This window comes from Polistes fuscatus, unplaced genomic scaffold, assembly GCF_010416935.1.
Source record: "Polistes fuscatus isolate 324 unplaced genomic scaffold, CU_Pfus_HIC Scaffold5, whole genome shotgun sequence".
Lineage (NCBI taxonomy): Eukaryota > Metazoa > Arthropoda > Insecta > Hymenoptera > Vespidae > Polistes > Polistes fuscatus.
In genome coordinates, this window is record NW_025113129.1 from 10,571,697 (window position 1) to 10,860,054 (window position 288,358).

At 33.3% G+C, this 288,358-nt stretch overlaps 10 protein-coding genes and 2 long non-coding RNA genes across 20 annotated transcripts in view; 5 read left to right on the forward strand and 7 right to left on the reverse strand.

Annotated features, from left to right (window-relative positions):
• Window positions 1-11,944: 11,944 nt before the first annotated feature.
• Window positions 11,945-36,061, reverse strand: LOC122521962 (serine/threonine-protein kinase phg2). Of its 2 annotated transcripts, none has more exons than XM_043642725.1 (6): window positions 35,712-36,061; window positions 29,000-29,458; window positions 24,509-25,041; window positions 22,134-22,297; window positions 15,223-15,407; window positions 11,945-14,249 (listed from the first exon to the last, which is right to left on the reverse strand). In XM_043642725.1, the coding sequence occupies exons 2-6, from the start codon at window positions 29,096-29,098 to the stop codon at window positions 13,938-13,940; spliced, it is 1,293 nt and encodes a 430-aa protein (XP_043498660.1). In that variant the 5' UTR covers window positions 29,099-29,458; window positions 35,712-36,061; the 3' UTR covers window positions 11,945-13,937. The 2 variants fall into 2 exon arrangements, with proteins under 2 accessions (XP_043498660.1, XP_043498661.1); XM_043642726.1 differs by lacking the exon at window positions 35,712-36,061 and adding an exon at window positions 30,361-32,042.
• A 1,865-nt stretch (window positions 36,062-37,926) lies between these two features.
• LOC122521960 (caskin-2) lies at window positions 37,927-88,780 on the reverse strand. Of its 3 annotated transcripts, none has more exons than XM_043642723.1 (7): window positions 88,474-88,780; window positions 44,761-45,048; window positions 44,251-44,574; window positions 43,782-44,119; window positions 43,118-43,504; window positions 42,507-42,977; window positions 37,927-42,407 (listed from the first exon to the last, which is right to left on the reverse strand). In XM_043642723.1, the coding sequence occupies exons 2-7, from the start codon at window positions 45,038-45,040 to the stop codon at window positions 42,132-42,134; spliced, it is 2,076 nt and encodes a 691-aa protein (XP_043498658.1). In that variant the 5' UTR covers window positions 45,041-45,048; window positions 88,474-88,780; the 3' UTR covers window positions 37,927-42,131. The 3 variants fall into 3 exon arrangements, with proteins under 3 accessions (XP_043498658.1, XP_043498656.1, XP_043498655.1); XM_043642721.1 differs by lacking the exon at window positions 88,474-88,780 and adding an exon at window positions 84,358-84,435; XM_043642720.1 differs by lacking the exon at window positions 88,474-88,780 and adding an exon at window positions 58,762-59,507.
• On the forward strand, window positions 85,775-87,342 carry LOC122521965. Its single transcript, XR_006304959.1, has 2 exons — window positions 85,775-86,189; window positions 86,403-87,342. It is a non-coding gene; the product is annotated as an uncharacterized LOC122521965 (long non-coding RNA).
• A 2,919-nt stretch (window positions 88,781-91,699) lies between the features above and the next one.
• Window positions 91,700-93,932, reverse strand: LOC122521961 (NAD-dependent protein deacetylase sirtuin-7). The gene is made up of 4 exons (XM_043642724.1): window positions 93,801-93,932; window positions 93,557-93,654; window positions 93,050-93,265; window positions 91,700-92,966 (listed from the first exon to the last, which is right to left on the reverse strand). The coding sequence occupies exons 1-4, from the start codon at window positions 93,897-93,899 to the stop codon at window positions 91,799-91,801; spliced, it is 1,581 nt and encodes a 526-aa protein (XP_043498659.1). The 5' UTR covers window positions 93,900-93,932; the 3' UTR covers window positions 91,700-91,798.
• A 365-nt stretch (window positions 93,933-94,297) lies between these two features.
• Window positions 94,298-95,629, forward strand: LOC122521963 (methyltransferase-like protein 23). The gene is made up of 2 exons (XM_043642727.1): window positions 94,298-94,632; window positions 94,881-95,629. The coding sequence occupies exons 1-2, from the start codon at window positions 94,468-94,470 to the stop codon at window positions 95,463-95,465; spliced, it is 750 nt and encodes a 249-aa protein (XP_043498662.1). The 5' UTR covers window positions 94,298-94,467; the 3' UTR covers window positions 95,466-95,629.
• A 61-nt stretch (window positions 95,630-95,690) lies between these two features.
• Window positions 95,691-96,533, forward strand: LOC122521964 (acyl-CoA-binding domain-containing protein 6). The gene has a single exon (XM_043642728.1). The coding sequence runs from the start codon at window positions 95,783-95,785 to the stop codon at window positions 96,491-96,493; it is 711 nt and encodes a 236-aa protein (XP_043498663.1). The 5' UTR covers window positions 95,691-95,782; the 3' UTR covers window positions 96,494-96,533.
• Window positions 96,534-96,628: 95 nt separating this feature from the next.
• On the reverse strand, window positions 96,629-103,410 carry LOC122521958 (rho GTPase-activating protein 44-like). Of its 3 annotated transcripts, XM_043642719.1 has the most exons (11): window positions 103,321-103,410; window positions 102,554-102,961; window positions 101,859-102,012; window positions 101,306-101,591; window positions 100,908-101,132; window positions 100,516-100,813; window positions 100,193-100,432; window positions 99,251-100,080; window positions 98,982-99,157; window positions 98,555-98,602; window positions 96,629-98,470 (listed from the first exon to the last, which is right to left on the reverse strand). In XM_043642719.1, the coding sequence occupies exons 2-11, from the start codon at window positions 102,604-102,606 to the stop codon at window positions 98,177-98,179; spliced, it is 2,604 nt and encodes an 867-aa protein (XP_043498654.1). In that variant the 5' UTR covers window positions 102,607-102,961; window positions 103,321-103,410; the 3' UTR covers window positions 96,629-98,176. The 3 variants fall into 3 exon arrangements, with proteins under 3 accessions (XP_043498654.1, XP_043498653.1, XP_043498652.1); XM_043642718.1 differs by having other exon boundaries at window positions 96,629-98,602; window positions 98,982-99,097; XM_043642717.1 differs by having other exon boundaries at window positions 96,629-98,602.
• Window positions 103,411-106,396: 2,986 nt separating this feature from the next.
• On the forward strand, window positions 106,397-149,006 carry LOC122521957. Of its 4 annotated transcripts, XM_043642714.1 has the most exons (23): window positions 106,397-106,739; window positions 106,850-106,978; window positions 120,683-120,795; window positions 121,299-121,819; window positions 122,272-122,575; window positions 132,079-132,139; window positions 134,574-134,694; window positions 135,350-135,900; window positions 136,790-137,113; window positions 137,275-137,645; window positions 137,729-137,856; window positions 138,569-138,689; window positions 139,520-139,686; window positions 141,911-142,109; window positions 142,341-142,493; window positions 146,049-146,348; window positions 146,636-146,777; window positions 147,101-147,279; window positions 147,367-147,556; window positions 147,663-147,816; window positions 147,904-148,027; window positions 148,228-148,376; window positions 148,640-149,006. In XM_043642714.1, the coding sequence occupies exons 6-23, from the start codon at window positions 132,087-132,089 to the stop codon at window positions 148,826-148,828; spliced, it is 3,615 nt and encodes a 1,204-aa protein (XP_043498649.1). In that variant the 5' UTR covers window positions 106,397-106,739; window positions 106,850-106,978; window positions 120,683-120,795; window positions 121,299-121,819; window positions 122,272-122,575; window positions 132,079-132,086; the 3' UTR covers window positions 148,829-149,006. The 4 variants fall into 4 exon arrangements, with proteins under 4 accessions (XP_043498649.1, XP_043498648.1, XP_043498651.1 ...); XM_043642713.1 differs by lacking the exon at window positions 106,397-106,739 and having other exon boundaries at window positions 106,775-106,978; XM_043642716.1 differs by lacking the exons at window positions 106,397-106,739; window positions 106,850-106,978 and adding an exon at window positions 115,249-115,495.
• Window positions 149,007-157,288: 8,282 nt separating this feature from the next.
• On the forward strand, window positions 157,289-159,639 carry LOC122521966 (puff-specific protein Bx42). Its single transcript, XM_043642729.1, has 7 exons — window positions 157,289-157,389; window positions 157,586-157,739; window positions 157,830-158,305; window positions 158,382-158,517; window positions 158,585-158,843; window positions 158,917-159,298; window positions 159,361-159,639. The coding sequence occupies exons 1-7, from the start codon at window positions 157,376-157,378 to the stop codon at window positions 159,569-159,571; spliced, it is 1,632 nt and encodes a 543-aa protein (XP_043498664.1). The 5' UTR covers window positions 157,289-157,375; the 3' UTR covers window positions 159,572-159,639.
• Window positions 159,640-216,271: 56,632 nt separating this feature from the next.
• LOC122522144 (zinc finger protein ZIC 4-like) lies at window positions 216,272-248,016 on the reverse strand. The gene is made up of 3 exons (XM_043642958.1): window positions 246,372-248,016; window positions 218,217-218,386; window positions 216,272-217,047 (listed from the first exon to the last, which is right to left on the reverse strand). The coding sequence occupies exons 1-3, from the start codon at window positions 247,354-247,356 to the stop codon at window positions 216,721-216,723; spliced, it is 1,482 nt and encodes a 493-aa protein (XP_043498893.1). The 5' UTR covers window positions 247,357-248,016; the 3' UTR covers window positions 216,272-216,720.
• Window positions 235,714-235,980, reverse strand: LOC122522145. The gene is made up of 2 exons (XR_006304991.1): window positions 235,929-235,980; window positions 235,714-235,872 (listed from the first exon to the last, which is right to left on the reverse strand). It is a non-coding gene; the product is annotated as an uncharacterized LOC122522145 (long non-coding RNA).
• A 2,383-nt stretch (window positions 248,017-250,399) lies between the features above and the next one.
• LOC122522127 (regulating synaptic membrane exocytosis protein 2) overlaps window positions 250,400-288,358 on the reverse strand; it is a 135,974-nt gene continuing 98,015 nt past the window's right edge. Inside the window, exon 21 of the mRNA XM_043642938.1 lies at window positions 250,400-250,413. Within this exon, the coding sequence (XP_043498873.1) occupies window positions 250,400-250,413 (14 nt within the window). The remainder of the gene's footprint in view (window positions 250,414-288,358) is intronic.

Sequence of the window (288,358 nt, forward strand, 5' to 3'; positions counted from 1 at the left end):
ATTAAGAATGCGTGAGCGAATGTGAGAGAAAGATATTATTTAGCGCGTTAGTAGTAATGATAATAATAATAATAATTGAGAGCGTGGGAAAGAAGAAAAAAGGGAAAAAAAACAAAACGAAACGAAACGAAACGAAACTTAAAAACACGCAAAACCAAAAAATTGTTTGGAAAATTTGCGATGCGAATTTAATTGATGATGGATACCGAACGAAATATTTACGACGAGATATTATTTTAATTTCCTTCGCTTAAATATTCCTCATTTTCTTTTTTCTCTTTCTTACTTACTTTTTTTCTTTCTTTCTTTCTTTCTTTCTTTTTTTTCCTCCTTCTACGATCTCACCCCATCGTTCCTCATTTTTTAAATATTTGTTTTTTAAGAACGACGAGGAAAGGATACGAAAGAAAATGACAATCGCGTTGTTATTAAATATTTTTCCTCTTGATAATACATACTGCCACCATTTTCTTCATATTTTTTTTATATATTTTTCTTTCTTTCATTCTTTCATTCGTTTGTTCGTTCCTTCGTCTCGATAAAAAGAATTCCTCGCACGTAACTTCATGAAACACGTTACCAATTCATCTTATTGTATTATAATAATAATATTAATAATAATAATATTAATAATAATAACAATAATAATAATAATAATAATAATAATAATCGTATTCACGCGTAAGTATTCTTGTTTGTCGTAATTAATTAATTAGTCCCATTTTCATATAATTTATAGAATATATGCGAAAAAACAAATACGAATTGTTGAATAATTTTCAAAGACTTATGTACTATAACAGTAATTTCGGTTGGCATTTATACTTCCGTTGTTTGTATCCCTCGAGATCTTCTTACCTCTTACCACCATCAATCTTCCTCTTCTTCCCAACTATCTCTCCTCTCTCTCTTTCTTTTTTTCTCTCTTTCTCTCTCACTATACGCAAAATCACAGTTCGATATTATTAAAAAAAAAAAAGAAAAAACAATTCTCTTCTTTCGGTGATGATTTGAATATCACGACTTTTATTTACGTATTATTTAATTTATATCTATATATATATATATTATGTTTATAAACGTGTACATTGTCTTCATAGTTTATAAGTATTTACGTTTATCAGGGTACAACTAGATTCAATGTTTTATTTGCTTATTTATAAATCCGACAAAGTTACTTTCTTTTTAAGAGATTATCACCAAAATGGCGCATAATATTAATGGCCACGTGTGGTAAAGAATTTCATCGTTAGAATAACGATCAATTAAATATCGTTCTAATTTAACTAGTTTCTACGATACACTCATCGCGTTGTTAAAAATATTTGTTTGTTTGTTTGTTTGTTTGTTCCTGTCTCACCGAACAAAACAAAGTTTTCTCTCTCTCTCTCTCTCTCTCTTTTTCTTTCTCTCAGTGTCTACCTTTAATTTCATTCTTAATGTATATTACACCGAAACTTTACTTATTTATTTAAAACCAAAATAGTGGTATTTTCTTATTTAACTAATAAAGTCTCAGAAGGATCGAACAAAAGTAAAGAGAGAGAAAGAGAGAAAAAGACACGTAAGAAAGAAAGGAAGGAAGGAAGGAAGGAATGAATGAATGAAATGAAATGAAATGAAATGAAAATAAGAGAAAGAAAGAAAGAAAGATAGCAGCGAGATCAAAAACGAGAGTGATGAACGATGCTAGTCAATTAGTACCCACGAGAAAGCTACGTTGGGTTGTAGCTTAAGGTACACACTGCTATATAACTCGCAGAAAACGTCGTGAAAAACGGTGGGAGAGAGAGAAATGGAATGAAAAAGCGACTCGACTGTGAAAGGGTTGTGTAAGAAGAGAATAAAAGGAAAAGATAAAAAAAAAAGAAAGAAAAGAAAAACAAAAAAAAAGAAAGAGAGAGAGAGAGATATGTATAGAGAAAGACAAAAAAAAATGGTCGGTGACGAAGGTATCCACTTTAAATAACTACAATGTTCTATGTTACAATGCAAAGAGAAAAGAATGAAAGAGAGAGACAGAAAGAGAGAGAGAGAGAGAGTGAGATAGCATTAGAACACTAGGATACTGAAAATTGCAGAGACGATGATACCATTGTCGTGTTCTCCTGTATGTTTCTACTGAGATACACCTATCCGATACTCGAATAATTAAATTCGCATGAGTCTTCGGTAAGAGAAGAGACGAGAAAAAGAATTGCTACATCGAACTCTTCGATCCGTTTGAGGTCATCCTGACACTCCTTCACATTATCTGTCTCCATTTTATCTCTATCTCTCTCTCTCTCTCTCTCTATGTCTCTGTCTACCCTTTCTTTTCTTTTATTTTCTTTGTTTTTTCTTTTTTCGTATCCTTTTCTTTTTCTTTCATCAACGAAATTCGATTCTCGATGCGGCTTTATTTAACAGAGAAAAAGAAAGAAAAAAAGAGAGAGAGAGAAAAAGACACTATAAATGATTACCAACTTTGTCGTCTTCGTTTACATTCTTGACGTATTTGCGAATAATGTTTTTCGTATTCTCCGTTAATATAAATGATAGTAGTTTGAAAATACTGTTATCTTTTTTTTTTTTGATTTTTTTTTCTCGAATATGTTATATGCATCTGATGTAAAAAAAGATTCTCTTAATACGAATCTATTTGACGAACTTAATATTACACGAATGATGATTAATTTTCAATTATAATTTTGTGTTCAATCATTTCATATTATCTTATATACAAAAAGAAAAAAAAAAGAAAAGAAAAGAAAAGAAAAAAGAAAAACAAGAAATGTAATACCACACTCGTACTCACTTTAATATCCCCCATTGAAATGAACTTTGGGTAAGGTGATAATGATTGGAAAAATTGTACCGATCCCTTCTCTCTTTCTATATCATTTGCATGTTATTGAAAACCGGCGTACTGTTCTGCTGCTGCTGCTGCTGCTATTGCTATCGGGGGCTCTCTTTGATATTTCATTTCATTTCATTTTAACCGATTCATATTATCCTGAAATTCATTGATATGTACTTTTTACGTACGATAGCGAAGCGATATTATTATTTGTGTAAATAAATGAAAGAAAGAGAGAGAGAGTGAGAGTGAGAGAGAGAGAGAAATAAAGAAAGAACAACAAAAAATAAATAAAATTAACGGTGGCTCGTTGTTACGTTCGCGAATGTTTTCTATATCTTTTTATTGTTTTTTCTTTTTTTTTTTTTTCTTAAACATAGTAAAAAGAAAAGAAGAAAAAAATGATCGTGCGCGTATTACTACCATTCGATATAAAACAAATATTATAGAAAGGGGAGAGAAAAAGGAAACGTTTCGTCGGCATAAAATGGGGAAAGAAAATAATTCGAACGATTGTCCTATCGAATTTTCGTTTATTATACGTCGTGTTCGCGTTCTTCTAGTTTCTTTCTGCTTTTTTTTTTTTTTTTTTTTTATATCGTATGTCGTCGCAATTACGTTTATTTATTTTCACATACGATATCAATAGGAGTTGAGAGGGAAGGGTTTTAATTGTTTGTTTTAATTCCCTTTTCGATATCTCGTATCCATATATATCGTTGTCATCCCCTTAATCGTCCGAGTTTTGAGGGTTGCATCGATGATAATCAAATCATCATTTTCTATTCATTTTTTGATTTTAAATTATCACGTCCCATTAACCGATATATACATCCGTTGAATATCGCGGATTGCTCAGAACAAACCTCGTATTCCATTTAATTAACCCGATCATCGGGCAAAACTATCGTCGAAAAGAGAAACCGAGAAATGTGTATGCGTGTGTGTGTATATGTGTGTGTGTGTGTGTGTGCGCGCGCGCGTGTACGTACTTTTTTCCCTACGCGTACAATTTTTATTCGTTCATTTCATTTTCTATTTCTTTTTCGTTTTTATTCTTATTCCCTATTTTTTTTTGTTCTTCTTTTCTCTTTATTTGCTTTCTTTTCTTTCTCCTTTTATCCAAACCAAGCGAATAAGAAAGAAGAGAGAGAGAGAAAATAAAAAAGAGAACAAGGAAAGAAAAAAAAAATAAAAAGATAATTCGAATCGATCCGCTTAATAATCCGCCATTTAATTCAACGACGCATCGGGGGATTCGCGATTTTCCGTGAGGTTAAAGTTTTTAATTAGTTTAATTAATTCCCCCGTTGCGTCCATACGTTTTCCTGAGCGCGTGTTTATTTTAAATGTCAGAAAGTATGTATATATATATGGTTTATAACACTGCCACGACACGAGATACAATTTTCAGTGAAAATTCACTTCAATGAATTTATCTTGCCACCCCCACCTCCACACCTCCTCCCTCCCCTATCTTTCCCTACTTCCAATTTTCCCTTTTCCTCGTCCCTTATCATCCCTATCATCCCTGTCGCACGATCATCGACTTTACGAAGCTAATTAACGGGACACGATCATCATCGCATCCAGGTTGAAAGTCTAAACCGATAGTGAGAATGTGTGAGTAAGTGTTTACCGTGTGTATATGTGTATGTACGTGTCGTGTGTTATACCTGATGCGCGTTAAAATACGATGCATAAGAGATATACATATATATATATTTGTGTGTGTGTGTGTGTGTGTGCACGTGTGGTGTGTGTAAATATCAAAAGAGTAGATTTGAGCTGCGATATCAGCGAAATACGTGAAAGAAAATTTGCGATTAATGTTTAATAATTATTTATAATGCTTACGGTTAGTCATGAGAATATCCACAAGCCAAAGAAGTGGAGCTAGTAACAAAATTTTCATGCGATTACTAATTATTATTATTATTATTATTATTATTATTATTATTATTATTATTATTATTATTACTATTATTATTGTATTATTGTTCACACTTAAATCGTAAATAGAAAAAAAATTTTTATTATCGTCGAAAAATAATATAAATCGAGCTTGCTCTCTCTCTTAATGGCAAGAGAGAGAGCGAGATAGAGAGAGAGAGAGAGAGGGAGAGGGAAAGAAGCTCATCGTTTATATTCGTTCATCTCGTGTTATTGAGCGTTCGAGACAATTAATCATTCTGCTCCGTACAAAACGTGATAACGTCAAGTCCTCGCCTAGAATATTTCGCATAGTATTTCTGTACGCGTTTACCGACACGCCAAAGGAGGTGCGTTTTAAAAGAGATAGAAGATGAAAATGAAGAAGAAGAAGAAGATAGCTTGAAGAAAAAAAATGAATGGAAATAAAAGGAAAGGATGAAGATGAACGGAAGGAAAGAATAGCCTAGCGACGGTATTTATAATCGATTGATCGAAATATGTCTTATACGTGCATACAATACATACCTGTTTGTATGTATGTGTGTATGTATGTATGTATGTATGTATGTATGTATGTATGTATGTATGTATGTACACATGTATTTAAATATATAAAAGGAGTCTCGCAAACATTTTTATCGGCTCGATTAATCTAGTTACTATACATACACATATACACACACATGTACACACACACATACATACATACATACACACACACAGACAAAATATATTTAATTATTGTACTATTCATCGCCGAGTATTGATATTATTAATTAATTAAGTAAATAATTAATTTTATTAAAAACTAGTCGATCGAAATGAGATACCTTTTATATATATACATATATATATTAGATTAGCAAATAAGTCTATACGGTTTTTTGCCGATTATTTACTTAGACAAAAAAAAACCCTATGAACTTATTGGTCAACCTAATGCATTTATATTTATATATAAATATATATATATATATGTATGTAATATACATTTACATATGAGTATGTGTATTACACATGTATATGTATGTTTTATACGTATGTATGCACATGCATATAAATTTTGATTTTTGCAAAGTAACTTAAAAACGCAATGTGTTATTTATTATTTTTTAATTAATTCCAACATCGATGTAAGAAAGAATGATGAAACATTTAAAAAAAAAAATGTGTCGTACGTTTTCAAAGGAAAATTGTTGTTAAATCGTCGTCCATGCAAGACAACAGCGGACACATATTATTCCTATCTACTTTAAAATGATAACCAAATAAAATGTATTCGTTGTTCTTTCATGTTGGATAACAAAAAAAAAATTAATATTTCTTAATCGGTGGTGATCGTAACTCGCGAAAGGACTCGAGCACGTTAATCTCTTGATGTCCTCTTTCTACTCCTTCTCCTCCTCCTTCTCTTCGAATTTCGAAATATCGAGTTTAAGAAAAGAAATAAATTAAATGATACTTCGTTTGCAGTATAATAAATCATCGACGAGTATAATGGTAAATAATAATCCTCTTTAGGTAGATAATTAACATTTTCAAGATTCTTAAAGAGAGAGAGAGAGAAAGAGAGAGATGCAGTTTTTAATTAATCAATGAATAATTAAACTTGGTTGAGTCAACGTGACGTTAATTTATCGCAAATTGTCAAATTCATTTGTAACGAAGTATCATTGTTCTCCTCTCTTCTTACTCGATTAATCGATGAAACTTTGTTAGGTCAATCGATACGGTTAATATTAATTATATTATTACATTGTGCTTTTAGAATATTTCTAAATTCTCTTCTAACGATTGATTTAAATCGCTATTTAAAGATAACAAATATAAATTGACCGTACTCGTCGGGACCTGTAAATATAATATTTTCATTCCAAAGATAAAATAGCAAAGCGTGTATTTTAGTTGGGCCTTTTTTCTTTTTGTTTTTGTATAATCCTCCCCCTTGCCTCCTCCCTTCCTTCCACGTAACACTTCGCCAATAAATTGTAGCGACTATCAAAGCCGCCTTTAAATAAAATAAAACAAAAAAGAGGAAAGAAAAAAAAAAGGTACTATTTTATCGATAGGAAAACAAGCTTTTTTACTCTAAATAAATAAATAAATAAATAAAATAATAAATGAATAAATAAAATGAGATAAAATAATATCGTGAAATGTATTAAATTATCGGATAACATAATGTGTCGGATATATTAAAGAGAATTTTGGTGAAAAAAAAAAAAGAAAATTAGAAGGCACCCGTTTTAAATCGATTGTAAAGTAGAATATATTTAAATAACAATTGAAATACTCAATGTGCGAGAAATCGATTACCGTCGATATATTAAAGGGATGGATGGATGATCTTCATTCGAGATTCCTGATTTTTGTTGTTGAGTCAGAGTTCTCTTTTTCTTTTTTATTTGTCTTTTTTTTTTTGTAAAATATAAAAAGATGTATCACGATTAGGTAAAAAAGCGTTTACCAAAATGCGCGTATCTGAGAATAATAAGACGCGCGCGAGATACAACGTTCCTTAGGTTTTAAAAAAAAAATACTATCTGCCCGATACCGTCTTTAATTAAATAAAAAAAAAAGTATGTTTCGAGAAGAGAAAATATAAGAGCGATCGATTGAGATTTCTAATCGTCAGGGATGTTATTATGTATGACCAACATTCGATAAAAATGCATGCGTCCGCGTGAATGAAAATATAATGTCAATGAAAAAATGAGAATACGAGTGTGAAAGTGTGCGTATATGTGCATTTGTATGTGTATATGTGTGCGCGTGAAAGAGAAAGAAAGAGAGAAAGAATAGGAGAGCAAAGTTATTGAGAAGAAAAAAAAAATTATAATAAGAAATGCAAAAAAAGAAATATAACAGAAGAGAAAAAGAAGATGAAGAGAAATACCGTAAAAATTCGGTATCAACGCCGCGCATTTATTTCTGTCTGAAATAAATCTATTAAAATAATTATTATAATTATAATTATTTTTGTCGTTGTTAAATTTACTTACTATTTACCCTCGCACACATCCAATATCCCATATTATTTATTTCAGATTTACGTATTTTACCACCACCTGTAGATAACTTGTAAAATGAATCAATCTTTTAAACGACGTTTTAGAATTTTTTCTTATAGAATTGAATACGTATAATAATTAATTTGATATTTAATAATTAAATATATATGATAAATAATACGATTTTCAAATAATAATAAATGAATAGTTTAATTGTGGACAATGAATTAATGTTATGAATCGATAAATAAAATATTAAGTTTTCTGATTAATAATTGTAATCGTAAAATCAAATATACAAAAAGAAGAAGAAAAAATAACAACATTGTACGGAAAATGTAAATTCCAAGAATGAGGCTGCAACGACAGGTATAATAATTTTTATTTTTTAATCCTTATCTACCTAAAGAAAATGTTCAGTGCATTAATTTACTATTTGCGAGTTAGAAATTGTGTAAAATTCAAATTTATTCTTAAAAAAAAGAAAAAAATACATTATGTGTTCCTCGAAATGCAGCAATAGCACTTTCTAATGTTTTCATCCTCCGAGATACCACAAAAATGTTGTTATGGAATTCCTGGTAAGTATTTAAGAAATTAAATTAATTTAATTTAAAAAAAAAAAAAGAATCTCCATCGGTATGTGTTTTTTGTCAAAAATTTACGAATGTCGTCTGCCCTTCGTCTCAACCTCCCCCTGCCCTGTCTTTTCAAAAAATTATATCGCAAACGAGAAATGCTAATCATGCATTACGAAACGACGGGTAATCTCGGGTATGAAATGTATTTGATCGTGAATTATCTTGTGCTTTTCGTTAGCATAACAACACCGCAATTATACGTCCATGGTAAAGTTGTTGGTAGATAGGATTGAACTCAAAACTATTTGATCGAATCTCTCTCTCTCATTCTCTCTTTTACTTTCCGTCTGTCTGTCTGTCTGTCTGTCTGTCCGTCCGTCTGTCTGTCTGAAAAGTATGACTCGAAGAGAGAACGAAGTTTTCCAATTAAATTCTCACGAACGAATCGTTTCATGGATCCTCTCGAAAGGTCTTTTGAAAATAAATGAATGAATACGAACGCGATCACTCTTTCTCTATCTCTCTCTCTCTCTCTCTCTCTGTATATTTTTCTTCTTTCTTTTTATCGTGTTCATCGAAAAACCATAAAATAAAAAAGTGTTTCTTCTTTTTGTAGAAACAAGACCAAAGATAAAAATAATACGGTCAAAAATTATACCGTTTCTTTTTTTTTTTTTTCAAATGTACACGTAATACAAAGAGTCGTAAAAACTAAAGATTTCAAATGTTTGATAATAAATACAGAGAGTTGCATACAATAACCGAAGTGGGCTGCTGGATACTGTACATTCTTTTCCTTTTTACAAATCAAAAAAGGAAAAAAGAATAAATCGTAGAGAAAAATTTTTGCTGTATTGTTTAACGAGCTCTCCTCGTTGTCGAATGAATACGAAGTTTTGTACAGAAAGTTCCATGAATGCAACTTTACCCATCCATCGCACCGATACGCTCTTGCAATTATTTTTTATCTGCAAAAGAAACAGAGTTTATAGTTTTCCACGGTTACTATTACAATAAGTACACCTTCAACATAGATTTTATATGTTTATTTTTGCGATATTATCGTGCCAACAAAAATGTATTCTCGTCCTCTCGAAGAAGAAATTGTACGTAATCAAAATTTTAAAACATTTTTCAAATTACACGTAGTACAAAAAGTTGACAGAAAATAAAAAAAAAAGCAAATGATAATATAATAAGGTGTCAGATGATAAATATATATTTAATATATTTTGCTTTTGTGATATACAAATTGGCCTATATATCGTATTATTAAGGAACTCGTACGATTTTCTACATGACTCTCTTCCTCTCTCTCTCTCTCTCTCTTTTTCACTTTCTTTAATTCGTCTATCACGAATCATTGCGAGTTTTTCTTTTAACGAGTGCGTAAAGGCCCACCCGTTATTATCTTCATCATCATCATCATCATTATTATTATTAATATCATTAATATCATTATTACATTTTTTTACTTTTTTTTTTAATAAAAATTACTACATGTCACGCGGTAGCTAATAATACTTCTCTGCTAGTATAAATCGAAGCTGCTTTTTTTTTTTAACCATTATTAATATTAATATTATTATTATTATTATTACTATCGTTATTATTATTATTATTATTATTTTATTATTATTATTATTATTAATTTTCTTGAATATACCGCGTATCTCTCTAACCAATCAAAGAGAGACGATTACAAAAATATTCATATATATTGTACTAGAGTATGTGTACTAGTTGTTATCTTTTTTTTTCGTCCAATAATCATATTGTTCTACCTCATCGAAGCTATCTATCATCAACGTTCCTGTTGGTAATTATTATTATTATATTTCCCAGTATTTTCACGCGACATCGAAGCATTTTCATTATTTCTTTTTTTTTTTAATTTTCCTCTTTTCTCTTTACTTTACTTTACTTTTTTTTCCTTTCCTTTATTTCTTTCTTTCTTGCTTTTCTGCTTTCGTTTAACTTTCAGAAGCGATAGGTAATTTACTTAAATATTTTCCTTTTTTTTTTTTGGCGATACACAAATGCACAACGACGTTTATTAATTATAAAATATTACGACTAGCGCATAAATTTATTTCTTCTTCTTCTTCTTCTTGTTTTCCATTTTTTACTTTATTATATACGAAAATCGACGATAAAATTATCAAATCTATCATTCGAATGACACAACAATGCTTTCGCGTTCTACGTGATTGAAGAATTCGTTCGTTAGATTTAAAATTAAATAAATAAAAAAAATAACATTTACGCTCACATCGCTAATTTTTCTTTCTAATATTTTTTTCGAGATTCTATACGTTAGATTGAAAAGAATAAATATTCGATCGACAAACGTGTCTTTTGCTACGTTGATATTTGTTAGTTTGGAGAAAAATCTTTTTAAAATCTTTCCTAGTACATCCAAAATGTTGATTCAAATAGAATTATTCTACAAATTGTAAAATTTTTATTGTAAAAACTACGTATCGATATTTCAAATACGAATCGCACGAAATTGAATTAATTTTTAAATGTAATAGTAGTAGTAACAGTAGTAGTAGTAGTAGTAGTAGTAGTAATAGAATCGTTGTTTTAAATCTCGCTACTGGAGTTAAAAATTTCATTGAATTTAAAGTTTGAGTATTTTGTTGTTTCGATTTGAAATAGGCAACGAGTAAAGAAACAAATCTATGAAGAGAAATCGTCTTCTCAAATCGATTAATTCTATAAAATACGTTTAAGTAATTCGTTAATTCGTTAATTAATTAATTATTGTACACATCATCGCTGCTAACACTAATCACCGGTTATCTAAACTCTCGAGTTTTCAAAAAAATAAAAATACAAAGACTACGGATAACGAGAGCGACGTATAATAATTATTCATAAAACGTTCACGCGTTTCATTAAAATATATAAATATTATACATAATACAATAACACAATAACGCGTTTTGTTTGATCAATGGGGAAGGGTAGTTTGAATGCATACTTTCGAATGCACACAAAAACTACATTCGATCCTGCCAAATGTTAAAATATACATATACAGAAATATATACAAGATATTTCAAAAGTCGTTTTACCGAACTAAAAAGTCATAAATTTGATTTATATAAATCAGAGCTTTCAAAAAAATGAATCACGACTTCTCTCTATGGAGTCGCTTAACTTAATTTGAGGATCGTAGGAATTTGAGTAAAATTAAAATATTCCTCGGACGCTCAAAATTACTAAAAATTAATTCAAAATTAATTTAGCAACACTACACGTATGGTATGTCTGTGAATTTACGATAAAATGAAAGAGAAAAGACAGTGTAATCCTTTTACCCAGGATCTTGAAAATATTTACTCGTATAAAGTAAAACGCCAAATGAGAAAAATTTATATCTTGAAATAAAAAAGAAAATACAGTAACTGTATTAATAAGTTAAAATAAATTAATATTATTTTTGGTTTTACTTTTTTTCGGTGTAAGTGACTTTTGGGACACCCTGTATATCTCGATAAACAACACTGGACTATCATCACATCAAATATCGTTCACGTGTTCTCCAAATAAAATTCTATTACGAGATATCTCGATATATATTCCTTTTATTTTGTATGAAACGCTACTTCACATTATTATACACAATTTAATTAAAACCAATTTTCCTATAAAAGATACTCTCGTATATTTGATTTAACTTTAATTAAAAGTAATATTCATTAACGCGTAATGGTATTCGTGATATTTTTTTTTATCAAACATATTAAAAATGATATTTGAAAAGAAAGAACAAAAAATAACGTCGTGAATAACGTAATAGAACTTTACTGGTTAGAACAACTTACGTGATTAGAACGAATCCTAAGTCTTCTACGTATTATACACACTACCGACCGAAAGCTTAGATCAACGTCAACTAACATTTGTTGTTTCTTACTTAGTCAATTTATATCTAATCGTAAGAGAGGTAAACAATCTATGACATCACCTCACATCAATTCTTAGAAAAGTAAATAAAAAACCAACAAAAACAAAACTAAACGTTTAAAGTATTGTAACGTGATATCATAAACAATACTGGTTATTTGCTGCAAAAGCTGATTACTTATTATTTGAGAAATATATCTGATCAATTTAAATAATAATAAAATTATATAAAAATTTCCAACGTGTAAACCGTGAACCCCGCGTATATGGGGTCATCGAGGCTACGCATACGAATATTTAATTTATTTTTTAATACACAATAAAAACATATTCGTACGTGTATCGAAGAATTGTTTTCGAATACAAATTTTCTTTCTTATATAATTATTGATAAATATTTTAATTCATATTCCTAATTTATATTCCTCTATACCTAGAGATCTTGAAAATATTTGTTTCAAGCAAAAAAGTTCATCGAGTGGAAACGTTTAATAAATTTCGATATAAAACGTGTGCAAGAATAAAGGATTGTTAACGAAAATGGAGACTCCATAATTTGTACTTAAATATATAATGCAAATGCGGTAAGTGTACCCAAATTTTTAGCCGGTAGTGTATATAATTATACGTATAATTATATATTCAAAATATACAATTCTCTATCATTGTCGTAGGTCAACGTTACGACCTACTTCATCATGGCGCAATATATTATAACTATAACTAGTAAAAATCGAGGGTGTTTATAATTAACATCGAGAGCATAGGCTCTTGTTATATTCGATACACGTTTCAATGCATTTCGGCATTGCGGAACAACACAAGACGATTATTAATTAAAATATACATGTATATATATTTATATTCTTTTTCGTTAGCACGCAAAAAAGATTTTTTCGGAAGAAGACGCATCCTTCTTCTTCTTCTTCTTATATACTCGCGAGCGAATACTGTGTGTCGGGGGAAGAAAATAAAAAAGAAATTAATTCCTCTTGCACGTGTGAAAATAAAATAAAATACAAAATAATCTTACAAAGCTAACAATATAAACGTCTACGTCAGACGACGATATTATGGCTTAGAATCGGATTCGCTTAACGCGACAAATCGCTGTATTAGGCCATGATTATACTGTTACTATCGGTGCACCGTTATTCCTATACTATTCGATCAAAATGACGAATCTTAATAAACGAAAATTAACATGTTCTGTGTGTACCATGTAGGTCGTATATATCCCACGCAAAACTTTTCGTTCAGACCAATTGGAATTTAATAAAATAATATATAAAAATTACATCTTAAGCTTTACACATTTATATTAATAAATATAATTTTGTCAATTATTATAAATATTCTAAGATATACGTCAGAAGAGTAAAATTATTAATCATATTAACGTGGGATGTTTACGAACCCATACAACTTGTGAACAGAACGAATTGGTTTAACACAGACCAAGTAATATTTTTGTTCACTCAATAAATATTGCACAAAGTATACTTAATTTCAAAGTAGTAACGATTAACAAATACCTCCGACAATTTAACAGTATAATCGAGAAAACCTTCACAAATGTAGCAACGGTGAAGTAGTAAATCGCCTTCGGGTAATTGGAAAAAATAAAAGTGACGAGGAAAGTTTGTAAAAGGGCTAAAGATGCGCAAGGACCTCAACAGCAGGTACCGGTGGCGTTTGATCACCACTAAGGATTACGGGATCAGCTTCGGTTTGTACGATCCTGACGAGATTCGCGTCCTTCTTCGAGGGCACCAGATTAACGTTTGGCGTTGGATTTCCTCGCGTGCAATAACTCGGTGGTCTGCTTTCTCGAACAGTACCACCACCACCACCACCAGCAGCAACGATACTACTTGCATTCGACCTGTAGGTGGGTGGCGGAGACGAAGTTGGTTGCAGTCGGTCTAACAACAACAACCGTAACCTATACTCCTGCATGCTCGCCTGAAATCAACAGAAAACAAATTTAGAATCGAGTCTTAAAGATGGGAAACTTTCTAAACCGAGCTACAACAACGTGTATTCAAATCGAGTCATAGGTCTCGACAATTACGCGAACTCAATTTAATCGTGACATGCAGCACTGCATGGTATCAAGTGTGTCCACGAGTTCGTTTAGAATTTTATTTTAACAGACACTTTCAAGCATTGCAAATAAAACGTATTTTATCGTTTGATTTCTATGTTTTCTTTTTATTTTACTAAGCTTGATAAAAACATTTTTTTTTCAATTTTCTTTTCGCAGATCGCAAAATAACAGTAACGCTGGATGAATTAAGCTTTTTCGTAATTTGATCCCGTTACTCGGGTTCATCCCTCGTTATCAAAGTCAACAACACTCGAAAATAACAACAACAACAAAAATAACAAAAAAAACCAATCCGTTCGTACCGACGTGTATCGATATCCGTTTAAAAACAGAAAGAAAAAAGAGGAAAAAAAAACCAGTTCTTTTTTAAATCCAATATTAACAATGGTCAATGAAAAACTGAATGATTGAGAGAGAGAGAGAGAGAGATAGTTGCAATCAAACCGAGAATATAACTTAATCGAAAAAAGTGAATCATACACAACACATGATCTAAATACGAACGAATTTATTGATCGACCTGTTACTACTAGACCAACAGAACGCGGTTTTGCTATTTCGCAATGCAAATCACGATCGACTACGCGCTACGTAACTTCACCGGTAGAAACACACAAAGAGAGAAAAGAAAAGGCGTGACACGGTTGTATCGATTTCGTCTAGATTTACAAGAAGAAGAAGAAGGAGAAGAATAAGAAAGAAAAATTACTTTAGCAGGTTACAAAGATCTTTGAAATCGTCTTTTTGTTTTTTTTTGTTTTTTTTTTTCCTATTTTTTTGTCTTCTTCTTGTTCTTATGTTAGCCATAGATCGTGAGTAAAAAGTTACCTGGTAACTCGGTGGTGGTGTTCTAAATTGGAATTCCGGATAAATCATGGCAGCGTATGGGTGTATCGGCCTCGCCGGTGGAATCCGACCGGTGATCCCCGTGAAACCGAAGAAGCTGCCGCAATTTTCTCGGCTGGTCACTCGCCACGCCACTGCGCTAACACTCACAAGGACCACTCCTATTCCTGCAAACACCGGACAACCAGATATTAATTCTGTATAGGTACTGTGTGAGAAACGACGATAATAACGATTTATTGACGTGTTGACGTATTTCTATATTTTTCTATTCAAATAACTTTTTTTTTTTAACAAATAAATTCATCCACTCTCTCTAAAAAATACGTTGTTAAAGCATCGCACATAGAATGAATAAACAAATAAAAAAAGACAAAATTATGATGAAAGTTTTAAGTCGAGTAAAAAATATTCTTATTACCTATTTAATATCGTCTTATATAATTTATCGGACGACAAGAGATAAAAAACGTGTACAGTGATAAACGTTAAATAATTTTTTTAAACATCAAATCGTTAAATACACTGTGTACAGTAGTATGACAAATGACTGAAATGATATTTACGACGATGACACTTTATTAACATTTTCTATTTAAATAATAATTTTTTTCTAGCGCAAAATTTATCTCTTTTCTATTTAACATTTTTATTACGTTTTTAAAATGATCGCGCAAAGTACTCCCACAAACAAACAAAATAAAAAAAGGATACTTTAGAAACTTTCTTAAACAGAGTAAAAATAAATAATTATATTGTCTTATATAATATGACGATCAAATACAAACGTGTACGGTGACAAAACGACAAAATACGATTTACGACGATAACACTTTTACATTTTCTACTTAAATATTTTTACTAGGTTGTTAAATCATTGCGCAGAAATAGATAGAAGAAAATAGGGAAACGAATAGAAGAAATGAAAAAAATATATATATTTAGAAACGTTTCTTTCTTAATCTCGAGTCGAAGAAATTATTATTATTCCACAAACGTATCATTTTCTCGCTAGTTCCTTCCTTTTCGTTCGTTAAAATCTCCTCGTGCAAGCATTAAAAATGAAAATCGGTGAAATCTATTCTATTCCCGTTTACTTCGAGCAAAGAATATAACGAACGATGAGAAAACACGACGACGTTGTGTTGTGTTTTTCTCGGCCAACAGATTCTTCACGAGGATCGTTGTTGGCTCGATGAGAAAATACTTTCGACAGTCTCTCCTCCCTTCCCCCCCTCTCTCTCTCTTCAAACGTAAACTCGTCCGATAAAGAGAAACTCGATTGATTTTAGCATAGAGATATTTCCAACAGGGGAAATTTTCGAGCGTGCGAGCATAACATTTCATTTCCGTAATTAGATAGACTAGCTTCGACATTATACAACTAAAATAGAAATATATATTCAGAGGAAGGCGGGAGGAAGGGAGTAATACACGAATCCAATTAAACGAATTACGATTATTATCTTCAATATTTCATTATTAATTTTCTATTTAATATTATTCGCGTATATTTATTAATTAACGATAATATAAATATTTTTTCGAAATATACGATAATAGGTATACATAAATATTTTATTTTATAATCAATCTTTTGTATATATGATAGTATTTAAAAAGTATTTTATAAAATTATAATATTTAATATATATATCCCATTAAAATCCTGAAACAAAGTTTTTTTTTTTTATCAATGTATTAATTTGTTCCTATAACATACACGATGTATCATTATAAATCAAAATATTGGCCCAATAAATACCTACTATTCATGATCAATCAATATTCCATATATTATTATATATAATTTATTATAATTAATCACGCAGTAGTAGTGTTGTCTACGTGAGACCTGAGAGAAATCGAAAATTGGAAGAGGATTCCATTAATTAATTAAGAAGATAAAGTCCTCCTTGTCGTCATCGTCGTCGTCTTCTTCTTCTTCTTCGTCTAATGTAAGCCTAATCTCGACTATCTTTGTCTTACTCCAATGATCTCACGGGTGCTGTCTGTGCGCGCGTGTGTAGGCGGTGTACGACATCGATCTCTGTAGGTTAGAACGTTCTCCCCCATTGTGAGAGAAGCATTCTGAACGGGTCGCAGGTTACATGCCCACGTTTAGAAAGTAACTGTTGCGAGTGCTTGCTCTGCCTTCCCTTTTTCCCCCTTCCCTACCCCTCCCCCCATCCCTCCTCTTTTCCTTACAATCTCGCGCATTCGTATTTAAAGTAAGTATTTGAGTGACTGATGTGAGTAAGCATACAAGTAAATACTGTTTTATTCTTCGTCACCACACTGGACTATTTCTATCTTTTTTATCTATTTCTTATCTATTTCTCACTCTATTGTGTGAAAACTACGATCTTTATTATTATTATTATTATTATTCTTATCATTTTAATTGTTAATTATCATCTATTCGTGTCATCTCTAATCTCCTAACTATTATAAACAATAATCTAACAAAAATAAATGTAATCGTATTATGCAAATGTGAATAAACGTAATATCGAAAGAATTATTTTGTCGATTCATTTTTTGCATCCTACCTAATACTTTTCCTTTTCTTTTTTTGTTAATCCTTAATTTTTAAATAACATTTTTTTTCGTATCACCTTTAATTTCATAACACTTTACAATAAATCAACGAATTAATAAAACAAAACAGATTGATTGTCGTAAATAAATAAATGTTATATTGCATGAACTATCGTTACTTGACCCATTTGTTACACTTCTCCCCCACCTTTCTTCATTCTCTCTCTCTCTCTCTCTCTCTCTTTACGCTTTTATCTAACCACCGTCTGCGTTTATGGAAAAGTTTTCCTGCTCTTTCGTTAATTCGTGCGAAAGAAGAAGAAGAAGAAGAAGAAGCGGACGCAGAGGAGTCGTGAATGCTCGCGAACGAAACAGGTTTCCGATCGGCCTCTTCTCTCGTCCCTCCTACCCTCCCCTTCCACCCTTCTCTTCCTCTTTCCCAGCCCTCGAGCAAAAGCCACCACGAAGCCGAGTAAAGGCTAGTTCTCCTGATTCTTTTCTGCGTCACGTCGTTTTTCTTCATGCATCTTCTTGATTCAACTACATCTCGTAGTTATACGCTTTTTTTTAAATATCTCTATCTCCTTTTATCTCTTCCTACGATTGTTCAAAGAATTTTAGTTTTTTCTTACATTTCCAACAAGTATCACATTTATATGTGATACGAACGACGAGAAAAATAATAAGAAAAACCAGATAAGTTCTTTTTTTTTCGCACGGTATTTCTATCCCGCTTCCACCCTCCTTCCTCCCCCCCATTACAAAGTGGCACACGGCGGTATTTGTTTTCTTTTTGTTTAGATTACGAATTTATTTCATCATTTAATTACGCAAGGAAAATAAATTGTGCGTAGATCGGTGGCGAGTAATACAAAAAAGAAAGAAATAAAGAAAGAACGAAAGGAAAAAACAGGGGGAAAGAAAAAAGGAAAGAAAAAAGATTCGATGATCGTTCGTTGAAACTTGTTCAGAATGTTAATATGGCTGCTGCTGACTACGTAAGTTCTTTGTAAAACCATCGGAGAGTATTTACGCGATGTGTTGTTATCCGGTACTATTCGTATTACCTTTATCAAATTCTAAAAGCGTACGAGGAGTTCCGTTATATTTGGTAACGTCTAGGGGCCTTACAATCGTCCTTGTGAATAAATACATCCTACTGTATTTCGTTTTGTCGTTCGATACAAAGTAGGGGAAGTTCGAATCTAACAATAAGTGAATTGAGATTAGTAGAAGAAAAAAAAAAGAAAAGTAAAAAAGGGATAACATCGAAATTAATCGTAAATAATATATATAATATATATATTAATATAATAATAATAATAATAATAATAATAATAATAATAATAATTAAATAATATATATAATATATATATTATATATTATATAATAATATATTTATATAATATAATATATAATTATTACGATATATATAATATCGTGATTAAGTAAAAAAATAAAAAAAATAAAAGGATAATATCGTAATGAATCGTAAATGAAATATCGTACAGTCGAGTAAAAGAATAATAGTAAACTTAATTGTTAGAGAATTTTTCTTAAATGATTTTCTTATTCGTTTTTGTTGTTATTTTTTAACAAATATTATATGATGAAATGCCAAGCGAGCGTGGGAGCAGCAAGCAAACGATTTAAATTTCAAGAGGAATGGCATCCTGCATATTTCATGATCTTACGTCTCTTACGAGATTCTACTTTTTGCCGTCGTTCCAAAGGGAGACAAGGACGAAGGACATTTTTGCATTTGCATAAATCGAATTTGCGGAGAGCGAAAAGAAAGAAAGAAAGAGAGAGAAATAGAAATGAAATGGTTCTTTCCTAGTAAAATAATTCCTGAGTATCTTCAATTTCTTTTGGCCTCGACATAATTTCCCAACTATTATCATCTATGCATATATGAGCCACCTCAAACTGCCAAATTGATAAACTCGTTTAAACAAACGTGTAAAGAAAATTAATAAAATAATATTATACGTTATTATGTAACGTCCAATACAATTGTACTTATTTAGTGATATAATAAGGAAAAAAAAAATATAAAAAAATAAAAGCATCGAACAAATAATACTTTGGTATTTATAATCGTAAAATATTTGACAAGTTAATCGTTTTAACATATATAAGTATATTGCATATATAATTTAATTAGATTTATCTTCGTGCGGTTCCTACTGACAAAAGAACCAAACGAAACGAATTAACGAATGAACGTTTCTAACCAGTCTACGCTGCCATATTTGGAGACGTTGCAAGGCGTTGCAAGAAGAGCATGATGTAATTAAATGAGTAACTATTATACCTAGAGATACGATCGTCCCTAACGATTATGATTTGCTCAATCGATCTATCGTTATAATTCTTTCGAGCGCATAGGCGTCTTCTCTCTTTCATTTGCATCCGCATCCTATAATTCGCTTGCCAAGGTTATCTTTTTGTGAAACTGAACTACGCAACATCCTAACCGCCGAAGGCCGTTACGCGTTCTAATTAATAAGAGATTGATTCTTAACATCTAATCTTGATCGCAATGATTCATCGATACCGTGATTTAGTATTGGCTAATTTTCTTTCTTTCCTTCTTTCTTTCTTGCTTGCTTTTTCTTTTTCTTTTTTCTTTTTTCTCGTTCTTGTTTTTTTTCCAACGTGAGACCTACGAAGACCAGTCGGGCCAAGTGAAATTGAAATCACTTAGAGTTTTTTCCTTTTAAGATTTTTTTTAAATATGCAATTATCGCAAGGCTAGACACGGAATGACAGGAACGGGAGCCTCAAGCGTAAACGTTGCATAAGTTCGTACAAGTTTCTCCATTTGAAGCGAAGACACCCAACACGAGCAACGGAAATCGCGAGAATAAGAGCAATTATATGATTGTCATGATTTTCTATGGGACACAAACCACACGTTTTTCTTTAAATCTCAACACCGACTGTGATACTAATAAGGTAATATTCGTTTTTATTTAAAATCCTAGACGTTTTATTAATCCCTTAACGCGCACACTTCTTTTTATCATCTATGGAAAATCTTTCTTGAACAATTCAGAAATAGGGAGGGAAGTATTATATAAATTATTTAAATTTTTTTATTTTCAATTATAACGAACATTCGAATGTCGAGATTTTATTTTTTTTATTGCACGAGTCTATTTGACGTATTTAAATAAAACGTAATACCGCCGTCCGAATACAAAAAATGGTATTCAAAATAAACTTTAATTATAGATATACTAAAATAATAATTTCTTTTCTTATTTAATAACTTTCACGAGATTATTTTCCATTACATAAGCCTGTTCGATCCGTTTGCATAATTATTCAAATATTTACATAAAATAGGACGATGTTTGAGTTAAACTGGATTGTACACGCGTTACTTGTCAGTTCGCATAAAATGCATTCGAGCGTGCATGTTTAAGGTGTTAAACGTAAACAGTGATAACTTAATCTTTGTAATAAAATCGATTGAATACTTGTATAGAAAATAAGATTGTCGAAGGAAAGATCATACTTATTCGCTAAAACTGGTGAGATTGTTGGACGGCAAATCCCTAAAGGCAAACTAACATCTCAGTCAGAGATTACGACCTGGAAATGGTCGAACGAAGCTCGAGGGTATCACCGCTAAAGAGTCCCTGGTTTAACTGTTAACTGTTAACAGTATAATCCGATCGTTCCGTTCAACTTCGAACGATATTTTACCTGTCTTTCTAAATTTTTTTATTTTCTTTTACTTTCTCCTCCTCCTCCTCCTCCTCCTCCTCCTCCACCACGAAAACGTAACTCTTTGAAATAAGCTTTCATCAAAATGACCTCGTAATTAGCAATAATAGTCAACGGTTCTTTTGTTCTTTTCAAGAAGAGGAAAGAAAGAGAAAAAACTATTGTCGGATAATACCGTGCGACGTTTTCTACGAACTATAAATAATAACCTAGTGTCCATTGTTATTCCTTCGAAACGGTTCTTCGAACAGTATTATTAACATTTTCTAGTCTCGAACGATTCCTGGTATTATTGGATTGTCCGAAAAGTGCATATCGATTTATAAATTTAAATAGTCGATATATTTATTTAGATTTTTATTCAATAAAAATATAATTAAAATTAAAATCAATACTTCATTGTAGAATATTTCGAAATTCAAAAATATATACCGAATATATCTTTTTTTCTTAACCTACTGCCGAACACAACCCAATATTATTTTTCTTCTTCCGTGTTAACATAGTTCAAATTTTTGTAAACAATATCACATTGTAGGATTCAATGTCTTAAGAATAAAAATTTGACAAAAATAAACAAATATATATTTAATTCTTGCAAGACATGAACTTACCGATCATGAGAAGGGCCACAGCGATGTGATCGCGTCCCGAAGCTCTGAGTGCACCCAAAAGTGCACCAGCACCGGCACAAACAAGGCCCACCACTCCCACACCGAGTATGGACCAACGTACCGGCGGGGAACCTAAGCCGCAACATTGCTTCGGTACTGCGTCCCTGAAAGACAAGAAGCGATCGTCAGAGAACTGACCCACTGACACACACTCCTTTTCCTCCTCTCTCAACTACTCGTGCACTGGATGCTGCTGCTAAGACGACAACGACGACGACCAAGGAAGAATCAAGAGGCCAGCCGTTATTACACTACACTACACACACACACACAGACACACACAATGTAGTACCACCTTTGAACACAGGATTGCTTCAAAAGGATGATAGCACAGCATCAGCACGCATATTCATCCTTACCTTCCTTCCTTCCTTCACTTTTCATTCGTTTTGTTGTTGTTGTTGTAAGTACATCCTATCAATCTTCTCTTCGAATTGGATTTAATCGTTCAGTAAAAACGCATACCTATATACACCATGTCATTTTTTGCTTCCTGTGAATTATCTGGGTCTGGCATGCTGATACTCTCTACTGATAAGTCTATAAAACGGACTTACAACTCTTCACAACGATCCAAGAAGCAGTTACTACGGATGAGATAAAGCATCGTTTTTCTTCGAGATCGACAGTAATACGGTCTTAATGGTCTTCCTCTCTCTTTCTTTCTTTCTTTCTTTCTTTCTTACCTACTTTAATAGGCTGGTCCTATATATATATATATATATGTAGGATGAATCATGCAACTCGATATAATACATATACCCTTCACATATTTTTAATAGTCTATTATATCCAACAAAATGTTGCATCTCGTAGATATAATCTGTTTCGAAAGAGCCATTAAATGATTTATTTAAAAAAAAAAGGAAAATAACAATAAACAAGAACGAGACATATTATCAAATGGTTCGAATATTTGGCCTGAAAATATAATATAATACGCTTCGTATGAAGATGATGCGAACGATCTAAAGCCAAGAGACAACTGTGCTACAAAATTGGAGGAAGGGTGCCAAGGGATGGGAAGGGAATGGTGACTTTGAAAGATCACAAAGCTCGAATGGACTTATTGCGGAACAGGATGGTAGATTTACGAGACTCCTTGTACCGTATCCGTACCCGTAGCCAGTGGCTCGGCCCTACTTCGCTTGGCTCAGAGAACGGTTCTCGATCTCTCGGCATGCGTTGAACTTTACTCGGCCGGATAATTGACGCCATTCGCCGGTGCATGGTCCGTTGCACGGATTACACGCACACGAACGCGCGTTACACGCTACCTTCCTACCTCCACCCCTTTAAACACCGCTACCATATCTCTCTATCTCTCCTTCTTGTGGCTGAAACTTCACGGGACCTGGTATTCCACGTTAAAACTCGACCCCAACGGGCATTTGCCCGTCTATAATCCAATTATCTCGTGCGTTTCCGCTCTCCTGTCCGTCCGAAGATAATCGTCATTAAGTCCGCTTCGACGCCATGGTCGCGGAATTAACTGACTCTCCACCGTTTGTCGAGTAAATTTCAAAAAAACAAAAAAAAAATGAAACAAACAAAAGGGACGAAAAAGTAACCTAATAACTCCCTCATTACCTATGTCTCTTCATTTCCTTTTTCATTTATCGACTATACCTAAGGAATAATCAGATAGATGTGGAAATGAGAGAGAAAGGAAGAAAAGGAAAGAAAATCATTGAGAAAAAAGAGATATGCTAATGGGATCGATAGAAGGAACCCTGTTTGTCCCTAGTAAGAGGATCATAGTTTTCTCGGTGTCTGTAATATAGCCTACATATGAAAATCTATGTTAAGAGATACGAAAAAAAAGGGCCAACGAATAGGATAGGAGAATGTATGGAACGAAGACCAGACTGCTCGTTTTCGAACCCCTCGAGTACGAATATGACGCTCTATTCCCAACTGGAAGGAAGGTCTCCGTTAATAGGCCAAACACGCGTAAAAAAAGGCGCATTGTAAACGACCACGAAAGGGGAAACATTTTACGATGAAACTGGCCAGTTATCGATCCTATCTCATACGAACACGTTGTACAATAGTAGTAGGTTCGAACCATTGGTAGGGAAAAAGAGGGAACGACCCTTTGATCGCGTTCCTTCACGGCTCGACGATTGGATAAGAAATCTTTTCGGAAATGGTCACGCGCACGAGTGCAAATCTTACAAGGAAAATCTTTGCTCTTTGTTCCATTCTATCTTATTACAATCTTTTACTCGATATAAATCATTTGAATTGGAAAAAGATTAACGACCATAAAACGTGACAAAAAAATTGAAATACAAATGAAAACATAAACTGACCTGCCAAATGCCGAGACGCTGGTAGGTACAGGAAAGGGTAAACCCAAACTGAGTCCCCTGAGTCCGAGATGAGGTGGCGGAGGGTGAAGGAAACCCCTCGTAGGTGGCACCAAAGGCACTCCGGGTGCGGTCGCGGACGCGGGGCATGCACCGACCGCTACGGCCGCGTTAGCGGCCCCCGGGTAAGTCGGTGGGAGCGAACAACTCCTCAGGGCCCTGCGATGCTGTCTCCGCATTCGCCTCTCCCGGCGACGCGCGCCACGTGACTCGCTTGCGAACTCCTCGAGGACCTCGGGCCCATTCTGAAGCGCCACCTCCGTTTGTGCTTCCGTCGAGGTGAACGACCTAACGTTGTTGCTGTTATTACTGTTGCCGTTGCCATTGCCGTTGATGAAATTGCTGCTGCTGCTGCTGTTCCCGTTGTTGTTGCTGCTCGTATTGTTGGGATTATTGCTTGGATTATTGTTGTTGCCGTTGTTGTTATTGTTATTACTCTGCCGATTGTTGTTGTTGTTGTTATCCCCTCGCGGCTCCTAAAGAAAATCCATAAGATTTATGGGGGATCAACGATCGAGGCACGTTATTCTTGCGAAATACCACGGATTCTCGATTACTGACCCGACCATTGCCGTCACCATCAACCAGACCCTCCCTCCCTCCCTCCCTCCCTCCCTCATTCCCACCCGTCTACTACTACCTTTCTCCGTACCATGTGCTTCCCACACGGAACGCCAGCCACCGACCGACAGTGGTTCCCAAACATTTTACACCTGCTTCTTTGATAAGCTATAATAATTACATATTTATGTTATTTCGTCATTTTAACTTTTATTCGAAGGCCTACATATCATTACGTTACGTTACTTTATTTCTATAGAATGAGGAAACAGTTAAAAACGATTATTTACATACAATAACAGTTAATTCTAATTTTAGAACAAATTTGATGAACTCAATTAATATTAAACATCGCCTTCAGGCGAAAGATTCGTGAAACTCTCATCGTGTATTCTTATTCTATAGAAAAAGAAAGTATGTTTAACATTCGAAACTTAAGAGAACCGTTGTAATTAATCATGAGAAGAGATAAGAGACTGAGAGCTATGCGATCTCGCAATTAACAATTAATATTAAACATCGCCTTCAGGCGAACGATTCGTGAAACTCTCATCGTGTATTCTTATTCTATAGAAAAAGAAAGTATGTTTAACATTCGAAAACTTAGAGAACCGTTGTAATTAATCATGAGAAGAGATAAGAGACTGAGAGCTATGCGATCTCGCATTAACGAGAAACTCGATTCTCCCTGCTTTCTTAATTATGCGAAGAAAAAATTAAGTTAGGAACGAGAAATTCTCTCTCTCTCTTTCTCTCTACGTGTACACCTATTCGTATATCTATTTTTTTATTCTTTTTATCTTATTGGGCCTTTACTTGGTGAAACTTGAACATTGTATTTTCTCTCTCTCTCTCTCTCATTTTCTTTATTTTTCATTTTCTCTTAATGACTTTTCCATTTTTCTCTTTCTTTCCTTTCGATGTGTTAGATAGACCGAGCCCTAACTATTGTTATGGATGCAATTACGTTATTTACGATGCAACCGCGAAGATCATTCCTTGATAAAGAGTTTAAAGACCCGAAGCGCTATACGAGTCCCGTATTTCACACAGCCTATACAAAAACACACACACACACACACAAATCTATATAAAGGTATTGATATACACTATATAAAGGAAACGTAGGCAGCGGTACTTGGTCCCAAAAAAAAAGAAAAAGAAAAAAAGAAAATCTTCCGTAGCATCGCTTTATACCGTAACTACTACGCGCATCCTGATCAATGATACGCTATCGTACCTCCCGCGTTATCAAACCCATTGCATCGAGCCAACATGCCGCGCTTCTATTATATCGAGATTACTATGTTTGATACCAAAACGCATCGATGAGTATTAGAAAACAACGTTCGATATTTTATGTCAACCTCTAATTCTTCAAATCATAAGAAATATCTAAATAAAAGTAGTCAAAATATCGTATATTATATATTTTCGTTATAGATTTTCCTTTGAACATTCTCGTAACACTTACTTAATGAAAAATCCAATTTTCGCGTAACACACTTTTCCTTATCTACACAAAGCCTCAAACGCATACACTCGTTATGTTTACTCGAAAAGAAAGCTTATATACAGACTGCATATTCACAAACACACATACACACAAATATATATATATATATTTATATTTAGTTATAAAACTCCCTTTGGAATCTGGAACGAAAGAAAAAAAAAAAGTCGCAATCATTTTCGCGCTGGAAAACGTTCTCGGCTTATCTCTTTACGAGGATTCTGATTAAAAAGAAAAGAAAAAGAAAAGATGAAGAAGAAGAAGAAGAAGGGAACCGGGGGAGGGGGAAAGGAAAAATGTTTGCGTAAAAAGGGAAAAAGTAGGTCGCGGCCCGGAGTAGGTAAAGCAGTAGTATTATAAAAATATATCTGCATGGGTCGCGTCGTCCTTAAAGCAAAGGCTTCGTTGAGAGAGCTGATGCTGGGGCTTTCGTTCGAAAGGAAGAACCGAGTGGATGAAGAAAGTCAACGTGAAATCGGGACGACTCTTTCTTCTATAAACCCCTCATACCTCATTCCTATCCCTCCTCATTTTCTCCCTTCTTCCTCCTCCTCCTCCTCCTCCTCCTTGTCCTACTCCTCCTCTTCCTCCTCTAAAAAGGGTGGCGGAAAATTTAATAGCGAGTCATCCGAGCACGATCGCGATTCCTCCCGCACGATGTATATGTGTATGTATGTATACGTATATATATGTGATGTACACTTCATTCCATTCTGTGCGTGCAGCTATTAGGGCTGCGACGATTTAAAGGGGGAGCAGCTTTGATCAAGGAAATAAATTACGTTCGTGTCGGCGCATATAACCGTGAACGCGTGTACGCCTCTGCATTCGGGAATATATGTTGGTATATATATATATATATATATATATGTATGTATGTATGTATGTGTACACGCATATATATGTATAGATGTATGTACGCTAGCGAGGTTAATTAAGGTACAACTGAAAGAAAAAAAACGAGAAGAAAGAAAAGGGTCCCGTCGTTAAACTTACGACCGATTATACGAAAATGCATCCGTGATGTTACTTTTGTATATACTTATGTATATTATGTACACTATCGGTTAAAAGTTTAAAATGGTTATGCCAATTTTACGTGAAAATTTAATATACCGATAAATTTTTCAAATGATCCGTCGTTATTTCATAGTACTAGTTATGATATTCTATGTAATATAAAATATAAAACAAATTGCTAGTAAATTTTTATCTCGAAAAAAAATAAATCTATCTCGGTTAATTTAAACGTATTCATTTTTTCCCCTTTTATAAATATCCTATTTCTCTAAATTTACGTAATAATTCTTAACTGTTGGTAGGTAGTGTACATACAACAGGAGCTTGATTGACCAGCGTGATCGTAGGAAAAACGAGGCAAATAAATCGAGCGTCTACTGTACATCTCGAGTAAATTAGAACGATTGTTTACAAACCGAAGACAAAATTGATCGACTCGAACGTTTTTTAACCAACAGACAACAACAAATAATCCAGATATCTGATAACAAAGATCTACATTAATTAGAACCTTTAAGATTTATCTTTTAAAAAAAACATGAAAATAATTGTAACAATTCCGAGAAAAAATATGTATCAATAAGAAATTTATATATATATATATAATTATAGTAATCATTTTAAAGTTCTCTTTGGACCACGTTATATCGAAGAAAAGAAAAAAATTTCAATTGGACCACCGGCATCAAACAATCCAAGCTGATTGCACTTCGTTGTGTGACCACTCAGTATATATGTATATACTATTATAATAACCTTTCGTTTTATCTCCCGCAGAGATATTATTTCTTACTCATTATTATTCGTTTCATTAAGTACTGAATTACGACTAACGATTCGAGTATAATATAATACAAAATAGCAATGAAACAGAATGACCCCAAAGCTAGCGGGAAACGCGAGATGAGTTGAACCTTGATAAAGTACATTAGTTAGCTCGTCATAGGAGACGACGAAGACAACGATGACGACGACGAGTGAATAAGAGGAAGAAGAGGAGAAAGAAGAAAAAGAAAAAGAAAAAGAAGAAAGGATAAGAAGGAAAGTAGTAAGAACGCTCGAACGAATCGAAATACTCTTTTATCTTTTCGTAAAACCAGAATCCTCGAGGACGTCGAATCTTCTCTCTCTCTCTCTTTCTCTCTCTCTCTCTCTCTCTCTCTCTGATCTTCTTCCTTCGCGTTCCCAAGGTAAAACGAGTTTTCAGTCGCGGAAAAACACCTTAATTGCGCTTGATCGTACCCATCCCTCCCTACCACCCCTTCTTTTCATCGGAAGGCGTAGAGAGAACAACAAAAAAAGAATAATAATAATAAGAAGAAGAAAAAGATAAGACTTACTTGATCATCCGTGTTGCTCCTGACAATTACCACGGTACTACCGTCGACGCCAACGACGCTCACAGGCCTCGGGGCATTCTCAGACAGGGCCCCGGCCATCGTACGGTCCTGCACACATTGAAAATCTCCTCTTCTTCCTCCTCCTCCTCCTCCTCTTCTCCTCTTCTTCTTCTTCTTCTTCTTCTTCAACTACTCCTTTTTATCCTTTATTCCTCGAGTTCACCACGTTTTCACCACCTTATATCCAAGCTCCTTTTCCAGCAGACACGATCAACCACCTTCACTCTTTTTTTTCTTTTCTTCTTCTTTTATATATATATATATGTATTCTCTTCTTTCACACAAAACTCCTCGAGATCACCCTGTTTTTTACCCCCTCTTATCTCCTCCTCTTTCTTGTCCCTTTCCTTCCCACTTATTCTTAAAGTCGTGGCCCTTCCTCTGTATTTCTCCCTTTTTCTGTATAAGTAAAATACGTAGATAGAGATATATATACACACAGGGAGATTGAATAGACCTATGAATATATGTATATACATATACAGTACAGAACAAAAGTATTGGAACTGGGTATAGTTTTTTTATTAAATCCTCTATAAGCCTCGAAAATGTACGATTCGTTATTTCATTTTTCCTTTGTTTATTTTTTTTTTCTTTTTATTTTTATGAAATATGTCTCTCGAGTCTGAATATATTATAAGCCAGGAGATTAAATAGGCGAGCAATAAAACAAAGATTGTTTTTAATAGTTCGAAATAGTTTTTATAGTTAAAAACGACTATTTATGTATTTTTAATCTTTCGTGGTTTAAATTTTAGATTCGATAGATAAGTATGCAGAATTCATCATAAATCAAATGGATAAAATTGTGTTATTAATATACACTGATTTAATTTAAGTACATTGAAGTCATAAAAATATACATTTTTCTATTTGTTTAAATCAATTCTACAAATATAAATTCCAACAATTGCTGTTCTAATAAATTAACTCCTAGTTTTAAACAAATTATAAATCAGTATATATTTTAAAAGAAAATCAACCCTTTGCGAACTACATATTTTAAACCCTGATAATTAGACAGAACAAGTGCATTTTTAAAAAAATCAACTTGATAATAATCAAGGTATTAACAAATATTAAATATCACGGTTAGATGAAGTCACTGATTCTATAGATATATAATTACGTATTCCAACGGGGCAAGGATGTTGAACAATGTTCGAAATCCGTTCGCAAAGGGTTAAATAAAGAATCGTAATTTTGGAAGATTCAACAAAGAGAAGAACGTTATAGGAAAAAGTAGTAGTCTGTGTTAATACTTTTGTTCAACACTGTATGAAACCCACCCTCCCACCCACCCTCTCCTATTCTATTCCGTTTTCATTTCTCCGACTAAACTTGCATCGTTCCCCTTCGACTCGTTCTCTCTCTCTCCCTCTCTCTTCCTCATTTTCTTCTTTTCTTTTTCTTTCTTTCTTTCGATTCTCTCTTTCTCTTTTAGTTCGTAGCGCTCGACCTCTTTCACTCTTCCTTCACTCGCGCGCGTTTCTCTTTCACTCGCACGAAGTGCAACCTCGCGAGCGGACTCCTTTGTTCCGGACGAATCGCTGGAGAGTAGGACGGCCATAGTCGTGGCTTCGAGACTCAAGCATATCCCTTTAACGAGCAGCCATCTAATCGAGCACGGAATTACCACCATACCACCATACCACCACCACCACCACCACTATCAGAAGTAGAAGCACCAGCAACCAGAAGTGGAAGCCGAACCCTCCTTGTTTTCCTCATCGTCCTACTACTACTACTACTACTACTACTACTACTCTTCCTCCTCCACTTACTACTAATACTACCATATAGTACTACTCTCCTAATGACCAAAGAGAATTGTTCACAGCGATAAGACCTTGTCCGTACCTTCCTTTAGAACACTACTGTCGTACTCGTATCTGAATACAGGCCACCAAATTTAGTTTAACAAAGTCAGCTATAATATATTACTTTTTTAGATAAAAATAAACAATATAGTCTACTTAAAACAAATTTGAATTAACTGAAGAGAATCGTTTCTTTATGTATCGTCGACTTGTCAAGGTTTTTTAATCAAATGTTTGACATCGTTGGTTTAAAAAACAAAAGAAACAACACCCTTATACAATGTCCAAAGTTGCATGTCAATCATATGTATAATACTATTCACGTGTTCTAAGAAAATAATCTTTCGTATTCTCTATCGACTCTTACAGTTTTTTGATCACGTGTTAGACACCACTGGTTTAAAAAAGAAACCAAACACCCCTATCCTATTTCCAAAGGAACTTTCAAATGGTTTTTGACAACTCATTTACCAGTCCAGTTTTGGACCACATGTTAGATGGATGATTTAATGATTAGGCACCCTCGTACAAATTCCAACGCTAACTTTAAATCATCAATATACTACTATTCTTTAAAAAAAAAAATGATCTTTTATGATTCATCGAGTCTTCCAGTTTTGGGGCCACATGTTAGACACCACTGTTTAAGAGAAAATCGAACACCCCCATCCAATTTCCAAAGGTACCTTTTAATCGTCTACATAGTACCATTCACATATATTCTATGTACCATCTGTTTCTCTTCCATCTTTTCAATTGGAACAAAACTCTGTACTGAGGGATCGGTTTATTAAGCACTCGGCTATGTTCGGGCGCCATCGGCGATGCTGAAAATCAATCGGTGCTACACAGCAGCTTGCTACTCGTCCTGAACGATTTCGAATAAAAGTCAGTATTGATATTTAATCCGTTGCTCGATTTGTTATAATTTTTACATTGATATTTTAGAATTTGAAATAGAAATAACGGTTAGATATTGGAGAGTAATGTTTGAATAAAAGGAACGAATATGATCCGTACGTTTAAATAAATCCATAAAGTGAAAAACACGCGTTTCGATTATTCTCAATAAAAATCATCCCTCCTACACGAATATCCGCGCATTTTATCGAACATTTAACGCATTAATGTAACGTACAATCCCTTAAAAATAAATAAAAAAATAAAAAACATAAAAAAAAGAATCGAGTCATGTTTCTGTCTCTTGTTTCTTTCTTTTTATTGTTTTTTTATTTTTTTTTTAAATGATATCCAATCTAATGATTTTTTACCATAACAATAAAATACGCAACCGGTTATTAAGATAATAACGATGATAACGAATTATCGGAATAAAGGAAATTATTTTTTCAAGATCCCCTACATCCCACTAGAGTCTAGAAATCTCATTATTACGGGCACGACGACAACTACTACGGTAACTGTTTTGTGTCTTTCTTCTTATAAGAAAAAGGAAAAAAGGAAAAAAGAAAAAAAGAAAAATATCAAGTAAGATATAATGATGCGGGATACCGCTAAGAAAATTAATTAACAAATACATAGGGGAATTACGTCAAAAATAATATATCGACCACAAAGACGTAATAACATGAGTTTTCCTGTTTTTTCTCTTGTTTTATTTTTTCTTTTTTTTATTTTTTACGTTTTTATTTAGAAAGTAGTAACTAAACCACGAGAAGGTGTCGCTGCAATCCCGATGTACTTGTCTGTCGAGTGTATGTCTCATAAAAATGACCTCTCCCTACTTTTGCTCTTTTTCTGTCTTTTTCTTTCTGTTTCCTGTCTTTCTCTCTTTTTCTCTCTCTTCCTGTCGTTCTGAGGCAATGACAACGATACGATTTGGTATTTTCTCAGCGACCTATGCGTCCAGCAAAGCAAAGCAAAGCAAAGCAAAGCAAGCAAGCAACGCTTGGTTGGCACAAGTGTATGTATACGCCTGTTACGAGACTAACTGTATGGCTGTACGTTTACGTTGCAAATTACAGTCGCGCTCGTTCACGACCGTTTTGAGAAACGGTACTTCTCGCGCTTGCCACTCTACGTCTCGTCTACAACACAGCTATCAACCAACGATGACACCCGATTGTTCCTTCCTAGTTATTTTTTGGCTACTACAAATTCAAACGGTTGTCGTAAAACATAGTAAATGCAAAAGAAGAAGAAGAAGAAGAAGAAGAAGAAGAAGAAGAAAAAAGTAACTGTATAATGTTATAATGTAAATCATATTACGTTACATCGTGGATAAATCCGATGATCGAAACGTTTATCAGAAAATATCCTCTTAATTATATGCTCGATAATTTGTCAACGTTATTACTCAATATTAAATCAAATATAAATGTTAAGTTTTTAAATTCGTCAATATTTGAAATAAACGACGATATCGATATTTATAACAGAAATAAATTTATTTGCATTACGGTAATACACGTTGATAGAGTATAACACGATGATATAATTTTGATATCGAATATTGGATGAAAATAACAATGTTGAAAAATTATAAGAGAAGAAAAGCCAATATAAATAGCATCTTTATTAATACTATTATCTCACGATAATATGATCGATAAAAAGTGTATGTTTGGATCGTTTTTGGAACGGTGAAAGACATTCCCGAGATTATTAGCAGCTCGTTCGAAAAATAACGACGATATAACAGTTTTCACAACAACATTCACTCGGCCCAGATTCGTAAGAGATCGCGTCCGCGCGACCATCGACGCAAACGATCGTTCGGCTTGAATAATCGCACCAACAATTTCTCGGCTAACGGTTCCTAGCCAATAATTATTCGCCCAGAAAAGTATATATTCGACAATATAACTATTTCCCTCTTTCCGCAAACCCTCTTTGACACGACACCACGATTAATCATTAAACATTTTACTAAATGTTTTATACTATTGCTTAAACACTTACAATATTATTATTATTATTATTATTTTGCTTTCTATGAACTTCGTTTCCTCTTAAAATTCAACGTTACGTCGATGGTACTTGTACGATCGGCTTCACTGAATTTAAAAATGGCGGAATGGAGGACATTATTTTGTTTTATTTTTGAAATAAATATAAAAGTACTATTACATATATTTCCAGAGGTACCAATTAATCAGATATTACTTACGTCTGGAAATAATGTAATCTATTACATTTGAATTGATTATTATTCAACGAATAAATAATGATTATGTGTGAGGAATGATTAAATATTAAAGGTACTGGAAGTATGACGATAATTTGGTTCATTGTTATTACATTCATCGAAAGTTTTATATTAAAAACGATAATATATATTCACCGCAGTCCTGATATAATTGTGTTAATTATTATGAGTCTGTTAACTAGTTCGAGAAAGAAAAAGAATTAAAAACCGAATAATTATTTATTATTAAAAAAATAAATGATAAATAATAAATATAAATATAGGTTTAATATATCATCATTAAATTCATTGAGACAATTAATTATAATATCGGATATATAACGTTGAACAATTTTCCAAACACTTTGCGTTGAACCGTTCGAATTTCACAGGAAGTCGCGCCTAAAGCATAAATGCCTGCCGTACTACTTTTTCGGACGAGCCTATCCTCGAAAGATCGGAGTGCACTCGTAAAAAGAGATATATAGATGAGAGCGAGAAATAGAGATAGAGAAAGAGAGATAGAGAAAGAAAGAAAGAAAGAAAAAGAGAGAGAGAGAGGGAGATAGAAAGAGAAATTGAAAAAGAAAAAGAGAAAAGAAAGAAAGAATAAAAAAGAGAGCGGCAGAATTTCGGAGGGGAAAACCACTACTATTATTTTCTTTTCACAGAGGAACGAGCATGAAACGTCTGAAAGCACAGAAATCCACGGCGCGCAACGTCCTCACCGTTTCGAGGGAAAGCGTGCGAGTTTCGAACCGAAAATCATCATCATCCTCATCCTCCTCCATTTCCACCTCCACTACCACCACCACAACCACCCCCGCCATCACCATCATTTCTCTTCCTCTCTTTATCTATTCGTCTATCTACCTTGCTCTTTATTTCCAATTGAATCGAACAAATCACGAAACGAGTACGATCTCCTCCGTCACAAAGATACGACGATTCATCGTGAATAACAAAAGGTATTTCACGCGCTTTCGAATCATCAAATGTATAAACTACTATTACTATATTGGCACTTTCACGTCGATGATAATACGTAAAAAAATGACAAAAAAAAATCAAACATTAAAGAAAGATTTATAAAGGAATGATATCAATTAGAATGAAAATACGAACGTTGGTAATATACTTTTATTCTTGGAAATGTTATTTTAAGTGCTATTAAACGAGATCGAATCGTTGAATCTTTTCAATGACCAAGTCGCGCTCCTGAGTAGTAATCGATTGTTACTTTGGATTCGCCCGCGAATACGATGGCAGAAGAAAGAATAAATGAATTCGTTCCTGATAACCCTTTAAACTATACTATTCAACTGGGTATTTAAATTTGTGTATATTAACATTCCTAAATACGTCAGAAATTTGCATTTACATGAAAGTGTAATTGTTGAGAAGAGTAGTCAAAGTAACTGAACGATTCGATATATAAAAAAGATAAATATATATATTAAGTAAATGAAATAAAATAAGAGATTGCTATAATTAAAAAATAAACACCACCTGAAATCTCATCGGCAGTGGTTAGGCTTCTGTGAACACTAGAATAAGAACGAATACGAGCTCTGGCATCCGTGATATCAAGAAAAAATGAAAGATGAGAAAGATAGAGAGAAACATGGAAAGTGAGAGAAATAGAGAGAACCGTAAGAGTCGATGGTTGCAAATGTATTTGTACCTCAGCTTTCTCGCAGCAACACTCTCCTGTAGTAAAAATAACGTCCCAACACTTTTCCTCGAGTTTTTTATTCTTCTTTTTCTTCTTCTTCTTCTTCTTCTTCTTTAAAACACACTTGCGAGATATTATTGTTAAAGCACCACACAAAGTTGAGACGAAGATAAAAAAAGAAAAGTATATAAAAGAAAGAAGGAAATAAAAAAGAACCTAATGGGACAGGCGAGTGGCGTGCGCGCGCGCGAGCCACACGCGCGACGCGAGCCGTTTAAAAAAAAAATAACACAGAAAGTTAGAAAAGACGCGAACCGTACCGGGGTTACAAGTCGACTAATTCGTCGCGACATGGCGCGCCGTGCAAACACTCACCGACGCCATCTTGCGACCGACCACGGAACCACGTGACGCGCGAGAACCAATCGGAGCGCGCCTTCGAAAGCATCACGTTCTTCGAGTGAGTGAGGGAGATAAAGTAAGAGTGAGAGAGAAAGACGCTAAGGAAATATGACGCGCGCGCACGTACGTAAATTAGAACGAAAAGAAAAATTACTTTTACTTTTTTTGCATCTTTCTATTTGAGATTAAAATTCGTATTTTAAACTCGTCGATATGTAAATAAAATATTATAAAATGTTTTTCGTTAAATTGCTATTATTAAAAGTCTTTCAAAAATTGTCCGACGTAATAACAAAAAATGGCTGAAAATAAGGAGACAAAAAACGAAATAGAAGAGAAGTAGTAAATATAAAAAGAGTCAAAGAGATAAAAGGGCTTACCAAATCCCAGCAAACGAACGAGAGCATCATGCTACGTTGTATGCGTATAAAGGAATACGTTAAAGTTCTCCGTTTGGTAGAGGATTGACTCACTGTGTGTCTACGAAAAACTGTTTCAAAGAGAACAACGTTGTCGAAAAACAAAGGGAAAAAATGCGTTGGATTGTGGATGAGGATAGAAAAGAACGCGGAGATATATATAAAATTCAACGTTTTCGACGAGCCGTATCAAAAACCTTAACGAGCGTGTCGCAATACATTTTTACAATAAAATATGTGTGAGAGCAAGAACGAACAAAAAGAAGGGGTGAGTAAGAAAGAGGTGGTAGGATAAGGGTGGTAACAGCGTAACAACACAAGTAATAAAGATACCAAAAGGAAGAAAAAATATCCGATGGCTCACTTTTCTATCTCCTCTGTGTTTTCTATCTCTATCTGTGTTTTTTTCTTTTTTAAACAGACATACTCATTCACGAATACGAAATACAGTGTGGTTTCCTTTGAAAACGCTGAGAAAAGCAAAACTACGATTGAAAGTCGTCACCGTTGTCGTTTCTTTTTTTAGAGATCCTATTTACGAGCGACATTTAATTTTCGTTCCAGCAGCAGCAGCACCAGTAATAGCATCGGATCAAAAATCGATCGCGCTTCGCTCTAAAACGTAAATTGCATTTTGCGAATTATAACTTCTAGTTAGTTAGTTTTCTTTTCTTTTCCATCTATTCCCGATCATTCGTATCGATATTGAGTTATCTTCTAGATTTCATTTATTTGAAATGACTAAAAGTTAAAAAATGAAAACGTTTTAAATGAAGTCGTGCGTCAAAAATAACAAAAAGAAATTAAGCGGAATAAACGCTTGGAATTTTCTATTAAACTATCGAGAGACTAGAGTTATTTTACGATTTAACATTTAGCTTTATAATAGAAAAGATCTACGAAATTCCACGCGATATACTCTATCATTAACTTTTTCTTTAGCCCACGTAAAGTATATATGTACAGTAAGCAAGTATGTCCGTACATTTGTACATACATATTTACTTTATCTACTACGCGTCACTTTCTCTCAAAGTAAGATGCAGCATCGTGCAAGGCCGTTGCATGCGAGATTAAATTTTTTATCGGTAGAACAAAAACTCCAACGTCGTAATAATAAACACGCACGCACACACACACACATACAGAGGCACTCGCGTAAAACCGATAGAAATTTACTTTATCGAGATACGTATAAATATACCTTAGCGAAAAAGTGAGCCAATAATTTTCTTATACCCTTGACGTAACACCCCAGTAGTATTTTATTCGAAGGCATACACACCACCCCTCGTAAACGATGATTCATCGTTGCACTATTTATCTTCTATAATGCAGTAGAATGATGCAAGGAATATTGGAATACGTGATTACGGAGAATAGATCCGGCAAATATCAGCAAGTAGGTGCGTCAATTGGCTTTATTTAAAGAGCAATCACCTTCGTTCGTAATTATTAAACCAAATAATATATTTAACGCGCATTTAAACCAACATGGAAGGGAGAGGGGGTTGTACAATGCAGCTTAGGCGGGCATCTGAATGCTCGCTCGAGCGAGACCGTGGCAACGCATATACGTTTGTACAAAATCTATAACTCTAATTTATAATATAATATAATATAATATAATATAATATAATATATATACATACATATAAATATATCTATATATATATGTATATATATATTTATATATTTATAATATGTATACACCATGCAGAAGCAATGCTTTCAGGAAACTATTCGTTAGCTGCCTACGTGTTTCCATAATAATCAAACACTGTTCTACATAATCGCTTCACAAAAAAATGATGTTGAACATCTATATAAAAAAAAAAAAGAAAGAAAAGAAACAAAAAAGAGAAAATATCGCAGATGTTAATTAACTTTTTCAGTTTCTTTCCAATAATGATTAAACTACCTACGAGGAAGTACGACTGATCGTTTATAAAGTATACGATATGGAAGATGCGTTATTTCTTTTAAGGAAGAATCTCTACTAATATAATATTTCTAACGAGAGGAACGAATGATATAAATTAAGGGAAGGAAATATTATTATTAATCAATATTTTAAATTCAAACACGAGTCACGTTCATCGTTATCGTCGATATCCATTTTCCTTTTATATATATATATATATATATATGGGATGAGGATGGGGAGGGGAAGGGGATTGGTATGGGGGGACAGGGGAGTGGATAGAAAGAGGAGAGGGGGAGTGGATCATCATTCTATCGTCGTTTTCCCATCTTAGAAGAATATTCTTCTTGTATGTCTTTTTCGGGTTTTTTCGATGGAAGAAGAGGAACACCTCTCGATCATAGTATACAACAGCAAACCTACTCGGCCGAAATCATAATCGTCGAGAATTTGTCAGAGGTGTCCGGAAAAAAAAAAGAAGAAGAAGAAGAAAAAAAGAAAAACGAAGGTCGCACGAGTATTTGTTGTCATTCGCAGAGACCCTCTCGATCCGTCACTGAGCACTTCGGGGTGTCCTCTTTTTCTTCTTCTTCTTCTTCTTCTCCTTATTCTTTTTCTTCTTCGATATATATCGTGATATATATTCTATATATATTTTATATATATACATATATCATGATAAACGCAAGCAATGATTTACGTTAAATTTTATAATTTAATGAACATTGTTTTTAAAAAGTGATAAAAATAAAAGAAAACAAAACAAAACAGCAAAAAGAAATATATTCGCTCGTAATCAATCCTCTAGCACCGCAAAACACGACCCCCTCCCCCAAAATTCACTGCTCGCCAATGGTATATATATATATATATATGTATGTATATATAAATATGTATGTATAGAACTATATAACTACAGTAGTTAACAAGACAAGTCTGCGGACTGCGCTTGGTTGGCAGGGCCCGATTTTTTCGTTTTCTTACTTTTCTTTTTCTCTTTCCTTTTAAATCCATTAATTCTAAATTTATAAGTGTATCTCGTGTTTCTGTGTGTTTACGTATTCTACCGCGAGTGTTTTATCTTGTCATGTCGGTGGAACGTAATTGAATCCAATTAAGAGCAATGACCCATGTCGAGGCAAAAAATATAATAAAGTGCATCGGAGGAGCGATTACAATAAGTAAATACATCCAACGTGTTCCATTCGCAATTCACGCCATTTTCTTCCTTTACTTTACTTCTGTTCTATTTTTCTTTCTTTTTTTTTTAGTCGAAGAAACTGGTCCATACGGAGACCTCGACAGGCATCTCTTACGAGATTGGTAAAGTAGACTAATCAATTTTTCGTATCTTATTTTGACCAGCGTTCCATTTCAATCATGACAATGAATATTTAGTTGACGGTTTTTTTTTTTTTTTTTTTTTTTTATTCTCACTAAAAACTCACGTTCTATAATACGTTTATTCCTTTAACTTGTTATTTATTTTATTATTTTACTTTATTTTATTTATTTTATATTTTTTTCCTTATTAAATTTCATGCTTCTTATAATCCTACATAGAAGTCTCAGTACGCACCAGCATTCGGAGCAATAAGCACCTGGACACTGTGTGTTATTACATAACGTTCCATTGCTACGATTACGATTTGATTTGATACGTATGGATACTATCCGCACCACACGGTCGCACCACACGGTAATAGTGAGTGAATTACGCGTACGTCACTATGTTTATTAGTACAGACAATAAATACAAAATGTTAATTGGCATACAGTAATAATGTCTCACCGCTAAACCGTATTGCCTTGAAAAATTCGATCGCTGGCAAAGAACCTTCTTTCTTTCTTTCTTTCTTTCTCATACTCTCTTTTCTTTCTATCTTTCTACCTTACTCTCGCGGTCGGCTTTGTTTTCTCTCAATTATTATTATAAATATTATTATTATTATTATTATTATTATTTATTAATATTAATATTATTATTATTATTATTATTATTAATATTATTATTATTATTATTATTATTATTAATATTATTATTATAATAAAGTCACGTTGGAACTTCGTCGAAGGAATTCGAGACGAATTGAAGACGTTTATTTGAATTTCAAGTTCTCCCCTTTCCTCGATAAAATTTAATTGTGTATGTGACGATCGTGAATATGTGTATGTATTGTCGCCTAACTTTGAAATAGTTGGTAACTACATTTCATTTCATTTCATTTCATTTCTTTTCTTTTCTTTTCTTTCTTTTTGTCGTATCGCGTAGCTATAATGAGAGTGAATGATTTATATGGTATAAATCCAAGTACGGGACGCGAAACTTTTTTTCCTTACACAATAAGTATTTAAGTTGTCATAACGGTCATCGAAGGTCCCGGTCACGCTATAATATAGTCTCTACGGAAGGACGGAAGTGAAAAAGGAAAAGTCGATAGTTGGAATGTATGTATATGTATGTATGTAAGTATGCATGTAAGTGATATAATATCTGCTGCTATGAAATTCCCAGAGAAAATGATGCTTCAGTCTTTTTTTATAAGATTTTTCTTTTTTTTTTTTTCTAAACGTTTCAAAAGCTCCAACTATTAACGCTTTGTAAGAATTATTTGCAAGGAATCAAAATCCGTTATTATTATTCGCGAACCCCCCACCCCACCCTATCCCACGATTTCTTGTACGTATGCAAATATTTATGTTTCTTATTTATTCTTTCTTAACAAAAATTTGCTTTCGTGAAAAAATTTAATGCATGTGCGCGGAAAACGTATCGTATTAATTAATCAATTCAAATTATATCTCGATCGCGTGTCATTTTTAATGACCAAAATGATCCAAAATATAAAAAAAAAAAAAAAAAAAAAAAAATAGAAATACGATACGATTACTTTCGTGTGGTAGTAAAAAGAATTTATTTCAAAATAAAAAAAACTTGTGCAACTGTGCTGTAAAATCAGCCTATATATATATATATATCTCTGGAAACTTCAAAGGAAGTTCGTAATATTTCCCATAGAAAAATAAAGATCTTCCCCCTCTCTAATTATTAAAAAAAAAAAAAAAAACAAACAAACAAAACAAAAAAAAGAAAAACGGATTAAAAACCCAATCGGAAAATACGAACGCGCGGGGAAAAAGGCGTATCGTAATATTTCGTCGTATCGACGTTTTTTCGACGCATACTTTTTCGCGCGTAGAAATATCCTCTTATATCTCGTGACATAATTTGACTACCTTTGCCGTTAAATCGACGTAGCGCGAACGCGTTTAAAATGACATCCATCGTCGCCATATTGAAAATTAACGATTTTATTTTTTTTTGCTATCCACGACAAAGTTTCGAGGGCGTAAGGATTCATCATCACTTCGGGTCTCCTAGTATTATTAGTCTTTCTATCTTTTTCTAATACTTTTTTTTTTAATTTTTTTATTTTTTTTTTATTTTCTCAGGTCGTCCTCAGTTAACCGTGTATCAGCCCCGTCTATTCGCGGTGGCCAATACTACAACAATATTTTGTTGTTTCCACCAACTTTGTCAAGTTTCTAGTTCACGTGTAGTGTGTAGTATATCTCCTAGGTAATAATTGTCGTGATTCCGTGAGAACCCGCCGTCAATTATGGCAACGCTAGTAGGAAGTTAATAGCAAGTAATTGAAAAAGTGCAAATAAAGGCAGTGACGATTATGAATTCAGGCCCTGACGTTTTTCCTCTTCGAGCATCGCATCGAGTTCGTCGGTCAATGTAGCAAGCATATTTCCAATATCATTGAGAACGTCGGCAGGTTCGCCAACGCCACCACCACCGCTGCTTGAGTGATGTCCAACGATGTGACTACCGATACCACCACTACCACCACCACTCGTCGCATATTCTTGGGCCCGAGCAGCTCTCTGCTTTATCGTACCGGCATTCTCGTTCGCAAATGGTAACGAGTCCGATTCTGTACTTGAACTCGACTACAAAAACAATTAAACATATGCGCGTTAATCCAATAATCATAAGACCAATAATGATCATATGATATTTCTTATGTAAGAAATTTGATTGAAATATACCTTAAAGCTAGCATCGGATCCATTCCGATGTTGCAGAGCAAGCGAGGCAATTAATTCGTGTTCCTCGTTAACATTGACGCTGACACTGCCCCAGGAACGTGACATCGAGGACGGTGGTCGATTAGTTGGTTGAGAAGTGGAAGATGCTGGCGCTGGTGCTGGTGGGGGAGGCGGAGTATGATGCAAATGATGATGATGTTGAAGATGATGATGCGTTTGATGTTGGTGATGATGATCCTCGCAGGAAGCAGTAGGCACGGGACCGCTGCAATCTATAACGACGTCACCAACGGTCGAGCCACCGACAGTTACGACTGTTGGCCCACTTGTGTCTCTTGAACTTTGTCGTCTCGGTGGGGATGGTGGGCAACGTTTCGGGAGATGCGGACTACTTTCCAATCCATACGTCAATTGATACTTGTTGTCGAAATCTCGGGGCAGCGATTTGAACTGCCCTGGCGTCGCGGTGACCTACATTTCGAAACGTCGTTCGTCAGATCAATTCATTACATCCTATTTTCTTTACTTAATACATTCGTTCCTTCATCATTAAAGTCTTCATTTTTTTGTACGAATATTCTAACAAACCGATAATAATCAATTGATTATACCTTGGCAACAGGCCGCGGACGAACCAAACAATGTCTCGGACGTGGAAGAGTTCCTCCACCCGCATCTACTGCCGAAGCATCGTTCGTAGGAGTGAGATCACCATCCTCGAAGCTTCGCGGGCGCCAATCTAAAGGTTGTGGATGCGATTGTGGCGCCGGCGAGGGTGGATACCCAAGTGGTGCGTCTTCCAAGCTTTCCAAAGACTTTCCTCGAGAGCCACCTCTTCCCACCGTATTGTAATCGCTCGGTAGAGCAGCGTACATGCTCCTCCAAGCACCACCGGTATTTGCTTCGTTTCCACCCCTTTGGAAGGATCTTAAAACAGGCGAGGAGCAGTCCTCGTCGGGCGACGGCAAGTCGGGACCGCCTCGTTGAATAACGACGTCCTGAGAACCGATCAAAATGCAAATTTAACATTACCTCTTGGTTCCGTCGAAGGCAAACTGTTGCCTTGAATAAAATTAAGGGGTTGTGACTTGATCTCTCTGTGTAAGCTTGCTAAAGCGTAAAGATCCTTCACATCTCTTCAATGTTTTTCTCTAGTTATTCCCATTTTAAATAAATTTGTGTTATTTTTGTGTCTGAGGAAAAACTCGTTAAAAAAGTTATACGTTATTGGCGAAATCGGTTAGAATAAAATTAGCATTGGCATTGTTTAATCACCTGCGTGTGTCCAGGATGAGGTGGGAGACGCGCGAGATCCAAAGGTTGTATGCGTTTGCCTGCTCGAATATCTTTAACTCTTTTAATCGCTAATAGCAATTTCTTTTGATGACCCAAACGCACAATACCAATGTCTTCAAGATCCTCCCAAGTAAGTGTCGTAACGTCTTCGACCGAACGCATACCCTGTTGATGAAGAGCACCGAGATATTCCTCGAGTCGTAGAAGTCTGAGCCACTCCTCGAGCGAACCAGGTACGTGCTCAGGTAATCCGTCACCTATATTCAAATTGTCTATCTCCGCTTTCAAGCGCTTCCTGTGATTGGGCTTCTTAATACCTAGGAAAACAAATGATACAATATTATAAATGAGATAAAGAAAAAATAATCAACAATTTCGAGAACGTAAAAGTTATTGGATAGAAACGCATACAGTAGCAAAAGTATACACAACATGTGTAAATGTATACCTATAGCCGTGAGATCCTCCGGCGTCATGCGCGTTATAGTAGCAAGATCGTAACCCGCCGAAGCGAAGAGGGGAAAGTATTCCTCGAATTGTAGCTCGGTCAGCCAAGCGTGAACGACGTCGAGATCAGCTGGTCTGTCGGGATGGCTCCCAAGGGAGCTGATGGAACACCTCGGCGATGATGCGAGAGCACCGGGTCCGCGCGGACCCAAATGATATCCAGACGCTCTTCCAGAATCCAAAGACGCAGTTGAATGTCTCGAACCCGAACCCGATCCCGAACTACCAGGGCTATCTCTTCCGGGACTTTGGGTCATGTCGATACCTTCAAATTGAATAGATATATTTGATCGTCGTTTCCAAGACGATGTGAATTGAGATCATTCGCATACGGTCACGGATTGAAGAAAGGAAAAGATAGGGAAAGGAAAGAAAAGAAAAGAAAAGAGAGGAAAGGAAAAGAAAAGAAAAGAAAGGAAAGGAAAATTGTTCAAATACGTTCTCTCTGTACCTTGATCTTCCGCGTGGGCGTATTTGCCGACGACCGGTGGAAAGGCAAATCCAGGGTGCGTAAAAATAGGACCCGGACTTTTTCCAGATGGCATCCCATAAGAAGCATCGTCGGCGGCCGGGCCACCACCACCCCCGCCACTTCCAGGGAGGAAGCAGCTATCTTCGCTGCTCGCATATCCGGCCGATCCAAACGAAGAACCAGAATGTCGAAATACATCAGGTACGGCCGGCGGCGCTACTTTCTTCGCCTGAGTGACGGCTTTCGACGGCCGGCTCATACCGCCAACTGAAACATCCAAAATACAATAACATTTCAAATTATTACATTCGCCATAAGCAAACAAAATATAAATATATTTCATATTTACAGATAAAGAGAGAGATCGCATATTCCTCGTTAAATTTATTATATTGTTTTGTGACCCGATGAACGGCCGATGATCATTGGAACACGATCCGAATAAAATAATATTGAAAATAAATATTAGCGACGGTCAGCAAATTTTCCACGTATTCTTCTTCTTATCATCGAACACGCGTGTATTTCGAAATTAGTATGATCGATGGACGACGATGAGGGCTACCAAAAAAAAAATCTTCCCGGCGAAGATTCGAGAAATAAACGGGACCCTTAATGATTGCGCTCTCGTTGTGAATTAGAGTCGATTATTATTGGTCAAGATCGGTAAAGACCGTTCCAAGAATGGCGCATCATTTTCACCAGCAAAAGCACATTACGTTAAGTCGTTTAAGAATGCGCCGTAATGAGAAAATCGATAAAAGTTTTTACTGCAGCCCATTGGATCACCGCCAATGCATATGTGCATATACTACCAACTCCTCGTTCTTTCCTTCCCTCCCCCTCCTCTTCCCCTCCTCCTCCCATCCACCTACCCTCCTCTCTTTTTCTATAAAGATAACGAGGCAACGATTCGTTGCAGTTCGCTGATTAACGCGACTCCTCTTCTTCTTACACAGTGATGGAAAATATAAGAAAGAAAAGAAAGAAAAGAAGGAAGAAATAAAAGGAAAGATGCAATCCCGATGAATCACGTCTTCCATTGTGTTTCACCGATGTTGCGTACTCGTAAAGCGCGTAATATAAAATTCAACGAACGAACGAAGGAACGAACGACAACAACATAACCATCGGCAGCCGCTAGCAGCAAACCATGAGATGCCGCAGAAGAAAAACACTACAACACATCGTATAGCAGCAGCAGAAGCAGCAAGCAGCAGCAACAGAAAGCGTCAAGAAAATATTTCGCCTCTTTGAATCGTTACAACAGGCTCCCCCTTTTTTTTTCTTCTTTCTTTCTCCCCCTTTTTCTCTTCTTTTCTCTCCTTTACGTCACTCTTGATGTAACGCAACGACGACGACGACGACGACGACAACTATGATGACTATGACGAGGACGACACCAGCCGTTCTAATTATCTCAATACCAGAATGTAGTCATTCGTCGTGCCGACGACGAAAGAGGCCGAAGTACGGCGCGAACGCTACCAACACATCTCTCTTTTCTCTTTCCCCTAATCATTTCTTTTCGCGGATACATAACCTACAACAGTCGCGGGTTCTCCTCCACGACAATGACTACCTTCTTTCTCGTTTCTCCAAAGACGAGGATGATGTTGAGGGTGGTTTTATACAAAAAAAAAATAATAATAAAAAGGAAAAGAAGAGGGAAAAAAATAAAAGGAAGAAAATAGAGGAAGAAAGATGCTAAGCACCGACAGCGTCTAAATTCAGCCTTGTTTCTCCCTCTCTCTCTCTCTCTCTCTTTCTTTTTTTCATTCTTTCTTTCTTTCTATTTCTCTACTACTCTCAGCCTCTCAGAGTATATTCCGGAAACTCGAAGGTTTATTGCCCCAAGCGTTTCTTGGCTGACCAAACTCGTTGCCTTACGTCACTCACGATAAGAGAACGAACGGAAAGACGACGTAAAAGTTTACAATGCCAAATATCCTCGGACCTTTCTCATCTTTCAAAGAACCTTTAGAGAGAAAGAGAGTGAAAGACGAAAATTTGCACGATCAAACACAAACCATTTTCTTCTTCTTCTTCTTCTTCTTCTTCCTCTTCGTCATTTTGATCGTTTACTTTGCAAAATTCATCCTTCATAATATTATTTTACCATGAAATGTAAATCGATCGAAAGGAGTTAATCGAATTAAAGAATAACAAAAAGTGATCCGACAATAAGCGAGTTTCGGGAAAGTAGGAAAGGTACCATTTGACACGTGATGATTAACATTATTCTTTCACAAGATTTCAAAGCTCGTAGGTGGACGAGAAAGGTTTCTTTATCTCGCGTAGGTGCGAAAGGAGAGAACCTGACGACTCGAGGGGATATATAGGACGAGGAAGAAGGAGTGGTGATGGAGGTGGAGTTGGAGGAGGAAAAAGAAGAAGAAGTAGTGGAATAGGAGGGGGAGAAGGAGGAGGTGGAGGAGGTCAAAGTCAACGGGCTGTGTCAATTGGTTGCGCAAACACAGAAAAACTGATGTCTTTCGACGGGACAAAGAGACGAGGAGGAGTCGTCATCGTGTCTCTTTGGTACTCTTCTTTCTGAGAACTATCTTTCTTTTTCTTTTTCTTTTTCTGTATCTATCTCGTTGAGTATAGCTGCTACGTAGCGGAATAATGAAGAAGAGACCGGAATGATGATGGAAGGAAGAAAAAGATAGAGGACTTTGGGGACACCCCCAGGAACCACTGAGCTTGCTCAGAAAATTTAAATACTTTGCCTCTCGTGTTTCTTGAAGAAGAATCTTCTACTTCTACTTCTACTTCTATTTCTACTTCTACTTTTTCTTCTTCTTTACTTCGCACTTCTCTTCCGACATCGCATCTCCTCTTTTGATGGGGATTGAAAGAACTCGACTGGAAATGGCAGTTCGACCCACTATCACCCTCTCTCTCACTCTCTCTCTCTCTCACTGTTCGTTTTGTTCTTTCATTTTTTTTTATTTTACCTTGTAAAATAACGACGGTTACATTTTCTCACGAATCGTTAGGGAATCATTTTTGTTGTTGTTGTTGTTTTTCTTCTTTTTCTATTCTTATCAAAGTATTATCATGTCCGACTCAATTAGCAGATGATACGATAGTTTTTCTTTTTTTTTTTTATCAAATGACGAGAAAGCAAAGATAAAAGAAATAGAGATCTAAAGAGTAGATCTTTTTAAAACGTCCACTAGGTATGTTTGATATAGTTATTGGGTTGGCAACTAAGTGAGTGCAGGTAACTTTAATAAAACCCTACAGGTCCCCGGGGGACCTCTCTTTCTCTCTCTTTCTTTTTATCTATCTATCTATATATCTCTCTATCTCTTTATATAAATAAGTAGTTACGTAAATATATATATAGAAATTATTAAAATAAATTTAATATTATATATATAAAGAAATTATTCAATTTCATCATTCATTATTAAATCACAATTTTGCGGTGTACCGATTGTTCGGGTTTTTGTTAAAATAAACACCCTCGCTTAGTTGAAAACTGAAAGATCGGCACATTTTAATATCAGTTAAGAATTTAAACAACAATATTTATTTTCTCGATGCTTTTCATTCTTTGTTAATTTGTTTTCGTTTCGTTTCGTTTACCGAAAGAAACATCCCCTCCTGAATCTTTCTCACATTCATTCCTACTTTTAAAGATGAAATCTTTTAAACTTTTAAAGGCCCCGGGGGCCTGTGTTTTCAAGAGGTTTTTGTTAAATGTAACTATGCTCACTTAATTGTGTACCAACCCAATACATTATAATATATTAAATTTATTTTAATAATTTCTTTATACATATATACATAGATAGATAAAAAGAAAGAGAGAGAAAGAGAGGTCCCACGGGGACCTGTAGGTTTTTATTAAAGTAACCGCACTCATTTAGTTGCTAACCAACAAATCCGCACTCACTTAGTTGCCAACCCAATAAAACGTAGAAGCAAAACGAAATGAAATCCGAGCAGTCGTACTATCTTTGGCATAAATAGACGTGGTATGCGAGACGATGATGGGCGTACTACGTACTTCGTTGCATTGTAAAAGAGAGAACGACCCACATCTAACTCGTGCATCTCTTGCAAAATTGCATTAATCTTCTAGCGCGCTTTATTTCTTCCTAACGATCCTGCCGGTTTACTGGAATGTTTATTCTACATAAAGAACGCGATACCATTTATAATTATTATTATCATTATCATTATTATTATTATTATTATTATCATCATCACGTTTCGTTTATCTGTTACGTCAGTATTTTCCAACATTTTCTTTTTTAAATTAATTATTAATAGAAAAATATAAATATTATAATTGATATAAATAATATCATTATATCACATTTTAAAATAGATCATCAGTATTTATAATAGATATAAGGATGACGATAAGGTTGCACTCGTTGATATTTTAATATAATTTTATATATTAATAAAATACCGAGAGCACGTATAAAAAAAAAATCATACCGATAGGTTTATTATAAATATTGAAGAAGAAAAATATTACAAAATCCGATAAATAAACAACCTTACCGTCATGATTATCATAGATTCCAGGTGTTAATAAATGAATCAAACGAACAAAAAATAATATATACACACACACACACATGTCAAATAAAAAAAGAACCTTGATAAAAAAAAAAAATAAAAAAGAGTAGGAGGGCGGACGGGGGGAAAAGAAACTCGAACGAGGACTCGAAAGTAAGATAAAGTTGAAGCCGAAGCACATATTCTCGCTAAATGCAAGATACCTTTAGTATACACACGTAAGAGTAAGTGTATACGTGTATGCTTACGTACAAAGTCGAACGTGAAGAACGGATCGTTCGTCGTCGTCGTTGTCGAGGTAAGTACGAACATGAGCGTTTACAAAAGTAGGATAGAGAAACCGCGCTCGTTTCGACACGCTCCTCTTATGTCTTTTAATGTATTACTCTGTTGGACTTTTCGTCGTTGTCGTCGTCGTCTTCGTCTTCGTCGTCGTCATCTTTGGATGAACGATCATCTTCCAAAAGTCTTAACAACTCCGTTCGTTTCTCGCGTACATAAACTACATCTCCTTGCTTTAGACTTTAAAATGTGCCATGTGTTTCCGATATGGTCCTTCCGTAAACGCCATTATGGTATCCTCATCATAACGATATAGTGCCTAACAAAAGTTAAATTTCCTTCTACACCCACCTCCCCGTTTCAAAAAAGTATAATAAAAATAAATCAATTTATTATTTAATTATATATATATATATAATAATAATAATAATATAATATAATATAATATAATATAATAATAATTTATAATAATATATATATATATATATATATATATATATATAATTAAATTATATAATAAATTATAATTATATATATATGGTATTACTTTAATAATTATATTAATTTATTTTCATGGAAATGATTTCATTGAAAATTTAATATTAATTTTATGATAAAATTTTTAATAATAATAATGGTTTTTAGAATGGGTTTACTTTTTATTTAATAATAAATTTAATAAATTAATAATTTTTTTTATTATATTTTTTATAATAATTTTGTTGAATATTTATTCAACAAATTTATTAATTGCTGGTATAAATTTATTTTATATAGATTTATATTCTTTTTATTTAATTTTAATGAGTTTATGAATTGTTGGGTGTTTAATAATAATAAATTTAAGAAATTTTTAAAAATTTTTAATTTTTTTAATGATGATAGTTTTATTTTTATGTTTTTTAACATTTAATATGATGATATTTTATTTAATATTTGAAATAAGTTTATTACCTATTTTTTTTATAATTATATATGGAGGATATACGTTAGAGCGTTTTGAAGCTATATATATATTAATACTATTTAATTATTATATAATATATTTAATTATTTAATAATGTTGGAGACGGTGGGGAAAAGAAATATGTAGATTTTGCAAATAAGTATGAGTAATAAGAAAATGATAGGTTATTGTAAAGGCTAATGTTCATTGATGTATGAAACAACTTATATTTAATAGGAAGAAAATTAAACGAAGAACCGTACACTTTTTACGGATGCATATCGAGGATGTTGTTTCGTAAACAAAAAATTGAATTAGTGTAAATAATTTTATTTAGTACTGTATGCAACGCATGTATACACGGCATGCTCACGTATCTAAATATAATACGTATCTATAAGATGGGAACGTTGAAATCTTATTTTGAAAAGGCTTTTAAAGGGAGCACGTTTTGTATCCACATTGAGAAGATCCTCAAGGCACGTAAATATAGATACGCGAGTATAGATCTCTGCTCGACTTACTTAAGAAGAAATACGATAAGTGTTCGTAAATAATTCCACACGTACGTGCTTTACACACCATCATCCTTTAACTTCCTCGAACGATGATGATTACTATTCCTCGAAAATAAACTCGCTAATTAAAGTATCCCGGGAGTCAGTCGAATCAAACTTTCCAAAGGTTTCGGTCGTTGCTTTTTATTTCCTTCCACACCTCTCTCTCTCTCTCTCTCTCTCTCTCTCTCTCTCTCTCTCTCTCTCTCTCTCATCTTCCATTAATTTTACTTTCCCAAAAACTTTTCCAATAAGTTTTGCATAAATAAACTATCGAAATGAAAGCCAATCGGTACGATCGAAACTAAACTAAAAACATTAAATACTTTTTCGTAAAACACACGCATACACACACGCGCATACATTCTTTCTTTTTTCTCTCTCTCTCTCTCTAATTAAAACGAATGAAAAAACTTGGGAAAGTTCAAATTAGCATGCGAATTAATTTTACTTTTTCGACAATCTTCGACAAAAATTACCACCTTACCCCCGTTTGAAAAAACAATAAAAAGTTGATTCGATACTCTAAAAAATATTCCAATTTAAACAGTCAAAAAAAAAACTAATAACTTTATAAATACTTTCTCGAGATATTCTCTTTCTATTTCTCTAGGGGAGGAAAAAAAAGAAAAAGAAACAGAAGAAGAAGAAGAAGAAGAAGTAGAAAAAAAGAAATGAATAAACTTACAATTAGAAAAGTTCAAACGACTATGTGTGAGAATTAGTTTTATTTCTTCGACAGTCTATAAGCAAAGTTAAAGGTAACTCCCTAAAAGCAATATACTTAGAGACTTGAAAGTTAATCGAAAAGTCGCTTGGTTTATATTCTGCCTCTCCGTTTACGATGGGATACGACCAGGGAGGAAGGAGGAGGGTGGTGTGCAACGTACGATCTAGTTCACAAAGTTCATTCGAGTCCTCGTACGCTCGGCATCGAACGTGCCAGTTTCCAGATCGTTTCTGCGAAGGTCCCTCCTTGCTGCTTACGTGCGCTCACATATCTACCTTCTACAAACTTCACATAGAGACACCATTACCACACCATCACTATCACGTACACCTATACACCCGGGATACTCGCATAAAAATACGTAAACACAACATATACCCATACTCTCGAGTAAACACACGTGTGCACCTATACCCACCGTTTTTATATATATATACCTATACATATGCAAACGTATAAACAAACGTATGCACACGTATGCAAGGACACGTGTGCGCCCGTATATATCGATGATACGTGGCACACCACGTAACGAAGGCTTACTTACAATGCGTGTACTGTGCCTGCCGACGATCAACTTGCTTCTTTTCTTCCTTGCGATACTCGACCGATGGACCGAGGGTAATTTACGAGCACAACCTAGGGACGCGGAATTACGGTACGGAAAGAACGTACGACGGTACGTACGATCGATCGATCGAGAACGAAAGTCTCTTTTCTCGTTATTTCGATCCTGCGTTTCACTTTACTTCACGACGACGTTTCTTCCCACCAATTGGACCGACGAGTTTCTAAACGAAAACGATTAGAATCGATTGCGACGTAATTTTTTTTCCTTTTTTTCTTTATTTCTTCCTTTTCTTTTTCCTTTTGTTTAATTTTTTAGAAGGGAAAGAAGAAGAAGAAGAAGAAGAAAATAAGAAAACGATTGATCTCGATAAAACCAAGTTAAATTGTTCATTCGTCTTTTATAGTCAACTGGATTTTGTGCAGCATTCCTTTTCAATTATTATACAATGATTGACTTTAATTCTAACTTTTCTTTGTTAACAAAACAAAAATAAAATATTATGGCATTGTATTTAGTTTAATAATAGTTTACAATTTTATATTTATATAATTTATAATGATTAAATAATATTGTACTAAATTTCGAACTGAAGTAGATCGAATATCGATTGTTAACTAAATACAGGGTCCTAATATTATACACCGAAATTATAATACGACAAAATAAAAATTGTCTAACATCCAAGAATGAAAAATTACTCATTATGTATGTTTACCCGTACCAATAAACTTTCTACCTCAAACTTTTGAAGAAAATATAATACAGAAAAGAAGACAAAAAATTACATTTTTGTTCTTTCTTTTTTATCCTTTAAGAACAGAATAGTAATACTCTTCTTAAGGCACTTTTCATAAATTAAAGTTGAACTAATGTTGTCGTTGAAGAGTTAAAGTCTTCATGCAAATGACTAGGCTCTACTTCAAATATTGAATCATCTATTTTCTTTCTTCTTCTTCTTCATCATCATCATCATAATCATAATCATCATCATCATTTTTTTCTTTTCCTTTCTTTTCTTTTCTTTTCTTTTCTTAGTTCGAGTTAGATGGAAGAACGGTCAAAGACGGTAAACGCCAACTGGAAATAGTTATTATGACAATTCAAAAGCTATCATTAGAGAATTACGGCGTAGGCGTGTTAGCACGTGTCAACGTGGCACATGTGTCATTCCGTGTTCGATACATCGTATGGTCTACGTCACTTCGACAACACACAAGACATGACTTTTTATCGCGTTCGCAGTCCTAACGCGTTCGCTTTTCCATCTAACGCGGGTAACAAACAACATGACGTGCGGAGCGCACACCGTTTAATTAACACGACTAAAAAGAACAAGAGGGAAAAAGAGATAGAGAAAAAGATAGAAGAAACGTAGTATGTTCCCCTTTTCTTTTTTTTTCTTTTTTTTTCTTTTTTTCTTTTTTTCTTTTTTGTATATCCTATCGACGCTTAGATCAATATATTTTATACAGATATTAATAGAAGGTAGATAATAATACGACCGATAGATAATCGTAATAAGTTGCTTATCTAAAGCCTTAGCTTTTTATCTAAATTACGATGGCCAGTTTATTTAAAATAAAACATACGATAATAATTATTATACGATACACGTATACACATATATCTATATATATACACACGCGCGCGCGCGCGCGCACCTATTATATACAAAGAGAGATATGTATAACAAGTTGGCTTTGATCGACCCTTTTCTAAGAACTTTCTCCGACTCGCTCGCTAATTAATTCGGGGAGAGATAATCGTTGAAGAAAAAAATCGTATGAACGATGTTCATACGCGTTAAAGGGGGGAATATAAACGAAATAAATTCATAATCGAATAAAAGGCAAAAGGCAGGCAGGCAGCAGACGAGTAATAGTAGTAGTAGTAGTAGTAGTAGTCAGTTCGATCGAGCCATGGCAAACGTCATTAACCACGATAAGAACCAATATACTACTTGAATGTCAATTTAGCGAGAGAAACAACAGCCGGTGTTCTGCAACAGGAACACACGCGGCCATGCCAGTTTAGTAGCTCCGGACGGATATTGCTCCCTATTATTATCGAAGAAGAGTGGATAGAAAGAGACAAAATAAAAAGAGAGAAAGAGAGAGAAAGAGAGAGAAAAATATATATATATATATAAATATATATAAAACAGAAACGAAGGGACACTTCTCGTCCCTTTTCTATCCAACATTTTTACTCTTTCTTTCTTTCTTTCTCTTATTCTATGCAATTTTCTTTCTCCTTCTATCGTACGCACATAGCCATGCATATGCGTGTACGTGTGTATATGTATGCGTGTTTGTGTATAGAAAGGAACGATAAAACCGACATAGCTCGAACGAACGGGTTTCTCTCGATTCTTAGAATTGGGCAGACGAGCTTGAGCAAGAACGAAGAGAAGGACATGCTGGTGTACTCGGACACACGTTGCGAGAGAGGAACCATAAGGTACTTCCTACTTTTCTCTACGGAGAACGGATAGAAAAAAAAAACATAAAAGAAAAGAAGAACAACTACACTTAAGTACTTATACGCTGTATCACCAATCAAAAAGTTTCAATTTACTTATCGATAATAATATATCGATAAATGTTGATAGGATTCATCGTTGTTGTCGTTGCTCGATAAGTACGTTGTTTTACACGAGCTTTAGCTATCAGCTAAAACATTCTTCAATTATCATAGCAAGCAAAGAAAAAGAAACAAAAAATATAATACCGATTAGTCTTAATTAATCTTTAACACACACACACACATATACAAAAGAAAAACATACCACTCGTAAATTGTATTTAAACTAAATATAAATCTAACCTCGGTTTATAATCTATAGGCATTCATTTCTAAATTTCTCTATACTTAACGTAGAAATTCCGAACACTTTTGACCGATAGTGTAGTAGTTATCTATACATATACACTTGAATACTTACACCACGTCCGTGACCTCGACTATCTTTCTTGCATTAAATTAACGAGCATTCGTAAACGATTAACGTTTGAAATGGATCAATCGAAATGAAACAACCTATATATGGTAGATCGATTTTCCGCGATCGGATATCTTGCGATCCAAAAATGGTGAACGAAGCAATGGAAAAAAAGAAGAAGTAAGAAAGGTGCTGAAGGAAGGAGGAGGAGGAAGAAGAGGAGGTGGAGGAGAAGGAGGATTGAGGAGAGGGTGGTGATGGGGGAGGACGCTCTCGTTTCGTGCTTCGTTGAGATCGGTCAAGCTCGGTTACGAAATCTGAAAAGAAGGTAATGCAAGAAGCCAGTCGAAGAGAGAAGGACGAACAAGCGGAGGCGGGGAGGGGGGAGGGGGAGGAGGTGGCACGAATAGAGAAGGGACTGCACTTGGAACGGGTTCGTAAACTCGATTCGAACGGACTCGCAGAAAATGATCGTCATCGTTGTCGTCGTTTCGCTAACCAAAGTCGGCCGATTTCATTACTTCTCGATCTCCCCCCTCCCCTCCACCCACCTCTCCCCGTGTTCCTCCTCCTCCTCCTCTTCTCTCCATTTTTTCCCTTTTCCTCTTCCTCTTCCTTCTACTCCAACTCCTCCTTTACTCTCTCTCTCTCTCTCTTTCTCTCTGTTATTATCTTTTGCATTTTTTTGTTCTTATCGGTATAATGCAGAACAAATACCTACTAAATATTCCTTCGCAAGGAATAGGAAACTAGTTGGGTCGTTAAACTCCTTACTAATGGAATGTTAGAATATTACAGTAATTTTCTAAGGTAAGTGATATTTATATGAAAAATATTATCTTAATTCTTCATAGAAATAATATATAAAATACATTCTGTTAATAATTTTCTAAATACGTAGAGAACTAGATATTTTATTGCAATATATATATATAATCTTTCCTTTCCCTCTTTCTCACGCATAGATATTTAATCTCCATCTTTTACCGTGCTTTCGAATGGTGTTAATAATTGTTTTTTTAATTATAATATACAAAACTTGATTATTTTACTACAATAAATAAACTTTCCCTGTCTCTATCTCCGACACATTTCCTCGTCATCTTTGTTTTTTTACCATGGAATTATTTAGAGATCGTGTCAATAATTTTCTAGAACTCCGATACCTAATTAAAAAGAAAAAAAAAAAATAATCTTCCCTAACTCCTCTTTACTCTCATAACTCTTAAGATATTTAACTTCCCCTACTCTCCCACCCCGGATCTTTTAACGTTGTCGGGAAAATGAACTGGATCGAACGATAATCGACAAAGTTACGTTCCCTCCTCGTAGAACAGAACTCAAGTGTCTGTTCTCATCTCGTTGTTGTCATCGTCATCGTCATCGTCATCGGTTGGTCTAAGCTATCTCAGGCTGTCTTTCCCAGCAGGCTGCTGCCTTTACCGATATATATATATACATATCCACATATATGTGTGTATAGATACGTGTATAGGTTCGCGAGAAAATGCGCCTTATCGAGTAATGCCACCGAGAGCAACCAGCTAGCAAGCAAAGCAAGCAAGCAAGCAAGCAAGCAACCAAGGCAGCTTGGAAGCCGCTGCCGGCAAGTAACGCCGTCCTCTCGACGACGTAACGATGCCCTCTCGTTCTGCCTTCTCATTGGCTCTCCTTTTCTTTCTCTCTCTCTCTCTCTTTCTTTCTCTTTCTCTTTCGATCAGCAGAGAGTTCAGGTTCCGTTCCGTTCCGTTCGCGAGTATATACATACATGCATACGTGTACCGCGAGATATATACGGTCACAAGAGAGAAAGAAAATGAGAAAAGAAAGAGAGAGAGAGAGAGAGAGAGAGAGAGCGCAATCGCGTTCCTCGTCGACGCCCACCGTCGTACTACTACTACTCGTCGACGTGAACGATGCATAAAATGTGACGATAAATGAAAAAGGATAGCCCGATAAAACGGACATCGATTCGTACGAAGACCTCGAGGATTATTATCTGTTTTCGCTATTACCTACCCCTACCTATTTCCTCCTCCCCCTCCCCCTTTACCGTTTTCCTCGTCGATTAAAAGCGAGTCTCCGTCGAGTCGCCAATTTACATTTTTATTTTCCCATTCTGTAAAAGCCGTTAAACGCAACCTTTCAGCTTTTGCCTAGCGCTTGGTACTATGTCCGCGAATCAGAAATATGCATGCATGCATGTATGGTTAGATATGTATGTTTTTTACGTGTATATGTTGGATAACATGTTTTAATGGTTTATCGACGAATGACGGAGCACGATCACCAATGCACTGATTCGTTTTCGATCGGAACAATTTCTCTCTTGTTAAAACACGACACAGTATGTAACGTCAAATGAGACCTTGGTTATTTACTTTGATCAGTTTTCCATGTTTTTATTTTTTGCAATTTTTATAACAGAACTTTGATACCGATAAATATATTACGTTCTCGACAAATATAAAGATAAAATAATCGAATGTATAATTTTATCCACGCAAATATCAGTTAGTTCCAACATTTTGTTTGTATTTTTTTCTTTTTCTTTTTATTCTTAAGGATTTTACTAAAAAGCAAATTTCGATTTAATACACAGATGGGTTGAAAAGTTTTAAGCCTAACGTAGAAATAATTCTTTTCTCGATGAAACTAACTTTTAATTAAAAAAAATATCTTCTTCTTCTTCTTCTTCTTCTTCTTCTTCTTCCTCTTTTTATTAGTCTCGAAACTTTTCAACCCACTCTCGTTTATTCGGAAGTATCGAATAAAAGAGAAAAGAATTCTTCAAATGCAAAAAAAAAAAGAAAAATAAAAATCTCTCGAATATTTGTAAAGAAATTTCACTTTCTTTCTATCATATTTCATCTTTTTTTTAATCTTTCATTCTCTCCCACTGGAAGGACGGTTCCACGAAGAAAGCATAATCTCCCTCTTAGGTCGTATAAGTAAGTGAGTACTCTTTATCGACGATAGACCAACGAACAGTGAGCAATTAGTCGCGCGAAGGAAAATAATAAAGAACCGACTATCCATCTCCGTCTGTCGTTTAATCGTTGACGTTCTTTGAGTGTATTGCGTATTGGACAGCGTATCGAGACAGCTATCGGGACAAGGCGGGTCAGGGTTCGTCATCTCTTCTCGTTCCATAACCATAAACAGGCTCTCGTCGAACAGCTTTCCATCGATCTCGAGTCAAGCAAGCGGATACACTACAGCTAGCTAGCTAGCTAGCTAGCTAGCCAACCAACTAGCTTGACTTTACCAGGATCACTAGACACGTGCCATATGTAAGTACTTACTTACTTACTTACTTACTTACTTACTTACTTACTTACTTACTTATTCTTAAGAAAAAAGAGACAGGAGAGAGAGAGAAAAAGAGAAACAGGAGGAGACACTTACGGTGCATGAGGTTCCGCCAGCTGCCATAAATCGCTTTGATGCACTTGTCGAGTGGAGTAGCAGCGAGCAGATTCGTGCCGGTTTTACGCGTACCAAGATTCCCTTCGGAACGACTCCTGAAGAGTTTACCGCTAGGAATGAACGTTCCAATCGTGGGTGTTCGAGATTCACACGGATACAACTTAGTTTCATCTTTCTCAATTATTCCGTTTGGTAACCAAGATTCCATTGCCGGGTCGCGAAAACTTCGATAGGTCGATGAGAGTTTTTTCGATGACTTTTGAAGGAAACGTTTGCCCGGTGGCAAAGGCGGTGGACCCAGACAACTGGTGACCGCTGTTATCGCCATATTTCCAATTTATCACCTTAGTTTCTCTTTTATTTTTTTATTTTTTTTTTTAAATTTATTAAAACACTTTCTAATGATCTTGACGTAATCAGTCCGATAATGAACAGATGAATTGATCGTCTTTGTACGTCATTTCCTCATCGAACACAGTAATCTCCTTCTACGGGAGACAAGGAAATCTTTGCAAAGCACTATCAGCAAGATAGACCGGAAACCTGTCTATCCTTGCGTGATACGATCTCAAAGGCTAACTTCCAAGAGTCAATAAGTTTCTCTTTACTCGTAGCTGCCACCGGGACGACTTAAGGGAGTTTAAGTTTATTATTGGCCGATGCAGCAGTTAACGCGACACCTAATGATTCACCAACCAGTTTCCAAGAGGCATACGGAAGAAGAAGAAGAAGAAGAAGAAGAAGAAGAAGAAGAAGAAGAAGTAGAAGAAGAAATCTTTAACGGATGCACACACCGTATATACACGAGATTTAATACTCCTTCACTTTTAACACCTTTTAAAAGATTTAACTCGTGAGAATCGAAAAATATTGTATACGTTTTCCGCGAGTAGCAGATGTAATGCATAGTACTTTCTTCTATATACTAAATCACCGTACGAAGATAGATCGCAGTAGCAGAATGTCTTAGGTTAGGAGGATGAAGTCATCGCTAATGATTCACGTATACACCAGAAATTCTCGCTCACTGCCAAGTTCCACCTTGGCTAAATATCTGGAAGTTAGATCTAACGGAATAACGACGAAAAATATCTACCAAGAACGTAACAATACGTATGGAAGAAGTTTTTTGTTCCTCGATCGATCGTTAAAGAAACGTGAATGATCTTCGCACGAATCTTTGGAAACGTTGCTGGTAACCGGATAAGAAAGACTGTCAGAAATGTTCGCCGAATAGCCACAACTATCTCTCTCTCTCTCTTTCTCTCTCTTTCTTTTTCTTTCATTTTCTTTTTCTTTTCTCCTTTCAGCTCTTTCTCTCTTTCTCGTTCTATTCAAAGCTTTAACCAAGTGGTGGAGAAGGAGGTAATGGTGGAGATGGTGGTGGTGATGGTGGTGGTGGTGGTGGTGGCGAATGCAAAGGGGCGAGGTCGAAGGTGGGTGAACGAGTTCCCGGAGAGAGACCAGCGGCGGCGTGGGCCGCCCCTGCATTTGGTCGCGTGGGTTTCAAAAAGCGCGACATGTGAATCGAAACTCTCGCAGTAGTAACAGCAACAGCAATAGTAACTGCAACAGCAACAGCAGCAGTAACACGGCAACGTTCAACGTATGGAAATATCGGGAAGAGAAGAGAAGAGGACGGAAAAAGGCGGGCCCCGAGGAGGAATGGGGAAAAAGTGAGAGAAAGAGAGAGAAAGGGAGAGAAAGGGAGAGAGAGAGAGAGAGAGAAAGAGAGAGAGAGAACGTTATGTAGCAGGAAAAGTCCAGACGACGAGATTTCATTGATCGGAACGAGTATATAATGGCGTTCAACGATTTCGCAAGAAAGTCGTTTATACAGAAAACTGCCCCGACGTTTTCGTCATTTTAATAAAGGTCATCGATACGATTTAAGCGCCTCCTTTCTACATCGCCAACACACACTCTGCTGGTGGCGCATGTTTACTCGAATATGTTAAACGACCATTCACGCGTTCGTACCTTGTAAAACGTTACGAATATATTATATATATATATGTATATGTGTGTATATATTTTCACATCGTTGCAGTTATTTTTTATTTCTCTTCTTTTTTCTCTCTCGTGCTTTGCTCTCTTTGCTAATTCACATTTACTTTCTATATTCGAGCTATAGTTTTTATTTTATTTTATTTTATCCTTTTTTATTTGTTTTCTTTTTTCTTTCTTTTTTTTTTTAAAAAAGTGATATAAGTCCACTTATTAATTTTGTATTCTAAATCTTCGACAGGTAATAAAAATAACGAGGATAACGTAATTCTCGGTTTAATTTAAATCCCCATTTTTCGAATGACGAAAGGATTATTAATTAACACCACGGTGGTAATAAAAGAAAGGATTAAAATTGACTATTCTACCTAATGGCTTTATCACGCTAATTTACAAAAGATCGAGGACGAGTTTGAAAAAAAAAGAAAAAAGGAAGGATTATTATCCAAGTACTATCTTCTTTCTTGCTGCTTTCATACATATAAAAGGAGAGAGAGAGAAAGAGAGAGAGAAGAAGAAGAAGGGACTAGTCCCGATTAATACTATTCTCCAATTTGAAGAGTCTCTCGTTCCCATTTCCAAAGGCTATGGGCGGTATAAGCTAACCGGTTGAAAGCTACAAGAAGAGGAACGTCTCCTCCCCAATGGTACCCACACACATACATGCACGCGCATACACACATATCTATATCTATATCGAATACGGTATTGTGTTTCTGAAATATTCGCGATCCCGTGTATTGTAAGAATTTCATTCTCCGCAGGCTATCCGTAGATCCTCGACGACGTCTAAAGACCATCAACCGTTCCAACCTGAAGTCGTAGCTCGGTTCGATTTCCGTCCTAAACGAAAGAAATTCGAGAAAGAACTTTTGCCTCGCGAATAAGCAAGTTGCCAATAGAAAAAGATAAAAAAAGAAAAGAAGAAGAAGAAGAAGGAGAGAGAGAGAGAAAGTTGGAGGAGGCGGAGGTCACAAACACAACTATGACGAGTATGTAGGGCTAGGACGACGTGTGTGTCCTATATCTATGTGTGTGCATATGTATGTGTACGTATGTGTACGAGTAGGGTCTCTTTAAAAAAGAAAAGTAAGAAAGATCGAAAAGAGAGCTCTCTCGCGAGTAGTCAAAGAGAAAAGAACGAAGAAGTAAAAGAAAGAAAAAGAAGAAGTAGAAGAAGGAAGAAACGCAACGCGGCTACGAATAAAGGAGAGAAACTGGTAGAAAACGATGAGAGCGAAGTGAGGAGAGAAGAGGAAAGGAGAGGAGCGAAGAAAGGTGAAGGGAGGAGATGCATGGGGATTGAGGGGAAGGGGGAACGGGGGATTAGTCTGCCAAGGGATGTTCCCGCTCGATATGCATTGTCTGCCCTGTCCCCCTTTTCAGTTTCCACTCCTCTCATCCAACTGCCTAGCCCTCTCTCTCTCTCTCTCTCTGTCTCTCTTCATTCTCCCTCTTGCCCTCCTGCTTTCACCTCCGCCCTCGCACGCACATACACACAAGCTAAAGCAAGCAGTCTCTGCCAGCTAGGATTCTCGCGGAACGAAGCAGTAACGATCTCGTACACGAGGGCACGCGGCATCGTAGGTATACATACGTGTGTATAAGTACATATGTACCTACACCTAAGCATCGTACATATGCTTTCTCTCTTTCTTTCTTTCTTTCTCTTTCTCTCTCATTCTCTCTCTCTCTCTCTCTCTCTCTCTTGGTTGGTTGCTTGCTTGCTCGTGACACACGTACGTTCGTTAAGAGTTACACGCGAGAGAGACACCCGCGGCTATTTCTGCATTATTACGACCTGCAGAGCCTTTGTCCCTGCGCTAAAACACGAAATTACCTTGTAAGCTCTGCTCTCGCGGATGCGACTCTCTGCGGTGACTTCCCATATCGAACGACTACGACACAGACAAAGAACGACATATAGTTGACGCTTGCTTTCTCTCTCTCTCTTACTCTCTTTCTCTTTCTCGCTATTTTTCTCTTTCTTCTTTACTTCTCTTCGGCAAAGACTTTTCCGTTTTATCTCCTGAGTGCAGAGATCACTCGGTACCCGTTTAACGCTGCTGCTGCTGCTGCTGCTGCTGATGCTGATGCTACAAATTTTCTTAACGTGTGACATCCAACGTTGGACGGAAACTTTACTACTACTACTACTACTGCTACTATTACTACTACGACTATTACTATTTCTTTTTCACTTTCCCACGATGTACGTTTGACAAACCGTGCGAAAGTGTCTACGATTTAAACTAAAAAGGGGAGTTATTACGTAATATATTTCGCAAATTTAATAGCCCATAACGTTAAAGATATTTCAACATATATTAAATATAATAAATATCTAAATGTGTGTAAGTGTTCGCAAAGAATTATAACCACCCTTTTTTTGTTTTTTTAATTATTTTTCCTTTCTTTGATATCTCGTAGAAAAGTTTGTTTTAAACACGTTATAAATGAAAAAGCTTAGTCTACTTTCTTCGTTACCTTTCGTAGGTATCTTATCAAATATTCTATTTCCCTATTCACGCGAGAATCGTTAACTTACGCGATGAAATATTTACCAACGTAATATACTTTAAAAGTGTTTCAAAATCAAACACGAGGTTTTAATTAAGATATCAAATAATTTCACACACATACGTTTAATTTCGTTAAAAAGTCTAATTCTAGTTCTGTAATATTTATTATGGAAACTTTACTACTACCACCACGTTCAATTTGTGAAAAATAAAAACGTAACGGTTTCTGATGGATTAAACGCGAATCATCACCCGGTATATATCTACGTATTATTCGTCCAAGAAGCGTCACGCTTGTAAGACAATTACTCGATGCAAATGTTAATCCGACTAATATAGAGACATGCGTGACCGATCATAATAAAGCACATTCGTGAAACGCTTTCGATGCTTTTCCTTTGATTAATTGACCGAGATGTTGCATATCGTCAATTAACAATGCCGTCCTTTTAATACTTCCTTTCTCAAATATGCTTTGACGCAATGCCGCGAACCTGATCCATAAACATATACGTGCGTTTGTATAAAACCCTTCCTAATGCTTAATTACGACAGTACGATCTTTTATTCGTATTATCTTACAATGAATAGATAATTTGTCATATTTTCTATAAAATTCATTACATTTCATTTCGTTTATTCATATTATAATGCATTAATCATCTGTTTTTTGTTTAAATTCTATCGGAAGATATATTATCGAAATTATTAATAATATTTTGTCAAAAATATACATGTACGATCGTTAGTTCGGATTAATTAAAACACGAGAAATCGTGGTATCTATCAATAGATAAAATTAATATTAACGATCTGAAGTAATCGATAGAATGTTATACACCCATTGCGTTATAATTAATTTTCTAGTTTCCAATTATCTCCCAACTTTCATCGAATTTTTTTAATTTTGGTGTACCTCGTATTAAAATTCAAATATTTATTTTATTATTGTTTAGGTCTTTCTATTCTTTCTTTTTAAATATGATACTCTTTTTAATCGCATACAACAATACTGTGAGAAATAAGTCTCATATATGCATTTGTCGAATGAAACCGTTTCGTTCGGATCTTTTTTGTACCAGGAGTTCTAAGAAAAAAAAATAATTTTGTCCAGGCCGGTGATGACGTCATAGTGCAAAGGATTAAAAATGTTCATTAAATTTGAATCTACCCTCTGCGGGTGCTTATAATTGTTTCCCCGGTATTCTGAAAAGGTGAACATGATAAAAAAAAAAGAAAAAGAAGAAAAAACGCAGAGAAAAAGAAAGAAACTGTGCAAGTCGAGTGGACTGCTGTTTTCCATCCCCCTACTACTACTATTACTCTCTTTCGCTATTTTCCCCTGTCATCGAGATAGAGAGAGAAAGAAAAAGAAAGAAATAAGATAAAAAAAGAGAAAAAGAGAATGTAGGAAGAAGAAATACGCGCGTTTAAGAGTATGTTAAGAATTACAGGTACGAGAGAGAGAGAGAGAGATGGCAGGCCCTGCGGGCCCTTCAGGCATTTTCCCGTATTATTGTCTCGCGTGGCCTTTGTCACGGTTGCGAAAGAAAAGAAAAGAAAAGCAAAAGGGGCAAACAAGAAGAAAAAAAAAAGAAGAAGAAGAAGGAAAATATGCGCACACGGTGAGAGAAGGTAAGATCGCTAGCCGAGGTTAAAAGCAGGCTGGGGAGGGGGTTCGGGGGGAGAGTGCGGGGTGTTCTGAAAAAGGAAAAAGAAAAAAGAAATACCCCCGAGGCGACACTCTCCGCACAGGTATGATAAGCAAGGAAAACGCGAGAATGGGAACGCGCGTACGGACTTAGCGTGGCCAATTAAAGCACCGCGATCATCCTCATTACGCGAGGAGTTAACATCATCGACTTTATGGTCCTTCTGAAAGGGTTAGGGTCGGAGAGAAGCAGAAGCAGAAGCAGAAGAAGAAGAAGAAGAAGAAATAAAATGAGAAAGAAGTTGGCGAAGGAAGCCAAGTGGAATTAGAACGATTCGTCGTATCGAAGAAACTAGCACGAGCTATCTTCTTTTTAAATGAACTTTTTCCAACCAGTTACAGTCGTTCTCTTTATCTCTCTCTTTCTTTCTTCCTTTATCTATCTATCTATCTATCTATCTATCCTTTTCTCTCTCTCTCTCTTTCATTTTCTCTACGTCTGCTTTAAGTCTATCTCTTTTTCTCTTTTATTGTTTGGATCACTTTTTCTACTTTTTCTTTTTCTAGTTCTTCGTACACGAGGCCGATTCAATTGCCTGCCTCTCTGTGTCTCTCTCTCTTGCAATTTACTTTTCCATTCGTTGAAACGTTCATTCGTTCCCCTTCGTACGTGTGTGTATATTCCTGATATATATATATATATATATTTTTTTAAATTAACCGAATCGTAACAACCCCCGACCGATGACTGTGACGATAACACCCCGACGTTGTTGATAACCGATCGCTATGTAAAATAACGAATCGCTTTGTTAATCTCGTGATATCGATTTTGTAAAAAAATTACGATCAAAAACAAACAACAGGTTTACCTCGTTTTTTCGATAAAGAAAGGAAGAAAATACGAGGATAAAATAAAAAAAAGAAAAAAAAAATAAGTATATAAACCGTCACGATACGAGTCTATCTTCTACCTCCGCACGTTTCTGCTACGAACTCTCTTATGTAAATGACGGTTGAATTCTGTTTGCGGTAAAAATTAAGGGAGAAGAAAAAAACCTGTGTAAAAGAGAGAGAGAAAGAAGTCAACCATAGTTTACGTACACTCATGCACTCTTATTGCTTGCTCGAGTTAAATATCGCGTATGCTGCTTTTTTCCAAGTCCCCCTAACCACCCACCACCATCACCTCACCCCTCTATCCCTCTTTTTCTCTCTTTTCTTTTTTTTTCTTTCTTCCTACTTCGAAATTATTTTCCACTATCGCGTTCACGCTAATCGAACACCCTACTCGAAGTCCGTTCTTCTTATGTCCACCTCTCCCACCCCCATACGTGTACCCGTACCTTGTCGTTCGTTCCTCTTTTCAAAATGACCGGGAATTATTTTCTTTATGTTGTTTTTTTTTTTTATACCATACCTTTAATGCCTCTTCCATGTCGAAATCGCGTGTCTATTAATCTTAAACTTTCCTATCTTCCTTTACTCTCGCGCCAACGGTGTCAAGAAAAATGACAAATTTAACACTTGCCACGAGTACTTTATATATCTATCGTACGATAACACTTACTAAACGCTAAATTGATCCAAAAAAATAAAAAGCTACTAGTTGGTTAATAATAACAAGAATACCGTCGTTATTAATTTTGTCATCGTGAGATTGCACGAGGATGGAGAAGGAGAAGGAGGAGGAGGAGGAAGAAGAAGAAGAGGATGAAGGGAGGAAGTGACGCGTGAAATTTGTATAATGAAATTCGTGGTATAGGCGAATCAAAATGTTGGAATATCGTTCACGTTGAGCACTTTGCTTAAGTTAATATTCACATGTACGTGAATATATATTCCCCTTCATCCATCCACTACTACTTCCCTCCTGCCATCATACATTCCACCTTCTTTAAATTGTTTCTCAAATTCATTGTAAAATCAAATCAAAGGTATAATTTACAATCGAAAGAAAGAGATAGAGAGAGAGAGAGAAAGAATGATTATTCCAACTTGGAACTATCAGAAATTCTGTTAACCGCATTCATGCGGAACGTATTATATATACGTTCTTCCTTGTTATACACGTAATGCTAACTAACACTCGATGAAGAAGAGAAAATCGAACGCCTACGACGCCCAACGACGACGACGACGACGACGACGACGACGACGACGACGACGACGCTTTGAGAAACTCGTTTACAAGGAGCAACGAGGAAGAACCTCTGTCTGTACTCGGAGAACGTGTAAAACCAAACCTTGATACGCCCAAGCAGTTTCTTCGACAAAATGTTCGAAACCTTGTTCTCCGTTGCTGTTACTAAATAAAGTAAAGCGTCGAAAGTTTTTCGAGTTATATATATATATATATATATTATATTTATTATTTTCTTTTTTTTTTATTACAATATTTCGATCTTCCCACACTCTTCTCGTCAGACGAGAAGAGAAATTTTATAAGAAAATATGAAATTTGTACGAATCTTGATCGATATTATAACAGTTAAAGCATATCGAAAGGAATACAATCATATTTTATGATTTATTCGATGATATTATATTATTATTGTAATAAATAAAAAAGTCAATTTTATATAATTATAAAAATCAATCGTCGATCGTTACGAGATTTTCCGGTCATTAAGGTCATAATTAATGTCGATCGAAAAAGAAGATCGATCTTATGATTCGTTTAATAAAATAAATAATTTTGATTGACAAATAAATCCCGAAATCTCTAATTTTTCTTTAACACTCATTTTTCTATGACTCTTGCGGATGGATTCGAAAAAAGAAAAATAATAAACCCGGTAAAGATATGAAATAGCGAGAAAGAAGCTGTGTTTTTGTTGAGGAAAGAAACACAGAACGGACAGAGATACAGGCAGGCAGGCAGACAGACAGAAAGAAAGAAAGAAAGAAAGAAAAAGAGAAAGAGAAAGAGATAGAAAATGAGGGATGAGCACGTGCCCTCGTGAGAAGTGGGTATACGGTTTTTGTTTTCGAAACTGCTGCAGCAGTCCTTCTTGTGGTAGAGGTGAGCAACACAACTACACAACTACGAAAAAGACTACTACGTTCGTTCTCTCGGCGAAGCAAAGAATAAGAATAAAAAGAAGAGAAACGGAGCTCTCTCGGAGCCGGACCAGAGAAATTTGCATAATGCATCGGGGTGGACGATCGTCGAGGTAGATCCTCGTCAAGGACGAACCACGAGAATTTACTTCCCCTCTCTGCTTCTCCTCCTCCTCCTCCTCCTCCTCCTCCTCCTTCTCCTTCTCCTCTTCTCTTCTCTCCTATCCTTCTTCTCTACAATTATGATCGATAATTTCCCTTCTCCTCTGCTCCTCTCCCCACCCCTTTCATCCACCCTTCCTTCCTCTGGGAAGCAAAAGTCTTCACGGTTAACAGATTACCAAAGATATAACTCGTACTAGCAAACTCTCTACTAAATATTTTTGATCCGATAAATTAATTTTCCATGCCTACGAAGAAAGCAGGGATTCCCAACCTTTCCAAAAGGATTCCTCCGGGATGTAATATATAAAGAAGAAAAATTGTCTTCGGGCGCGCAACGTTTAATAAATATAATTAAATTTTAATGATTGTGTGTTGTTAAATCACAAAAATTAGGAAATATATAATGTATGCAATAATTGTATTTCTTTAATGATTTTATGTTGAGTTGCATTTATTGCATCGGTGGTTAGAAATTGAACAGCCTTGGGTTAAAAGATACTTACATTTGCTCTTCGATGTAACAGACAAGATCATGATCTTTCTCTCTCTCGTTTATACAGTTTTATTTCTTAATTCAATTCAACGATTACGATAATTAACCGAATAATAGAGTAATCCAGTCGATTCGTCGCGGTGACCGTATAACGAGCACAATAATATCGGCAAGTCCGGCTTTTACATTATTGCAGAAAACCGGTTCGAGGTCCAGCTCGAGAAGGAATTTCGTTTTTTTCGGTTTCCGGTTTAGGTTCCGTTCGATGAGCCGATTGACAACAACCTTGAAGGACCTGACTCCTAAGTGGTAGCCACCACTGACATCTCAGTCAGCAGATTCTAATAACTAAATACAGCCCTTTGTACTTGACGATTTTTACATTAAATCGTGTCAATTAAAATATAGACAAATAAATTGAATTTGATTATTATCATCGAATATAATGACTAATGGATTAAAAATAAATCAATAAAAATTCGATATATGACGTTATATCGATATACATTTAGGTATAGATTTTAAAATGAGAACAACTTTGGAAACTACCTCACCAATCTCGAATATTTGAATATACGATTATAAATAAAAATATAATTGTGTTCCAATTGGAAGGTGCGCAACTCTCATGCATCATATTTCAATTATTAAACATGATAAATAATGATGACCTCGTAAAGAACGGTATAATCATCGTTGGTAACAGAAAGAGAAAGAGAGAGAGAGAGAAAGATAATCGAAAGGAATAACAGCCTCGCTTTAACGAAACGTAAAACGAAACGCAAAGGAAAGACTTAAACGAGACGTTAGGAAAAAAGTATGTCAGTTGTTAACTCGTCACCTTCATCGCGATGGCGTAAACCGATCGTCCGCTTTAGCGAAGCTCTTATTGCACTCTGATCTGATTTTTATCGACACCGGCGACGACAGGAGGCACGACAAGCGTAGGAATCGAACGGTCGTTTACACGAACCATCGATTTATCATCATTCGTTCACATCTATACCAAGAGAAAGAAAGAGAGAGAGAGAGAGAGAACTTATTCCCTCAAATCGTACATTTTCATCGTCGTATAAATTTTAACGAAATTGGCTGATAATACCACCGGTACCAATATTTTCCATTACCAATAATGAAAATTTCAAATATACACATAGAAGAAAAATATTTCCTTTCCAAATCATCGTTTTAAATCTTTGTAAAATAGATAAATAATATCCACCAAAAACAAAAGAAAAGAAAAAAAAAAGAAGACGTTTACTACCATTTCTAATCACGAAAATCCATAGTAGTAGTACCGGGGTAGACAAAATATTTCCGTGTAATTAGGAATGGAAAAAGCGTAAATATTACAAATACGGAGGCGGAGAAACGTTGGGCCAACGTGAAAATCGATATATCTATTGGTGCACAGCTGGCATTGGCAAGCGTGCATATTCTCTATAGCAAGCTGGATGATAGCTATACATATTACTGGCATATCCCTTGGCTTTGCTCGGTATACTGCAGAAAATGAACCATGACGAACGAGCACAATGGCGAGAGAATTACTGCCACGCGAATCTTTCAACGGATCGACGGATTAGCCTCTCTCTCTCTCTCTCTTTCTCTTTCTCTCTATTTCTGTTTCACTCATTCGTATCCTCACCTTCTCGATAACAGCAACGCTGGAAATACATCGAGCGATTACGCCAGAGACGAGAATGCATCGACGCTTATCGGCATGAACGACGCTTCGATTCCACTCTGGAGAGAAAATTTTTCGAGAGAGAGAGAGAAAGAGAAAGAAAGAGAGAGAGAAGATAATCGCGCTAATGGATATCTTACTAAATATCTCTCCTCTTCCTAACGGAAGAAAGAGAAAAACTTTAATTAACGATAAGTTTCTTTACATCGAACGACCCAAAGGATTTTATTGCGAGTTTAAGCTTTAACCCCTTCACACGTTCAATATAAATATATATATATTTTCACATAGATGGTTAATTGACCAGTTTAGTCGAAAAGAAGGAAGCCGCTTGAAGGAATAATTTGCCAAGCTTCTCTCCTCGGTGCGTTTTAACCCGCAAAAGACTACGGTGGCGTGAGAGAAATATGACACCGCCTTCTCTCTTTCTCTTTCTCTCTTTTTTTCCTCTCTCTCTCTCACTCACTCTCACTCTCTCTCTCTCTTTCTATCCCTTTAACGTCTTCCATGGCAACTATTAAACATCTCGCGATACGAGGTAAAATCTAGCGGTGACATCGTAATTAGACATCGATTCTATCCTCTTATTTATATACGCGAAGATATGATTAACAATAACAAGTTTCATCTCGAGTAATTATATTATTATTATTATTAAGCTGTCGCGCGAAAATATTTTACTTACGTGTATGTGTATATATATATGTAGGATGATTGAATATATCTGGACATAACTTTTAAGAATAGTTTTACTAAATTAAAATGAGATATAAAAGTTCATTTCAATACGTCTTGTAAATGAAATGAAAAATATTTAATTAGAAACACTAAGTAAACTAATCGTAATTGAGATCTTGAATACGTTCGAACTGTCGTTGAAAATAAATGCGATATTTTTGTTTATAAATGAAAAAATAATTCGAAGAAAAATATTCGTTTCTTCGATAAAAGGATAAAAAAAAAAAAAATCAACTTCGGTTACCCCGAAGAGGTGGTTCATTTTGTTCTCGTAAATATCTTGTTTCTAGAAATTTTCACTCGAAATAAATGATATTAAATTTTTGAAACGACACAGTCAGTACTTCATATTGAAAATGTTTATATAAAATAATTTGCAAATTTATAAGAAATATCCCTTTGAAGAAAGTTAAACCGTAAGGATTAATTAAGGCTATCCGTTAATCATTATTTTTTTCTTTTGTTTAACCTTGCATACTATGATAATTAAGAATTATCTAACCTGGGTAGGGAAAAGCTCGTGTGCAAAACGCAAACTTATCAAGCAACATCAACAACAAATAATTCGCGTTAATCAGCCCTCTTAATTACTAATCCACATTTACTCGAGAGAGAGTAAGAGAGAAAGAGAGAGAGAGAGAGAGAGAGAGTCCATCAAACAACTAATTAACGGCCACTAGAGTAGCGGCGACGCTTAATTACTAGCCTTCCGCCGCCATTCGCAATGATTCGCTATCGACAATAAAACAAAACGGAACGTGCGCTGCTGTTACTCGCCCGATTCAATCTCCCAAGAAGAACGGCCGGCCGGTCGGTTGGTCGGTCTTTCGAAATATATACCTGAGAAAAAAAAAGAGTAAGAGAGAGAGAGAGAGAGAGATAGAAATAGAATCTAGATTCCACGAAAAGGAAGAAAACCTCTTCTTCTTCTTTTTCTTCTTCTTCTACCTGAGCCACGAAATCCTCGGAAGCTGCATTATTATACAGGATTCTGCTGTCTGTTATCTCTAAAAACGATGCGTCGATTCGTTTCAAGTCTAACCTCCTCCTCCTAATCCTCCTCCTTCTCCTTCTCCACTATTCGAAACAAGTTGAATTCGCAAAACGACAAGAAAGAAAAAAAAACAAATCATACCAAAATAATAACGAATAGAACAAAATTTAAGAATAAAAATAATACGGCAAGTTACTCGAAGAAAAATTTCGATTTACAATGTTAGAATTTTGACAAATCGGCGTGAACTTATTCGAGTAACTTAATGTCATACGACTGATTTGTTATTCAAAATATACGTGCCGATTTATGAGGGGGAAAAAAAAATCTATTACATCGAATATAAAGTGATAAATCAGCGTTGAAGTTTTCGGGATGAAACCCCTCCCTCCTCACCGATAGATTAACCGGTGATTCATAAAATATGTAGTTAATTCAGACAACTGTGAAACAGAAGAACATAACTAAAAAGAACAAAAAAATTACTACTACTTCATAGTAGTAGTAGTAGTAGTAGTAGTAGTAGTAGTAGTAATAGTAATAGTAGTAGAGTAGTAGTAATAGTAGTAATCGTAGTAGGCAAAGAGACAACGTCTTATCTTTTTTCGTCGGCCATTTCTTGATTCGCCCCTGAGTAGGATAGGAGTCTTAAAGGGACGCGGGGGGAGGGAGGGGGTAGAGACACGTGGATAAAGAGAGGAACGCGTAGTACAGACGTAAAAAGGGTGGGGATAGGGTCGAGCGAGCGAGCAAGCGAACGAACGAACCAACGCGAGTGAGGGAGGGAAGTTCGAAGGGTGGGTGGGAAGGAGGGTTGGGGGGAGAGAAGAGGTAAGAGGGGCAACGCTCTTCGAACGGTTTGTAGCCTGGAGCTAAACGAGACGAAGGGCGGAGGGTATACGAGGAAGAGGAGGAGGAGGAGGAGGAGGACTGGAAGGAAGGGCGGAGGGCGAGGTCGAGAGGGAGATTCAACGTTGCCGCTCACGCGGACCGGCTCTCGTGTAAACAAGAGAGAACGTGGCAACGTCGCGAGCACGTTTCGGGTAACGTGGCGAACTCTCGGATTACCTGGACCAACCCACGCTAGCTAACCCCATCCGGCTATTTTTTTCTCTCTCTTTTCATCTTTCTTTCTCTTTCTCGTTGTTATTGTTGTTGTTGTTGTTATTGTTATTGGTAGTGTATTAGGTAGACTGTTTTACTGCTGCTGCTACTGCTGACATTGCTATCCGCTTCTGCCAGGTGTGAGTTTTCCAACAAAAATTCTCTATCAACAAATAGGAATATATAAAAAAAAAAAAAAGAAAAGAAATAAATGAAAAATGGAAAAGGAAAGGGAAAAGAGAGTAGACGAAAAAAAAAGAATAAACCACCGAAGCCAATGGCGTTACGAATCCTATCACCCTAGTTGCGTTACTACTATACTCTACGTGTAACTGTGCACCAAACCACCGTCTATCAGCATCGATGGCGACCATTGCGGCACTCTACTCCTCTATCGATGCTGGTGGAACACACCAATGGCGTAGCTCAATTTTACGTTACACGCTAAGGTAGCTTCTTTTTATTCTTCTTCTTCTTCTTCTTCGATTGTTTTATGATAGACTTACTGTTAGATTCCGACAACGGATAATATTCTGCTAACAATGAGATAAGAAAGCAAGTTCGCGTGATCGGAAAGTAGCTAATACAGCAAAATGTTCTCACACCACCTCTTAACATGAGAAACATTCAAGAAGGAAAGGGGTTGTAACTGGACACCCGTGAACGATCTCAAAAGCGTAAGACTACGAATTGCTTTAAACGACGAGCTACTTTAGCATACATGTGCGTCATAAACAAGCACCTAAAGTATGAGTTATTCAATTACATCAAATCGATCGTTTCCTTTTGAGCCTCCGAGTACACGACGCGAATTATCTTGCAGAATGAAAGTTGACACCCTTAACGCTTTGCATACCTATCATTTGATCCTAGTCCATCTTCTTATATAAAAAGTGTTTAAGACTTTTATTAGATATTACCTAATAAAAAACAAATGGATTTACGTGTCTTGTGTAAATATTAAAAATTAATGTTCTAATAATTATGGATTATTAGCATATATGATTTAAATATCAAATGATCAATATTTCATTCCGTAACCTCTTGAATTGTTTCAAGTGGATTTATTTAAATGATAGTCCTTAAATCATTATTGTTAGGATTGTACAATGCGTATGTGTCAACAGTTTCCATTTGGAAATTTTTGGAATCAATGTTGAGCACGTCTCTTGGCTAAAAGCGTAGTTTATGTTTCGATACACAATATCTGGCCATTATATATTCAAATATAAACCCGTTCAATAAAATCGTACGAATTTGCTTTTTCTCTCCTCCCCGTAACTAATGGGGAGGAAGGATTTAAATACGACCATAGTAAACAATGGAGAAAACGGTAATATGAACTAAAATCAATAATACTTATCTAACGTTTTACAATGGTTTATTAACATGATCTCATATATAACCGAATAGATTAAAAAACTTATTCGAATGAATATAAAAATCGTAATTATTTTTGCAGTATAACCTGATTGATTAAGAATGCATATAGAATTTGTTTGTTATCTAAGCGAATTAAATAAATCAAACGATATTATTATGATAGAAATCGTTATGCGATATACGTATAAGATAAGAAGGATGATGCGTGTAGTAACATATGCAAATAGAAATTCCTACAAGATCGTTTAGATATCGTTGAAGGACGCCTGGAAACAAAGTTCCGTGAAAATTAATTACCGTGAGATCTTGGTTACTCGCTCGTACATAACACGGACTCGCGAATTCTTTCGCGACCTTTTACTCTGACGTTAAAGGATCTTGCAAACTGCACGTAGACCGTTTTAAACTGACTTTGTTAATGTCGGTAACTACATTTATCCGGAATTCTCTTTCTCTCTCTCTCTCTTTCTTTTCTTTTTACTTTGAAAATAACTTTGCACTTTTTCCTTCCTCCCTCCGATTTAACTAACACGAATAAACGAAATATTTTATTCAAAAAATCCGGCATATAAATATAACAAATGCAATTTTTTAAATTCGATTTATCGAAAACCGATGCAAACAGTTATCTTTTTTGCATGGAAAAAAAAAAATAGAAAAAAATAAAACGAAAAAAAAAAACAAAAAAGCAGATCGAAACTATGGCGTACGATTATTAATTTTAAAAATATTTGAAACGTACGTCACGTAGAAGAGAAGACTGATATTGCATTTCGTATTCATGTGTAGTACAACGTATGTAACTAGCCTTTTATATATGCATTGCATTTAAAATCCGATTTCACGTCATCGGCATTAACGCTTCGTATCTCACACGTATATACACGGTCTCTAATATTTTATGGTAGTAGTTCATTACTTTCAAAGTAATCTTACATTCGTTAAGCTTATTTTGACTAGATATTTCTTTTTTCATATTTTTCTCCCCCTAGTGACACGGCCATGTGTAAAATATATATATTTTTTATATACAGCAGCACTTTTTTATTCCCGACAGATTTGAAATAACGTTTTCAACGTTTCTACTTGAAATTTGATATGATTCTCTTTCATCGCAAACACTACGAATGATAAGTAGTGAACGAACACACACACACACACAGAAACACGACGAACACACGCGCGAAAGCTAACGAGCGTTTCACGTTCGTGTATATGGCAAGGGCTTCGCGTGTGAGAGTAAAAAAAAAGGGGGGGAAAGAAGTGCAGTAGACGAAGCGGTGTAAAAGTTGTTTCGAAGTGAGAAAGAGAGAGAGAGAGAGGGAGAGAAAGATAGATAGAGAGATAGAAGAAAAAATAATGATTATGATTATACACGGGGACTCTATCGTCACGTGCGCGCGTGTTAACAGTAAGTACGAGAATATATAAAAGCACGTTTCTAAAATGACCGCCATGCGATAAACTGCATCACGTCGACAAAGGATCCGCGGAATTTCAAGGATTCTTGGCTTCTCAGCTAGTTTGACTGAAGGAACGAGAGAGAATCATCCGTAGAATCCCGACAATCTAAATAGAACCTCTAAGAGACTCCGAGTATGTTCTTCTCGAGGACAACGTACTTATGTATAAGTATACAGGGTGTCACAAATATATTCCTTCCTTCGAGCTAAAAAATTATTATAACAAAATTTGTTTATTCGATATTTAAAATGGTAATAGTATCACAAAAATTTATTAACGTCGCTATAACTAAAGACGAAGAAGAAAAAAAATATATATATATTGTAATTTTATTAATTAATTAATTTTGATTTGGTTTAGTTCTTCTTGCTTTTCGGTATAAGCAACTTTTAAGACATCCTGTATATCTATATGGCGTATAAATATGAAAAGTGGGGAGGAAAAAAAGGAGTTAGGAATGAACGATGACGAAGGATGAGAAGGACGAAGAAGAGGACGGCTTCCTGATGTAACGTGGCACTCTTCGAGTTTCGTGCCAAATGCCAGTGTCAGCTGGCGTTCACCTACAACTACACGTTCTCTTTTTCTTTCTCTCTCGCTCTCTCTCACTTATACATATCGTTCTATCCTAGACACGTCAAAGTCGATAAAGTAAAACTCACGAGATAACGTCTGTGTGCATAGCCGATGAAATTTATTTGATATACAAGCTGATAAAAGTACGACTCGTCATAGAGTATGTACATATGCATGTATGTGTAATATACATATATGTACATACACATATTTAATGTAAGTAAATACGTGAGCTGCCAACGGTACTTGTATGACCTCCAAGTATGATAGTTCTCGACTATACGAGACTAAACTACGAAAGTTTCGTTGGTAACAAAAAATATTTTGACGAGGGAAAAGGTTTCTTCCTATGTATATTAATGCAAAAGTAAAACAAGTATTTTCTGTTTCCTTTTATCTGCTCAGATTTTGTATCCACAATCTTCTTAATCTTCTTCAATTGATTTAAACTTTTTAAAATAATTTTTCAGCTATTAGTGGTCGACGTGAAAAGAACAAAGCGCATCATTGACATCAACATTTCAAGATCGAAAACGCTTGGAACCAGTTTTCTACCCAAGCGTAACGATACTGTATCGTGTCCGTTAAAATAATCAATGTTTTTTTTACAAACAAATTATTACCATAATTATGCTATCCTAAAAACATTTGCCGCGAGAAAAAATACGAAACCGCAGGATTTTATAGATCTATTCAAATTAACATACAACGAAACGAGAAAAGAACAAAAACCATGTTAGTACTTATGAAGGAATCATGTTGCAGAATATACGGGGAGAGGGGGGGATATAATATACGATACGTGGGGATTAACGAGGATTAGTACTGTGGTACATACGTTCGCGTTATATTCGAGTTTACGCAGCAAAGGAGATAATGAGAGGTTCTCAAGCCTAAACTAGGAAATAGAGTCAGGTCTTGTGGTCGATCGTCAAGCAACTAAGTTAGCAGTAAACGCATCGATTACACGCTCATTTAATCGCAACCGCAAAAATGAACCGCACATTGCCGGTTAAGCAGCAAGTAGTCGGCGGTAGCAAACACCAACAACAACAGCAGCAGCAGCAGCAACAGCAATAGTAACAGCAGCCCCATGCTAATCTATGATCGCGCTTACGGTCGAATACAAAAGCCGTAATTTCATTGGACGATCTCGTCTTAACGAGGGGGTTCGTTCGGAAGATCGGTAATAGGCCGATTCGCTCCAAACGAAGGAAACGAACGGAACGGAACGGAACGGAACGAAATGGTGTGTGACCTTGAACCGGTGACTCCCAGCGCGCGCGCGAATACAGAGAAAGATATTATACATGGGGGGATATATAAAGGAACAAGTTACTCTCTCTCTCTCTTGAATAATGAATATTTTTTTTCTTCCTTTTTTTTCCTTTTTTCTTTTTTTTTTTTTTTCATTCCACAAAAACTCGGCGGCAACTCTTGACGTATTCCTGTTGTTTGTTTCAACGAGATGAGCTAGTAGCAACAGGTGCCTTCCTCCTTCGGCGTCTTTTGCAAAGTGCAACGCGCGCACCGTGACTCTCGGCTAAGTGAATGATACTCCAAGCTTTATTCCGTATTCTCGAAAACCCTTTTTATATAATATATATATATATACTCGAGACGCGAAGAAAAGAAAGAAAGACAGAAAGAAAGGAGAAAAAAAAAGCTTAAAAAATACAAGAAAATAAACAAAGGGAAAGAAAGAAAGTAAGATAGTAGATACGCAAGGTGAGTACAAATGGTCGTATTACGATAAAGGTAGAAGTTGAAATTCTGTTAAGCCGAGTAACACACGTTCTTCAACACAACGAGGGTAAGGAAGCGGCCTGGCATACGTGACCACGAATTCTCTCTCGACGTATTTTCTACTCGCCGCGTGTTTGCTCGCTCGCGCGTATACATAAAACTTGTAAGTGTATAAGTGAGCGTAAGTGAGTGAGCGAGCGAATGAGCGAATCGTGCGTACGTGCGTGCGTGCGTGAGTGCATACATGCATGCATGCATATATTCGTTCCTCGTCGCGTAGCATTGTGTAGAGTTGTTGGCGTCCGTCTCGTAGCTTTGCACGCCGCCATGCGTTCTGACGCCGTCCCTTTTTTTCCACAACTCCTTTGTCCCATAGATCGAACAAAGGACTAGGCCATTCCAAGGACGCACCTATGGGAGCCAAACGGCCGTTTAGGGTCACAAGTTCCGAGGTCTATAGGACGAAATAAAAATCGAACTGGCGAATCGAGTGTGGAAACTTATTTTCTCCCTCTCCCCCTCTCTCTCTCTCTCTCTTTTTCACATACAACGCCCAAGAAAAGTTTTCCAAGAAATTACATTTTTCTTCTTTAAATTGCTTTTTTTTCTTTTTTTACGTCTCTGTGCTATGAGTATGATTTTATTATTTAATTTATACGATTTTATATTAATTTTGCATTTAATTTATTTCCTGTACAACATTTGTCTATTCGTGTATGTGACAAAAAGAAATAAAAATTTATGTAGCTTTTTTTTATTGTTAATTATTTCTTCTTCGACGTTACATTTATATATATATATATCGTTTTCTGTTTAAAGATTTGAAATGAAAATAAAAAAAGATACCATCAAGATATGAAGAATAAATACAAGATTCATCATGGTGTTAAAGTCTGACAATTAATATGGATGACACAGAACTAATGGTAAATGTAAAGAAAGAGAAAGAAAACAATTGTTATTTTCTTAATACTCTTTTCCATTAAGACTTCATTCACGTTTCTCCATTATCGATACTAAGAAAACAATGTTGCAAAAAAAATGAGATCATTAGTTAGAAATAAATCGTACGGTACTTTCGTGAATTAACTATTATTAAGGGTAGAGACTAGGCGTGTTGGCTCTCAAAGAAAGTGATGTGGAACTTCCCATTTGTAAAAGGGTCCTAAAAGAGAAAACGACTACCTGAGACACGAAGAATCATCACTGCTTCGCTCGATTTTCCTTCAGATAAGAAACAAGGAAAATGGACTTGGTTGAAATACACATGTATGTGTATATATGTGTGTATATATGTACATGTATGAACATACGAACGTACTTTCTGTCAGATAAAATCAAATGAAAAGAAGTCCTTGTGTGTGAATTTATGATAACGATTAGTTAAGCGTACACTTTGACACACAAAATACACGAAACTATCTTGTATCATGTTGATCTTATTTTTTTTTATCCTTATTATCTTTCAAATACTTTCAAATGCTTTCAATGTTGTCAACCCGAGCATATCTTATATATGTTCTTCTCTCTTAATCTTAAATATTAATTATTTAATCTGATAATTTGTGAAACTTTATGATCGACACGTATACGTGTAAACGTGTTAAATGCAATTTGTGTAGAAAATTTCTATTAAAAATAAAATGATTAAATGAAAAATATTAAAGCAAGTCTAACATTTCCTTAAAATAGGAATGAAAGAAAAAACAAATAATTTATTCTCTCTTTTATCACGAAAGAAGTAAACTTTATCTTGGCCGGTTAACAGGTTAATGGCTACCCTCTTATCATTAGTTTCCCTGTTCATAATTTTACTGCATTGAATTTTATACAAAAATAATTCGTATATACTACATACACACATACATACATACATACAAAAACACCATATAAGTGAATAAATTAACGATAATAAATTTGTACAACATTTACTATTTTATATCTCTAAACGAAAGGAATCAATTTTGTCTTTCCCAATTAACAGGTTAATGGCTACCTTTTTTTATCACTCCTTTTCCTGCTCATAATTTTGTCTGCGCCTACAAATCTATCCCATTAAATTTGATAAAAATTAATTGACATAACATATATATACATACACCAATTAAACGTATAAATTTATGTTAACAAATTTGTCGAAAAAATCCCTTATATTAATTTCCACCTAATATATGATACAATAAAACTTCAATCTTTCTTTATTCTCACATCCACTTTGGTTAAACGATCTCAACAACGTTATCGTTCGAAAAATGAATCGACTAATGGAGTAACAGATTAAGCAAAAGAATGAGAGAAAGAGAGTATAATGTGGCATCGAAGTGTAAATTCGTATCGTGTCGCGAACGTTATATAAATCAAACAATGCGCATAATTCGATAGCTCGAAAGAGTGAACGAGCGAGTAAGTGAGTGAAAGAGAAAGAGAAAGAGAGAAAGAGAGAAAGAGAGAGAGAAAGATAGATGGATAAAGTGAGACACAGAGTGAGTGAGATCGTTTCCATTCCACATTCGAGCGAACGTGAGCTGCAAACACGTCGAGTTCATCAGTGGATTTCAAGCAATTCAACGCTGGGCTCGATCCAAGAGGTACTCGTATATCAGACTCGCTGATTTTGCACCGGTGAATGCGGCGAAAAGAGAGAAAGGAAGAGAGGGATTGGAGGATTAGCAAAAAGAAAATAAAAAAGAGAGAGAAAGAGTATGGAAAAAAAAAGAGAGAATGCCAGGTAAACGAGAAGAGAAGAGAAGAGAAAAGGGAAAACGATCTTGAAAGCGCGAAAAATGAAGTCGATATTGGTTTTTCCATTTTTCACCCTCCCTCCCTCTCTCTCTTTCTCTTTCTCTATCTTTCTTTCTTTCTTTCTTTCTTTCTTTGCACAATTTGATTTTAATTCCGCATGAAAAATAAGTAACTAATTAATCTTTCTACAAAGGATCATGCAAAAGTTACATTCGAAAAAGAAAAAGCAGAGAAGAAAAAAGAAGAAACTTCTTTGAAAAGCTTTTACTGCAGTTTACGACGTTGCATTGAGAAAGGGGAAAAAAAAAATTGTGAAAAGGGATACGGAGAGGAGATTCTTTCTAATTTACGACTTCGAGTAGAACGACAACCCTAAAGAGTTTACGACTAAATGAACGAGAAAGAGAAAGAAAGAGTGAGAAGGATGATATCGCTGTCATTGTCATTGTTACGATACAAGAAAAATAGTTGTTTGTGGGAGGAGTACAGAGAAAGAAAGAGAAAGAGAGAGAGAGAGAAAGAAAAAGAAAAAGAGAAGGATAAGTGGATAGCTAAACGATTCGTAGAACGATTCGTAGAACGCGAATATCACACGGAGGAATTCTCTCAAGGTTGTTGGTGTATGTTGCACTCCGGTGCACAACCCAAGACAACACAGAGCTTGCGCTGTTGCTGTTGCAGTTGCAGTTGCAGTTGCTGCTGGCGAGATGCAATGTTACGAGCACGATATATTATATCGCGAATTTTCTTAAATGTCAGCAAACGTGCGTCAATGCAACACAACGAATAATATCGATACGATAATATCGAAGAAATCGTTTGCGAAATTGCAGCTTATGACGGTGTAATGGCGGTAGGTGATGATGGTGGTGGTGGTGGTAAGTCGTGGTCATTGTTGAGGTTCGGACAGAGGACAATAAATGTAGTTGAAACTGCATTCATTGTTTTCGCTGTTATATTGTCTCTGTCGCAGCGATTTAAAGCGCGTTTATTGTTGTTGCTGTTTTGTTGGTGGTTGTGTTGTGTTGTGTTGTGTTGTGATATTGAAAGGACGTTGAAAAAAAAAGAAAAAAAAAGAGAAAAGAAAAAACAAAAGGAACAAAGAAAAAATATATAACAACGCAAAAAGTAGAGTTCCACTACTGGTGGGGTGGTGGTGATGATAGTAAAAGAGGATATATATATATATATGTGTGTGTATGTATAAGCGACACAACAGGAACTTTCGCGTAATCGAGAATGGAATGTCGCGAGGGAACACACTGCGTTGCAGTAGACTCCTCGACCTTCGCTTCGTTTTTTTTCTTTCTTTCTTTTATTTTTCTTTTTCCTTTTACTCCTTCTTTCATGCATCTTTTAACTCATTCCTCCTATATAACACGCATTACATATACATACTTATATATAGAACGACGTGCACCGATTTCAAAATTCTAAGAATGACAAAACGTTTTACTCGAATGAAAAACGAAAATAAACAAATTTTATATTATGAAATAATTTCATTTGAAAAAGTGACGTTGAATATTCTTCTCGCTTTGAGCACGAATTAACGTTTGATATATAGGAATGAAAGAAATTTAATATAAAAATATGCCACCATACTGAAATAATTTAAGGGAAACACAAACTTTGTTTTTCCGGCTCTCTCCTTTTCTTCTATTATATTTTTTCTTCTTCTTCTTCTTCTTCTCGTTTCTCCTTATTTTCTTCCTTCTTCAGGAAAACTTTTTAACCGGCAATTCGCCCACCAGCGAGATAATCTACAGGCGAGCACGCCTCTCTGTGTGTTTGTGCTCGATGAAAAGCCCGTTGAGGGTCATTGAAGAAAAGGATTTGCATTCGGAAGTACTGACGCGTATATAATATTTCTTTTCTATGTTTTTATTTTTTCATCCTCGAGAGAATGAGAGTAAAATAAGAATGGGAAGAAGAAATAACACAGCACGGTTAAAAAGCGTACGCGAGTTGTTTCCATGATTACTACTATGGAAAAACAAACAATGATAAATAATACTAATAATATAAAAATAAAGAAGAAAATAAGAGAAATTAGCTAAATAACGGAGTTTAAACTATAAAAAAATAAAAAGTAAGAAAGAAGAGGAGTAGGAGAAGGAGGAGGAGGAGGAGGAGGAGGAGAAGAAACACCTGTGATTGAGAACCTCTGTAGTGGAACTCGACGAGTCGTTGATATTCAAAAGAGCTTTTTTTTTTTAAACAACAAGCCAGTAAGAAAGAAGAACATTTTAGTTCGCAATCGCGCTTGAGTTTCTCAGCCTTGAAAGGAGTCACGTAGTACCAACTCGTAGAATCGTATTCTCGTGACGTTGATGCGGGTAAACGAAAAAAAGGATATTCGAAATCAAAAAGAGAAATAGAGAAAGAGAGAGAGAGAAAGAACGTGACGCCATAGTTTCGAAAAAGAAAGAACCACAAAAAAGACCTGGATCGATGCAACCCCCCAAAAAACAAAGAACAATTTTTTCAAAAGTTTCAACAATGTAACAGAAAAACGAGGATCAAAAATACCTTTGCTGATAAAAATTAAAGAACCAAAAAGTTGAATCGATGCAATTTAAAAGACAAAAAAAAGTCGAAACAAATATTACGGTTTAAAGTATGTAACTATACGAAACATGAATAAACATTACGTGTCGATATAACTGAAACAATTAGTTATCGCATATCCGGGTAACTTCTGAAGCAACAGAATAATAATCAGCAATAAAACAGTACCGACGCTATGAAAGTCGAAGGACGAGTGACAGTTCCGAGTTTGAGCTCGAGCGCGTTTTTCGCTTAACCTGTGGTATATATATATATATACATATCTTTTTCTCTCTTACAACCATCGTCTCGCGACGGTATCCTTCGTAAGTACACGCTCGAACTAGAAAGCCGATTTCACCGGCCGTCTTCTCTAAATGCCGTTCCCCTCTCCTTTCCCTCGACAGACCATTCTACTATATTAAAAGTGTAAGGACTCCTATATTATCTTTCCCAAAAAAGGTAAGTTATTTAAGACCCCGATGAATATAATTCTTTCTAATCATAATAAAAATCCTTTAAACGAGATTTATAAAAAGAAAGAAAAAAGGAAAAAAAAGGAGGAATAAGATCGTTTTAAATAAAAATGTGATTAATAATAAGAAGATTCTTTCTCTTCTTATTATCCGTAAAGCAATAAGGAGGATGGATCGCTGGTTTAATCCACGTAGTGAAATTGAATCGGCTTACCACTGATACGTCTCATGACGGCTTCACCACGACACCACGGCTCGTATCCAAGAACAACCGTTGCCGCCTCCGTCCTATCCACCTCCACCACCTCCGTCACCGTTGTCGTTGCCGTCGTCGTTGTCGTCGTCGTCGTCGTAGCCGTCGTAGTTGCCGTCGTTGTCTTCTCCGTACACGTTCTTCCACAAATTGACTTTGTAACAGTGCCGATGATGATGATGATGATGATAATAATGATGATAATGATAATGATGATAATAGGGTCTACGATAGCACTCCTGTTGTCGCTGGTGTTGGTGCCAATGATAATGACGAGGATGATACTCGTCCAGCCGGCGGTGTACTTCCGCGCGAATTTCTTCCCACTTTACTAACACGACCATACCAAAGTTATAGGAATAGGAGGAAATAATATTTTTCCCCGACTACGATCACCGATCATCGGGATCCGATATTATTATACGTTTACGTGTCGTCGTCTCTTCGCGGCAGCTAAAGCCCCGCGCCATTGCTCCGCGTCAACGAAAGAGAGGAGGAAAGATACGAGGGACAAATTGAACCCGCGGTGATTGCAAGTATCCTCCAACAACAAGGACTCTCCTCTTCTTCTTCTTCTTCTTCTTTTTGTTTCCTATTCTTTCAATATATTGTAGCTCTTCTAGTTCTATGATACGATTACATATACACCGGCGAGCACTGGGCACATCACGACGACGACGAGGACGCCGCCGCCGCCGAGTGTCCTCGCGAAGGACGTCGCTCGAGACGCGTCGTCACCACCAACACACACCGACGACTCGCGAACCTTCCTCCTCCTCCCTTCCCTCTTCTACGTTGCACGCGCGCGCGCGCGCGCCCGCGAGCATCCGCGATTCTTCTCTTTTTCTTCTTCTTCTTCTTCTTCCTTCTTCTCCTCCTCCTCGCGTTTCCGTTATTGTGTCTTTCCTTCCTTCTTTTTTTTTGTTGATTCTTTGTCTTTCTTGATCTTTTTATCTATCTTTTTATCTATCCTTATTTCGCCCTCTCTCTCTTTCTCTCTCTACCCCTTTACTCTCTTGAATACCACACTTCACCTCGATCACGTTCGCTACGTCGAACGTCGAAATATCTTTATCGATTCCATGAATGATAAAGAAAATGTGATTATCGGTGAAAAAAACAATAGTGACATAGACGAATAAGAAAACGAAGAAGACATACCTGCGGTTAACGACCGCTACTATACACACTACTACTATTATTACTATATTACTACTACTACTCCTCCGTCACCGTCACCTTCGTCACCGTACCTTCAACCCAAACACGTACTCCCTTACTCAATTCGGTTTCGCATCTGCCTGTTCGGTTCCGCGGCGCGCTACGGACGCGGAAGAAACTCCTAAGCGATCTTCTTTCACGAACACGACCGACGAACGCAGACGCGAAGCCGCCGACTGCGGCTACCGTAGACCGAACTTCGAGCTACCAATCACGGCCGCTAGGCGCGTTCCCATCTACTGCAACGAACGCTGCGCCCTCTTCGTCAACCGCGCGTTAATTCAAATTCTTCTTTCGTTCCTTCGATGTCCTTACATATATACTACATATGCATCATCGAAAATCGCTATGTTTTTCTTTACGAATTTGATCTTACATCGATCGTAATAATTATCGATCATTGATACGTTATTTAAACGATACGATACATTTTCTAGTTTTGCATTCTTATTTTCGTTTTGAATATCACAACCAGAGGTACGTTTATAAACCGCGTAATCTATGAGTGCGTGCACTGTACTGAATCAACAATGGAGTGTCCCTCAAGGATTTGTACGTCCGAGATACTAAAAGTAAATAGAACAGATTAGATAAGGTTATATAAAATCAAGAAAAAGAATACGGATTCTCTGCTTTTCTTTTTTTCTTTCAGATTTATATATATATATGTTGCTCTAAATATTTTAACGCGATAATGCGTTTATAATTCCTCACAAATTATACGCCCTTCTTCTCGGAGATAATATAACGCCTCATTGATCTTCTCGTATATATTTTTACTACAGAGTTTCCTTTTAACTTTTTCGAGAAAGAAAAAGAAGAGGAGGCTGCAATATCCGATGACTCCACGTGCAACTACCTACGCCTGTATCGAGAATACGTAATGAGGAAACCGTTCGATGACTTTAAGATGGTGATACACGTGATACACGTGATACACGTTTGTTGCATCGTTAAGAATTATAATCCTGAATTACGAACGAACAAAGGACACGTCGTATTGCTAAAACTACGACTTGCAGATCTCCTCCTCATTCTCCTCTTCCAGTATATGTACTCAATTTTAACTCGTTTCTATTAAGGGAAAATGAAACTTGTTAAGGGACACGATTGAACGAAAGGATAGAAAAATCGACGATTGCTTTCGTCGAGCGTTTGTTGTATTTATATCAATCGATGTTAACGAAGTCGAATTACTTCAATAAGTAAAACGGAGCGTTAGTGTTAACGTATATACTCCGAGAGCAATCATTTCAGAACAAGCTTTGAAAATAAACAACGATCTAATGTAAGACATACATACGTAGAAAACGGGTATCGGTAAAATATGAAATGTAAACGTTTCGAAAGATTCGTATGGCATCTGTATTTTTCCCAAGCGTTTTAAAAATAGTGTATTCACCCTGCTGTTCGTTTTCAAGTGTTCAAGATAAGCTTCATTAATCTAACCTACTGACATGTAACGGCGACTGCTTGCTAACGCGTATCTTCTTTTTATCCGACCTTTTCATACGTACGTACGACATACATAGTATCGAACGAGAAATTTTAACGAACGGAGAGACGTACCACGCGGTAATTTATGCGAGTTAAAAGGAGTGCTCTTGAACGCGCAGAGGTTAACATAAACTCGTACGCGTATATACGTTTCTCGCTCAACTCGGTAGGGGCCAAACAATACAACTAATTATCATCAATTATACCAAAGAGAAAGGATAAAAGAAATACGGAGAAAAAGAAAGAGAGTTAAAATATAAAAAAGAAAAAGCAACGACAAAACGACATTCGAACGAGAATTACAATTATCTATAATTACTTTTCCAATCGAAAACAAACTTGTTCCAAATTTAAATAAATATCGTCTTACCAGTTCTCTCATAATTCGAGAATATTCATCACAATACGATAACATCCAAAATTCAAATATAACCTTTTCGAAATTAGAATCAAAAACTGACAAAATTCCTATTGTTCGATAAGACGAAATTCTTTGAGTAAGAACAGAACAATGAGAAGAAAATATAGGAAGAAGCCGAGGGTACAAAGTACCGGTGCTATATACATTCTCGTAAAATATCTTAGCATCGTAATATCGACATCCTCGATATTCCTTCTGCTATTCCAAATACTTTGTTCGCGAAATCCGGAATCCGGATCGCGTTGCAATAGAAGAACGCGCCGAAATTCCAGGTAAATCGTTGGACCCTTCCGAACCTTTTCATATTCTCTCATTTCTCCCTCTTCCTGCCCTCCTTCCTTACGACGATAAATCGTATATATATGTATATATACGATATATATATATATATATATATATATATATATATATAATACTAGGTTCGAATATAAGGAAGACTAGGAAGAAGATATTGAAAAAAACAGCCGTTGGAGAGATAGAAAAAAAGATCAGCTGCTGTTAGTATCGGTAGCATCGGTACAACATCGACGATCTCGTTTCGTAGCTCTCGACTTGTCGAACCCAAAGTAAAGGTTCGCGTTAGAATGTCGTGTCTGTGGCGTTGAGTTCGCGTACTAGAGAGGTAGGGTGACGTTGCGGATGATCACCATGGAAACGAAATGTGGACCTTCCCTCGAACCTATCTTTCCTACTCTTATCCCTCTCTCTATCTTTCTCTCTCTCTTTCTATTTCGCTGTGCGTCGTTCAATCCGCACCCCTCGCACACAAAGGACACCCATCGTCTCGGAACAACCCTGCGTCGTCCTCTTCGCTTTTCTACCTTTCATTTCCTCTCTCTTTCTCTCTCTCTCTTTCATACACACACACACATACACATATTATAGCAAGTAGAAAGGAAAGCGTTACTACACTAGACACAAGCTTTGCGTTCACTTACCGGTACGATCCTCGCTCCTTCACGTCGACGTTCTTCCTTCTTTTTAGCAGAGTCCTTCCTCCTCCGAGCTTCCTCGTTCTTTTCTCTTCTTTCTCCTCCTCCTTCTCCACCTGGTACTTGTCCAACTTAGTTTCTTCTTCTTCCTCTTCTTCTTCCTCGGGGTCGCAGCCAACGCTGCTCCCGCCGTTTTCGTCTCAAACTTCGTCTTCGTCGTCGTCGTCGTCTTTGTTATCGTCGTGATCAACGTCGACGTTGTCGTCGTCGTCGTCGTCGTTGTCTTCGTCAGGGTTGTCGTCGGGGTCGTCGTCGGGGTCGTCGTCGTCGTCGTCGTCGTCGTCGTTACCACCGCTAACACTGTCGGTCGTATCCACGTTTAAAGCCAGATTTGCAGCGTGCGACTACGTCCCGTGCGGGGGCGCCGCTCCTTAATAAACCTTATATCTACCTTGCATACACGACTTACTTATTTGCTTACTTACGTATTTCTTTTTATTTTCCTTTTCTTTCTCATTACCTTTATTCATTACTCATTTCTTTACCTTCTTTTAAAGTTTATCATTTTAGAAAAAAAATCCGGTTAGATATAACTACCCTATTTAATGACAATAACGGCGATATTAGTTTTTCGCGCAAGATTCGTCGAGGGCATAGGCACGATGAAAAGGTGAGAGGGAGAAAAGGTATACCTGAACATGTATGTACGTATTTATATGCACCCGTATGTGTATTTATGTATGTGTGTACTTGCGTGTGTCCAACTACTTTCTCTCTCTCATTTTTGTATCGACCTCCTATCCTCTCTCTCTCTCCTACATAGCTATTGACGAGATTGCATGCATTTATCCGTCCTTCCTATTTGCTCTTTCTCTCCTCCCCTCAACCTTCATGGTATATTTTCTTCTTCTTTACTCAGTGCCGGAGTAACGATTTTAAAGTTCCCAGGTCCCTTACACACGCTCCTGACGCGAGGGATTTTCAAAGTTCCAATATGGCTACCCTATTATCAATTCTTCTTTCCTTCATATATTTTTCTATTACATACACCTAATGCATATGAGTAATGTATGAAAAACACACAAATAGAAAAATGATAATCTTAATTATCTCGTATACCCATAGATAAGTCGGAATTTGACTGGAACGAAGTCATTTTCAGTTAAACCGAAAACGTTCCATTTGTAACTGTCTATTAATTTCTCTCCCTCTCCTGCAGGAACCACTCCTCTTTTACCGACAATTCTCCGTATTACGTATATCGATTGTTCTGATGGCACACCGGCCACGACGAGGACGACGACGAGGACATGCGGGACCACCATCCCACATTGTCTTGCTGCACAGAGAGAGATCTTCCAAAAGCGCGTAATCTATCTCTCTTTCATTTTACTTCAAGAACAATCCAAATTTAAGAGAAACAATAGCAGAATCCTAAGCTTCTGCTATTATAATGCTTATCGTTAGAAGTCTTATCTAACGATAACGTTAGACGAGCTCGCACGCGTTTAATCTTCTATATTTAAATATTCTATATTTTTAATATATATATATATGTATATATAAATATCATTAATTTTGAGCGATAATTATACACATAAGAAGACACAAATGTTATCATGTATGTATTAAAATATACACAAAATGTACAACATAAATCGCATCTCAGCCGTCACGCAATATGATCAAGCGAGCTCAGCGGTAAAAAAATAGGATTTTGACGAATTAAAATGTTTTCTTTCCTTTTTTTTTTTTTTTTGTTTAATTCTAATGCGGAACTCTCTTGATATATATGTATGTATGTATATATGCTCCGTTTTTCTACAACAAAGTACAAAGATAGGAAATGGCTTATCGCACCACAGAGTATGATGATCTTATTATTGCGCAATACATATTGTTCATAAATATCGGAAAAAGCGTTAAATAAGAAATAAATTAAATTTATTGAAGGCAAAAGAAAAAGGAATGAAAAACAAACAAACAGGGTTTTTACAATTTATACGTTACTTTTCTCCTTTACTATTCCACTTCCTCCTTCCTCCTCTCCCCGATGGTACCTTTATATAAATTACGTAAATATACTAATAATATACTTTGTATATCGACGGAACTATACTGATGCAATATGTGCTTTTACTTTTTTTTTTAAAATGCACGACGACATCGAGGAACGATTAAAAGATGATTTCTTTCGCTTGTTTTCTTTTAATGAAGAAGAAAATATTGATAAAACTATCGAAAAGTTCATCGAGATGGACGACGAGATAAATACTGATCTTTATACAATGTAAAATACACAACGATCGTTCTCTTATAAATAACAATAATAAAAATAATAATAATAATAATGATAATAATAATGATAATAATAATAATAATAATAATAATTTAAATTACATACTTTTTGTTATTTATATAAAGTAGATGTATAAAAAAAAAATCAATCGAAAATAATAATATCATGCTATCCATCCTCCAACGTAAAATCACTCGTATATTGAAATTAATCCAAAAAGATTAACCCTTTTTCTCTTTTATTTTTTTTTTTATTAAAAGAGTAAATTAATTTGTTATGCACTTGAAATTCCTTTGATTTTCGTTCAAAGATTCATTTTGATTGCTCTTGTTTGAATTGATTTTTAAATATTCTTTGTAGAGTAAGAGAAAAATAATGATAAAAAATGAACATCAAAATACATCAAAGACTAGTTCAAAATAATTCTTATCATTTCAACATATATATTATATATCACTAATATATATCACAATATATATTACTAATGATATATAACGTTAAAGTTATAACGAATTTATAGAAACATTAAACAAATTTCAGTTTCCTTATTTCGTAGTAAGAAATATAATTGTAAAATAAAAATAATAGTAATAATAATATATAAGTAGAAATAGCTGTCAAATGAGATTTATAAAACTAAAATTTGTTATTAAAAATTAGTAATTAATGCGACAAATCAAATGTGTAACTAATATCAATAAGAAAATAATTTCTGTTTCAATTTTTACAATCATCTATAGATGACTACGTTATCTTATTAATAAGAACATGTAAAGCAATTTCAAAGAAATTGCTTCTGTCTATTATTTTAAAACTGACTGATAATCTCGACGAATCTATTCATGCACTGAACATTCGAACGGAATCTCGCTACATTGAAAAATGTTCTGTGTAAGTATAATATTTGTTGTTACGATATGAAGACTTTAAATACTTAAGTACGCCATTGTAATATTCATTATCTGATTAGCGTACAATAATAATAATAATAAAAAGGGGAACCATTACGTGCCGTTCTGTTTCGAGTGGATGCTACCGCTTCTTTTTCATACCTTTACGATACCCTTTGCCAAACCATCCAGGATTTTTAGCAGATGCCAATGGTGCATCAGCAATAACTAACTGTTCCGTTTCCTGTATGTGTTCATTTTCCGTTTCTAATAACACGGGATCGTCTCCGTCGCGCTGATAGTAGAGACAAGTAAGGGAACCTTCATGTTCCATACAAAATGAACAAGCTGGTTTAGGTTTTGGTGTTTCTGTTGCATTAACATTGGGTATTTGTATGAATGGATAATAAAACAATGGAGTTAACTGAGGATACATATACATAGGTGGGAAAGGTAATCCCATAGATAAAAATGGCAATGCAGTAAAGAAAGGTGCTGAGTAGGCAGTCATAGAATCAGTTACGCTTATAGGAGAGATACAGTCTTCTGTTTCTTTAGTTTCTGGTACGGCATCCTCGAGGGGTTGCTCGGTACTTTGGCGCGGGGATTTTGTCACTGTCGCTATGGTTGGCTCCTCTAAGCACGGTTGAGTCGTAGTTGGTAATTCACTGTTCTGCAGTCTTATAGCGTGAAAAAATATCGGATCTTTTGCACGATTATATTCTGGAATATCCAATCCTAAATGGGTCATGACTTTTTTCATAACTTCGTCACACTTTCCATTGACTTTTAATACAGCGTTCTCGTCTTTCGGAGTCCATTGTAAATTGACGATATATAATGAAGGACGTTTGTGTACTGGCCTATCCATTTGCCATAGCCACGGATATTTTTTCAAAACTTTAAGACTAGAACCCAAACATAATATCACGTCAGCTTGCTTGGCAGCTCGAGTAGCACCGTTCCAATTGATCGGCCATGGTAAATTTCCTCTTTCTCCAAAATGTACTATTGAATCTTGCAAAGTGGAATTACACTTGTGGCATAATCTACCCGTACCATGCGAATATCTAGCTGTCTTTTCAGTAACGTCAAAAATCCTCCAATATTCTCTAGACGGTTTACAAGTTCTACAAACTTCAACATACATGTTTCCATGAACTTCAGATAAAAGAGTGCGTGGTATACCACTACGCAAATGAAGTCCGTCACAATTCTGTGATACAATGTGTTTTAATACTCGTGCTTTGTATAAAGCATACAAAGCCATATGTGTTACCGTTGGTTCAGCCTGACTCAAGTCATGGTTCCTATAAATGATCAATCAATATAAAATATAATTATTATTGTTACAAAATATATTATTCAATATATTATTAAAAAATAACTTTACCCAATATCCTTTCCCTGTTGCATCCTAGTCCATACGCCATTAGTTCCTCTGTAATCAGGAATAGATGCTGCCGTGCTGATACCAGCACCAGTATAAACAGCAAGAGAAGTGGCTCTGCTAATAGCGGCAGCCAACCTAATACATTTTTCTTCCAAAATCTCTGGTACATCTTCAATTTCTTCCAATCTTGCTTTAACCCTATCCCTTTTCTCTTGTCTACAAAATTAGTTAGAAAGTTGTCATTAAAAATGATGTAAGATTAAAAAATAAATATATCCATGTTACAAATTGTCATATATAATATTTTCATAATATACTTTTCCTTTCGTCACATTTATATTATATTTGAATATAAATTCTTAATATATAATATCAAAGAAATGCTAAAAATACATAGGAAATAAACAAATAATTTCGCCATAAGGTTCACTCTAATTAGAATGAAATATTGAATAATAGCATAATTAGATATATCAACGCAATCGAGATTTTACAAAATGGCCATACCTTAAATTAACCTCCTTCACTACGTCACTACAAGAGACGAGTATATCCACCTCCTCCGGTGTTCTGTCAATTTCAGGTTTTTGCAGTATCGCAGCCACCTAAAATTGACGCCTGTCATTCTTTGCAGTGATTTGTTTACAACACTTCAATTTGAAAGGAACAGCCGGGCGAATGAATAATATTCGAAAAAGAATTTCAAGAAATAATACGATATATGATACACGATAAAAGGTAGAAAATGTACCTTTTTGAATGTTGCTACTCGTTCATCCTTCGCTTTAAAAGACTTAATTACAGCGGAACGTCTTCTCGACGAGAACTTCTCGTTACTCGCCTCCTCCATCTTTAATCAAAAGGTGCGTAACAGTGCCGTATCAAAGTGTCCTGCTCTAGATCACCAAAATCATTAATTGATTTTAAATAAATTAATTACATTTCTATCGAAATTGTATTCATATTTTTATCGTAATAAAATAAATCAAAATATTAACGATAAAATTCGACTTAAACTATCAGTTATTTCTTAAAATAGACTATTTATGATAAAAATCTGATTAATTGTATTTTACAATTATTAATTATCAAATATTTATTATATTTATATCGATTAATAAAAAATATTTAATGAAATTTATTATAAATTATAAAAATATCGAACAAATATATAAGAAATAAGGGAATAAACGAAATGTAAAGAAGAAACATAGATATAGAGTAAAATTTAAATTTCCTGCTCGTGTGGTTTTAGTCATCGTTGCTTTACAATCTAAAACAACTCTCGACAAGAGAGAAACTATATTTATTGTATTAAGTTCATATTTGTGCATCGGATTAAAAATTGGATGTACAACGATCAGACGATAATTATGTTGAAAATAAAATCTAATTAATTCGAATTTAGTTTGTTAGTAATGCCAGGTTTAGAAGGAAGTATTTCGCTCGATACGAGTCCACCCACGCACGGCCTAATGTCCGATGGTGTCGCTTCTGAAAACGTAAAAAAATTTCTCTTCCGATCGCGAAAAATACACGATAGCATACAGAACGACGAAAGTTTAGAAATTTATATACCAGAGGTAAGAAATTCATTACCAATGTAAATTTCTATTAATGTTATCTTGGATAATATTGATAAATTTAGTTTTCGCTACCGGTATTACGTATTTTGTTTGGTTAGAATTAAACGACGATGACTTTATATAATTCTTTTTTATAAATAATCTAATTTAAGTAGTATCTCCAATAGTGAATAAAATATATCATTCTAACGTGTTTGTTAACTTGTTAAAATTTAATAATTACCTATCGTTGTGTTTAATTTCAGATACTTCAACCAAATTATAATTATTACACTTGGCCATCTGCGCCAGTTCTTGCTTGGTTTTTGTGGGAACATAGAGAAGAGCTCATAGGAAAAAGAGTTTTAGAATTAGGTTCGGGTACTGCTCTTCCCGGTATTTTAGCCAGCAAATGCGGAGCTGTTGTAACTTTGAGTGACTCTGCCAGTTTACCGAGAAGCTTACAACACATTAAAAGAAGCTGCGAGTTGAATGGAATTTTATCACAAGTTAGAATAGTTGGAATAACTTGGGGTTTATTTCTTTCTAATTTATTTACCATTGGTCCATTAGATTTAATTCTTGCATCTGACTGTTTCTACGAACCAACATTATTTGAAGATATAGTTGTAACTGTAGCTTTTCTCCTGGAAAAGAATCCAAATGCTAAATTTTTATGTACTTATCAAGAGCGTAGCGCAGATTGGTCTATAGAGCATTTATTAACTAAGTGGGGCCTTACATGTAATCAAATATCCCTTTCTACTCTTGGTTCGGATTCTGACATTGACATACACGATTTGATGCGAGATCATACTATTCACTTGCTGGATATACAAAAAGCAACTTGAGTTATTTTTTAATATCATGGGTAATACACGTAAAATATACAGAGTATTTGTTTATAAGTTACCATGGATCGTGAGTAAACATGAACTTAAATCGTACTTTAATAAATATGGGTATGTACATGATGCGAATGTAAGTTTTGACAAGAAATCAGGTTTTAGTAGGGGATTTGGCTTTGTTGATTTTATTGATAAATTAGTGTATGATAAAGTATTACAGCAATCTGATCATATTATAGACGATTATAATATAAAAGTAAAAGAACACAAAAAATGATTGAAAGAAATTAAACAAGTCAATAATTACATATCTATTGATCATGGCTGAAAATAATGATTTTGATGTAACAAATATAGAAAAAACATTTGACAGAGCTGCAAAATATGTACAAACCATAGCGTCGGAACTAGATTCTGAACAACTACTTAATTTATATAGTCTATACAAACAAGCTACTATTGGCCCATGCAATATTCCCAAACCAAATTGGTATCAAATGCAAGCGAAACAAAAATGGATAGCATGGAAAAGTCTTGGTGAAATGGATCAAGAAACTGCAATGAATAATTATGTATGTGCATTGGCCAAAATAAATCCTACCTGGGAAACAGATACAGCAACAGAATCCCGTGCATGGATCACTGTTAGTAGATTACCTAATACAGAAAAAGAATTACTTGATACGGATAAAACTTTTCTTGATTGGATAAAAGAAGGTAACCAAGAAAAAGTACAAGAAATTTTGCTTAAAAATTCTACATTAACAAATATATTGGATAAAGATGGTTTGTTACCAATACACTGGGCAGCAGATCGTGGACATGTTGTAATTATCGAATACTTGATACAACATGGTGCCAATATTAATTCTCGAGATATTGATGGGCAAACACCTTTACATTATGCAGCATCTTGCGGACATGTAGATGTGGTTGAATATTTAATTTCTATGGGGGCTGAATCTGTAGAAGATAATGATGGTATGAAACCAAAAGATGTTGCTGATGAAAAAGTGCTAGCTATTCTTTAATTAAATGATTATGTGTATAATTAAATTATACTGTAGTAATGATTATATTCTTTAACTATTCCAATAAATTTAACGTGTTAATAATATTTTGATAACCTTTACATTGTTTAGCAATTTATTATTATTATACTTTGATTATTTTGATAAGGAAACATTTTATTTATATACAAATAAATCCTTTAATAGTCCATTACATTCACAGCCTAAGCACTCCTTAGGTAAATGCATGATTTGTCATTTGCGTTATTTTCATAACAATATTATAATAAAATTAAATTAAATTAAAAAAAAAAAAAAGGAAAACTGATTACATATAATTTTTAAAATTTAAAAATATACTTTTACAGAATATAAGGATTCAAATACGTCTCTGAGGGAATACAAGATCAGCTGTCATTCGCATCTTAAAATGCATTGAATACCATTTAATTGTAAAAGCAATATTTTCATTCGTGATAGAAAAAATATTACATATACTCTCAAGGTTATTTGAAATAGATAATTACTAATTGCACGATATTACATTGGAATAATACTAGAAGAAAAAAAACATTATATAAGAATTGAATTTTTTACAATAATTTTAACGTAATCTTTCTAGTAATTTAAATAATATAAAAACATGTTATAATTTATAACAAATAATACTCGTCTCATTGTCAAATGTACATTATCACATCTGCTAAATAATTATAAACTGTATATGATATAATGCAATATAACGTAACATAGATATTTTTTCTTTTTAATTAAAAGAGCATATATATATTTAAACATACGTACTACTTCCAATTGCACTTAATTGTTCTATAAAAAATTTCTCAAAATAAAGCTAATGGTGTGATATTATTTAACATATTTTTGAAAGAATATATATTGTATATATATACGTGTTTTGTGCAGAGATATTAAATTTGGCTATAAAACAACAAGAGTAATATTTGCTCCTTTATAATACTCTTGAAAAAAGAAATCTAACATTTTCACCCATTATTTGAAAAATAGAATATTATACAATGTCAACCATCCATTGTTTTGTAATCATTCAATGATAACGATCAAAAAATGCAAATAAGTTAAGGTACAAGATATTATTTTATATATGCATAATTCAAGTATAACTAACATGTACTTTTAATGTACACGCGTATACTTAAAACAGGGTCATTTAACTATACATATCACTCAAAGGCTCAATTCCAATAGAAATATTCACATGTTAGTCAAAGTTCCTTTTTATATGGACGTATCATTTACAATGTCATATATTAAAAATGATAATCTTATCAAATAGCTATTACTTGAATATTTTATCTAAATGCACATTGCATTTTGTGCGCTTCGAGGGACGCGCGTTTAAAAGGAAATCGAATTTTAAATTATTTTTTTTCTTTTATATTTATGCTAATTTTCAGCTTATATATTTGATCTCTTAACAAAACGTATAAAATTTGATAAGCCATAAAAAAATATTTGTTAAGATATGCAAATCAGGTATAATATTTTTTAAAAAGTAATGCGTTACATAAATATTTCATTTAAAGTTCATAGAAATTGTTTTTCTAATCGCACAATATTATAGCATTACGCTAAGACACCTCTCATCATTACATGCAAAATAATCGATGATGCATTAATTGCTTTATCGATAATTACAAGGACCATCGTTTTAGAGAGAACTTTTTAAAGATTAGTACTCTCTTGTTCGGATTTAGGCCGAGTTGAAGGAGGTGGAGGTGGTGGTGGTTGTGGCCTAGGAGGCCTTTGATGAAATCTTGGGGATGCTGGAACAGGTTGTTGTGGTGACTTAAGCACAACTACAGTTTCTGTTTGTGTTTGAACGTCAATAATGTTGCCTTCAGATTTAGTCCTTGCATGCGCCTTAGCCTGGTCTGGAACATCTGGTCTTGCAGGTTTCTCTGGTCGTTCACCGTACAAAGACATAGACGAAGGTCGACTACCCACACTAGGACTTCTCTGCAAGTTCGAAGCTGTGTTGCCATTGCTCTCTCCTGGATTGCACAACACATTGCCATTTCCACGCACTTGTATTATACTGACCTGTTGCTTATCCACAGAGTACACGTGTGCCCTTTCCAAAGTAAGGGGCTGCAGATTTATTAAAATTACATTTTAATATTATTAAACATATTTATCTCATTTAAATGCAAGATAAAATGTAACATGTTGTTAAAATAATATTTATAACTATTCTATACTTAGATTCATTACTAATTGTTAAAAACTGAAAACAATATTATTTATACGGCTTACACATTCCTATTTCACAATATCCAGGTTGCAATACTTGCTTTGAATTCGTATAGTAAATACATTATTACAGAAATACATTATAGGGCTAAATTTGTCCACCAAATTAACTACTCTATTCCTTTCTTATTAAACATAAATACATTTGGTGAATCAAATTCGTTCTCCATTAATAAATATACATAAATAATATATTATGTTATATACGAATACTTACTCCTGATTCGGTGTCTAAATTTTCATTACTCTGACGCGGTTGTTGTCTTATGAGACTTGACGGACGAACCAAACCAGCAGGTCGTTCAGGAATTGCTGGTTTACTAGCTCTGTCTCCTACATTTAAATTTGTTACATTGCTGCTATCAGATTTTTTACGTAATTCAACTGTATCATCTATAAGAATTTTAACAATTAAATGACATTATTTCGTTACAAAAAAGAAAAAATATAAAAAAATGTGTATTAATTTTTAATAAATAATTAGACCTGCATTATGCGTTATGTTTGTAATATTTCTAGGGGCAGCAACTGGTCTTCTCCTTTCTAACGTAGACGGAGCAGGTTTTTCTGTTGGTAATGGCTTAGGTCTTGGCGAAGAAACATCCAAATTGTCAACGTCTACAGATGACTTGGTCTGAACGTTTTCTACACTATTTATTGTTTTATCAAGAGAAACAGGAACATTTCTTTTTTCAGACTTTTGTAACTCTGCATTTAATGTATCTAGTTTATATTTTTCTGTATCAACACTACTCTTAGCCAATTCAAACTGCGAAATATTCATTTCGGAAACATTTTCACTGTTATCCGAAGCTTGAATATCTACCTGAGCTTGTATTCCTTCAAATCCTATATGTTTTATTTCGATTTCTGGATTTTTTTCAACTTTTTCTACATTAGTTTCATGTCTCGTCAGTAATTCTGTATTAACTTCATGCTTTTGTGCCTTATACGTTGCCCGATTAAGCGTAGCTGACATTAAAGGTCTGGGTGGCTTATCAGGAGCTGGAGGTGGTTTATCATCACACTTTTTATCACTTTTATCAGGTGTTGTACCACTCGGTGGTGTTGGCGCTGGCTTATTTTTTCTACGAGCGGCAGGCTTTGGACTACCTTGGGGTGGACTTTCACCGTGGTCGCTCAGACTACTGTTAGAAACACAGCGACGCATACCAATCACTTGAGGTTCCAAACCATTGACTATTCCAATTTCTAAGTCACGATCAAAATCTATTTCACCTGGGAAGAACCAATCTGCATATGTAATCAACTGATCCACAATAAGACTAGAAATACTTGTAGTACTCATATTCATTCTGAAATAATATGATATATATTTAATATATATAATATAATATAATGTAATAAATTAATTATAAATTAAAAAATATTCTATAGAAAAAATAAAAAAAATAAAAGGTAGCTTACACTATTGTATTTATATCTTCTTGTGGACTCCAAATTAAGTTAGGACCAATAACGATCGCTATGTTTTGTGGTGACATTTTATTAATGTCTTGGTTTTTGCTCAATACTGCTAAAAATTTAATTAGGAACCGCAAGTTTTCTAAGTTTGCAGGTGGAAGCTTGTGCAATACTTCCCAAAGCGCACGTAATCTAGATTCATTTTGTGTTATTTTTGCAGCAGCCATCCATTCAGAGTACAACCTTTAAAAAGAAGTAATAAAATAAAAATGATAATAAAAATGCGTAATAAATAGAACGGTCTATATTAGGAAAATCACACTTACTTAAATGTTAATAGAGGTTCAGGAAGTTCACGTAAATAAGACTTTAATGCACCAGCGATAACATGAGGATCTTTGTATTCTAAAGCTGTGGATAAAGTTAAACAGCATGCATCTAAACTCAACTTAATTCTGCGAGATTTGGATGCAGCACCAGCTACTCTAAATAAACCCTCTTCTTCCATACCTAAACGCAATAATGCGGATACGCATAATTGTATAGGTAATGCTATTTTCCTGTTTGTTACTCTAAGATGTTCTTCAAGAGGATAACCATAAACAGGCTTCATTTCGTTATTATCTATAAAATGTATACACATTTTAATATAATCAAGGAATCAAAAAATCAGAATCAAATATATCAGTAGTACCAAATTTATAAACTATATACTAACTGATATAAGTTTCTAATCCAGGAATAAGATCTTCAAGACAGTGTAAAACACTTGCGTGATATGCTCTCTGTAATTTGACATATTGTATGATGGTCTGCGCTAGTTCTGTTTCTCTTGACATCAATTGAAACATTTCTGCAGCAAGTTGATCCCTACATTGTTCAACTTTAGATTCAGCCTCTTCTAAATCTTCTCTTAAACTATCTGCTTTTGTTGCACCAGTTCCTACATTCATAAATATGTAATATTAAGTAAACATTCTTTTTTTATGTACTATTATTTTTGGATTATGAAAAAACTTAATTTTTCTTTTTAAGCTTTGATGTGACTAACTGTTTAAACGACTTACTATTTTATCGAAATAGTCATATAAATTACTAAAAAGATTTATTCGTTACCAGCATTATGCTTGCTAGCTTGTTGATAGCGTGTTTTTGCACTGTCCATGTCCAAAATTAATCGTGCCAAATTTCTCTTATGTTTTAATATATTTGGAATGTCAGTATCTAAGATATGTTGTAATGGTGCTGCAACATATTGTTCAACCTTTGCTTCATGTTCAACAGTCTCATTAGCTAATGACATTTGTGTCTTTCCACATTCTAAAAGAGTAAAACCCATAAGACCATCTTCTGTAGCATTTTCTAACATTGTTTGTCCAAGTATGTATTCGGGGCATTTTCTCTATAATAAATATACATATTATTGTATACGATCTTACTACAAATACTTTAAATACTATTATAAATAAGAAATAAATCCTACATGCTTACTTTAACAAATAAACGAATAAATATAGATAAACCGATCAAAATAGAATTATACTTGACAATATTAAATATATATAAGCGCTTAACTATTATGAATATATTAAAATAACGCATATAATCTAGTGCATAATAAAATGTATTTAGAATAATTTTGTTTTTAAATAAGTTTATTAAAATTTACCAAACGTTTTTCCTTAAATGCAGATTCCTGTGCAATTGCTTGATTAGGCGGATTACCAAGTCTTTTACTTAAACCCGTAAGAGCTGCTCTAATTTGCTCTACGTGTTTGTCTGCAGCTTGTAAATCATCTGTCAGAACTTCTGTTTTGCCCGCTCTATATAAAAGAAGACAAATTAATCGAACAAATAAATGTGAAAGTTGATAACGCACAAGATCGATACATATGATTTGAAGTGAAAATGTTAGTCGATCTAAAGAGAAGAAGCTTTAACAAGAATAACTCTACTTTTGGGATATCCTGACTCATAGTTTATTTTAGTGCATGCTCTTCGATCTTCCTTCTTTTGCCTGTCAATAACCTTTGAACGTGCAATATCAATAATGCAATAGAAAACATATATTATCGATATTTGTTATAAAGTTAGTAAAAAAAAAACAAAAAGTTTAGTTTCTAATGATTGAACAAATATCGTATTATGTACTATCTTCACTTTAGACATTTTTTGCTAAGAAAAAAGGAAAGTAGATAAAATTTGATAAGTTACCAAAGAAAAAAAAAACTAGATTGACTTTTTCGATTTCAAGGTAAATCAATCCAAAGATAGAAAAAGATAGAGAAAGTGTGAGACCTGCTCTTTTTTAAGTTAAAAATATAAAATAATTAAAAAAAGAAGAGAAAAGAGATAGACGATTACCTGGAAAAAGTTTGATCGGCGAGCTGTTTAACCCTGAAAAATTGTTTCTTCATGGTCGTTGATTTTTTGGTTAAAACAATCGTTGGTGAAATCGTGTCGAAAAATAACTTCCGTTTAAAAACTAATCTAACTGTCTAAATAAAGTGTTCACTTTGTAATAACCAAGGACAGTGTTATCAAATTTAGCTTGGTTTCACGTACGTTCATCTCTTGTCTGATTATTTTCCGGTAGGCTATAGGATAATGTTTGAAGAGAAGGAAAAAGGAAGGAACGATCCTTCGTATCGTAGCAAGGGCGACCGTCCGTCATAATGTTTCGACTATGATCTCACACCCCGTGCTAAAGGCGCACAACACAATTTTCATCGGTCTATTCTTATGCACCATCAAAGCGATAACCTCGACGCGCTACGAATAAACGAAGGAACGAACGTATGAACGAATTATAATTTAGACAATCCTATCACAATGAAATTACACTTGACGATGAACACTTTCTTATATTTAAATGTAAATTCTGTTAAAAATATATACGAATACAAATTTTCGGTTCTTTTTTACGCTATAAACGATCGAGTTTGTTACGAGTTAAACGAACAACGACTACCAGAGTTACACTTTGACGATATAAACAATTTCTTATATTTAAATATGAAAAATATATATAAGTATATATTTATATATATTTTTATACGCAATTCGCGCTCTTATACTATAAATGACTAATTATAATTTTGCTTAGAGCACGACGAATAACGAGTACGAACCGCATTGTTACTCTTTCTCACTCTAACTAACTTATCTTGTCGACGACGACAAACGACTATCGACGATGACAACGACAACAGTGACGGCGAAGACGACGGAGACGACGAACGCAAGTAATCGACTGAACATTGCCGCACCCTGTGTACCTCTTCACGATTGCCACCAATTGCCATTAATGTGTCTTGAATGCATGCCGCTTATTTCTTTTTAAATAACTTCAGACTCTTCAAAGAATCGAGATTACAAAATGGCGGAAAATTTGATTTTTCAATACTTTCTTTTAGAACAATAATATATTATTTTCGTATTATTTCCGTTAAATATTTTACTATTATTTATGTATATATATATATATACGTGGTATTTAATCAATTGTTTATAATTAATTATGCATAGTAATTTATTTGTAAGAGATTCTTAAAAATTAATTGTAAGTTTAGGAGTAAGCATGGAAACGGTATGAGGGTTTTATATGGGCCACGAGGCTGTAAATAAGTAAATCTATATATAAAAATGAACTTTTTTAAGAATTTGAATATTTCATTGTTCGTACCTAGAGATAAACGTTATGAGAATAAAGAAAATATTATAAGAAAAAGAAAAATAATACAAGAGATGTTATTATATACGAAGAAGAGAATAAGTGATAATAAATAAAACGTTTCCGGCAATTTAGCTAAATCAAAGCCGTCTACCTATAAAGAGTTAATAGGGAGTAGGACAGAATAATAATATACATAAGAATTCACCAAAGCGAAAAATTTTCCGTTGCAAAATGTCATTGAAAACTTTTTCACAATAGCTAATCTAATAATTTATTATTCTAATTAACATACCAAGCGTAATGTAAATGACGCAATCATTATCAAAAGGGCTAACATTATGTAAGATATATGCATTGCGATGTATTAGTAACCATTTTATGATAGTTATCGACATGTCGAGTTTAATCATATAGAAAGTAGTTAGCATGTACCGACCGAGTTGAAAAAAAGAAGATGATGAATTTTAATTCTGCATGTGCAACGCTAGATGACGCAGTGATACACCAATGTGATTGTTTATGTATTGAAATTTTATATACTAGTTATGTCTAACTAGGCGGGCTCGTGAAACAAATTAATTATTTTAAATAAAAATATAAATAAACATCTATGCCAAACACAAAATTAATAATTAAAATGAAAAGAAACATATATAGAAAATTTTTAATAGCTTCTGCAATGATGTTATGGTTTTCTTTAAAGTTGTGTATGCAATAATTTTTGGCTTATGGATCGAACAATATACGAAATATCATTTAAATAGATAGAATACATAAAAATATTTTATATATATTAAAAAAGAATAGTTTTTCTCTTCGTATAGGAGGGTTGAAAAGTTCTGAGTCTAGCATGTTAACGGCTGAAAAATTCAAAGCCTATCATGTAAAAAATATGTTAATAGATATGTAATGGTTATACAAATGTATATACTTTTAAACAATCTTAAATATAAGTAGAGTGCATTAGAGCATTAAAATAATCGTTAAATAATCGATAGGAATGTCTATTGTCGTTTAAAAGCTCGGAATATATGATCTATGTACCGTCCCCTTCGAAATCCATCGTTGAAATGAGACGTTGTCCTCTATAAAATTACTTTTATTAAATGTTGTTTATATGACTTTCCGAACGTTGCGCATGTGTATAAAGGGAATAATACAACCAATTAATAAAATTTAAGATTAAAACGTTATGATTTTCGTATTTTTATCTATTTTATGTAATTATTTTAATGCTCCTGCGCAGTGATGACTTCGAGGGTAAAATTCTGCTGTAACATAAAGAGAGTGCATTAGTGCATTAAAATAATTGTTAATTAATCGATGCAAGTGTCTATTATCGTCTAAAAACTCGGAGTATACGATCTACGTGCCATCCTCTTCGAAATTAGTCGTTAGACTGAGACATTGTCCTCTAGAAAATTACTTTTATTGAAAGTTGTTTATATGACTTTCCGAACGTTGCGCATGTGTATAAAGGGAATCATACACCTAATACATAAAATTTAAGATTGTAACTTTCTGATTTTAGCATTTTTTAAAAATATGACTTCGGGTTATAAAATTTTCATATAAAAGAATATCACATAAAAATAATTTAATATTCAAAGTATATTAATAAGTATGTAATGTTTAAATCAGTGAATATATGTTTAAACAAGCTAAAATATAAGTAGAGTGTATTAGAATATTAAAATAATTATTAATTAATCGATAAAAGTGTCTATTGTTGTCTAAAAGCTCGGAGTATATGTTCTGTTAACCGTCTTCCTCGAAATTCACCTTGAGACTGGCACTTTCTCTTTTATGAAAATTCTTTTATTAAAAGTTGTTTATATGACTTTCCGAAGGCTATACACGTATGTATAATGAAAATAATATTCGGAGAGTTAAATAAACAACGTTTAATAAAAGAACTTTCACAGAGGACAACGTGTCAGTCTAACGATGGATTCCGAAGAGGATAGTACGTCGATCTTATTCTTCTTGTTTTCAGACTGCAATTAATATTTTTTTCGATTAATTAACAATCATTTAAGATGTATCTTATACTCTTATCTATTTTTAAACTAAAATATATTCTTTTTAACGTTCCTGGTTAGCGATGACTTCGAGAGTAAAATTTTCGTTTAATAGAATATCAGATCGAAATTATTTAATATTGAACCAATGTATATGCGTTTAAATATTTTTCGAATATCTCGAGAACAAATAGTCAGAATGTTCATGCAGATCATTTTTTTCTTGTTTTTTTTTATACTCTACTCTTTTTTTCAATCATTAGATTCCCCCCCTTTAATAGTGCAACTTTTTCCTTTGAAGTTATTTAATGCGATTGTAAAAAAAGGAGATATTTAGGTGATACAGTTATAGGCGTCTCACCTTGTATATACATATATACATGTGTATATACATGTATATAGTCAATCAAGCGTGGGCACAGAACTATGTAGAATCGCCCACGCAAATTTTGCAGCAGCTTGCTGTATATAGGTTTACTCCAGGGCGAATAGTTCAGCAGTGTACCTGAGACCGCGATGAACGCACATTTGAATCAGCATTGCAGAAATTCGCGTATCGTTTTAAATTCCCTTGTTGGCTTCTTTCTTTCTTTTTTTTTCTTTTCTTTTTTTTTTTATATTTTACAATCATTCCTTTGTCCATTATTTTCAATGTTCCCGGGTGTACGAAAAGCTAAAAAAAAAGAAGATAATCAGCAATTCGCGAGTGCCGTAGTATTTTGTCCAAGGTTTTTTGATTTGTAAAATGTTTCCTTCGCAAATTTAATTGAAATTCAAACTAATACGAGAATAGGACGTTTGAATCGGATTGAACTTCGCGCCATTATTGACGACCAATGATTATCGTTTGATTGTTAGTTTCGATATCGATAATTAGGTTAATCAATTTTATTGTTTCGTGTGTGTAAATAATTTCGAAAAGAAATTTGAATTTGAATTAAGTTTTTTTTTTTTTTTTGAAAGAGAAAAGAATGTTCGATGAATTATTGATTGGCGAATGATGAGTTAATATAACGAAGGGTTGAAAATTTAACGAAGAAAGAATCATTGAAGAGAATTCAAGATTTCGAAATGTAACTGCATCTTTGAAAGGTTAGAATTTATTATCATGTTGCTTTGTAAGTAATCTATATATTCTTCAATTTTAATAATTATATACAATAATTAATAGATGAAAAAGTAAGAAACACATAAATAATTTCCTTCTTTTTCTTATAACTCTCTTTCTATAATTATTAAAATTATTGTTATTATTATCATGATAAATATCTTTTTAACAATGCCATTGTATTCTAACAGATTCGTATCGTTTATTATTAGATAATTAGGTTCTCGTAAATGAGTGCACACGTTTAGTGAATATTAGCATACGATGGTTCCCGATACGATTATTAGTTACGAGAGCTTATTCAAATATGTAAATGATCCAGTAACTTTTGTATATGCATGATACAACGACTGACAATACTAATAACACACATACATACATATATGAATACATATATAAATAATCTTACATAATTATATACTATACTGAATTGTGTATACTATAGAGTACACATTTACTTACTGGCATTATTGAAGAATAGAGACTGAATATACTGTGTATGTGTATATATCTATACGAGGATGTGAAAGGGAGGATAAAGTATCGAAAATTTATAAAAAGGTATAGAAAGATAGGAAAAAAGCTTATCGATAAAGCGCTATGTAGTACGTTTATCCGAAAATCTGATGGGACAAAAGCAGGTAAAGTACTGATATTTTATATGGAATATGTTATGAATAACTATTCGTCAAATAATATATTAGCAATTTCTTTTTTTTAATACCTACATTTTATATAACATCAAAATTTAGCTTATTTATGTATAAAAATGTTGTATATTAACAATAGGATATGTTAAAAATTGAGTGGCTGAAAAGGAAAGGAATACAAATAAGATTTTTTTAAATATTTGAGATAAGTATATAAATACAAACTAAAAGAATTTTATTTTGTATTATGTATTATGTATGCTATTTTTTTTCAGTGTACTTCTATCGATATATTCTAATACTGTCTAATATTGAAGCATTAACCAATATATATGTAGATGTGTTTCTAGGTCTGATGCTTCTGTCTAATGTATGTACTTATATACGTATCCCAACCGGAAATACAATGTACATGTATAGTCAGTGGCTTGTCAGTGCGAGATGTAAGCTGATTATATGGAATAAACATATATGTGTGTGTGTTGCAATAGATTTCCATGCACGTGTATACATGCATTTAGATTCGTAGATGTTAATGCAAAATTGAAAACATTTAATGCATCTTATTGTAAGAATAGATTATTGCAATTTTTCATTTCAAGGAAATATTATTATAATCTTATTTTTAGCTTAAATTAAAATAATATTAAAAAGAAAATCAATATTCTAGAACAATTTCTCGAATTATGGAATCATTTAATGTCTTACGAACGAAGATTTGAATATCGATAATAAAATGAGAAAGAAAAACTTGATAAATAATTTCCTGTCAAACGTTTCAGTAGTTCAGTAACGGTTTGGTGATGCAAGTCGGGATGCAAATATATGATTCGCATGTAGCAGATCGAAATAGCGCATGGTTGAAATTCAAGCGCATGAAATACACTAGGTCTGTTGTTCACGATGAAATACACGATTCAACCTGGAAATAACACTGGCGTAGGGATGACGAGTATCGTATGGAAACTAGGCTACCTACCTACCTACCTAACTAACTAGTTACCCATATGTGACTTTGTCCTGTTCTCTCTCTCTCTCTCACTCTCCTACGGTACCAAATTGGAAATGTTTATAGCATGCGAACATCGAGTTCAATCATAACCAGACATATTGGATATTCTATTTAATTGGAGTTTTCATTTCGATAACTTTTTTTTAGCATTATACAAAGTTTTGTAAAATATGATTTTTCGTTTGACAAAAAGAAGACCAAAAATTGTGATAATTTAAAATAATCCACATATGCATACGCGTTTACTACACGCCTGGATATACTATATTAATGTGTAACTTTCCACTTGGCTAAGTTAAGAGAAAAGTTTCATCCGATAAACAGACGATATTTCCCGTATACTCTATCCACGATATTCGTAGAAACACGAAACGAGTTTTGGAGTGCGAAATGCCCGACAACAAGAGCTCCGTAAACATCGACACCACTTGCATATCCTGCATTTGTCGTCGAATCACCAAGTCCCTACCCACCCTGTGGCTGCTGATACGAAAATCCTGTACGAAACTTTTCATATTTTTCCTACTGTGATTTGATTGAATTTATTGCGAAAGGGTAGATCGATAGGGTACGTAGAAGTTTCGTGTCTGTTTTTGAAACTTGTCAGAACAATTCGTATTTTCTTTTTTGACGTACAATTTCTATACAAAAAATTTTCTTTTTTTTTTTCAACACGTTAATTGAAATGCAAATTAGGGACATTAGAATTTGATTGATAGATTTTTGGATATGTTGTCTTCGATTTTTAAGATCATCAACACCCCCCCCTCCCCCGACTTTCCTCGAATAAATCGATGATAGAAAATAGGGCAACGAATCCGTAAAATTTTATAGCTTTTTCGAAAGATTTATTTCTTCTTTTTGAACAGTCCTTTCAATTGTTCCTTGATATTTTTTTAGTTGCGTTCCTAAGTGGCATTTAAGAGAACGTTCAAAGAAAGAGAAGAAACTGTGAATTCCATGAACGCTTATCTGATTGGAATACGAAAGAAAGTTCAATTTGATACTTTGATGAGTTTCTACATTTTTTGTTTTCATTTTGAACAAAGCTGAAGATTTTTTTTTATCGGTGTTACACGCTTCGTTTCATTTTCTACAAGAGCAAATATCTGCTTCGACGTCGAATGGGCGTCTAAAAAAATTTACGCGAATTACGTTCAATAAGATTTATAGGGGACATTTAAAAGTCATCTGATTTGAAATACTTTGGTCTTTTAGTTGAAAAAATAATTAATAAACCTATAACGAAAAAAATTAATTCATCAAAAGCAAACACACAATTGGGTTCCATTACTTCTTTTAGACACCCTTTAGAATCTTCATTTGAATTTCTTTCTAATACTTCAATTATTGGAGTTTTTATTATTGGATGTCTTTGATGAAAATTTATGAACATAATTAATTGTGGAATTTAGTAAAATTTTGTTATGTTGTATCTTCATTCGCTGACAGGGATGAAATATACGATATAGGATTGCATAGCATTTTTCAGGACAGAGAACTCCATCGGCATTATTTCCCCTACCTTTTTTTCTTTTTTACTGTCGCTTCATCCTTTCGTTTATTATGGAGATGTTTTAAATTCTTGGCACGTTCTTCTCAACAAGCACTCGTGCGTCTTGCAAGGTAGACTCAGACAGACCGTATCGACTGCGTACAAATGGTTCCTGTGTTCCCTTTTGCTCTATTCCTTAATTCCCTTACAAACATAGACACACACAGACACACATAGGACGCGTATCGTTTCAAAAGTATGTAAAATTTATTTGCCTTTGTTATTCGATCAAATTTTATCTTTAAACAAAATTACCTTATCGGAATTTTATTTCTTTCATTTTTATATTTACGGTGGAACACATACACACGCATACACAGAAATGTTCTAAATGATTTATGTAAAATCAATTAGCGTCTTTTTTGATCATTTAAAATTTTAATTGGATTTTTTAGTTTTATTAATGAAGCTTGTGAAGAATTTTAAAAAATTTTGCAATTTTTTTAAATTTAAAATAAATTAATTTTAAAAAATTCTTGAATAAAGATGAAAGATCTTTTATAGAGGATTTAGAAACTTTTGATTTATTCTGCATGTTTATACGTATACGTCATTTGTGCAGTTTGCCATTAAATTGAAATTGGCAGAAACACAAAAGGGAGAAGTAGGTAAAGGATCGTATAAGTCAGACATTGGAAAGTGGTCCTCGTGTTAACGTGGACTCCGTAGAGAGGTAAGGAGATCTTCTCAAGTACTTACCTCTGTTGAGAAGTAGAGAAATCATTGAATTCTACAATAGGAGCATAGTCTAAGAGTTTGCCTAATTTTCGAGGTATTTAGATGATGTTTGAAAACTGAATTTTATCGACAATAAAATTTCTTTTTAAATTTTTCGCCTTTTTTTTTTCATCTTCAATCAGATTTTCTAATTTCAACACATTGATTAAAATTTTGTTAATGTGGCAATTATATATGTTTTTGTTGTCGAAATTATTATTAATTCGTAAGTAGATAAAATAATTTTATAAAATTGTTTCAAAGGATCATGTGTGTTCGTGTATTTTTCAACAAAAAATTAGATTTACTTTTATTTTTTTTTTTTATTAAGAATTCTCGAAGAAAAGTTAGTTGACTTTCTCCAGAAATAAATCATCGCGGTAATAAAAACATCGATACGTCTTTTCTCTGAACAACAAAGAACTTTATTAAGTAAAGCCACGTGTGTTTGATCGGTTCGGGTAAAAGTATCGTAACCTTTTTTTGTTTGATAATCGGTAGAAAACTTGTGTGTGTTTGGATCAACGTGTAATACCGTGAAAAATCGATCAAGAAAAACTGAAGGGGGAAATAAGAAAGAAAAAAGAAGAAGGAAGAAAATAAAAGATCGACTGCTCATATAAAATGTAATTTCCATTTGAATTAATTGATTACTTGATTCGAGAGACGAGTCACATGTTAGAAAACTTCAAACGTCACTCATTATCAAGTAAAATAGGATGTGCGTATGAAATTGCAAAAAGAATTTAAGTAATTTTAAAAATTACATTTTTTACGCCAATTTATTAGTTCGGATAGTAAAAATATTCTCAAGCATGTATTTTTAATATACGTAAAAGACAATTAACCTAAAGTATCAGGAAAAAGAGTAATTAATATTTTAAAATCAGCTTAAAACTTTTAATCGATATTGTAGCACGAAAATACCCATATGGTTTACTTTAGAGAGAAAAAAAATAAATTTAAAGTAAAGTTCAGGGGGTTATTAATGGTAGATATATTTCGAGGATGAAGCACGTTTATTAATTGCGCTTAAGGTTAAAGGGTGAGCGAGAGAGAGAGAGAGAGAGAGAATATATGAACGATTAAATATATATTAGGTTATTTTTACAGTCTAGATCAATGTCATTAAATTTTTTCGATTCACAAAACACTTACGAGTGTAAAAATAGTTGTGGGAATCCTTTTATCTTTTTTTATGAGGATTTAAAATTAAATATTCAAACAGGACAAATGATATTAATACAATGAAATGATATATTTAAACAATAATTCGTTGAAATCTGATCTAAATTATCGGAGAGTTGAAATTATTTTTTTTTTTATATTTTATATTGACACACATTGATTCGAAAAAATGTATCTCATTAAAAGCGATATAAAACAAAAACAATAGAACAAAAAAGAAATGTAATTCTAATATTAAATGTCATTCACATTTCATATAAATAAACGTACGGGAGATATCTATTAATCGATAATAATTTAATTATCGAACGAGAAAAAAGTAGTAGTAGATATAGATAACACGTTCGAGAGGAAAATTGGAATTTTAATCAAGCTAGGCGGAAATAGTCGTTCGATATTTCCCTCGATTACACGAGAAACCGATGTGGCACGAGTCGACGTTTATTTTCATCGATTTTAATTTTTTTTTTTCCTTTTCTTCTCGTTAACTTTCCTCCAAGTTTGTTTTCTCTTCTCTCTCTCTCTCTCTCTCTCTCATTTCGGTTTTAACTTTATTACAGATCTTCTTTTTGTTGTATATTTAAATTCGAATTTCTACTTGAAAATAATCGTGAAGTTGTTTCCGGATATTTCTGTTAGTCGGGAAATGTATTTCTGATTGCCCGAGTTTGTGGCTAAAGTTTCATATGTAGGAAATGCAGATTCCGGTTGGTTAGCACGCTAACTCTCGCATCCGTGCTTTTGAAAGGATAATTTAACGAACAGATACCTTTGGTAATAGTAATCTCGTGTAGGACGCCCAAACTTCTATGTTTTCAATTATGATTGACATTTTCGTTTCTATTATTTGTATTTGGGTAAGCGGTACGTGAATATTTTGATTATTTTTATGTGTAATCATTTTATCAGTAATCAGTTTGAAGTCTCGTTGGAATGAAATCAATTCGTTGTTTATCAGAAAAATACAAATCTAAAATGAACACGGGTTTGAACTCAGATACGAAATGGAAATAATAAAACTGCAGAAAAGAAAAACCAATTGCAAAGTGAATTATTCATGACGAATAAAAAAAAAGTTAAATAAATAAATAGAGATAGAGATAGAGAGAGAGAGAGAGAGAAAGAAAGAGAGAGACAGACAGAAACGTTCGTTTAAAACACGAAACGGTCAAAATATTTTCCACGAACTGGATGCCAATAAGAGAACTATCGGAGCATCAATAACGCGAGTAGCAGGTACTAATGAACTGACTCGCACGTGCACAAATATACGAGCTGTCTATTCAGTGAACGATATACTGCTGCCACAGATTAAAGATAAAACTGATTCCTGGGGTGTTATATTAAATCCTCTGATGATTATTCGTTAGATGTTCGAGTTGTAGACGTTAGTTATACATAAATCATTTTTTCTTTTTTTATTCTCTCATCATTTTCATCTTAATTTATTTATCTCATAATTCAACTGATTACAAACATTGAATCTCACAATCAGTCAAGAAAAAGTATACAAAAATTAGTTTATTTTAATTAAATGCTTTGAATCCTACCTTCATAATCATAGCTCTTTAATTTGTTAAAATAAATCCTTTTTCGTCAGCAACTAAAAAGACAAAAAAGAATAAAAGAAAAAAGAAATGGAAGCAAAAATATAAAAGAGATCTTATCTTAACGACGAAGGTTGTGGTCCAAGTCGGATAAGTACGAAACTGGTCCTAGTTTTCTCAGTTAGGATCGTATTTTATATCCACACACACCCACACCAGTAGAAACGTCATCGTCGTCGTCGTCGTCGTTCGCCTTTTTCTCTTAACGGACCGAGATAATTTTTCTTTCTCTATTTCTTTCCCTCCCTTCCTCCTTCATCCCCCCATGAGAAAAGAAGAAACGAGGAAAAACGAGAGAAAGTCAGGGACGAAGTTACACGCGGGGGTAAGGAATCGAAGAAGTGGATATATATATATATATATATCCATCTTCCCCCAACCTTCTCCACATCTATAATATACGTGCGCACGCGTGTGTGTGTGTGTGTCGTTAAGGGAGAAGGAAATACGACCTAAATTAAACGGAGGTTTTGTACGAGCGATGCCCTTTTCTGCAGTTCGACTTTTGGTCGTCTTGAAATCGGAAGTACACGCGTTAAAGGGATGAGACAATTCGCTTCGTTGAACACATTACGTTTCCTTTCTGCCTCTTTTGTCTCTCTGCTACATTTTCTACCGTATATATATATATATATATATATGTATGTGTATATATATATATGTGAGTGTAAATACGGTTGTATTGGAGGGAAGCTTTCGATTGTTTTCCGATATCGTTGCTAACTGACCTCAAACTCGACCTCCGAACGTACAAAGCGAAAAATAACGAGTAGCCAATTAACGTTCTTCTTCTATATGCTATCTCGTATAAAAAGTATTCGTTACGATATCCTTTCAAAGCGAATAAATTTATATTACGACGAACAGAGTTCTAAAATTGTCTGGAATTTAAAAAAAAAAATAAAAAGGGAAAAAAGAAGAAAGAGAAAGATTGGAATCATTGATTTTTTTGATAAATCGTTGTTTTTTTTTAAAAATCGCTACGTGGATCGAGATTTGATTCGATTAAATCTGTATTGTTATTCAATATTGCGTTACCTGAAAAGTTCGTTTCATACGACTCTTGTATGAGTCGGTCGTTCATACGAGGCCTTTGAAGGGCCGCTAATAGAGAAAGGGTTAGGAAAAATGTAAAAAAAAGAAAAATGCGAAATAATATTTGAACAAATTGTCTGAAAATTAAAAATACAAAATGTTGGAAATGATGAAATCATATTAAACGTCATCGTGACTGTTCTACTACCTTGATTATTATCAGATTGGAAATTAGGAATGAAATTTATGAAAGATGGTTAATGAATTCATTAATTACTTTGAAGTAACATGCAAACGTACTTAGTTAGAATTCAGTTAATTTCGTAAAGGGAGAAGGATGATGATTGTCGTTGTAAAACGCGTTCATCTGCATAGTGTTGAGCTTGTTATATATTGCACTTGGAAGCAGACACAGAGACTCGCAGGAAGTTGTCCACGCAGTCTGTGTTGATCCCATCGAGCGTGGTATCCACTTAAATTTACATCTCAAGTCGCAAACTCCTTATCCCAAGCACCAGGCTGCAACCTGATGAAATGAATGGCTGCTGCTTTTGCTTCTGCATTGGTGCTGCTGATGCTTGTGATGGTGATGGTGGTGGTGACGGTGGTAGTTATGTTCCACAGTTACTCTTGCTACATAACGCTTTCCTATTTCTGAATTCAATCTATATATATACGTACATGTTTGTCTTTGTGTGTGGCTGCATCTAATATGATATCACCACATGTCCACGAAGGTATGCGAATTACGATATGGAAGATGGACGATACGAAATAACTGTTATTCAACTATAATGTATGACACTTTGCTTGCTATCTATTACCGGTTATAAACTTTGAAGATTTTTCATAAATCTTTAAAAGGTTAAGTTTATTTTAAAACGCATTCGGACAATTTTTTTGTCAGCATCAGCAGAAGTATATTTGAGATGGTCGATACAATAATATAAGAATTTTGAAGTCTTTCGTTATGGCATGCTTCGGCACGAGTATTGGTTTTATATAAATTTGTTGGTGCATACAAATCGTCGAATGATATTACCCCTATATGGGTCGCTTAACGAATGGGTAATTAAAAATATCAAATATTATTTTTTGATATTTTTTTTAATATCGAGTGTTATTTTTTTATAATTATTCAATATATTTAAGATATTAATATTATTTATTTAAATGTAATCAATAAATATAGTGTTATAAGAAATATTTATTGGCCGACTAGATACAATTCCTATTTGGTTATTTAGTTTTTAATCGGATTAAACGGAAAAGGATTTATTATTGCTTTTTGTAAAACGTAAGGAATAATGTAAACGTTCTTTTTAAGATCGATACAAACGATAGTCATTAGAGAGAAATGTAAATGTTATTAACTTTCGCTATTCAAATAAAAATGCGAATATATTTAAGCCGGTAAAATTACATTTAAATATAATGCAAGAAAGAGAGAGTAATGACAAAAGCTATTTACCAAATATAGGTGAAGGTTGCATTCCTTACCAGCTAATGTTTTTTAAAGATTTTCAGAGACACAGAGAACAAAGAAAGAGAGAGAAAGAGAAAGAGAAATGATTAAAGATCCAAATTAATTAAATTTCCGCTTGCAAGATTTACGAAGAAGAAGAAAAAGAATAATGTGTTGTTATCGATATTGACCGTCGTTTTATTTAATATCAATAGAATTCTATTTTACAAAATTGGATCTTAGATATCTGCACACGTATAGACATACACATGCATTTTGGGTATACATAATGACGAACATACATTCATACGTGAGATTGAGTAAGGACAATAGAGAGTGGAAATTAAAAGAAAAAAAAGAATTTCGAGTTTTCCTACTTTCTCTTCTCTTCCTTTCTTTCCTTTCTCTTTTGTCATTTCATCGAAACGAATTTTCAGATTCAGTCTAGCGGAATGAGGCGGGACAACGCCGTTTTCCGATAGGATATCTCAATTTATAGCTATTCCGCGAGGACAAAAGCATCCTACCCGAATTATCTCTTCTTTATCAGGAATTGTCCTTAAATTTGCCGTTACGGAATCCGATTTATCAATGCTTTCGATTCGTCGATATTATTTTCTTGAATTTTGTCATTATTTTTTAATCCAAATTACGAAATTTTTTAATTACTATCCGGTAAATAAAAGAGAAACATATTTTAAAAAAATAATTTAATAATTCTAAGTAATATAATAATTTCAGTCCATAATTATAGAAATTAAAATGAAACCTTTACAGTGGTTGGAACCTGTTCATATGACATTGTAGTGGTACAAGTTTATTATTTTAAGATTTTACAGATAACGAACTGATATCTGCATACGAATAAACAAATCTGTAAAATCGAAGAATTCTTTTTTCGAGAAATCTGTAAAATATGATAACAATTTTATTCCTATATAAATTAATTTAAAATGATGTGTTATTACTTTGACGAATAATTTCTTTATCGTCATCTCTATCTCACTCTATCTCATATAAATATTTTCTACCTGGAATAGTATATACATAAGTCCTTGGAAACGTTTGAAGAGCTTTGCCGTTGAAATCACACGTGATGTTTCTGATGTCTCTCACTAAGCATACAATTTCTGCAAGATGATGTGAGAGAGTGCAGTGCATTTCTGTTATCCGTCGAGTTTCAGACACGTCGCATCTCTCGAGTTAGTACTTTATTACTTTCTACGTATTTCATCGTATTTACATATATCTTCATACTACCTGCTATATACAAATATTACACGTGTACTATAATATACAGTAAATATTATAGATGATGCAAGTTCAACACATCAAATTTCACTACAAATCGAATATTCGTTCATCGATCATTAAAACGTTTCTTCGTTAATCATTCGATCGCATACCTAAAACGCTTTTTAGATTCTAATTATGAACAAATGTTTATGAACGAATTAAAATTGTAATTTTTTTTTTTAATATCGCGTTATAAGGAAAGTCGTTAGACTTTTTCTATGGTAAATTCAATATTTCAATTCGTACGATAAAAGTAGCATGATCATTAACAATGTTGATATACCTTTAGATAAACCGGTACTTCATCGTCAGCATAGAATAATTCCATCGTTCCTAGGAGATACAATTCACGGTAATTCATTCGCGTGTTATGCAACATAACGAGATACAATCGATAGATATGGATATGAAATGGGTCCATGTACCTATTTGCGACGGTAGCAAGGATTTGGATGGATCGATAATTCCTTCACCTCTCTCTCTCTCTCTCTCTATCTCTCTTTTACTCATACATATTTATACACATATATAGATTTTGCTTCTCTTTTGCACTTTTGTCACCCCTCTCTCTTTCTCTCTCTTTCTCTCTCTATATATATTTCTCTTTTGGTTTCTTTCACTCTCTCTTGCTTTCGTTTCATCATAGCACACATACATAAACACGTACACACATCTTCATGACTCGTCCCCCTTTCCTTTCCTCTTGTCAGTGTATCTTCCAGTAATGGCCAGATTATCGGAGCCGAGGCGCCATCCAGTCTAGCCAAATAAAAGTTGGAAGTCGTCTCGTCGACATGAATTACGCTGCCTCTTTTAGGGGAAGAAGAGAGAGTTGTTGTAGGGTAGGAAAGAGAGGGATTGTTGATGATAACGGCTGACAATAAGATCACTCTCTTTCTCTGTTAAACTTTTATCCTAAGATTTGTGTAAACTAAGAACAATCCACAATTGAGGCGTTTCCCTTGTCGAACTTTATTACTCCTTACGGGACATCTAACGTTGAGTATCTTTAATGTTAAATCGTGGGAAAAGAAATTGTCTAAGGGGTTCGAAAAACAAAAACAAAAATACGACAGAAAGATATACATTTCTTATTTTGTGTAAGTATTTTAAATGCTAAGTGTTTACTTTTTCGGAATTTTATATATATATATTTTCTTTTTCGAATACCCTTTTGTGAATCTTAGATTTCTTTCTTTTCGTATCTAAAAATACCGAAGTTATGGTGTTTGTATATATTTTATGATTGGTATAACATAATTATAATAAGTTATTTTTGTAATATATTATATTATATCAATTTAAATTTATAGAATACAGCGGAACGGTACACAGATTTATGATATAAATTATCCAATTAATTTTTTCTATATATAATTTTCTTTATACAAAAAATAAAAATAATATTTAAGGAAATACGATGAAATGGATTATAAAACAAAACGAAAAAAAATTGATTAAGAAAATTTAATTATCCTTAGATAATTATGATCCCTTTTCGAATAAACGAGCTTTTATTAACGAGCTCCGCTAACTATATTCCATCCCTCCTCTCTCTCTCTCTCTCTCTCTCTCTCGTGCTTAAAAAGATATAAGGTGAAGACAAGAAAGCAACACCATATATAATATTTTGCTAAACTACGCACGTAATACTACAAAAGCAGTCTTTGTTTTTTCATAGTGTCTAGACCTAACGCTTTGGTTTAAACGCGTGCGAATCGTAAATTTTGTCGACGAATTTGCAAGATTGTGGACGAGTCAGACGATACTAACTCTCGTACGAAACGTTTATTTTCTTCCTTGGTTTTGTAAATCTCACTTCAGTTTAAAGTGTAAGACGTGTTTTCTCTTTCTTCTTCTTCTTCTTCTTCTTCTTTACCGGTATATATACACTCTTTTTATTTTTTTCCTCTTTCTAACCTTTTTTCCTTCCTTTTCTTACCCATTTATCTTGACAATTTTTTCTCAACTTTCCCCATACCTACAAGATATACGTACTCTCAACGGGATTTATTACTCGTAATAAGTTATGTACAATGAGATAGCACACTCGCTTTCAACCCTCACCCACCCTTATCCTCTTCTACCCCCTCACAACTTCTACCACCTTCACCCTCATCCTCATTCCCCATCCCTCAGGCCTCATAGATTCAATTACGAGCGAGTATTCGCATATGTAATTTGCTTTTATCGGTCCTCGAGAGATGCTAAAAGAGCTTTAGTTCAATTACAACGATTTATTACAAATAGTATCAGAGAGAGAGAGAGAGAGAGAGAGAGAGAGAGAGAGAGAAAGAGAGTATACGACGTGTTTTATGTGTACTTATTACGTTTAACGATTACAACAGTGTCAGACTAAATACATAAATATTTTTTATTTCTTACTTTTTTCTTTTTTTTTTACCTTAGTATTATGCACAATAACAATTCATTTATTTTATGAGACTCTTGGGAAAATAATGAGAAAGTGAGAGAAAGATGTATATATCTTTTTAATTTTATAACGATCAACTTGGTATATAGTTTATAAGATTAGAGAGAAGAGAAATATTTTCTATAATAATAGAAAGGTATTAGAAAGAGAGAGGGAGAGAGAGAGAGAATATAGATACAATGATTTAATAGATCGATCTATCAGTTGGCCATACTGATCCCTTTTGTTACATTCGTGGCTTGAGTAAATCTTACCACAGCCTGGACTTTACAAACTTGTGTTTGTGGTCTTTGTATTATTTGTGTATGTGTAGGTGTGTGTATGAATCTGTGCGAAAACTCTCTTATAATCCTAGGCATTTGTCAGGACCTTCCTATTCTAGGTACTTTCATGCAACTATTAGAAAATAAATTCTTTTGTTAGATTTAGATTATAATTCTATTATTATATTGATTTTAGAATGATTTAATAATATTTGAAATATAGAGTTTAATGACAATAATTTTCATTATAATTCTTACGATTATCGTTGATCCACGATAATGCAAATATTCAAATTAATTTTAATTAATTACAATGAGTAAAAATTAATATTATATCGTAAATATATACTTAAATAATAATTGAATTAGTGTGAATGTGAAAATACGATAAAATTCTTGATAAATGATTCCGTTGGCATATAAACATTGCAAAGAACTATAATGAAATTTTTTGTTGCAAATGCAGGGCTTCTGGTTACCAGTTTAAATGAATAGAAGAAAACACAAGAAGAGAAAGAAAAAGAAGAAGAAGAAGAAGAAGAAAAAAAAGAAGAGTCGTTTGAAAGTCCTGAGAAGAAAGTAAGTAAAGAGGTGTCCCTTCAATCCCTTGAGGATTATTGCTTCTTGTCGTCGAGAGTCTGTAAGTGGCCCGTCTATCAACTATGTCAAGATACCTCGATGAAAGATTCGTAGCAATTTTTCTTCCTTAGTCTACCTAGAAAACTAATGCATAACTTCTTTAGACAAGATATACTTCTGCAACATTTTATCGATTTCGAATTGTATGATTGATCGAATTTCATCAAATATAAAAGATACATTTTATTGTTTTGATTAAATTGATCAAGTTCTAAAAGTATATCGATTAAAATAAAAAAAAAACAAAAGAAAAGTAATCCTTCAGGTATATCGAATTGTTAGGCAAAGTAATTTCATTTTTATATTTAAATTTAACAATTAACGGATCGTTAGGAACACCACACCTTGGATTTTAAAATACGAATATAAACACTAAATGATTTTTCAAAAAGATTTATTTAATATCATAATCATAATCATAATCATAATCGGTATCGTTTTAGAAAATGAATAGACGAACGAAGGAGACGATTAAATTTCGATTATCGAGGAGAGAAAATAAGAGAGGAGTACTATTATTGCTACGACGTTTGAGGACGAAGTACGGAGTTTGGCAGGAGCGCAAACTCGTTTTCAGCAGAGGACTCGCAGAGGGCGGCGGAGTTTGTTGGAAGGGGTGGAAGAAGCCGCGAGCTAGAAACTAAAGAGTAGGGGAAATCGTCAGGATTGGCTTTACAGGAACGTGAAACTCAGTAGTACGCTACCACCCACGCACATAGTACGCACGTAGTTCGTTCCACGTGTTTATCTTCCTACGAAAGATTTCGAACATCCATAGGTGTATCATCGAATTGTTTTCGATCCCGGTGACTTTGTGCATACGTTAGTGTCAAGGACACATCGGAAGATTCATTGACTTAGAGATCATAGAATGTAAACGATTGCGGTTAGACAAATATCTGATCCACAACCAAGAATAAGAAGAAGGAATAAGAAAGAGCTGATCTTATGTGAAATATTCAAAGTAAGATTATTATTTAAATACGAAAGATATAAGTAAGATTTTTCTTTTTTATAATAATTATAATAATATACAGAGTTGAAAATTTGGAGTCTCGTATTTGAAGAATTACTCGGATTAAATTTCATTTTATTTTGTGTTGATTTATTGTTCGTCGAATATTGTTTTCTCGTTTACGATTAGTAATGTTAAAAACAAATTATTTACAAATATTTATTTAGACTTTGATTAGCATTAGCATTTTGGCATTAACAAATTTTCAAAGTTTAATTAATTCGATTTGTCACGTGAACGAATTCATTGATGTAACCTAAGAAAGCGGTGATGTAACGAAAGAAAGATAAGAGATTACGATGGGTCAATCCCTTAAAGCTTTTCTTTTTTTGATAAGAAACCGAGAGAAGTTGCGAAAATAGTTTTCCTTTTCTTTATTTTTCTTGTTCGTAAATGAATAGGGGAAAAGGTATCTTAGGATAAACTGAGGGCGGCATGTATCTTAAATGGTTTGGAGATGGTGCGTCTCGATAGGATCAGACGATAAAGGAGATGAATCGGGGTACTGATAAATCCCGATTAGAATACGAAGAATCTCTTTGTCATGCCGAAGTTTAAGATGAAGATATCTGCGATGGATTGTCAACGTGGAAGAACAACAGTTTCGATCAGCAGCTACTAAGTAACTGAACAAACCTTTGTCAATCTTAGATCTTTCGAGGACATCGTGGGAACGAACTTTGTTACGTGTTGCTATTATCGATCGTGAGTATTTAAACAAATTTTATATATATATATATATTATTTATTTATTTATTTATTTATTTATTTATTTATTTATATACATTTTTGTGTTTGCATATATTCGATCGATTGATATTATACTCTTGTGGATAAATTTTGATCAAATTTTATTTTTGGATACGCTCAAAATGAATATTTTTTATTTATTTCGGTACATTCCGTATATGAATTGTTATTATATAAATATTAATAATAATAAGTGTATATAATTATAATAATTATTCGAATAATATTTACCTATTATAATTATATTGTTAATTCGATTGTTTCTAAATTACGTATACGTTATTTTAATAGTAATAGATTACTATGCCGTGTTTAAACTCGTAAGGTTTCGAGTTTGATAGCAATCGATTAGTTGAAACAATTTGAAGCTTTGTAAGTGTTGCGCAAGGTTTACGAAATGAAATCATTGTACTATCGAATTCGTAGTAAAGCTATTACTATTTTATTAAAATAAATAAGATTTTATAATTGAGACACCGAGTAGTTAAAATTGTAGTACGCGTTATGAAATACTTTTTCACGTTTATTTTCGTATTAATAATATTTAATACGTATTTCCAATATATATTCTTCAAATATATTGGAAATATTTCAACAGTTATTAAATTAGCATAAACACTCCAAGAATATATTTATAGATAGCCGTATGAATAATTTTGATCGTACGATTTAAAACGATTATTTATCTTATATTTTATTCTTTCTATTTTTTCTTTTTTTTTCTTTTTTACTAGAAATATTATCAGGTATTAAAATGAGCGGAAAATAAAAGCAGCTACGTCGAAATGATATTTTCTTTCTCTCTCTCTCTCTCTCATTCTTCCTCTCTCTTCCGTATCAGATCGATTTTCATTTATCTATAATGCGATTAATGTTATTTATTAATATGCTAAAGTAGGAGAGATTTATTAAATTATTTGACCGATTTAATACATTCGAGAAAATTAGAAAATAGAATTGAAATAAGTTGAAAATATCGAGAACCAAAATAGACAACTTGAAGAAGAAGAAGAAGAAGAAGAAGAAGAGGAGAAGGAAGAGACAGGCAAAGTTTGTTGAAAACTTATAAACGTTAAATTGTCGATAAAACATAAATAGAAAAAATAAAATAGAAATAAAGAAAAAGAGAGAGAGAGAGAGAGAGTGAGATGGAAAAAGTTGTTCCTTTTTTTTTCTTTTTTTTAAATAATAGAAAAGTATATATTACAGTAACGATGATGTAAAAGAGGAAAGTTAATCTGAATGAAAATACATTTTCCTTTCGATTTAACGTTACTTCGGTTAAATAGTAAATGAACTTTGTAGAGAGAGTGAGTGAGTGAGAGACAGGGGGGGGGACAAAGGTTCTTTGCATTTTACTTGCTTTTACAGACTACAAACTACAGACTATGTCGATCGCATTCCCAAGCATGCTTGCAATTTCGATGTGTTTGTGGTTGTTCGGCATCCAGGAATATTATTGCGAAGGTTCCTTCGGTCGTCTAAGAATTTCAAAGAGGAAAGTGAAGGAAACGAAAGAAAACGAAGAAAAGTACAAGCATAAAAGAGAGAGAGAGAGAAAGAGAGAGAGAGAGAGCGAGAAGAGGGATAGGGGTTGAGTTTCTTTCTCACACGTTGGGGAAAACAGTTGTTGGGTAAAAAGAACGAGGAAGAATGTCAGGAACAGAATTCAATCGCGGCGAGGGAGGGAGAGAGAGAGAGAGAGAGAGAGATGACGGGAAAAATTTGCAAAGATGATGAGCCGATTTTCTCGTTTTTTTTCCCTTTTTTTTTTATTATTATTATTCTTTTTCCCCCTAAACATTTTTTCCCGATGTTCATCCTTCGGGAATGAACTGGAAGAGAGAGAAACTTCAACCGATAACGGTAGAGGATAAAAAGGAAGCTGTGGTAGCTTTTTGGATATGCTTGTTTGCATGAAAGAAAGAGAGAGAAAGAGAGAGAGAGAGAGGGATAGAAGGACATTTTATATTTTTGAAGAAGAAGAGGAAACGTAGAGAGAGAGAGAGAGAGAGGGGGGAAGTTTAGTAGGAAAATATATAAACGATGTAATAAAAATTCCATACAGCTAGGCTTTTCTTCCTTTTTTCCTCGTTTTGAAAGCCATATCGATGATATGGCAGATTTTTCGATTACGCGATAATCATAAAAAGAAAGAAAAAAAAAAGAAAAAAAATAAGAAAGAAAAGAAAATATTGTAAAGGGAAGAAAAATGCGTTTGCCCATTGTGATATTCCTCTATGAAAATCGCGTTAATATATTATATGTGGTAAAATATTTTTTACCATACACACGGAGGATAAAAATATTCAGATTGTTTCAAAAATTGTTTTACCGAAATAAGAAGAAGAAGAAGAAGAAGAAGAAGAAGAATAATATGAATGCTAGTTTATTGAAAAAAAAAGAAACAATTAAGTATAATAATTAAATTTTTTATTAGAAGATATATAAATTTCCAGTTGCATTATAGTAAAATATGTTTTGAGGTTGGGGATTCGCGATGGTGATATTTTAAAAATACCAGCCAAAAAAGAATTTCTTTTCTTTTTTTTGAGTACGGTGAAACGACTTTTAGGATACTCTTGTATACGTGTATTATACACGTATATACAGGAGATATTTTTTCATCAGAGATAAAAAGGAACAGGTCGAACACAAAGACGAATGATTTTCTATGGTAGCGAAATAGCGATTGGTTTATGAAAAAAATGTGAAAGAGTGAGGATGTTGTATGAAATCTTGCAGCGTTGGAGGATGATTATGGATTTCTTTTTTTTTTTTTTCTTTTTTTTACGACCTTCCCAATATTATAACATACATGTATATGTGTGTGTGTGTGTATCGAAAAAGTCGTGTTCGATAAATTTTTGTCGTCGAAGATGCGGTCGCATCGTTTAATCCAAAACACTGGCACCGTGTGTGTTATCAAATTGCGTGTATCTTTTCTCTCTTGAGTGAACTTTTATGATGTGAAAGAGAAAAATAGAGAGAGAGAGTGAGAGAGAAAGAAGATAAATAAAAAAAACCCAAAAAGAAGATGAAGAAGAAGAAGAAGAAGAAAAGTAGCACATTAGCTTATCTTTTAGTTATCAGGGATTTTTTAGAACGACCTTGGCGTTGGTTTTGTTTATAACCGTTCCCTTATACTTACGTACTTTTAAATATGTTTACTTTAATTAATTTGTATTTTTTTAAGATCATTTTTGTTATTCTTTCACTTTTTCGTTTGCGTGCTTTTAAGTTTTTTGTTATTTTACGGATCACGTTTTGCAGGTTTTATTTTATTCGCATTTGGTATTCAACAGTGACGTAGCATTATTTCTTTCTTTTTCTTGTTCTTTCTTGTTTTCTCTTTTTCTTTTCTTTTTCTTTAGAATAAAATGCGAGATCGAGGAACTAGACTCGGTCGTCCTGCTTTTAGAAAATCAATGTTGTCAGAGTACGTGGACCGTGGGAGTTTGTCGATAGAACGTCGTTTTCGGATGAAACAATACGACTAGAATGACAGATATCCAAAAAGAAAATATTTGTTTGTATGTGTGTAATTATGTGTATGTGGTTAGTGCGTGTAATTGTGAATTTGCATCTTTACGAAAGAATCAGTATTTCTTCAATGCTCATCAAACTTAGTCGACTAGTTCAATAGTTTCGAATAACGATCAAAGTCTTTTCATACCAATTGTACAGGTTTAGTCAATAATTATTATTAAATCAATTATTTCGGCATATTTATAGATCTTTTTAAAAAGTAAATCTCTTATGCAAAATTTTATTCTTTAATTATGTCAATAAATAACAACACATATATATTTCATTAATATCTGAATGCAGATTGTTTAATAGAAATTTGTTGATTACAAATTTTGGTCGATATAAATAAATTAATTTTTCTAAAAATGCAATATAATTTTGTATAATACCGTAATATAACATTGAAACGATTTATCTGGATTTCAAGAAAATGCTTGGAGTTAGATAACGATTCAGATTTGTTTTTCGTTAGGGATCTTTTCTGAAGTTTATCCGAGTTGGAATAGAAAGGTTTGTCGTGTCGAAGAGCATCCGTTACATACACGTCAAAAGTATACCCACACATGACGGATGGCAAAACGTTCAATCGTATATAAAGAAGAAACAAACATTGATTTATGGCTTGAAAATTCTTCCTTGATTTATAGCCTCGTACCAGTAACATCAGCATCAGCATCAGCAACCCCAACTGTAAACTGCAACTGTAACTGCAATGACACGTTGGATATCCACCACGTAACTTTATATTCTATAATATAATATATATATAAAAAAAAAAGCAAAAGAAAAAAAGAAAACACTACACAACTTTTCTATTCGTTCTTCCTTTTCTGATAACGCGTCAATCATCGAATGTCGTTTGCATTCATATTCGATTTCAACTCGATATTCGGGGACCTTTGCCAGCCATATAAATTTCTCATAAATTCTTCTTCCTTTTCCTAAATTTCCATAAATTCGTTTCATTTTTATTTGTATAATATTTTTTTTTCTCTCTCTCACGTATACTATATAAATATATAAAAAATTTTTATTTATCCCTATACATTACAATTTATTTCGAGATTACCAAGATATATTTTTGATACAGTACGAGTAGTATAGTACTTTTTTTTCTATCTCCCCACCTCCCTTTTATTTTGATACGTTGCAATTCATATAAAGAATTTTGTTCGAAGGATATACTTTTGACGTAAAAACGAGAGTAAGAGATTTTATTTTATTTTATTTATATTTATCTTTCTTCCATGTCCGATGTGTTAAAAATTCGTGTAAGGATTGCTACGATATATATATGTATATATTGGATTTAAATAAAGTATGATTTAATTTATACTTTATTAGATTATTTCATTCCTACGTGCTGTAGAGTGTCGTATAGAAATAGCAAGGATATATTTTTGATGTACATAAGTAGGTCATCAATTGATACATCATGGATAGTATCGTATTGATAACGGTATAGTCTACTAAGAAGATTTCTTGATGTTTCTTGTTAGCGAAGAGGAAACGTTAGGAATCTAATAACCATTCGTATTTTTCACTTGAATGCTTACTTGAGAAATCGAATCTAACGCAATATGTATTTTATCTATTTCCATTTCTTTCTCTTTTCTATCCTACCTTTCCCCTTTTTTATCGGGAAGTCAATAAACTTTTGTTCGAACTTGATTATATTTATTATCAAAATTATGAACCTATATAAAAATGATACAAACATTTGTCTATTTTATTTATTTATTTTATTTTATTTTATCGAAAAGTCAATAGACTCTTTAGTATCGTACTTTGTTATGATTATTATCATAAAATTTATGAATGTAAAAAAAGAAAACCAGAAACGACCTACATTAATGTATTTCAATCGTTTATGCTTGCTAAAATTTTTATTTCTAATTTGATAAAGTTACACTCGGACAGGTTGCATGTAATCTTTTTATCGTATCGCGATGGAACATTCAATGACCATTTATGAGGATCAATTTGAGAGAAAGAGAGTATCCAGAACCATTAGCCGTGTTTTACGTGTTCGACGATTTAATATAGTCGCCCTATTCCTATCGTTCCGATCGATAAAGGTCATAGTTATTAAAATTCTTTTTTTGCTCCATTCCTGTCTCTCTCTCTCTCTCTCATCTTCTTCTTCTTCTTATTTTCGAATAAAGTGTAGATTTGTTTCACGTGATATACAAAAAATACAAAAATAAGAGATAAAACTTATATTATCGAACGAGGATTGAACAATAAAAAAAAAAAAGTACGAGACACGTGCCAATACGTCTTGTGTTTATTTTGCATTATGTGTTTGCATGTCAAGAGATCAATAAAAAAAAACAACGATTGCATTCATTTTATTGGAACAATATTTTTTATATTCGTCAATTAGTTTTAAGTAGGTTTTAATATTTTTAGATTACGATTATAGGAAAAGGAATTTCAATTTAAAATCATAATTGCGATTGATAATCCTTTTTTTAACATATCATTTTTAGAAAAAATACATTTTCCACGATGTTAAATCGGAAATAGAAAAGAAAAAAGAAAAATTGTCAAAAGAATCGTAGAAAATGGACGTTTTTTTACGTCGTTGGGTTATCGCAACGAGTTATCGATTTCGTTGAAGTTCCTTTTATGAATCTTTTTCTCTCTCTCTTTCAATGGTCCTTTGGTTTACTTTATTTTATTTTATTTTATTTTATTTTATATCTCTAAAATAAAATCATCATATATTTTCAGACTAAATTTCTTTTTCTTTTGGATAGAACGAATTCTATTTAAGATGAAGTTAGCGTATAATTATTCGGAGTATAATTAATCATTTGCATTTGTTTTCTATGAAAAATGAGAGAAAGGTACATTTGGAATACTAATTTTCTGAACAATTAGTGCAATTAGAACAGTTTCAACAGTTTCTACTGAAAATTTATAAGTAGGCTTGAGAGGTATACTATTAGCATACTATACACATATATATTACTACTACTACTGTTACTATTATTATTAAACTTTAATCGAATTTACAGTATATGAATTAATCGCATTTACGTTTGGATATTTCGAATGTGCTTTAATGTATTTTTTAATAATTATTTATGCGAGTATTTTAATTGGATTTTGCAAAGAACGATAACTACTACAATTAGTAATAATTAATTAATTAATTAATTAATCAATAAATAATAATCAAATAAATCATTTATGTGTATAGAAACCGTTCAGAATTATTTTATCACTTTAAAAAATAGAAGATGATTTAAGTGAATTTGCTTTATTTATAATTTTATCTAAAATTTATTATTAAATATACAAGGTGTTTCGTTACTAGCAACCCATAAACGGGTTTTCTATGTAAACGCTAACGATACGTACGAAATGGTTAAAATTCATATAAATCTTCTGTATATATATACTATTATTTTAATTAAATTATTTATATTAATAAAATAATTTACGAGCATACACAAAAAAAAAAGGTAGATTTATTTTTATTGCGATTAAGAATGGCAACAAAAATGTAATAATTTTTAATTAGATTTCTGTTGTGCAAAAATAACGCGTGTTCGTTTTAAGAAAAAAAAATTAATATATATTTCAACTAAAAGAGTATTTTTGTTAAGAGTAAATGGATTAAAAAGCCGCCGCGTAATAAAAGTAGTTGTCGGAAAAGATTTGATTCATTAAATAGAGTACATATACCGTAGTCCAGGGAGAATTGTTTTGACGGCTCTAAGTTAAAAAGGGAAAACACTTCGTCGGGTCTCTTTGGTTCGGAAAATAAAGGAACGAATACAAAGGCGGAAGCAAGAAAAAAGAATAAAGAAACGGAGATGTAAGGTATGATGGGGAGAAAGGAACGAAAAAAAAAATAAACTTAGAGAAAGAGAAGAATGAAAAAGGGTTGGGGGTGGAAGGTATAAAAAGGGAAGGAAGAATTATAAGAGAAACTAACTTTGCTAAGGAAAACAAAATATATAAAATAATAGGCAAGAAAAGGATGAAGAAACAATTAATTTACGTTCCCTTTCTTGCTCGCAGTTATATGCATTTTACGTTTGTATGTGCGTATGTGTGTGTATGTAAAAGGGTGGGCTAGAAGTTTTTAAAGGCTTTTACAAATTCATTGTTTATTTTGTTTTTTTCTTTCTTCTTTTCTTTTTTTTTTGTTTTTGCAATTCTACTACAGTCGAGCATGTAATTTACAATTTAAAAGAAAAAAAAAGTGTAATAGATAATAGATTGTGAAAATCGTACCGAGTAACTTTTTTTGGGGTTTTACCCTTTTATTTGGTTTTCTCAGGAGAGAAAAGTTAGATACGTTTTACAACGAATTTTCAAGAGTAAACCGTGAGAAAAGTTTTACCCGAGGTGGTGTCGAGGATGAAGTAGTAATAGTATTTACTCATTGAAAGGATTTTTAAATCTTCTCGATTAGGTTAAATCGATTATCGCTAAGGCTACCGTTTAGATTATCAAATTATATTCTATCTTTTCTTTTTATCATGTTTACTTAAACAACACATATTTTCATTTAAAATAAAATGACAATTTAAAATAATAACGTAATTAATTAACTAAAAATTGACACAACAATAATTAGCAAAAGTATAATATTAATAATTCAAAGAATATTTCAACGAAGGATCGATTATAAAAATTTCCATAAAAAAAAACAACAAATAATTTTTCACATTTTTACGCGTGATAATAATTTTATTATTAAAAAAAAGAATAAGAAAAGAAAAAAATAAAAGAAAGAAAGAAGAGTGAGAAAAATTTATCGCTGAGATTTCGAATAAAATTTCAAGATTTGAGGTACTACGGGATTGTTAAAATATGTATGTATGTGCATTCTCACGAGTAGAGACGTACGAAGGCGCAGCAGCAGCAGCAGCAGCAGCATCTCATCTAACTGCTGATGCTGCTGTTGGTAGTGATGTTGGTGGTGTTAGTGGTGTTGGTACTTGGATAGGAATGGAGGAAGCACATCGATCCCAAAGAACGAAATGTTAGAATGGACCTTCCATACTGTCTGCTGCTAGTAATAGACGATGTGGAAGCGGCTTGAAATTGAATAGTATGTTCCTACTTCGTGTGCACAGTTGCGAAACCATTGTGCATAAAGTATCATCATCTTTCTCACAGATAAGATGATATATTTATTCTCTGACAAATGAATGGAATTACGAATGACCGTCTCATCCTAAAATGACTATTATTTATTATCCTAATTTTGTATATTATTCCGACAAACGCGTTTCTATTATTTTCATGGATTTTAAATTTTTCTTTTCTTTTTTTTTTTTTAAGTATTTCTCTGTGAATACTATATGTATGTATATTTTATTTCATGATTTTTCACTATCGTCATAATCTAAAACAATGCACGTTCGTTATCGTAATTTTTATATTTCATTGAAGAAATACGTGCAAATATTTGAATTGGTTTTTAGAATTTTTTTCTATCTTCTTTTTTGTGCATTTCTTTTTTCTTTTTTTTCTTTTTTGAAGGGTTTCTCGAATCATACAAAATATTTATTCAGTGACGTCTAGATAAGAATAAATATTTATTATTCGCGAATGGTAATTTCCATTGAGAGAATACGTACGAACGTTTCGTTTTTTTTCTCTTTTTTTAAATCGATTTCAATGCTTTATTTGTCGATTTACTTGTTTATTTTTGTTTTCTTCGCATCCTTTAACTCGATGGTAGTATATTTGTTTTGTAATAAAAAAAATGAGCGAATGACGTCAAGAAAGTAACAAATATTTATATTATCGTCGATTTTAATTACATCAAGTGAACACGTTCGAATATTTAAATCGATTTAACAAAAGAAAAAGAAGAGTGTGCGTTTATTAATCATACTTTGTATCCTGGAACGAATTTTTCAGATAATTTATATGTTTTTTTGTTTCTTTTTTTACAGACAGAACTATGTCGACGCTGAACATTCGTGGCGGTGATTTGAGTCCAACTCGACAACCGAGGTAAAAAAAAAAAAACAACAATTTGACGTAGAGATTTATTTTTACTTATTTTATTTAATTATTGTTAAGAAAAAATATTCTTAATAATTTTTCTTTTGGATGTTCGTGAACTTGAAAGAAAAATTTAATCAGTTAGTTTGAAGCAAAAATACGAGTAGTAAAACTAATTAAATCGTCGGATTATATTAATTCGAAACTTAACTTTTACAGGAAGAATGCATTTATAAAAGAAAGTAATAGTTGTTTTTCGAATCATAATCATTCCTGGATTTCAATTAAGTTTTCTATAAAATGTAAAAACGATAATATTTCATTTCTAAGTAATTTCATTTTTTCATAAAAAGGATGAATTTATCTTGATTATGTTTATTTCAATCTAAGGATTATTATTTTATTACAGACCGTTTTATTTCTTCTTTACGAAATAGCATGCAATTGATTATTATATTTATTACGATCATCGTTATGACGATTGTTACAGTTTAAACTGAATTTACGAATTTATTTTATACAACATCAACCTTAGTTTAGATGCACCTGAGGCAGCTATTATTTTATCCTTTAATCATTTTAAGTTTGAAAGGCTTAAAATAAATGTTCAGGATTATTAGAACCAATTTATAGCAACGTACAAATTTTAATAGAATTTTATTTATTAACAAAAATAAACAAAATATGTATTTATTAAATATATTAATTTATTATTTATAATAAAATATATTTTTTATGTTGCGTAATTCGTTGAAATTATTGAACTTTTTAATATAAATTCTTTTGTTGGAATTTTATTCTCAATAAAATTTTAGATTATTTTTTGGATTCAATGAAGAAGATAATGTAGAAGTAAAATTTATTTATTGTAAAATTATTTATTTGGAATTTGTGAATTATGTATTTGAGAGTATTAATAATTCAATTTGTGATATATAGAATATATTGACGTCAGCATTTTGTATTCGAACTGTATATTTATATAATAGATAATATGATAGCTTTCGTTCATTAAAATATGCATCTATACTTCCTGACTAATGAAGAAAGATGAGCAATTTAGAACAATAGACTTGCTATATTTAGATCAACTCCGTGTGATTAACATAATTTATCTTCTTTACATCGAATTCAATGATTTATTAACAATATGCAAAATACATTTGATACAACAAACAACAGTCGAATAATTTTACAAATATATTATATAAAATATTTCTAAAATATTTAATATAAATTTTTGGAACTATAATCAAAATGAAAAAATTCTTCTAAATTATTAAACCAAATTTCTTAAACATTCAAACACTTACAAATTTTTATACATCAGAGATTGGAAATAAATTGAGAAATATCTTTGAAAAATTTACATAGCAAAAATTGTGTACCATTTAAAGCGGAATGAAAAGTCTTTAGAAGATATAAATCCTTTTTCCATTCAATATTTAAAGTAATATACTTTTAAAATCGATCCTTTGTCAGTCATGAGATAGAATAGCGAATGAATTTCGATTAGCTTGCAAGGAAGCATTCATGGGCTTCCAAGAGTTGAAGTTTGTCGGTTGGTAAACAGTCTTCGAATTAAGATGCAACGAACAGTAAGGGTGAGTAAGAACGAGAGAAGATGCTGATGCATATGAAATGGATATTCAGAATACGTAGACTTTCATCCAAGAGATTTTACGCATCCTTTTATGAGTTCACTGGTGTGTTCATATTTAATCTGAGCTTATTCGTTCATTCATCACTGTCTACTAATATTTCCTGCTTATTTTATTTTCTTTATATTTTTTAAAAATAGATATAAACCGCATCTCTCTTCTTTCTCTAATTTCTTTTTGTCAGATGAAAATTAATTAGCAATTGAAAGTAACGAACGTTCAATCAATTGTCAATTGTTTTAATTATTTTTATTTAATTTGGGATAGGCGTTTTATACAGAAGATCATAATTTTCTTATTTATTTTGATTTAATTAACAAAAATATTTTATTATTGAATTATCAATTATTTCTCAATTTATTTCATCTTTTCAATTTCTAATATTCCAAACTCGAAAACGTCGATAGCAGTAGTAGTTCGTTGAGTGGTTCAATCTGCTTCTAACACTTATGCCGAAGCTTCAGCAAATCCTATAACTTTGGTCGACGTTAATAAGAACTCATTAGCTTCTGCAAATTTTACATGAGCATTACGTTATAAGATAATAACGGATGAGAATTTAAATTAATAATAACCGTTGCCAAGGAGCTTAAGATTTTACGACTGCAAAGAGGATATCTGTGCAAAAATATGTATACATAATTAAATGTAAAAAAAAAGAAAATATGATAAATTATAATCTTCCAATCCACGCTAATAATTTATTTATCTAACAGAATGTTAATGAAAATCGAAAATGATGGATTATATTGGTAAAAAGCACATTTTTTCTTCTGTTCCAGACAAAGTAGAATTCATAGCGTCGGATTACCACCACGAGCATCTCTACTTCCGGAACCACCACCTACCAACGAAAATAATATGCCACCACCTATACCGCGTCGTCATTCGGCGACACCAACGGTAACCAACATTTTTATATCATAGATATCCGAATTACTTAAAATAAATCAAAACGTAAAAAAACGTGGCCTCATATAACAGAAGAAATAATTTTTTAATCAATTGTTTTGTTTTTTATTAACAGAAACTATTTTGGATGTGTGCATGATTATTCGATCAGTTCGTCATCACACAAACACACACATACACAAGTCACAACACAACACATGCGCAATCTGGGTATACATCTACAAAGCACGCATACAGTTATAACATTCTTCGAAATACTACACAGCAAGTATACGATTTTACTTTCATTTATTTGAACACGTTCCTTGCCACGTTGAAATTCATTTCTACGTTAAATGAATATAACATGTAACATGAATTATATGAATGAAACTATTACATGAAATTATAACGTAAAAACTCTCTATGAATGAAAAATATTCAAAATAAATATTATTTATAATTATATTTTCTTACATATGTACTCTTTCATTGCAATGGTTTTAATTACGTTATTTTTAAATAGTTTTATAATATATTCTTTTTCATTACTAATTAAATGTATTCGTACGTTATATCGTCGAAATGATTTTTTTCGATATATTTACGAACACCAACGAATAAATTAAACGTAATAAAAAGAAATGTGTAAACGTGTTGAATTTAGGTAGCACCACCTCCGATACCAATACGTCCACCAGCAATACCAAAAAGATCGAAAAACGAGAAACCAATACCAATTGAAAAATCAAAGAATAAGAGATGCGAGGGTACGTCGACGTGTAAAGGGAAAAAAATCGATCCAACTACGTCATCGTCATTATCATCGCCACAAGCTGCTTGTCATTTTACGAATTCTTCTTGGAACAGACAGACGGTCCTGATCGATGAGAAATTGATAGACCTTGGACCATTTAGAACGCATAATAACCATCACCAACCATCCGAGGATTTCTCTTTGGCTTTTGAATCGAAGGACATAGCAAGCGCCAATGAGAATAGTAACTTCATAGCCAACTTTCCTAAAGTTAATTTCTTGGATGAGGAAAAGCTTGAGAATCGAAAATCAAACTTCGATGAACTTAGAAAAGCTTCCCGTGATCTTGAGAAGAACCTTCACGAAAGGACTATCAAGAATAACGAAACTAATTTCAATGATATTTTAAATGAAAGAGAAGAGAATAGACAACAACAAAATGTTCAAAATCAAAGTACCAGGTAAGTGGAAATATTTTATTTCAATATTTTATTCTACGATAAATATATAGTGAAAACACTCTTTTGTGTGAACTAAAAATATTCACATTTTATTCTTTTATAAAACAATAGATATACTTTTTGTGGGAATGATTTTCAATTAATTTTCTAAATTATGCCTTTCGAAATGGTCATCATTTTGTTCTTTCTAAAGTTTGCTGCTCCATCACTTTTCGCAATGGTCTTGACAACTTTTAGCCCCATCCTATACGCGAGGGTGACTTATTTTCAGCAAGAAAATAATTACAAAAATTCCTCAAATTAGTTTTTAATCAAATTCATTTTGAATTGTCGAGTCAAGTTATTTGAGAGTATATTAAAGTTTGAAGATTATTTTGAAAGAAAGAAAAAAATTAGACTATCTCTTATGTCTACTTATAGTTCTTTAAGAAATGTTTAAAGTGCACAGTGGTAATCTATCCTAACAACGTTGAGTCTACTTGATTCGATGGCAATAAGCTTTCAGTTCGAAGATACTTCATTCGAATTAAATTTAAATCATCTAGAATTCTGGACGGTTGCACGTGTAAGAGGTTCGTCAAACCGACTGTAAGTTTCGTGCTTCATCTTGATAAAGTATTTGATTACTTCGCCCATACGAGTGGTACTCTTAACATTAAGAATTTTAATCAGCATTTAACCTATTTAATCGATTTATCTCGTTTGTAACGATTCATTAAATTTTTTTTCAATTATTTTATCTCAAGAATAAATGTTATATTTATTTTTATTTTTTATGCGAGTTAACATTAGAAAACAATTTTGATAATCGGTGTATTGGAATTAAAAAATAAAAAATGAATATCTTGCAAATGAATTGAAAATGATTGAATATTTTTGGCTCGCTCAGACAACAGCCAGGTGGAGGAGGAGGAGGAGGAAAGTTTCGTAAAGAAGAGAAAAGCATCGAGGGAAGAAGTGTCGAGGAGGAAACACTGGAGGGAATATCTGAAGAAGAAATGTCTGAGTCTCCTCGAGACACTTTTCAGGAGGAACAAAAGTTCGTCGGACTGGTTAGATCGTATCGAGAAGAAGAGAAAAGATCGAAGTTTGAGGAACTTCAAGCAGCTTCGAAAAATCTCGAACGACGTCTACAGAGTAAGAACGAGGAGGATGATCAACGTCGTTACAAAGACATGGAAAGACGTTTGAATAAAGATAGATCAATATCTAGGTAAACTTTTTATTTCATTCGCGTATCTAATAAAGACATTTCCAAATTTTCTATATCCAAAAATATTTGTTTCTATTGAGATACATTTATTAAGATATGAAATATTATAAATTTTATTTGTTTTTTTTTTTTTTTTTTAATTTAATCAAATGATCAAACAGATACGAAGATCCTTCGAGATTACCGCAAGAATTGGAAAGACGATTGTTGTCCGATCAAAGATCCGTCATAGATCAATCCACGCGTGCCAAATATGACAATGATATGGAAAAGGCTAGAAGTATGTTACAACATAATACGAAAAAGGAAAGATCAAGTGGTATAGAAAAATTAGAAAAATTACCTAAAGCTACGCAAACTAATTTACCACCACCACTTAGTGCGATTTGTCAAAGTTACGTGCCAAAACCAATCAACGTTAGACAAGATAGCAATGTTTCGTCCGATAGTTTTAGTCAAACAAGTTCACCGAGTTACACCAACAAAACTATGGAAGCGCCTTTGCTTCCACATAAATATGGAAAATTGCCAGGTAATTAAGATCGTATTAAATGGAATCATAAAAGTTTATTTTAATTATAATTGCAATGTACAATTGTCAAATTATTTTTATAGACAGAGCTTTGGTTCACGAACCTGACAATTCATCGGGTAGGCCAATAACTAAATCAACCAGCACACCTGCGAGCTTACAAACGATCGTTAGAACTCATGGTAGCAACAGCACGTCTTTGCATCATAAGGTAAGTTTTAGAAAATTTTAACTCTTATAAAAAAAAAAAACAAATATCACGTCAATGGATGCAATTTTACTTCAGCGAAATATTTGCATCTTTTGATTTGTTATTTTATAATTAAAATGTTTGTTCCATTGATTCTCATTGGAAATACAAATTTCATCCTTGAGTGTAAAAATAAAAAACAATAAAAGAAACTATTGCAAGACAAAAAATATACAATCAACGAATGCGTTGAGAAAAATGATAAATTATTATGAGTTTCAAAATTAAATTCGTTCAATTAAATGTTGTTTTTTTTAAAACAAAACAAATGTGTGTGGCATTTTACAAGCTTTCTCTCTCTTTCTAGAATTCTGAAAATAAAAACTTGACGTTGTGATTCACGTGAACACTCCGGTAGCTTGGTTAATGTTCGTGGCTAAATACTCGACACTATTGTGAGACATTTAACATTTTCACGAGCAGAAGCTTGAAGTATTTGAACGATAAATTGTGAATCATTGGTTGGTCGGGGAAAGAGGGTTGAATTGTGAAGTGTTAAAACGATGTCCATCTCGTAAATGTGACCATAATCGTTGTTAACGGTACTTTAATGTTCGAACTATAGTCTCGAGTATCCCACATGATTTATGTTATACTTAATATGATTGAAATTTATCACACGTGTTCTATATATATATGTATGTATGTATGTTTCTGTTCTTATTTTTTTTAGATAATCAAGGACATGGCTAATCGTCATTACGTAACGAGAGGAAGATTCAGATACGTGCAATTACTGGCCAACGTTGTTGCTCTTTTAGCCATTGTTGCTGGATTAAATGCATATTATAAAAGTAAGATTAAAATTTCACCTAATAAAGAACAACATTTTTTTAACATTTTTTTTTATTAGGAATACATTCACATTGAGGTATTTGATAAGATCGTTTTATTAGATATCTACACGAATAATTACGATTTTTAAGTATACAATTTCAAGTTTTACGTGACCTAAATTTCGAGTAATTGTTCAATAATCAATATAAAGTTTTTCTTTTTCTTTTATTTCTTTTTTCTACGTAGATTCGATGAAGAAATGAAGTTTTCAGTCAATATTGTCAATAATTAAAGGATGTTAGTCAATTCTGCTGATATTCAAGGATTTTGGTTTCATTATGAGATTTTTGAAACCAACTTCTAGGATTAGTCGAATCGATCGTGCAATTTCGTGCAACGTATGATCTGCTTTGTGGTACTAAAAGATCAATAGTACTCTCTCTCACTCTCTCTCTCTATTTCTCTCCCTCTCTTCTTCTCTCTCTCTTCGTTTCACCTATATCTCTTACGTGACTATTTCAAATACGAGTATCATGTTTACTCCAAACACAGGATTGCATACTGTGTTTGTTTATACAGGAAAATATTCTCTGTTATTCTTATGTCACGATTTGAGTTTTTAATAAAATACTATAATACTATAAAGCATTCATATACATGGAATTAATAATTTGATAGCACGATCATACGAAAATTATATATTTTTGGATTTGTATAAAGTTTCAAGATTATTTTTTATTTAATCCCATAAAATTAAACGTTCAAAAGAATTTTTGACTTATACTAATGTAATTTAATATCATTTTAATTTGAAATTGTTTTTTTTTTCTTTGGGAAAATTTTACAGCGTATCCTGAAACTGCCATAAGATTCGAGAACAGAACGGTGTATACGAGTATAATGACGGTGACTGAACCTATGCGTTCGATAATGATACAGGAAGAAGAAGAAGAGAAGAATCCTGCACCTGGTATCTGTTTACCAGTGATAGTCAGCTTTTGTCAATATCACAAGGTAATTAAGAATCCACTAGTGTTTTGTCTACAGTATGAACCAGTTTCATTAGACGGCTTTAATATTTACTTTGTTTATTGTTGTATTATAATGAAACTTTTTCTTGAGATAACTATTTAATCTTAAGATATTATTTATACCAGGTAAAATATTAATTATCTTAAAATTTTTCCAAAACAATGGGAATTGCAAGAATATCAGAAAATAAATATGTACTGTTATATAAGAAAAATATCGTATCGTTTTTAAAAAAATTATTATATAAAATCAAGTATACTTTCATTGTTACATGTGTCCCTTAAAATAGTGCAATTTGATTCTAGCATGCTTTTTTTATAGAACAATAAATAAATCATATATTTGGGTGATCCAATGAAAATGGTTCACTCTGTATAAGGAAAGATAGATATTACGGTAGGACGTGCATTCGCATAATCAAGATTCCGAGCAAGAAGAGATAGTTAGATGTATAAGATCTTTAAACAACTAATTCCTCGCATGATTTCGCTATCGTGAATGGAAATTAATTGACATTGGTCAAACGATCGAAGGGACAAAAGTGGTCACGTAACATACCTTCTATTTCTTTTTATTATTATTATTATTATTATTATTATTTTTGTTTGGTTTTCTTTTTCTTCTTTTTTCGAAAGGTTTCGTCAAACCTTTTGTTTTTTTTTTCTTTCAATTCGGAATAAAATTATCATTAAATGAGTTAATTAAGACGAGAAGAAACATCGTGAGTAATTAGAAGTTAATCTAAACGTAATTGAAAAGTATCCCTTTTCTCTCTAACATAATTTAAAGTGGCAGTGTGTCGGTGTGTTCTAAATGGAACCCGTAGTCATCCTCTTTAATCGATCGCGACTGGTACAAGCAACGTCTTCCGACGGAATTCATTCGCGAGATTCCGGGGTTTCACGACGTGGCAAAGATATTACACACCAAATTAATTAGTCCTTTAGAAATATATCCTTTACGAATATTTCTAAACGTTAATTAAGTCGATATATTTGATCTTAACCATTATATCCAGGAATTATGCCAACTAAAGAGAGAAAGAGATTTTACTATTTTTATAATTTTCTTTTATAATTTATCTATATGTGACGTCTCATTATTTTTGCTAATTTATTTTTTTACAATTATTGTTTGAATACTCTTATATGTGTGTGTGTGTGTGTGTGTGTCTGTGTGTTGATGATAATTTCACATTTTCCACGTACGAATAAATTGTTGACCCTTTCAATATTCCTTTGTCCCTTCGAATTCTCTTGTTCCTCTCTCTCATTTGATTTTTACTAGATTTTTCTTACAAATAATATTCAGAATAACGCGTGCGTGTGCTCGACGTCTTCGACGATAATTTAACATTCCCATCGTTGGAATAAATTGTTCATGTCGTTTTTGCATCCTCCTCCTCCTCCTCCATCTCTTTTTTCTAATTCCTTCCTTTTTTCCTCTTCTTTTTTAGTCGACCCTTTTTCAAGTGTCACCTTTCGCTTAGTTCTCTCTCTCTCTCTTTCTCTCGGTCTCTCACGAAAAGCCCTCCTATTAAAAATTCATAAAACGACTCTCGCGTCATCCCTGTGCTACGTGAACGGGCAACTCGGCCGAATAATCGGCGAACTCTGCGAAAAAAAAAAGGAAAGAAAAAAAGATGGAAGAGGAAAAAAAGAAGAAAAAAAAAACGACTGCTTTTAGGAACGGGATATTTACGCGGGACGTTTCGAAAGAGAAAAGTGAGAGAGAGAGAGAGAGAGAGAGAGTGAAAACTGGGAATTACTAGGGAATGCATGCATGTATATATGCCACCTACATCTGTACCCAAGCACACATTCCAATACCCGTGAATATGTGCGTATGTGTGTATACGTCGATAGTACTGGATCGAACAAATCCCTACTAGTGTTTTAGCCCCTTCACTTTATTTCTTTTTTGTTGTAACTTCCCTTCCCCCTTCTCTCCCCCTTCCACCCGTTTTCGTTTTTTTTTCTTTTTTAATACTTTTTACTTTACGATTTTCTGTTTCCCTTTTTCTTTTTTCTTTTTTTTTTTTTGTTAAATATTTTGTTTTCACCGACCAACGGCCGCGACCATCGAACAATTATTTGCCCTTTGTAAAGTTTGTTCGTCGGTAAATTACGAAACTCTCTTTCTCTCTCTCTCTCTTTGTTTCTCTTTCTATGTTACATAGAATCGTTCGTATAATTTCGTTTTACAGATCCCTTACAACTTCACGGTCTTCCCAAATTATATGGGAAACTTTGGACAACGAGACGCCCAACAGGAATTGCAATTATATAACGCAGTAGTAGACGTTAGGTGTTACGAATTGGCAGCCCTATTTCTCTGCAGCATCTTTGTACCCAAATGTGGACCCCGTGGTCAGGTTGTTCGACCCTGTCGCAGTCTATGCTATGGTAAATTGATTTATGTATCATTTTATTATTTGTCTTTAAAATGAAATCAAATGTTCAAATTGGAAAAGAGAAAGCATGCCAGAATTTGTATTATTTTTAATTGTAATTGCAAATTAACGCACGAATGATAAATATTAATAGGAATGATTCATTTGGAAGAAGAAGGTATTGGATTTTTATGAATAAATCATTTCTTTTGTTTCATTTTTTTTTTTTATTATTATTTTACAGAAACCAAAAGACGATGCGGATTCTTTCTCGAGGTATTCGACTTGACACTTCCGGATTATCTCGACTGCGATCTTTTTCCTGAAAATGGTAATCCGGATCTATGCGTGGGTCATTCCGAAGTGATCGAAACAAATTTGAAAGCTATGAAACCAGGTAAGCGTTAAAAAAAAAAGAAAAAATCAATTTAATTTCGAAAAATCGAAAATAGGAGAAAATTGATTGGCAACTCACGTGTTTTTTTTTCTTTTTTATATTATTTTTCTTCGATCTTTCTCCTTCTTCGGAAAACTTACAATTAGTTCAAATATTTATTCAAATCTTTTCCGACCGTCAATAAAATCAGTGGTAGAAAAGAGCGAGAGAGAATTCACGATTAAGAGTTGGATAAGAGTTGGAGGATTAAAATAATCTTGACGGTACAGTCATCCGGTTTACGAGATTATAACGGCTCAAGTTTGAGAGCTTTTAACAAAATGGCGCATCCTCTACGGCAATTAGTTTCATCTATAAAATTTGTAAGATTACTATGATGCGATTATCGTAATTTTTTTTATTTTTTCAAATAAATACAAACGTCAATAAAATTTATACAATCATTTTATCTTTTACAAAATTAAATTAAAGAATTTCTTATCGTACGTATATTATTCCAAGTATTATATTTTCTACGGTATTAAAACTAATATAAATGCAATTTATTGTTAATAAAATATTGATTATAGTACGTTCATAGAATTTTCTAACAATTCTGAAACAGAATTTGTATAATTTAAATTGTTAAAAATCATATAAACTTAATCACTGAAATATAAAAATTAAATTAAAGTATCTTGAAATTTTTCAAAGAAATTTTACAATAATTACAAAAATTGATGAACTTTAATACATTCACATAAATCTAATCATTTGAATGAAAACTTGATATTGGAGTAATAAATAATAGAAAATAGTTGAAAGTTCATTAACGTATCTTTGAGGTTAAAAAAGCTAACGTGGCCAAACTCGTACGCATAGTTAATGCAACAGGTGTGCCGAACGAGATCAATAACGTTTATAGTACGTTTTCATCTTAAAACCACGGCTTGTAACTATTTAATGAATTCTACTTTGTAACGCTTTCGCAGGGACCGAAATTGCTTTGCTATAGAGTGCATATACTTCCTCGCCACAGACAAAACCGATACCCACTGAGATTACACTTTCCTTCGTATAAATAGACAACGGTAACGTTTCGTAATTACTTTACTGAGAGTCTCTAACCTACTCTAAAGAGACTTTACATTTAATAAGGGTTAAACGTTATCGTACTATCATAGTCTTTTATATTCGTCAATTTTATTTATGCAAATATTTTACATACATTTTACAGAATTACATACATATTGGATCGTTCGAAAAGTCATTTCGTTTTTTATACTGATATTTCATTATTCGCGTTTACCGATACGCAACCATAAAATAAAAACCTTATAAATCTCAAAAATTATTCAGTTCGGATTTGGTTTAAAATCTTTTTGCGTTTCACAATCCTCTGTATTTTTTGAAGTTTTATTACTGCAAGGATAATAATGCGATGCAAAGGGAGAACAAAATTATTGTGCCGTTTACGTGAAGGAGGATTTTAAGTTAACGCGAGGATTCCCCTAATTGCTTTTTAGTAATTTTCCATTTGAAAGATGCACCACATTTGGATCGTCCGGTTGAATCCTATCGTTTATTTTTTTCTTTTTCAGCTTCATAAAGATTTTCAAATAATAATAATAAGGGTTGAAGTAAAAGTTCGTTGATCTTTAAATAACAAAAACAAAATAAAAAACAAATACTATTCGTATGCAATCTGTGCACAGTTCCAGTACGATTAGAGGTGTACGGTGTGTTGCATTATTTCATTCATTATTATCCTATTTATCTTCTGATAAATTTGTTTCTTTATATGAATTAAGATAGAAATAATATAATAAAAGAGATGATAAAAATGAATGTGATAATTGTTTTAAAATTCGTGCTTTTTATTCTTACATTAGGATAAAGATTCTCTAGTGGTGATTCGCGTACGAATCGCAATTGCAAAAGCAAACATTGCCGGGATTGAGAGGGGCAGGTATTGATCGAGAATAGTTAGGGGATGGTCTTTCACGTCGAATAATCGGCCGATCGGTGTTTTAGATCGACTCGCCTCAATAAACCGAGTCATTTGCGTCTACGCTTAATTAAGGCTTTAAAGTGTGCCAGGACGACTATCGGAGGCTTGCCTATCATCGAGTTTTAGTATTTCTCTCTCTCTCTCTCTTTCTCTCCCTCTTTCCCTCTCTCCCCCTTTCGCTTTCTGCAATTAATCCTTGCCTTCACTCTTCTTCCGCTCATCTACTTTTCACCCTCGTTTGATCGACCTTTCTTCCCTTTTTAAATTCACAAAGCAACCTAAATTCCTCATTTGTTTACTTTTATTTACTTTCATTTATTTATTTATTTTTTCTTTTATTTCAAGAGAACGCGATTTTCTTTTTTTGAGGAAAAAAGAAATATATACGCGGTGGTATATTTTATAATATTGGATTATTTAAAAATGTATTCTATTTAAATACTTCGTAAAATATTATATTTTCTTGTTTTTCTCTCTTCTTTTCTTTTAAATTTTTCCAACGCGAACTGAATTATATCTTTTTGTTTTTTTTCTTTTTCTTTTTTTTTTATTTAAATTTTTTTGTATCTTTTTAAAAAGATTAATAACGACGACGATGTTTGGAATAAACGTATTTACAGGACGGAATATTTAAATTGGCGTATTTTAAAATCTATATTCCAATTTTTTAAATACCAGACGCGAAGTATACTTGTAAAAATATTTATACACGCTGTTTGCAGAAATATATGCATAAATACACAAGAGAGTTTGTTGATGGCACGATGATGGCTTTTGCAAACACATGTTGTTTCCTTTTACACACACGCACGCACACACACACACACGCAAATACATTTATGCGTTACTGGTAGTAAAATAGCACACCAGAGAAGACAGATTTTAAATTCATATTAAACTATCCCATAGTGGATTATGTACGCTAGACAATGTTAACAGTTAGCACTGTTACGTGTAGAGTTGGTGGTTTTGTTTCTCCCTTACCTTCCCTTTCCTTCCCTTTTCCAAACTCTCTCTCGTTTCCGGCAACATGCAAATCGTGTCTCGGCGACATTTCAACTAATTATTTGGATTTAAACGTAGATTATGATTTTATATATAGAAAACGCAAATCTGCGAGTGACAAATTACTTTTCACGTCGTGTAAATTAAATTTAATGTGATAAAATAACAAATGAAAAAAAAAAAACAAAAAAAGAAAGAGGATACAGGATGAGAGAAAAACGAATGAAAAATCGTTGGAAGAATTTCAAAGATCGGTGGGGAATGTTTTTATACGAACGGTGGTCGAGATTAAAAATCGATAAATACTACAAATATCTCTTTCCTCTTGTGATTTTTTTTTCTTTCTTTCATATTTATAAAAACGGAATTCGCGGTATTTTTTCTGTTTTTTTTTTTACCGAGCTGAACCCACACAGATTGACCGGCTTAATTTTCCATTCGTTTCTACATCTTTTTCCGTGTGTATATATCTCTTTTCTATTATTATTTTGATATTTTAAATATTTTGTCCTCGTTGTTTTTTCTTCGCATTGTTTGTTCTCGTTTGTTTGCGTGTGTAGTATGTACCAGTGGTTTTCAATGCGACATTAACCGATGCATACCGGTTGATTGGCGATGCGACGGTCATCTGGATTGCGCCGATCTCAGCGACGAGATCGGTTGCGGCGACTGCGGTTCGATCTCCTCCTTGTCAAAGTTTAATAACACCCAAAGTAAAGCTGATAAAAAGAAATTTGGGCTGTCGAAGAATAATCAATCAAAGGCCACTTTACATTGTGGCGAAAGAAGGTGCATGGAAGCTAGCCACATTTGCGACGGCGTCATGGATTGTCCATGGGGACAGGACGAACGTTATTGCGGTAAAAATATTTTACCTTTTTTTTTTTTTATTTAATGTGATTAAAGAAGAAAAAAATAATACACACACAAAATATTTAAGATCTTCAAATGAAAAGATCCATCTTTTTTTATGTACATATATATATATATATAATTTTGTTCGTTCGAATAAAAATGGCGACCATGGGAAAATCGTCGATAGGGCATTTGTTCCTCTTATTTGTACGTTTTGAATTTGATTTTTTTTCTTTTTCGGTTTAATTTCAATAAATTTTGTATTTTTACATGATATTTTTAATTTGTTCAGTGAAATTGAAAAAAAGAAATGGCGATATAGGCGAAGGACTACTCGAAGTTTATCACGCAGAAATGGGCAAATTTATGCCAGCATGTATACCACCAAAGGAACACGTCACCGCCCAAGCTATTTGTTCTCTTCTAGGCTACACGTAAGACTTATCGACTTTTATCATCCTCTTTTTCATAGGTTTTTTTCATTCCTCTCAACATTTCGTTAAAATAAAATATAATATTTTGTACATTATATTTGAAATCGTGAAAAATGCGTGTTAAATGGTTTCAATTATTTGTTTTTTTTTTTATGGTTATGATCGTTTGGAATAAATTAAAAATTGTTGATGCAACAAATTTCTTTTTATTACACGAAGTAGAGGTAAATGATTGCATGATTGAATTTTTATTTAAATTCGATAACGTAAATTATTAATCTTGACCGTTCGATATTTTTTGTTTTCTCTATTTTTTTTTTTAGCGTAGCACTTTCATCGAATTTTTCTACGAAAGATAGCAACATGACTATGATTCAAACTTTCAATGAATCGAACCAATATCGGAGAGTAACACCAAAGCGAAGTTTATTGAAAAAATTTCAAGCATGTATTAAAGAGGACGAGGATTATCCAACGGTAGAGCTCACTTGTTCGGAATACGGTGAATTTTGGCAAAAAATTTTTATTTTTCAATATATTTATCAATCATCTTACTTTTTTTTTTATTTTTTTGGCGAATAAATTGCAGCTTGCGGCAGGAGATTTCCACTTTACGGGAATTCAAACGTTAAAACTAGAATCGTCGGTGGCGTTGAATCCTCTCCGGGTGATTGGCCCTTCTTAGCAGCACTATTGGGTGGTCCAGAACAAATTTTTTACTGTGCCGGTGTACTTATTTCCGATCAATGGGTTTTAACCGCATCTCATTGCGTTGGAAAGTAAGCGAACTTGTTCTTAAAAAAACAAATGTCTCATTTAAATTGATCATTCATTTGCAAATATAAAATTTCGCGTGTAAATCAAAAAGAATAAAAATATTTTTAGTCTTTCGGATGTTTCTGGTTGGACAATTCAATTAGGTATTACAAGAAGACACAGTCATACCTATCTTGGACAGAAATTAAAGATCAAGAGAGTGATTCGTCATCCTGATTACAGTTTAGGTATCGTTCATGACAACGACGTTGCATTATGTCAGGTATTTTTTGTAATTTACATTTCTAAGAATAGTGTAAATTTTTGTTAACAAAAAATTCAAATAATTTTCTGATATTGATATCAACAGTTAGAGAAACGTGTCCAATTTCATGAACATTTAAGACCAGTGTGTCTACCCACTGCTACAACCAATCTTCCTCCAGCAACCCTGTGCACAGTCATTGGTTGGGGTAAGAAGAACGACACTCAGGGTAAGTCCTTTAACAAATAAACTTTTATCGTAGTAGAAAACAGTGAATCGATTGAGGGGCTTTAAAATGTAAAGTGTTTTCTCGTAGAAATATAATCGAGTAAATAAGATCGTATTGCTTGGTAAATACCCGAATTGAAATAAAGATGAAATATTTATTTCTTAATTAAGTTGATAGAATGATAAGACGATTAATTATAGATGCTGAATACGAACCAGCCGTTAACGAGGTACAAGTTCCTGTTTTGAGTAGGCAGGTTTGTAACATGTGGTTGGCTTATAAGGAATTGAATGTAACCGAGGGAATGATTTGTGCTGGTTATCCTGACGGTGGGAAGGATGCTTGTCAGGTAAATTTATAATAATATTTTTATAATATTTTTAGTTATTCTTAAAAATCTTTTTGTTTTTTTTTTGTGAAAAGGTACTTTGAAACGAGTACTTTAAACAATTTTTTTTTCTTTTTTTTGTAATATTATTACAGTTTATTATATTGGAATACATTAATATTTACTGTATTGCAATTTACTGGATTAAAATTTGTTCTATTGCAATACAGTAAATTTTGTATTTTTATCACCGATGTAAGGATTTTCATAAAATTTGATTAAAGGGCGATTCTGGAGGGCCCCTTTTATGTCAAGACAAAGATGACAAAGAGAAATGGTTTGTCGGTGGTATAGTAAGTTGGGGTATAAAGTGTGCCCAACCAAAATTACCAGGCGTTTACGCCTATGTACCGAAATACGTTCCATGGATTCGCAATGAAATGGCTAAATATTCTGACAAGAACGAGTCATAATGAGAACGTTTCCTCTTTCAGGCGGTATTAATGAATCATTCAAAGGGATGAATTCTCTTTTGTAGAATGCTTCTTAGTACTCTGAAAATAACACGATAAATACTAAACACAAAAATATGAGAAATATATTCTCGAAGTAGCAAAGATGCCAAATACCGAGACAATAAAATCGTGGAAATAAATAAATCAAACAAATTTCTTCCCCTTAGATTGAATTTCTAAAGAAATATATATTTGGTGACTATTTTAAACGCATTACGACATTGTAATGTGTAATTAAAATGCAAGTCGTCTAATAATATTCTAACGTTGATTAATTCTATATAGGGAATTAAATTAAATTAAAAAATAAAAAAAAAAGAAAAAGAAAAAGAAACAAGAGAAAGAAAATTTTTGCATTGGAGAAAAATTCGTAAGAAAAAAAATAAAGTGATTAAAGAATTAAAAAGTGAATATTATTACGTATTTTACATGTCGTCGAAATTGTTAGAATGCTTATTTGTGTTTTGAAGCATTGTAAAACTATCTGACAATCGTTTTCTCGAGCTTCTTTCTTATACAGGATGATATATCCCATTTTAAACGATATTGAAAAGAATTATGGAACTTCGTTTTAAAAATAGAAAAGTCTCTCGTTCGGGTCATTTGTAGATTTGTCTCTTTCTGGGGTTACAGTGTATCCAATTTTTTACAGACGTTTTGAAAATTGTTATACGATACATTGTCCATAATTTAAGGGGATATCGATCAAGATATCGGGAAAATAGGAATTAGAGTTGCTAATTAATACTCTGACTCTATTTGAAATCTTATTTATAATAATGATGGTGATGATAGCAAAATTATGATTTTGAATTGAGGAGTGTTCATCCAAATGAGAAAAAAAAAAAAAATAGGAGAAGAAGTTGCGGTATTGAATTAAAATAAAAAAAAAAAGATAAAAAAAAAACAAATGAAATAATCGGAAACATAGTAGTCATTAAAATAGATTTTTCTTGTATAGTGAAAATCTATAAAGCTTATTGAATGAATGCGGATGACGATGATGATGATGATGATGATGATGATGATGATGATGATGATAATGATGATGATGATAATGATGATGATGATTCCTCCTCCCATAAAAGTTGAAGTTCAGATAACGAGAGTTGCCATTTTTTAGAAGAAAAAAAATAAAAAAGTAAAAAAAGAAAATCAACGAGTACAGGATGTTGTACTTTTGGTATCGAGAGATTGAAATATTTAAATTAGTAAGATTTAAAATGAAGACAAAACTATAATATATTCGCGCATCTAATGCGCATAAAAAAGAAAAAGAAAAAAAAACATTTTCTATCGCTACCACCAACTTCTAACATGCCCCGCGTATAGGAGGCCACCAAGTGGTCGAAATTAATAATCCTTTATAATGTGTGTACACGTGTGTGTAAGTGGGTTCATGTGTTAGCGTGCATGTGTGTTTGTTCGCTAACACGTGCGGTTTTATTTCATATTTTTTTTCAATTTAAATTAATTTAATTTAATTTTTTGTTAAGACATTGCCAATGAAAATTGATGAACGTAAAGATTGGGAAAAAAATTGATTAATTATTGATAATTACTATCCATGTGTTGTTGCACATTAATACAAGAAAGAATAGTAAAAAGAAACTGTACTTTTATAAAAAAAAAAAAAAATATTTTTAATGGCTAACACAATGCAAGTAGAGTATCGATCGTAAAAAAAAAATTTGCATGAAATGCAGCATAGTAATTACAAAAAAAAGAAGAAGAGAAGCATAATGTTTAATGAATTTAAGATTTAATCGAACGGATGTTTGGTGTGAATATGAGATATATTTAGGAGGAATGTATGCTAAAAAATATTACGTGTACGTGATCTCGTAGATATTTATAATATTAAGTATGCAGAAATGCTATAATTAATATAGATTTATAAATGAGCAAAACATCTCTGAAATTTTCTATCAATTCATTCAAAAAATATAGGAAAACAATAAAGATGGGATTTTATTTGAACGGATAGACAAATATAAAATAGTTTCGCATAATAATAAATGCTTAAAAAACAAATTATTATTATATATGACAAATACTCACAACATCGAAAATTTGCATCGCATTTTAAATTTGCTAATCAAATTTATTCCTTTGAAGTATACAATAGTAAAGAAAAATTTTTTACGATCGTTTAAAGTAAAGAGGAATTTTTTGAAAATAACAAAATAGATACTTGCTGTAAATTTTATCCCAAAGTTTCCTTGCTAATCGTTAAAGTCATCATCGTATGTATGAGATATTAATATTATTAATAATAATATATACATGTTTCTATAATGTTGTGTGTAACACAACGATTGAATATATTCTTGTGAAGGATGAAAATTATAGTCGATAAAAATTAGGAAAAAAAAAAATTAAAAATATATATATATATATACATAATTGAACGGCTTTTAAAATCGTGTATATAAATATTTAAATGCAATTGTTTAGTATAGGATAATAAGAATAATGTTGACTGAATTCTAGGGACAATAATTTGCACCAAGCACTTTTTTGATCTGCACCATAAAGAAACTAATAGTTTTTAAAACGAATATACTTTATAATAATATATTGTTTGTTATAAATGTAGGGTATAAATCAAACTTAGATTTTTTCTAAGTATATATTTAAAAAAAAAATAAAAAGAAGAACAAGAAAAATAGTATTGTTGGTTGCTATAAAACAATTGTTATTTTTTAGCTAATATTTATATATATATTATTTTTAATTTTATTGTTTAATTGAAATAACATTTTTACAATCGTTATAAAATCTTATAAACAATGTTGTTAGAATGAAATTTTTCTAGCAAAATTAAAGCTTCTTTTTTATAATATTTTTTATTGGATACTAATTTGAACAATAAGGAATTGGTTGACAATAATAGACAAAATATTTGACAATAATGATTCTCCTTAGTATCCAGACAACGTTTAGTGTTAAATTAAGAAAAATAATATTAATAATAATAATAATAATAATAATAATGATAATAATAATAATAATAACCGACAATACTGTGTGAACAGACAATAAATAATATTAGGAATGTTCTCAAATGGACAATAAATTATTACTTAAGATTGCTAATAAATAATATTAAATATAATAAGATTTGCATGTGATCAGCAAGTAGTCATTATCATTACTGCTATAATAGTATTAATAATAATAATAACATTAATGATAATAATAATAATAACAATAATAATAATAATAATAATAATAATAATAATAATAATAATAATAATAAAATATATTCGTTATAACTATTAGTATAAATGCATTCTCTACTTGCATCGGACAAATATAACGCTTGTTGTTAATTATAGAAGAAGAAAATATAAACGTAAAGAATAGGAAAGCTTTTTCTAATTTCACATTAAATTGAATCAAAATGTTTATCCATACTTTTGTGTAGATTAAGTGAAACGTTGAAATTTCATTTGCTTTAATTATAACGCGTGTAATTTATTTAACAAACATTTTTCTTATGAACTATAATTTATTAGTAAATGTCTAATTTTTTATTATATTCATAAATATGGATAGAGTAAATAATAAAAAATTAAATAATAAAATATCGGATAATTTTTAAGGATATACTTGATTAGATAATATCTAAAAAAAAAAATAATTATATGACAATATTACGATAAATGTTACCGTGAATACTATACTGAAACACGTTGGTGAAAAAAAAAAAAGGAAATTATTTATATATAAAAAAAGAGTAAAATTCTATTTCTTTTTTATATTTTCCAATCGAAATAGACGACGCATGAAAAATTTGTTTTCTTAATCATTTTGTAATCAGACTCGATATATTTTTTTACATAATGCCTTGAAAGAAATAAAATAATTTTAGTGACATATAAAAAAAAAACCATTAATGCAAACTATACCGCGAATAGAAACAAATTTTTTCGAAGATACGAAAGAAATAATTAATCAAAGCGTTGTAATAAACCGCAAGGCAAATTATTAAGAAAAAAAAACAACAAAAATACATTTTATTGCCTATTTTAATTGAAACAATAGTATATTTTTGCAAAAAATAAAAAGAAATAAAAGATATGAATCAAATAATATTCAAATTAAACGATATTATATTCATTAAAATCTCTTACAAATATTATTGAAATGATTTTGGGAATATAAAAAAGATGAATAAAAAAGAAAAAGAAAAAAATTTTTCTACTCCAAAAAATACATAAGTCAATGCCTGTAGTCAATAATACTGTTTAAAAGGAAAACAAAAAAGAAAAGATTAAAAAATAAAAACAAGCTACAGCTGTGAATAAATAAATTCTAATAGTAATCTACTAGATCTAGCTTACATAAGTCGAATAAAATCAATTTTGGACAGGACAATGCACTCAAACTATTGTAGATGTGAACTTATAATTAGTTAAATTATTTTTACGATTCTTTTTTTTTCTATTTTTTTGAAAATATTATATCTTTTTAGAAAATATCTAACTATCGAGTTATTTTTACACATTATTCTTGTGTTATCGTATTAGATGATAATTATCACGAGCACGTATAACTTTATGTAAGTTTTATGAAAAAAGGAAATTAGTTTAAAGAATGTGAAGAAAAAAATGGTGCGCACAAAAGTACAGGTATTTCTATTAAGAAGCGAATTCTTCTTCTCAATGAATACGATTATTAAAATGCGTAATTACTCCTGTGAAGTCAATGTTAAATAGAATTACATATATACATATATATACATGTATATATATATATATATATATATATTATATTTAATTATATTTTAATCGTAGAATTGAAACGTGTAAATAAGATACAATCTATATGCCAGTATTTTACCTTCAACCCTTTTGTTAAATATTATCTTTCTGTATAAATTCTCTCGTACATGCGTATTGTTGTATGGTATATGACTCCTATATGGGTCGGTGGGTCGTTCATACGGGGCCTTTATATTGACAACCCGTATATGGGTCGATAATAACGAAAGGATTAATATAGGATTATTAATATTTTTTGGTATAGTGCAGAATTTTTCCTTTTTTCTGGAGTAGGATTATTTTAATGCTTTTTAAAATTGTATTGCGTTTTTCAAAAAAGACAAATCTTATCTAACTTGTTAGATCATTGATGGATAAATATTTGTATTTGTGTAAAATTATAAGGTATATATTTACTTAAAAAAAAAAAAATAGTTATTCAAACAAATAAAATGATTGCAAAGCTTGGTCTATATATATATGCTGACGTGTGATAATTATAATTAAATAATAACGATGAGCTATATTTATTTTTTAAAAGATACTTTGAAAAATTGTACGGAAATCATGTTTCAGTTTGAAATGTTTAAGTAAATATATATTGAATTTAATTTAAGATGTACCTCACAAGTTAACAATACCTACTAAATAATAATCAATGTTAAGTATCTTATTAATATAATAATTAAACATAAATAAATAATCAGGAAAAAGGATAATTTTATAAGATTTTTATAAAATTATCCTTTCGATCTTTGCATTCAAAGAAAACCAAATAGAAAAAAAAGGAATAAAAAACCTCTACCTTGAATTTGACAAAATGATATTACAATAATTAATAATAAATGTAAGTTAATGTTGAAAGTAAGATGAAAAAGTTCGCTTTCTTAGAATAGTTTTGAAGAAAACCAAAAAAAATAGGTAAACGTAGCTTACTGTGAATGTGATTACTTATTGTGCTACGCACAAATCCTAATTGTATGATTAGTAGTTGATATATATATATATACAAAAAAAAGAAACATGAAACAGCATAATAATTAAATAAAAAACATACACGATAAACACAATGCTGCAAACGTAAAACTATGTAATATTATCAAATGGAATATTGTCTATATCGAAGATTAACATACGTCAAAAATGATGATAAAATAATGTTTGTATGTTGAATATGTAACTTTGGCTATAATATAGGTACACACATACATACATACATTACATACGTACATGCATACAAACATACATACAAAAAGTTAACAAGTTATATGTCGCTGTGATTGATAAATAGTATTAAAATTAGGCAGTGTTGTACTGTTAGATCATAATTAGGATTAAACCAAGTCGCATATGTCAATCGTCATTTAATGAATGTTGTATATGTAAACGGATCGTTGTATTCAACGAAATGAAACGCTAACAGACTATATTAAACATTTTTTATTTTTTGTTTTTCGAATATTTTTTTTCTATTTTTGAATCACAAATAGATTTTCTTGCAATCTTGTTACTACCCCGCTCACTTATAGCGCTGGTATTTTTTATTCTTGTTGTTTAATGCTACAAGAACCAACCAATTGATTTTTGATTGATTTTTATAAATTAATATATCGAGTTATATTTTTTTTTATTTTATTTTATTAATGCTCTCATTTGAAACTAACGCATACATACGAAAAAAATAAAGGAGAAAAAAAATACAAGTAAACCTGATAACGATGATGTATCTACGCTTTATACGTGATTTATCTCTGCTGGCAGAAAAGAAGAAAACAAGAAAATCAAGAAAAAGAAAACAAATACTTTCTTTCACGAGTGTGTGAAGTAATTAAACTCGAAGTTGACTTCGCGGTAATTACCGTAGTATTCAACGCTTGCACTGCCTTTCTTCCCTTTTCATTAGTCTAATGTCATACGAGAAGAGAAAAGGAAAAAGAAAAGACGATTAAAAAAAAAAACGTAAAAAAACAAAGTCAAAAAATATAATAAATGAATAAAAAAAGCGACTATGTCTGATCCTTCGGTGAAAATTAAAAAAAAAAATAAATGCCACGAACTGCTGTTGCATATTTACACGTATGTTGTTCTTAAAAATCTATTCGAGAAAAAGCAAAAAAAAAAAAAAGATTCAAATGAAATAGTTAAAAAAAAGAAACTGTCACACACACACACGCAAAAAACGAACTCACTCTTGCTGGTCGAGAGTGGTAGATATATTATTTGAAATAAACGTAAATACGTATTTAGATATATATATTTAGTGGTATACATATGTACTTACAAAAAAAAAATGTCATCTCTTTCGTTCCAAATAAATTTACTCGTATATACGGATCGTATGGTATACGACTCCTATATGGGTCGGTCGGTCGTTCATACGAGGCCTTTGCATGAATGTCCCGTATATGGGTCGCTAGTAACGAAAGGGATATTAGCCAATTATATACATTTATTTAATGGTATTGCAAGCGAAACATATAATATACTAATAATACGTTTTAACAAAAAGATCTCAATAGGAATGATTATGCGCTTACGAATCAAAATTGTTATATGTTAGGAAAGGATAATTATTTACTTGTTAATTTAAAATTTGGAAAAATCATGTCTGATTATTTTTAGCAACAATTTTAGGTGATGTATTCAGTAATATTTGTTATATATAATGTTCATGACACGATCATCGTTGGGTTGCTTATACATGTCTATAGTTAGTACATTTATTTTTGCAGATTATCTTCCACTTAAAAAATAAATTAATCATTTATTATATTTCGTTTAACATTGTCGATCTGTACAGTACAAAAAATGTATTGTTTATATGGAAATAATAAGAAATAAACTTTGAGAAACTTCTCCGTACATATCAACGATGGATTTATTTTAATGAGTAATTTTTTGTTGTATTAATTAATTTATTTGTTCAAACACATAAGACCTCGATATGCTGTTCGTAATATTTCTATAAAAAAAAAAAAAATCTGTGAAATGTAGACAATCTGCAAAAATAAATTATATTAAAAGATAGAGAGAGAGAGAGAGAGGGTACGTTACGAAAAAGCGCATTGTGAGTTCATAAACGCAACTCAAATTGGTACAAAAAAATACTATATTGAAAAGTATATGGAGATTATATATATATACACACACTCTCATACATTTAAATAGTGTACTGTAAGAGTATATTATTATATGCAGGCAAAAAAAAGTATAATAAAAAACAAAAAATACAGAATATATATATAATGAATATTGATATATGATATATTTATGGAAAATACGTGTTGACAAATAAATTATGTACTAATGGAACAATCACTTTATTACAATTTTATCCCTTCAAGAGAAAGATTTTATTATAATATTTTTATCTACGATAAAAAATTGAAAATTCCTTTTTTTGGCACCATGAAATTGGCTCGAAATTTGAAACAAGCATGTCCTGTTCTTTACATAAATTTAATTCGTTAATAAAATTTATTTATAATTTATACGAAATACCATGAGATTCGATTAAGTTGTAATAATAATTTAACAACATTTATGTGTGAAAATATTATTGTTTAATATTTAATATAATTTTCTTTTTTTTACGAGACTTTTATTTTCTTGGTTTGTTAGTTTCAGTTTTTGACACGTTGGCGCTGAGAGCGTCAACTCAATACTAAATGAATTGAATGCGGTTAGATTATTGTCTGAATTATTTTATGTTATTTCTTGGTAATTAATTGAGAAAATGTCTTTAACAAGGTAAATTTTTATATAATAATAGTTAATAATGTATAATATAGTAATATTTATATTAATTTTCTACATTATAGAACAATAGATACTTGCAATTATTTAAGATCGTGATTTCTAACCTCTAATGATTATAACATTGCAAGAAATTAATTCAAGAAAATATTTATTTAAGAATAATAAATAAGCAAATTTTTTATTACAGTTTATTACCTGTACCCAATCAAGTTGTTTGGGATAGGGAGGATGAAGCTCGTGAACAAAAGTTACGTCAACGACCAGTCTCTGCTTTGGTTAAGGCTGTTATTACAGCTCCACCCTATGGACAAAGAAAAGGATGGGTTCCACGCAGTGCAGAGGTTCAATTATTATTATTATTTATTATTTTTAAACAAAACATGGTGTTTATACAGTTTACGTTAAGTAAATCTTCTATGTAACTCTTATAGGATTTTGGAGACGGAGGCTCCTTTCCAGAAATTCATGTCGCTCAATATCCATTGGCAATGGGAATGAAAGGAAAAGAAACGACAAGCAATGCATTAGCAGTTCAACTTGACGCAGAAGGAAAAGTTAAATACGATGTAATAGCCCGACAGGGTCATTCTAAAGATAAAATAGTTTATAGCAAACTCAGTGATTTGTTACCATCTGAAATAACAAATGAAGAAGATCCTACCTTGCAACGTCCAGCCGAGGATGAAATCGATGAAATTACTGAGAAAACAAAAAAAGCTTTAGAAAAAATTACTAGATCTAAAATTGCTGCTGCTATGCCTGTCAGATGTGCAGAGAAACAAGCACCGGCTCAATATATTCGTTACACTCCTTCGCAGCAAGGACAATCTTTTAATTCGGGTGCCAAGCAAAGAGTTATTAGAATGGTTGAAGCTCAGATTGATCCATTGGAACCACCAAAATTCAAGTAAGAGTAATCATCTTTAAATTATATTTTTATTATATATTACTAATTGTATATATGTACATATATTTTTATGTAGAATTAATAAAAAAATTCCACGGGGCCCACCTTCTCCACCAGCACCAGTCATGCATTCTCCGACTAGAAAAGTAACAGTAAAGGAGCAAAAAGAATGGAAAATACCGCCTTGCATCAGTAATTGGAAAAATGCTAAGGTATTGGGTTATTTCATGAGATATTGAGTATTGTAATTATTATTAAACATGTAATATCTTGTGGTAGGGTTATACGATTCCTCTTGATAAACGTCTAGCTGCAGATGGTCGTGGGCTGCAACAAGTTCATTTAAATGAAAATTTTGCTAAATTAGCAGAAGCTTTGTATATTGCCGATAGGAAAGCTAGAGAAGCTGTTGAGATGAGAGCTCAGTTGGAGAAAAAGTTAGCGCAGAAGGAAAAAGAGAAGAAGGAGGATCATTTGAGACAACTTGCTCAGAAAGCCAGAGAAGAACGTGCAGGATTAAAATCCAGTGCAGCATTAGGTTTGTTTGTTATTATTGTTATTGTAAAATATAATTATTATAGGAAACATATTAATAATTTTTTTTATTACAGATAAGGCAGAAGAATCACGCGAAAGAGATCAGTTAAGACAAGAAAGACATAAGGATCGTGCAAGAGACAGAAATTTAGCACGTGCTGCACCAGATAAGAGATCTCGCTTACAACGAGAACGTGAACGTGATATTAGTGAACAAATTGCACTTGGACTTCCAGCAAAAAGCATTCCTACTTCCGGAGAAGCACAATTTGATCAGCGCTTGTTTAATACTAGTAAAGGAATGGACAGCGGTTATGGTCATGATGACGAGTACAATGTTTATGATAAACCATGGAAGGATGCTAACTCTATTGCTTCCCACATCTATCGACCAAGTAAAAATATCGATAAGGATAACTATGGGGATGATTTGGAAAAACTCGTTAAAACGAATAGGTTAGTTTATTGTATATTTTTATTTAGATACATTTGATTTATTATAATATTTGTTGTTGTAGGTTCGTACCAGATAAAGAGTTTAGTGGCACTGATAGATCAACGACACGTTCTGGACCGGTACAATTTGAGAAAGATGAGGAAGATCCTTTCGGTTTGGATCAATTCTTAAAACAAGCTAAACACGCTACAAGTTCTACAAGTACAACAACTAAACGTAAAGAAGACAGAGATCAACGTCGTGATGAACGTGATAAACGTAGGAAACATTAATTCTTTTTTTTATTTTCTTTTTAAATTTCTCTTATGAATTGTATCATATATTTATACACACCATAATAAAAATGGTATACATATATATATATATATATATATATATATGTATATATATATATATGTATGTATAACGGTGTATATATATATGTATATACGTACACCGTTTAAGAAAGTTTTGAATAAGTCAGATGGCTAAAACATTGTTATACTTATAATAATCAATGTGATAGATGTAAGTAAGATTTAACGTATAATAAGTATTTTAATATGTTTATAATTAAATATATATATATGTATACCCAAGTATATATATATAATTAAGTATATACATATACACATATAAATATATATACATAAATATACAAATTAAAATGAGAATATCAAACAAATTTCAATATATTGCCGCATGTCGAAAACTTATGTAAATGTGTGCGTGTTGGTGATGTGTAAATGCGTACACATTGAGAAATAAATTATGACATTATAACGTTCGATACAATCGTGACGATAATGTATTGATTTATAACGATGGACTTCTTCAATAACATTGCAAATGTAAACAACAAACGGTATTGACTGGATTTGCCTCTTCTAAGGAGTCAGTTCGGGCGGACTTTCACAGTGTTCGCATCGTATCTTCTCAGAAGTAATTTAAATATTTAATCATTTCATTTTATTTTATTTCATTTTTTTTTTAATTATTAACAATTGTAACCTATAATATTTTATAATCGTTATTAATTGTAATTAACATAGTTCTCATCATATAATAAACATTGTAATTTTTTAATAATATCTTATATTACCGGTCTTCATAGGTAGGATCCTCCATGTTATTTTTAATGTAATATATTTTTAAAAATAATTTTTTGTCTTACTAAAATATTTATAAAAATACATTTTGTATGTCTTATATTTGTAAATAATATTAATTACATTAAAAATAATATAGTTTTCTTTGAACGCATATTGATTGCATATTTGTAAATCTCTTTTTGGTTTAATCAATGTGTTAAAATGAAAAACCGTTATTGCTTGTCGATAAGACAGTTTTGAGAAATGCTTTATTTATTAAACTGTGTAATTTTTAACAAAAATTGTATATTTTCGTTACTCGTATATTTACATTTATTTATCATTTTATTTATAATTTTTTTTATGTTAATTTATTACAGGAAAACTACGCATCTCAATTGATATACTACCGTAATCTGCTTTACCGATAAGAACATTAATACAGCGCCGTTTAGTTACCAACATACGTTATCCGGAAGACCTCCATCATACTACGCTGGATTCACGAGAGGACAGTGCTGCAGAAGTTATACAACATCGTATATTTTAAACACCAGGTTAGTCTATTAATTTAAAATAATTAATTTAATAGAATATACATATTTATATATATAGCAACGAAATTCAAATTATTATTACTTTTTTATATATTTTTATGACGTTTGCAATATTTAACGTTGGAAAACATTTTTTTTTGGTCTCCCTATACTTTACTTTTATTTTTTCTTTTTTAAATAGGAAACAAATTTTTCAAGCTTTCGAAAGGTTTTATTAGCCTAATCCCTAGGCGTCGATAATTCTATTATCAAGCGTGTCGTGTTAGATAACGTAATGTATGCGCAGGGCTGTAATAAAAATCGACTTACACGTTTAGTTATCCCGAAAGCATACACATATAGGTACCTAAAAGCGTATCTATCTATCGGGTAGCACCCTTTTAGGTGTCGCTAAAAGTTTAATCAAAGTCAGATTAGCAGGGCTCGCTTCCACCTCGAGGGTGCACAACCGACCACCCTGCTTTTATTAAACGGGACTTGATTAGGGGGTTGCCAACGAATCTTTCGGAGTTTGTTTTTAGCTGGTTTTGTACGACATCGCACTTTCATTACGTGACTTTCGCATAATTGACTCGATTATTTACGACTAAACTTTGCTTTAACTTAATAAACAAAATTGTAGCTTTTTCTATAGATGTTGCATTCTGTTAATATTTTTGAATACGAATTTTTATAGGATTGAAATTTATTATAATATAAATAGATAAAATTCTCTGGTGTAGAGTATAAATGTTAAAGTTTCTTAGCCATTTCTTATTTAAATGTCGAAAACATTTTTTTGATTTAAACTTATGTCGAAGTTAATAATTTATAGGAGTCACAAATTTATTGAAATATTTTTAAATGAAATATTTTCTTAGGTTAAATTTCAGGCTAAACTAAATGTAAAAGTTTAATTTTGTATTGGAAGGATTGATCAATTTAAAAGGATTTGTCTCTCTCTCTCTCTCTTTTAGTAAACGGTACATCGAATTTCGAAGGATAATTTCGAATCGGAAACGCGATAACGACCTCTGCTAAAGACACGATGATTAAGGGACAGCTTGGCGGAGACACGTTTAGGCATCGCCACGGGAGTGGGTGGGAAATGATTCAATCTCCGTGTAATCCCTGTAATCCCAGGGGTATATCTTCGCGCTCTCATACTCGAACCCTAGGGAAAAGCTACGTTAGTACACGCCTCTTTGTCCAAATGTTTCTCTCACCCTCATTCACTCTCCCTCACTCATTCTCTTTCTCTCTTTCTCCTTCTCTCGATATTCCTTGATCATTTTCAATCATTTCGCTTTGTTTCTTGTCTGAACTTTGACCTTTCCAGATGAAAATTAGTTTCATCCTTATCAAGTTCCTTTGAATTTAATATAATTATTACATGTATGATTTAAGTACAGATTTTATATATATACTTAATTTTATTTATTTAGTTTTTTTATATTTCAAAAAATTATACGCTGTTGGTATAATGATTAGAAAATATTTTATTATTTTTGGATAATAGTATTATTGAAATAATGAATGTTAGATTCAAAATGTCAGGATTGTCAGGATAGTCAGGATCGTCAGGACAAAGTGCAAATGCATTTAGGAAAGAGACGAGTGTCAGGAGGGGTTGGTGTAACCGCGCAATAACTACCCTCGCAAATACCAAACGGAATACGACGTATCCCTCAACAATATGCATCTGTGTGAGTATTACGTGTCTGTATTTATGTATAAGTGTGTTTACGCGGTGGGATCACATCACCGAGCACGTTTTCCATCCCTATGTAGCTTAACGCTAATGAATCTGATTTGCATCTGATCCTGAAAACGATCTTCGATTCTCCCTGAGCTAGCTGAATGAATTATTTAAAGACCTTTCTCTCTCTCTCTCTCTCTCTCTCACTCCTTCTTTCCTTCCCCCTTTCTTTTTCTCTCTGTTTTTCGAATGATTGATAACGTAATATAATATATATGTTTTCAATTTGGGAATTTCAAGCATAAATTCCAATTGGATAGTTTCTCAAATTGTTTGAAAATTTATTAGAGATGCATTTAGAAAAGGAAGATTCGATTTTTAATTATTAGTTTGAATATTTAACGTATTTTTTTTTCCTTTTATGGAATGTTTGATTTAATTTTAAGATTCATTTCGTGTATTTTTAAAAAATAAAATTAGAACAATATTATCGAAGATTTATTATTTTTCTATAAATAAAATCGTTTTCTAATATTGGAGAAATATGTAATATTAACAACTTTATTTTTAATCTGATAGTTTAAATTTTATAATTGGATTTTTGTTAAGTTAGAAATAGATTTGGAAAATAGTATTTTGTTATTGTCAAATATGCGATTAGAATCGATCAAGATTTGTCGAAACGGGGGAAAAACTTATTTGACGTTTCACGAATGCGATACACTTTGTAAGGATTTCTCAATAAATTGATAAAAATCGAGGCATCGATTCGTTCAACGTTGGAAATGAAATTTCGAATAGAAAGATCCTTGAAAAAACGATAAATATTAATAACGAGATAAGACAATATTCGTTGAGATGGTTTCGAAAAAAAAGGATAGCAAAGGAGGATTTTTCTTAAAGAATAAGATTTACGTTAGAGTGAAAGAGAAAGAGGGTGAGAGAGAGGGAGAAGGGAAAGATTTAGAGAACTAAACGTAGATCTCTTACGATTTTTTTTTCTTTCTATCTTTTACCTCTTTTGCCCGAACAGACAGGTTCCCGTTTGGATGGGCGGAGTGCCCTCGAGATAGTTTTCTCGTGCCCCGCCCTTTTTAGGGCTCGTATTATTTACTCGACTCACCAAATTTCATTTCGTTTTCTATTCTCATTTTCCTTTCGTGAAAAACAGTTGGCTGCGTTTTTAAAATTTAAAACTGAAACCCAGTAAAATCACTTCTCATCCAAACATCTACGTAGATATTTTTATTTATGTTTCATTTATAATTTTTATAATTTATTTCGTATCTTTTTTGATAGAGGAAATGGAATGATGAAATTTTATTACAATATTTATTACATTTTAGTATATTTAATTTTTTCTCTTTATATTTTTTGGAGATGGTTGGGTTCACCAATGCAAGTTAACCAATAATAATTTTACAAAATAAGAGAACATTTTGTAACATATCACGTACACGTATAATCAAGTAGACTTTATAGTAAAACTAATGAAATGTGAAAGAAATTGAAATAACAATCAATCGATTAAATAGATCAGTTTAAATGAACTTCAATGATCATAGATCGTATAGTAAAGGATTCAGAAGCTATAATAAATCGTTTGTGATCTAATTAAAAAGATATTCCCCTGTGGTGTTAGAGGCACGCGCGTAATACTTTACTCTTCCCCTTTTTTAAATACATCTTCACATTCTGCAACACATACATACACACACATATTTAAGTGTTCTATATATTCGATATTAAATATTAAAATCAGTAGGACTATCCGAACACGTGCAGTAAAAAGAAAGACGACTACGTTACTTGTGGTTTTGATGGTGGGGGAGGTGGTGGTGGAGGGATAGAGGGTGGGCAGTCGAGGGTACGACAAACGTCAACTTTAATCTCCGTTTCGTTTACATTGGGACACGCGTGAAAAAAAGGAAAAATGTTTGATAATCTGAATCATTAATCATGCGTTGACAGCAGTTCCTTTCGTTGATATTAAACAGCAGGGTTTGTTAATGTGAAAATGATAACGTTTTTGTATCGTTAAATTTTTTTCACAATTTTTAGAGATATTTTTTTATTATCTCTATTAGAAAATGAAAAAAGAAAGGATTCAAATTACCGATGTATTTTATTTGATATTAAATTTCGATCAGATTTATTTTCAATTGGATCAATTGATCAAGGTAATACGTAAATTAGTTGATCAATTTGATAATTTGTATTTATATTTCGTGGATGAGTTAATAAATTTTGAGTTTAATATAGAAAGAATTTTTATGTGTGGGTTAAATTGTAATATTTAAGATATAATATCAAAAAAGAGATATTATAATATTAAATTATTTAATTATTTGATGATAATATATGAACACTTTATTATATACATTATTTTAATTAATGATATATTACGTTAAACAGAATATCTACATGTAATAAATAATATAAGAATATTATTAAATATAAAATAAAATTATAATATTATTTTAATCGAAATAAATAAATAAATAAATTGAAAAGTGTGTATGATAAAGTTATTCGTATAGTCTATGACATCATTAACAGATATCTCGATGCACGATATATCAAAAAAAAAAAAGAAGAAAAAGAAAAAGAAACAAGAAAAAATCTTCCAATTTTATCCATAAAAACGTTTTCATACATATTTACTTAGGACACTTCTTGAATGTGTGTTGAATGTGGGGAAAGATGGTTGGATCGTGATTCGTTGCAAGCTCCGGATGGAAGGTCGTTACATGGGATCGTCTCGCGTATAATACGTTGATCTCTCTTCCCAAAGAGTGAGAGAGAGAGAGAGAGAGAGAGAGAGAAAGAAAGAGAGAGAAGAAAGAAGGGGAGGGAGGATTTCAAGAGCACGTGGCCTCGGCTGGTAGATTAAAATTGTGGTGGGTCAGTTCGACGACAACGTTCTCCTTTTTAATTATACCAACCGCAGTAAAATCTAATCCAGCATTTACTTTTTTTTAAATAAAAGAATTTTTAATAAAAAATAGAAAAAAAGAAAACAGGATGCGCTCAATGTAAATAAAAATTTGAAACGTTTATCCCGTTGGTGGGAATTTCTCTCTCTCTCTCTCTCTCTTTCTTTCTTTTTTTTCTTTTTGATAGTAGTAGTGGTAAGAATTAGATAGAAATAAATATTGGAATTAGAGTTTTGAAGATGCGCGAGCACGTATTTGGTTTGACGTTAGATTCCTCTTTATTGCACTAATCTCCTCTGACGTATTGCAGTGAATGCAAACGAGCTAGGATACAGGACTAACGGGCATTAAAAGTCTTGCGGGTACACTATCGGCCAAGAATTTGGAATTCTTATGTAAATTTCGAAGAAATATTGGATATTTGTAAAAAAAAATACGAGTACTTTTAATACGATCAAATTAAATTTATTTGCCTGAAACACTGTACGTTTGACATCGCGTTTTATTATTTATATCAATTAACGACAGTATCATTTCTACTAATTGTTCTTTCATAAAAAAAGAAAAAGTATTTTTATTTTTTATGATTGCCTATACACATTCCAGTCATCTTGACAAATGAATTTTTTCGAGTCATTTTTTAATTGAATTAAATTTGTTCATGACTCTTGTAAAACTTGTAAAAGATGTCCAAGTAGGAAAGTTTATTTCGTACTTCAGCTTTTAATCAGGTCTATGAACTGTAAAAGATCATTGTGAATGTAAGAAGATACTGAAAATCTCTTTAACTGTAATTTAATTTGTTAATATTTGATATAAACAAAAATCAGTGTATTTGATTTTGACTGAAATCAACAAGCCATTCCTAGTTTTTGAACGGTAGTGTATTTATACTTCTACTTACTATTATGCATAGCATATGTGTGTGTATATATGAAAGAGAGGGGGAGAGAGAGAGAGAGAAGAGAGATAAATGTGGATAAAAGAATCGTGTATTTCGTCGGAAAATAAGGAATTTACCGGGGCTCGTATAACGATCAAGTTGTCATGGACGCGATCATTCGTTTCCAGTTCATAAACTTTCAGTGGGCACAATGCTAGCTAACTAGGCGTGGTTCGGTTTTGAAGAGGGTCACCCGGTATTATGCGGTACAAGTTCTGTAGATTCTCTTTCTCTTTCTATCTGTTAATGTCTACTATGTGCATATGTGTGTGTGCGTGTGTGTGCATATATATAGCGTTGAAAGTATAAGTAGTATACCTTTACACGGGAAGGATTTCTCTGGCAGGCAGAAACATCCTCTGACAGGTGGATACCCCTATATTCGAGCATACGCACGCTACGCGTCGAAAGTGTCAAGATTTCCTGTCAGGAGACGATCGTCTCCTTTCGAAAAAGTATCAAACCGAAAGACCTTGTAACCAAATACTCGGATCAATGTGCGGAATGTTTTCAATACTTCTTAGTATATTTATACTGCCATTTTACCAAGATCAAACAGTTTCCCATAGTCCTTTTCTAACCATTTCATCCGAACATGGATTCCACTTTTGTAAGCTCGATTTTTGGTTCAATAATTTATGTTCGAATAGGATAACATTATTAAAATAAAAATAGTTTAAATTTATTGAAATAATTAGTTCATTATATAAGAAGTATTTCGTTTGAATTGTTTTCTTTTTTTTATTTTATTAATTGAAAAAAAAATATATAATTTGTATAAATCAGATAAATAATTAATTCTTAAAAATGATAATACAAACGAAATGACTTTTACCGTAAAAATTTATTTCTCTAATAAGATAATCTAATCAATTAAAATCAAATTCGCGTTATCGACGATATCAAACATATTATTCCATTCCGATGGATTTATTTAATATAAATTTGAGTAGACCTCCAAGAAGGTCTACGAGAGGAAGCACCAGAAGAATAATCGAAAAGTCCGGTGATATTGTTAACTAAAAAATAAAAACAAAAAGAACAAATACAACGGAGCTTATCCGTGTTTCTGATCTTTGTTATTCCGCGCTTCCTGACGCGAGTACAGCATACACACCGACAAAGTGACAAGGCTTATCTCAACTGCGGGATCTCGATAGCAAGAAGGTGATGTATATGCGTAGGCGTGGCACCTTCAAGGACCAAATTATAGTCTCGATGGATATGCACAAGCTCGCTTGGGATGCCATTGGTGCTAAAACGTCAAATGAAATCCCCCGACCTGACTACTCTCTGTCGTTTCTTCCACGATCTTTGCCCTCTTTCTTCTATCTTCTTCTTCTTCTTTCTTTTTTTTATCCTTTTTTCTTTTTTTACATATACATATGTATATATTTATACAACTCTTTCTTTCTCTATCTATTCTCATCTGATTCTCCTTCACCTAATCTTATATTTTTTTTTCCCCTTTATTTCTTTTTCTTCTTCTTCTTCTTCTTTGCCATTGTTTGCTTGATGACAGCTGATCTCTTTCTCTCTTCTAATCTTTCTTCCTTTTCTTTTTTCTGGTTACGTCTTCGTAGAGGAAGTTGTCCTAACGTTTGAGATCTTCTCTTTTGACTCGTTCGATTTATCTCGTTTTAATTATCTATTTTAATTATCTGAGGTTTTCTAGATATTTTTATTTTGGTTAAAATGCGTTGGACTGTTTGGTATGTTTTTAATTATTTTCTTTTTAATTGCCAAAGAGATTATAGTAGGATTTATGTTCATTTATCAGCGTTTAGGATAACTTATATTTTAAAGAATTTTTCTAAATAATAATAATAATACTTTCATCATTTTGTTTAATTATCGATGTTTTGGGTCTTTTTTGTTTTTTGTGTTTTTGCTTAATTGTGAATCATTTTTCTTTATAAATATTTTCTTTTTCGGGTTCACACGTTTGCAGGATTTTTGTTTGACAAGTTTTTCTTGAAAGCTAATTTGTGTATCTCGGCAAATATTAAAGGATTTTTGTCGGGGAATCTGTTTTTAGGAGTAGTAGATCGGTGGAATTAGTTTGGTAATAGCTTTCTTAAGATTATACGTAACACCAAGCTGCTTATGAGTTTTAGAAACACGTTTTTACTCGCACCTCGATTCTTTCCATCCGTAACTAATCTCGTATTATTCGTTTTTTATTCCTTTTTATTTTCTTCTTTCTAGACTAGACCGACTCTTTCATTTTCTTTTTCTTTTTTAAGTATCCGTGAAAAGACTTTTCGAGCGAACAAATCTATGATCCTACTTTACCCTACACTAAACTTTTCCATTTCTAAGTTTTTCCAGATTTCTTTTATACGCTTGACTTCACTTTTACACGAAGTGTTGGAAAAATGATTCCCACATATTACACCATTTTTTTGAGCACCTTTTCATCGAACTATACAAACTTTGGTATTTATATATATATATAAAATATTCTTTCGAACAATACAATAATTACGAATTATTTCTGCAACAATTATCCTTCAAAAAGATGAAATTTAGATCAAGTGTCAAATACAATCATGTAAAAATCATGGCTACATTTGTTCGAGCACTTTTTCTTTTTTTTTTTTAAATGAACCTTTCAACAGAACTACAACATCTTATCGAGAAAGAGATCAAATCAACTTGAAATTTACGGATAGCTAGAATCAATGTAAAGGACCGCTTGGGTTTTCTTGCGGTAGCCATGTTATCCTCTCTCTCTCCCTCCCCCCTCCTCTCCTCCCTCTTTCTTCTTCTATCTTTCTTTCTATCGGTATCTTCACAGGATCTCTGTGTTTTACATGGGCAGCTGCTACGTTCTATCGTATTTGTGTATTGTTTGTGTCCCTTACGCATCGTCTCCGTTGCATTTGCTCGGATTCTTCTCTTCGGTTTGACTCTCCACGCAGTTTCTTTACCTAAATTGAAAAGAGAGAAAGAGAGAAAGAGAGAGAGAGAGAGAGAGAGAAAGAAAGAAAGAAAGAAAAAAAGTAGTTCTTAGCAAAAGGATCATCCTTGGCTTCTTCTCCTCTCTTTCTTGTCGGCATAGCTTCTTAGGATTATAGGGATTTCTTTATTCCTTCCTCGTTCTTCCGAAATAATTCTCTTACTTTTTTTTTATCCCTCTTTCTCTTTCTGGGTTGATCTAATACTCAAACACGATTCTAGTTAGTATTTTTAACGATTTTATTATATTTCAATAGGAACCTTTTTATTTTCAAATATTTATCAACAAGTGTAAACGCATTTATACTTTGTTTGACAACTTTCTTTTATTCGGCCAGTAATTTGTTTTTATGTGTATACATAAAAATGAATATTAGTATAAATTATTTGAATAATTTATTATAAGTATCGTCGGTGTATTTTTTTTTTTCTAATTAATTAATTAATAGATACTACACATCGACCGCCATATTGCACATATTACATATATAATAATTGAATTATTTATAAAATATTAAGATCGAGAAAAATAAAAATCACCTTCAATTAATTTATAAATCTGCAAACGATCTGATTGCGAGTTAGTTATTTAGAGTAACAGATGAAGTTCGAGTTGAGAGAGAAACGAGGAAAAGGAGAAACGTGCAACAGGCGAGAATGAAACAATGGCGGGCCACGTGTCGACCAATCGCAGAAGACTCGAGAATCCAACCTCGACGAGTGCACGTATACGAGTCCTCCGATCGAGGTGGAGCCTACTCTCAACGGTGGATCCTCCAGATCCTTCCTTTTCATTTTCTTTTCTTCCTTCCTTCCTTCCTTTCTTTCTTTCTTTCTTTCTTTCCTTTCTTATCTTCCTTTCTTTCTTTCTTTTTTACGTTGATCAACTTGTTTCTTTCATTCTATCCTACTTTTTTACCCCCCCTTTTTTTGTACCAATTGTTTCTATCCTTTGCTATCTCTCTTTCTACTAAATACGCTCATTTTCTTCTTATTTTCGTTTATTTGTTTGTTTTCTGTTCATTTTTTTCTTTTTTTATTTTTCATTTACGTCACGTCGTTCCTCAACAGGATCGATCGAACGTCGTTTTCCCCGATCGAGAACCCCATGAAGAAGAAGAGACTTTTAAAGGCACCTTAAAAGATATCCAACATGGATTAGAATTATCGTGTAGGGTTTTAAATCTAACAATCACCCTTTATGGTCTTCTTTACGAAGAATACTTAGAAATGACATTTTTATACCAAACTCGATGCTACGATTCTCTTTTTTTATTTTTCTTTTGGATTCTCTAGACAGTGAAATATATAAAAGAACTTGTTTATGGTAAGCGGCGGTAGTGGTTCGTTCGGTGGATCGACAGATCGTTTCGTAGAAAAACTCAAAGTTTTTAAATCTATTTTTTTTTTTATGGGATTGAAAAAGTTTATATTTTCTCGAGTAATAACGATACGTATATATTTTATCTCGACGTTATTATTATTTATAAACAATTAATAATACTTTGTTTATTGCGCGTTTCGATTTTATTTGCAATTATTTTGTTTTTTATACAAATTAAAAAATATCCTTCATTTTATTTATCCAAAAATATAATTGCGCGATGATTACTACCGTTTTTCTTTTATATTTATCAATATATTATTATAGAAATTATTAGCTATAGAGGAATTTAAAAATTTCACTTTTTCTTCCTTTTTCTTTTTCTTTTTCTTTGAACTAATTTTTGTAATTTTGGGTAATTTCGAGAAAAAAACAAATTGCAATTTTATCGAGAATGTCAGCCTCGGATGTCGGAGTAGATAAGGAAAGAATACACGTAACTTTTATGGTGTATATTCGTTTTAAAGGGGGTAACATCCACCGGCAGATGTTCTCCAACGTGCCCTCGCACATCCATCTGTCTCTTTCATAAATTTTTGCCGCTTCTGTTTAGTGTCCTGTGGGTGCATGCATGCACCTATTTCTCTCCCTTTCTCTCTCTTTCTTTCTTTTATCTACCCACGTATACCACTCATTACACATTAGTTGATACTATTCTCCTGACATAATTATGAATCGCGCATGCACGTATACCATCGAGGAAGAAAATAATTTATAAAATTAATAAAACTCGTTATATTAAAAATTTTCTATGAAATTCATCCTACATTTTTATTTTTTTCACATCTCAAACTTACAAACGTGTATTCTCCTTACACAGATTTTCACGCGTTCGAACAGATTACAAAACATAATTCCATAGATATTGTCAAAGCTATACTAAACTTTTTCATGTTCGACCACATTTCAAATGTCTTTCCATAGATCTCTCAGGACTAGTACATATCCACACGCATACAAACTTAAACGAGCAACCCATTTAATATATCAAGCCAACAAACACGCACACTACTAACACACACGGAACACGCAAACAAATAACAAGGACAACACACGTGTATGGAGTCGAGTATAATCGGGAACGTCTTGTTGTAAGTCTCGTTCGAAGGGTTGTGTGTTGGTAGTGGAAGAAGGGAGGAGAGTTGAAGGAGGTAAGGGATGGGGGACAGGGGGAGGGGGGAGGGTTAGAAGAGAAGTTCAGGGAGTAGTACGGCTAATAGGCACCTTTATACGACGAAGATTCAAGCTCGCGATGGGTGGTGTGCCGCGAAAATTGCGTCATTTTTCACGCTCTCGAACGGTGCGCGCTTGAGCTTGCTTGCTTGGTTGCTTGCTTGGTTGCTTGGTTGCTTGGTTGCTTCAAAAATTCGCGTGGCACCTCCTTAGGAAGGTGGAAAGAATGAAACAGGGGACCGTATAAAGGAAGAATGAAGGAGGGTAAGGAAGATGAGTGGAAGAAGGGGTGGTAGGGTGAGAGAGGAAGGTGTGTCCTTACCCACACATGGAACATACACGCGGGTATATGTGTTTGTTTGCGTGTGTGTGGGTACTCTATTTCTTTCTCATTCTCTCTTTATGAAGTAGAAAGAGGATGTGTGTCTTGTTGCATAGAACGGATAAGATCGCGAGTTTATTAATTAAACGTAGCCGAGTAAGGATTGAGGATAAGAATTTTCGATTCACTGGTGAGGCTAATGTTAACGGAGGTGGTGTTGTTTTATCGTTATCGTTACCCTTTTCTTTAACCCTTTTCAATGGATTTAACAGATGAGGAAGAGGATTTGTCAAAAATTTGATTAAGAAACTCCACTTGTTTTCTTTACTCGCGTTTATATTAATCGATGATAGTTGATGTAGGTACGTTATTTTCGTAATTTTATTTCTTCGAAAATAAACGAGTAAAAGAGCTACGTTGAAATTTGTTTCTTTAGAATTTTCTACGTAATTAGAATTTATTTTATTTCCTTTGTTTTTGTGTTCTGCCAGTTTTAATAATCACGAACAAAAGTATTTCCTCGTAAATTTTCCTCGAAATATTTTTTGATCGTAAAGATTATAATTTATTAACACCTAGCTGCTGAATCTCGATTGTCTTCGAGAAAAATGATGAGGGAGAGAGAGAGAAATATTTTTTCGAAGGGTAGTAGAATAAAAAGGTCGAGCTTACTTATAGATCTCACTCTTTCTCTCTCTTTCTTTCTCTCTCTCTTGTTTGCTTCTTTACAAGCCCTGATCATTATGAATTTCGTAGCGCTTTTTTCGGCATAATAAATTAGTCAAAGACGCTCATCAATTTTATGACGTATACGTCCATAGCATCCATAGACAGAGAGAGAGAAAGAGAGAGAGAGAAAGATAGATAGATAAAGAAAAAAATCAAAATAAAAAAAGAAAGTAAAAGAGAAAGAAAGAAATAGAGAGAGAGAGAGAGAGAGATAGAGAGAGAGAAAGTAGGGTGGGGAGGGGCAGGGGTGGGGTGGAGGGAGAATGAACCGATGTCTAAAACATCGGCCGTCTACCGGCAGTTACGTGGATGGCCTCGAACGTGATGGATGATTTTTCTTTCCCATATACACCGTTCTATAAGACTCAAAAAAAAAAAATTTAAAAAGTAAAGAAGAAAAGAAAAGAAAATGGAAAGGGTAGGCAGATAGATAGATAGAAGAAGAAGAAGAAGAAGTTGAACCGAACGATCTTTCTACTGGCTCTCATTTGCGCACATACGCCTATATTTACCACCCACGTGCATGTGTATAACGTTTCTCTACGCGTACGTAGTTATTTGTTAGTATTCAATGGACAAATTTGAAATCGTGTATGTGTAATGTTCGTGGGCGTGCACATGAATTGCATAAGATGCATTAGACTGTGCACGAAGCTAGGATTCATGAATAATAAGTGTCAAGAATGAACTGTTTTGATCCTCTTTCCATGTATTATCTAGGTTCTACTATACTGTAACGAGATCTGTTTCCTTCTACAGATATTTTTATTATTTTATTTTATTTTATTACATTAGTTTACCCTTAGAAAAAGAGGGAGAGAGAGTACTATACCTAGATGGTACTATAACGAGTTTATCTTCAAACAATTTTTAGTTTTTTATTATTTATTTTTATTTATTTTTAATATTTCTGAATTGCTTTTTTATTAGTGTTTAACCTTGGATTGATTATTTTTTCTTCGCACGTTATTTTTGTAATATTTGTTAGGATATATTGTATTGTACATATTTAATCATGTTATATATAACTTAATGCATTAGAAAATTATAATAATATACTTTGTAGGCATCTATATATATCGATCAGATCTTTCAATCTTTGGTTGGTCGTTAAACGATAATCTTGTTTCTAGGTGTTAACGATCGTTCCTCTATACCGATCGGCGAACGATTTATCTCTCTAAAGGTTTACGCGTCTGACTCTGAACATATGTATGTATGTATGTATGTATGTATGTATGTATGTGTGTGTGTGTAAGAGAGATGGAGAATGAAAAGGAAAGATTGTACGAATTGGTTGCATGAATAATTCAGAAGTCGACGAAAGGGAATTCGCGAATCGTGCCGATCGCGATTATTCTCGAGAATAAGTTGATCGCCAATTTCGAGAACAGGAGGAGAAGGAGAAGGAGGAGGAAGAGTCGGAGGGTGGGAAGAAAGTTATGTTTGCCAGGTGTAAATATATATTAGGTTGATTAATCAATACTGTCAGAATTTTTAACATAAGAAAATACGAGGGCTTCATTTATTTATGTATTATTAAATGATTAACATATTTTTCTTTAAATAATAAAATATTAAAATATAATTTTTATTAAGTTTTTTTTCCTTTTTTTGCTAATATAAAATATTAAATAATTTGTAAAATGATTGATTCTTGTTTATTTGTTTATTCAAACATTGACGGGAATTACTCATTTTTATATAACCAGAATTAAATATAATACTGATAAATATATATAAAATAATATAAATATAAATAAATTAATTAAAATATAAAAAAGAGAAAAAAAAAGAAAAGAATACATACAAATAAATATAAATAAATAGATAATATATACATAGAAATATTAACAATAAATAAAAAAACTAGATAGATACACGTTACACATACAATATGGTCTATTATTTATTTGGATATAAAATATATATAGTATATATTTTAAATACTATAGATATTATTTTTAAATATAAATTTCAACAAAATTCTGACATCATTTACTAACCAATACAACAGCGAGTTAACATATACGATATAATACATGCATTTAAACACAAATAATATTCATGGTTAGTTTCATATCATTAACACGATCGCTACAATGATTTTCTGTTGTTACGTATTACGTGTCTTTAACAATTTTTCTTTTTCAAAGTTTTTTTTTCTTTTTATCTTTTTTCGTAGACAAAGCTTCGTATTACACGTATGCGCAGAGTAGGACGAGTAAAAATCGAAGGAAGGAAAACAGGATGGGACCGGGCATGCTCGTGGGGACCGTTCACACTGATCCATAAGTTTGAACACAAGTGTACAAAAACGACTATCGATATATACAAAATATCGATGTAAGTATAAGTGTATATATAGTATAACGTGTGGAATGATAAATGACCGTGTCGAGAGATGCGCGGATAACATAATGAGACGTATTGTGTTGGTGAGGGACCCACGAGAGGACCCACGGCCAAAATTCACCCGAGGGTACACACATATCGTAGGACCCCGAGGTGAAACATTTTCACCGAGATCCCTGTAAAACGAGCTCTCTTCTTTATTTTCTTTTTATTTTTTTTCTCTCTCTCTTTCTTATTTTCTTTTTCGATTTTTCTATCTTTTTTTTAGTTGCAAGTTTCAACTTCCCAAGAATCGTAATTTTCTAGAGGAAAGTAGTCTTTACACGATATTCTCGACCTTCTAACAGCCTGTTGCTCTTATGTTAATAAAATGAATACTGATTTTCAAAGAGAGAATATTTTAGCATTATTTTCTACAATTTATTCGCATAGAATGATCTTAGAGATGTTCGATAATATTTTATTACAATGGAATACTTGTTTTAATTTTTTATTCTATTTGCTTTTAATGTATTATGTATCAATTTTGTTTATTTATCATTTATACGTAGATCTATCCTATCGTGTTATAATTGATTTCCTTAGTTTAACACGTATTGTAATATATATAAAAAATAGAATTTTATTTATTTAAGTATAAATTGACAAACATTTTCTATGTAAAATAATTTCTATTAAATTATGATAGCACAAAATATTTGTTTGAAATTATAAAATACGACAGGTTATATTATATTTTATTTGAATTTTCTCTACGTTTGATATTTTTCATATATCTACGCAATTTGTGTTTTCATAATGTAAAAAATATGACAAATAAAATGTTTTGCGAAATCTGATAAAACGTATAGCAGCATAAACTATGATTCAATCATTGATATAAAATGACTTGAGAGTCACTGTAAGAAGGTTCACATGCAAGGTCGTGTCAGAACTGTCGGCCTGTCATCCGACTGGCAGCAGGACCTTTTGCATTATTGGTTTACTCCTCTCTCTCTCACTCTCTCACACATATGACTTCTCGTTTCGATGGAATCTTCAGTGTAAGGGCATCTCCGGGGAATCTAAGAATGCGTTGTAAAGCTGAGGAGGATCGATGTAAACGCAAATTGGATGTGTCGCGTAAGGTAACACTCAGGAATACGAGTTTTCCTAGTCCGTTTTATCTCTCTGTCCTATTTCATCTTTCCTCATATTTTTCTTCTTCTTTTTCTCTTTCCATACCTCCCCCTCTTCTCCTACTCCTTCTTATTCTCCTCCTACTACTCCTCCCTATGGCTATGAATATGAAATCGAGACTATAATAGAATCTTCGTACATAAACGTGAAACAGTTTACGGGATAAGGTTCTGACAGGTCGGCTATTGTCCAGCCGATGACAGAAATCTTGTTCATCGACGCCCGACATCTTCCAAGATTCTATTTAACATTGGCAGAACAGGTTCTAGGATATATTTAGTATTTGATAAGATTGATTCATCCTATTGTTCTATTAACTAAATCAAATTAAATTGTTTTCAATAACTTTTTGATCACATTATAGTTTCAATAGGATTATTTTCTAATCCATGATTTCATTGATTAGATTCTTATACATTGTTGGTAATGTGAACAAAGTTTGTATGTTTAAGTCATATGTTTTGTCTACACCCGATAATAGCAACATTGTTCATCTTCATTGATTAATTTTATTGTTCTATTTGGGGTAGCGGGTAGACACTGTTTTCGCGATCCCAACGAAAACAGGTCTACTTCAGGGATGCGACCCTGCCCACGCGAGCCTTGATTCTCTCCTACTTCCAAAAATTAGGAGAAATCATGTCCTAACCTAAAATCCTACCCACAAACTGATCACACCTGCTCCTATATCATTTTCAACTCAAGACATTAAAGTAGGCTTATGTTCAATAGTGAACTAGATGAGTGATGATGATGACGATGATGATGATTATGATTGTTCTAAATATATTTATTAATTGAAATTAAATATTCGATCTAAAAATTTAATGCAATAATATTACTTTCTTATCAAAAATTTCACAAATGAGATTTATTTTTAACAATGTAAGTAACACAATAAAATTGTGCACGTGTAAGTGACACGTATTAATTTACGTATATGCGTGGATTGATATCAGAATATAGAATTCTGATAAGACGGTAGCAATTTACAAGAAGATCGTGACAAGTCGAGTCTTAGTCGATGACAGGGACTTCCTTTAGCATGGTCACCGTAAATATCGTCATAGATAAAGACACCAACATTATCATCCAACTGTATATCTCTCTTTAGCTTGTTGTTGTTGTTGTTGTTGTTGTGTTGTGTTGTGCGTTGTTCATCTCCTTTTAGAGAGTCGAGTCTCTTACGGGGGGAAGAAAGAGAAAGTTGTGAGAAGCAAACGCGAGGTGAGGGGTTGAGCAGGGTTGAAACGTAGAAGTTGGATGTTAGGTTAGGGGGTAGATAGGATAGGGTGTGTCGTCATGGTTACGCAGCAGGGGGCGGGGCAATCGATACACCCTCGCCTCACGCACTAAGCGCACGCAATGCGTTTATAACACAATGAAACAATGACGGCCACCGCAGGAATAGAAGAAAGTGAGTCAAAGAGAGATAGATAGAAGAGGGGGTTAGGGGAGGGAAGGAGGGTAGGTGGGTCCAAGGGTGAACCATCGCGCCTTCTGCTTTCGAATGTATATCCTTGTCACCAGTTTATGTCAGCCAAAGTCTTTCACGAAACGCCATTATAAAACGGCCCGCAACTGGAAATGAAATTCTTCCTCAAACGCATCTTCTTGGGATACCCTATTTTGGTTAGGAGTGTGTTTATATATTTAGTAGTTTATTTTTTTCTTTTTTCTTTTTCTTTCCCCAAGTATCTCGCTAGGGTTTTTTAATTTTTGTTTTTTCTTCTGATGTTACTACTTTTTTAATAGTAGTTTTTATTACGATTTTACGAGCTACATTAAGAGAAGTAATGATAATGATCGAGAATTTCGTCTTACGTAAGAATGATACTTAATGAGTGGACCATTCTTACGGTACAATGTTGGAAGATAGATAAATTAGTATTTATTTTTGTCTATTTCTTTTTCTATGATGTATGTAACATCATACGAATTAGGGAATTAGGAATTAATTTTCTTCCTAATACGCGAGTTTTTATAATAAACGAAATTAAACAAACATATCCTTCTTGTTTTTTTTCTTTTTTTTTTTTTTTTAAATCTACATGAATATGTTAGAATTATTGGAAAAAATGTTAAAACGATACTCAACATTCCTTCTAGTTTTTCTAGGAATTTGCTTCGTTTTCGGAGTTTAGCGGATATCTTCGGAAAAACGTTCGTCGGCTAGTTCATTGTGTTCCTTTGGCATCAACAACAACAATGAACCACGGACACGTCCGACAATGGATAGGAACCACCTGAAAACTTCGCTCGGACAATGAGCCCTCGAGTGTATCATTTGGTCGTTTAGAAGTTTCGAGCTCGTTTATCATTCGACCGTAAGACATTTTTCATCGTTCCGTTCTAAATGCACGAGCTTTTCTATTTTTTTTCTCTCTTTCTCCTTTTCCTTTTTTTTTCTTCTTCTTCTTTTTTTCCACCTTCACAATCCGTTTGTTCCACGATTCGCGAACGTGGACTCTTTCGTTTCAATTATCTTCGACAATTCATTTATTAGTTTGGGTTACAAGTTTTTCGATTAATCGTAAATAATTCATAGGATAGTTTCGTCAACAATTTTTTATAAAAGATCTGATTTTTGTTTAATCTGAATTTTGCTACATTCAAATTTGAGAAATTCGCATAAAGAAGAAATAGGTCACGGTGATCGAATAATCTTAAAAAAAAAAAAAAACAAAAAAAAAGAATAAAAAGAAACCCGATCGATAAAAACGAAGATAATAATTTCCAAAAGTCGAACAGGATGACATAAAAGCTACGACACAGACCGAAGTTATTTCCAAACGCGATAAGATCGTTCTCGGTGATATAGCAGGAATAAAAGGTTGGAAAAGCGTAAAAAGTGAATCGTTTTGTGGCCAAGGATGGTACCTAAGAGAGATTTGTTCGTGGAAGGAGAGCGCGTTACGCGAAGTTGACGATTTTAGGAGTGTTCGTATAAAAAAGAGAGAGAGAGAGAGAGAGAGACGGAGAAATCGAACCAGAACAGAAAGGAAAGGAAAGAAAATAAAAAAAAAAAGGAATCATTAAACAGTGGACTTCCAGATTGGAAGAGAAGTGGAGAAACGCAATAACTCAGGGGATACGTTCCCTGACACCCGAAGCAAGTTTTCGTTTTCTTTCTTTCTCTTGTCTTTCTCTATCTCTCTGTCTTTTCTGAAGCTTAGGGCAGAAAGCGGCGGCGCACCTGTCCAGGTAGGCGGAGTCGCATAGGACTTCACTCTTCCAGGAATCTAGGCCGAGGAAGGCTCCAGCCTGTCTGCTGGGATCAGGATCATCAGGATCGTCAGTTTTGTCTAGGAAAGGACTCTGCAGGGGTCGCCTTAATGAGTTTTTGCTGAAACACCGCGTTTCTCTCTCTATCTGTCTCTATCTTTCTCCTTGCGTGGATCCGAAGCCAACGTCAAAGTGGAATTTGACGTTTAGATACGAGTCCCTCTGCTTTATTCTCTTCGTTTCTTGCATATATGCTTGACAGCATTTCTCTCTCTCTCTCTCTCTCTCTCTCTTTCTAAATGTATTTAATCTTTTACCTCGTCTACTTCTTTTTTTATCATCTTCTTCACCTTCATCTTCTACTTCATCTTCTCCCTTTCTTCGTCTTTTTATCTTTCATGGTTTGCTAGAAATGTCTCTCGCGTGATTTTTCGTTGGGAACCGACGACGAATCGCGAATTTTCAAGGTCTTTCAGTCAACGTCAACGAACAAATTCACGGAATATCAGCAGGATTCGATAGAGATTATTTAGACGGAATGAATATAGTGTTAGTGAGCATATATATATATATACATATACCGTTGCACAATTTAACGACTTCTAAAGGCGAGATGCGAGATGCGTGCTCGTTTCGTTTTCTCGAATTAAGCGAAGGAGGCATTAAAAGTGATATTACTTCTCTCTTCTTCTTCTTCTTCTTCTTCTCTTCTCTTCTCTTCTCTTCTCTTCCTCTTCTTCTTATTCCCTTTTGCTCTATCTTCTTCTCTTTCTTACTCATCGTGTGCGGTCAGATCGCGTTACCCTGGCAGAGCTCGAAAACATTCATTTAAAGCATCGGCCACGTTTAACGCTCCATAAATCATACGCTCGGTAAGTGCGATCATCTTCTCTTACGAGCCTAACGTTATCCAATCTTTCGATCGAACTCCGACTTTATATCGATTTTTCGATCCATTTAATTGGATCTCCATAACGGTACGGATATCTCTTTTGTTTCTTTTCTTTTTTGTTTTTGTTTTTGGTGTTTTTTCTCTTTTCTTTTTTTTTTTTATACATCTTCTTTGATAATATTCTCGCAAGGATCGAAGATTATATTTTTGGGGAGGAGTAAGAGAGTGTATTAATCAGTATGATTAATTTTCTTCAGAGTAATACTTATGTGATATTAGAGTAATTTTTTAAAATACAATGCGTAAAATCGCGAGCTTTAATGATATATCGAGTAGAAAATTTCTCTCCTCTTTTTTTCTTTTTTTGTTTTGTATTTTTCTTTTTTAATTAACGTCCTTGCTCGTTGGATTTATAAAATATGCGTAAACCGTAATACGAAAGGACAGCGATGGAGAATTTATTGGCTGAAAAATATTGACTCTCGATTTTCGACTCCAAGGTTAAATAAAATGTATATTACATATTGATATATTAATTAGACGTTCAAAATTGTACGAACCAAAAAAGAGTATATCTCAAATTAAATTATTGTTATCAAAAATTGACGATCAATAATTATACGAAATATTAGAACGATCACTTCCCCCAAATCTCGCGTAATTACATCGAATACAATAATTAGATAATCCGTTCCTTCAGTTAAAACGAATAAGAAAGCAAGTTATCAAAAAGTGGATATGGAAAGGGGGATATATGGAAGGGTTTGCAAAGAAGGGTTGGGGAGGGGAACCACCTGTGCACTCGACACGAGAAACACCGAGGAAGCAAGCAAGCAAGCAAGCAACCAACCAAGCAAGCAACCAAGCAACCAGCCGGTCAGACACATGCACGAGGTTGGTTGTGGACATGTGGGCCGCAAGAGTGACGGATGGCCACATCGCATTTCGTGGCTCCATATCTCTCCGATTTCGCGGGTGTAATTCCCGTAAAGTCGTTTCGAGGCCCTGTTTCGTAGCGGCAACAAAGCGGACCAAACTCTTATATTCTTATTATTATTATTATCATTATTATTATTATTATTATTATTATTATTATTATTATTATTATTATTATTATTATTATTATTATTATTATTATTGTTGTTGTTGTTGTTGTTGTTGTTATTATTATTATTATTATTATTATTATTATTCGACTATTTTATTTTTTCCCTTAATTTCTTTAGGCACCTACCCTCCCGATTACTTTTTTTTCTTATATTTTATATTTTTTTTTATTTTAATCCTTTTTTTTCCAACTTCGAATTTTTTTATTTGTCCGGTCTCTTGCATACCATTAGCCGCCGAACGTTAACGGCCTCGATGACCTCTAGACTCCTTCGGTAATTACCGGATCATAGCCGAAAAGCTCCGACTCCCTCGAGGGATCATCCTCTTCCTTTCGTCCTTTCTTCCTTCTTTCTTTCCTTCCTTCCTTCCTTCCTTCCTTTCTTCCTTTCTTTCTTCCATCTTTTCTTTCTTTCTTTCTTTCTTTCTTTCTACCTTCTTTCTTGCTCTCACCACCTCGTGGGAACATAACATAGATTGCGAGAACGATCCCTGACGATGATGCGTCTTTATTGTCTTACTTTATTATCTTACTCTTCTTTTCTTTTTTATTTTCTTTTTCGTTCATTTTGTTAGCCATTTTGAAACTTTTCTTTATTCTTCGAACAGTCGTGATGTTAATTAACACGGGTTTTTCTTCATTAATCCTACAATTGCAGCTAATTAATTGGATTATGTTGATCACTGGGAATACATATGTGGAATATGATCCAGTGGTTTGGATAACCGCAGTACGTTAATTACAGTGATTCAGAGATAATTTACATCATTTGATATATTATTCTCATATTTAATAATTAATTTAATTTTCATAGTTAGCTTTTTTTTACAAAAAAAAAAATGAAAGAAAAAGGAACAATCGATCAATACTTTTAATTAAAGTATAATTTAATTTATTACGATACATTGCATATATTACAAAGCAATTGTATCAACTAATCAAAACGTACAATAATTCGGTTCACATAAAATCCTAATTTTATTTGTTTCATTAATCAATATAATTTTCATTCTATTAACTTTGAACGAAAAGTGGAGAAAAAGCAAAAAAACAGAAAAAAAACTATTAAACGAATTCCGAAATAATTAGATTTTAAAGATCGTATCTGTTAAAACCGATTTTACTACTTTTTAAGCGATCACTCTCGATCTTACGAACGATCTCAAACTCGTTGGTAGATCGAGATCCATCGATCGATCGATCGATCTTTACTTATGCGCATCGATTTACGTACTTTCGCGACCGAGGAAGGGAATAGTTTAAGCTAGGTAGTAGTAGTAGTAGTATCCTTTTTCAGAAAGAGAACCCATCGGCAACTCATGAGCCGCTGGTTTCGGTACTCTCTCGAAGATAACTTCCCACCGTCATGAGAAGGAAAGAGAGGGAAGAAGAAGAAGAAGATGAGGAGGAGGAGGAGGAGAAGAGTCTCTGGGTCTCTGTTTCCTTGCACAACAAAAAGTGATTAATTACGCTTCTCAAGAGAGACAGAAGAACAGAAAGAAAGAGAAAGAGAAAGAGAGAGAGAGAGAGAGAGAAAGAGAGAGAGAGAGAGATAGCGTTGTTGCTGAAACGATGCTCAGGAAACGAACAGCCACTGTTCTCTCTCTCTCTCTCTCTCTCTCTTTCTTTCTCATCTCGTAACCTCTCGTCTCCTCTTTTAGCTGATGTTCTCTCTTTCTATCTTATTCTCTCCTTCTCGAGAGAAGATCCCTCCTCTCTCGAGCGAGGAGAATCGATCCTCTGCTCTCCGGCATTGTGTCCCTTTTTCTACGTCCACGGCGCAAAATATTGTCGGGTCCGAACTTTCCGTCGACTCTCGTGACCTCTCCTCTCCTATCCTCCTCCTCTTCTTCCTCCTCCTCCTCCTCCTTCTCCTCCACCTCTTCTCGTTCTTTTTCTTTTTCTTGTTCTTTTTCTCTCTCTTTCTGTTTCGCTCGTAGCTTCCACGTTGGGAGAATCCTCCACTCGCGAAGAAGAGATTTTAACGACACCGCGGGAACGCACGAACGCTTTACTCGATTATTTACGGTACTTAAGTAACTACGAGAGAAAAGCCAGGTTACAGGTGGATGAACAACAACCGAGTTGGCCGAGTTCCGATCTTAATCTTTTTGTAAACTTTTATCCTTCCTTTCTATTTGTTTTTTTTTAATTTTTCCTTTAAATTCTTTCTTTTACTCTCTTCGTTTTTTATTTTATGGGTTTATTTCTTTAATTTGCGAGAATATTTGTGGAATCGATTTAGCTGCGTGGTTAATTTTTTGTTCATTATTGTTCTTTTCTCCCCGCCCCCTTCTCCCATTAGAATATTTAAAAATCTCATATATACGATTGGAGATATATTGTGATTTTATTTCTTCATTTGTTAGGATATTTATAATATCAATTTGAGACAGGATTGAGAATTTGCATTTCTTTGATTTATTCCTTTATTCGTGAAAATATTTTTAAATTCATCAGGTGGGTGGGGGATTTTTATTTATTTTTTAATTGTTTTCGTTTATTAATTTCTTTGTTTTTTTTTTCATACGACGAAAATATTAAAAGTCATTCATCAGTGCACGCGACACATTTATCTGATTTTTTATTTGATTTAATTTGTGTCGATATTTTGAAAATAATCAACGTTGAGCGTGATTTAATTAATATATTTATTTCTCGTTATTAATAATGGTAAATATTTTCGAATTAAAGCAACAGAAGAGTGAATGGAGATATTTCGGTCAATGAGTCAATGGAGTCGGTAAAGAAGAGAAGAGTCCTCGAGACCTAACGTCAACGACCCTCTGTGCAAACTCATAATTAGACCCCGGGGGCTGTTTCTGACACGTCCATCCCCCTTTTCTCCGCCCTGTATACCAAATATATATATACACGTATACATATACAAACACACGATGCGATTGGACGACTAGTCACGTGCCTTACGTAACTCTCTACGTAAACTTTCTTTTGATTCTGCTTTTATATATATATATATATATATACTTTTTATTTTCGTTAAATACATTCTTGATTCTCCAACTCGATTTTTAATATTTTATTTTTCTTCTCCCGTCGTTCGCATTATCGTTATTAAATGTGAGTGAAGAAAAAAAAAAATACTAAACGAAAAATATATTCGACAAATCGGTTAACGTTATATCAAACTTATTGATTTATTTTTATCTCTCGGTGTTTCTTTTTTTTTTATTATTAATTTATTTCTGCGCGAGTTTACGATTAAAATTACTTTTTTTTTTTTAATATCTCATACGAGTACTATAAATATAGCGATCGCATTTATTTTAGATTTAGGATGATACAATTATCGTAACATATTATGTTATTAAAAAGAGAATTTACATGAAAATTTCAATCAATCGATTGAATGTATAATGTGTGTCTGTGTGTGTGTATGTGTACGTGCGCGTGTAAGTCGAGTTTAATGGTTTGATAGTCCATGAAGAAAAGCGGGTAGAATCATAACAGTCGATAGAACGAAGGAAGCAGTATAAAATTAGCAATCGACGTTTTATAAAATCGTTTGGTATATAGGATTTAGGTAAGAGATTATAGAAGTAATATATTACGCGGAAGTCGAGAGTTGGCTGCTTGATTTTATTCAATGGTTTAAGATAATCGAACTTTGATCGTAACTCGTATATCCTGTCGTCAGCTTTAAGATTTAAAGCCTATAAATTTCTTCGATTTATATACTCTTATTTACAGGGAATATATTCTTTAAAATTCTCATACACACTCATACACAAAACGTATGTGTATAAACGCGTGCATAAGTAATTTCTATTAATGATTATTCGTACATATATATACATATTTATTTTTTCGTTGTTTTTGCATAAGCACAGGATGTCCCTGATATTTTCCCCCTACCATATATTTTCCCACCATATTATGTGAGTAAAAATAAGATAATAGGCACTTTTAAAGTGCTCGATAAAAAAAAGGTTTCAACAGAAATACGAATCGATAAAAGGGATCGGGTTATTTCTCGTACGATACCACGTAAGAAAAATAGATCGTGTCAATTACAAAATTGATAATTAAAATTCAAAATAACGGAATTCATCGCGTTAACAATTTTCATTATTCGTTTGAGCGTTACGTAGGAAACACTAAGTCCTTTATTATTTCGTAAAAATTTTCTTCTTCTTTTTTTCGTACAAAATCTTCGGAGGTGTATATTCGAGGAAAAGGAGAAAAAAAGATAAAAAAAACTTCAAGAAAATATGGCGACATGTGAGAAGATTTTCCTCTCCAAGACTGTCTCCTCTCTCGTGTATTCGTTCCCTTTCTCTCTTTCTCATGGATTTTCCCTCTTTCTCATGGTTTTCCCTCTTCCTCCGATCTTCGTCGTGCTCGAGTAATTCCGAGTAGGGGAATAATATCGGATTCATAAGCGGCATAGGGCTGCGGCGGTTATCATAAATAATGCAAACAATCACGCGTTTCACCCTCACCCCGTTACCACCCTTCCTCCTCCCCCCCTCTTCTTCTTCTTCTCCCTCTTTTCGTCGCAGTGAGCACGCTTTCCATGATTCGTAACTCGCGTCGGGGGCGCGAATTCGACGCCCAAGGACAAAGACTCTGCTGCTACCCCATCGTTAAAACCTGGTCCATCCATTCGCCCTTTTAATACTTTTAGGGGTGCGAATCGCGCCTCTCGATGCTTCGATGCTCTTTCCATTTTCTATTCTTTGTTTACTTTTGTGATATTTAAATTTCCAAAATGTCTGTTTTTATTTTATCTACGCACAGTGCACGCGCATGTACGTGCATTTGTTTAATTTAGGAACTTTTATATTAGAATAATAATAGTGTTGTATTAATTATTGCGATTTTGAACATAATTTTATTATAAATTTTTGTTTTTCTTTTTTTGGAAAATAATTATTATTACATCCGATTAATAAATAAAATCTAAAACACATAAAAAACTCTAACACGTTGAAAGGGATAAATCAGATCTTTTCAATGCGCATAGAAAAATTATCCTCTTTTATTTCGGAAACTAGAAAAGACATATAACCACGATGAAGAGGAAGTGGGGTGTGTGTGTGTGCATATGTGTGCGTGGAATAAGGGACTTTGGTTTGCAAAAGGGAGAATACCTTCGCACGTGCATGCTCTCGCTCGTTCAGTTCTACTCTTAAGCATTTACGAGCGTGCTCGTGCTTGTAACATCGGAAACGACTAGATATTATTTCGAACCTATTCGTGATATATAGACACATACGGAAGAGAAAAGCCTCCTCTTTATATGCTTCCCATTTTTCTACCGAGTTCCTATTGCGGGTCGCTATAACGACACCCAACCTCGCTTTCACGCAACACGAAACAAGAATCGTTTCGGTGTACGTGCATGCTTTATTTCATCTTATGATTCATCGTTTAAGTTCACGTTCTATTAGCATTTAGAAATATTTCCTTTCATTTTTATCTGTCTTTCTATTTGCAATATAATATACGAAATTTAATATCAATAATTATAATATTTGATTATATCACATTTATATATTCGCAATTTGTTCTATTATTATATTAAAATACGAACGAAAAAATTGTTCGTCGTTACGTTGGATAATGTTTAGAATAAAATTTTAATTAAATTTATATTCGTATATATGAACAAAAATAATGTTAGATATGATGTAAAATTCGATGACGTTTTTTTAGTAATGAGTTGCATAATTTTTGATTGGCATTTAATTGCGTACCTTAATGGATGACTCAAACTATCTATCCTCACTATATTGGAAGAATTCTCTCGCGTTTTTAGGATAACGCGCAGACGCGGAATATTACCGGCAAATATTTCTCCGTGTCTAACTTTTTCACCCTGAATCAACATCCCGAAATACGTGGTTTATTTATTCGAACGCGCGTTGCGAGACTCGATTCGACATGGTTAAAAAGAAGATGGACCGAGAGAAAACGTGTCTGCCTAATGTCAATTAGGCGACCGATTCGAAAACGCGTTCTTCTAGAGATTTAAATTATTCCTAATTTAAATAGCCTTTCTCTCTTTCTTTTTTCTTTTTCCTTTTTATTCCAAACGAACAATTCTGTTTATGTTATCACTAAACACACGTAACATAATTTTTATTTTATTTTTATAGGAAGATAGATACATTTTCTTTTAATTTTATTATTTTATGATATAATTTTGATTTATTCATCATACTATAATAATTTTAAGTATAACATATACACGTGGGATGATTGAAAAATCTCGAATCAAACATAAAAATAATTTATATTTTTCGACATAATATTAAAACTTTTCAATCCATTCCTTTATGTATAAAAAAAAACTAATAATATAATTGATTAATTATTACGAACACACAGAGTACCGTTTTAGAATATTAATTAAATATCAAAGTCCAAGTTTAAGTGCAGTATATTCGCAAATATCACTAACCGATATCGATCCGAACGGACTTGTTAAAAAAAAAAGAAGAAAAGAAAAAATTCGGTATACCAAGTATCATCCGATTCCCATCTCCTAAAGTCTAGTTTTTACCACGACCAAAACCCAGTTATCGTCTCTCCTCTTCTTCAGAGTAACACATAAGAAGAGGAAAATGTACTTTCGATCGTTTGGTCATCCCTCTTAAGTTCACGAAACTCTTGTGGTACATTCGTCGTTGACCCTAAATGGAACTTGACGCCGATTGAACTTACATTAGAGAGAAAGAGAAGAAGAAGGGTTAAGATGATGTAGGAAAAGATAAAAAGAGAAAGAAAGAGAGAGAGAGAGAGAAATAAATAAATAAATAAAGAAAGAAAGAAAGAAAGGAAGGAGAAGAGAAGATTCGGTCGGTTAGTTCGATCGATTCAACAACTAAGGGCGCATACAAAATTAGCCGATTTACGAATGCACGCTTTTTATCGTAGAATTATGGCCGGTGCATTCAACAAATTGGCGATTTTTCTTGTCGTTTGGGTTACGGACCTACCGGATTCACTCTCTCTCTTTCTCTCTCTGTTGGTTTGTTCATTTTGTTTTTTCTCTTTCTATCTTTTCGTGCCCTTTGGCTACTACACAGGCGAGGGAGTGCTTTATCGATGAGATCGTTAATACTTTGGATCGTCGGATGTTTTGCTGGTACGATCGGCCGTCTATCCGTCGCGATCGGCGACCACCCGACGTGCCGCTTCGTGTCTCCTCGAATCGATGCAAAAGGGGACTCTCCCATCTTCTTACCTTTATCTTTCTCTCTTTCTTACTTACTTTCTTTTCGTTTATCTTTCTTAGAGTTGACTCTCTCTCTCTCTCTCTCTTTCTCATCGACTCGTCGTCACCCCGTTCGAGACGTCGAATCTTTTTCTTTAAACTTACATTTTTCTTTTCCCCTCCCCCTCTCCCTCTCTTCATTTTTTTTCCTTTTGGTATTTCTATTCAACGATTTCGAACCTTTCGCAAGATCTTACCAAACAGAAGTATCAATGTGTTTCTGGTTAACATCAGTTACTTCTTTTTCGTCTTTTTCTTCTTCTTCTTCTTCTTCTCCTCCTGCAATTTCCGTTTCGACGAGTCTATAAATTGATCCCGAGTAACGATCTGTTTGCTATCCTCGAGTTGGTATCCTGATGATTTCTAAAGTGGTTAACTAGATATTTGGATAATTCATTTCATAGTGGTAACATCTCGGTGTTTAGTATAACATTGGTTTAGTGTATTCTAATCTCAATTTAATATACACGTGTGGGTGTTCGTATACACGTGTTCTAATTTAAATATCCCCATCATACGCGGGTTTTGAGTATTTGTGTATACATATATATATAAGCATTTATTTTTATTTTTTAATTAAATGGATTTTAGTTTAAATATTTTATATGTGTAAATATGTTTATGTAGCGTGTATGTGGATATTTAAATATATAAATATTATTTTTTTTTTCTTGTATATTAAATGCATTTTCTTTTACATATATATATATACGTGTTTTATCTAAATTATATTTGTGTTTTATTTTTTTACGGTTAATTCTCGTTTACGGTGTTCTCGTTTAAATGTCCCACATTACGTGAGTATATATAATATTTTTCATTTTATTTTTTTATTTTTTTTATTTTTTTTTTTACAAAAGAATCTCTAAGAAGACGTCGCGTCGTAATTCTCTCCAATTATACTTTCATATCGGAATAAGAAAAAGTAGAAGAAGAAGAAAAAGAAGAAGAAGTAGGTGGAGTATAGCTCGATCACATTGACTAACCGATCGATCGATCGATCGATCGATCGATCAGGATTTTATGATAGCAAATGCCGTATTTTTACGATGCGTCAGACGGAAGAAGAGACCGCTCCTGAGCAAAAAGGCGGCGTGCGTTTCGCGACGAAGTCTCCAAGAGAGATAAATATAAATATTGATCGAACGAAAGTCTCATCGTTACCGAGTTACCGATTTTCTTTCCCCATTAATCGCATTAATCCCATTAACCTTCATTTTATTTCATTTAACCAATTCATTACGAACACTTATATCAGTTAGTATAAATAGATGTATTTTTATCATCCTAAGATATTATCGAGAAGAACATTTTTATTTTTAATTAGATTAATTGGACCAAATGTTTCTATACATGATATATTACGAATTTAATTAAATTATTTTAAATAATTTTGTTCCAAGCTTATATTATTATTACTTTTTATATAAATTGTAGATTTACAAATTTTAGGTAAATTTTTTTTACAATAACACGACGATTATTTTTATTTCCGATACTTTTTGGAATAATTTTTTATTTGTAAATTGTAGTACTGTAACTTGTAGGAACTTTGTCAAAATCTTATAAAAATATGTTACCGACAACAAGCGTCAACAACTAAATAATGATTTAAATTATCCACCAATTTTTAACGTTTACATTTTAATTACAATAATATCATTAAGAATAGATTTCTATGACACAATCTTCGTCGAAAATAATTCAATTACAAATCAAAAATAAACAACATTCTTTTCTATTAATTTAAAAACGTCGACTAAAACGATTTTTCCTATAAAATTTCTTCTTAACCCAATAACATCGAGAAACAGACACACGGAAGAAGAAGAAGAAGAAAAAGAAGAAGAAAAAGAAGCAAAAGATAAGGTAGAGGAGAAACGTCGGGACTGTTAAGGAAAAGAAGTTAGAGAAAGAGAGAGAGAGAGAGTAGGAAGAGAATAAAATAATAAAAGAATAAAAAGAATCAGAGAGAACAAGAATAAGAATAAGAATAAGAAAAAGTAAGAACCTGACCCAAACGGACGTATCCGTGGATTGGCAGACGTTGGCATACATATTGCATGCCGCCTTCGACATATTTATTGGCATCTCTATACACCACAGCTACAAACATGATTCCTTCCTTCCTACCTACCTACCTACCAACCTACCTACCTACCTACCTACCTACCTAACTTATCTCTTTCTCTCTTTTAGTCAGTGTTGCCACACTGCAAAAGAGTTTCTCTCCCCGTTGCTCCTCGCAAATGAATAAAGTATTTCGTGTTGTCCGTGTGTTCCTCGTTCAAATGGACGGATCGACGGACGGACGGACGGACAGACGATAAGTTTTTCTTCATCAGCGCGTGGACGCCGTTCAGACGTTCAACGTTGACGTAGCCGACGTTTTCGCGGTCGATTGGCGTTTCGCGAATGATCGATGTTAGAATTATGACAGGAGGCCGTCTCGTCGGATTACCCGCTACGAGACCACCCCATTCTATATATTTCTCTTTCTCTTTTTCTTTCTATCCTATTTCATCGAATGATCCAATAGTTGATCCTTTCCGAAATCCTTCGGGATCAGGAGACTATGGAATGCACCGAATTGTATGTTATTTTATCTTCTTACCAAAGATAAATGTTATTTATATTATATCGTGATATAAAACTATTTTACTCGGATAAATGATTCATTATTCTCGTAACAGTCTGCTAGTTCAATTTTATTGTCAATTATATTTGTTGTATTATTAGAATTTTTTTTCTTTTTATTTATATAATCTAAATTAGATGTTTCTCTTAATACAATTTTTATTTCAATTATAAATTGATAAATATATATATTATAATATCACAGGAAATCATAAGATACAATTAGAACTAAAAAATGATTACAAAACGCAGTGTAACCGTATTCGATTAATAAATCTAGCGTTAAAAAAGATTTCCCTCTATCGATCATTGATCAAAACGATTCGAATAAAAATTTAAATGAATCTAATCTACGTTACAATCTTATAAATAAAAATAATAAATGATTAATACTTCTCACATTACTCATTCTATCTATTTCTTTAAAATTTAATTACCAATGCTTCTATAAAAACAAAATAACGATTACCAATCAGATCGATCTAAAGGATTAATAACGATCATTAATGATCGAAATAGAACTGTTTTATATAGAAAAAGAAAAATCATTTCTTTATTATATGTTGGCTTGAACGTATACAACACAATGAGACAATCTCTGACTTGATTTAGCGTTAGGCATAGGAGATTGGCAGACGTTGTTATATATATGTATATGTATGTATATGTGTATTCTCTATACAAGTAGATCTATGTGTAAGTGTGTATAGGTAGAATAGGTAGAGTAGCTAGAACCCAGTGGCGATGTGATCCTGTCGGAGACAGGACTACGTCGTCGCCGCCCTTGCGATTACAGACGAGAAGGACGACAACAAGGACGAGGATGGGGTCCATCCCCGAACGTCTCTGCCTCTGACAGCTCGACCCACCCTCCTCCTCCTCCTCCTCCTCCTCTTCCTCCTACTCCTTCTCCTTCTGCTTCTGCTTCTCCTCCTTTTCCTTCTTCTCTTTTGCCACCCCCCTTTTCCTTCTTTCATCTCTCTGTGCACCCTCTATTTCTATCTCTTTCTTTATTTCTTTTTAACCTAGGCGAGTATTTACGTCTTTGAGAATGCTTACGAAATTGCTCATTTTGCGCGTTTCATTGATTTTTATTATTTATTTAATTTTCTTTTCTTTTTTTTTAACGCTAAACGTACAATGATTGGTCAAATGATCGATTGTCAATTTTTTCGGAGGAATTTCTTTACGAGTTATATTGCGCTATTTGGTGGGTCAACAAATTCTTATTGCATAAATGGAATATTTTTTGTTATATATACATGGTAAAATATATGACTTTTTTGAAGATGGGATCATTTGATCCGTTATGGTAAAAATAGGTATACTTGAAGCTCGATATGTTTGGTATTAATGTATTTATAGTCTTGATTTGATTTTAGACGAAAGTATGATTTGATAAACGTTTAGATAGATTAGAAATATACGTATTTTATAAGGGTATTTGTAGATTTTAATTAATTGTAGAACAGAGGATATATATATAGGATAATATTTATTTATTTAAAGAGAAATTGTCTATTATTAATATGTAGAGATTGAATTGAAAGGAAAAAAAAAACAAAACAAAACAAAACAAAACGAAAAATAAGAAGTAAAGGGAAGAATCTATTAGATCGATTGATACCTACTAAAGGTATCTAAAGTAAAAAAAAGACCAGGAAGCTTTAGTATCTCTTTTAAAGTCGACTAGACGTGGTTGGTTGGTTGGTAGGGGGTCCCATGAAACGTTCGTTCGTTCGTTTGTTCGTTCGTTCATTCGTTCTTTGCTTTCCTCGAAGCCTAGGATCGCATTAACATTCCAACAGAACCAAAATTATTTATAGCTTCATCCAACATATCTCAAGGATGTAAATCACTAACGTTTCTCTCTAATTTGGAAGTTCTTCGTCGATTCCTCCCCCCCCTCTCTCTCTCTCTCTCTCTTCTTTTTTTATCTTGAAATCTTTGATTTGAAGTATACGCATGTTAAAACGCGTTTTAAATCCAACCAGTTTTGAAAGTACAAAGTGTATTCAAGTGTCGACTATAATTCGCTTATTTGTCAAGAGAGTTAACCTTATTTCTTACTTTTTTTTTTTTTTTCCCATAAAAAAAGAGATAGAGAAAGAGAAGACATGACAAATGAACTATTAGCGTTTACTTAGCATCGCTTAGCGTCCATGGCGAATTTCAACGAGCGGAGAAAATTGATTACTGGAATTTCTCTATATCGGGAAAGTGAACACAAAACATTACCATCTCTTTTTCTCTCTATCTCTCTTTCTCGCACATACACACACACACTTTCTACGACTGTCGACTCGCAGAGATTCAACAAAGTTATATACTACAGTTGGACGAGATCGATCAAGTTGCTCGAACATATCCGAGTTACGTTCTCGCGAACTAAGTAGCGATACAACTGACTGCACTTAGGTAACAAAAAAAGATACCAACAACAACATCAACAAAAACGAACGTGAATGATAAAAGGTATCGAGGAATGAATAAGAAAGGATTAAAGGAAAAGAGAGACAGAAAGAGAGAGAGAGAGAGAGAGAGAGTAACGCACGTATATGCAACGAAAGAAAGAAAGAAATAACGAAATAATAAAAGAAAATAAAGAGAGAGAGAGAAAGAGAAAAGGGTGGGGAAGGGGGGAGGGGGAGGGGGAAAGAGTTGGTCGGTGGTAATTGGCGGGCAAGACGGATGGCGGTACTTATTTGCACTCGGTCTTTGGAATTAAAAGTACCGAGCAGGGTGCTCATTAATCTCGGCAAGTCCACGGCGAAAGAGAGAAGCCGCTAAGGCTTGGAATAAGGAAAAGGAGAGCAACACGTTAAGACAGAGTGTATAAGAGAGAAAGAGAGAGAGAGAGAATCGAAGAAGAGAGGACTCCTGCTACCGGCGAACGCGTTCACCGCAGGATGTAATCGCCGAACAAACTGAAGGTCCGCGGACAATTTCCATCAACAAGATTTACGCGGCCCGGACGCAATCAGCCTCTTCCACCTTCTTCCCTTTTCTCTTCTTCTTCTTTCATCTTTCTTCTTCATCGGAACGTTCGTTCGTTCATTCGTTCGTTCGTTCGTTCGTTCGTTCGTTCGTTCCGTCGTTCCTCTTTCGTTTACTCGATCCTTCTCTTAAGTATTGGGACCCATACTTTTACGTCTTCAGACTTTCATCTTTCTCTCTTCTTCTTCATCTTCTTCTTCTTCTACTTGAAGAAGAATCCTTCTCTTCTTGAGAACCTACCGTTTGTCGAGAAGCAAAGGGGAGGGTTTGAGTGTACAGAAACGCGAAAGCTTAGCTTCTTCTTCTTCTTCTTCTTCCATCTTAGTTCTTCGTTGTAGTTATAATTTTCTCTTTCTAACTTTCTCCTTCTTCTTCTTCTTTTCTTCTTCCATCTTAGTTATCCATTGTGGTTATCATTCTCTCTTTCTAACTTTCTTCATCTTCTTCTTCTTCTTCTTCTTCTTCTTCTTCTTCTTCTTGTTCGAGCCTATCTCGGTCTCAGTCAGTTTCACGAGGAGCTGACTCGGGCGCAGCTACCATTTCTCGGGCGGTGATTGGCTCCGCAGGGGGTGGCGCATGCGCACTGCCTGCCTGCCTGCCTGCTTGCTTGCTTGCTTGCTTGCTTGCCTGCCTGCCATACCCGCCCGCCCGTTACCCGCATCCGTTCCTGCTCCCGCTGCCGACATTAACATTCCTAACATCACTTTTTACTGCGCTCTTTGCGCGTGATAGATCGTGCCACGAGTTTCTGGACATCCCCTTCTTCTTTCCTCCCTTTTTTTGTTCTTGTATTTTAAGTATATATATATAGGTACTATACGTCGTTAAACGTTGAACTTTTTCTGATATTTGTAAATTTTGTACAAAAAAGTAAAATAAAATAAAATAAAATAAAATAAAATATAAAAAGATTAGGATTAATTCATTGAGTAAATTGATTCGACGACGTCTCAATAATCATATAATATAACATAGAAGAAGGTTCTTAGATTCTGGATTGGAAAGTGCTCGAGGGGCCCCCCTTACAAGTCCGCGAATACGACTACTCCAGAAGGTGGATAACGTTCAGCCGATGCATAAGGGTATATTGGCACTGCGGGGGTGCTACTCTGTGCCCAAAGCAAACGCAGCTCTACGAAGAAGGAGTAGTTGTAGAAGAAGAACAAGAAGAAGAAGAAGAAGAAGGAAAAGGAAAAGGTAAAGGTAAAGGAGAAAGAGAAGGAGAAGCTTGCAAACGCACAGGGCCCCGTAAGTCCCAGAGAGATACCCTATGAACACGATGCTACGAAGCACGTCGTATTGCTTTTCTCTCTTTCTCTCTCTCTCTCTCTCTCTCTCTTTCGTTATACTCCACACACATGCAATCCCTGCACGTGATTTAATGCCTCCTGAGCCGTGCTCCTTATTTATGCACCGAACATGCATACACGCTTAGCCTTAGCAACGGTTAAGGCCCCGTACCTATATCCCATACGACTCGACAAGCACCACTGGGGACCCCTACTCTCTCTTTCTCTCTCTCTCTCTCTCTTTCTGTACGTCTGTGTTTCTCTTTCTTTCTTTCTTACATATACGGACCTCGCATATTATAGAGTCTGGACTCCGACGACGATATTAAAAGGACGAAAGAGGTGGAGAAGGAGGAGATGGTGGTTATGGTGGTGGTGGTGGTGGTGGTGATGGTGGTGGTGGTGGTTCGGGCCGAGCGGAGGTGAAGCACAACACGCGAGGGACCCAAATATAGACTCGCACGAAATTAGTAACTCCTCTCTCTCTCTCTCTCTCTTTCTCTGTCTTTCTTTTTTCTTTTTTTTTTCTTTTATGCTTTACCTTTCCTTTATCTTCTTTTCTCTTTTACGAGCAATTCGTCGTCGGACACGATCCTGCCACGAATCACGATCGACGACAACAACGATGACCAACCAACCAACCAACCCTTTCTTTCCCCCTTCGACTACACCTATTGTTTCTTCAACGTGAATATACACTTCTCTCTGTCGCGTCTAGAATAAGATGCTGACTTTCTAATGACAGTTAGGGTTGTTCTAATTTGTTTTCTTTTTTGTTTGTTTGTTTGTTTGCGTATACATTCACACAATCGTAAATATATATAGATTTTATTATAATTTGATGTCTTTCAAATTTTTCTTGAGAAAAATATGTAGATTGGTTCGTTTATTGAAAATTAATGTTCTGTATAGTTGCAATTAGTGTTGAACAAAAGAGTATACTATAATTATATTAATATAAATATTTCTTTCATAAATAATTATTGTTCGTTTGTTAAATTTAAAAATCAAAATTGAGTGGGAGAAGTTTAAAAGCGTTTTATTGTATTTATTTGGTATAAAATATACGAAAATAGATGGGTTCACAGAAATATTTGCGCAGAATTATGAATGAAGGTTTTATAGAAAGAATAAAAAAAATAAATGTAAAAAAAAGAGAAAAAAGGGTCCCACCAAGCAAGTGGAATTTGCGAGTAGGTAGAAATTCGGTCGGATCGATAATTTGTCGGAGGAAGATAAAAAGTCATCCATCTTGTAGGGCCGTCAAGTAGGAATGTTAGGAATGATAGCGTAGGACGTTTTATACATTGGTAATACGTCCAACTATCGCTGTGGTGAAACGTTTCAGGAATGTGGAGACTATGCGGACGAAGTTAAAAGATATTTAGTTCTTCGCATTCTCGATATTGATTGTACTTGTCTCATCTGTCGTTGTTAGATTGATCAAGAAAATTGATCTATATTTTCTTGTCTTCTTCTTCTTCAAATACTAATCAATAATCATCTTCGTACTACACGAGCGCAAATATTTTATGATATCAACAAACAATACAATTTAAGTAATAAATTATTTCAAATAGCAGTTATAATAATAAATTTAAATGTACAGTTAGATATACACCTAATGCAAGATAAAATGTAGATATATACTCACACATTTTTTTTTTATAAGTTAAATATAATCAATTTAATTACACAGTATAGATTGCAATATAATTTTCAAAAGAATCCGATAAAATTAAATACCAATAATAAATCTTATTGAGAAAATATTTTGTATAATATTGAAATAATAGGATAAACATTTTCTATATATCGCAAAAGAAAATTTTTGTCGGAAAAACAATGTAATGAAAAGAAATTACTAAATATATATGTGCATGTATATGACGTAAATGCAAATGAGTGAAGTCAATCGTTTTGCCGAGGTAGATAACGAGAAGATAAACGTCGATTACACAGGAAGGTACACGAGTAGACGCCGGAAGGTCTTGGAAAAGTAGCACGTATAGTACATACGAATGTAAGTAAGTATACATAAGTGTGTATATATAATATATATGCATGTAAGTACTTACCTACGTTGAACACGTTAGCGTGGCGAGTAAGGTGATACGGCCGGAAGTCACCTGCCTCGTGTGCATAAGTGAGCATAATTCACTTGGCTCACGGTAATTCGGTAAGGGTCACGTGCGAAGAAAATAGGTCAAATGCTAATTCATTCCTGTGGTATCTTTTATGGCCTCGAGAATTAACCGATAAAAATAGTACTTGTAATTTTAATTACCTTATAAAAAAATTTACGATCTACGTGTATTTGTAACAAAAAAAAAATGTGATTTTGATTAATTTGACGATTGGGTTGGATATTTTATATTTTTGTCGTAGAAGAAAATTAAAGGATAATAAACTTAGGGGTAGTTCATATGTAGGAATTACAGGAACGTTTCACGTAATTACCCGTTTCCCTTGACCAGCTACTTAAGGCAGCACGTCAGTTCCCTTAACCCTTTTCGCTACCAGGAGTTAAGGATCGTGTAAACGTCGAGGGCATGCGAGCACTTTTAATTGCCACGCATATCGCTGGAGCACCGAGAGATGGCGAACCCCATAAGAAGAACAAGAACAAGAAGAAGCAGAAGAAACAGAAGTAGAGAAAGAAGAAGAAGAAGAAGAGGAAGAAGAAGAAGAAGAAGAAAATGATGATGATGATGATGATGATGATGATGATGATGATGATGATGAGAATGAGGATGAGGATGAGGGAGACGTTGGTGAAGGTAATACGAAGATCGAGTGAGAAAAACTTAAAAGAGTAGGAGGAGGAATAAGAAGAATAAGAAGAAGAGGAATAAGATAAGTAAAAGTAGAAGAAGAAGAAGAAGAAGAAGCAGGAGCAACCATGGCGGGAGGAAAAGAATTTTAATTGCCAGAGCAACCGAGGAGAGTCCGGCTTATGGCTATATAGCAACCACCATAAGGTTGAGGTCGAGCCTGCTGTCCAGTACAGTGCTGGGAACCAAACAGCTTGGTAGCCAATGGGATCATATATCAACTACTGCTCCGGTAGGCAGGAACAAAATGGCGTCTGCGATTAGATTGTTCTTTCGTCTTGGGTCTAAGGTTCTTTCTTATCTTTTTACAATTTACCAAATGTTCAATACTTCTTAATGGCTACTATCCTTATAATAGTCGATTAGTATTCATCGCCAATAACATTAATTTTCAAAATCAAATTGAAGATTTTTCAATGAATATATTAGAACAAGGATTACGTACAGAATTAAAGTTAATTTATTTAGAAATTATTTATACGAGTATGCAATTAATTGGAAATAAAGCAACGCTCGGGTTTCGAAACGAATTGCTCAGAAAAGAAAAAAAAAACAAGGAAATTTTGTTGACTCGCAATGAGCTCAGTTTAAAGATGCTAATTTCGACCCATATTGCAAGGAAAGAAAAAAAAAATAAAGAACGAAGAACCAGCGAAGGTGCCTCCTGTGCAATACGCGAGTATTGCAGTAAAGTACGTGCCTATACCCGTTAGGCTGGAGGTGTTTGCAAGCACGTTTGCAATAAAGCAGGTGCCTTCGAAAAAGGATTTCGTTTATCGTTTCGATGTGCATGCTCGTTTTTATTCGTCAGTTGAAGAGGAACGAAACGTATGTGAAAATTAGACGCGATCCGAAAGAATGATCTACACACACACTTCTTTTTTTTTTCTTATTTAGTGTAGATGTGTGTTGTAATCTGCTCCGCTTTTACGACTTTTCTTTCTTCCTTTCGTACAACCTAAGGAAGTCGTATTTTAACTGGCCTAACGAGTTTCTCACTATCTATGTACTTAACTTATATATGCACGTATATTTTATACAAGTGTCAAATATTAGAGAGACTTGGACATTTTGTGACATGATTGAATAACATAAAATGTGTCATTTATGTCAGAAAGAAAAAAAAATGGTTTGAGAGGGGTGGAAGATCGAAATACGATAATTGTTATCGTTTCATGAAATCGTGGTAAGAAAGATTGGAAGGAAAGTAAATGGTAGATAAATTTATTATTTAAGGAAAAAATAAATATATATATAATTAAGTAAATAAATAATATTCATCTTTATTAATGTTTTAAAATTGAATACTTAAAAGAACAAATATGTTATCAAGTACACGTACTTGTACGCATACTTAAAATTTGTTGCATTTGGTTTTATTTTCTTTTCTTTTTTCGTTCCCATTCGGAAAGTTTGAGGAATTGCAGCGTGGGTTTCGTTAAGAGAGAAAACGCACCAGGCGCACCTTGCGCAAGGCGTGAAAGAAGGACACGATGGTATCCATCAAGGTGTCGGAGGTAACCTAGGCTTGTGTGGGTGGTTTGACTCAGCTGTTGTTGGTACACCTGCTCGTTGGGATATGAAAGAAAGAAAGAGAAAGAGAGAGAGAGAGAGAGAGTAACCTTTGTGTTCCTTGTCCAAGACGGAACCACGTTGCATTTACATACGCATTTCGCGCGAACACAATGTAATTGTTACCTCATAATGCTTGCCCCTTCGCAAATGCCTTCCTTCTAACAACTTACTCTTCAAACTCATATATATCCACTTATTTCTTATTTTTTTTTTACTCGTCTTTGCGAAACAAAGTGAAAACAATTGTTTTTTTCTTTTTGCTTACAATTTTTCTTCGGATTCGCTTATTTGCTTGTTTTTGTGAAATTAAATTTTGATTTACAATTGAACAATCAATTTTGATGTTTCTCGTATTCGTCGATTAGAAAAATCAATTGGAAAGAATGATGACGATAGTTTTGATTTTGTTTAAATAAAATAAAAAAAAACAAATGATATTACCTTGTAAATTTAGCTTGGAAAATATATATAGAAAATAATTTCTAACATAACAGTCAAATTTCATATGACGTTTTTCAATGTTGACCTAACATCAGAGTCGATAATACCAGTTATTTAAAGACTGTGTCTTAGGGGCAAATAACCCTATACGTATTCCCATGAAGCCACAGGTGCGTAAATTCGTTTTTCGAGAAGTTCGAATGGTGCCTATGGCTCGTGGTAAAGCAAATTCTTTGGTAGTATCGATATCTTTTCTTTATACACACACACACACACACACACGTGTATGATGAGATGTGGCGTAATAGCGTATGGAAAACATTCAAAATGAAGTTATCGTTTAAAAAGGACTTTACGATTATGGCGACAGAGACGAGACACTCCTATAGTCCTTGGTAGTGGTTGTGTTTAATAATAGTAGTTGTAATAGTAGTGGTAGTAAGGATCACAGGAAAACAAAATTAAACAAAAAAGAGGAAGAAAAAAATAACAAAAAGAAGAAGAAGAAGAAGAGAAGGAGAAGGAGAAAGAGAATGAGGGAAAGGATGACGACGATTTTCGAGACTCGCGTATGTGGAAACCCAAACGATTAAAAAAATATGACGAGCATTCATTTCCACGATCATAAAATCATTAGCATAGAAATTCCTATACCTGAGAGTCTCTCTCTCTGCAAGTCTCGAGTCTCGAATGGAGTGGATTCGTGTTCAGAGGTGAGGCGCCCTCTAACCCCCTTCAGCCTCCTCCTCCTCCTCCTCCTCCTCCTCCTGCTATTCCTTCTTCTGCTCCTCCACCCCACCCCCAATCTCTCGGAACTGTATCTCTCTCCTTCTCTCCACAACTCCCATGGGACTCCCTCGTGTTTCTTCTCCGTACTCTCTCTCCCTATGGCTGATTTATAAACATATAATGTGACGAGGGTGTGGCCGCGCTACCACATAATGATAGGCCGACGTTAATTACGTTTGGTTAACTCATTTATGACCGGCCCGTTCTACCTATCTCTCTTTCTTTCTTTCTTTCTTTCTTTTTTTCTTTTTCTCCGAGTTGTGCGAAAATTCGTAGGGGCGAAATTTCGATGCAATAAATCATGAAAAGGTTTAAAACGTATCGTCACCGTCTCCTTTCTTTCTTTCTTTCTATCTTTCCTTCTTTCTTTATTTATTTATTTCTTTTATTTATTTTCTTGTTTTGTTTTGTTTCGTATCGTTTCTTTCTTTCTTTCTTTCGAGGCAGGGATTGGATTCTTTTTTTTTTCTCCTCGCATTTTCTTATGCGACCATATAATTTATTATCGTTCATTTCGAGAAACGCATTTTTTATGGATTAACCTACGTCGAACGCCGATATAAAACACATCGTTTTCTTGTGAACGTAGAAAAAGAATTGACGGAGGAGAATGAGAAAGATATCGATGGTTTTTCCCATTTTATATACGTTAACTAACGATTTACATATTCGTGAGTGCCAGCATATAAATATGTGTTTTGTTGAAGGATGCGTGGAAAAATTATGTTGAGGTATGTCGTTAAGTTAAGAGACCTGGACAGAGAAATAGAAAGAGAGAAAGAGAGATACCATGGGATTTCTTCTATGGGTATATGCAGTAGGGCAGTAAATCAGTGGAACACAACGAGAAGAACCATAGGCTTGTGGGGTTATAACAGTCCTGTTAAAAATTATACACATACTTACTTACACATTATTACGTGTATTCGAGAATGAAAAAGCTTGTTTCTTGACGGACGGAACTAGAATTTAGTCGTTTGGTTAATATTATAATTATTGTTGATTACGTTTATTAATATATGGTGTATAATTAAATTAATGAATTTACTATAAATTATTGTATTTAATTTTCAATTTATGCAATAATTTACATATATTCTATTATAGAATACTTGAATATGTTATACTCATAATCAATAACATTTTAATTATTCAAGTTTCCAAACAAATTTGCTAAACATAAATCAAAGTCCAATAATAATTATCAGTAATATATTTATGAATTTTTAATCATTGTTATAGAATTGATAGGACACAAACATAAATCAATCAATCGATCTCTCGATAGATTAATATATTTCTGATATTATATAACATTTAGATATGTTATACACGGTGACATTTTAATTACAATGATGTAGCAAAAAATGTCTCCAAACAATTGTTCGCGTTCGTAATAAATTAGCTTGACACCCTAAGTCATCTATGATGATGCCAGAAAGGGAAAAAAGCATTGTTCCTGGCTTTTGACTCGGATGGAATTCCTTGACCTATAGTCATAATCTTTTATTTTCTTCGGAGAGACGACTCTGAGAGACGATAAAATATCTCTGCCCTCTCTCTCTCTCTCTCTCTCTCTCGTTTTCTGTTGGCGCGCGCGAGAAAGAGTTTCTTTCGAGTCATGTGGAGATCAAACACCGTGTGTGCCTAGCTAGAGAGACTCCCACAGCCTAAATGGTGAAGGCGAGTTGAAATATCGCGTTGGGTCTCCCTATATGTTAATCTCCGCATTAGCATAATACCGTGATTCTTCAAGGATCATTTGGAAATGCAAATAAATAATTTATAATAATAAGAGCGGACGTCCTGTTGTGGCAGCCGTACATTCATACGTCACCTTCTTGCTCCGTTTTACTTCCACGTCTTCTATGTATAGCTTACTTATACGCGTGTATGTATATATGTATGTATGTGTGTGAAACAATTTTTAGTATTCTCAGTTTCTTTTTAACATTTTTATCGACAGTACAATCTTTTAACACCTTCATAAAAACTAATTTAAACACGCTTTACCGATATTCATAATTTTAAATAAATATATTCTACATAGTGTGTGTGTTTCTTAATATTTGGGACTCATTTTAGGAAGGGGATACAATCAAGGAATACAATCAACAATAAACATATGTTCTATTCGATCTTCTTTCAAAGTAGTAACTACTTTTACGGTTTTCATTAAAAAATGCTTCCAAATGATCCTACTTCTAAGTTGGTTACTACTTGTATATAGAATAATGAGATCATTAAAAAGAGAAAGTAGCACAATTTTGGTAACAACTTTTACGATCGATTAGATTTATTTCTATTGTAATGGAACAAGACAAAAATTACAACGAATAATAAAAAAACGTGTGAATATGAAAAATACTATCAGATACTTCGAGAACAAAGTAAGTTTTCATCTAAAAAGTAAACGTTCTAACGACGGTATTGGATTGTCGAGAAAAAATATTTTGAAAATAATAAGAAAGAAATGAAATGAAATGAAAAAGAAAAAGAAATAAATAGAAATAAAAATTGGAAAGTCAGCAAGCAATCGGGCTAATAGGCAGGACGATCCTGTTTGCTTGTTGGCCTTCCGGTGAAGGAAAGGCACGACGCGAAGGCAACTAGCAACCACGGGTCCCGTGAGTTTATGATTTTCTGTGCCAGGCCACCGGCCGTATCGAGCATATCCCACTATTTTACGATATCTAACCAGCTTCGAATTTACGTGGACGTTTATAACCGGGCCACGTGAATGGGAGGACGAACGAACGAACGAACGAACCTTTGGCTTATCCACTAGTTAGAAAGAGAAAGACAAAAATCAAAAGAGAAAAAAGAAAAAGTAATAGAATGAAAAGAATAAGAGAGAGAGAGAGAGAGTCGTGCGAGTCGAAAACACGGCTTTTACAGGACATAAATAAAGCGTAAGTGCGTGTGCCTTGTCCACTGCACGAGCAGCCGCAGGTGTGCACGTATGACGTGGCTTTGATGTGTTACGTGTTAATACACCAGAATACGTCGTTCCCCAGCATCCACCACGGTCACAACCATGCTCGACCATCTCCCCACCGCCTCTTTTCTCAACCCCTTTACCTCCCCCACCCTCTCATAAGAGATTCTCTTCTTTTTAAAATGTTCTCCCGTTCGAATCCAAACCTTCTTCTTCCGTGGACCTCCTCCTCTTCAAGGAAATCGAATTATTCTCTCTCTTTCTATCTTTCCTCTCTTACTACTTCGAAGAACTTAGCCTTTTTATGAAGTCATTACTATACACCATGGATGCTGCTGAAGTCTCAAGAAGAAGAGAGGGACCTCGACAATAACTTTTTTTTGTATCCGTTTATACCGAGCCTATATTCGCCATGTTTCTGGCCTGGGAGGGGGAATATTCAAGGAAAAAGTGGGTAAATGGGGGAGTCGAACAGGAGATTGGGAATCGTAAATTTTGTACTATTAATTTTTACTTTTTGTATTTTCGCAAAACATGATAATCGTTTGTATTTACTTTAATAATATTTGTTATTTATTTGCGAATATTTAAGGGAATCATTTTGTCGAATTATTTTCGTGGATTTGTAAAGTTTCAAATCGTAAGATTTATATTTATTTGTGCACAGTAATAATTGCATTTTTATTTTTATTTTCAATAATTTCATCTTATGCGATCCCGTAAAAAAAGTATTATAATATTTTATCTCGTATGCTCCGTTTATCACGCGAGAATCATTTGATTCGAATTCGAGACGAGAATTTGGATTAAGAAGAAGAAGAAGAAGTAGCGAAGGAAAAAATAAAAAAATAAAAAAGCGAAAGAGAGAGAGAGAGAGAGAAAATGAGGAAGATAGTTGCATGCACGTGTGTGTGAGTGTTGTATAGGTAGAACTAGAAGAAGGTAGTAGAAATTGTCAGTGAGAGAATGGCGAATGAAAGTGGATGAGGAGGATGAGGAAAAAGAAGGAGGGATGGGGGTGGGTGGGAGTGAGATAGTAGTAGTGGGAAATGCAGTGACAAATGAGAACGACTACAAATTGCACTTTCCGGCTCTCATTCTCATTCTCTCGTCGTTCCTCTCTTTCTACACTTTTCTCATCAATTTATCTCCCTTCTTCCATCTGTTATCTTTTTATTTTTTCATTCGAAATAATCTTTGTATAAATTTGGGAAAATCTTTTTACTCTCAATCTTCAACAATTTCATTTAATTTTTCCCATAAATACGACACGATTTTTTTGTAGTATAAAAAAAGAGATTATTTTTTTTCTTCTTTTGTTTTTTTTTTAGGTTTTGAATTAAACTTTTGTAATTTTCGAATTCAAAAAGTTTTGAAAATGAGCACGTAATTCATTTTTTTTGTTAAATTATTTAAGAATTTTGGAACAGCCTATTGAAACTTTTGGATCAGACTGTACTTTCTAATCCGTTGATCGTGTAGGTGCACGAACGATCTCGATTTTTATATTCTTTCCTTTTTCATCATGCTCCTTGCATAACACTGTATAAATTATCTCGAGAAATCAGGACAATAAAATATATCATAAATCTTACGAGAGGGATAATAATATATATATTATATATTTATAATAAAAAAGTATTACACATATATATATATTTTTTTTCTTTCGAATGCAATTTTGTGTATCAGAGAATTATATAAATATTTATTATAATAATAATAATTATACAAACTAACAGACATAAAATTTCGTATGACAAAATAATTGAATTTAATCTTCCATAAGAACAAAAACAAATTTTTCGAGTAATTTTCAAATTTATTCCAAATTTGTTGTCTGATTTAAAGACAAAAAGAAAAAGAAAAAAAAAACAAAAAATTAGGGCAAATAAATGGAGAAGAATGAAGGATAAAAGAAATGTGCAAATTTTCGTTTTATGGGTCGATCGTTTGGTTTGTGAATTGCATGTGAATTGCATGAATCGTATTTACTTGGAAAGATTCTCTCCGACTAAAGACGACGACAACCTGGACGACGAGGACGAGGACGAGGACGAGGACGAGGTGGAGGTTGAGGTGGAGGTGGAGGTGGAAGAGAGGCAAGAATGTTATATATAGTGGCAGGGGCCAAAGAGTAGAAAGTGTATTCTCGTACGGGCAAGCAAGTCCTACCTCGCTGCCGTTGTAATAACCCCCGTAGATCATACGTACGAGCACTTACATACGGTGGCTCGATAAAGTATCGCCCATTTCTTCGATCCCTCGCGAATGGACATTTTTCTTCCTATAAACAATATTTATCGGCCTTTTGTTAGTCGACTTTAATTTTTACCCTGATTAATTTATTACAAAACATTTTTTTCTCTCGTGGCAAATTTTGTTCGTCAAATTAATTTCGTTCAAAATTATTTCCTCCACGAATATAATATTAATCACGGATATATATTCATAAATATAATTAATAAAAAAATAAATAATAAAATATTAAATTTAATATTTCTTATATGTAATATAAAATTATATAATTATTCAAATATATTATTTAAATAAATAGAAAGGAATAAACAAAAGATTGTTTAATAATTCTAAATAAATATTGGAATGATCGAACTGATGAATTCACGAAATAATAATGAAATATTTGTCCTAATAAAACTTTATTAATAATAATAATTATTCCGATTTTTAATCCCAATTAATTTGAAGAATTTTGCGTTCAGCCACCGTATTATAACGCACAAATATACGGATATAAATATATGCGTACGCATCGTGCGAAGATACGACTATAAATGCGAATGAGAGAGAGAGAGAGAGAGGAAAGAATATGAATGCACACGAACGCAGCCTCGGCAAACGTGCATTATTCATTCAAAGCGATCTTGCGATCCGCACGATCGTGCAAAGGAAACACGCGAGAACGGTTTCTCTACTTCTTAGCTGTGCGGGAGCACAGCCCTTAACCCTTTAACACCAACCTATCAAGAGCAACAGTTCGAATGGATACTTTTTTATCGTGCGACAAAGACGCGCAAACTTGTGTGAAAGCTAACCACACCCCCCACGTTCTTTTACTTTTTTCTTTATTACTAACTTTCAACGAGGTCTTTTGTCACCTTATCACGTTCCTTAGACTGTTCTTTTCTTTTTTAAATGATCATTCATTTCATACGTTTACATTTTATATTCGCATGGAAATGCTTATCAAACTAATCTCGTGTATATTTTATTCATAATTTTCTGTATTCGAAAATATTTTAGATGCATTCAATTAAAATGTTTCAAATCATAATATATTAAATACAGATCATAAATATAAAAAATCTTGACAAATTTATATCGCACGAAGAATTATAATATAATATATTAATCATCCCTATATTAAGAGACATTATTCTAATTGATTAATAATTTTTTTCTCCGCGTGAATAGAAATAGACAAAAAATAGTTGTCTCGTTCGTGGATTCGAGGAGGAGAGTTTAGCATTTACGATTTATCAATGGCTTTATGGTGGATTTACAAGGTGGACAGAGCCGGTAATGGACACCAATTGGGTGAGCCTTTTAATCCTCTTACACATCGTTTTACGTCGTTCACTACGGAAGGAGTGAACCGTTCACACTGTTCCCCACGTGTTTAAAACTTTTTTTTATTTTCTTTCCTTCCTTCTTTCCTTCCTTCCTTCCTTCCTTCCTTCGTTTCTTACACACTTCCTACGGCTGATTTTCTTCATGGGGAGAAATTTTCACCTTCCGCACGCGCGCACGCTCTCACGTCATTGTAAATCTTCAAAGATTCTCATATATCTTTGAACATCAACGATAAATTCTTAACGCCTTCTATATCCCATTCGTACGTGATATATGTTCGAGATATATCGATGTATACGTGTACACGTGTGTATGTGTGTGTGTGTACTTACCGATTTTCGATCAACCATTTTCATATTTTTGATTTTATTTTTTTCTTGCCGATGTGTGTTGTAAGAGTTTTTTTTTATTCTTTTATTCTTTTTATTTATATCTCGTATTCCTACCGATTTTATTATTTTTCTTTTTTTTTATGGTGTTAGTTATTCTCTCGGTTTCCTTTTTTTTTCTTTTTTTAAAGTAATTTTTGTGCAATACATTTGGCGGCAGAGCGTGATTGATTTTATTGCGGTTTGATATTCTTGCAATATAATGGAAATATGTAGAATGATTTATATAAAAATGTGTGCACATTTATTTCGACTGATTTTACATCGACCATTATTCGTATATTACTTTTAAATTATTTTACATAGGAAATTAATTGTTGTATCTAATATTTGTTAGCTCTTATTTTTATTTATAAATTTAATAAATATCGATCACGCGATGTATAGAAAAATAAAACGATTGACGGTTGATTGTGTGTGCTTGTGCGTACACGCAGGTATACCTTAACGAGAGTAAATTTCTGCTTTTAATTCTATGTCATTTTTTATATTCTCTCATTCCTGCGATAAAGATAAAGAAAAGGAAGGAAGGAAGGAAGGAGGGAGGGAAGAAAGAAAGAAAGAAAGAAAAAAGTTAAATGATACACGGGGAATAAGGATTGCAAGGGAAAGGAATAAGGAGCCCCATAAACGAGCGTTTCGCGATGCTGGAAGGTGTGAGAAGTAGTAATTGCAAAAAAGTTTTTGCTTTGCGATTAACAGCCCGTAGCTAATTAGACGACCATTATATCCAACCACGTGAAAGAGAAAGAGAAAGAGAGTTGTATAAAGTGTGATGGTAGTAGCTCGTGCATTCCGCTTATTTTAATTGAAACACTTTTAGCACGTGTACACACGCATACCTGTACGCATACAAGTATGTATATGGTACACAGGAACAAAAACCATATGTGAAAACACGCACGCGTGAAATACTAAATGTCGTGTGTATGGTATTTTAAAAGGCACGCGACGATCTACTTACACGAACTAATTCGTAACAAGTAACACATTGAATTTTTCTTTTACAAATATATTAATGTATTCTTCATCGATGTGTATTAAGTATATATATATATCGTGTTGTAATTATTTAATTAGAATTTTTGTTCATTAATTGAAGAAGAAAATATCGAAGATTGATGTAAGTTGTTTTTTGTAGGATTCTTTCAATCGTTTTATCCAATTTTTGTCTTTAATACTAATATAATTCATTCTTACGATTATTAATTTTGTAATAATGAAATACTATATATTATTGGTATTGTTAAATGGAAATTTTATTTTTCATAGGAGAAAAGATTGATGATAAAAACGTAAAAAGAAAAGATTATTATTTCTAACGCCCTTGGAAATAATCTTTCTTCTTCCATCAACTCTTTCTCTCTCTCTCTCTCTCTCTCTCTCTCTTTTTCTATCTTTTTATTCTCTATCTCTTTTCTATCTTACTCGCACATATTTATTTGGCATTGACGAGGGTCACACCGCATCGTTCACCGAAATCCTATGGAAACTCTGATTGTGCGAGTTCTCCCATTCTACTAGATAATAGATTCTCTTTAATCTTCTCTTATCTATTCATTGATAACAAATACACGTGTATCATAGATATGGGAAAAAAATCTTCTTCTTTCAAAATCTAATCTTAATCGTATCTACAACGAAACAAGAACAAATCAATCCTTTTCTTTTTTCTTTTATCTTGAAAGAGAGCAACGCATTTACAAGTAAGATAAATTTCATCTTCTCAGGTGTCGACTAACGTAAAGGGGGGAACCCAGTATGTTATTTCGTTAGATCGAAACGAAATAGCTAGTCTAGAAATCATCGATCACTTCGAGACAACGAAGAGACACCTTAACTTAACTTCGACCCATCTTCTTCTTCTTCTTCTTCTTCTTCTTCTTATTTTTTTTCTTCCATCTTTTTTTTCTTCATCGCGATCTTTCTCTTTCACGATGGTGTGGCACCGTCTGGGGTATCAATCCCCATCCCCATCCCTATCCCCACATCTCCCCACACATATAGAAATTCCAAACTCTTTCGTGTGTTGTTTCGGCTAATAAAATCATCTAGAATCGTTCGTGAACGAGATTATCTGACGAATTCATCTTCTTATCGAGCAATAAAGACTACATTATTTTTTTTTCTTTTTTTTTTTTTTCCATTTTTATTCTTTCTATCTCTTTCCATCTTTCTTTTTATCTTATATGTTAACTGATAGTATCGTTCTATCCGTTATTTCTGTTTTTCTCTTATTGGTTTTGCTTTCTCGGGTTTACTGTCTCTTTCTTTCTTGCGTAGGTGCCTAGACGTATCCCTGGCGCCATGCAGCTCGAACGTTTCCAATACATTGGCATATTATACGTGTAAGTGTTTGTATGTGTGCCTATGTATATGTATGATTGTACGGGTTAGCGTATACATAGAGGAATTCTTCTTTCTCCGTTTCTTTCTTTAGCTTCCTTTCTCTATTTTATTTCAACTCGCATCACCCATACAAGCCTTCCGTTTTTTTTTTCCTTTTTTTTTAAAGGAAAGAAAGAATAAGAGGGAAGATACTAAGAGACCAGTTTAATAAGTGTCCCTTCATGATATTTATATATCCACTATAGAAAACAATTTAGTTTAATCTCCTCTAAGAATCTTGGATTCTATTCGTATTATGTATTTAAATACTCATGTCTCTCTATCTCTGTGTATTTCAATATTTCTATGCTTGTGGGTATGAACGTGTTGAGAAGTGATTTTCCATCGAAGATCCACTTCGTTCAAGATCAAATTTTTCTTAAAAAAAAAAAAAACATTGTCTTTCATGATCCTGAAACTCTCGCGAGTACGTAATAATTTTTCTTGCATTTGTTCATTGTTTGTTTTCGAAGAAAGATGATAGTAAGACGGTGAAATTGAATGATAAATATCCGTTATAGATTTCATAGTGAAGATAATGGATTAGATCGGAATGGAACACGCTTTTCTAAATCATTTCTATCGATCTTTTCGTCGCTCATTACGACACAATCGGTAAATCATTTCTACTTTTTATTATTTTACTTTAACAATGTAAAAAGGAAGGAGGAACGAGAGAGGTAGATAATCAAAAACGAAGAAAGAAAAAGATTAATTATTTTTCTTATATATATATATAGAAATGTGTATTTCACATATTTATTCGAACATACATTTTTATAGATAACTTCCATCGTTATGCTTATTTCGAACGTAATTTCGTACCAATCCTTATGACTATATTTAACGTTTAATACCAAAAAAAAAAAAAAAAGAAAAAGAGTAAGCGGTAGGTAGAATAAAAAAAAATGGAATAATCAAACCAAACAAAAAATTCGTAATTATGTTTATGCTATCACGCTTTTTTCTTAATCACTTTATATCGATGCTCGTTTTTTTTTTTTTGGACGAAATAACATATTTTAATTAGAACAAAATGAACACTTACTTCGTCGATCTAAAAAGAAATAAGAAGAGCAAAAAGGGGGGGGGGTAGTTGGTGGATGGTGATGGTAGTGGTAGAATAAAATAATGAAAAAGATGAATAATTTTTTCTTTTTTTTTTTTTTTTTTTTTTTGGGAAGCGCGTTATTATTCGTGGTTTTTATTTATCGATCGCGGCGTAATCTCGGGGCCGAAATCAAGCAAACGGCGAACGTTTAGCAGTCGGCCGATATTTTCGCTTGCTTGCCGGCTATTCCCCGCGTGGAAATATTCTTCGCCAAGTGGGCGAACGCGCCTCGTCGCATTTTATTATCCCGATCGTTCATAAATTCTGTCCCGGTAGAATAAAATATCCGCCGCCGCAACCTCCACCGCTGCCGCCACCACCACCACCATCACCACCACCACCACCACCACCAATAACAACAACCACCACCAACTACCACCTCCGCGAAAACCAGAATGCCTTCTCCCCTCTTGCTCTTCTTCCTTCCTCTCCACCTCCACCTCCACCTCCACCTCCACCTCCACCTCCACCTCCTCTTCTTCTTCCTCTTCGATTCTTGATTTTTGGTGGGCCCGAGATCATCGTACAGAGACAAACAAATCTAAAGAGAGATAATGGGGGTTGCTGGGAGGAGGCAGGAGGGGGAATAGGGAAAGATGGTGAAGGAGGAGATAAAAGAGGGAGGATGCATCATCATTCGCGAAATAAGTTAATCTCGTTCGATCTTGTTTTTTGTAGTATTCAATTTGTGGAAATATTTCGTTCCACGGAAAATTCCTGCCGATTATATATTTTTCTTAGGAAAAATAAAACGAAATGTAATACTGCCCAACCTATTTCTATTCGCGGTTTTTGTTATATTTTCTTTTTTTTCGTTCTATTTTCGTCTAACCACCTCCCGCATGGAGGATTTTTTCCTTCATTCTCGTTTTGTTCATCAAAGATTGGTACAAATTTTAATCACGTCTTTTATTCTTTTATTTTCGTAATTTATTAATTAGAAGTTCATCGCGTTAATATTCGAGTGTTATTATCATTTGATTTATATATCATTAATTAATAGTAAAATCTTGACTACAACTCGCCACAAGCTTTCCGGGCAATCCGATAATCGTGAAAGAGAGAAAGATAATAAGAAAAATAAGGAGATATGGATGTAAGATAAAATGAAGGAATTATGTAAATGCTTGTAACATTTTAATCTATATAGCGACATATCATCAATATATTTCCACAATTTTGTGAAAGAAATATATCTGATGTAATGTATAATACATTGGTGATATTTGTCATTATTATTTATTTGTATCTTTTACTTTTTTATTTTTTTTCTTTCATTATAAGCATATGTATAATGAAAGTACAAATAATAATAATAATAATTTTATTATTATTAATAATTACAACTATAATTCTAATTATAATTATATTTATAATGACAGTATTAATGGTAATAATAATAATAATAATAATAATAATAATAATAATAATAATAATAATAATAATAATAATAATTATAATTATAATAATAATGATTTAATATTAATAATATTAATAATACCGTAGAAACGTTTATAAAATAGTAGTAATAATAATAATATTAATTAATAATTAAAAATTAATAATTTTATAATTAATAATTATTATTACATCGCTTCTAATGTTTCATATATAGATTACGATATACCTCATTGCTAATGGTTTTTGCCGTATTCGTTCGTATTTACATAATATCACACATAATATAAATCCGTAGTATAATATAATTGTATTGATTGAACACATATACGCGATTCATTCGCATATATTATTTTTTTCCTTTCTCTCTCTTCTTTCTCTTTTTATTTACTTTCATACTATTTAATCGTAAACGCTTAAATCTTTCTTTCTATCTATTACGTAATCTTATACAATTTTAACTAATTATTTACAATACTTCCATTTTATACTACATATTTATACATGTATATTTATATTTTTATATATAGACATATTTACGCGTGTATGTGTACATGCGTGTGCGTGCGTTAATAAACGTTATCGTTAAAATTTCATTCGATCGATGTTACCGAATAATTTTTATATTAAAAAATTGACTTATGTTGTTAAATTAATCATAAGATTAATATTTTTCTTATCTATAATTTTTTAATATCATTTTCGTCATTTTATCGACGCACACGCAATATACGCAAATTTGTTTGTAATTATTTATGCATCTCGTTTGCACGAAAATATAAACTTGGTTTTTACGCTTCTCCCCATTTTATTTTCTCACCGAGGAATGAAAATAAATGGGCGAGTTTTGAGAGATCAATTAGATTTTTCAAAATTTCTCGTCAAACGATCGATAATCCCCATTCTGTTTATTTGTTTTCCTAATTCCATAAACCCATATCTATTTATATCAAATTCGATTGAAGTAAATAATGGATGGGGGAGGATGACGTGTTTTAATTTTTAATTTATTAAGAGATAAGGTCATTTCAATGCTCGGAAAAATAGTTTATATTTGAAAATTTGTTACTTTCGTTGAAGCTTTGCAAAATTACTGTTCTCGATGCGAGGCTCCGTTTGTAGAACCGTGACGTTGTCATTGTGTAACGATTTGCAATGGACAAATTTGTTAATGTTGTTGAAAAAGTTAACAATAAATAACCTGTGAACAAATTTCGCGTTCTGCACTTACCAGATTTTTATTTAAAAAATTCACAAAAATATGCTATTTTTCCGAGCGTTAGTAAAAGTGACCTTTATGCTCCTTAAAACAACATCGTCTTTTTCTTTGTTCGTCAAATCTTTTGAATTATCTTTTAGGCACAAAAGTGACTGAAATTGTACATCTTTTTTGTTTTTGCTTGTAAATCTATGCTAATTTTTTTAAATATTTTAAAATTTTTTTTTTATTTTTTAAAAGATTTTCCTTATTCTGGAAGGATCTTTCTTCCTTTTTATTTTTTATATTTTTTTTTATTACTTTTCTTTTTTTTTAATTTTTTTTTTAGATAGACTCACAATTTGAACATCACCGCTGTAATTATTTTTGTCTCCTTTGTATACGTTTATTTATTTATTTATGCGTTTGTTTAGTTTTGTATTCTTTTTGGTATTCATGCTCTCACTTTTTTTTTCTCCATCCTTTAAAAAAAAATACTTTATCACATAAAGACTGTATCTTAGCTTAATTCTATCTTTCATTCTTTTGAGACATAAAAATTTGTTTATGTGTTATTTAGTGTTCACGTTTGTTTCTATTCATGTGTGTTTTTGTGTTTTATTTCATGTGTTCTCATTCGCATACACAATCGTTCGATCATTTCTTTTTTTATCAAAGTAAAGAAGAAAATGTTTCTTTCACTTTATTGAATTTCAGAGTCGAATACACGCAACAACCATTTTGAAAAGTTCTCTTTTCGAGAAATTAGAAAGAAAAAAAAGAATAATAAATAAACGCGTGTGTGTGTGTCGTATAACACACTTCATTGAATTTAATAATCTTAATTTCGTTGCAATTTCGTTTAATAAAATTATTCCATCATATTTTGTAGTTATGATTTAAAAAAAAATTAATTTCCGAAAAAAATTCGTCGTTATAATAAAAAAGAGTTATTAAAAAAAAAAAAAAATAGAATACACAATGGAAATAGGCAAGTTTATTAAAAATGATTGAAATTTCGTTTCATTCGTAAAATTATTCGAGCAACGATACTTAGGATAGCAAAATATTTCGTTTTCTTTTTTTTCTTGTAAGACAATTGCAATTCTTACGTTTATAAAAAAAAATATAAAATAAAATATATGCAGAGTAAAAATATTCAACAAAAGATTGAAAGATTAGAATTTTTTTTTTTCAGATTGTTCTATCTTCCCACACGTTGTTTCATCTGCATTTGATTGGTAGAAGAATGAAAAAGAAGGAAATGTCGTTGTAGAAATCTATACTTCGTTATATTAATTCGAGTCTGCGATAAAAAGTATGGCGAAAATATTTTCTATCGTAGAATATAAAACAAAAGTATAAAAGTGACAACACAACAAGAAGAACAACAACGAGTAGCATTTCAACCAACATCTAAGATCATCGTCGAAGAGACGCGTTGAGTGGAAAGATACGAAGAATCCAATGAGACAGACTGACATTCATTTTTCTTGTTGGATGGTTTGAACGTGTTCGACGTTGCATTCGAAATATCGCTGTATCGGAGAAAGATCAGCGAGATTTCGTGTTAGCGAGTAATAGTAGTAGTAGTAGTAGTAGCAGTAATAGTGGTAATAAGAGTTAACAGACTGGAATAAAATATCCTAACACTAGGTATATTTAGAAAAATCATTTATCCATTTGACGACAAATTTGAAGAATGGGCTTGCAATTGATCGAGAAAAGAATATCCACGTATAAGAATAATTAATAACAGGTATGACAGTGTATGAGGATTGGCGTAGAAATAGAAGCAGAAAAGTATAAGCAGAAAAGTGGAAATGATATTTTTACTGTTTGAATGTTGAGTGTTGTTTTTTTAGTAGTACACGTATGCTTGATGATACATCAGAAGAATGATAATAATTGTAAGAGTAAAAATGATACCGTTGCTGTTTGGATGTTGATTATTGATTTTTTAGTAGGCATTCGTTTGATAATGCATCTGAGGAGTGATAGCAACTAGTTGTCGTAAGAGTTAGAATTAGAAGTTAAAGTAGAAGTAGATAAATGATATTTTTGCTGTTTGGACGTTGGTTGTTGTTTTTAGTAGGCGGTCGCTTGATGATGCATCAGAGGATTGAAGTGATGATGGCCGAGATGATGAGGAGGCGGAGGACCTGGTAATGGACTATGTTGAGGAGCCACGGTCGGCGGCTGGCAAACGTACCACTCCGTCAACTCGGTTCCACGAGTTACAGGGTGACTCGAAGGTGGGTTGTTAGACGTCGTCGTTGTCGGGACAACCGATGGTGGTTGGGGTGATTCTGTATTACCGGTCACAGACAAACTACCCCCGCTGCTGCTGCTCTCTTCGCCCTCGCTTTCGTACTCTCCACCCGTCTTACCTTCCCCTATCGTCATCCCATGCACCTGTAACACGAATAACGACAATTTTATTTTTAATCTTTTTTTCTTACAAACGAAGAGATAAGAGAGAGAGAGAATGATAGGGCTAACGACAAATATATTTTTCGAGTTACTTATCTATTTTTCTGTTTTTTTAATTTTTCATTCATTAATATTGATTATTGTATTATAAAAGAAGAAGAATTGCAATTTTGATTAACGATTAACATTTTCGCATAACGTTTCATCGATTGAAAATGTATTATCAAAATAATATATATTTTTATAAACTAACAGTCGCGAAGAAAATTAAATGATAAAAATAAATCGTAAAACGAGAGAGAAGGTGGAATGGAATTTGGTGTCGAGAAAACGACCTTCGGGGTTTCGATATCCAAGATAGAGAGAAGAAGAGAATATCTTTGGAAGGTCAAGAAGATTGAAGAAGAAGAAGAAGAAGGAGAAGGAAAGGAAAGGAAAGGAAGGAGAATGATGATGAAAAAGAGAAAGAGATGTGTGTGTGTTGCGGGATGCGGGATGATGTTTGAGGGATCAAGCCGAAAACGGGCGAGAACCGGGAGGATCCGTCACCCTCGTCCTTCTTTCATAATTCAGTGAGCAAATCTCGTCGACTGCCTTCCGCGAATCTCCTCGGTCAGATCGAGGAAAGTTAAGAGAACTTGAAAGTGTGTGAAATTTCTTCCAACATACAAACACACACGCACACGCGTACACAGTAAAATAGGTTTAAGCGTATCTTGGGAGTCGTCTTTCTATCTCTCTCTCTCTCTCTTTTATCTTTTTTATCTATCCGTCTATCTATCTATCTATCTATCTATTTTTGTTTGGTTTGTTATACTTCACATACCCGCGAATCTCTCGTGCATGAATCTCACTTCGAATTTTCGTGTATCTAACTTGTGCTACTACTTCTACACTGTATTAGTTGTCCGAAAATTAATTTCTTTTTTTTTTTTTTTACGAGAAGAAAGAAAAATAGTTTCCTACATTGATACAGTTAATAAATTCAACTTGTCGTATATTTTTCTCTTCGAATCTGAATTATTTGAAATAAATTTGAGAGAGAAAAATTTTTAATAAGCGACGTTAGTTCGGCATGCGCGAGAAAAGTAAAACGAAATATTACTTTTACAAATTCAATTCAATATTATTATTTATGAATTTTAACGTACCTTCATATGTTTGCGCAACGAACTTGGATGCGTGTAAGATTTGTCGCATCCTGATACTCGACAATTGTAAGGTTTATCCGAAGTATGAACGTGACTGTGTTTCTTACGATCGCTGCTATTAGCGAATCGCCTTTCGCATCCGGTATATTCGCATTTGAACGGTTTCTCGCCTGTAAATAAGAAAATATATAAAATTAGTATCATTCCGAAACATTCGCAAAAAATAATCATCAACCAAATTTTAATTAATCGCGACACACGAACAATCATTTCATTCAAACATTTCGATCTCTTAACGTAATTTAACTATCGATCGATTATAAAAAATTACAATTATAAAATTATATAACAAAACACGCTTTAATGTTGTCGCATCAAAACGAAGATAATTATTCGTCTGTGTCATAAATTTTATTCAAATTGTCATGAAAATTAACACACGATAGTAAATAATATTAAATATTATTCTTCGCTTTCCACGTCATTCATTCTTTCTCTAATTAAACTAATCACTTAAATATAATTAATTGTCATCGAATTTAATTAGAAATCGAAAAGTAAATGATCGTCGGAAAAGAAACAATTGGCAAGTTTGAATGTACAAAAAAAATTCCACGAGAAGAAGAGGAAGAAGAAAAAAAAGTGTTATTAAGTAGAATCTATGTGTTGGGGAGTGGGGGGTAGGGTAATGGTTGACAGAAAGGGGAGAGGTGTAATTAAAAGGAGATTAAGAAGTCTTTGGTATAAAAAAGTTTGTACCGATTTCCGTGTATCTTACGTTGGTCGAAGGGTTCTTTTCGTTGGGTCAAACTTAAGAAGAAAGAAAAGAATAAAAAAATATTGAAAGATAAGGTCTCTCTCTCTCTCTCTCTTTACCCTCTTCCCTTCTCTCTCACACGAATGATTGCCATAGTCGTTGAAGTGTACGTGAAGTATACGTGTATATGTAAATGTATAAATGTACATGGTGGGTGCATGAACGCGTAAAAGTGTACGTGTATGTGTGTATGTATGTTTGTGTGTGTTTGTGTATGTAGTAAGAGCGTGTGGCGTGACTCTTATTTATTTCCAGCGGAAGTTGACTGGAATATATTTTACCGTCGGTTCGCACCCCCTCCCTTTTTTCCTTTAGCCAAAGGGAGCCACCCACCCTCCTCTTCCGGAAAAAGAGAGGAGGCTTTTCCTCTCCTGGCACTCTCTGGCTTGAGAAGAGACCGAGCCGGAAACGCGAACTTGGCGGATTTTTTATGGTGAAAATGGCGGCCAACTTCTTCCTCCTTTTTCCTCGTTTCAACCGTGTTTTTTTGCGTTTCAACGTGAGCGCGAGGGTTGATAAGGTAGAGAAAGAATAGAAATATATATATATATATATAAAAGAATAGGATGAACAAAAAAAAATATAAGGGATGGAAGGCGATGAAAATCTCTTTATCCTTATTTTCTTTCTTTTTACCTCGGAAATTCTCGAACTTTTAAAACGCTCGACTTTTATTCGCCAACGAGTATTAATATAGTTTAATAAAAAAGTTTTTTTTCTTAATTACGTGCACGTGATACAGAAATATATATTGATAAATAAGTTATTTATGATTACGTTAAAAAAGAAAAAACAATAAAAACTATGCTAATGGTGGAAATGTAAAGTTCGTTCAAGCGTGATACTGACAATTATAAAAATTTATAATTAATTTAATTTTATTATAAAATTGTCTAAGAAACTTTTTGGATCGTAGTCTATAAATGTAGTAGACATTTACAATTTTTATATTTATCAGTTTAATTTTGTCGAGAATAATAAATCCATATAACAGAGAATTTTGTATGGGAATTATTATATCGCGTGTAAAGATTTATCGATTAAATTTGATTTATTCGCTTAGAGAACACTATATAAATAATGTTTAATAGATAGCTATTAACTTTTCTGTCATAATCAGCGTGCAACGTGGATGTCGTTATTCATCTCACGTGTGAAAAGTACGATAAGATAAGAAAGTTTCGATTGACGTATCTGCTACGACAAAGATTATATTCAAATCGTTCGGTCGGACGTGGCCGGTATAATACTCACACACACATATATATATATATACACACAAACACATATGCGAGTGTGCATATTGCTCCTGCCAAGAACGTTGAACGTCATATACAGAAAGGTGCTTTAAATATTTATGAACTGAGGGAAAAGAAATAAAAAGAAAGAGAATAAGAGAAAGAGAAAGAAAGAGAGTAACAGTGAAAGAAAGAGAGAGAGAGAGAGAGAGAGAGAGAGAGAGAGAGATAGATAGATAGCATTTTATGCACGGTGTCGACGCTTATCTCGAACGTCGAAATAGCCACGTTTCTGTTCCCTCGTTTTCAACGTTGTTACTTAAAGTCTCAATCGTTCGAATCGTTTTTCATTTTCTTTTTTGTCTTTTCTCTTTTTCTTTTTTTCTTTTCTCCCACCTCTTTTTCCAACCCCACGCATCAAACGTTACCACACGCGTATATATACCACGCTTATGAAAATTTATAACACCACCGTCGTCGTGCGAATTTCAATGTAAATTTTCTTACTACACTTTTTGTATTTTTCTTTTTTTCTTTTTTTTTTCTACCACGAATTGTTACGTCATTTATTTAACGATCAATTAAATTTATAAACCGTATCCGTGTATGTAAACGTTAAATTCGGTTAAATCGTGGATAAGGATGATCGATAGATTGATTATGATTTCTTCATACCCATCGATAGTGCCAACAACAACCATACCATCCATGGGGATTATAAAAAAAGTTGAATCGTATGAAAGGATAGTCTTGAAATCCTTTTCATTCTTTTCTTTGCACTCCTTCCACAAGCAAAACTGAACGATTAATAACTTTGAAAATCTGTCCCCAACAGGGACGTCGGGGGGAGGAAGGACGGTAGCTCTAGCGTTGGCAAATAAATAGCAGATAAATAAAACGTGTGACTTCGTCTATCTTTCTCTCACACATACACACGCACATACACTTTTACTCTCTCTCTCTCTTTCTCTCTAACATTCATATGGACCATTCTATGGATCTGTGCGTGTGCAGATGGCAACAATATGCCATGAAATATTGCCTTTGGCATACTCGCGTGCACGCGTAACTACTATCCACATTTATATATCCATACACATACATACATATATATATACACACACATATAAACATAGATAGAAAAACGTACATGAGAGTATCTTAGAAGTATAGTTTAAAGCGAGTTCTTCGAAACTCGAAATTCATGGTGGTGGTGCATGTTGAAACGAAGGTGCTTTGCTAGGAAACACGCATACACATTTATACAGACAGACAGACAGAGAAAGAGAGAGAGAGACGTTGTAATGGTATGCGTATCCAAGGGGACCCTCGAGAAGAGTGGTGGATCCCGAAGGGCAGTGTAGGCACCGTGTTATGACTTTCAGAATGGGGAGGCACAATGGCCCAGATCCGCGCCGGATAAAATAGTTATTATAATCGTTTTGGCTACGGCTGGGATCGAACAGAAAGAATGAGAGAGCGAGAGCAAGAGAGAGAGAGAGAGAAAGAAAGTGAGATACAAGTTCACCAAGAATAAAATCCCGTTCGAAAGTATTTTAAGTTTATGTATAAGTTTTGTGCGAGTTTCTTCTCTTTATGCGTGCGCGCGCGCGCGTACTTACGAATGTGCATCGATGTGTTCGTTCTCTTTCGTTCATCTTTTCCAACTCTATCTATCGATGCGCATACTCCTCGTATACGTGTATATATATATATTTTTATGCGTGTGTATGCGTTGCGCGTTAGGACGATCGCCAATCCGCGTTTGGAATTCGTCTAGTTTCCAAATGGAATAATATAAGGTACAAATGACTGGATTAGAAAAAAATGTCGATCCTAATCGCGAGTGCGTATATGTCCGTCTAAGTCAGCTGTTAGAGATAATAAAATAAGCCAATCCGAAGGGTAGATAAATTTTTTCTTGCTTTTTTTTTCATTCTTATTCTTTGTAATTTCTTCGAGACACATCGAGATCGCGCGTGACTTTGATCGAGACGATTTGATATTTCGTGGAATTCTCTTTTGGGGACGAGAATGATACAGAAATTAGTATTACGAAAAAATAGTAAGGAGAAAGTTAACTTTTCTTTTCTTCTCTTTTTTCCATTTTCTTTTTTCGTTTCTTTCATATATTGATTTCCGATCGTTAACGATTATTTCGAGATTTATGAAGATCCCGTTTAACGCGGGAACAACTGCCGAAAGATTTAGGACTCTTAACGTTTTCTTGAAAGTTCTAAAAGAAATCTGGTAGCTTGTTAAAAGAAGAATGAAAAATAAGAAAAGTCAAAGTTTAGTTGAAAGAGAAGAGAACAAGGATGAAAAACAGACTAAAATTTTCTTTTTTTTTTTTTTTCTTATATTTCTCTCTCTCTCTCTCTCTTTCTTTCTTTCTTTTTTTCCCCTTAAAAAGGAAACTCATTGAAGTACAGTTTTCAGGAAAAACCTCGGAATGATATATGGGCGTAAACCATTGTCCTGTCGGGGCCTGAAAGTTGCAACCACTTTTATCCTATCCTAAACTCATTCTCACTTTCTCACACACACGCGCACACACATACACATATATACACACATACTTTATCATATTTCCTTCTACTTTTCTTCTATGGGTTTCTTGGACTCGCGCGAAGGATAATGGATGATTTTTCAGCATTGTGTGTCTCGGATAGGATAGCAGTCTTGGGTCCACTACTGAACACATTGTTGCCAACCTCACCCAAAAAAGAAACCGACCCTTATTTCTGTTTATGCGTACTAGGGCCTTCGACCTATTTCTTTGCTCATACTATTTCTTTCTCTTTTTTTTTTTTTTTTTCAACTATGATCTCTTCCTATCCATTCTACTAGAGTTCTCGAGTGGATAATTTCCTTGTTATGCGTTCTACATTAACTTGAAAACGAGAGATATATATTTCATATTATTCTATATCTAGCTAATATTTTATCTTTCTCTTCTTACCATTATTATTATTATTATTATTATTATTATTATTATTATTGTTATTATTATTATTATTAGGTGGAAAAAGAATAAATAGACGCGCGAAACGATCAACTACGTGGCAAACCGATCGGATACTTCGATTAGAATCGAAAAGTTTCCAAGATCGTTCCGGATCGATCTTTCTAAGGATTAGCTCGCGAGATATTGGATTTAGATAAGAACTTCAGATGGCTCGCAGATCTTTCCTCTAAATTGATTACATCGGTTCTCACTTTCTTTTTATACATTTTTTTTCTCTCTTTCTCTTAAATCGTGTTTTAACGTTCTTCGATCTTTCCTTCTTCTTTTTCTTTTTTTTTTTATCCAAAAAAAAAAGAACAGATTTTCAGTTTAGAGATTGTCATTACTCGCAATAAAATCTTGATCAACTTTGTAATGTAATTTGTTTATTATTACAATCGTATCTGAACATTGTAATATAAGTCAAATTTAATTAAGAAATGGAACAAATTCATGTGTATTTTACTGTAAATGAAATGTTTTTTTAAGTTACCGTTTACGAAAGTAAGATTTAAGAAAAATGAATGTTATATTTATCTTAAGACAAGAATATCATAATATGTATTCGGGTTAATTAATTTTTCTAAAACCTCGTCGAAATGAAAATAAAAAATCTTTGACTTATCCAATAATCCTTTTCCCCCCTACAATATATACACAGTAACTACAAAATAATATATTTGCACAGCACGTGCCAGAAATATCAACAAGAACCGTATACTCCGAGAGACTCGAATAAGTAGGGCCCAACTTTTGGGAACGATTTATCTCTAACTCACACATTCGTAAACACTTGAACTTGCACACACACATAGTCAAAGAATCTCAATATTTACCTTTAGTATCGTTTGCTTTTCTAACCGGTACTAATCTTTCTCAAGAGTTTATTCCCTTGGTAGAAAATTGCGAACGTTTTCAGTAGCCGAAGTGAAAATCTGAACTAAAGACGGTGTGAAAGAGAAAAAGAAAAGAAAAAAGAAAGAGAGGGAGGGAGAGAAAGAGAGAAAGAGGGGAGGAAAAGAGAACCGCAAATCCGTGGGCAAGCCTAACTACCAGTTGATGCGCCGATCATTCCGCCATGTTGGCTATGAAAGGGAGAGCGCCATCGGCAGATGTTTCTTTTCTAAGGTAATTCGAGTGTTTGTCCGTTTCATCTCTCCCTCTCCTTCACTCTCTCACTCTATCTCTCTCTTGTTCATCCATACAACACACATACACAGCATATATATATAATACGTGTGCGTGCAGTTCTTTTCTCATCTCGCTTGAGCGTACGCCAATGCGATGGTCGTTTCGAAGCTAGAGGGAGGCCCAAACAACTCTCTCTTTCTCTTTCTATTGGTAAGCATGTTAGAGACCACCACCTCCAGATCGTGTCGAGATAAGACAAAAGGATGACCCATATAATACTAGGGAGGAGAGAGAGAGAGAGAGGGTGTTTCTTTTTCGGTTATACCCTTAGAGAGGATGGATCGATCTTTACAATGCTCATAGAAAATGGCGTTTATTGTCTTTCATCTTGGAAAAATGATTCTTTTATAATAATGAATTATTTTATTATAATGAAATTAATATAGATTGTTATTTTTAATTATTTACTAAGCTAATTATATTTTAGTTTATTAATAAATTATAGATATTTAAACGATAGGATTCAATGGTAAAATAAATTGTTGATTTAAGTAGAGGGATCTATTAGAGGTTAGTTAAAAATACTTATAGAATTATTACACCTCCCCCCCACTACGAGATTAAAATGTTAATATAATTTATATGTAAAAAGATACTTGTACTTTTTTTGAGATAAGATTATCACGAGCTAATTTAAAATACATTAATAAATTCCCAATGATAGATATATCCAAATGAAAAATATTATAATAATATAATTAAAAATAGAAGTTAATAAAATAATCGACATTATAAGGAAACAAATAATTGATCGAAAGGTAAAGGTAACGAAAAAAGTTGAAAATATTAATTCTAAGAGATCGAGTTACCGTCGGACACAGAACGGAACAAAAACAGAACAGAAAGATAGACATAGCACCGGTTGTCCGGTTTTTTTCAGCGAGCTAGGTAGGTGACGAGGTGCGTTCCGAAAAATCGCAGGGTAGGAATCTTGATTTCTTGAAAATTCGGTAGCCCGTTCTCGTGCACGTAGGTGCAGTTTAGAGTCGTATATCCCTGCTTGTTATCTGAGTCGGGATGCTACCGTTGTGAGAGCTTCTCACGTACACGCAACACAACTCACCTCTCAAATCTCTTTCTCTCTTTCTCTCTTTCTCTTTCTCATTTTCTTTAGAGGATTCTCTATCTTTCTTTCTCTCGTACGGGTTATACACGACGTTTATACGTGTTTATGTAAACGCCAAGAAAGACTAGCAGGACACACGTGTTGCTTGGCTCCTGCAACATCCTACCGACCGATCCCTTTCTCTCTTTCCAACTAATTTTCTCTGTCTCCTTTTATCTTTCCTATTTCTTTTCTTTTTTGTTTTTTTATTTTTTTTTTTTGTATTTTTGCTCTCGCTCTTTATCTTACTTTCACCCACCACTCGTCGTCGTCGTCGTCGTCATCGTCGTGGTCTCTTTTTCTTTGGTGGCAAGAGATCAAACTCAAAGATTTTCTGAAACTCCCGACGTAAGAAAGATAGGAGGAGACTTCTTTGCTCCTTCTAGAATTACCAGGCACGCACGGCATCCTTGATACAAATTTTTCACGATTCACACTATTCGATGTCTTCCAATCTACATATTCTTTCTTCTATTTCTAACGAGATGAATTTTAATCCCCAATACATTTGTCCAAATAATTGCGATTCCTATTCGCATACCAAATGAAACGTTACTTTTTGTTATTTTGTTAAATCTTCGATTACGATCAATCCCCAAAACGATATTTAAATTATTCAAATACCAAAGTAAATCATCGTTTTCGTTAAATTTGTATATTTGATACAATTTAATAAATTTGTTTTATAATACGGCCCTGAATAGAAAGGATATTCTTTGCCATGCAAAGCATATGATATATATATTTATTCGTGGAAGGTGAAATTTTTATATTTTTCTTGTCCGTTTTTTTTTCCCCCGCACTTTCTTTTTTCTTTTCGTTGTTCAGTGACCCCCGCCTGTATATAGTTGTCACAACCCAGAGCATATCTTAGCACCGATCTACAGTAATTGAATATCTCCGTTCTTTCGTTTCTTCTTGGACGAGGAGTAGAAAGAAAGAAAGAAAGAAAGAAACTGAGAGAAAGAGAGAAAGAGAGAGAAAGATCGTACGTCCGAAAAGCCCTTTTTTCGAAATGACAACTCGAGTTATCTTTCCAACCTTTGGTAGCTCGAGTCTCACTTCGTCACAACTTGAAATTTAAACCTATTTCAACTGAAATGACTTTGGAAGTATACATATCTCTTTTCTTTTCACCTTACTTTGCTTCATTTTAATTGGATAATTAAAGAATAATAATAATAATAATAAAAACAAGAAAAAAAAACAAATCATTTTTAAAGCAAACAAGCAAGCCACATACATTTCATTATTAATCGAATAATTTCTTGTGGAAAAATAATGTTTAGTAAAATTCGCTTCATTTTTTCGCGTTCTCTTAAATTAAATTAGAATTATTTATATTTCATAATTGAATTTCTTGTTCTCTTTATTTTTTACTTTTACAAGATTATTCTTGTCGATAGAATTATTGTCAAATAATTCTTTTAAATGTATTCTAATAAATCTAACAATCTCTCGTTCACGTAATAATACCTAATCAATGTCGAATAATAATCGAAATCTTTCGGATGGAAGGTTAATTCGATCGTCATTAAGAACTTCTCGAACAAGAAAAGAGGGGTTGGACTTTTCGATGAGGCAACGAGATTAAAAGCGATTAAAATAGTTTCCAAATAGGCCTTCTTCTCTCCCTTCCTCTCTCTCTCTCACACTCACTCTTTTTAAGAAGGAAGGAAGGAAGGAAGGAAGAAAAGACTTCCAAGTACGCGTGAAGGAGAGGCGTGTTTGCTCGTATTTAGAATCTAGAGGACCCTCTTGAATATTTCAAAGGTCGTTCATTCGGGCGAAAAGTGGCTACCATGAACTTTTCATCCCTTATAAATACACATGTATACATGCTTATAGGTACAGTTACTTTTTTTTCTTCATTGAAGCAGACGTTGAGATTTTTGCGCGGTTAGAGAACGAGAGGGAGAGGGGGAGAAGGAGAATCTTTTACTCTGCTTTGAACACTTCCTTCTCTTTCTTTTTCTATCTTTTTGGAAGAAGAATGAGATAAACGTAGAAGAGGAGGGAGGGAGGAGGGTTTGGTGCGTGCCGACAGAATGTAAAATCTTGCTTTGTGGGTCCTCTTTGTACACCGGTGCTAAACGGCATTGCACAAGAACGGAAAGAGAGAGAGAAAGAGAGAGAAAAAGAAGGAAAGGAAAGAAGAAGAAGAAGAAGAAAAAAAAAAACAAGAAAAGAGACAGGGATACGGCTCGTTAAGGTTTCTATTGTCCATCATCAGTCGGTCCCAAAAGACTCTCTTTTTCTATTCGACCGAGGTCGGTTGAGCGGCCCTTGCCAAAAGGGCTTTTCCATACTCTTCGATCGGAACCAACTAAAGAATCTCTCTCTCTCTCTCTCTCTGTCTCTGTCTGTCTGTCTGCCTACTGACAAAATTTTTCACTTTAAATGCGATACGAGTGAGGACCCAAATGAAAAATCTTTCCAAACGGGACATTTTTTCCTGTCGGTATTCGGATTAGCATTCGGAGTTTTGAAAACTGGAACTAATTGTGTTTCCCAGTTGCAAATACTCCCCCGAATCTTCTTTCATTCTATATGTGCGTATGTATGTATGTATGTATGTATGTATGTATGTATATATGTGAGTATTTAAGTACGGTTCTTTCGGTTAGTTTTGGATTCTTGGAAGATTACAATTGTATTTTGTATTTAACACACCCTTTGATGTTCCACACCTATTCGTGAAAGGTTCCTTACTTGGGATTACATTTCTTTACCATTCTTATTCTTCTTTCTTCCACCTCTTGATTCTCTAAACAAAACTACAAGATAAATCTACAAGAGATGGGATTTTTTCTGTCCTCGCTTCCGTCTTTGAAGGATTTACTCGAGTAATTTCTACAGTAGGCGACGAAAAAGAAAAATTATTTACGTATACGTCCGGGATTAAGTGTCGTAAAAATGTCTCGACGGACAATTTTGTTAAAACGACAGGAAGTATACAAAAGAAAAACTACAGAAAGAAAGGGAGAGAGAGAGAGACAGAGAGAAAATATTTAATAAAAAATAAAATAAATATTTAATAATTTCCAAGAAAATAATTTAAATTGAAAACAAAATTTACGAAACGTAATGCAACAGAATCGTTAAATTTTTCTATCAAAATTTAACTGACAATAAGAGAGAGAGAGAGAGAGAGAAAGATAGAAAATATGCAATAATTTGATAGATACTAATTCGAATAGAAAAAGAAATAAAATATTCTATGAAAGTAAGATCGCAAGATAGGTATGTGGATTTAAAAATAAAAAACCTAACATAGAAACAATTTTATTATTCTTCATCAAATTGATCATTCTCGTATATACAAAGATACATACAAGTTTCGTTGATTTATATATAAATATCTTTGACATCATCTGACGAATCAAGATCGTCATAATTATCGATACAGAAACAATGGTTTCTCGAGTAACCAAGAGAATAGCAGAGTTAAACGCACTTTAGTCACGGTTAATTTAGTTAGGTCGACGTTTAGTCATTAATAGATGCTGGCGCAAGATCGATCGGTATTTATTGACGGTCGATGATTCGACAATTTCGTACGAACGATTTACAAGAAGAAAAAAGAGAGAGAGGGAGAGATAGAAACAGAGAGAAAGAAGACCATAAGGTCGAGGAGCGTTTGCGTTCTCCACCCTCTTCTGTTTCCTCGTTCGATCCCTCGGGACTCTTTCGGACTTTTGACATGACTATCTTTCTCTCTCTCTCTCCCTCTCTCTCTCTCTCTCTCTCTCTCTCTGTCCATCTTTCTTTAGCTTATTTTATCTCTTTTTATTTCACATAAGTTTCTCGTGTGTGGGCCTGGTTTTGGTTTATTAATGAACGAAGCTGAGGTTCGTCTAATGATTAGACACAGGGCGTGGCGGGAAGATTGCTAAATAAGATCGCGGTCGGATCTACGCCTGAAGCCAGGTATCTATACGATATTCTACGAGTTCTCTTAACCCGCGGTGAGTGGTGACTTTATATCTTTAAGTTAAACAATACTCGCGTGATTCGTTAGAAATCCGTTTTACTTGTCAAACATTTTATCGTTTATATTCATCATCATCGTCATCATCAAATACGATAAAATATTGAAATAAATTTCTATAGAGAAAATCCGCAATATGGGTTAACACTTGATGCTCTTTTTATTATATTAAACTTGATCGTTCGTATGAATTAATATATTGATATAAATCAAATTCAATTAGTAAGATTAGAAAATAATAATAATAATAATAATAGAAAGTTTATGAATAGTATTGAAATAAGAATATTGAGAAAAGCAAAAAGTAAATTTAAATTTGAAGAATAAAAACAAAAAATGATACCGTGCTTGTATATAAATCGGTATGGTTTAATAGTATATACGAGCATTAAACGTTTTTACCAAAAATGTGGATCGCGGTGCGTTAACCAGAGGCGCGTTATTCGCGGAAGGGTGGGGGGTCGCGAGTGGTAGGTGGAGTGGGGATAACAGTCTACTCGCGGGACCTCTCGCAGTCACCAGTTTGGCTCGTGACGCGGTGGGAGAAGGACCGAGGTGATATGAACAAATATTCACGAAGAGAGGTAGAAAGAGATGCAACACGCACGCAACACACACACACACATACCGTATGCACAGTTATGATATAAACACACTTATATAGCATATTGGTAGAAAGAGAAAGAGATCGAGAGAAGTGGAATATAGAAGTAGTGGGAGAGGAATAGCTGGTGGAAGAGGGAGAGAAACGAGGGAGGGAGAGGAGAACATAATGTTTCCCACAGCGCGCGGAGTTGTATATTTTACGATATGGCGAGCAATTTGACATCTCGCGCGAGACATAATTCACGCCCTCCTCCTCCTCCTCCTCCTCCTACGTTCGCACACGCGGACTCGGCGCCGGTGTGCGATTATGATGAAGGGTTGCTAGCGAGAGAGAAACAGAAAGAGAGCGAAAGAGAGAGAGGGAGAGAGAGAGAGAAAGAATATCTTTAGAAAAAAGGAAAGAGAAAATGAATTTCGAAAAGAGAACTATAAAAAACTTATGAATTTTTTCTTGCTGTTGTTGCTGTTAGTTGTTGTTGGTTGGTTGTTGTTGTTGTTGTTGTTGTTGTTACTGTTACCTTATTTCTTTTTCTTTTCATTAGCTTGTTCATTCAAAAAGAGACAACATTTGAGACCAAGCAAAAGCCAACGTTTTCATTTTGTACTTTTTTTCATCATCGACATGGCTGATACGCCGTTAGCGTGCGCTCGCCTCGTTTCACGCTGCAATTTTATTTATCGAGAGACTTTTCGCAGGATATTCTTGTTTCTTTCCTGTATTTTTTTTTTCTTCTTTTTTCTTTTTTTCTTTTCTTTTTTCTTCTTTTAGTTTTATCGCGTCCGTTGATGAGAACGCGAACAACCGTTTGTTCGTTCGGTGGTTGGTTCGATCACGCGAATGGCCCTTCGAGGAGAAAAATAAATGAAATGGCGCCTTCCCTCTGGTAATGGCTCTTTCTCTTTCTTTTTTTACCTTTTTGTCTCGTTTCGATAAGGAATCATCGTATGCACCGAGTGATTTTTCACTTTGCTGACTGACGTTTCTTCCGTTATCGTGTTTTCAACTTCTTTTTTTGTTTCTTCAGTTCCTTTTTTTTTTCGATTAGTAAAGTTTTCTCGTAACCGTTAGCGATATGACGATAGGACTCGTTAAAGGGATAGAAATTTCTCACGAGAGGAAATTACATCAACGACTACTGCTACGACGTATTATTACTACAATCAACCGTACAACCAACCCTCGGCTCACCAAACGGTGTCGACTTACCGAAATTAAATTACAATGCTGAGAGAGAACTGAGAACTTGCGGACGAATATACCGCGATGTCAAAAGTATAGAGAAAAACCTTTCTCGGCCCTTTTGACTGGAACTTTGATCCCTTTTTTTGGCCTACGTCAATCAACGCGAAAACTTTAGCTAACCGAATCTTGCTTAGGAATCATTATTCTTTGTATTAATTCTCACAGACTCACGCACACATAATAAAATGTTTCAATATTTCAATATAATTCATGAATGAATGTGTAATACCATCAAAAATGAATATTATTTTAATTATTGACAATTATTTTCATATATAATTCTTATAATCACAAAACAAAAAAAAAGTATGATTAAATAAATCATAGATCATAGAGAAAAAGATTGAAATGAAAGAGAAAAATAATTCGTGCATTGGTACAAATGTTTAGTGTCACGTTTATTCTAGTAGATGTCAAAAGGTGTCCCACGTATAGAATTTAAAAGTAGTTAGTATTGTATAGGATTAAAAGCAAGTCCACTTGTACTAACGACCTATGTAAATGTTTTATCTGTTATCCTTGTCTCTTATCATTTTATCCTCCTCCACCTTATCCCATAACACAGAATCACCATAGCGTCGCGAGCTTCTACCGTCGTCTTATGAGAGAAAAAAGAGAGAGAAAGAGAGAAAGAGAGTGGATAAGATATGAAGAGAAAGAGAAAGAGAAAGAAAGAGAGAGAAAGAAGAGGGTCCAGCATTCCAGAGCCCGGTCTCGACCCGCGACCCTCGCCCCCTAAATCATCCACCGCAGCTAGCCCGCAATTCCGTTTTGTTTTCTCCGCTCTTCTCTTTCGTTTCTTTCTTCTTTTTCTTTTTTATTTCTCTTTTCTTTTCTCCTTCCTTCTCTCTCTCTCTCTCTCTTTCTTTCTTTCTTTCTTTCTCTTTCTTTCACTCTTTTACTTTCTGTCTTTCTCCTTCTTTTTTTAAATTATTTTTTGCTTATCTCTCTTCCCTTTTTCAACCTTTTCTACCGGACCACGGAGACAACCAACTCTCGACCCGTCTTCTAGTACTGCTTCTTCTTCTTCTTCTTCTTCTTCTTCTACTAAGTTAGTTCGAGAGAGTAGAGAGAAAGGGATAACTCTTACGAGAGAGGGGGAAAATTAGATGGGTATATATCGCTCTTTTTTATTTTTATTTTTATTTTTATGTTGTTTCAAATACGTCGAGGTTAAAAGTGTATTTGATATAATCGGTTTGATGTTTAGATTATTAGTATTATTTCGTTGCAATTTTGTTGATCGTTTTTCAAACGATAAATAATTCATTTTGATGTAATCTTTTGTATCGAAAGCTATTAAAAACAAAATTATTTCTATAGTGTTCTTTTCTTCTTTTCTTTAGGTACGATGAATTTTTGAATGTATCAGATAAATGATTCGGTTGGAATCGATCGATTATTTTCAGATGAAAAATGAATGATGTATTATTTTTTATATATCCAACCATCTTGATTTTCCTAATCGACTTTCGTACAATTCTCGTGGGTGCTAACAAAAATACATATTTTCCATGTTCTTTTACCAGGAAAAGAAGATACAATAGAACTAATCAAAGTTTTCACCGAGATCCTTTCTCCTTTTCTTCTTTTTCTTCTCCTACATTTTTCTTAGAAGAAGAAGAAAAAGAAGAAGAAAGAAAAAAAAAAAACACATCCACACACACACACACGCGAAAACGATAGGGCCCACTTTTCGATCATTCACGAATTTTTTCTTTTCGATTTTTCCCTTCCCCATGGAACGAACCATGGGACGAACCATCGGAAAATTATCATCGAATACTCGCGAGAATCGGATGGGGGGGAAAGAAAAAAAAAAGAAAATAACGAGAGAAAATTTTAAAAAAGAAAAAATAAAGCACAAAAAAGAATAAATAAAGAAGAAGAAAATAAAAGAAAGTGGCAGAACGAAAATAAGCAAGTGAATCAATCGGTTTGCTGCTTTTCGTGTAAGACGAGCAAAACAGCCTTAACCGTTTAGTTGTTGCAGCAGCAGCAGCAGCAGCACACGTGGATGTGTGCATGCGTGTGCATACGTGTGCATGTACTAGTGAGGCATTTAAACGGGAGGGAAAGTATAATGTTACGGAAACTCGATATTTTCTCGATGATCGTCATTGTGAGGAGGAGGAACACCGCGCGGTTCTTTTTAAAAGCGCGGCAAAATGCTGGAAGCCATTTCGTGAACTGCTGCTTCTGATTTTGCTGCTACCGTACAAACCTATCTCTCTCTCTCTTTCACTTACTCACTCACTCACTAACTCATACAGGCTATCTACCTGTTTATAAATTTCTCTTTCTTTCTCATTCTATTCCACACACCTTTTTATTTATAGATTTTTATCTCTTTCTCATATTTCTTATTATTTTTTATATTTATTTTACTCTTTCTTTCTCTCTCTCTCTTTCTCTCTTTCTTACATATACATTTATTCATATATGTCTCTCTATTACTCTCATACACGATCTATGTTTTTATGCACATACATATCTCTCTTTTTCTCTCATACACACACATATATATATATATATCTTTCTTTCTCTCTCTCTTACATATATATATTTATTTAGATTTATTTATATTTTATATGTCTCTCTCTCTCTCTCTCTTCCTCTATCTCTATTTTCTCTTCTCTCATGCATCTATTTGTATCTCTCTCTCTCTCACTCTTATACACACAGATTCTATCTACTGTTTTATGTATATATATATCTCTTTCTTTCTCTGTTCCTTTCTTTCTCGTATACTCTATCTACTTTTTTTTATATATCTATCTATCTTTCTCTTTCTTTCTTATTTTCATGAGATTATTCTACGAGACGCGACGAGACACGGGACGAAACTCCGAATGATTTACCCCGTCGTCGGTTACTACTATTCGTCTCTCTCTCTCTCTCTCTTTCTACCCTTTTTTTCTTTTTCTTTCACTTTTTCTTTCTTTCTCTCCCGTTTCCCCGCATTGTTGGCCCATTCAAAGAGAAAAAGAGAGGGAGAGGTCCCCGTAACCGAGCCCAGTTTCTCTCCTCAAATATTTTTATTCCTATCTCGCCAGTTAAACGCTCTTCATTCTCTTCTATCCCTTTCTCTATTTCGCTTCTTCCTTTTTCACCCTTTTCTTCTCTCTTATCAGTTGGATATCTTCTTTTTATGGGTTTTTGTAAACATAGTTTTAAAACGATTAGAGATAATCGAAGAAGATGGATTTGAAAATTCTCATAGAGAAAATTGTTTATAAATTATATTTACGATTACAAGTATGTATTTTTGTTATAGGCATGTGTAAAAATTCGACGTTTTCGTACTCGTCAGGATTATTCGATGATAGATGATAGATAAGACGTATGTAAATATAGAATGTTATATTTAAAATTTCCGATCTTCGCGCGCGCGCACGTTGATATGAAAATATTTGTTTTCTTCTCTTTTTTTTCTATTTCTTCTTCATTTGCTTTATGTATTTATAAACTATTTTTTTTTTTCAAGAAATTATAGGTAAACTTGTTGACATCATATCCTATAAGAGACACTTGTTCGCGAATACGTATATTACATTTATATGATTTTCATTATAACTTAAAATTAAATTTATTAACTGTCACGTAATAATTAATAAGAATAACCGAAGATAAATTCAACGAGATATTAATAAACATCATTTAATATTCTCAATGTTTACGATTAACAAAAATAAATTATTTCCAATTGTCGACTGTGTAATAAAAGTCAGATTAATAAGTATCCCTGTAAACAAAAAAAGTATTTTTATAAGTTATTTATAAATTATAATAATAAAAATACGATACGTGTGCTTACATAGAAAATCAGTTCCATTAAAATTGGAACATAAATTTTCATAGAATATATCACAATCGAATTTTAAAAGAAATACCTCCGTAAACAAAATATAGTAACGTAAAATTGATTAACTGTATCCTGTTTATATTAAAATTACGAATTTTATACTCTCTTACCCACTTACTATATATACATTTATAATATATATATATAGATAAAATAGAAAACAAATTCAAATTGTTTCTGACGGATGAATAAAATCCGTAGAAAATAGTTTTACGTATTCATGCTGCATACACACACGCGTGGAAGTTCACGTATACTCGCATAAACGAGATCGGTCGAACAATTTTAAAGTTAAAAGGTGGAAATGTTTGTACTACTTTAGAAAAGCTTCTGGTGAATTACGATCGATAATAGAGGATAGTAAATACGAAGAGGATGAGGCGTGGAAAAAGAAGTTTATTCCGCAAGGAAGAGTAACTGTTATTTTCTTCTTTTCTCTCTCTCTCTCTTTCTCTCTCTCTTTCTTTCTTTCTTTCTCTCTCTTTCATTTCAGTTCAGTCAGGCTGCCAGCCCCATTACACACACGGGGAAGATAACCAGAAGTGTTTGATTTCTTTTTACTCCTTCCGCCTTTTCGAACTTTGCCTCCCCTTCTTTCCCCTTAGCCCGCCCCCCTCTACTCCCTCTTTACCCTCCCCCATAAACCTACATTTCTCTTTTGCCGTTGCTGTCTTTCACCTACGCATTTGCGTCATTTCAACACGATTTTCAACGCGTACGATCGGTAGGATCCTTCTTTCTTCATTGCCAGAAATCTGGATAATAGTCGGAGTTAGAAAATAATAGAAATAATGTACGATCTCGTTGAAATTTATTTTTGCGAAATGTGCTCGCAAATTTGTTATTAAATTAAATTAGATAAAATTTGTTAACAGAAATATTTTGACATTTACTTTTTAGTAATATCTAAATTATTGCATTTATATAAAATTTAGATACTATTTTTATTATTTATTATTATAAATATTTTTACGTACATTATGCAAATTAATGACGATAATTTCATGTTTTTTAAATTATTTATTAACACTAAGATAAGATTTTTAAGAAACAGTTTGACATAGTCATTAAGTATTCAAATAATTTATCTTACGCGACTCTTGCTTTCTTCGCGGAGAAAAATAGAAATAGAAAAAAACGAGAAAGAGAGAGAGAGAGAGAATGCACCGTCGGCATGCATCGAAGGAACGAACACAATCGTAAAGTTTCCTTGAAAAAGTCATCGCGAGAAAATCGTCCCGTAAACTTTCAACATTACAACGTCTACTTTCGAGACGACGCATGGATGTACGCGCATCTTATCGTGCAATAATATTTTGTCTTCAATATTTAAAAAAAAAAGAAATAAAAAAAGGGGCAGAGAGGCAAGATAAACGACGAATAAAATAAGTCATTTCGGATAATGACGATAATCAAGAGAGATGATAATATATTTGAATTTTATTTTTATTTTCTTTTTTTTTGTTAAATATAATCGCTTGCAAACACCGCGGGGATTTAATTTTGCAGCTTATTTTTTTCTCTCTTTTTCATTTTCTTTTTTATTTCTATATCTTCGCAAATTTCGTACAATTTTCGATATCACGGTTACTAAGATTTATGATCGTGTAATCGTATCATTAATAATCAATAACGTGGCTAATGAACGTCCGCGCATATTTGTCGCTTAATTACGGCGCGCATGCGTCGCATTAATGTTTCTTTTGAGCATCGTTATACGTGTCGTAAGCTTTCACTCTTCTCTCTCTCTCTCTCTTTCTTTCTTTCTTTCTCTCTCTTCTCCTTTCTTTCTTACTTGCGCACAAGTCAACGCAATTAGCGATATGTTTGCAAGTAAGTACGTTTGGAAAGGGCTTCCCTTTCCAAAGAGTACCTTCAAACGTTATCGCGATTACGATAAGGAAACCTGTTTTAAACGTTCTCGATATCCTTTATATGGTTCGTCCTTATTTAACGATAAATAATTATTCCTTTTATTATTTTCCTTTTTTTTTAAATAATCAGGATAGTAATTTCGAGATGATCTACGTTTCACATTTTTTACGTGTATGTTAATTATAATTTCTGTTCTTATTTCTTTTTTCATTGGCATTGCAGAACATGAATTTCTTGTTTTTTTTTTCTTTTCTTTTTCTTCAGAAAATTTCATTTAGTTTCGTATACATATTTATGAAACATTTTAATATATTTAAATTTAACGGCGTTTGTTTCTATTAATCAGACTCGATTAATAAATAAATTCTTATTCCTTTATCTCGCGATAATATTCATCCTTATTTACATTTAATTGAGAGAATCGATCAAACGTACAATACAAATATAATTTTAATTCAAACTTTGGAGAGAAAATAATACGAATCATTTGACAAAACAAAAATAAAAACATATGATAGAGGATATAATAAATCAACGAAATACGGGAAATATATTTTTCGAGTTCATCGTAACGGTACGAAGAAAGAATCGAGATTACATTTATCGATCGATGTAAGCAATAGAATGAGAGATAGAAAGCGATAGAAAAAGAGATAGATAGAGAAAGAGAGAAAGAGAGAGAGAATTAGACGGTCTTCTTTTACTCACACGTGTTAACGCGTGTCCTCGTTATTTTTTCAGCCGATCGAACCGTACACGTTAACGTTCTGAATCTAGGGAGACTCTAAACTCAGGCACAAACACAAATACACACACACACACACACACACACACACACACACGAAGGAAGTCTCGATAATTAACTGGTTCTGTTTTTGCAGAAGCCAATCGTGAACGAGGCTCGATTTCTATTAAAGGCTACGCTGTTGGGTTTCGCGTTTAATGACGACGCCTTTTCATTCCTTTTTTTTTATAGTCCTCTCTCTCTTTCTCTCTCTTTCTTTTTTTTCTCTATCTCTATCTCTCTTTCGTTGCGAGATAGATGTCCGTCAGAAGGTTGTTGTGTTGATCGTCATTGACCGAACGTCGTTGTAGACACTCGCCATTAACTGTATCAACACACGTTTCCGTTCAATTATTATGAACGAGTGAAAGAGAAAGAGAGAAAGAAGAGTAAGAGAGAGAGAGAGAGAGAGAGAGAGAGAGAGAGAGAGAGAGAGAGTTTAATGCGATGGAAAGATTTGACTATTCATTCGTATTGAAATAAATAAGCTAGAATTTGTGTTACTTTTAATTCGATAATTGAATTATGTCAAATTATTTTATTATTAGTTTTAAAAAAATGTGTATAAATATATATTTAAATTTTTTGTTTGTGCGCGTAGTAAAAGTATGGTAAATGCATTAGCATTTGATAGACGGAAATTAGAAAATCGCGCGAATAATATAATTAAATATCGTTGATTTAAGCAGCCTAAGTTAATTACAATTACTGTAATTCGATCGTACGAGTTTCGTCGTAGGTTAAACGGATCCGTTAATTACGTATTAATTAAAATCTGTTCGTGTACTTCGAATTAGATTGCAAAACGTTGCAATGGAAGAACTTCTCCTTTTACTGCTCGTTAATTAAACTCACAGTCAATTTAGGTAACGTCGTACGTTCAGAAATCTTTTTTCTTTTTTTTTTTGTTCCTTTAAACAAAATTTATTTGAAGCGAAAATTATTTTAACTTTGATCGTATTATTTATGTTTCATTCAACAATGTTATTTAATTTCGTATTTTTCAATGAGACAAAAATTGTAAAACTACAAATAACAATTTTTACTAATATTTTCTAAATATTATAATTAATTATATCAACTATAAAAAATATATATGGGTGAACCCCAAAACACAAAAACCGTCTGCTGTTGATTCTAGAGAGATAATATTGCATAGATGTAAGAAAGTGTTCGTAGAGAAATGACTTGAACCCGTGTAATAGGGTGAAGAAAAAAATATATACACGTTAGTTACAAGTAACAATTTTTATAATCATAAAAATTGAATTATTAAAAAAAAAATAAAATTCACACGCATCAAAAGATTTCAAATAACAACATTCGATTACATTATGTCCAATAGAGTAAAATACGTCGATATCTTATTTCTTACATGCAAAAATGAGATAACATACGAACAGAATAAAATAAAGAAAAAGATAGAAAGATAAACACAAACGTGCGAAGGAATAGAACGTATAGGAAAGATGATGCCCGAGGCTAGAAACAGCGAGCCAGAATGAAAGAAGCAAGATGGTACAAATGGTCAGCCAACCAACCAACCAACCAACCAACCAACCAATCGTCTTTTGCAACAAATCTTTCTGTCTAAATCAGTTTCACCCAAGAGATTGTAAGTGTCCTGTCCCTCGGAGACACGTTAACTCGGAAAGAACCGGTGGTATAGGGAGGGGGGGGCTGGAGGTGGTGGGAAGGATCGAGTTCTTCTTCGGATGTTAATTTATTTACGCTTATGAATCATTTGCCATTGAGCCGTACGACATACGACTTCTCGTGGTTCGATATAAAACATCTTTGCTAGGAACAACCGCTAACACACACAGTTGATTTCGTACAAGAGAATCATTTCCCATACGAATGGAATTAAATCTATACGAATATCTATTTATCTTTTTATGGTTTATTTACATCTTACTATGGTAGAGAGATCATGATGGTAGTTCGTATAAACGACGAGTTAAACTAATTAGTCTTAAGGGATATTTGTATCTAACGATCTGATCTGTCAGATAATTTTAAATTATCTTGCGTGTTAGTGTGGTTACATTTAAAAATAAAATTTAATCCAATTAATGTTTTCTAACGCTTGGTAATCTCTTGGTAAATTTATTCATGGGTAGGGGGAGGGGGAAGGTTATTTATGATTGGTGGTCAGAAGTGATTTTGTTTACGTGATTAGAGATGAATTGAGAATTCTTTTTTTTCTTTTTTTTAATAATTATTTACAAGTTATTAAATATTGTAATATAATTTATAGTCATTTTTCTAACGTTATTAAGAAGAAATGCAGAATTTTCTCTTTTGTCTTAATTAACAATTAAATATCAAATTTCGTATAAATTTCTAATTTTTAAATATGTCATTTGAAAGAAAAATCGTTGATTTGAGAAAGAAAAAAATAAAAATGATATAACGTAGAAACAGCATGGTAGTTGTTTCTTTTTGAGTTCTCTTTTTCTTTTTTTAGGAAATAGAAAGGGAAAGCTTTTTCCGGTTTGGATATACCGTTATGCTTTTCCACGCTTCCTCTCTCTCTCTCCCTCCCCCCGCCCCAACTCAAAGCTTATCGAAAGACGAGTCGGTTCACCGCGTTTGCGATCGATGAAGAAGAAGAAGAAGAAGAAGAAGAAGAAGAAAAAGATGTGGGCGGTCGAGTTTAACAAAGCCACGGATATAAACAGCAACGTGGTGTTCTTATTCTTTCGTTTTTTTCCTTTTTTTTTTTTAACGTGCAAGCGAGATGAAGAACTCTTCTATCGATCTCCCTCTCCTCCGCCCCTATGACAAACTCTTTCTTTGAAAACAATGAACTGATGATAATAGTACCAATTTCGTTAAAAGAAAAAAAATAAGAAAACAAATTATTATTAAATGATTACATTCTATGAAATATTATCAAATAATTTTATCACAAATAAAAAGTAATATTTTCTCTAATTTATCGTTGTTTATCTAAACTAACGAGAAAATTTTGAATTCGAAATATCGCACACAGAAAATTATTACTATCTATTTTATTTGATATAATATATAAAAACAAATAAAAATTAAAAATATAAAATTTAGGTTTATCGTTAATTACAATAACATTTTTATATGTAATCGAAGTTAATAGTAGGAATATAATATTTTAAAGCGGGAGAAAATAATATAAAATTCTAATTGGTCAGATGTTAATCAATGATTTCCTCGTTATTTCTAATCGTCGAATCAATTTCAAGAGAGAGAGAGAGAGATAGAGAGAATGGTGGGTGGGTTGGGAGAGGGGGAAAGGGGTGAGGAGAGAGGGGGAAAGTTGGATAAACGAATTCAATGGCAAGAACGATCATTATAGTTAAGTTCTAAATCCGTATTATTTTGTTCGCGATGGCGTACGAGATACGTGATACATTTTATCGATCTTCCTTAACAGAGGGAACACGTTCTCATACTGCAAAGCGGATACGAAACGTTCAAGGATGAGAAAGAGAGAGAGTGAGATAGAGAGATAGGTAAAAAGAAGAAAAAGAAGAAGAAGAAGAAGAATATGAAAGATATAAGAAAAAACGATCGAATCTACCAAACCGATTTTTTCACGATAGGTTTTTATCTTTGAATCAATCCATGTGGACTTCTCTCGATCCACGGATGGACCAGGTCGATCGATCGATCGATCTTTCGATCTTTCGATCTCTCAGCCAGAGATTTCGATAACTCTTCGATAACTCGGCATAATCTTTATTTATCATCGACTTATTTCTCGTGATCATCCGTCATCATTTTCTAAACGTTCTCGAATACAAATCGTGGAACGATCTAACAACCATAACTAAACAGGATATTTTCGTTTTAGATTTTATTTGTTTTTTTTTTTTTTTTTTTTTATTACCAAGTCTTTTATTACTAACGTAAATCGAAAGAAAAGATAATTGAAAAAAACAAAAAAAAGACAAAAATATATTAATTTCAACGTTTATAAATACGATATTGAAATTACTTGTATATTACAATGTAAATTTTTAATAATACTTTGTTTTTTTTTTTAACTATTATCATAGCAATGAACTCTCGTAATTAACCGGTACAATTGTTTTTGCTTAAAATTTGTTAAAAGTCGAATTTTACTTTTTTCATTCGATGATAATTCTTAGAACAATTTTCGAAAACATAATATCGGTCAGATCCAGATAATAAGTTTGTTTTATAAAATAAATTGAATTCTCTTTTTTTCTTCCTGCTTTTATTTTTTGAAAAAGTTAAGGAGAAGAATTTAAAACCTTCAGAAGATCATTCTAGTCATTTCTAAACCTGTGACCGAAGCAAATGTCGTCTCCTTATTTTCTCTCTCTTTCTTTCCCTCTCTCCCTCTTTCCCTCTCTAACACCCTCCATAACTTTAGCATCCTTTTTTTCCTCTCCCTTCAGTGTTCCCGACGTTTCGCGTACTCGTCGACGCCCCACGAAGCGGACACGAGCAAGCAACCAGCAGTTTTCTTTCTTTCTTAACGTGTCTTCCTCTTCACTAAAGTTTTACGCCCTTCAACTATCCACCCTACTAACCCTTCATCTTTAAACCAAAAATCGGGCAATGAGTAATCCAAAACTCGACTATCGTTTACGGTTTTTGCGAAAATATTTTCATTCGTATAATATTTTTCTCTCTACAATTAGTATTATATTTTTATTATTATATCGGTATATTGAAATATAATTACTATACTTATAAATATAGTAATTTAAATTTTTATATTGGAATATATGTTAATTGTATTATAATTTTTATCTTATTTTTAGATATAATACAACAATTACTATACTTATGAATATCTGTAATAATTCGTATAATTATTATACCATTGTATCTAACAATCTAATTTAATTTGCATAATAATTTTAACGAACTAACACTATCAACACTATTCAAATAATTCAATTATACAAATACAAACACGAAGTAAATTTTACTCATAGAATAAATTATTCTATATCGTTAATCTCATTTCATAAAAAATTGGTAGGATTATTTTAAATAAAAATAATCGTTTCGAATGGATTTTAAGTAGCCATTTTTAGATCTAACAACTGAAAACTTCCGTCCAACCCTCTGATCTAGCTCTCAACACGTTCACCCCCTACTTAACGTTTATTTCCCTTTGCTCGTTCGACCCTTGTCGACTCATCCTGTATCATCCCCTTATCCTTCGTCGCCTAGTTCTCCCCGAAAATCCTGACCAATGGCGTATAAGCTGAGGGGGGCATCCATTGTCGATCGGACCAATCGTCTTCTTATTCGTTGCACACGTGATAGAGATTCACTGTCGTTTCACTTTTTCCTACCACCATATCTTCCTTTCTTTCTTTCTTCCTTTTTTCTTTTTTTTTTCATATATAGTAAGAGAGTAAGAGGGGGTAAGAGAGGGTGCAGTGGCATCGCTTTATGATGCATATCAATTTAGGCTAATGGCTAGCATCGATTGTAACGAAGTTGCATCTGCAGCTTAATAAGAAACATCCCCTATCTTTCTATTTCTTTTTTTTTCTTTCTAAATTGTAATTTCTACGACCCCTTGGCCCAGGAAAATTATAAAAGAAAGGGGTGGAGAACACGATTAAGAGAAATTGGCGATAATAATGATATTTTTAAATTAAATTATAACCGAATTGATTAGATATTTGTATTAATTAGATTATTTTTGTAATTATTCTTAAATTAAGAAGTATTTAATAGAAGGGTTTCAAGATAACAATATGTTATTGCGAATAATATTAAATGATAATTTTAATTCTTTCGATCATTAATTCGTTTAATATTCAGGGATGATTATAGTTAAGAAGAAAAAATAGAATTTTTAGATTTATCGTTTAAGAATACTTTTTTCCTTCCGTACGCTTTAATATAATAATGATTTTTACAATTGTTATAATACTTTATATATTACGCGTGTTTATATTAAATTTATATTTTTTTTCTTTTGTTTTTTCTTTTTCGTATTAAATTCTGATGAACACGATTGGCCGTAGTATATACATATATTCGCGTCGCAGGAGTATGAAAATATTTTGCAACCGAGCAGGCAAAATATTTGATCCGTCAAAGGTCCGCGTTCAAAGGACAATGAAAATCCGAGGCGAGATCAAGCTTTGCGTCGCGGCGAGAAAGGACAATGGGGGAAAAAAATAAAAAAGAAAAAGAAAAAAAAGAAGAAAATAAAAAAAGGGTGGACGGATTTGAACGCACGTATAAGAGAGGTGTGTACGCGTATAGACGAAGAATAGGAGAAAACAATGCGTGAAATCGTGCGTACCGCGAGAAGTGCTTTTTTATTTTTTTTTATTTATTTTCTTTTTTTTCTTTCTTTTTTTTTTAACATCCAGAAAGTCTATTAGAATTTCTCGCGAGAAGCGGGGTACTCCTACGTGTCAATTTCGATCAAACGCGAAGACTTTTATCTGACGTTAATTGAAACGCGTTAAGAAAAACCGCAACAACAAATAACCAACCCCTATTACGAATCATCGAAATATAATTGATACTATTCGAAGATTAATCAAATATTTAATATAATTATAGATGTTTTATTTTATATATATATTTTATTTCGTTTATATAAAGAATATAATAAATTATATGCAATGCGTCGACTAATATAATAATACGCCAATTAAAAGTTAAATTACTTCGATAAATAATATCATAATTTGGATTATAAAATATTATTAATCGAGAGAAAAAGAAAAATAAAGTAACCAACCTCGAATTATAACTTTCAATGACGAACCCGTAAAATGATAAAAAAAAAAAAAAAAAAATGATCGACCAATCAAACCAGACGTCCATAATTTAGTATCCGAAAATAACCGTAAAAAAGAGAAAAATTTTCTCATGTTTTTTTTCCCTTCTTTTCTTTTTTATGTGTGTGTTCCCTTCGTCGAGTATAACACCACCGGCGTTATTAATCGCAAACAATAAGAAGAAGAATAAGAGGAGGGGGAGGAGGAGGAGGAGGAGAAGGAGGAGAAGCTTTTCGTCGTGGAGAAAAACGTTCCATCTCGTACGGCTGGCATCTTTCATCGATGAAAATTAATAGAGAATAAGCTCGAGGCGTATCACGAAGTGTTGGACGTTTTTCGATTGGTCGAGGGAAGGGTACTTTTTGAAAAGGGGGATGAGCAGCGAAACATGGCGACTCTCGCATCTTGTGTATTGTCAATGAAAGAGAGAAAGAGAAAGAGAAAGAGAGTGTTTGCTACGGGGGTTGATGAATCCAACCGAGCTGGCAAGCAAGCAAACAAGCGAGCGAGCGAGATAAACTAGGGGTGAGAACCGTTGTTTGTTGTAAATGAAAATGAAATTTAATCGTACGCGATATATAATACACCACCGAGAGTATCCACAAAACCGTATAGTAACTTTTACAAACTCGTACGAATGTAACTAGAAATCCACCTGTATATGCTTCGTGATTATCAACAAATTACGAACAAATTTTACCGATCTCATTACACCGACTGTGCTACGAACGAAATAATTATTTATTTTGATGTACGATTCCGTGTTGTTAACGTCATACGTAAAATTTTTATTCATGTATTTTGTAGGATTGTTGTTTAGTGTAGATAATATTTTATTAGTAGTTGTAAATGAGTTCTCTGAGTCCGTTCGTATCTTTGGACTATCGGTCATAAAAATATGACAAAAAAAAAAATATATATATAAAAGTAAAAAAAGAGAGAACGGGCACGAGTATCGCGATAAAAAAATATTTGAAACAAATTTGTTAACCAAATTTATAATCGTTAGAGTCGTGATAACAGAATTTAATTGCGTTGCGATAAATGTAAAGGTAGAATCGTTCAGAAAAAAAAATAAAAGAAGAAAACAAAAAGGGGTAGTGGGGAGGAGGAAAGAGAAATAATTAATAGTGACTTTCCAGAAAGGAATTTCCCAAAGAACGGAGAAAGAGAGAAGTTAAGCAGCCAGCATCAGCAGCAGCAGCCGGTTTCTTCTCTTGGTGGCGTCTAGCCGTCGGCAAGAGAACGACCAATGAGAGTGGCTTTAGCCTCGTCTCGTATATAAATATGTAAATACAATGTCCAGGGTCTTGGACATAAAACGTAAGGATATATAGCCTGGTAATTTCTTAATTGCGACCGAAAAAATTCTTGTCATCGTAAAGACCTCCTTGATTACAATGAAACGAGCTGAGGCGCCGAGGGCGTCTCTGGAGGATCTGGTAAATGAGACTAAAGAGGGAAGACGAGGAAAAGAAGGAGGAGTGTAGTTGTATTAGTGGTAGTGGTAGTGATATTAGTGGTAGTAGTAGTTGTAGTAGTAGTAGTAGTATGGAAGACTATTTTGTTTCAATGATTTATCTATCCGTTCGTAAGGTGAACCTTTCTTAATCGAATTAAGACAAATGTTGGGTAAGCAAATTTATGCGGATGTACTAACCTGTATGAGTTCTCTTGTGTATTTTAAGATTTTCCGACCTTGCGAAGACTTTTCCGCACGAAGGGAAAGGACAAGGAAAGGGTTTTTCTCCAGTATGTACTCTTATATGATTGACGAGCTTGTACTTGGCTTTGAATGCCCTGCCGTTGCGAGCACATCCTTGCCAATAGCACGCGTGCGTTGTAACTTCGGGTCCTCCCACGTGATCAATGGCTAAATGCGTGACTATATCGGATAGAGTGGAAAAAACTTTACGGCAAACTCTTCTTCCCGCATTAGTTGACTCCTGATCGACCCACATGCAAGATAATTCTTGGTGTTGTCCACCGGTTTGTATTACACCAGGAGCTGGGCCACTCCCAGGACCTGCACCGTTGTTCCTCATGTATCTAAAGAAAGCACCATGGGGATGATGTGTAGGATGAGTAACAGTGGGATGCTGCTGATGGTGTATAGATGCCGGTGTCAAATGCGGAGCACCTAAATATTGATGGTGAGTGGATAACCGGGAATCTTGAGGATAATGTCCAGGATAGTGTCCTGCTGCTAAGGGATGTTGACTCGGGTGATGAGGAAATTGCTGCATCGTGGCAGCTGCTGTGCCATCGTGATGGAGCGGAGTGAATATACCTAGACCACTTTCGGGAGTAGTCGGGTTAGCCGTCGCATTGAACTCGTGTTCTCGGCGTAGCAAAAAATCACGAGCAGCGTAACTAGCGTGATGGCCCATGTGGTGACCCATATGAGGTGCCATGTGAGGAGCCGGATGGGGATGATGGGGAGGATAACCCTGAGGATGGAAATGGTGATGTTGTTGAGACGGTGCTTCGCCGACCGTCGGTTGGACACCACCGGCACTGCCGTCACCCGTCGAACCACCACCCCCGATGTTGCCATCGCCTCCGCTTGGCGACAATTTGATGCCCAGGCTCGCTAGGTGGTGAGAATGCGAGGATACGCCATCGAGAAAAGTATTCATCATCATGGAACTTACACTTATATAACTTTACCGGTTCAATGCGTTTCAAGCCCGCCGGCTTATCATATCAGTTTATTATTTCAAATCGAGTTTATATTCTTCGATTAACGTCCGATCTCTAACAATAATAAGATCTGTTTATACAGAAATCAACGTTTACGTTCGCGTCGCGCTATCTGAAGAAGAACAATTAGATTAATAATTGTATGTGGCACTTTTATCGAAATATTTTCGATTCAATCGTCGGAATTTTATGACGGAATATTTCTTCCATTTTATTTTCATTTATAAAATTCTAATCTCCTCGAAGGAGATCTCGAAAAAAAAAAACACTTTTTCACGTTATTTTACGTTTGTCCTTAGATATTTACTTCTGTTTTATTTTTCTCACAGTCACAAAAATGAAAACTATTTATTAAAACTACACGTCTTATTATCAGTTTCAATTTTTCACCAAAGTCTATTACGTCGTATGACAAAGAAAAATAAAAACATAAATATCCGACGCGATAGAACACGATATCAAATGAGAAAAAGGAACTTAGTCAAACGCGGCCGGAGAGACTAGGTAAACCGTATTCCGTAACGTGCCTTTCTACGCTCACAGCGGGACTGAGAGTATCTGGACTCCTGGCGGGACAACTCAGGGCCTGCTCGCTTGATTTCGGCGGCTCTCTTCTTCCATCTCCACCGTTCTCTTTCGCTCCCTGTTCAACGTTTCCAAGGCCCCCACCAAGTGCCCAAATACAAGCGTTCTCGTTCGACGAACCTGATTATCCCCACTCTTAGTAGGCGTGAACTTGATAACAATCAACCAGTTGGGAAGCTCCCTCTGCGGGTACCAGCGTGTTATTGGTGACGTGCCAACTGGACCGGATTGGAGACTATCCTCCAGTCCTACTCTCTCGCCAATCTGCTACACGTTTGTGGGCGTGTTGAGAATCAAAGCGCATGCCCCTGTTCCCGCCTACATTTCTATCCCTATAACCTTCCCTTAAATATTCCTTCTACCCTACAGCATCCGATAACTTTTGGGCGTAAACTAGCTCAAATTGGCCCGATCTTTTTCCGAGTTCGTACGAAGAACTAATAATGATGATGCTCTAGTACTTCTTCATACTTACATTCGTTCATACGATACTTCATAATATTTTCGCAAGGGTTTAACTAACTGTTTAGTTAAGGTTAACTAACCTGAATTGCTTTATAATATCTTTCATTGTCAAAAACTTTCTCGATAGAGTTTACGTTGGAGGTTTAGATTAATCGTGTTGCTCTCCGAACTTCATAAGGATTATTAATTGTAAATAATTTAAGAACAACCAGAGCTTTTCAACTCTTGACCTCATCGTTCTCCGTGAGAAAAAGAAAGAGAGAGGTTGAGAGAGAGAGAGGGAGAGAGAGAACGGATATTCGGTATAATAATTTTGTTTTTATTGTTATTCTTCCGTGTTGGACTGGTGCTACGCCTAGATAGCTAATTACCCGTGGATACTCGAAAGTTATTTGTGTCGTTGATCGATCGCTGTACAACTTTACCATGAAGTTAACATTATTTAACAACCCTAATAGTATTTATCTACTGTTGAATTTTTCATTTTTTTCAGAGTTTGGACTGAAAAATAATTCTGTTTTTAAGAACGTGTTTAATGTTGCTTAGGTATATAGTATTATTTATACAAAAAAAGAGTACCATACTACCATAATTGAATTGTCGGTCAAGATTTTTTCAGCTTCCTTGAATAAATATTCATTCGAGATTAAGCAAGAAAATGTCTTTTACGAAAAATGAATGTTTTTTTTAAATTTTTCCTAAATATAAAAAGGAATACGAAAAAAGAATATTTTTTGAAAATTTTTCTTAAATATAAAAGGAATTCATTTTAAGATCTTTGCTGAAGAATTTGATTCTCCTCCTGTCTTAAAAATACAATGAAGATGACATTTCATACCTTCGGTAGCATAATTTGAATGATAAAAGGAAAAAGAATATAAGTATTCTTCTACGGTTGAGATTTAGAGAATCGGATTCAGAGATACAGATTGTTTTTGTTTTTTTAAATAATATTCGAAAGCTGGAAAGATTCCTTTTGTAGTCATATTCGAAGAATTGGAATCCCATTTTTTTCAAATTGTCGTTCACAGATGACAAATGTATTCATACTTATTCATAGAATCCTTCAAAACATTCCTTATAAAATAAAGGACAATGGAATCGGTAAGTTTACTCTAAAAAGAATTGACATAGCTTGTCACGACACATTGATAAATTTAAATGTTTCAAATTAAAAAAGAATATTCCTAAAATCTTTTTTTCCCCCTTAATAGTTACTTTTACAACGATACTCGGCTTTGAGGTTATTTATATTTTATTTTGTTGCGTCTTGTGTAGGTTGCAAAGGTTAAATTATACAGTTAAAATGTAAACAAAATTTGATAAAAGATTGACAAAATGTTTTTTTCTTTTCAGATTTTTCCTTCTTTTTTTTTCTAAAAAGACATTTTTCCCTTCGTTTTAGTTTTCAATAAAAATTTCTACCTGCATTTTGAAAGGGCTACGATTTTCATAGTATTTTATTATGTCCGTTATTTATATAATCTTTGAATGGAATAATAGTTCATCAAATACGTCATATATTTATTCATTTTTTTTTATTTAGTATACCATAATGAAATATAAATTATTCGGACATAACAATAGATCATAAATAAATAAATGAAACACCATAATGGAATATAAATTATTTGGACGTTGCTATTACTACACAATTATTCCAAAACACATTATAAATCATTATTCATAATTTTTTTTCCTAACACTTATAATCTTTCCCATAGTATATTATAAAATCAACGAAGCAAATAACGTCGATCGATAGATACAATTAACAATGATCGATGTTTGCGAATAAGGTCTAACTTCTAATGAAGTTGCAATGATTTTTTTCTCTTCCTTTCGTATCTTGCAAATCTGATCTACTTAAATACGTTGTTGCATTTATTGTTCGATTAACGTACAACAAAGTTAGATCAATTTATCGTTGGTTCCTTAATTATCCGTTCCTATAAAACACAATCGAATATATTCTCATAGAAGTTTATAATTTATGAAAAATGCATGTACAAGTTGTAAATCGTATTAGTACATGGATTACTGTTAAATCATTTTCAAAATCTTTTCTTTGATATTTATCGAATAAATCGATGTTTCTTTCTCGATCGTTTCGTTCATTCATTCATTCATTCATTCATTCAGTCATTCATTCATTCATTAATTCAGTCATTCATTCATTCATTCATTCATTGAACTTTTATTTACCACGACGTCAACGGATTAAAACTACCAGGTAAGATCTCTCTACCTTCAGTTCTAATTAGCACGGGTAATAAATGAAATACCGATGTAATGAGAACGAACGTCGAGAAACTGATAATTTGTTGCGGATGTTAACGCTGTGATATACGCGTATCCTGCGGCGAATGCTAAGGTTTTTTTCAAAGGCCATCTTTAAATGCCACCTTTTCCATGTCCTTACACATTTAACATTATCTCCTTAATCATTTTTATTTATATATATACATGTATTTATAGTATATAGATTTCTACTTTTTTATATTTTACTAACCTGGTTACCCAATTAAACTTTGGTCATTAATGTCCAGATTGTAATATCCATCATTTTATTATTTATTAGTAGTACTTTTTTTATTTTTGCAATCTAACATTTCCTGTCTATTATTTTTTATATAACTTGTATATAAATGCGTATGTTATTTTTAAATATATTTTATTTTTGTATTTATAATGCCGACTAAATTATTCAGATATAAGATTGGCTATTAATGTCCACGTTTTAATATATATATATATCATTTTATTATAATATTACTTTATAATATTATTTATATAATATTATTATATATAATATATATTTAATATAATATTATTTTTTTTTTTATTAAATATTACTTTTTCATTCTTTTAATCAAATATTTCTTGTCCACTATATATATATTTTTTTTAATTTTATTTATGTTCGATAATAATCGGATTATCCAATTAACATTGGCCATTAACAGTTAGAGTCTTTTATTAATCCAATATTTTCAACTCGTCATTTTTTCATTTGAACTATACACTAGTGTCTAAGTTTATATAAAAAGAAAATTTAATTTATATTTAATGTTACCCAATGGTTAATCAATTAGCATTGATCATTAATCCTCGATGATGTTTTGTTTCTCGTTATTATTTTAGTGATATTATTACAAGACTTGTAAGTTATAGGAACAAGTTAAAGATTAAACAGGAAGCAGATTCATTGTCACGAGAAAAAACGATGTCTCATTAGCTTTCATAATGGCGATGGTGGTTGGACTATTCGATATTAATAACTCTCATAAAGGTGTCGGAGTCTCACAGTTGTGGGCTACCTCGTAACGCTTTAATAATAAGAGAAAAAGAGAAAGAAAGATGATACGTCCTACTACTATCTTTCTCTTTCTGTTTCTCTTTCTCTGAATGATGTTTTCCATCCACCTTCTGTCGCTTACCGGGATCCGCGAGACATCGGACACGTACAAATCTTAGCTTATGCTACCTCGACGTTAACATATGCATTCATCCTACTGGGTGTTCACAAATTTTTTTTTTTCTTTTTATATAATTTAACTACAAAGTAGTTGTAGATTAAAATTAATACGTCGCATTCGTTTCATTTCACAAACCTTTTATTTTTCTTTTCTACGTATAATAATCTAATGAAATTTTTATTTACAAATTGAACGCTTCAATTAAAAATAAATAAAATTAATAAAATTATATATTACCGATATTTTTAATAATTATAAGTATAATTTTGTAAAATTATTAGATCATTTTGTCGAATATAAAATATTCAGTTTCTAATCGAACTTTGATTTATAAATATATTCATCAAATTTCGATTACTTTTTATTAGATTGATGATTTATAAATAAAAATTACAAAATAGTATGACACCGTGTATATGAATAACTTGTAACATATCGTATGTGCTACCAATGTTACGGTGTATTCACATACACCTACACATTAAACATGATCTTCTCATATAAATGTATGTAATGTGTGTGTATGTGTATTTCTTTGGAAAAGGGCCACCAATACGAGTCGGACATTGTCTTAGCATGGTCATCAGTCACGGCTGGTGTAGTCATTATATTTAATTAATCATTAGACTGAATGGGTCGATTTATTGCGCGGTCACGGCCAATGCCATGGAAGAGTTTCAAGTGGTGGGGGTAAAACGAGAAGAGAGCGTGGATTGAAAGAGATTGAAAGCTTTGTAATCGACCTTTTTATTTTTTATTTTTTGTATCTCTTTTCTTTTTTTTTTTTTTTTTATCGAGAAACGAATACGACGAGGTGAAATTCGATAAACTTTCGACGAACTTTCTTTTCATTCGATATCAAATTATTTTATTGTTATAAATAATTTTGCTCGTTTTTTTTTTCTCGTTAATTTATTAATTTATTTATTTCATTAATTATATTTGTATATTTTTCTCGTTTATAAATTGTACGGTTTGAGACGAGCTTTAATAAAGAAAATGAAGAAATTCTCTTGAAAAGAATTTTATTTAGGGTGACATTTCACTACTTCTTGAAAAGAGAGAGCCCTATTGTGTTATTAATAATACGAAAAAGAGTGAATGATATTAAAAAGTAATTAAAAAATAAATAAGACTACCTTTGGCGATCTCGTAATTACTGAGAACTACCGAATATAACATTCTTGATATTATTTATAAATATATATTGTACAAATGAATATTAATCAAGTGTCGTAATGGTTATATATTAAATAATTATACGTAAATAATATTACGATGAAAATAAGATATTCAATTAAAGATATTCAATTAAATATAGGAATTTCGTTTTTTCTTTTTTCTTTTTTTGTTTTATTTTAAGATATAAAATATTTGAAATTCCTTCCATTACTTATCGAACTTAACTCGAATAGGGAAGAAAATCCGAAAGGATGAGGACTTTAGGTGGGAAAGAATGACGAGAGAGGGAAGAAACGTCGGTCAGTCGGAGGTGGTCAACGGAAGATAAGATTTCTACGAGCGATGCAAGCTAAGATAAAGTCGCAGATAGGTATCTCAAAAGGATGGACAAGCCGACAATCAAACAAACAAATAAAAAATATTCCAAACGTCAGACTAACTGGGATCTCTAAGATGGAAATGAAAAATCCTTCGGATATGATAATAAAATTACATTTTCTTTTTTTTCTTTTTCCTACTCCTTCTTCTTCTTCTTCTTCTTCATTTTTTGGTCATTTCAATTTGAATAACCTCACGAATAAAATAACAAATTAAATAAAGAAGAGTAGAAGAAACCTAGCAACTATGGAGGAACAGTCTGCTCAAAAGTAATAGAAGAGAAAGAAAATAGAAAATAGAAAGAAAAAAATACAGAGAGAGAGAGAGAGAGAGAGGGTTATGGTACATTCAAGGACAATGAAATATTTTCGCTCCTGTTTCTAAGAATGCGTGGAGAAATCGAGAACGAGGGAAAAATATAGCCTCTATGTGATTTACGAGTTCCCAACTCCTTTCGAACTCCATTCTTATGTTACAACAGAACCACCAGAGCAATGGGCAATAAGCTTTTTCGAAGGGCCCCCTTAAACAAGGAACGTTCTTCTCGTCGTTACTGAAACGAGATACACTTTATTTGCCACGAGAGAATTTATTTTCATTTTTCTTTTTACTTACGTGTGAAATACAATTCTATTCGATTGATCAATTGATTTCGATTATTATATTTTAATCATTATAGGTAAATATATTACTTTAATATTTTATTTAATTATGATTCTTTTATTTTTACGTTAAATTACTTAGCTTTTAATTTCATTCTACCTTTTTTTTTTTTATATGTTCATTTATTTATTATATATTTTATTAAATAACTATAAGGTATTATAGTGTTTTTACGTATCGATAGTTTCGTATCAATATTTTTCTAATAAAATACAAATTTAATACGCGTGTGTGTAGAAATAATATAAGATCGATGTATATAGTAGTATTAGTGCTAGTACTAGTACGCGCGCGCGCGCGCGCGTTGGAAGGAAGTCATCGTTGTCGAAAGCGATGTTTCTGCACTTCTGAAAGGGATTTCTGGCATCTAAAACAAACTCTCACCCTACACCCCCACCCACCCCCTCCCAGTCGCTTTTATCCGCCGTATTTTTCGCTGACAACCTCCTTCTAGCAGCCTTGATTTACGACACCGTTGCGTATAAGATAAAATAGAGAGAAAGACAGAAGAAGTTATAAGTCGGAAAGAGAGAGTGAGAGAGAGAGAGAGAGAAAGAAAGAAATAAAAATAGTAAAAAATATCTAAGAACGAACAGAGAAAAACCATTTTTGGAAGAAGCATTAATATTTATAGTTTTGCACGCGTACGTCACCGGTTTATAATTTTACGAGCAATTTTATAGCCAAGGACTGTTGTCACTGGTCCGACGTTTTACGACATATTAGTCGGTCAAAAATCAAAATGCCGGCATATAGAATCGAGTACGGACTTATAGATAAAACCTACCTATTCACGAAGCAACAAGGGTCAAGGGTTCAATACTTCGGTCGTACGCGGTCGTTACTTTAAGTCATTGTGAATTATTTTATATTAAAATTGCAGATATATATATAAAAATAATAAACAATAAGTATAACAAAACTAATTTTCTATTTATATTCTAATTCAATAACACGTATCGTTAATAAATTAATGTAAATTTTAATTTGACGCGTATGATAAGAAAGAATCGAAACGAAATAAAATTGCGTTTATGTTTTTATCCACGTGTAAAAAGTGCAATTACGTGAAACGAATACAAATATTTCTCTCCCCCCCTCCTTTCCTTCACACGTACACGCACACACGTACTCGCAGATGCGTTTACGTGGATAATGTGACGTAGGAAAAGGAAGATTGTATATTCTAAGGTTGTTGTTTGTCCGCAGTTGGCGAACAAAAAGGTATCGTTAGTCGACTTACCCCCATATTCCTTGGACTTACCCCTAAAAAATGATCGTTCACCCCCCGTCGAGTAGCAGATGCAACTTTCCTAGTATATTTCTCGGCTGTCTCTTCGCGAGCACGCGGCTTGTGTCGGACGTAGGCGGTAGATTTACCGTATTTTTCTTTCTCTTTCTCTTTCTCTTTCTCCCGCTCGCTCACTCACTCATTTTTTCTATCTTTATCTAAAATATTGCCTCATTAAACATAACTCAAGCAGAGTTCGTAAAGGAAGATACGTTATCCGCGTGAAAAGACATTCTAAGGCTAATCCATCCAGCAAGTAATTTGATCTTATAAAGATAAGTAACTTTGGTCTCTTCACGATTATAAAGGATAGATAAAAGAAAAAGGAATAAAGAAATAAGTAGAAAGAAAAAAAAAAGGAAATGTCGAAATAAATATCAGAAAAGAGGAAACATAAATACGTCGAATTATATACCATATATTCTATCTTTTTTTAATCATTTATTCACGCGAGTTCTTCTAAGGAATGAAAAATTCATTTTACGTATGTAATATTTAAACGATTATTTAACGATTCAACTAATTATCTACGATCTTTTATGATTTGTCAAGTTAAAAATAATTATCGCGTATCTAACATCTACACGATTGTCGAACCATTCAAAAATGTGATCTACAATTACGTATGACTCGTAATTTATGGAAATATTTGTTTTTATTTAATCGTTCGAACAAGAATTTAATTTTATGAATAAAAAAAAATTAAACAAATTCTTATATAGTTGGATAAAATTAACGGATACTTAAATATTTGGCATGGATTGTTGAAGAAAAATAAAATAATGATAATATTACAAAAAAAAAAAAAGAGAGAACAAACCAACGCCATTTTCACGGTCCTCGTTTGTTTCCAGACGGGAATAAGGAAAAGGATACAAAATTATCATAATTACCTGTTTGGTTGGTCAGACCTTAAGACAAAGGGTAAATCGTAACTCATTGACAGGTAGTGCCACGCCTTTCCTTTTTCTTTCCTTTTCTTACCTTCTCTTTCTAAATTTCTTTTCTTTCTTCTTTTTTTCCGGCATTTTGACCACATAGAATGAGAGTGTCCTTTGCTATACGAAAACCTGTCGTCGGGATTCGAGATTCCTGCTAGTTAGATCTAGTTCGAGATACGGTTGGGATATCTTGTAACCAAAGGCTCATTACGTTTTTTTTTCTTCTCCTTTTTTCTTGGTTCTTTTTCAAAGATCTTACGAGATTAAATCTTTTGTCGGCGTGTTTATTGTGGTTTATCGAACACAACTATTTGCGATAAGATTTTTCTAAATGAGATGTTCTCCTTATATTCCTTTTTATTGTTTTTTTTTTTTAGAAAGGACACGTGTAACAAATAACTCCGTGTAAGATGGAAACATAATGAATAATTATCGTTTTAACCTTTACCTCTATTATACCACCACTCTAATTTGATTAGTTTAATAGGATCTAAACGAAGAATCTTAACGAGTAAGTACCCACGAGTTTAGTTAGGCACTCATCGATAAATTCGATGGACTTTGAGCTCTAATTGTTTCATTGTTAGGATAAAACCTCATCTCATATTCGATCAATCTCCTTGAGTGGACAATAGGAAAAGGGGCACGCTTACATTCATACTACCAATTTTATTCTTCAATTTATTAACTGGATTCTCTAATCGTTATTAACAATAATAGCTCTTCGTTGTCATCTTTTTTTAACCATTATCTTTCAACAATCTTATCTTATCTGATTTTCTAATTATTTTATACGTCAATTGAAAAGTTTTGTGTCTAACATAGAAATACATGTAAACAAGTTTCTTCTTCTGTTACGTTTTAAAAATATAATAATTGTAATAAATTCAAAATATATCGGTTCAAATATAAAAATTAGTAGATATTAAAGTAAAAAGAAAAAACGTTCGATTATTTCACAACCAAAGGGAAAAAAAATATCTGTCGATGATGTTAATGAAAGAAAAAAAAAAGGGTAACGAACAAAAATATATAAAAAAAGTAAAATAAAATATATTATATAAAAATACTTTGTAGGGCCGGAGACGGAAACGAGGTGTAATTTTCTTAGGAAGATTCTCGACGTACTCAAAGCAACCTTCCTCTCTCTCTCTCTCTCTCTCTCTCTCTCTCTCTCTCTCTCTCTCTCTCGGGGTCACCGGAAAGGCCGCTAATGAGAGAACAGAAGAGGAGGAAGGGTGGACGAACAAATCGGAGATGAAAATGAATTGAGTTGAATGGATTTGAAGTGCTCGACGAGTGTGCTGCCGGGAAGTGAGCAACTTTGAACGAACGAACGAGAGAGAGCTCGAGCACCCTCTCCACCACCCCTCCACCCTCTCCCCAACTCCCCCTCCTCGTCTTCCTCTACCATCCCCCAACCAACAATCCTCCTCTTCATCTTCCTCTCTTCTTCCCTCTTTCCTTCCTTCGAGAATAACTAATCGTAATCGAGACGGTTAGCTCTAGTATTATAGTAACGAGCATTTGAACGATCCTTTTCAATGAGAGATACCCCCCTCCCCCGCCCCTCTTTTCCTCCTCTTCCCCCTTCTACCTTCTACGCCAACGACCATGCGTGCTCGTGCCATTTCTTATTTTAACATCTTTGTTTTTCTCCTTCCCCCCCTCCCCATCCTTTTTACATTTATTCTTGTTATTTTTTACATCCGCGGCATTCCACGGCAATGTTTCCAATCGAAATTCCATTCCGTTTTGCAAGCGTCGTCGATTAAAATTCTTTTTTCGGACCCACCGCACGCGAACCTACTTTTCTTTTTTTTTTATCTTTCTTTTTCTTCTTCTTCTTCTTCGTATTATTATATTATGGTATCTATATGTTATTTGTGTGTGATCCAGTTTTCGTAGTTTAGTTATTTTATTTGTAAGAATTTGTTATATGATGTTATTTTTTTGTCATTGGAATGTATGGTGTATGTGGGTGGGTATACAGGATCATATGAAAGTTGTTTCATTCAGAGATTCCCCTATTTGATATGCGGTTATTGATGATATTTTTTAGCTTTAACTTTTTAGGATTTATTACTATGGTAAGAGTATTGTTGTCAAATATATTGGATTTAAATTTGAATATGTATCGCAAATTAATCGAAAAGTAACGAAGTTTCTGTGTTGAAATATTGACGTAAACGTAATTTAATTTTCGATTAAATACGAAATTGAATTTATACGTTTTTAACCTATTTTATATCAATACAAACTAAAATTAACAAAAATACACTATTATTCAGTATTTAATTTCTATTTTCAAATGAAATATAAACGTACACACTATTATCGTTTAAATATCATTAATATCTAAACTTAACGTTCTCATTAATTATATAATTAAATATGTTCAACTAAAGTTTTATCACAAGTGAATCCTTTCGAAAAATGTTTAGGTACAGATCATCTTATTTAACGTTACAACGGGGACAGAAAAATGCATTACGATCAACAACAACACAACAACACAATACCATTCGACTATCGGAACTCTCCGAAGTTCAAAACAACTGACAATGTGAAAAAGAAATAATAATAAGCGAGAGCGAGCAAGTGAAAGAGAAAGAGAAAATATCGTGTGGGTGATGACTAATAGATTTCAAGACTTGGTCCATCCATCTCGATGCTTCTTCTCCAAGTCTCTTCGATACAAATCGATCTTAGCAAGCGGTCACGTTCCGGTCGTACTCACCGGTCAGCGGATATCGCATCTATCGATAGATCGACCCTCCTCGGCTCGCTTTTTTCGAGAATGCATTTATAACATTGGCCACGGCCCTGAACCATCATCCTTCCTTTCCCATTCGAGATTGTTTGTCATTATGGCTACGAATCTTTTCATCTTTCTTTCTATCTATCTTACTCTCTCTCTCTCTCTTGTAATTTCATTTTCTTCTTCTTCTTGTTCTTGTTCTTCTTTTTTAAAAAAAGTAGTTAAAATTTAACGTCGAAAGTCATTTCCAAAGGATCAATTTCGATCGATTAATTTATTTGGTAAATTGTTTCTTTTTTTTTTCTCATACATTTTTATATTTATTTTTTTATTTGGATCGTAAATTGTATATCAGATAATTTATATTTGTAAAATTTACGATTAGATTTTACATAAATCGTGCCTGATAAATTTCATTAATTAGGATGTATGTATTTTATATTATAATATTATATCGTTGTGTATTATAAATTTATTTATTAGAATATTAAATATGTATATCGTATAAATTATTTCGATCTAATTAATTAAACATTGTTGTTATAATTTTTACATTATCTTTCCAACGATAAGTTTAGTTTTTCTCCATATCACTTTTACGATGATAAAATGATTTCTATTTCTATACTTTGAATATAAAATAATGTTCGATCTTAGGTATCGCGTTACCATTTACTATTTCGCAGATTATCCGTTGCATTCGTAACACGTGTGCAGTGCTACTGCATACTATAGACTATCTCGTTAGATTTAAGTACCGTTACATTTTCTCTATATAACAGTTCCTCGATGCAACCACGTTTTTTAATCAAACAAATATACATGTAAATGTACGAACGTAACGTATATACGCATATAAAAATGTTAACTGTTAAACTCGTAAATATAAACGAGACCGAATTGAGGAATATAACAAATCGTTCGTTTAAAACAATTCTATACAACGTTGTAAATTTCATTACTTATTCCGACGTATCCGATTAACTAGTTTCGAATTTACAATCCACGTAAAGCGTGAAAATAAAAAAATAAACATAGCAATATAATTCAATGTAATAGAATTAAAATGACGAGAATTAATTGGACGATACAATTGTAATGAAAGATAAATAATAATTAATTAGTATTATTTGAACATCAAACTCGTTCGAATTCGATCACGTAAACGATATGGGTAACAGTAAGAAAGAAAAAAAAATAAACTAAGAGAAAGAGAGAGAGAGAGAGAGAGAGAGAGAGGAAGTCGATTAAAGGAAGGATGATAAAAATGACGAAGCAATTTACGGTCCCGTCCGTTCATCGGGGAATAATTGTCATCGACGATGTCCCGTAGCATGATGGCGCCACTCGGGCCTAATTAGCCGGAGCAATTAAAGAATTACGTCGTGAGACGTCTCAGATCTTTTCCTCTAATCCTGAATTCCACTCTTCGAATATGTTTGAACGAATAAACGAATATACAGGCATTCTCAAAATTTATTTAACTCGTCAAAGATAAACAAAAAAAAACAAATATATTCAATATTAATTTATTCGCGATCGAATTACAATATTATTTATTTTTTTTTTCTAAATCATTTCATGGTACAAATATCCAATTAGAATGTAATTTAAAAATAACGTACGAAATATCTTTAGAATAATAATTTATGTTTCACAAACTTTACTTAACTCGTCAAAGAAAAAAGCAAATATTCAATATTATTATTATTATTACGTATTTATTTTTTTGTTTAAATTATCTCAAGGTACGATACATTTCAGTTAGAATGTAGAATAATAATTGATAAATGTTCAAATAGGTTACAACAATTTTCGATATAATCAAATACGAATCATTGATTTGTAGTTATATAATCAATATATAAATATTGATTTATAGTTATATAATTAAATAAAAAAATAAAGAAAAGCGGAGGGGAGGGCAGGCGCCACAATGACGTCAATTACGATATCTACGACGAAAAATGAAACGTAATTAATTTCGTTTATTCAACGTAACAACTTTTGGAACACGCGGTTGTATAAATATATCTATATGAAAAATAATTTGATACTCATCTATATAGCCTGCTGATATTATTTATATATTTAAAAGTAAGATAACAAGAAAGTCATAGAAAATCGGTGTACCTGTTAAATGAAGAACAAAAAGAGAGAAAATATAATAAAAGAAAGGATAGAGAGAGAGAGAGAGAGATGTGGAATGATTTTGTTTGCTCTTTCCACTAACTTAACACACACGTTCACATGTGTTAGTGTGGTAGTATAAGAGAAGAAGAATTCTCGAATGGCGAGGGTATTTCGCATTCGTAAAATCGTCCCTTTACGATTTTGGTCGGCACATAATGTCCTAGACGTCTCCATAGCTTGTCGCCAACGCAACTACATTCTCTCTCTCTCTCTCTCTCTCTCACTCTCACTCTCACTCTCATTCTCACTCTTACTCTTACTCTCTCTCTCTTACTCTTTCTATTTCTCGTTTTGTAAACGAGCATTATGTCTGTTCGCGCATAGTGGTGGGAGAATGGTGGCAGCGGCGACGTATCGAAATAACGCGGAGGGGGGGCTACTCCTTTTTGTTTATGCTCGTTCTTCCCAATTAGACCGGCACCGTCACTGCTCGTCAAAAAAGAAGATCTTTACTTGAGATTTCAGATTTGAATATTTTCGATAAGAAGAAAGGTCGAAAGGTAAAAAATCTTTCCTTTTATTTTATGATTTTCCTTTTTTTTTTTTTAGAGAGAAGGGGGGAAAGGTTATATTTCTTTATACTTATTTAATTAGAAATTTATAATACTCTTTCATTTGTAGGAAAAATATTTTTTTCATAAAAGGACTCATGGATTAATTTTTTTTTCGTGCGATTACATTATTATTATTATTATTATTATTATTATTATTATTATTATTATTATTGCATTTTTATTCGTATTTAATTTATTAATCGTCGAAATATTTTTATATTATGCGTTTTAACATTTATATATATCTACTTTTATTTCGTATATCAAACTAATGCATATTGTATTTTTTTCATTAATTTAATTTATTAATTTAAATATCATATACGTATTGAAAATAATTATGCTTGAATTATTATAAAGATAATTTCACTCGACGCGCGCGTGTGTGTGTGTATAACGTAAAGCTTACAAATGTAAACACAGTTCTTATAGACGTTCTTATAAACAATCATAAGAACGTTAATGTTAAAATGGAATCAAAACAAAGCGAACGTACGGAACGATAAGAAATAATTTCAAACAGTCGTAATAGAAGAGTCCGCGAGTGTACACGGATTTTTCATATTATATACCAGGTCGTAAATATTTTTCGGTAGAAATATTTTATCACCTTTATTGCTACGTACTTTTTTATTTCATCGTAAATTCGCAGTGATGGTTTTCTTCCGTATAGGTACGTATAAATATATACAAGTATACATTTAAACGTCTAGATAAATAAAACGTTATTTGTTCTTTGGTTAAGTAAAATAAAATCAAATCGAATCGAAAATGAAATAAAACGAAAACTTAGCAAGATTTACTTTTCATGATCGACGTTTAATACGCGTTTTCGCTCGTAACAATTCAATCGTTTCGTTTTGCACGTGTTCAAAACTTTCTACCATTGAATGAAGTCATTTATAGAATTAAAATTTTCTTTTCGAATTAGGTCAAATCGTTCGAGATAATATCTTTTTTTCCCTATTGTAATTATTATAATTATTATTTTTTTTTATTATTAAGATCATTGTACATGGCGAATCAAAAGTTGGTAGATCATTTAAAAATATAATAACTATTTTGCGTGTTAAAAATTCACATTGATTCTTTTTATAAGTGATTAATATATTTTTTGCTAAATGATTTTTAATTAGTATCGTTTCTCAAATTGGCAAATCTTATTTTATTCTTTTTAAAGTATACTCCATCATTTCTTGTAATACTCTAGTTACTTATGGTTCATCCTGTATAAGGAAAAAAATAAATTATGAAAAGTGTAAAGATGATTGTTAATACAAGGGAATCATATTTTCATCAATTCTAGTTGGGTAAATGGTCGAAGTGTCAGAAATTTTCCGAAAGGGCATCATGCAACTGGTTAGACGAGTGTTTCTCTAATTATAATTCTCGATTCGCTAATTAAAGAGAAATTCCTTTTGGGTATCTTGGATGGGAAATTTCTTATTTTGCTTTTAAACGATTAAATTTTAATTGCACGGTCTTACTATTAACACTATCCACCATGACGATGATTATTATTACTATTATTATTATTACAAAGAGCTTTTCTAAGTATTATAAACGAATACGTGTAGACGTATTGAAATAAATACGCGGAGAAGAAAAATGTTCGCTATTACCAATCGTAAATAAATAAATGAATAAATAAAGAAATAAAATCTTGCGAATAAAAGGGAAAAAAGAAACAGAAAAATCTAAAGTTGGAGGAGTTCGAGAAACGTTTACGAGCAGAAAAAGAAAGAGAGGTAGTCGTAGTCGGGTAGAGAATGATCGAAAGTAAATTCCAGGTGTGTATGGCTACTTCCGAAATTTTATGGTCTTTGGTTAAGAACCGTGTTGGGATGAATAAAACGAACAAGAGAAATTCTTAACTTTATTTAAGGGTCTCCATTGTCAGGTTGGTAAAATCAACTAGATCATGATTAGAGCATAATGATGTGAGTATTGTATGGATATTAAGAAAAATATTGAAACTTATAAAATGTGATATTTCTTTGAATTATAATCAATTGATATATGTGTATGTATATTATATTTAAAAAAAAAAAACTAGTATTTATTGTAATATTTTTTTGTCGAAATTAGATTTTTGATATTTCTGAATATTTTTGTTGCAATTTATAATTAGCTTTGTTATAAATTTTTTTATATAAAATTATATTGAATTTATTTTGATAATTTAGAAAATATTACAAGGGTGATAATTATTTAATCAATTGGTATAGTATAGCGTAATATAATAAATAATTAAATAAATAAATTATTTATTGAACAAATTATGAGTGAACTTTAGTTGCGAAAATATAAAATGGCGATCGAATGAAGTATGTGAGAAATGTTTGGAAGTATTATTTAAGGAAGAAAAGGATGGAAGATTCTTACGAAGGGTTGCATTCGTAGGAAGGAAGGAAGGAAGGAAGGAAGGTCCGAACTCATGCCGAGTGGGAGTGGCGTGGGTGTGTCCAACACACTCGCTAGCACGTTCTCCTATAAACTTTACGAACACGATGTTACGACTCCTGTTCTGCTCGTTTTATACTGATCGGATGCTCAACGTTTGTATGAAAATTCCAATATTTGTCCCGGTTACTTCTAAATATTTTCAAAATAAATCGTATTTCATTTATTTAATTACAAAATATATATATATATATTTTGCACAGAGACTAGTTTTCATATTTTTTAAATAAATTTTAAACTTGGTGTATCGTGAGAAATTTATTTGATAATATTATTATTAATGTATTTGTAAAAAATTAGTATTTATAAATATTTTATTTTATCTTATACATATATATATATATATATATTTTTTTTTTTATATTATATTCAAGGTTGAACATTTTTAACGTTAAAAATATATTTTACAATTGATATTCTTAGCTATTTTATTTCGTCTCATATATATATATTTTTTTTTTTTTTTCTTAGAATAGATAGAAATTTTCAAGTTTTAGGTAATTCTAGGAATCAGATTCTTCGAAACGTAAAGGACGAAAAGAAAATAGCTTTAGCAAAACTAGCATAAATCTTTTCTCGCGTATAAGCCTAAACCATTGATAAAAGATAAATGGTTTTCTGGTGAAGTTAGCATCGTAGACGGGAATCCAAGATGGTAGTTTGTGGACCGACCACACGAGTTAACAATATCTGTTTATGTTTCTCGTGAAAAATTGTCATCCTTATTTTCCTTAGGCGTGTGTTAGGTATAGTATTAGGCACATGGCGGAAACGGAGTACAATGAATTTCGGGGACCTACTCTATATAACCCTCGGTTGCATTTTGACTCTGCATTCACGCGAGTGTGCGAGAACGAACAGGAGAAAAAGAAGAAGAAGAAGAAGAATTAGAAGAAGAAGTAGAAGCAGAAAACCTTAGGTTTTTCTATGTAACCCGAGATGAATCGTTGAAACGTTTGTGGGCTAAAGTGAAACGTAAGGGTCTCATTTTTCGACGTGGTATTCATGAAAAGAGGAAAAAAAAATAAAGGAAAGAAAGAAAAGAAGAAAAAAAAAAGAGAGGAAGAAATTTTACTTTTTTATTATCAAAAAAGTCAAAAAGGCAGCACCATTTTATTCTTTACGATCGATTTTCTTCTTGTTGCAGATTGCGATCGTAGATGAAGGTTTTTTGATATCGACTTTTACCTAATACGGGTTTAGAATCTTTTGTGCGGCTAGAGGTTTACGGTTAAGATATAATGAAAGTCAACTCTTTAAGGGAAGGAAAAAAGAAATCAAGTAATAGGATCGTAAAAGGGATTCATGTATATTTCTTCTTTACTTTTCTTTTCTTTTTTATGTTTGAATCGAAGAAAAGAAGAAAGAGAGAGAGAGATTAAATTAGTTGGAAAAGCCAAAGATTCGTAAATAAAGTTAAGATTTTCTAGAAAAAGGTGGTTTTAACCTTCTATACAATGGACACATCTGCCGAAATGTTGTTGTCAAGTTTCATTGAAGAATTCTCTCGCTTCTTCTTCTCCTCGTTTATTCTTTTCCTACCTTTTGCGAAAAGGAAAGAAGGAAAACTGCCTGTCGAATATATTATACAAAAAAGAAAGAAAATATATATAAAAAGACGAGCCGTAGAATGATGTAAGAACCGTGTCTAACAAGCGTCGTAATTTTTGGTCAACCTTTACGAATTTGTCAAAAACAAGTTATTAGAATTTTCAAATGTTTGAAGGATATGTTTTTTTTTTCTTTTTTTTTTTTTTAGATAAATCTTACGTAAGACGTATTAGCAAAAGTCTAAATAAAATACAAACGTTGCTTATATGAATAGTGAAAGCTAGCATGCTCGAACATGTTCTTGATGATATTTTACAAAGTCGAAGTCGAAACAGAGTTTCTGACGAATTTTCTAAAAGTTCTTTTTCCATTTGGAATTGAATGAACTAGGAGAAAAAAAAGATTCTATGGGAGGAGGGTAGATGGGTCGGGGAAAAATAGAAAAGAACCTAAGAAATTCAATATGCCGAAAGTCAGAAGAGTTTCTTTTATTCCTAATTTGACCTAAATACCAAATAAATTCTTTTGTTAGGTTCCCTTAGATGAGGCAGTTTAAGGATTGACTGTAAATAAGATGAATGGATAATTCAGATTTTATTTTTTCTTGCCGATTTTATCGAATAACTGAATATTCGTAGTATTCAAATGAAATTATTGTTATAGAACAAAATTGTGATAGAATTTAATTAATTTTGGTTTAGGCGCGTAAAAATATCGATGACATTTTTGTTTTTAATCAATTTCATCTTGAAATTCTTTCGAATAAAGTTCGAAATGTTTAAATAAAGTTATCGTAATGAAAAATTTAAATCGATCTTGTTACTTTGAGTTTATAAATTAAATAACCGAAGCTTGGTTCGATAATTATTTTATATTTCAACCTTGTAAAAAAATTAATGTCAGATAAATTAAAATAATTTCTATTTCGTTTCCTCTTGGTTCATTAGTTAAAACACTAGCGTTACGTTATGTAAAAAAAAAATATCGACCGTATAGAAGTCATCGTAAAGCTCTCGTACATATTTTTACGACGAGTAGTTGACCGAAACGATCCCTTAAATTGCTCCATTCCGAACGAATGATATTTCCGGATGAATGCTCGTAAAAACTGACATGAGTTAAATAAAATAAAAAAAAAGAAAAAAAAAAAGAAAGAAAAGAAAAATATAAAACAAGGATAAGCGAGTGAATGGGAATCTAACGAAGTAATCAAGTCGTACAAACGTTCTCTCATAATATTTTTTGCGAATCAAGTGAGAGAAATAGATGAATATACAAAAAAAAAAAATAAAAAATAAGTAGGAGGAAGGAGGGAATAGGATGGAAGAGAATGCTGTTGTTTTCTTCATCTTCATCTTCTTCTTTTCTTCCGTTCTTTTACCGTTTTCTTCGTTTCTTTGTCTATTTTATTCCTCTCTCTCTCTCTCTCTCTCTCTCTTTCTCTTTTCGTTCTCGTTTCGCGTGTTTGACACACGTGACGTATGTGAGTAACGAGTATTCCTGGACATGAACACGTTGTAAGCTCGATTATGTCTTACCTGGTCGACCGATTAATCATGATCAATGAAATAAGGAAAATATGTTTTACAGTAAGAAAGAAAAAATAAAAAAAAAGAAAGAGAGAGAGAGAGAGAGAGAGTAGGTCTCTTTAATTACGCCGCCGCGTACTCTTATTCTCGTATTGTATTTAAAACGTTTACACGTTGATTATCGCCGGTTAATTAATTACAAGGTACACGCAACGTCCGAAGTAAAACCGAAGAGATATTTCCAAGATAAGCTAACGTTAACTTACGTTCTCTTTTACCGATCGAACACAACTTCGTATTATTTATTTATTTATTTATTCATTTATTTAGCTTTGCGCTACGGGGAAAAATTAACTTTAAATTTTTTGTTTCTTTTCTTTTCTTTTATCGTAATTTATTTCATCAATCTAATTCGAAATATTTTCGCTATAATAATATCCTATGGTAAATTTGATTTCCAACCATATTTTTTCTCTCCTTTTTTTTACGCATACCTACACGAAACAAAAAAAATGCAATGAAATATTTAATTTTGAAAAATTTGTAATTTATTTAGATCATATTTTGGTATATTAATTAATAATTGTAATAATATATATATATATATTTTTTTTTGGATTTATTTGAGCTAACATATTTATGAAAGAACAAAAATATATTTGATACGTTGCAGAAAAAAAGAAACTTAAGCGTTAGAAACGGAGAAGAGTAAGCAATCGTTGTAACTCATTTGGAAAAAAGGATATTATTTACTTCTCGTGGTTTGTGCCAGTGACGGGAAAGTTTTAAGTACCCCATCCTTATATTTAGTAGAAATAATATAAGCACTTTCTCGTTCGATGACACACGTACGGCTTCTTCAAATTCACATTTTTATTGCCAACGTCCCGTCCGGATAACGCCGTGCATGAAAACAAATGTTTCTTTCGTGTAATAACGTACGAACGTGATAGGCTACTAAATTGAAATAAAAAATAAAGGAAAAAAAACATAATCAAGAAAAATAAAAGAGAAAGAAAAAAGAAAAGAAATATAAAAACATGGGGAAACACAAACGAACATACCTTGCAACTTTAGCACGGTCTTTTTCGCTAAATGTTACTGCCATATGACATTCTCTTCTTAAAGTATCTATACTTTAACGGCTCCCCCCCTTTCTTCCTCCTCCCCCGTCGACCATTGCAATTTCATGATATCTACCTGTTGTACGAGTGTTTAATTATCTTAATAAACAACATTACGTTCACAAATCGATATTAAACCAACGACGATGACGAACGTCTTCATCTTTTCGACGAAGCTAAGAATTTTATATTAGAAAATAAAATAAAATTACTGAAGCGAGAGAAATATGCATTTATTCAAGTCAGGACCGTAGTCACAGTTTCGAACACCCTAGACAAACAACAAACTCGCTATCTCGAAAAATCAACAGATTTATTTCAATCGATTAAATTCACCTACACTTTTCTATTAATTTCTTTTTTTTTTAGCAGATACAGTTCTACCTCGAGTGGTTACATTTTCAAAGTAAAAATCGTTGTTGTCGCGTTAATGTAAGTAAGAAAAAGAAAAGTATGAAAAAAAATCGAAGCGAAGTTTTTCGAGGTTCACTGCAATGTAACGATAAATGCATTCGAGTGTTACGATTTGAGTTAGTTGAGTAGAATTAAGTAACGGGGGTGCAGGTAGGAGGGGTGGAAGTGGGAGTGGGGGAGTAAAGGAAAACACATATACTCGATACGATATCCTGAAATAGTTTCCGTGTAAGCCACAGTAGGGAGTATCAGCCCTCGCACCAACCATTGCGATTTTGTGCTCGAGCAAAAGTGATTTTCTATAGCGCATTATATCGATAACATCGGACTAATGCCCTTCGCTTGTTTGCCTTCTCCACTCGATCCCCTTCCGATACCGATCTTTTTTTATACCCCATACGATTATCGTTATTATTATTATTATTATTATTATCGTTATTAAGAGGCACGCCACAATATTGGATTTAATCGCGTTAACGAGCTACTTCATTTAAGAACCAATCAATCTTATTGTTTTTGATAATTATCATTAGCATTGTATGAGATTGATTTTGTTTCATTCTTGTTTGAACAAAAAGAAAAAGACACGTGGATTGAAGTTTTTTTTTTTTTAAATATCTACAATGGGTTTAAAGAAATCCTTTATTTGTTAATAAATTGCGCGAATATAAATTGGAAGAAATTTGTTTTGAACGAGCATGCGATTAAATTTATATTTATGGGTTTTATCAAAATAAAGAAAAATACAAAAATTAAAAATTAGTATGTCGTGTGTGTGTGTGTGTGTGTGTGCGTGCGTTTATTAGCTGCTGCTAACTTCAAAGATTCATTCATGAATACTTGCACGTGTATAACGTCTACGTGTGTTTGTGATTAGTGGCTAATTTTAAGGATAAACTCGTAAATACGTATACGCGTGTATTGGTGGCTCGTTCACGTGGACGAAAGCATCGAACTTATGGCTCCAAGTTGATACATTTGTTCGCGTGCGAGAAACCCAGGATGAACTTCCTCGAACTCATTGAATACCGGCTGACTTATGTCCTAAAAGTCGAACCACCTAAACCATGAAAAAAGAAACGCGAGATCAACGTGCTACGAAATTAAGAAGAAAATTCAACAGGATCAGAAAAGGGGAAGCTTTAATTCTTCCTACACTTCCTTCCATTGAATTTCTATTTCTTCCAGCGTGATTCATTCGTATTAATCATCCTAATTTTTATTTCTTTTCATTCAAGATTGCAAAATGTTAAAAACATATATTCATTTTTTTCACCCACACGCACACACAGAGAGTGAAATAAGTTCAATAAATTTTGCTTTTATGTTTCCATTTGTTCGCATTGTTCGTGATTTATTTGAAATTATTTAATCGTTCGATTTTTGTTATTAATTATAATCTTCGTTTGTTTTTCAAAGTAATTAGAAAAAGGAATATTCGTCAATATTTATTTCCAATAATTACGACGATAGTAGTCTAAGTCAGAAAAGAAAAAAGCAGCAAAAATGATACAAATTTATATTATTTAGATGACATGAATAATTTTCATAGAAAATAAATCACGAAATTAAATGTTTACTCAATTTCTTCACCACGTTAGTCAAAATCAAATACCGTCGTAATCGTCAGCACGTTTATAATTTTTTTCTATTACTCTCTAGCGCAATAATTTGTGCTTTTTTGTTTAATTAGGAAGATATTTATAAGAGATAAATAATGGATGAACTTACTTACGCGTCTGGGACGATAAATCACTAAAGGATGAAGAAGATTCGAGTTGGATCCTCTTTTCTTTTTATTTATTTTATTTCATATTTCTTATTTTTCTGCGTCTCGATCGGTCTATGGCTAGGGGAATTATGAAGATGTCCCATGGATAAACACGTCGCACCTGTATGACCAGAACTTTCCCATATAGTCTGGTAGACCGGTGCACTTCTTCCAGGGCGTGACTCTGAAAACCACCAGCATTCAAACGGGGGACCCAGAAGAAATAAGAGTGAAAAAGTGAAAAGAGAGATCAACGGACTGAGACAGAGAGAGAAAAAGAGAGAGAGAGAGCATTTCTACTATATAGATTCATACAGTCTTCGTGCAGGAACCAGGCCTACCTGACTTATGGGGACCCAAACCATTCGACATTATTTATGACCAAGAGATTCTGAATATTCCCAAAAGAACTCTCTTGATCTCTTTGTCCTTATCCTTCCGCGTATTTCCATCAGCATCACTACCACACCCCACCCCACCCTACCCCACATCCCTCCCTGACTCACCCCATCTGTCTCTCTTTCTTTCTCTTTCACTCTCTTTTTCACTTTCCGTTTCTTCGATATTTTCTATATGATATTACTTCCTATCCAAACAAATTTTACCATCTCGAAATATTTACCTACATGCAAATGTTCTCTTCTAAATGATTTTTTTTTCCTATCACTTACGTGACACCGCAAGAAATTTTACAAAGAAGAGATAAATAGTTTACAAGAATGTAGAAAGGTGATTCTTCAGGTATACGTTTCACTTTCTTTTCCTTCTTCTTCTTCTTCTTCTTCTTCTTCTTCATCTTCTATTCGATACTTGACTAAGGATGTTCTACAATGTTGTTACAATTGTTAATGTTGTTATTGTTGCAACTATTGTTGGAGAAAGTTCATTTTTTCATACGTTGAACATGTTCTTCGTCATTCTTACACTATTTTTTTAGTCCTCTCGAGTTTCATCATTTTTCGATTATAATAATAAAAAAAGGAAAAAGAATTAATATATCAACAAGAAAATATATAATTTCGTGTTAAATAATAATTCCGATATATACCTCGAGATGAAAAATGAATTCAATTTGTTCGTTTATAAAAAAAAAGAAACAATTGTCTCGTTGATTTTTCCACATATTTTTTATTTCTATTCGTTTTTACGTAAAGTTATTTGAATTTGCGTAAAACTTGGGATAGATCCGATTAAAAAAAAAAAGAAAAACAAATTCTTTTACCAAAATAATACGAAGAAAATAATTCGAGATAGTTTCTTCGTGACAAGTTGGAAGAATAAAGAGACAGTAGTATAAACTTTTGAAGGTGTGTGTGTGTGTGTGTGTGTGTGTGTGTGTGTGTGTGTGTATATATAGAAAAAGGAAGAAATCGCGAGTGGGTTTCGCGTAAATTCTTTCGCGCGTGTTGCTTCGTTAACATTGTTCACGCCTACGTGCAAGAACCCTCAGAAACCCCAGGTGGTGCGTTACCGTGTCATCCAGCACGGAGGTTGTCCCGATCGAACGATAAACCGTGCAGCTTTATCATAAAGACAAACGAAATAACACTTATGGTGGTTTGGTAATAATTGTACTTGCCGATTACTGAATCGTTATTTTACGAATAACGTCAGCAAAATTCTTCGTCACTTCTATTAGTTTGATCTTTCGTCAAATAATATTATTATTATCGATTTTTGTGCACTCTCTTACTTCGTTTTATTTTAAATTATATTTTATTTGTAAGAAAAGAAAAAACAAATTTAGGTTGAAAATTTGTTTCCTTTTTTTATTTTTATTATATATTATTATACGCATTATTATCGTAATATTTTTAGACGCAAATGTTACTTGATTTATCAAAAAATTATCAATAAAATAATAATATATTAATTATTAGCTTATATATTATTTAGAAAGGTTAATATAAAATTGGATAAAAAGATAATTTCGTTTCAAAAACAAAATAATTTTAAAATCATATTTAGAACTCAGAAGTATTTGAGATGAATCATGAATTACGGAATTTAACAATTAACAAACTTTGCATTCCCTAAAAGTTTGTATTTATTTCCGTTAACTATTAATAACAAATTTCTCAAATAAATTACGATCAATGAGAACATAATTCCATGCATCTTTATACGTGTGTTCGAAATTCCTAAAAAAAGGGACTGAATTCCTAAAGAAATTAGTTATATATGTAATATGTAGAACACTCGTCCTGAAGGTCCACTGAAAATTCGAGGAATGTCTTAGAGGCGATATAAGGTTTCTTTTTCAGAAAAAAAAATCGCTAGAAAAGACATTGGTAATAGTATTATAGTAGTAGTAGTAGTAGTAGTAGTAGTGGTAGTGGTGGCCCTGACCAAGTGAACATTCAAGTAGAATCCAGAAAAACGAAGGCTTCCGAAAGGACGAGACAAGAATGATCTTTTGAGTCAGGTAGGTATATAACGATCCTACAGTCTCATCCTCATCCTCATCCACCTTTTGGAATATAAACTGTTTCGTGGAAGAGAGAGTCGTATATCTTACCGAACGACAATGCCCAAAGTCACTCACCTACTCACCCGGTCGGAACCATCACGATATAGACACGTTCATCGTAATCTGCTATTAAAAAAGAGCAAGAAAGAAAGAGGGAGGAAAAGGAAAAGGATAAGTGGTGGGATTGGGGGAGGAAGGTGGACGGGAGGATCGGGGTGAGAAGAATGAGAGATGAAATATTTTTGTTCGTTTCCTTTTTCTGCCAGGGACGTTTGATTAGTTTTATTTTTGTCACTCACAAAACGCAATAGATCGATTTCGTTTCGTCATAGATTATCCAAGAACACCAAATAGGATTAGATTTCAAACTACCGATTGTCGAAGATTATGAAATTTCTAAGGGAAGAAAATAAAAGTAAAGAAAAGTAGGAGGAAAGATTGATCGTTCAAAATGAGATATTTTGACGTTGGTAAATGTCTCGTCATCGATTTGTGAACAGTAGATAATAGGAATGTAATCTTGATGAAATGTTTTTCTTGAATACGTAAATTACCAATTCGTGGTCGTGTGAAATATTTGAAAATGTTATATACGAAGACTTCTTTCGTTTTTTAACACAAATATCTCAAAACCGTCAAAAATAAACGATTTCGTCTCTAAAGATAACGTTATAGTTTCTTTTTAAAACAGAAAAATATCTTTTGCAGTTTGAAGCATCCTAGCGAATGAAAAAGAAGGTGTCGCGTATAAAGAATACTGTGTGCGTATTTCTCTCTCTCTCTCTTTCTCTTTCTCTATCTTTGATGGTGTAGTAAATTTTAGTCGCGACATCAGGAATGACTTGTCGAACTTCCTGGCATTTTATCTGGTAGTAACTATCTTGTCGCAAGGCATTAGTATACCAGCCAGTCATCGGTGACAGATCCCTATCGAGGATGCAGGAGACACGCCGTCTCAGAGTCGAACTCGTTTCCTTGAGGGTCACACCTATTCAAAATCTTACCATCTCTCTCTCTCTCTCTCTTTTTCATATCCATAAAAACATCTTTTAGGATCGATCATAGTTACGATTATTTGTTCTTTTTTTTCCCCTTTAATCTCATCTAATACTCATTCACATAAGAAAAACTCAGGATCGTCCTTCTAACATAAGTCCTGAAATAAATCACAAAATCTACCCCCGGAAAAAAAGGGCTTTGCATAATTTTTATTCTTAACTAAAGATATCATTCGGGGGTCGGAGGGGTGAACATTTCTTTATCCTATTACAATATGATCAATAATATTTAATATAATATTGTAATATAAATAGTTTGAAAAATAATCAAAATATATATATTTCTGATTAATTTATCCAAACGTATATAGAATAAATGCAATAATCATCATTTGTAGGATAAAATGTCTCATATTAACTAATTAAAATTATTTAAAATTCAAAGGATATTCTTGAGAATTGATTATTATATATACTTCCAATTCAAATCATCGCGTAGGCTTATTTTCTAGGGTATGCAACAATTCCCATATATCCCCGTGAATCGTAGGGAAGGGTAAGTAAAAAAATGAGGAAAAAAAAGGGTAGGCGGAGGGAGAGGGGGAAGAAAAGGACGAAAGAGATAAAGAATACGATCGGCAGAACGATCTTAATGATCGTCGGAGCCAATCGTATCTCCGAGGCGTCTGAAACCCCGGCCCTTGGCAGCACACACAACACATACACGTATACTTACACACACGTACACACACGCACACACACACACACAGGTACCACAGACATTCGTTTCAATGGAATAATTAGATGATTATCTTTTATTTATCCGCGGCTTTGATCAGCCGGCCCTCTCGACGCATAAAAGGACGCCATTTGCAATTATCCAACGAGTATAAGAGTAGAACGGAATAGGAGGAGGTGAAAGAGGAGGTAAGAGGAGGAAGAGGAGGAGGAGGAGGAGGAAGCGTATCGTTTCGGGAGAATGATACCTCTATTATAATCAAACCACCCATCGCGACAGATCTCCCTTAATACTTCATCGGGAAAGGAAGCACGTGTTATGCTTTTCTCTATTCGTTTCTTGTTTTTTTTCTCCTTCTTCTTCTTCTTCTTCTTCTTCATTTTTTTGCCACTTATTTTATACGTCTAAAGTTTTTTTTCTATCGTATTTTTAGTTCTTCCTATTATTTATTTCCTTTTCATTCTTTTTAATTTTGCTAAAATTATTCGACTTCAAGCTGAATTTTTTTTTATACAATTGAATGACTAATTTTATATAAGTATCATATATATATATATATATATAAATATATATAGAAAATATTATTATTAATAATAAATAATAATTTGTCGTAAGTTTAATATCAAGGATATTGAGAATTTGTTAAATTATTATAAAATATTAATTGTTATTAATGAAAATTGCTTTTTATTTTTTGTGTTTTTTATTAGAAGTTTGAAGTTGAGTAAAATTAAAAAATACGACAACGTTCAAAATTATTCATCAGGGTGTTGTTTTCAGAATAATTTTATAATTTTTACTTACATTAATTAATTAAATCCTAAATACAGATATCTATAGCAAAACACACCAGGTGTTAGTAGACAATTCAAAAAGGAAGAAAAGAATTCGATTTAAGGTTTAAACCGAAAACGTCTAAATCACCGTTGGTTTCGAACAGTTGCTCTATTATGCGGCTGTTAGGTCGAAAAATGGAACGTCTTTTTGACTCTTAATATTCACTCTTTGTGTATACAGTGTTGTCCAAGGGAGCGTACAAACTGCAGGAAAATATCATCCTGTGGTGTTTGTGTATATTAAACTTACAAAATACCGAACAAATCGATTTTCAATATTTATTAAACATACTTAATAATTCCTTAATTATCACAATCAAATATAAAACAATAAGTTTATTCATTTTTAAATAATATTTAAATAATTATTAATTATTAATTTTTTTTCTTTTCTTTTTTTACACACATTGGTTTGGATAATCAATTAGAAAAGAAAAAGGATATTATAGTAATCTATGTGAATAAAAAAAATAATTTTCAATAAAAATTACTTGACCTAGCGAGTAAAGATCTTCACTTGAAGTGAAAAAAATAATCATGACAAATATATATTTAGATACAGATGTTAAGAAAATAAATTAGAATTTAGATAACTTCTTTCCCTCTTTTCCCTTATTTGTTGTCTGACCTGAATACCAAAAGTTAAAAGGTTTTCGTTCTAAAGTGAATTACAATGGATAACAATACAAGGAAACTTTACGGTCTCGTCGATTGTAGCTAAAGGAAATGTGCAAAGTGAAAACTTGGATCAGCCTCAAACTGACTAACGCAGAAGAAAAGAAAAGAAGAATCAAAGCCACCCAGGATGCTGGGCCAACAATGATACATAAAGAATAATCGTGCATCCCCGTGGAATGATCTTTAATAGCCCTTGGCAACACTGAAACGTAGGCGCTTTGATGCTTACTCCTTGTTAGAGTAACGAAATGTACCGAATATATTTTATTCTATATAGATACGTATGATATTTGTGAATGGAAAGTCAAAACGATGGTGAAAAATTTGAAGAATCATTTTGATTGAAAAGTTAGGGAATTCGCCACCAACCCCTCTCGACAATCTTCAACTATTTTCGACGTCTCCATTTGAACGAAAAATTTAGATCAATTTCTTATAACGATATAACGTGGAATAGTAATAATAATAAAATAATTTTGGTATGGATCTCGAACCTTATGTAGCTTTAACTGGAACTATGGCAAACGTAAAGGTAAGGTATGTTTTGTTGTAGAAAAAAAAAAGGGTTAGTCGGAGTCGAACAAAGTCAATATTTTCTAAAACAACAATTAAATCCTAAAGAAAAAAAAAACCGGTTGGAGGACGAGATTAAAATCGAGCAAAAAATTGTATGCGTCAAAAAAAGGATACTAACAAGAAAATGATTTCGAGGACACTTTCGGATTTCCATCGTAGAACTGGCGCGAGATCGTAAATCACAGTGAACGGGAAATCCGAACGAAACCACTACTGGCTATAAAAGTTTATGGTGTTTGGCCCTTACGATCTCTTCTGCGAGATGGAAAGAGTTGGAAACAAAAAAATAGGACTAAAAAGAGAGAAGAACACACAAACACACACGCACACACATATACACGCATGCATAACAGCGTATACTTTGCACGGAAGTGAAATCCGATGCGTTAGTCCCTTTTTTTGGCGAATGGATGACGGGGGAAAAGGTCAACGAGGATCTACACCCCCATAAATGGAAACTATGGTTAAATAAAAGAAGAAGAAAAAAAATAAGAAGACAAAACAAAGAAATAAAGTTTCAACAATGTTGATTGTCCATCACTGTCAAGTTATTCATAGGAATCAACGTTTTTTGTCATGATTTTCATTGATCAAAAAAAGAATTTATTACCAACCTATGATTCACTATTTTCTGAAGGTTCAGTAAAGAAATTCTATAGCTTTCAAAATTCTATGGTTTTTGTTAGGAAAAAATAAATAAAGAATGACCATTTCTATTTTCGTTGCCTCGTTTTTAAAAAATTACCTTTACAAGTAAACATGATTAAGGCTGCGTGATTTTTTAAGAAAATATTTGATCTATTGTATTTTCGATTTTATTTTATTTGCCTATTATCGTAATAAGCTGCTCGTAAAACAGTTTTAAATTCATAGCGATCTTTTTAAGTAATACAGGTGAAAGATAATAATTAATTGTTAAATGGTATATTGTATTTTTTGATCTCAAGGTCGTTGTGTTATCTCGGTATCGTTTAAAAATAATTATATTCTTTTTTTCACGAACTCCTCGAAGTGTATTTCGATTTTGTCATCGAACATGTCGATGTGTAAACGTAAGGTGTAGAAGTAATAAAAAAAGAACACTAAAGTGAAAAGTAGAGTGGTACATACTAACATAAGTGGTGGTATCAGGGTGTCGCGTACGAGACGCGTACGTGACCTGCGTCAATGCTTTGTGAGAAAAAGAAAAAAAAAAGAAAAAGATGCTCGAAGAAGAAGGCACGCACGTTCGACGTAAATTCTTCACGCGGTCGCGAGAAACGCTCCTCGTAAATCGTTAGCAACACGCGGCGAATCGTTTTTTCCTTTTTATTTTTTTTTTATTTTTTCTTCATCCTCTTCTTCTTCTTCTTCTTCTTCTTCTTCATCGTCGTTGCTGTGTACGACTGCTTCGTATAAGGAGATAAATTTACGTCGTTCGCGGTGAAGAAAAATGGCGCCTATCGGACAATGATCGTACTCTCCTTTCCCCCCCCATCGTTATTTTTATTTTTTTTTATTATTATTATTCTTATTATTATATTTGAAATCATAATTTTTATTTTCTTCTTTTTGTACGTATTCGGATCGCAGCGATGATTTGCGAATATTTTATTTCATTTCTTTTTTCTTTTCTAATGAAACGATAAAGTTCATAATATTTTGAACAGATTGGATTTTTCGTATTACAATTTATTATGACAGTTCTTCCAAAACTTCATTTTCCAAAGTATCGAGCCAAGGAAATTCAATGGTCAATTATTACAACCCCCTCGATGAAAGCGTTCCTCGATGAAGAAATAGATACAAGAATGATGAAGCAGTATCATCTTTAGGATCGTTAACTCGATATCGAACGAACTTATATAGATTCTACCAAACCTTTGTCAGATAGTTCGAACCAATCTTCGAGTTTAAGATTAAAATCGTCCAAGAATTTGATTTGATCGATAGAAAAACGAACGAAAAAGAAAAAAAAAGAAAAGAAAAGAAAAAAACCTTTCTCGATTATCGAGAACAAAAATATCTGAAAATTTCAAACCAATCACAGTCGCCCCCTCCCAAAAAAAAAATATTTTCTATATCCTCAAAATTCCCCAGGTATAATAATCTAATTTACAAAATGACTGAATACCAAAATATTCAAGTTCGATCAAAATATTTGTACGATTATACGATATATATATAAACACAATCTCGATGAAAGAAAATGCCGAGAAAAATATTCGAAGGGAGTGCAACCCAGGTACTTGTTGCAAGTGTGTACTGCAAACGAGAAGAACTGCATCAACGGCATCGGCAACTGCACCGGCAACGGTAACGGCAGCATCGAGCAGAGCCCGGGTACCACCGGCACGTCGTCGTTGCACCGGCTAAATCATTAGACGTTCGAAAGCACGAACCCCCTGGGGTTTCGAGCATTAGTTCATCTGTCTCTGGTTCGCTTCGCAGCCGTCCTCCTCCTCTATGTTAGGACCTCGCTTCTTTATCCCTCTTTGCCCCTTTCCTATTCCCCTCTCTCTCTCTCTCTTTCTCTTTCTCGTTCACTCACTCTCTTCTTATTTTCCTTACTATCTTTCTCTCTCTTTCTTAAATCTTATTTGTCTATCTCTCTCTCTTTTTCTCTTACTCCTTATTTCGTCTTTTATCTCTCTCTCTCTCTCTCTCTCTTTTTCTCAGTCGATGCAACGTTCGGTCGGTTTCGGGTCTCTCTCGCGTAATATATGAATCCCACGCATCGAAAGCCGTAGCACCACGGGATACACCGAACGACATGTGTTCCTCTCCTCTCGTTTCATCTACCCTCTCTTTCTCTCTCTCTCTCTCTCTTTTTTTCATTTTATTTCGTTTTTTCGATCTCTTTCCGTCTTTCTCAAGACTCAAACTTCCTTTTTCTCTCTATCCCCATTTCTCTCTCTCTCTCTCTCTATCTTTCTATATTCGTTCATTCTTTATTTCAAACCCTCTCCCTCCTCCTCCTCCTCCTCCTTCTATCCCTCTTTCGGCCCTTACTCACGCACACTTTTTATTCCGTTTCATGGGTGTCGTTTTGAAAATTGGCGCCTTTGCCAGAGAGAGACAAACCGGTGGTGCTTGTTGAATACACGCCATGTCCACTTTGAAATTTCCAATAATATTTTGTTCGTTCTTATATATCCTAATCGATGATATATTTTTGTATTTTCTTCTTTTTCCGTTTTTATTATTGTTGTTGGTTGTAATTTTTTGTGATACGTATTAGAAAGTTATATATTACATGTCTCATTCGTTGCTTGTATATATCCCAATAAAAATGATCAAATTAATTCGAAAAATAAATGATATATGTTTCGTTTCGTAATTATAGTTAGAGCCATTAATAATTAGAAAATTGTTATCATTAATTTTATTAAGTGACAAGCCAAATGTCATTCGGTGAGATTTTTTTTTATTCTTTCTAACGGTTAGGCGAACGCACGAAAAGAAACGAGACGCCATTTGTTCGGACACGAAAATTCATCTATTCGTTTCACCTGTCAAAAATACAATGCTCTGCGAGGGTAACAATGAAAAATATCATTAATTTGTTTAATACGAAAGACAATTTTCTCTTACCTAACCATTCCCCCCACTTTCCCCGCAATCAATCGTGTTTTATTGAACAAAGAAAAACCGCAAAATAAATCTGTGAAATCTCATTGTATTCAAATAATTTTCTTTCAGTTAAAAATCAGACAAATCGAATAAAAAAAGGAAAACGTGCTTGGAGTCTAATAATATTTTCGTGAATTTGTTATTATCCTAGAGAATAATTTAAATTTTAATAGCAAGTCTTCGAAGATTCTTTTCAAGTATCACAGCTAAACACAAAAGATGAAAGTGAAGGAATGTTCATGTAACTTTCGACGATTAAAATAAGAAAAGATCTTGAAGTAAGAAAATAAATCGAGAAAAAAGTTTCCTAGCTTTTCATTAATTTTCTGCCATTTACGGAGGGAACAAGAAAAATCTCCGAAACATGATAAATAGGAGAACATAAATTATCAGAGAGTGACAGGGAAGGGATTGACTTATGTTCCGTTCAAAAGTTTTTGGAAATTTTCCATGGTACGGAATACAAAAAGAAAAGAAATATAAAAGAAAACAAAGAAAAAAGAAAAAGAAAAAGAAACAAATAAAATAGCAGGAAGAAAAAGAATACAAGAGAAAAGAATACGATAGATTGTTCGACGTGAAACTCAAACGTGTCTGATAAAAATCCATCCATTTGATGGCGCATGAAAAAATAATTTATATCCGATCGAAGGTTATCGAAAAAAGTAACAAGAAAAAAAAAAGAAAAGAAGAAGAAGAACGACAAAAGGTAGATAGAAAAAACGGATGTAGAAACGTATGAAAAAGAGGGTAGAAGAAAAAAATTAACTCGCCTAAACCCGATCGAAATATTTAATGGTATAATGTACTCAAACCATAACCTATAAAATTCATCTTTGAAATTTCGTACAGGATAACCGTACGCATTACGACACGTAAAAACAAGACGTAGATTAACGTAGTGAATTCGTAGAACACGTTCAATAATAGCATTCTCCGTTGCATTGAATGAAATATCGCATTAGGAATGTGAACAAAATTGTCATGTACCATCATCGACAAAAGTTATATCGATTAGTTTAAGGCTAGTATTATATATTTAGTATATATGTAAATATATAGATTATTTACTCGCGTGACGTTGTTGGTGGTTAGAATTGGTCCGGTGGTATAAGAGAGACTACTATGTAACAAATGTGAAACGATATAAAATAATAAGCCCATTAGTCATGGGGTCACGTTGGATGCTCCGTCACAGAAGGGTTGTGACTTCTCTATGACAGAACACGCATGGTATTTTCTATCTCTCTCGCTTGTTCGTTCACTCACATTCACACTCACACTCGCGCTCGCATATACACGCGCTCGTCTTTTTCGGTATTTTTTTTTTTTTTAATTTTTTTTTTTTTTTTTTCTTTCAAATCTTCGTACACCTCTTTCGGTCCGGCATGGCATTCACGTAAGGATTTATGGCGAGTCCTCTCATTCATAAAAATATTATTCAAATTTAAAAGTCTAGACGGTGTGATACGAAGGGCGCTCGCGAGAAGAGCGGGTGGGTGGAAGGGGGAGGAGCAGGAGTCAAAGGTGGGGTGTAGAGACAGGGGAAGGGGAAAGTGGGATTCGAGAATTCTATCTTAACGTCCTCCTATACACATAGATTATTCTATCCTTGTCTACTTTTGGTCCTCATTGGTGATCCTTATCTGGTTCATTGATAACTCCCTTCGGTATATCTCTGTCACTTTCTTTCTTTCTTTCTTTCATCCTCGTTTTCCTCCTCCTCCTCCTCCTCCTCCTCCTCCTTTTACTCCTCGAGGTACGTCGAGCAAGAATTTCATTTCTTTCTTATTTTCGTTTTTATTTTCTTTCCTTATTATCTTTCTCTCTCTCTCTCTCACTCATTCTTTTTCTTTCTATCTTTTTCTTTCTCTTATCCTCTCTTTCTGTGCCACTGGAGATAGCGAAGATGGGATTAGGGGATCGAAGGTGTGGCGCGTGCAGGCACGCACAGAATCCTATCTCTCTTTCATTCTTTCTTTCTTTCTTGCTTTCTTTCTTGGTTTCGTTTCGTTGGATCACCTTTCGTTTCAACCTCCTCCTCCTCCTCCTCTCTTTGAAATTTTATGAATCGTTCGATGGCGTCCGGCTATCGTTGAGTCCGATCAAAAATACTTCTCCATTTTTGTTCTTTTTGTTTTTATCCTTTTGCAAATCTTTCTTTGGGTGTCATAGTTTTTAGTTCAAATCAGATACATATATATGTTTTATTGTTATATTTTTAGGTATGATTTGAAGATGTTCCTCATCGATTTATATTTTTTCTTTTTTAATGTTGCAGATACTGTTGATACACATATATATATATATTATTTTAAACGAGCATCTTCATCTTCTTTCCACCGGTCTTATTTTTTCTTTTTTTTATATACCACGATTCGATTTATCTTTCTTTTTGAACGTTGTTGATACCGTTGATATATTTTTGGTCGCAAACGAGTATCTTCATCTTATTTCTATCCGTTTATATATTTTTTGTTTTTTTTTTTAATATCGTACAATTTAATTTATTTTTTTGTTTAACGTTGTTCATACAGTCGGATATACATTTTTTCCTTTTTTTTTTAACGAATCAACTTCGTCTTCTTTCTACCGTTCATTTTATTTTTTTTCTTTCTGATATCATGGTTCCATTTATTATTTTGTTATTTTTTATTTTTTGTAGAACGAAAGTAGATATCTTTTCATCTTTCTACTATTCGTTTATAATACTACTACAAAATTTTATTGTCGTTGTTGTTGTTGTTATATTTGTTGTTTTTAAAGTCGAGTTATCGACGATATCTCTTTTATTATTAAGAGACTATGCGACGTAGGAACGGTTCTCGATATTCACAAACGTTTCCCGTCGGCAAAGACGTTGTATTTCGCGCGATATTATTTACGCTTATTCTCGAAACATACTTGAGCGAGATCATCTCGCGAGATATCGGGTAACCCCCCATCCGTGAAAATTATGAACCACCTAAGAGAACCGAATGTATTCGCCGACAGAACGTATGTACATTCGTAACGAAATAAAAATCTATGTGCTTGTGTGTGTCTGTGTGTGTGTGTGTGTGTGTATGTGTGTTTATACGATCGAAATATGCTTTATTCAACTCCTTTGATTTCAATTTAATTAATATTTCAATTTGTATATCTCGGGTTGTTTACGTTTGTGCAAATAAATGAGTAATCAAGAACAAAGATATTAAATAAAAGATCAAAATTAATATAAATAATAAAAATTTCTTTTGCAGATAATCAACGAAGACGATAATAATAATATCTTGAAAAAAATTAATTAAAAACATTTTATCATTTCACGTGATAAAATATTTCAATAAATATCTTCATTAATTCGTTGAAGTTAAGATATATTTCATTAATTTTTCACATAACATTAATATCATTCCAATGTATCGCACAACTCTTCCTTACGAAACGAATGAATTATTTTCATATACAAAATTTCATCAAAATAAAAACAAATTATTTGAACAAACATTTGAAATAACGAACGATTTGATTTGACGCGAAAGAGTCGAGCACGAAAAAACGAGTTTAAGTTAAAGAAGAATACTGAAAGTTAGTAATGGGGGGAAGTAGAAGAAAACGAAACGAGATGCGGGGGTGAGTGGGGGTGAAAACGAGAGAGAGAGAGACGGTTAACTGGACGATATCATGTTGAGCGGGCGTGTGCGATCTCTTGTGTAAAACCCCACGGGTCACTAACTAAACCAATGAAGCCGTACCGAGATTAAATAATTCATGCTGAGAGTGTAATCCGCAAATTTGTTTGGGATTACGAGTGCTCCGCTTTTGTCACAATGGCTATCTCTCGACTACTCTATGCCCTCTTTCACCCTTTTCCTTTTCTTTTCTATTCTTTTCTTTTCTTTTTCCTTCCCTCTACTTCTCCCTCTCTCCCTCTACCACCCTCCCTCCCGCCCTACTCTCTCTCTCTCTCCCTCTAACTTATTCTTCCTTTTAATCTTTTCAACATCGAAGAAAATCTTTTTATTATCTTCAGTTTTTTCTTTTTTTTTCATCGCGTTCAACCATCTCTCTCGCGATAAGCTGATGAAGGGCTAATTCAAACAACGGCTCGAACAATTTCCTCCTTCTTTGTTTTTTTTTTCTTCTTAATGCTCGAGATAAATTTTCTTTTTGTTCTTTTTTTTTTGATTCATCGATCAAAGAATAAAGAACACCGCTCGTCGATATTAAACATGTATCGTATCGTAAATAAGGTTTTAAGGATCCCTTTGAAGGTAGAACAAGACTTTGAAAGATTTGTACGTATAGTTTGCGAGTCACGTCACGCGAGAGTGGAGCCTACTCAAAGGACCGGTTTTTTTCTGAATTGTCTGTTCGCTAAACGTGTATGATGTTACTTGCTCGTGCTTCCGAAATTTACGAGATTAGTTCTGATAAAAGGAAGAGAGAGAGAGAGAGAGAGAGAGAGATTCCTTTTACACGAGTCTTCGCTAATTTTACTTCTACTCGACATGAAAACTGTCATGACGACGAATCGACGATTTTCATTCTTTCTTTTATATATAAAAAAAGACAATGATTTTTTTTTATGTCTAAAAACAGGATGCGTATTTTAATATATAAAAAAAAATAAAAAGAATCATGATTTTTATAAGCGATTTTATATTTCCATCTAATCTACTTAAACTTGATTATTTTCCGTATTAATATACACCCTATTAGAGTAACTCGTACAATAAAATGGAAAAAAAAGAAAGAACAAAAATTCTTCTATTTTATTCCCAAACAATAAATAATGAGTTTACTTATACGCGTAATAATTGGGACATAAAAAACGTTTTCTGGGTCGTTAGTGCTCTAACGTTTTAGTTGATAAGAATGAAAGAGAGAGAGAGAGAGAGAGGGAAAAATAAAATGATGAAAAAGGAAAGAAAGATCTTGCAAAAGGTGGCGTACGTGGGGGGTAAACCGGACGACATACGGAGAACACGGTGTCCCACATCCATCCTAAGGCATACTCACTCCTTGTCACCGGGTGCCCCCATTGGTCCTCTCAAAGATGGATAAAAGCTAGATGGGGGGTCCATAGCTCCCTTCCTTTATTCCAAAGCCGTCCTGGGAGGGCAGCACGGGGGAGAACTCGTACCACAGACCGAGAACGGAAACACGAGTGCTAAACGCGTAATGATCGCTAAACGAAACCACCCTGACTTCTCAAAGTCAAACTTATCCATCATCAAGTTTGATATTCCTTCTAGTGCCTATCGTATTACGGGATCACTATTTTTTATCATACCACTTGATACTTATCGTAACGTACGATTCGTTTATTAGGTACGATCGAGACTATTGTGAATTTTCTACTGATATTGTTATAAGTAAAAATTTAAATAATATTGAAAATATTATTGGGGATATTATATGGGATTTGTTTGTTTGTTAATATTAAGAATATAATAATTCGACATCAGTTAGTTCAGACGTACAAATTAAAGTTCAACCTTACACGCAACCAAACAATATTCGATGTCATCACTTTTAAAAATAATTAATTGAATTACAATTACGAATGGTCCAAATTGTCAAAAATAGTAATCAACAATCCAGAATCTTTGGCACCACGTTATATTAGTATCGTATAGACGGCAAAGCATAAAACTGATACAAAACTGAAAACTGTCTCGTAAAAATATCAGCAAGCTCGTTACGATGATTTGGGTGGGCAACGGATTTTACCGTCAAACTGATTTTTTTTTCTCTCTCTCTCTTCTTGTTCTTTTTTTTGTTGTTTTTTCTTTTTTTTATTACAAACGAACGGCTTAAAATTTTTTTGTAAACCAACCAGGTGGTGCGGCTCGGTTAAAGGCAGTTGTTTGCGAGCAACCGAGCAACCATGTCGAGAGGAGAGTGGAAAAAGAGAGAGAGACGGAAAGAGTGAATGAGTAAGTGAGTGAGTAAGTGAGAGAAAGAGAGAGAAATGAAGAAAGCAAAAGGAAGAAAAAGGATAAAGAAAAGGAGTAGAGAGACGAAATGATCGACTCGCTGGTAAAATTATAGAGCGCGAAAGCGCGACGTCGATGCCTCCCAGGGCGAGAGGGTATTCATACTGTAGGAACCCCCGCGAGCAACCGCGACAATACAGCCCTACCTCCCCCCAAATCGCGGGGGGTCCTTGCCTCTACGCTACTGGTCATTCGCTTTTTTTAACGCGTTCGTTCGTTTCATTCGCTCAACTACTATAAAAAATATAAGCGAACGAACGTACCAACTTACTTTATTCTTTGTACAAATAAGCTTTCAGGATGTACGTAGATTGGCTTGGGAAGATCAACGATCTAACCGAACGAAATCATGGTCGCCGTAATATTACATAGAACGATGTTATATTTAATACGTTGATAAGTAGGTAAGTTATAATATATCAAAGTTTTATCATTGGTATTGGAGTAATATATTTTATTTTGATTTGTTTTTTTTTTTTTTTTGAATCGAATAGAAATAATTTCGTATCGAGGGGGTTGATTTAGATATTGTTCGTTATCGGCGGTGTCGGTGACAAATTGTGTTCCATGATGGAATCATGGGATCGATGGTCGCGCCTTTTGTTTTTGAATTTACATTTCGATTTTAATTTTATTTTGTATTTTTTTTATTTGATCGAAAATGTATATTGTCTTTAACGAGATAAATTAAAAAGAGAAAAGAAATAAATAGAAATAGAAGAATTTGTATAATAAAAGAGTGACGGTAGTAATTTCCTCCCGAAAGAAGAAACAATCGTTGGTACCGTTGAAATCTTTTAAATCGGGCAATGGTAGTCTCGACGGTTTAGAAATGGCGTAGAAAGAGAGAGAAAAAGAGAGAGAAGGGGGAAGAGGGAGAGAATGAGAGGCAGTTCGTTCGAAGTCACGTCGAAACAACGTCAAGGCGTATTCAGAGACGTGGAACCCCCGCGAGCAACCGCGACAATGAACACCCACTCGCGGGGGGTCCTACTCGTATTCGTTCTTTCTCTCTCTCTCTCTCTGTCGTATTTTTTCTTTTTTTTTTTAAACCCGACTGCTAGATTCACTTTGGCACATGCAGTAGCGTACGTGCGAATTTTGGGCCTCGCGTGCACGTTTCGATGGGCCGTACCACCCTGAAATACTCGACGCACGCAGCGAAAAATCTTCCCTCTCTCTCTTTCTCTTTGTATTTTTTTCTTTTTCGAAAATCGACTCTGATCGTTTAACCAAAGATTTGAAGAATCGAAAAGTAAGGAATATTAAAAAAGCGTGTATTTTTTTTTTAAGGGACAAAGGGACGGGGACTCGTTGAGTCGTGAAATTACGTTGTAAGTTTATTGTAGTTAATCGTAGTCTTTCTTAATTTTTTTTTTTTGTTGATTAAGAAAGACTGACGGAAGATAATTTTTCGTTAAAACGCGTCTAGACTTTGTTGTTTATGGTGAAACATCATTTACCACTTTTACATCCTATCGATCGGACCTGCATTACATGGAGTTTGATTAACTCGAGTCGTTGTTAGTATCTTGTTAAACTGAGGGAGGTTAATAAATAGTATTATAACTTTGAGAAAGAGAGAAAGAGAGACAGAGAGATAGAGAGAGAGAATATGCGATAAATTATGTCACCTCGTTAAGGGACAATTCTTTCCAATCGATGGGTACTACAAGGGCCCATTCTTTCGTTAATAACTTCAACATA

Coding starts and splice junctions, on each gene's coding strand:
- LOC122521961 (XM_043642724.1), bottom strand. CDS start 93,899: ATGGAGGAGGCGAGTAACGAGAAGTTCTCGTCGAGAAGACGTTCCGCT. Junction 93,655..93,800: donor GAGTAGCAACATTCAAAAAG/GTACATTTTCTA, acceptor CGTCAATTTTAG/GTGGCTGCGATACTGCAAAA. Junction 93,266..93,556: donor GTGAAGGAGGTTAATTTAAG/GTATGGCCATTT, acceptor CTAATTTTGTAG/ACAAGAGAAAAGGGATAGGG.
- LOC122521957 (XM_043642714.1), top strand. CDS start 132,087: ATGTCGACGCTGAACATTCGTGGCGGTGATTTGAGTCCAACTCGACAA. Junction 135,901..136,789: donor GTTCAAAATCAAAGTACCAG/GTAAGTGGAAAT, acceptor TGGCTCGCTCAG/ACAACAGCCAGGTGGAGGAG. Junction 142,494..146,048: donor TTTGAAAGCTATGAAACCAG/GTAAGCGTTAAA, acceptor TTGCGTGTGTAG/TATGTACCAGTGGTTTTCAA.
- LOC122521966 (XM_043642729.1), top strand. Junction 157,740..157,829: donor GGGTTCCACGCAGTGCAGAG/GTTCAATTATTA, acceptor TAACTCTTATAG/GATTTTGGAGACGGAGGCTC. Junction 159,299..159,360: donor AAACTCGTTAAAACGAATAG/GTTAGTTTATTG, acceptor TTGTTGTTGTAG/GTTCGTACCAGATAAAGAGT.
- LOC122521960 (XM_043642720.1), bottom strand. CDS start 59,110: ATGGCGATAACAGCGGTCACCAGTTGTCTGGGTCCACCGCCTTTGCCA. Junction 42,978..43,117: donor GTCCGCGGCCTGTTGCCAAG/GTATAATCAATT, acceptor TTCGAAATGTAG/GTCACCGCGACGCCAGGGCA. Junction 42,408..42,506: donor GATCCGATGCTAGCTTTAAG/GTATATTTCAAT, acceptor TTGTTTTTGTAG/TCGAGTTCAAGTACAGAATC.
- LOC122522144 (XM_043642958.1), bottom strand. CDS start 247,356: ATGATGATGAATACTTTTCTCGATGGCGTATCCTCGCATTCTCACCAC. Junction 218,387..246,371: donor ACACAAGAGAACTCATACAG/GTTAGTACATCC, acceptor TCTTATTTACAG/GCGAGAAACCGTTCAAATGC. Junction 217,048..218,216: donor CGTTGCGCAAACATATGAAG/GTACGTTAAAAT, acceptor TTCGTGTTACAG/GTGCATGGGATGACGATAGG.
- LOC122521962 (XM_043642725.1), bottom strand. CDS start 29,098: ATGGCCGGGGCCCTGTCTGAGAATGCCCCGAGGCCTGTGAGCGTCGTT. Junction 22,298..24,508: donor AGCGTCTCGGCATTTGGCAG/GTCAGTTTATGT, acceptor CTTGTCTTTCAG/GGACGCAGTACCGAAGCAAT. Junction 14,250..15,222: donor CACCACCACCGAGTTACCAG/GTAACTTTTTAC, acceptor TGTTGATTTCAG/GCGAGCATGCAGGAGTATAG.
- LOC122521964 (XM_043642728.1), top strand. CDS start 95,783: ATGGCTGAAAATAATGATTTTGATGTAACAAATATAGAAAAAACATTT.
- LOC122521963 (XM_043642727.1), top strand. CDS start 94,468: ATGCCAGGTTTAGAAGGAAGTATTTCGCTCGATACGAGTCCACCCACG. Junction 94,633..94,880: donor TAGAAATTTATATACCAGAG/GTAAGAAATTCA, acceptor GTTTAATTTCAG/ATACTTCAACCAAATTATAA.
- LOC122521958 (XM_043642717.1), bottom strand. CDS start 102,606: ATGAAGAAACAATTTTTCAGGGTTAAACAGCTCGCCGATCAAACTTTT. Junction 100,081..100,192: donor GAAGATATAAATACAATAGT/GTAAGCTACCTT, acceptor ATATTATTTCAG/AATGAATATGAGTACTACAA. Junction 98,603..98,981: donor ATTTAGACACCGAATCAGGA/GTAAGTATTCGT, acceptor ATAAATCTGCAG/CCCCTTACTTTGGAAAGGGC.